This window comes from Sabethes cyaneus, chromosome 3, assembly GCF_943734655.1.
Source record: "Sabethes cyaneus chromosome 3, idSabCyanKW18_F2, whole genome shotgun sequence".
In the NCBI taxonomy this organism is placed as follows: domain Eukaryota; kingdom Metazoa; phylum Arthropoda; class Insecta; order Diptera; family Culicidae; genus Sabethes; species Sabethes cyaneus.
The window spans coordinates 87,983,384-88,271,741 of record NC_071355.1 but is presented as its reverse complement, the minus strand read 5'-3'; the positions used below and the strand labels follow the sequence as shown (position 1 = coordinate 88,271,741).

The following is a 288,358-nucleotide window of genomic DNA, read 5'->3' as shown; positions in this document are numbered from 1 at the left end:
GTCAGCACATATATTGGTAGTAGTGCAAGTTACGCACCATACGCTGGAATTAAAAACAAAATGCTGCCAACGGCTAGTGAATGAAAATTGATTTATATTTACATATCAGAGGGGAATTTTTGTGTTCTTCCGTGATAAAAAGAAGTAGAATTGTTCTGTGATAGCATATTCACAGCTGTTTAGTTTCTAGAATAAGTAAACGTGATCATAATTGTGTGTTTCCCAAACCATCATTAAGAGCGGATACGCGTAAGCGATTGCTGCTAGTTTTTTCAGCCTGGTTACGTGCTAGTGGAAAAACAGTGGTTTTGATGTTTATTGAATAAAATTAAGCAAACTACTTACATTTTTATGAAAATAGTTATAACACATTAAAGCCTATGAGTGCTACATTCGTTGCAGTATTATTATATAGCGGCAAAGTTTTTATTTGGGAAAGTGTCGCCAAAAAAGGTAATGTATGCCGAAATTAGTAGCATGATGGGAATACCCTCCCGTACCCTACATTATTATTTTTGGCTGCGCTTTCCCAAATAAAAACGGTGTCGCTGTACAGGATTCTTGAAAATTATTTCCAGAATCGTGTGCTATGCTACAACACAGAGGAGGGTCAGAAGTGCGTTCCAATCACCGCAGGGGTTCCGCAAGGTTCCACACTGGGCCCGGTATTGTGGAACGTCATGTATGACGAGGTGTTGAAGCTAAAGTTCCCGGGAGGGATGGTGATAGTTGGCTTTGAGGACATCACCTTGGAAGTCTACGGTGAATCTATCAGAGAAGTTGAGTTGACGGCTGCCCACTCTATAAGCATTGTTGATGATTGGATGCAATCCAGGAAACTGTAGCTAGCGCATCATAAAACGGAGGTTATCGTGGTGAACAACCGCTAGTCGGTACAGTAAGCAAATATCAGCGTCGGGGACTGTACTATTTCGTCAACGCGCTCCTTAAAACTTCTGGGAGTCATGGTCGACGACAAGCTCAAGTTCGGGAGCCACGTCGACTATGCCTGCAAGAAGGTTTCCACAGCTATTTCGGCATTGTCTCGTATGATGTCTAATAGCTCTGCGATATATGGCAGCAAGCGAAGGTTATTAGCCAACGTGGTCCAGTCACAGAGAACAGACATCCATTCAGGAACAAATTTTTCACGAATTCATGGATAAAATTTCAAATTAAAATCACCTAATATGCTAGCGTCACCACCACTATAGTTTCCCAACTAAATGATTCTTTTGATTTGCATACTGACAACCTTTGGCTCCTCTGGCGCTAGTATATATGGACTGCAAGCGCCAGAAACTAACTGTTGTGAGTTTAGTGTAGAATTTTATGCGCCTTTAGCGACATTATCACTATAGTTTCCCAACTAATTTGACATAAGTTTTATCCAAGTGGGGACGTTTCGCTTGGATGTCTGTTCTCTGTGGTCCAGTCCATACTTAGGTATGGCGGACCGGTGTGGTCATCGGCGTTAGGTACCAAAAGCTATCTAGCCAAGCTGGAAAGCACCTATCGTCTCATGTGCTTGAGAGTGGCGAGTGCGAATCGCACAGTTTCACATGACGCAATCTGCGTCTTAGCGGGTATGATGCCTATTGGCATCATCATCAGCGAGAACGTAGAGTGCTTCAACCAACGTGGAACTAGAGGCATACATACCACAAGATCGGTCTCAATGACCACATGGCAGCGGGCATGGTCTAATGCCACAAAAGGTCGGTGGACACATCGACTCATCCCGAAACTATCCGGGTGGGTGAACAGGCGCAGTCAACTTCCACCTGACACAGATTCTGACAGGGCATGGTTGTTTCAGACAGTATCTGCACAAATTTTGGCATGCGGAGTCCCCCGCGTGTCCCGAATGCGTGGATGTTGAGGAAACTGCAGAACATGCTTTCTTCATATGCCCTCGTTTCGCGGACGCGAGAAGCAACATGATGGCAGTGAGCGGACAGGACACTACTCCGGATAACTTAGTCCAAAGGATGTGTTCCAGCTCGGACGTCTGGGGAGCGGTCAATGCAGCAGCTACCCATATTGTACTTGAGCTACAAAACCGCTGGAGAGCCGATCAACGGTGAATAAACAGCCTAACTACCATAGTCCAGTAGTTATCTAAGAGGGTGCGTTAAGCACAATAGCCCCTCCCTTAAGTAATACCGATAAGGTGGTGCCAGGTGGGATTGAGGCTGGACACTCGAGTAGGGTTTTAGTGCATCGGGATCCTCACGCCACATTAGGGGGGTCGGAATACCTAAACCTCACTCCCTGAGTTGTCTTCTCAGGTGTCTGATAGTACCGTATCTTCTAAGGTGCTCAGCAGGATTTCCCTACTCGTAAAAAAAAGCAATACCGACACGTTATCCATCGGTCTCTCTTTTGATCTGTTTTTGAAAAGCAGTAATCCCTAAAAAAGCAAAGCCATATGTTTATACCGTCTTTACACATTACCCTTCTTTATCGACAGACTTCGCAGCCGGCTGTTAGAGTACAGGAAAATTACGGGGCCAGTGCAACAATCCTACTGACTCTAACTAGCAAGCACCGCCTAGCCGAGATTCGAACATAAGACGGCTTGTTAGACCAGCGTCGTACCTCGAAGCTAACTGGGCGGCTGCAGTAATCCCTGTGCAGGCTTTTTCGGTTTGCCGGATTTAAACAACACAGACACTACTATAGAAAATGGGCCCAATTTAGCCGCAACGACTGCATCATTTCTCGCGACTATAACTCAAATTTTGTAGCGTTTCATTAAAAGCAAAATATTTAGTAAATATTATTCTATCAACTGGAATAAAAATCTTGTAGACTCAATGATTATTCATAAGTTTGCTGAACTAAGTATTGCTCTATCTTAAGTATTTACGGCGCACTGCCAGAGAAATTCTGGTGAAACTGAAGTGAATTTTGTTGATACTCAATAACTTTTCATGTAAGTAAACTCTACATGACAACCAATCGATTTTTCCAGCTGAACAACATTTGAAACAAATTTCTTGGAGCTGTATCATGGTGAAAAACCTTGCGCCAATATCCAGCTTCCTTGAAACGGCAATTTGAATTTAACTGATTTGACTCGACGGAATTGGTTCTGTTATGCTGTCACTCAAACCGAGAAATGTACTTCGGAAGGTTGTCACGCGATGGTTCGTTCAGGTTTGAGAGGAAGCAACATCGGGCTACATGTGAAAGCATTAATTGCCACATTATTGTTTTCGACGGTTCACCTAGATTCGCACCGCGATGTAATATCGATTGAAATCATTTGAACTGGTCGGTCGGGTGTCAATTGCACAGTTGTTTCAGTTTTCAATGTCAAGGGCTTGTAGCACAAGCCTCAAACTTCATCGTCCATCGCACTGTAATCTTGCACTTTATGATAGCTGAATGACTACTGCAGTGCGACATGAAACTGCAGCAGGGTACTCTAGATTGGAAATCAACTTGCTCCATCAGTCACTAAATTGCTGCGTCGCTATAAACTTTGAAACTTGTGCACTTTAGTTGGCAGAGCAGTTTTAATTTTTTTTAAATGGTGGTTTTCATAGCTTTTTATATCCACATTCAGTCGAAACGGTTTTAGTTCATTAGTATGCATCTTGTTTCTTCTATAACATGGTTAATGAATTTCGCAATCAGACAATAGCATGTTTTATGTGAGCTTGACTGCTGTAGCGGTGCCAATGTGCAACTCTCTAGGTCCTGAGAATCGTATTGTATTGACTTATAAGTTTTGATTTGAACATTTTTAAAATTAAAATTAAAATCAGTACCTTAGGTTGACCGTTGTGGTAACCGATTATTTTTATTTGGCATACATCTCAGCCAGCTATTATAGTACAGAACATTTGCAGGGCTAGTGCTGCGATCTATCGATTCTTACGACCTTTCTCAATCGAGATTCGAAAGGTATGATAGAATGACTCCATTAAAATTAAAACAATGGAGCTGCATGGGTATTTATTAGATGTTAGAAGCTTAGATCTATGCCTTCAAGGAAACATGACAATTTATTCGATAGACTTTACATACAATCGCTAATATAAAATACATTTGAAGAGTAGCTTTATGGTTGACCAAACTCGTGACTTTAGTCATGACCTTGAAATGTGGTCAGGCATATATTAATATATTTTTTTTTTGAAACGATGATTCTACAATTGATGAAGGGACGGTAAGGGAAAATAATGAAGAAGGATATTTTTTTCGGGAATGAAGGGGAAGAGTGGAAAGGAAGGGGGGGATAATAGGTAGCTATGCTTAACAAGTTGTCGTTGTGACTCCTATCTTTTGTCCAATGCTGGAAGGTGCATGGGCCGAACCAAGCTGTAATCAGAGATTATAACCGGATTTGAACCCACAACACCTGCCAGGGCGTGTCGCTCACTGGTACCCGTGTACCTTTGAACCACAGAGGCGCTGGACAAAAGAAGTCTGCACAACCCCCCTTATTAACCATAGCGACATGGGTTGGTCTATTTTTAGACACAAATTGTGCCTCTTCCTCCACCTACTGTAGAAACCACCGACCGAGAAGTTTTAATCTAACGTGTTTTTACTTTCAGGACGACGACACAATGCAGGCCCTTACGACTTGCAAGGTACTGCGTGTGACGCTGTTCGTCTGAAAGCGTGTTAGTCCGCGTTTCTCAGCGCGGTTCTTCGGTGAAAGACTCCGTTCCTATGAAAATTGACCAAACTCGTGACTTTAGTCATGACCTTGAAATGCGGTCAGGCATATATTAATTTTTTTTTTTTTGAAACGATGATTCTACAATTGATGAAGGGACGGTAAGGGAAAGTAATGAAGAAGGATATTTTTTTCGGGAATGAAATCCGGTTATAATCTCTGATTACAGCTTGGTTCGGCCCATGCACCTTCCAGCATTGGACAAAAGATAGGAGTCACAACGACAACTTGTTAAGCATAGCTACCTATTATCCCCCCCTTCCTTTCCACTCTTCCCCTTCATTCCCGAAAAAAATATCCTTCTTCATTACTTTCCCTTACCGTCCCTTCATCAATTGTAGAATCATCGTTTCAAAAAAAAAAAGCTTTATGGTTGTACTGACATTCTAAATGAATATGTTCACTGTAGATAATAATAACTCTTTCATAATCCATCACATTTTTAAACCTTTTGCTTTGACAAATCTTAAACCGTAGCCAAAACGAGGGGCCCGATAAATATTTTCATGGTAATAATCGCCCACATTAAGCAAAGACTCAAACCAATCATACCAGATTGCATTCAAGACGAGCAAAAGCAATGTAGTTGCACCTCATAGAGTTACATAGCGTACCTCCCATTTACTCCCCATTAAACGCGAGGCAACGCGCGTGGGTTACAGCTAGGAGATAATAAAAGGATCCAAAAATAATTCCTGAACATTTTTGTTTATACGAGAAATTTTTGTTTAGGAAACTAATTTTGATTTTCAACATAACCATTAGGCACCTGATCATTTTTATTTCAAATTTTGAATATTGAAGTTCTACAAGGCTTTTCATTGGAACTGTACAACTGCATCGACCGACCGACCGACTGCAATCGACATACTGAATTGAATCATAAAAGCTAATTTTTTTAATTTTCGAAACACCAGAATAATTTTCTATAATCTAAAATCGGCTAACCTTTTTGTAATATTGTCAAAGGTCTAAAGATATACTATACTTTTCCTATTTAAATTTACCTGAGGCTAAAAAATCACTAGAGAGTCTTTCCGTAACCTCACCAAAAGTCATATAAAGGTGTCAAATCACATGATCTAGGCTATCAATTTAATAGTTCTAACCGAGAAATTAACAATTGCTCACCAGGCTCGTCCTTCAGTTGATTCACTGTTCAATGTTTGTGTATGTGTAGCCAAAAGTCGGTAGTTATCGACCGATAGTAAGATCTTTTGACAAAAATGTGTTGACCATCATCATTTTTGAACAATACGGACCAATGGTCCCACCGGCACATAAGCCGCACCAAACAGTGGCTTGTTCTAGATTCATTAGCAATTGTTTGGAACCTGGAAATTAAATAAAAAGAGAACTTATCCAATTTAATTCTACTATGTATCATAGTAGACATAGTACATAGTAGAATTAAATTGGATAAGTTTTCTTTTTATTTAATTTCCAGGTTTCGTATTCTACTAAGACGCTCCAAAAACTTCAGTCAATTGTTTGGAAGGCGCTTCTTTAGATATTACATGCACAACTGAATTTTCTCTTGCAATGCAGTTTTATTGTAAAAAATAGTTCCAAAAAATAATGTGCATCGCTGTAATCTTTTACCATTTTTCTAGCAGATCTCCAATATCCTTATAGTAAAAATCTTTTTCATTTATGACTGTTTATTAGCCATTTTTGATTTCGAATGGAGCATCAAATAAAGTGAGTAATAATCGAAGGGCTCAATATCTGGGAAATTTGGCAGGTGGAATAGATCTTCCCATTTAAATGTTTTCAACTAGCTTCTAACGGGTTTAGGAATGTGATGCCGAGCATTATCATGCTGTAGAATCACTTTTTCGTGCCACTACTTGTATTATTACCATTTTTGCGCAATACTTAGCTCAACTGCATCGATTGACTTTGATACCGTTCCCTAGTGATGATTTCGTTCGGCGCTGAGAGCTCTGGTCCTACCAAATACATAGTTTATCCTTTGACTGAGCTGACAATGCAGGAGCATGACCGTGCAGTCCCGATAGCTTTCTGTTCTTTGGGTTGATGTGATGAATTCCTTTTGCATAACACGTCACGATGCAATAGAGAAAACCTTCCCCTTTTTACCGCAGAAGCAGTTTTTCTCAAACCAAAAAACGACACTCAACAGTCTACCTTCCTTGATTGTTTTGAAGACAAGCGTTGGGGGGGTTCATGTCCTTGGGTACTAAAGTAACCCCGTTGGCTTCGTACTACTCCAGGACATCCTTTGAACAGTAGCACGAAGCTAGATCCGGCCAAAAGATCGTAGGGCCCTCATATTGCTTCAGCAGAGGAAGCAGACGCTTCTGTAGACACTCCTTGAGGTAGATCTGCCCATTTACAGTTCCGGTAGTCACGAACGGCGCACTCCGTTTGCCACGTGAGCTTGCCAAATCATGTATTTTTTGGAAAACTTTGAAAGTTTCTGCTTCCTTCCACAAGATCAAAACTCACTTCCTCAAGATCAAAACATCAAACATCACAATTGTGCTGGGAGGTGTTCTCCGAGTTTCGTAATAACGTTTAATCACACGCCTGACCGTTGACTGCACGAGTCCGAGTGGTTTTCCGATGAGAGATTTGAAGATTTCCAGATGTTTGCGCAAAATCAATTCGCGACGTTGCTTTTCGGGTGACGCCATTTTTTTCAATTTTCGAAAAACAGCGATAAAAATAGCAGTGTAAACAATGCAGTGTAAACAATTTCACTCTGCTACTTCTACCCAAATTTTCAAGAGAAAATACCCAATGGGTAATTTTCTACAACGTTTCTTCAGTGGTGCAATTTGATGTGGGACACCCTTTATTTATCTTTAACCTAATCCTCTTAGATTCTGCTTTCAGTCTGGCGTAGATTGGCTCCGCCGTCGCAGGGCTCCGGGTACAAATATGACGTTCTTTTTTCGAAAATCGTGCCTCTTGTTTTGATGTCCACTCTTTGGATTACTCCCGCACGATCGGTGTTGAATAGCATGCAGAATAAGACGTCATATTGTCACAACTCCTGCCGCATCTAGAAGGGACTCGAGAGTGTCCCGAGATTTGCACGAAACACATCACTCGATCCAATGTAGCTTTGATCGGTCGCATCAGTTCGTTCGAAAAACCGAATTCATGTATGATCTGCTATACCTGGTCTCGGTTGACTGTATCGAATGGTGCTTTGAAATCAATCAAGATGGGCTTATTGTACTCCCGTTGTACTGCCTTGGTGATATTTATAAAATTCTGCTGCTAGGCAGCTCTTACCGGTGGCTTTGTTGGTTTCCTTCAGCAACCCGATTTGTCGATAAACTTCTTGGAGATCATGTGCTAGAACATGCCTATCTACCATGGACGATCCTAGGTTAACTTTCGTTCCGCCTCATGCTGCAACTTCACAATTAAGTTATTCATCGAAGAAATACTTTCACCTGTTGTTCGGATTACAAAACTATTCCTGCATCAACTCCTGGTTGAGTAGATCAGAACTACAAATACTATTTTTATTAAGCGTTCCATTTTATATCATATCACCTACGATTAGTTTCAATACTGTTTTAACTGTTATTTTAACCTGTCCTTAGTAGCTGTCAATTTAAATCTATTGTGTTTGCCATAGTTTAGGTTTTAATTATTTTTCATAGTAATTTTAAGTAGACGTACCTTTCAAATTTTAGTTTTAGATCAACTAGTAAATATAAGATTAATTATATCCTGTATGAACTTTAATTTTAATCAATTTTATTTCACGTGTGGTGAATCAACTATAAACTATCTTTCTTTCTTTTTGACACTTCTTTCCTATCGCTACCACTACTCTCAGCATGTGTTATTACTGTCATGTAACGCTGTCACTGTTACCGTCACTCTTTTCGAAGGGTAGCCAAAGTGCCCAGCGGCGTTGTTCCCAACACCTGTCGACCACCTCGTGCTAGTTTGTGATCAGATTGTTTCAACGGTCCTACAAATACCGGATTTTGGTGCGTAGCCCTTACGGGATAGGTTCACTTTCACGCAAAACTTGCGCGTATCATTAGTTCGAAGTAGTTGTTCTAATTCTTCACGTTCTTTGTCCTCCTTCTTGCACCTTTTACTCCATACTACAAAGAATTGTGATTAACTGGATCCTTACTCGTCAGTATTTCTGCCAAGTTCTCCATGGTGACAATGCTTGGATAATTTTTCCAAGCCATTTTTTCTCGTCACCACTTGTAGGCTTTCCCCATCAAACCAATTATTTTGTATACTCTAGGGCTCTGCGAGTTCTGTTGTAAGTTGCCTTCAGATGTAGCACGTTTCCTTCTCATCGTCGTACGTTAATGATGCTGTAATTAAAGAATAGACACATCCTCTCGTTGATAACCTTTCAATCTATCACACAATCTTGTATGCTGGCCATGCCCAACACTATAACCCGTTCCCAGTTCATTGGTAGCGCCATTGCTCTGGCAAAAGTGGGCCTTTCCGCCGCGGATATTCCAAACCAACTCTCCTTTGCAACTTTGCGACAGATTTCCGCGTTCCAAGCTACGTGTTCAAGCTGCTTGATTTCACCCTATTATCACGTACGAAATTCAGTGATCTCCAGTTCCAACTACCAAGTTTCCATTCGTCGTCCTTGATTCGTCTCTTAGGTGGTTCATAGAAAACATTGTTGCGTTAGAGTGCCTTGGGCGACGCTACCTAGTCTGATTATGGGATTGCCACCTTAGCATTAGTGCCGCGATACCACGTTTCTTGATTCAGCCACCTGCTGCGGATCGGACGCCGTCGTGAGCCGCCCATAACCGAGTACAGGCGTTCACTAGGTTGAGAAATGTAGAGTCGTCAAGAACTGTTCCTGACATAGCGACAGCCACTCATGGTTGGTAAAGCTATTCCTCGTGCTGACACTCATCATTCGCATGAGTTCCTCCTTCCCTGTCCGTATACGACCTTAGTTACTACCTAGGTTGATTATCCGATCTTCATTAAGGTTGCTCGTATTCCAGTTGGTACCACGAGGAGGTAGCGATAAGAGTTGCTGGATAAAAGACTGAGGATCACTGTGGGATCTATTTTACTCCGCAGGTGCGCAAGGCACCGATTATACGCATTATTCAACCGTTCACTAACCAAAACCGATTGTTTTCTATTTAATATTGTGCTTTGCACCTGTACCCGGATTAATCCAGATTATTTTCTCTAATGCTAATGTATATGACAAAACAAAACAGCAATATTGCAATTGTCAGTCTTTCTCTTTCTTACTCACAGCATTCGCATTGTCGCACTTTTTGTGCCAGTCGCACTTTTAGACTGCGGTGTCCAGTAAGGTGCAAAATGCGGGATAAAAGAAATGTGAACAATTTATTTCGAGAGGCAACCAGTTATTTTCTACAGTCTAACGTGTAGAAACTTTTAAACTCACACATATTGCACTGTGAAACAGGACGAAGGTATAACATAAATTCTTTTTACACTTTTTGGGTTTGTAAAGTCTTAAACAACGTTTTTCTGTTTCAAATTTAGACTACCTATCTATAGTTTAAATTCTGAAATAAAGGTCCATCGTACATAGTATTACATAGTTACTGACACTAACTGCACGGCACGCAGTAACCCGCCACCCAACAGCACCATCATTGTCGGAGAGTGCTTCCCATTCGACCGCCGCTCCCATTCGCCTTCGTTTTGTTTTGTTGTTTTCACGTTACTTTCAGATTGATTATATTTACATACTTAAATGTTGTGTGAAATCGTCGCACGAAACATCGTTTATGGCTTTAGGGAATTCTACGGTGTCGTGACTTGGTTCTAACCTGCGAAAACATTCACGGACGTCACGTGAGTGATTATTAAGTGGGGAGAATAGTATCATTTTCAAACAATATATCTATAAAAATCCGCTACGATCGTAATTCGTAGAATTTATATATTTTAATATGCAATCTCAAAAAAATAGAACCAGCAATGATTACCACATGTTCCAATTTTTCAATGTGCAAAACCGAAAATAAAAATTTAACCCCAACAAAATGCTTCCGTTTCTGATCGAAAGTTTGCATAAATTCATTTCCCACATTTGTATTCAAAACGTACATATTTTTCATACTACGTGATAAAAAATATGAGTCTAAAAAATGTCCCCCAGTCATCCCCTGACGACGCCACTGTCCAGAACGGCTTACTGATGTGGCAGGGGTATCACCGATATAAGGTCGATGGAACGAATGATACGGCATCGGTTGTGGGTGGTGCAGGGTAGTTTGGTATCGTGTGGTTCGAGAGCGGAGGATACGCAGAGAGCCGAGAGCACGGCCGGGTGGTGATTTTGTTGTGGTGAGTAAGGTAAGAAGAGCTTCAGCTAGAGCCTTTTCCGAAGCGAGAGAACCAGGCTAATGGAAAAGTTTTCCTTACTATGTGATGCAATGCAGATAATTATTTAAACGCAAGGTTACCCGAGAGTATTTTTCGTTCTTCATCTCTTTTTTACCACTTTGACCTACGGTAGAAAGGTGAAAAGCGGTGCTGGCGGTGTCGCTGGTGACGGCGTACATACGGAATGCTGCGACCGTTTCACGTGGCTGCAGGAAACGGATACACTGCAGAACGTTTAATATAATAAGACTTATCCGATCGACCGCCCTCAGCGCGAACGAATCAATAACAAGAAGAGGAGCTGTTTGCCGTAGGCAGAAGATGAATGGCTGTGTTTAACATGTAAACGAGTTAAACGGCTTGCCCTTAATTTTTAATTCTTTGTATTATTAGAATGTGTCTTATTTTCTTTGCACATTAGAATAAATTATTGTGAATCAATTCGGCTTGCCTCTGCTACTTAATGCTCTCACTGCCAAATAATCTAGCGATTGTAGTAAAAATACAACGCTATGTATACATATAATCAAACATAAAATATATAAATACGGCACCATACCATGCTGTACCTTCCCAGAAAAAGGAGCAAAGAACCATCCTACAAAACAATTCAATTTCCAAAATTCACGTACGTTAGAGTTGAAAACAATCTGAAGCGATTTTCTACACAAAGATTGAATCATATAACATACTCTTGTCTTGGAGTGTATTTTCCGTTTTTTCGACCTTTTTAATTGAATTGACGAGGATTTTTTATAAAGTAAGAATCGATTTTTTTGCAAGCATAACTATTGCATGATTTATTAAACAATGTGAAGCTGCTATGGTAATGGTTTTGAAAAATCACGTATCTATGTATTTAAACCGTCAGTATTTGACTAAAACTGTCCATCCGGGATCTTTCAATTCAAACTTAAAGCATATTGCATAAAGCAATACTGAGATTTTTAGCGTAGATTATGTGAAATCTGTAAAGAGGAAACACGGCCGGAAGAGTTATTAAAGGAAAGCATGCATATCATATTTTCATTGACTTCAAGGCAGTGTTCGATACAATCGACCAGACCATACACGAAAACAAGGATACTTTTCATATAAATTTATGCGACTAGCACGAATCAAGTGATGTGTTATGGTGTTACGAACATGTTTAGCTTCGTACACAAATGTCGTAACGCATAAAGCAGAGGAAGGGTATCCGAGCTTACGTTATATCAAAGAGTACTTTCAAAGAAAGATTTGAATACTTTTAGCAGAGTGGTTACTGGTCATTGTCCAAGCAAATATCATCTGAAGGTAATAAGAAAGCTCAATGATGATAGATGTCGTTTCTGCAATCTAGAGTGTGAAAGTGCTCATCATATTCTGCGCGAATGCACGACTTTATTTAATAAAAGGCGCAAATTTCTTAATAAAGGACTGTTGGAGCCTTCGGCAATATGGGCTAGTTCTCCGCAGACAGTAGTACAATTTATTCTCAACATATTACCATGTTGGGATGATGCCTTCAATTAAAATAACAATTACTAAACGACATAGTAGCTGTTCATAAGTAAAGGCATACAAGAGGACACACCAAAATGGATCAAAGAACTGGTCGCAGTGGTCCAACAACAAGGAAAAAACGTCATTTCATATGACATAAAGGAGAATAGTTACGTAGCAATTTTATCGAATAGATAAAAACAAAAATAATAAAATTATTTATTTGCTAAATAAGTAGGTACTCGTACCCCTTGTAAGAAAGCTTCAATGATGATTTCATCAATATTTATGAATGAACTTTGCAGAAATAAAACGAGCCGTGTGTCTTGACTTAAACCTCATACAGTGTTCAGATTACACAAAATGGTTAAAAACTATTTCTTTCAACTTGTTTTTTTCTGCTGAGAATCTGTGGTTTTGAGGGGAGCCAAATTTGCACCTCCATGCTCCGTTCTTCTGTACGCCGCCATACACTCGTCTTTCGAAAACTTCGAGCACTCGCTGATCTTCCTCGAACATTGTCCACATTTAATGCCCGAACAGAACAACCGGTCCAATGAGCGTCTTGTACAGGATACACTTTGTACAACGAGCACAGCACTGTGAACCATTCATCGTAGATTGAATCAGTTTGATCAGCTTCCTGGGGAAGCCGTTCTCATTCATGATTTTCCATAACTTTTTTCGGTCGATGGTATCATATACAGCTTTGAAGTCAACGAAAAAATGGTGCGTGGGAATTCTTTATTCATGGCCTTTTTGATGGATCTGCCGTAGTGTAAATAGTTGATCCGTTGTTGATCGTCCATTGAGACGAGACGGCTTGATAAATTCTCACATAGCTGTTCGCAGTTATTGAAAATTGGTACAACAGATTTGGGACAGCACTTTGTAGCCGGCATTGGGCAGGCCGATCGAACGATCTTACAGTTTAACTTCCCGTCCTTCTTGAAGATTGCTCAGCTAACGATTTTATATGTATATAAAACTTAAAAATCAGCATTACGTACAGGCTAATAAATCGCGTTTGATGCGCAAAATTGGCTTATCCGTACTATTTTGGCGGCGATATACATGATGAGGAATGAATATACGCGTTTCATCTATATAACTCATTATATACGATAATGTCTGATTATGCCCGACTCACTCCGTACTGCTATACAATTCTGTGCTGAATATCCTATGTATGTCAGCTATTATCATTGTACACGACTGAAAATCAACTTGAGTGCATTTTATTAAGCTATAGTTACGATTCCGAATTTGTTACAAGTTATTTACGATAACTTTCGTACATTGATGTACGATTTGTGCTAGTGCTGTCCCAAGTCCTCTTTCATCGACTATCGCCAATAGCCAATAGATTTGTGGGAAGTTACCGGGCCGGCTTCATGGAGGGTCGGTCTACTACAGACCAAATCTTCACCCTGCTGCAGATCCTCCAGAAGTACCGCGAATTCCGAGTCCCCACGCACCACCTGTTCATCGATTTCAAAGCCACATATGATAGCGTAAACCGACAAGAGCTATGGAAAATTTTGGACGAAAACGGCTTTCCGGGTAAGCTCACTAGACTTGTCATGGCTACGATGGATGGGATCCAGTGCTGTGTAAGAATGTCGGGTGGATTGTCGGACCCATTCGAATCTTGCAGGGGACTTCGACAAGGAGATGGTCTTTCCTGCCTGCTATTCAACATTGCGTGTTATAAGGCGAGCGGCGATCGAAATGCGGGGCACGATTTTCAATAAATCCAGTCAATTTATCTGCTTTGGATTGCTGTCGGCAGAACATTTGAGGCGGTGGAAGACCAGTACACCAGACTGAAACGCGAAGCAGAGAAGATTGGATTGAAGATAAATACGTCTAAAACGAAGTATATGCTGGCGGGCGGGACCGAGCGCGATAGGGCTCGCTTGGGCGGTACCGTGGTAATCGATGGAGATGAGTTCGAGATAGTCGATGAGTTCGTATACCTTGGCTCGCTGGCTACAGAGGACAATAATAGCAGCCGTGAGCTTAAAAGACGTATTATCAGCAGAAGTCGGGCCTACTACGGACTCCACAAACACTTGCGGTCGAACAAACGAGTCCCCGTACAAAGTGCACACTGTACAAAACGCTAATTAGACCGGTTGTCCTTTACGGGCACGAAACGTGGACACTGCTAGAAGAGGACCTACGAGCACTCGGTGTTTTCGAACGGCTGGTGCTAAGAACCATGTTTGGCGGAGTGCAAGAGAACGGTGTATGGAGGCGAAGAATGAACCACGAGCTCGCGCGTCTCTACGGTGAACCAAGTATTCAGAAAATGGTTAAAGCTGGACGGATACGTTGGGCAGGACATGTTGCTAGAATGCCGGACAACTATCCTGCAAAAATGGTTTTCGCATCAAATCCGGTAGGAACAAGATGAAGAGGGGCACAGCGAGCGAGGTGGCAAGACCAGGTGGAGCGAGATCTGGCGAGCACTGGGTGCCCGCGGAACTGGACATCAGTTGCCATGGACCGAAACAGATGGAGAAATTATACTGCACAGGCCTTGTCATAAGACGTTAGGCTAATTAAGTAAGTAAGTAAGTAAGTAAGTTGTGCTAGCTGAGTGGATAGATAGCCCCATCTTTCCACCCCTACGGTAGCTGTTCTGTATCCCAAATTCAAACAATTACCCTATGCAGACAAGTGGCCAGCTTTTCTTCCCATTTTAATAAGATCCACTCCAATGCCATTTTTCCCAGCCGATTTATTGTTCTTTAGCTGCATGATGGTCTCCTTAACTTTGCCTATTGCACCGCTTGTCGCACCATCAAAATTGCTTTATCCAACGCCATGGTTCTCTACCTAAGCACCATTCAAGGGTTCATCGAAGTGCTGCCTCCACCTTCACATCACAGTTGTCCGGACAATAGTGGACGCGTCCGTTAAAATACTGCCATTTTGTATGCCAACACATTTCGACTCGCGGCACAAAAATATTCGTTTAGTTTCTGGTAGAACTTTCGCGATTCCTGAGAACGATGCAGCCGCTACAACTCCGTATACTCGTGCTCTTCCAGGCAATACTCCCGGAGGATTTGGGTTCGCAGTATATACTTCTGTCTATGTCTTTCCAGGTCTGGCACCGCGTTCACCTCATCCATCACCCTCTTACATTCATCGTTAAACCACAGATTCCGCGCCTCATGTCTTATGGAGCTCGCTACTACACTGCTAATAGCTATTTTGATGGTGTTCCGACAGTGCCTCGAGAGGGGTTTTGTCCAGCTCGTCCACTTCCAGCAGCACAGCTTCGAGTGAATGCGCGTAGTTTACTGCGAAGTCTGGCTACTCCAGCCACGTGAGATTATACCGAGGCTGACGTTGGAGGCGCATCTTAACTATCAGGTAGCAATCCGAACCAACGTTAGCGCTTCGATTGAATTTGACCTCAATGATGTATCGAACAGAAGTCAGGAAGTACCGACAGTCGAACAAAACATGCTTGATCTGTAGACCTGTTCGATTTGGTAACCTCCAGGTGTACTTGTGTAGCACTATATGCTGGAAGAAGGTACTACATATAGCGATATTCTCGGAGGTGGCAAAGTCGATAAATCTTGGATCTATTTCGTTAGTTTGCGGGTGTACGCTAAACTGTCCAATCACTGGTTTGTATTCCTCCTCCTAACCGACTTGAGAATTGAGATCCCCGATAACGATCTTGATGTCAGGTTTTGGGCAGCGGTCGTATTAACGCTCAAACTGCGCGTAGACTTCCTCCTTGTCGTCAACGGTACTTCTGAGGTGGGGGTTATGCATTTTGATAACGCTTATATTGAAAATCCGGCCCTTGATTCTCAACCTGCACATTCGAGAATTGATTGACCATCACCTATTTTCGGATCTCGGCCATCACTATGAAAGCTATAGCCAGCTCGTGTGTGTTGCTACAGCTCTTGTATATGATATGTCCATTTCCAAACGTTTGAACCGTTGAACCTTTCCAGCACATCTTCTGCAGGGCGACGATGTCGAGCTTGAGCTCTTCAATACATTGGAGAGCACTCAAGTGTTCCTTTAGAAGTTGAGAGATCGACAGTTCCACGTTCCGGGTTTCCAATCCGTATTCTTTTTTCGTCGGAAGGGGCTATTCCGTTTCTTCGATTATTCATGGTGACAGCTGGCAAGGCCTGCGACACCAACCCCCTGTCTAGCCGGAGGACCAACGACGCTTAAAAGGGCCCTCCTTTACTGTCAGCATAGGACCTAGGCTTCCACCGAGATTGATTACCGGAGCGTAAGGTACCAACGGTACGCTTTATTCGCCCGTTTGTCAGAAACTACATTAAAAGAATGACTGCGTAACTCAATAACTCAGAAGTAACTGCAACCAAATCCTTTATGGAAATAGAGTAAACTATATCACGCACAACACGGTAAATATGACATAGTACTGAAGCCATTTAAAACGCCTGAATCCTCTTTCGCAACGCAAAGTGCTTCAGTCTAGTGATCAGCGTCATCGTGGATTCCTTCATTACGTACCAGAGTCCAAAGGTGGCGCCAGAATGAAGCGATATACCTACACAAGTCGTGTCGCTGCTGCGTGCATCCTGTAGGCATCTCAAATCGCAGAAAATGCATTGTAACTTTGAAAGTACAGGGTGACTGGCACTTAGTGGTAAAAGTTGGAAAATCTTCCTAAAAATTTTCTTAATTTTGTAGCAGATTACACTTATTGCATTTCACAAAAAGTAAAAAAAATATCAGTTTTGTTCTTTTATCTTTAAAATTTTCAATGTATCCATGTCCAACGTACTGTCCTCGGTCAAAGTATAAAACGTACCTTCTCTAATATCCGGTAAATATCGAACGATGATATCTTCTTCTTCTTCAGCAGCATAGAGCCGGGGTGGCTCGTGCTGTTTCAAGCACTCGTCTCCATTCAACTCGGTCTTGGGCCACTCGTCGCCAATTTCCTAGTCGTCTCAGAAGTCGCAAATCGCTTTCGACCTGGTCGAGCCATCGTGCACGTTGGGCCCCCTGTTTCTGGTGCTGGGGTTGTTGAAGAGGACTATTCTCGTCGCACTGTCGTCCGGTATCCTTACGACGTGTCTGGCCCACCGTTGCCTGCTAACTTTCGCTAGGTGTACGATGGGGTCTCCCCAAGCAATGCCTGTAGCTCGTGATTCATACGCCTCCGCTACTCTCCCCTTTCAGTTTGTACTCCGCCAAATATCATCCGCAGCACTTTCCGCTCGAACACGGCAAGGGCGCATATGTCCTCCGTGAGCAGAGTCACGGCTTCAAGTCCATAAAGAACTACCGGTCTAATAATGGTTTTGTACATTGTTAGCTTCGTGCGGCGGCGTATGCTTCCTGATCGTAGCGTTTTACGAAGGGCAAAGTAGGCCCGATTTCCCGCTTGGATGCGCCGCTGGATCTCCTTACTAGTGTTGTTGTCCGCGGTCACCAGCGATCCCAAATACACGAACTCTTCTACCACTTCTAGTTCGTCGCCGTCAACGGTTACCGTCCGTGGGAGGCGCGCATTTGTTTCCTTTGAGCCTCTTCCTTTCATGTATTTGGTCTTCGACGCATTTATTTTTAGCCCAATTCTCCTAGACTCCGCTTTCAGTCTGGCGTAGATTGCCTCCGCTCCGCCGTCGCAAAGTTCCTGGCTATGATATCGAAGTCATCTGCAAAGCCTAGAAGTTGGCTACTCTTGGTAAAAATCGTGCCGTCTCGTTTTCTCGAACGATGATATGTTGGTATCTTTTAGTGCTGACCTTAGTCCTCAAATGGAGTAATCCAGTAGATTCAGATACGGAGATCGGCAATTTATTGTCGCAGGATGATAGAGCATGGAACGTGGTCTATCTCACATTTTGGCTAATATTCGACTTATTTGATAGCATTAAATCCTGCTGGCATGTTGAATATAACATGTTAATGTTATAAGGCGGCATTTAACTGAGTTTCACGGTTAAAAGACGTCTACTAGGTACCTGCTACAACCGCTCGCACCATATCGTCGCAACATTAGCAACAATTCGAATCAGTCACCCTGTACAACAGATACGATATTCGACATCGGACAGAACAAGACGATTTATTATCAGCAGATTCACATTTACTTTGATTGATTGACGATTGTGATTGTGAACTTATTATCGCATTCAAACTTAGTAAGTAACGACGCCCCGGTTGCATCTTTGCTGTAGGTCTCGCTGCTCTCAGTGTCCTTGTGGATATCTGTGTGATTGATGCTAACTGTCCAGACCATTTGTGTCGCCGGTTTCCGAAGGTATAGTGAATGTGTTAACCTGTGTGTTAAAATCCCTCACGTAAACGCTATTAATTGTCTTCGGTTAAGTGAACTATTCATCATAAACATGTAAAATGATAAAAGCGAACATATTTTTTGCAATTTTTTATTCAACATTCTATCCTCACACAAGAAAGGCTGCAAACTATTTAATATGTTTCCATCATTTGGAATCAATTTGTGTCCCTGCACTCAATTTTGCTTTTAAATGTTGTCCCAATTAGGGATTACGGACTAGTCCGTTCAGTGTTGTTAGTGATATGAGTTCAAATTAAAACCTTCGTTTAGCGGATCTAATCCTCACTGCACTGTTTGGATTTTCTCGATACACCATATGCTACGTTCGGGAATGCACACGTACAGTTCTTTGATCATCGCTGGCTTTATTCGATAGAGAATGCTGATACGATGGCACAGCATCGCAAGGCTATTCTTGCAGAACTCCTGTGTGTGGTCACCATTTGCAACAATTTGGCAAACATGTGCATCCAAGCAAACAGACATACAAACTGTACGGCTTCGGGAAGAGCTGAAGCTAAGACCGGGCCCCGGGGCAACCGGCTTAGGTATTGCACATAGATATATACGAGCACCCTGGGAAATGAGATTATGATAAACCGCACTAATGAACTGCCAGTCGCAGGTAAAACCGTGTTTGACTCGTTTTGTTCGGTTAAACCAACGTCATTTTCTGAAAGCGAACCAAAGTACTAAAGAGCTGCGGCTGGTGGGCTGGCAACAATGAATGGCTTTGCCTGGAGGCGATGATCCGCAATTTTCTGCTCATCGGAAAGCAGAAATTTGCATCCTTCATTCATTGTAACACGGTTGTCATCGCAAACATTGAATGCAGCGGTGTAGTTGCTGTCGCGGGATAATTTTCATCAAAGCCAAAACAAGGCAAAATTTGATTGAAAAACGTACTAGTTTGAAGTTTGAAAATGATGTTAGAACGTTAAAATATTCCAAGTAAACACCCAGCATCAATAAATGACTCCTAAACGGCAATATGTGAGCACATATAACAAGTGTATAATGCTGAAGGCTATTTGCGCTATAGCCGTTTGTAGTGCTGTTTAAAAATCAATTTTGGCTAGTCCCTTAGTTGATCCCACTTAGCAAGCATCCCACTTTACCGTCACGGTCAGAGAAAAAAGTAGTGCAAAAAAGTAATTTGTATTTTGTTATATTCGAACTGAATTTGGTCGAATGTTTTTTTTGTTCGATAGACTTCGCAACCAGCAAATCAAACAAATCAGGCTACATCTTTAAGAAATGCGGTCATGTTGTATAGACGCTTCATTAAAAAAAATATTCTCTTCATTGATTTATTCCGCTAAAAACGTCCCAAAAACCAAGCCAATCATCGCTATATTTGGTGCTGTTAGTTATTTTGAACAACATTTGTCCTCATACAATGGTAAAATCTCTTCCAAATAAGTAAAAAAGTAAGCTGTATGTTATCCCAATAAGTTTTTTCTTGCATCTGATTTGGCCACGTGTCACTCTAGTCTATTATTAGTTATTGATTCCAAAAGACCAAGTTGCTATTTGTTTATGTCATGCCATGAAGAATTAGGAGTGAAGTTGTATTACCTTTGTTATAGAAGAATGAAGCACAAAAATTCAGTCGAAAAACAAAACTGAGTCTCATATACCATTCTATCCAGATCATCGAATTGCTAACAACCAATATGAACACCATTAGTCTCGGGTTAATGAAATTGCGCGAAGGATTATTAGTAAACATGAAAACAAATTGTAATTCAATTTTTTTGAGCTTACGCAATTTCAACTATCCTAATACGAGAAGCCATTAGACCGTGAAACTTCATGCAATAATTTATAACAGTTCAGTAAAATTTGCTTTTGACTATGATCGAAACAAAACAAAACTGGAAGTTATATTTTTCTGAAACAGACAGAAGTTTTATAAAATATATAATGTATTAAATACTCATACGCTCCTGCATTATAGCTGAACTGTTATTTTTCGATTTTCTATGAATTTCTATGCATTTCATTTAAAAATACACATTCAAATGCTTTACTGATAAGTTATACGATTTATACATAGCATGCACTAGCAAAAAATCCCATAGCTCTATTCAGAAGATGAAAATATCCATGCTCTTATCAGGATCTCGGTTGAATGATTTGACAGTGCAACAGAGGTCCCCTTTACCATTAGGTGGATAAAATCGAGCTTCATTTTTTGCCTGTAGCATGCCAACATTTGACCAAATACAGAACTAGGTAGATGTTTTCCTCGTTTCACGTATCGTGCAACTATATTAGGCAAAGGGCAGAAAACAGCACAAAAACTCGATGGTTGAAGAACCAGCCACATTTCATTGAACTTCACTCGGTTCGTTCGTTCATACGGTTTGCAGAGGGGCTATCTGCACATTCTGTAATATTTCTTTGAATATTCTCATCTAATTTGTATTTGTATTTGTACGTACTAGCTTCTAACAACTTCAGGTCAACTGAAGTTTGACTTCATAACCGCAGTTTTTTCATTTCATAAAAAGGAATCTAAAACGATTTCCCTTGATATTTGTAACGTAGTATTTGAATGGGCACACGGCAGAGCATTCACGGCTCAAGGTTACCCCCCGGAATTGCGCGGCAGTGAATGCTAAACAGGAAAACTAGACTAACGAACGGAATGCCAGTTTGATTCTATGCTTTTTTCACCTACCAGCCAGTGACGAGAAGTGTTTGCATTTTGAAATAAAACCTTTTGTATGAAGTTTAGAAACTGCTCTCAACGTGTTTGCCGCACCAATGGGATTCACCAAAGTGAATATTTTCATCAATCCGGAATTGAGCGTCAAAATGGTTAGACATACAAATTTATACCTATTTGAAAAGATGCTTCCTTTTTTTCTGTTCTGTCTGTTTTGCTATTTTTAGAATGAGCGATGGAAATTGTATACATTGCAGATAATCATACTGCGGGATAGGCTAGTTGATGAGATGATGGTATCTTTAGAACAAGCGGACGACTACAGGAGTCAGCGTTTAGCTATTTGTAAGGGACGGTGGGTAGTTATCCTACACGGAGGATGTTGTGTGTTGTGTCGTGCGTCAATACGTCCAGGTGTATATGTTTCTTACATCCAACTATAGTTTATTGCAGTCAACCTCAAAAGCTACTATGTGAGAACACCAACTAGCTATATTCAGCAAATTCTAAATTTACTGCACAGAAAAAAATCCGTAATCCACTCTTAGGACAATTTTCATAACAAGTTTTGAACAATAGAAGCGTTACAAGTACATAAAGGCTGTCCCACATCAAATTACATCACGGAAAAACGCTGTATAAAATGGCCCACTGGGTATTTTTTCTTGAAAATTTGGGTAGAAGTAGTTTAGAGTGTATTATTTACACTGTATTTTTATCGGTGTCAGGTCACCCGAACAGCAACGTCGTCAATTGATGTTGCACAAGCACCTGGAAAATCCTTTACTCTCTCATCGGGTCATCGGAAAAACAACACGGAATCGTGCAGTCAACGGTGGGTCGTGTGATAAAACTTTACTACGAAATTCTGAGCATCGAACGGAAGGAGAAATGCGGTCAGCATAAATATTCTATTAGTGATCAGGATCACAAGCGTGTCATGAAAGTGTTTAGTCGGAATCTCAATACTTCGGTCGGGGTTGTGGCCAAAAAGTTGAATCTGTCCAAGTCTCGGGAGGGACTGCATACGTACAAAGTGCAGAAGCATCCAAATCGTGACGAACAGCACGGTGGGAAAGTCATGGGCCCGAAAACTGTACACTCAGATGCTGACGAAGCCTCATAGTCTCATCATGGATGATGAGACTTGAGGACCAAACAGAATGCTGCGTCCAAGGGTTTACTGTCAAATTGACGCTGACGGATGCGTTGACACAGCATTCTGTTTGGCTCTTTTTGTCAAGACGCACTTTCGGCAGCTTCCGAGGCTACTGCTCTTCACCGCCTAGCACAAGGTTGGTGTACCGGAGGAAGTAAGGAAGCAGAAACTTTCAAAGTTTGCCAAGAAATACATGTTTTGGCAAGCGATCTGCTCGAGTGACACACATAGTGCGCCGTTCATGATTATCGGGACTGTAAACTGGAAGATCTACCTCAAGGAGTGTTTTGAGAAACGTCTGCTTCCTCTGTTGAAGCCACACGAGGGTTCTACGATCTTCTGGCCGAATCAAGCTTCGTGCCACTATTCAAAGGACGTTATGAAATGGTACGAAACGAACAGAGTCACTGTCGTGCCCAAGGACATGAACGCCCCTTCCCCCTCCTAGCCCACTGGAACCATCGAAAAATGCTGGGCTATTATAAAGTAGGCATTAAGGAAGCATCCTAAGGAAAACATGAAGAAAAATTGGCTTTCCGTACAGAAGAAGCTGCAGCTAGATGTTGAACAGCACCTTATGAGTGGAGTTGCGAGGGTTGTATAACATTTCGCCGAAGACCATATCGTGGAGTACCATTTCGCGGAATACCATTTCGCGGAAAACATTTTCGCGGAAAGTACTATTCCGCGGAAAGTACCAAAATGCCGAAAACCCTTTCGCGGAAAGTAGGGGAGTGTCGTCGTGGTTGGGCCACGTTTTGGAATTCGCCCATAACTTTCGTTTCAAAAGGAATTTTGGAAATCTAAATACATCGTTGCAAAGGTCTTAGAATAAGGTATATTTCCGGAAAGTTCTGAACTGATTGCTTGATAAATAAAAAAGTTCTAGGAATTTACGTGAAGACAAAAAATGTTGTCATAGTCGGGCCATGTTGTACAGGTTGGGCCACGGCAGAAAACCTAAGACCTATGCATTGAAATTCTATATAGACATGAAAAGAATAAATTCCGTGAACAACGGTTCATATAGGTACAAATACCCTATTTTAAATTGCATTTTTGCGAAATTTTGGCGATCTTGTAAAATCAATATTGCTACAATCGCCTTTGCCGAAGTGTACAACTACAATTAAAAAAAAAACAGCAAAAATCTGGGATTTAATCGTATTAATTTTGCTTTATTTCATCACATTTTACGTGACTGACATTCTCTAGCGATTATTGCGCTTCTGCGCTTAAAATTATGGTGGCCCAACCATGACTACTCAAGAGGCCCGACCTTTACGAATAACGTTTTTTATAGTATTTCACCTTAGCCTTCCGAAACACCTTACTAGAGGGGATTTTTCTATACTCTTAGTGTGCAGCACAACACACTTCATACATTTTCAAAATTTATCTCGTTAATTGCATTTCATGAATCATTTCTTGAAGAAAAGTTCATTGCGCCTGGAAAACTTTTTTTGTAAAATTTAGTCACTAAATTCAGTACGGCTGTTTTGAATACACGATTGAAACTCACAATATTGCGAAAAGTTAGCTATCACAGTAAGAAGTTTTACAATGGTTGTATCATAGATATCATGAGTTGCTAAAACTGTAAAATCGTGATGGCCCGACCATAACAGTGGCCCGACGATAACGACAATACCCTACTATTCCGCGGAAAACCGTTTGGCGGAAAGAACCATTTCGCGGAAAACCATTTATCGGAAAATTTTATTTCGCAAAAAAACATTTGGCGGAGTAAAATGTTCTGCAGAAATCCATATAGAAAAATGTGCATGATGCTGCAAACGTTTAATAGTGTTGTTGTTACACTGTCAGATTTCAGTCTCTTGATTAAAGTTAGCAGATTTCGAGCTCGGCAATTTTCGAATTTTCGATTTTGATTAAATGAGATGTGAGTTATGCTTATTATAAGGTATTAGATCTTTTTATGATGTTAGTAGCGAACGTTTCCTAGATGAATGGTGAGTGTTCGTCGCACAGTGGGACCATTCTGGAAAAAGGCGGTCAAAAGTCTTTTCTCGTTTTTCCTGACGTCCTGAAGTTTTCGAGCTTAGGTGTCTTAGAAGAAGTTTCATAAAAAAGTATTCTGCATCTAATGACATTTTCATATAATTAGATATTAGGCAACAACAAATTTGAAAAAAATAATTTTTTATAGGAACTAGATAGCATAGTCATGTGTTCGGCAAAGTTGTAGAGCTTTGAATTTCATTAAACTTTGCCGATGATACTTAGTATCCGCATCCTATGGATTGCGAGATATAACTGACTTTCTGTCGTGACCCCCTTAAAATCAGTTTTTTAAACTTTTTGTACACAAAACCTCATCTAACAGGTTCGACATGCTCTTCAAACTTTTGCATACTATCAAAATACGTAACTTTCTAGAAGGTGTAAATATCATATGTTTATTATTTATCATTTTATTTATTATTTTGTTATTCGATTATATCTATCCGACCTGTTTTGGTCTTAATGGATTGGATGGGGAAAAGCCAAATAGAGGATATCCTCTTGGAGGCATAAAAACCCCACCATCTTTTATAGTTTATACATTTATACAGCTAATTAGTCAACATTTCATGGTCAGTCACTTAATTCTAATTAAACTAAATACAATAATTACATTACATATTACATATTATACATTACGTATTATATAATACTACAATTTACAATTTTTTGATAAAATTTGTTTGAGGATTCACCAAATTCATATAAATGTTCCACCCAAGAAAACGTACGAATGCAAGCAGTGATATGTTCATTGAATCCAAATGCTGTACGATGCGATTCAGGTTGTAGTAAACCAACGGAACGAAGAGAACGCTGAGGAGCACGAAAACTAAGCAATGAAAGAATATTCGGCGAGTCGATTTCTCCGTTCAACACCTTGGCGACAAGTACAGCTTGCTGAATTTTTCTACGTCTTTCTAAAGTATCTAGACCGATAAGGCGATATCGTTCGGGATACGAAGGAAGATTCATGGGATCACGCCACGGGAGGTCACGTAGTGCTATGCGAATAAATCTCTTCTGAACTCGTTCAATTCTCAATACCCAGTCTACTTGATAAGGAGTCCAGATCAGACACGCGTTTTCCAATATAGGTCTAACCAGGGAACAATACATGACCTTCAAACAGTACGGATCCTTAAAATCCCGTGCAATCTTTGTTATGAAACCGAGCTGCCGGTTTGCTTTTGAAATTACGTTCGAACGATTCTGATTAAAACATAGCTTGGTATCGAGAACAACACCCAGGTCGTTAACTCTCTTAAGTACTTGGCCATCAATGTTATATTCGAACATTATTGGGCTGACAGTTCGATGGAAGGTAATAATCTGACATTTAGCCGTGCTGACGATGAGCCAATTCTTGTGACACCAATTAACGAAAGTGTCAAGTAGCTTTTGCAAATTTCGGCAATCTTCAGTGGATCGAACAGCGAGATATAGTTTTAAATCGTCCGCGTATATCAACTTACATCCATCACCCAAGAGTAAAGCAACGCATTAAAATATAACGAGAAAAGCAATGGGCCCATATTGCTGCCGTGTGGTTCCCCTGATCTATTTGTAAATGGGGAGGAGAGACATGAATTGAGCTGCACGTGTAGCGTTCGATCACTTAAATAAGAATATAACCACTCAACAAAGTGTTGCGATGCGCCAAGTCTGGAAAGTTTACGTAAAAGTATTTGATGCTCTATACGGTCAACCGCGGCCTTCAAATCTGTGTAAATTACAGCAACTTGAGCCTTCTGCTCTAGATGCGTGATGCAAGTCGATGTAAAATCCAGAAGATTCGTACAAACAGAACGACCTGGCAGTAATCCGTGCTGATCGAAGGAAATATAGGTTTTTGTACGAGCAAGTACAGCAGTGCTCACAATTATTTCAAACAGCTTACACGGCGCGGAGAGGCTAGTTATGCCACGGTAATTTCTTATATTTTGCCGGTCACCAGATTTGAAAGCCCAGTTTTCAAATCTGGTGACCAGCAAAATATAAGAAATTACCGTGGCATAAACAAAAATAATTCTGTAACAGATAGCGAAACAGACGTGGACGAGGTCCTGTGAAATTATTATGAACATATACGAATAATAAAATTCTGATAACTTACTAAAACCAGAATATATGTATGTAATTCATAATTGAAATAAACAAAATGCCCGGCCAGACCCGGCCGAGATTTTTGGCACATTTATACTATATTCTATGGCGGTTCAAGCGATGCTAACTTTAGCTGCCAGTAGGTGCCTATTTACGGAAAAAAATACTTGTAAAAACGGTAAAATTTATACTTCAAATCAATTTTTAAAGCAAATAAAACAACATTTGATATTTCACCTTCTAGAAAGTTATGTATTTTGATAGTATCCAAAAGTTTGTAAAACATGTCGAACCTGTTAGATGAGGTTTTGTGTACAAAAAGTTTAAAAAACTGATTTTAAGGGGGTCACGATAGAAAACCAGTTATATCTCGCAATCCATATGATGCAGATACTTAGTATCTTCGGCAAAGTTTAATAAAATTCAAAGCTCTACAACTTTGCCGAACGCATAACCATGCTATCTAGTTCCTATAAAAAATTAATTTTTTCAACTTTGTTATCCCCTTAATCTCTAATTATATGAAAATGTCATTAGATGCAGAATCCTTTTTTCTGAAACTTCTCCTAAAACACCTAAGCTTGAAACCGTCAGGAAAAGCGAGAAAAGACTTTTCACCGCCTTTTTCCAGAATGGTCCCACTGTGCGCCGGTGACCCGTCATCGGATGCGCCGGCCACTCCGGGGGGGCTTCGCAAGTAATCCGAACGTTCAAGAAGCATCGGACTACCAAGGGGGAAGGATGGTAGCGTTAGGAAATGTAGCACTACAAACCTAAAGACTGCCAACACTCGAATACTAGGAATACCGGTGGCCAAAACTCGTGCAAAAAAAATGTACAGGAAGTGACTCACAAAATTGTTCTGCATTGTGATGAATGATGAAACCTACAACAAGATCGACAACAGACAAAAACCGAGCCATGAATACTAAGCTACCACCTAACTTTGCAATTTCCAAGAGTGTACAGAAAAAGAAGTTAAGTAAAGCATTTAGACAAAAACAAATACTTTAATAAGATGTATTCAGATCACTAATGCTTTCACCAATGCTAGATTATTTGTTTGTTTATTTTTATTTACAACCCTTTAACCTTTTGGTCATTCAGGTTTATACCAATGCTAGGAATATTTTTTTTAAATTTCAAGATGGAATATCTCTTAAACGGTAATTATAGTTTTTTAACGGTTTTGAGATTTTTCGCATTTTTGGTTTGGTATTACCAAAAAATATATGACAGTAAAAAATTAAATAAGAATTGATAACGTGATTCGAAGTTTATGAAAAAAGTATATGGGCATAACTCTACATAGGGTACGAGAGGGTATTTTCTGATAATTAAGCGATTGCTTCCATTTCTTCAGTTCTAGTTCTAGTGGAAGGTGGTTTTGATGTCCTTTTAACAAAAAACTCGAGGAAATAGTTATAACATATTAAAGTTGTATTTCGCCAAAATATTTATTTAGTTAAAGAAGTTTTATTTCGTTAAAGTTGATTTTATTTCGAAAGATTAACATTTTGACCATATGTGTTTGAAGTCGTTTGTATGAATTCCAAAAATTGACAAAGTTACAGCTATTTGTATCGCGCATGTCTGGAGCGATTACATGGTGAATAAAAACTTCCACGCCGTTTTTCTCGAAACCAGGTTTTCAAAGTCGGTACCATAAATATCTCAAGAACGGCTCAAGCAATTCTCATGATTCTTTTTTCGTTTGAAAACCAACAAAATTATCTTGTTTTGACCCATCCTGTTTTTGATATTGCAATTTTTGTATTTTTTAGAAATTAAAAGTCAATTCGACTAAAAACCTTACTTTTATGTTTGAATATCCGCCATTTTGTTATGTGTTAGAATTAAAAAAAAGGATGGGTCAAACGCGACATAATTTAATATACTTTCACGTCGTTTTGGAGTTTTTCAATTCGGATAAGCCCCCCAGCGCCAATCCATGGTACCGCAATTCATGTTTTTTTTGAATGACTATCTTCAAGGAGCAGTGGTTGGAGAATTCGCGAAAAAGTGATCATTTGAATCGATGAACATCCCTCATGAACATACACTATTCGCCTGCCTCGCCGATTATGCATGCATCAGCTTTTTTATCACGTACAGAACCTCAATGTGAACATCAGAATTCGTTCAAAAATTGAATATTGAACATTGAGTGTGTTCGATTTTTCGGATAAAGAATGCCCGGGGACGTCGGAAAGTATTCAAAATAATATTACCACGAAAAGAGAATACTTTAAAGTAGTGTTAGTGGCTTTACAAGCAGCAGAAAGTGTCAGTTCGCACTTTTGCGTTGCTCACGATATTCGTATATTCAGCGATGCTACGAAGCGTGAGTGTATGTTGCTCATTGTTATAGACGAATTGAACCACTCGCGTAGCTGTTTTATCGTGATAAAAACCGTTTGCCGATGCTCGGCGTATCTATTCATTTTGCGAGTTTTCCAACCTCTGTCAAGGAGCCATCATTCGGGTCTGGGAAAGGGGAAGAGGTTCTCATATGAAAACAAAATTGTAAATATTAGTATTAAATGTAATGTTTTGAATGCAAAAAACCTGATTCGATTGGCTTTTCGCATTATCGAGAAATGAATTTTTAAAATAAGGCAAAAAATACGGTGTAAAAAGTACTATGCCCCCTTAAAACAACCTCTGGTCAAATTTCATATTATTCATATTTGACTGCTTGTGTATTCTCCAGATACAAAATTAAGTAGTGCGAAACATTTCCTGTCTGCTTCCTCTATTTACCACTACTTCTACCATTTAGGTTTTATTCTGACAGACACGTATTTCGTCATTAATTTGCTGGCTTCATGTTTGTTTCAAAACAGATCCGCCAGAATAATAAATAAAGAGTAAAAATAAATGAAAAAGTTTCTTCCCTCGTAACTCACAGATAAGCACGTACCGAATGGATCATTATTGAAGCAAAATTAGTGAATCATTGCAGTTTCTACTTTTCATCAAAATAATAAAGTAGATAGAGAGAGTCCTTATGGACTAGAATAGAGTTATTAAAAGTGTTAGTTGATTATCTGTCGGTCACATTCTAGAAACAACACACAAAGGTTCTTATTCTGCATCATATCAGCCAAATCAATTGCGCAACGAGCTGCAATAAGTTTATGACAGTCATATTCCCTTGGCTCATCATTTACTGTGCTCCACTCAGCGTGGATTTTCCAGCACAATAGAATGAATTTTGAGCACTCAGATCCTTCGTACGTTGCACATTTATTGAAAGTACTTGATGCTTTGATGCACTGAAAAGCTTAAGAACTTTCGTACATATCATGGCGCTATTTGAATTGCAACGCTATTCATATCGTTTACTGCAAGGTGAGAGTAAATGGAAAGCAGTAATAAAAAACTTTGATCCATATAACTTCATAACTATAACTAGACATCGACTTTTTGATGCCCTGAGCAAAAGACCCGAGAACAAAGACGCAATTCCATTCACCTTAAAATGATCCTCAACGAAATGTCGTGCGTCACAACGTTCGAATTCATCTCGGTTGGCGTCCCATTCCGTAGGCTATCTGTGCGCCTGAACGATGGGATTTGTGACAGGAACGAAAAAGCCGGCCGCACTTGGTTCCGGTCTATTACAGGCTTTAAAGTGGAGAAAATAATCTTTCCGACAGACTCGAATCCGTTTCCTCAGCCGAGCTTGCAACAAGGGTTTTATCCTTATATTCCAAAAGTAGCGACAGGCAAGCGAGCGTTCGGAAAAGTTCAGCCCAGAAAACAAATAAAACCAGTCTGTGTAGAGAAATAAACTTAGCAATAAGGCTACCGAGTCGAGTGAAAAGCAAAATAAAAAGCATCGGTTGAACGTTGGGAAACAGTTTCTCTGCTTTAGTGCGGAAAGTTACGGGGGCAAACAACAGCATCGTAAGGGACATTGGAGGAGGGTGAAATTAATGAGAAAATACAACATCCGTCCACCGGTACGGAGTGCTCTATTTCCGAGGGTGAGTATTGAGCCTTGGGTCTCAACGATATTGTTCAAAGTGAAGTAAAAGATGCACAGCGACGAGCGACGACGGTTTGGGATACGCCGTTTACGATGGGCGGTGCTGTATATATTGACGATGACTTCGCGAAGCGGTGGAGGACAAGGCTCGAGCGATATTGAGCTTTTTGATGCTGCCGGTGAATGCCGCGGAGCTTTGCAATTACAATAAAAAATAATCAATATTGGTTTCGAATTAATTCCCGGTCTTCCGATGATTGAAGATATAATACTATATTCCGAGAAAAAATTTTGTTACGCAGAGCTTCGGCTATTTGTGGTTTTCATTAATATGATTTGAAAGTCAACATAATTGTAGTATATTTCGAAGTGTAAGAAGGTAATTATCAATAAAATTTTACAAAAGATAAGTTATTTAAATTGGTGCTTCAGGATAACCGTAAAACGAAGATGAAGAAAATCGAAGTTTGGTTTAGTTTTTCTTTTGCGTAAAAATACGATTTCAATGTAGAAGATTATATGTGTAGTTCTATAAACTTGGATTCTATTCAAAAAATTCATTGTGTTATAACATTTCGCTGCTTAGTTCAGCACAACTGTAGATTTCTTCATTTTCTGTAAACCTAACGAATAAAATTTCTCAAACTGGCTCCAATTGTGGACTACCATTCTCGAATTCCTGGTCCTTACCATCTTTGTGGGATAATTGTCCGGCATCCTTGCAATATGCCACTCGGCAACTGCGAGTGTTCGCCGGTGACCCGCCGTCGGAAGCGCCGGCCACTGCGGGGGGACAGCCCCCCGGCAGAAATCACTTCTGTCTAGTTCTATTCATTTTCCTAGGTTTACCGTCCTCTAGTTAGTTTTCCCTAGTCCTCGGATCGAGATACCCAAAGCCGCTTTATATAATCTATTTATATAAGAGGCTTATGTCTATACCAAAAACCGGGCTCTGACAGGACGTCATAAGAGGCTTATCGGTAACCAAAAAGAGGTCCCTAACAGACCTCATGCTTTCGTAGCAATGGGTTGTATTCTCAGTCACCACACTGGTCGACTGCTGGACTGCTCGATTGCTCAACTGGTTAACTAGACTGCTCGACTGGACTGTTCGATTAGACTGCTCGATTTGATTGCTGGACTGGACTGCTTAACTGAACTACTCGTATGAACTGTTCGATTGCTCGACTCAACTGCTTGATTGGACAGATCGATTTGACTACTTGACTGAACAGCACGGTTTAACTGCTCGAGTGGACTACTAGACTTAAATACTCGATTCGACTGCTTGACACATTTGCTTGACTTACTACTCGACTCGACTGCTCGACTTTACTGCACGATTAAACTGCTCGACTGGACTGCTCGACCTAACTACTCGACTTAGCCACTCAACCCGACTGCTCGACTCAACTGCTTGACTTAACTGTTTGATTCTACAGCTCTGCTTAACTGCTCGATTCAACTGCTCACCTGGACTACTCGACTGAACTGCTCGACTCAACTGTTCGACTTAACTGCTCGACTGAACCATTTGACCCGCCTGCTCGACTAGACTGCTCAACTCAACTTCTCGACTAGACTACTCGATTCAAATGCGCGACTAAACTACTTGATTCAACTGCTCGACTGGACTACTCGACTTAACTGCTGGATTAAACTGCTCGAGTGGACTGCTCGGTTGAACTGCCCAACTCGACTGCTCGACTCAACAGCTCGGCCGGACTGCTCGACTAGACTGCTCAATTTGACTGCTCGACTTGACTGTTCGACTCGACTGCTCGACCCAACTGTTTGACTCGATTGCTTGATTCGACTGCTCGACTCGCCTGCTCAACTCGATTGCTTGTCGCGATATCATATAGTCGGTGTTAAATCAGACCAGACCAAGTCGCAAAATTTGAAAAAATGAGTTAAGGATAGTAAACGATTTCTAAGCAACTTTTTACTCTAATCAGACTACAACAGCCAGAAGTTTTTATTCAGTTAAATAAAATCCAATTGGCCTTGCCAGCGTTAAAAGAATTTTCGTAGGCTGCTCGCACTTACAGAAAATCTCGTGCCGAACTGTCAACGCGTGAGTGTTGACAAAAGCAAAAATACTTCCCTTTCTTTTTTTCTCACGCAAAACCCTGAACAATATCAGCAACGCTGGCAAGGCCAATACGACCATAAAAACTATTTGCTTCAGTTTCCGGCTATAACTCTTTTATGTACAACATCTTAGAGCTATATTATGCAATATATGAACTCAAAGAACTAATACAAAGATTAAACATCTTCGCAAACACTGGCCAATGGAATGTATCCGCAGTATTCGGAATTCTGAACAGACATTTATATTTTCCGGATAGTAAGATTCGGGCTCAACTAGTGAGTTTATAAGCTTGTTGTTCAATCATGCCTGTATCTTGTTCATTTTGTATTGCTATTCAAATGCTTTAGCAGTATGTATTACCATGTACCATGCGCCTCCTTTGACCGACATTGCTATATAAACTTAAGGAGAAATAAGTCGTCATTGATTCTGTAAATTTCAAAAGCAGTTTTTATGTTTGAAAAAAAATCTGTTCATGAAAATATATTTTCTGTGTTCAGTTTGGCCAGAAGAATGCAGTAAATACATTTCTAAGAAGAGAGCCCTGGTTTTGGGCCCAAAAACTGCTTCCGAAATTGGGCTTTCCGACGAAAACTGAATGACTGCTCATTTCCCCTTAAGTTTTCTCAAAAAAGTTCCTCAAACTGTCCCTAAATGAGTAGTGCAGTAAAGTTATTGATTGAAAGGACTACATTATGGTGTATATTATTTAGTTCAAAGCCTGTGACCGACAGTGATGTTTCCTTGTAAGCTTTATCTCGATCAACATTAGCGCAGTATAGTATATGTGTAGCATGTAATTGTGCTATTATTATGACAGCATTTTCAGCAAAGCTTGGTAGAAGATTGAAGTGATAAAATTACATTTATGTATAGGTTTATGTACTACTATAAATAAAACAACGGCAATGAAACGATACAGGATAACGCTTCAACTGCTGAATCTCGGTAAACAGCAGCAATAATACGTCAATTCAGAACCACTACATTGCCACACAATCGAAAATAAAGCTCTTTTCAAATGCATCTGTAAGGTGTGACAGGTTCGATCAGCGTTAAACTAATCGAATCATAATCGTTTGAATGACAATCACATTATCGAATAATAAGTTACCTGAGGCGTGAAAACTCGATGAAAGTTAATTTGATGAACGCCCACGGTATGTGAATGAGCATGATTGTTGGTCGGGATAATTATATTTAGTCCTGACGCTTCCGATGTACCTAAATCGTCGTCCGTGACTTCCGCCGTTCCAACAATGATCGCTGACTATAAAACACAATTTTAATTGAATAACCGGTTCCTTTACCAGTAATTCATTATATTCCACCAATAATCAATATATCAAAATATTTACGTTTGCAGTATCATAGCACTGTTAAAGCAACATTGAGAATATGAACGACGATATATGAACGATGAACGTATGAAAATGTATATCTCAATAAACAGGTATGATATTTATCCGATATATAGCCCTTAAACTAGAGGACGCCTGGCTGTCTAGCAGCTTCTTTTGTGACGATTAATACTGAGATTGAAAATAATAATACAGCGTTATATGTATTTTCAATACATACATTGTTGTTCGATGTTCAACACTCGTGTCGGATTGGTTAGGATCAGAAATGATTTGTATTGAAAAAAAAACCATGAACAAACATATTTCAACATAAATCCCATCCGGTATTTTCCAACACACATTACATACTGCGTCAGCGCGTTGGCCTGATTCCGAAAATGCTAAAACACCCTCTGCAATGCACAACTGTAACCGATTTTGGGGGAAGCAAACATTCAATAAAATTCGGTCCTGCTCAAAATCATCTCATTCTGTGCATCGCAGCAGCAGCAGCAGCAGAACACGTCAACTGCTTGCTACTAACTTCATTAGTATTCAGCTCACGCCAATCATTTCGGAGGAGGCACACATGATTTTTCGTCTTCCTTCGTGAAAATAAAATCAATATGTAGAGAAGAAAAGCTGCTCAATAATTTATAATACTATACTATGTGACAGTCCTAGACCGAAACGAAGAGCTTATCGAAAAAACCCACAGATATGTACAAGCTGTGCCAGCAGTTTGATAGGTTTGCAGTTTCTTCTGAAAAAGAAAATTAAAATTAACTATTTTAGCTCCTAGAATCGAAAGTTATCCTTTCATTGGAATAAATAAGTATACAGCTTACTTCATCGTTGCATCTGTAGCAAATAGAGTGCCTCTACCGATTCAAAATGAAAGGGAAACATTAATTCTTAACAAAAAGCGGAGGCTCGGTTATTTTTAAATTAAAAAGATTGTATTATTTGGTATTGAAAAAAACAACAATTATTTTCAATACTCAAAATTACGACAAAAGTATATAACGCTTAGGATTACCTACCTAGCAAATTATATTGATGAAATTCATATTTTAAGCACTTGTTTGCAGCCAACGCGAAAGTTTCGCATGCCTGGAAACGGTTGACTTTCAGCCAGATTCAGATACCTACCACCGATTGCATTATACCGCAATGTATTCTGCGTCGGTCGGTCTGGTTTTGCAGCAGCCTACCCGGAGCTGTATCACATACTTGCTCGTAATTGAAAATGTTTGACTGTTTGACATTCAAATCCAACAGCAGTGTTTATCATTTATGCAAATGTATATCGTAATAAATAACATGAATTTGCACAGCCAACATGAATCCTCTACGGTGGAGAGGGGGGCGGGGGTGGTGGCTGGATGTTAGGCGGACTATTTTGGTATGCTTTCAGCTTTCGATGAATAAAGTCTCGACAATGGCAATGTGGTCTGTACCGGGTTCTAAATATTATTCGAAACAGTTCATGGAATTCGTACTTTTTGCAACTAGAATTCACGCGTCAGTTTTGATTTTTTACAGATTCAAGATTCGCTACAAGCAAATCATATCAAGAGGCCCGGGCCCCAAGACGACTAAACTGTTGCCTGTCTGAATTGAGCCATCTGTGCATTAAATTTATTACTTTCTATTAAGTCTGTATACTATACATCGATACTCGAAAGGATTGGCGGTTGAACTTCTTCTGTAATCTCAATGCACAAGATCTGATATTTAGTGAATTGTCCGCTTGTGAATTATTTTGGTGGACAGTCTTTGATTTCCCATTACTTCAATTGAATCCAACTTTGACATTATGCATCGCTGCTCTGTCTACACAACTTCAAAAATCCTACTTGCAATTTAGATGTAACCTTCAAATTAGTAATCGACGAAAGACTTACCGGTGATAAATTCATCCAGCAGTGAGTGAGTGATATAGATTAAGATATTTTTGGATTATGGCCGGTAAATCGCCCAAGTGCTCAAGCTACAAAGATATTTAACAATGAAAATCTGTAAAACAAACATACGCAAAACGGATATTGAAATTCACAATAATTGTAATAAATTATTTATCTCTCTTATGCAAATATAGTTCTGCAAGGCGTTCTGCTGCGATTTCACAAATCGATCCAAATCGACTTTTCGCGATTCGGAAGATAGATCACACGATTATTCTCTATGTGCAAATATACTAGCCACAACCGCGCGTATGATTTATTTGCTAGTTTTGAGTTAAATATCCAGCTTTTAACGAGCCATAACGGCGGACAGAAAAATCCGTGTTCGTAATATTTGAACAGCAGTTTCCACATTTCCACAGCACATTTCCTTTTCCTACGTTCTCATCGTTTCTGTTATTATGGTTTGTAAAAAGCTGAATAAAAAAACATTTGCTTTGTAACTATACTATCGGTTTAAAACATAAAATTTAAATATTAAATTATAGGAACAAAATTTGTTCTAGAATTCTTCTGTACCTATAATTTACTCTGTAATTCTCAGTATTGGTTAAACAATGTCTTTTTCCTTGAGCAATACAACTTATTTTTTGAATAGTCTTTTGTCTAGTGGTCCAAACCGAATTTATCAATATTCGTCAGTGTCAATACTCAGTATTTATACTGAGGAAGATCTCACGTCGAGACCCCTAATAATGAAATGTTTCGATTTACGCCTACGTCCTGCTTTTAAAAGAATGTAGGGTACGGGAGGGTATTCCCAGCACGCTACTAAATTCGGCATACATTACCTTTTTTTGCTGCGTTTTTCCAAATAAAAACTTTGCCGCTGTATAACAATACTGAAACGAATGTAGCACTCATAAGCTTTAATGTGTTATAACTATTTTCATAAAAATGTAAGTAATTTGCTAAATTTTGTTCAATAAACATCAAAACCACTGTTTTTCCACTGGCACGTAATCAGGCTGAAAAAACCAGCAGCAATCGCTTACGCGTATCCGCTCTTGATGATTGTTTGGAAAACACACAATTATGATCACGTTTACTTATTCTAGAAACTAAACAGCTGTGAATATGGTATCACAGAACAATTCAGAAGTAGAATTGTTTTATCACGGAAGAACACAAAAATTCCCTTCTGATATGAAACTATAAATCAAATTTCATTCCCTAGCACTTGCAGCATTTTGTTTTTAATTTCAGCATGGTGCTCTATTTACACTACTACCAATGTGTGAGGCAGTTACTCCTGAAACTATTCTATCGTGTTGACATAGCTAGTATTTGAGTGACAACCACTTGCTTATGGTGCTAATGTATATGTACGATTCAATGATACGCTAGCGCCAGCAGCAAGCTGTTGTCACTGCAACACTAGTTGTCTTCAATGAGCCGGTATATAGGCTATACCGACACGTTATCCGTCGTTCTCTCTTTTGATCTGTTTTTGAAAAGCATTTAATGTAGGGTAGATGCTCCAGTAATGGAGGCATTATGTCGGGGGGTAGTGTGTAAAGACAATTTAAACGCTCAATTTATCAGTTTTCAATTGAACTACATGATAATATGGTGCACCATAGTGTTGGCTTTAAATACATACCAAAATTATACCATTCTGCTGGTTAATACATCTAAAATATTACTTTTCCTGACATTAGTATGTGCTCCTAAAGTAGTGGTAGTGTTCCTATAATAGTGGAAAATTTGCCTATAATAGTGGAATGTTGTTTACCGCCTTAGCAACGCTTGCAATGAACATGGCAGCATGTGGATAACAACGTAGGCTTGTTAAAATGCTATGGATTGTTACGAATTTCTTAAGCAATTGCACTCTATTGGACTGCTGAAAAGAAATTTGTAATTTTTGCACCAGCATCTTGAATTTTAACTGTGTATCTTAGATAAAACTGTTAACAAATAAATATTTAACAATAGAAAACTGAAATTATCTCGAAATCCGCCAAAATTATGATATATTTCGAATTTCCACCACTACTGGTACTACCACAACTACTGGAGCATCTACCCTACTAGCTATTTCGGCCGGTCGGATTTAAAAAACACAGACACCACTATAGAAAATGGGCTCAATTTAGCCGCAGCGACTTCATCATTTCTCGCGACTATAACTCAAATTCAGTAGTGTTTTATTGAGACCAAAATACACGCCGATATTCAGTAAATATTATTCTATAAACTGGTATAAAAATCTTGTCTCGAATAAATATAGGTTGAACGTAATTCCTGAATATTGTTCAGGCTACCGCTTAATGGGCTGGAAATACCCTCCCGTACCCAATGTAAAATTGAATATCAAAAACTAGAATTAGTCCACCTACCGGTGAATGGAATCTTTGGCTTTGGATTACTATCACAAGTGCGCATTTTTCAAACCTATCCTATTATTAAAATTTAGCTATCCATATACAGTGGTATTCCGATTATATCTACACCTGGTTTAATTTACACCCGATTTTAGGTACCCCCGATTTTGTCTACCATTTTGACCCGGTTTTATCTACCTTTTTTTTTTAATTGTCATTTCAACCATGCGGCACGAAAATTTGGAAGATATCATGAATTTATGCATAACAGAGAATATTTCTTTGTATTTTATAGTTTACTATATGGCATCTGTGGTATGTAATACACAGAATGGGTATAATAATGCTGAAGTCAAATACGCAAAGTAACTTGTATTTATTTTGTAACGCATATTTTTAACATTTCATAATGATCCTTTGTGAGATTTTTCTATACCGTAACGCTAAACAAGCACACCCCGCCTCCGCTAGGAACTATGGTTATCACTTGTCTTTCCTTAAAAATTCTCATCTTTTGAATCATTGAACCGATTTTAATGATTTTAATACCAAATAAAAGGTGTTTTAATGAGCTTTTCAGAAAAAAAGACGATAAACTGACGTTCAATGTTTTTTAAGATTACAAAAACATTTTATGTAAGAGCCTCGAAACTCTTGAAATCACTTAAAACATTTAAAATATTTATTTTTTATTTTTTCATTATACTTTCAATGGCAAGCTAGTTTTGTTTACATACAATATCAAAAAAAAACAGATCTCTCGGGTACTTTTTCATTTCTACTTATGTGACAATGGGAGATGTATTTTAATACATCAGCTTTGCATGAATCGGTTGCCGGAGTCACTAGCTAGCTAAATGTTTTGAAAATTTTCTTTTCAATGCATTAGTATCGCCGTAAAACGCGGAAGAGAGAAGACACGAAGAGAGTCTCTCATTGTCACATACGTCGAAATGAAAAATTATCCGAGATATGTGACATTTTTAGTTTTTGAGATGCTCTTTTTTTAAAGAAATAAAGATGCGAAAATGCAATGGACTCGCATGGCGTTTTATTTTAGAGACGGATTTCATTGTCAAAAAACCCCATTTATCACAAGTAAAAAAAAAACCATGCGTCTCCATTGTATTCTCGGCACATTATGAAAACTTAGAGTTTCTTTGGTGTTTTTGCGATAAAAAAAAACTTCAGTCTTAAGGGCTTCAGTCCAATATTTTTTCCTGAAAAGCTCATTGAAATACTTTCCATTTGGTATTAACATAATTTAAATTGGTTAAATGGATCAAAAGTTATGAATTTTTAAAGAGAGAAAGGTGGAAAAAATTGTAACTTTTGGAGCCACATTGACTCAAAAAAGAGAATCCTAAGTACCAAATAAAAATACCGATCTAAAATTGACGACAAAGGAATAAGTACACAAAACTAGAATCAAATCGGAGCAATTTTAAATTTCGATATGTCTTTCTTCATAATATTGCTGAGTTGACATGCATTATGGCTGACGGTTGATATGAATAAAATGAGCCCTATGCGTAAAATTACGCTGAAATAATACATAATTGAAGAAAATTAACAATATTTTTGGTTCATTTAAATTATTTTTGAGCAATTTGTTTTTCCCCAAATTTGTCTTCTTTCCAAATATATCTACCAAAAATTTTCGGATGGGTAGATAAAATCGGTAAACCACTGTACCTATTTCCATGAGGTGGTAACTGAATTTGAACGCCTGTCTCCCATGTTAGGCACAACTCAAAACGGCATCTATACCAATGTGGGAATCTAAAGAGTATTGTGACGATGGCTGTTTCATTAGGTAGGCACTCTATAAAACAAAATGTTGCAAATACTAATTTTACTTTAGTGGCGACGACGGTCCTTTACCGAACTGGCGCCGAACAAATTATGGTCCTCCAGTACTGTCGGTCCTGTAGAGCCATTCTCCAATCTCATCGAACCCCAGCTGAATGTGCAACATCCTCGACAGCGCATATCCATCAGATGCGGAGTCTGTCCCTAAGTTTACGGCCTCTTCCTGGTTCTCTATTGAAAATAGTTTAAGCTACTCTATCATCGGGCATTCTGGCCTTGGGCACAGCCTACTGCAGCCGGCCACATTATACTTACTTATTTGGCCTTAGATCTTATGACAAGACCTGCGTAGCATAATTTCTCCATTTAATTCGGTCCATGGCAATTAGTTTCCCGTTCCGCGGGCACCCAGAGCTCGCCAGATCTTGCTCCACCTCGCTCGCTGTGCCCCTCTTCGTCTTGTTTCTACCGGATTCGATGCGAACCGCATTTTCGCAGGATAGTTGTCAGGCATTCTAGCAATATGTTCTGCCCAACGTATCCGTCCAAATTTAACTTTCTGAATACTGGGTTCGTAGTAAAGACGCGCGAGCTCGTGGTTCAGTTTCCGCCTCCATACACCGTTCTCTTGCACTCCGCCAAAGATGGTTCTTAGCACCCGCCGTTCGAAAACTCCGAGTGCTCCTAGGTCCTCTTCGAGCAATGTCCACGTTTCATGCCCGCAGAGTACAACCGGTCTAATTAGCGTTGTGTACAATGTGCACTTTGTACGGGGGTTCGATTGTTCGACCGCAAGTGTTTGTAGAGTCCGCAACTGGTCCAACTTCCGCTGATAATATGCCTTTTAATCTCACGGCTAATATTGTCGTCTTCTGTTGCCAATCAGCCAAGGTATACGAACTCGTCAACTACCTCAAACTCATCCCAGTCGATTACCATGGTACTGCCTGAGCAGGCCCTGTCGCGCTCGATCCCGTCTACCAGCGTATACTTCGTTATAGACGTATTTATCTTCAACCCAATCTTCTCCGCTTCGCGTTTTAGTCTGGTAGGGTACATGATTTTGAAATGGACCTAGTCGAATTCTGATCTTGAATGGACCTATTTTTAAATAAGAATTTTAGTATATAATTATCAAGTCTTTGTACTGTATTTAGCTTTTATGTTTATCTTTAATCATTTCTGAACGTAAATATACTAAAATTAAATTAAAATTATAGCCAAAACTATTTTATTGCCGCGTATTTAAAAGTAGCTGTTTTTCAGCGTTTTGGCAGTCACCATAGAGTATTTTCAAACTGTTACTACCCGGAACCCTTCTGGTTTGAAATAAAACAATACTCTTAAAATGATGCTAAAATATGTGTAATTTCAATTTAGGTATTTAAAAGTTCAGTAAAACCAGTAAAATCTTCAAATTCCTTAAAAATGTTAACCCCCTTTTTTGATCTTGAATGGACCTAGTATTGATTTTAGAATGGACCTAGTTTTGCGCTCCGAGACATCACTGCCGGTAGCTATTATTGCCTACCACCAACGAACACGCCGTTGTATATTCCATAAAACCGCTTGTTGTCACTATAGTATCTCCGTTTATAATTAATCTATAAGCACGGGATATTGAAAGTAGGCTTGATTTATAGCCTAAATAAAAACTTAATTATATTGATATAACTAACTATCACTCATCCTTTTTCGTAGTTGCTTCATAGTGTTTGTACATTGTAGCCTCTAGTTTTGAAACTAAAAAGTCTTCCTAATTAGTTAGCTAACATATGTCATTTTATGCTTAAAATAATATAAACTTAATTTGTACAAAATCAATATTGTACAAAAATTTTAACCATCATTGATTAAAAGATAAGATGGATCAAAAGATAAGAGGGATACTAACTGCCTTCTGTTAAGGGGGCATAGTACCTTTTCAATTTTTTAAAACCTAATTTTTTTTATTGATTATTTCGAAAGATTAACATTTTGACCATATGTGTTTGAAGTCGTTTGCATGAATTCCAAATATTGACAAAGTTACAGCTATTTGTACCGCGCATGTCTGGAGCGATTAAACAACGAGTAAAAACTTCAACGTCGTTTTTCTCGAAACCAGGTTTTGAAAGTCGGTACCATAAATATCTCAAGAACGGCTCAAGCAATTCTTATGATTCTTTTTTTGTTTGAAAGCCAACAAAATTATCTAGTGTTTGACCCATCCTTTTCTTGATATTGTAATTTTTGTATTTTTTAGAAATGTTTAAAGTCAATTTTTTCGCTTAAAAACCATACTTTTATGTATCAATGTCCGCCATTTTGTTATGTGTTCGGATTCTTAAAAAGGATGGATCAAACACGAGATAATTAAATGTTCTCTCATGTCGTTTTGGAATTTTTCAATTCGGATAAGCCCCCAGCGCCAATCAATGATACCGCAATTCATGGTTTTTTTGAACGACTATCTTCAAGGTGCCGTAGGGGCAAGGGGAAGAGGTTCCCTTATGAAAACAAAATTGCAAATATTAGTATAAAATGCAATGTTTCGAATGCAAAAAACCCGATTCAATTTGCCTTTCGCGTTATCGAGAAAAAATATTTGAAATTAAGCAAAAAATATGGTGTAAAAGGTACTATGTCCCTTAAAAAAGAGCTATTTTTGCGTCATTGGCATTTAGCACAAAACCTGTTACACTTAAATTTTTCAATTGGATTTTACGTATTTGTTTTAGCACGAAGCAAAAGTGTAATCTACAGAATCTATATAAGTAATTTATATAAGTAAAGCAAAATTTTCCCAATTTGTTCGCCCTATGTAAAAAAATTCCCAAATTATGCTAAACGGGACAATTCTTGTATCATTAAAAGTAATACACAGAAGAATGAAACAAGTTATTTGAGAATACAATTCTGAAGATTTATATATACCTTTATTGTATAGGAAACTCTAATATTGGAACTTCGAATTGAGTTACGAAGCTAATATTCCAAACTCTATTTAAAGTAGATATCCCTGCTTCTACGGCCAACATCGTAAAAATGGTTGGAATCAAATTTTTGTTTCCTGGACTAACGTCCTGTATTTTCCATATAAATACAGCAAAAAGTTTTGCTGTAAATTTAAGTTTTGACAAAACTCAGATGAGAAATAGTTTACACACGTTAATCAAGCATATACCAAAGTTTCAAAACACCTTTAGCGCACTGACCGAAAACCCTAAGGCCAATAAAATTCAACCGGATCCTGTAGTCACAAAATCAGACTCGTCTGAGTAAAAAGAAGCAGCCACTTCTGATGGTTAAGAACGTCAACTTCCTCACCCTCGAGAAACTTCGTGATGCCCAACCGTCCTACAAAACTATCCGGTTTAGCAATAAAATCATCTGTGCGTCAATGGAGGATTTAGAAATTAGGTAAAGGCCTGTATAATGATATGGTGCAAAAAATATAAAATTTAGATCAATATCTGGACCATTTTCGAACTGGATATGCCTAAAAAAATAATATCGTATTTGATAATTTTCTAAATAGTTTAGTTAAAATAATCATGAGGCTCAGAATAAAGTAAAATTAGGCCATTACAAATATTTTATAAAGTTTTTGTCCTTCCCGTGTTTGGCCACTGAAGGGGGGGTAACAAAGTAAATTTTTTAATCGAGCAAAAAACATGGGTTTTAAGCATTTTTATTTAAAGTTTAAGTGTGAAAACCAAATCTGTTCTTGCTTTTAATATATACGTTATTATTTTCCATGCAAAAATGTACAAAAAGAAGACAAAAACGAGAGAATTTTTTTGGACGATTTTCGGAAACTCCGAATTCGAATTTCCATTTTTGTTTCGTGCTAGAAGTGTTAAGTACACTCATTTTTCGAGTTTTTCAGGCTGTAGAGCACACGGACAATTGATTTTATACTCATAGTCTACAAATTTTTTTTAGGCCCCCGATTTTTCAAGTCAATTTCCAAAGGCCCCCCCCCCCCTTTGACAAAAACTTAAAAAATATTTTGCAAAGACCTTATATTCCGCCGATAAGTAAGCCGGTTGACTTCACATCACCTTTTGATCGATTGACAGATAGATTAAAAATCAGTTTAGTAAAATATTCAAAATCATGCAACCCGACTAACGTTGTACTACGTCATCCGTGGTCACATCTTATACACAACCCCTCTGATTTTTTTTCTTGGGGGATGTAAAGTTTTCTTTAAGCACCTCTCCCCTCTGACTTGTGACAAAATTAATACCTCCTTGTCCACCGAAATTGAGTGACCCTGAGATCTAAAATGTTCAACTGTACCAAATAGAAAATAGGAAGGTTCACCTATTTTCTATCTGGTACAGTTCTTCATCGACTATCATTTAAAATTAAAACCTAGTATCTAACCTTACCTTTAAACCTAGTAGAATTACCAAGTCTAATTTTTTCAAGCACCATTTACAGTATGCTTTCGAATTTGACAACAAATGCGTGTCGCCTATGTTGCCAAAATCGAAACCGTGGCAAAATCTAGATCATTTTTCAACTGAAAAAATTGCATATAAATGTGTCAAAAATTGAATAATTACCACTAATTAACGAATTTTTCACGATTGCAACGGTTTTATATTCAAAATGTTCGACAGGGGCTGTCGCAAACCTTTAGATACTTTGCAGTAAGACGTAGTCCTACGTCAGTAAAAGTCCGACCTTTCGATATATGTAGTCACTAAATAAAAACTCGAACCCCACTGTACTTGATAAACTACGTTTAATACAAGTTATATTACATATTTTTAATGAATGGTTTAAATTTTTGAAACTAATAGGCGACATAATTTTTTATGACGTAGAAATCGTTTCAACCATATCTGAACAACAGGTAATAATAAATTCCCAATATACAAATGTCACACACAGATACATACATCACGCATATCAAGTCTCTGAAACATTGTTCAATTGTTGGGCTGACATAAAAACAAGACCCTCGGCGATTGTGACTGATTTCAAATTTTTCAACCGACTTTCATACCTTTCTAACAGAGTATAAGAAAGGTAAAAGCTGTTCAACCTTGTGTCCTATTAATAAATAACAGTAGTATAGTTGTACTATTAAAAAAAATTCTTTGTTATTATTTTGTTCATTTACATGGAAGAAACTATAGCAATCCAAATTTAGGTCCATTTCAAAATCAAAAATAGGTCCAATTCAAGATCATGTTGGGTCCATTCAAGATCAAAAAAAGGCTTTGGCAAAAAACGATATATTTAATAAAAGTTTCATCAATTATACATTTTTAAAGTACTGATAATGTAGAAAAAAGGTGGTACTTCCCAACAAATAGTAACATCACCACATATTATTTATAAATGACGAGTAAATTGAGCAGGAGTGCGAGTGGTGGTGTTAAAAAGCGCTAAATAGGTCCATTCAAGATCAATTACCCTATATTGATCTTCCACTGCCTCAAATGTTTTGCCGACAGCATCTATGTCGTCAGTAAAGCAGATAAATTGAATGTATTTATTGAAAATCGTGCTTCGTATTTCGATCGCCGCTCGCCTTATAACACCTTCAAGCGCAATGTTGAATCTCCATCATCTCCTTATCGAAGTTCGCTGTGAGATTAGAATGGGTCCGACAATCCACCCGAGATTCTCACACAGCACTGGATCCCATCCATCGTAGCCATAAGTCTAATAAGCTCACCCGGAAAGCCGTTTTCGTCCAGAATTTTTCATAGCTTTTGCCGGTTCACACTTTCATAAACGGCTTTGAAATCAATGAACAGGTGATGCGTGATGACTCGGAATTCGCGGCGCTTCTGGAAAATCTGCCGCAGGGTGAAGATTTGATCCGTTGTAGACCGACCCAAATGAAGCCGGCTTGATAACTTTCCACGAATCTATTGGATTTTGGCGATAGTCGATAGAAGATGCCTTGGGAAGCACTTTGTATGCGGCAGTTAGCTCGGTAGTTCTCACAATCCAGTTTATCGCCATCTTTATCTCTGCACAAAGCCTTTGCGAGATTCGATGAGTCTGATAGAACTTTCGTCTATCATGAAAGTGGTCAGCTGCTCGAATTCTTCGCACTACTACTCCTCCTGGTTGCGCTTCCTCTCCCGGAAGAGTCAGATTGGCTGTTACCGCTTATGTTTGAATCGCTCCACATCCTGACGAGTGGCTCTACGCAGCATTTGTACCTGCGCTATGTTCTTCTTATCCAATATTTGCTGGCACTCCTCCTCAAGCCATTCGTTACGTCGAATCGGTGCCACACGGCCTAAGACGTTCTCCGCTACGCTGTTAATGAATGTTTCACGGCATTCCAACAGTACTCAAAAAGGGTTTCATCCAGCTCACCCTCTTCCGCAGCGCGGTTTCGAGCTTTCGGCGACATTCGGTTGCTTTAGTCGCGTTAGAATATACCTTGGCGGGCCCCGGTATCGTATGTTGGTCACAACAGATAGTTTTTGATGAATCTTTACCATCACTAGGTAGTAGTCCAACTGAATGTTAGCGCATGATATCGATAATGTGCTAAAAGTGCTGACTATCTATCAGAACGTGGCCGATTTGTGATTCCGTCTGGCTGGGTGATCTCCAGGTGGTTGTCCTATATCAGCATATGTGTACACTTGATACAACTCATGGTACATCCCATTCTCGCTGCTTCCAATTTAAATGTCTATTCCACTGCATAGACATCATCCACCATACCAAGCAGCGTATGAAATCTCATGATGATAGTTCAATTCCTCGTTTGCTCTTCGTATTGCGTCTTCCAAAGTAATATTGAATAGCATATTCGAGAATATTTCCCCTTGCTTCAGTCCATCAAAAGCGACTGAGGTCTCACTTGCTATTCTAGTGTTGTACGAATCAGCTCAGATTCATCGGAAAGCCATGTCGTACCTGTCACAGCTCATTGCGTTTGACTGTATCGTTCGCCGCACACCTTAAAGTCAACAAACAGATGATGAGTCGGCAAATTACACTTCCGAAACTTATCTAGTAACTGACGCAGGGTAACCATCTGATACGTCATGGAGCGACCCTCACGAATATCAATTTGGAAACCAGTTGCAAATAATAAAAATTAAATTACGTATCGGAACAGTCGGATTAAACTGAACCGACGGAATACGAATGCTATTGGAAACTCAGAATATGGAACTGTTAATCACTCTACTATGCAGGGTTGTGATAGATTTACAGGTACATTTATTACGTATTTCAACCTCCCAACTTCGAAGTTGTGGCGCTGCAATAATATTTCGGATAGAACCATTCATTCCGTTTCATCGACGTTTTCTAGAGATACCTATTTTTCGTGAGAAAGATAATTTGTTAGTGCCTAAAATACATATTTAATGCTGAATCAACTTTTAAATTTTCACTAGAATCGCAGAAAGTCGATTCGCCAATTTAATTTTGTCCTTTACTATAAAATATAGCCTCTACAAAATACAAGTACCAACTATACCGCACACTATTCATGTAAAACATAATACTTAGCCTTGCCAATTAACTCGCCCAAGGTGTTGTATAGCGGCAGCGTCGAAGTGTTTGATGACATGTTAAGTGAGGTGGTCATTTATGAGAGTGTTCTATTATTCTAGCTTCAAAGCGAAAAAGCAAAAGCGCCGATGCTTAAAACGATGTTGATGCTTTGGATCTGCATCGTCGTCTGCTGATGTTTATATCGCACATTTTTAGCACACGGATGTCCTGTACCGAGCGCCTATATACAGAAAAAGTTTCGCTAAATAAAAGAACTTTTCAAATGCAGGCCGACGCTGACTATTAACTGTTCTGCCGAAGTAGTATATGAAGTGAAAACTTGTAATAGCGTAAGCGAATTGCAGTAATAATTGCTTTAGTAATATCTCCTGATAAAGCTCCTTGCGCTTTTTTCGCCTTTCGGGGAACGAGCTGGCCTGATTATCTAATTAAGATAACGTACACGCTACTAATTGGGGCTATTCGCAACTTTTCCAATTTTCTTTTACACAGCGTGTGTTCGCAGCATGTTTTGGACGAAAGTCGTCCTGCAAAGATTCTTATATATTTAATATATAAGGTCATTTGTTCTTGGTAGCCTCAAGAAATTGAACTTCTTTTAAAATATGTTCTTCATTAAGATATAATAATTTTTAAGTTACATCAACTAAACTGTTTTTGATAACTCAATCAGCGTAAGAAACATAGAAAAAAACATCTCACTTCGTTAATGGTAAATTAAATATATTCGCGTATGGATCAATGCTATTTATGATGAATTGTTCATTATACAAGTTGTGTGTTTATGGTGAATGACCCTCTGAGTTAAAACCACTCTAATAAAAAGAACTTGGGTTGGTTTACAGCAAATTTTATATATTTAAACAAACTTATTTTCTCTGTTGTTTTGTTCAGAATCACAATATTCATGTTTTTAAATTACTTGCTCCTTCCAGATTTCTCCAAGCCATGGAGATCCGAGGCCTAATCACCCGATTGCTAGGTCCATGCCACTTTCGACATCTAATATTGTGCAGCTTGGGACTCTACTCCATCCTGGTCCATTCAGTATACTGTCGACATCATGACATCGGTAGTTCGGCTGCACACCAGCTAGGATCGAAACACTCGTTACAATCATCATCCTTGTTATCGTCATCCTCGCAATCGTCGTCATCGTTAGCTGAAGAGCCAACGTTGAATAAAGATTCAGGTAATTATGGTTTAAACTTCACTGCACTGTTACTCGTTCTCTTTTTTCTCAATCTACTCCAAATTTATTGGCTCGCTTTTTCAATCTATACGTATGTTTACCCTCTTCAAATCATTTTGTCGTTGAAGTTATCTATTTTTCCAGCTTTTATCGCAACGATCTCTATGTGCCTGTGAATGTTCTGATTTCGAATGTATACTTTACTATCTTGTATCTGCCTTGCCTTCTTCATCTGTACATGCACATTACCTTACCAAATGACATATCCAACGTCTACTGCAGTCTGCAGGTAATATGTACGAATATCGTCCCGTGTAATGTAACATCGTTATCAATCTAATAGTAATAAAATAAGTAGTTAAGTATTTTAAAAATGATATCTATATCTGATTGTCTCAGCGATGTATATTTACGCTACTTACTTAATAAGCATTGTTATACCAATTGCGAATCAACCTTGAACTTTATTTTAAATATTTCTTGATGGACTTTAACATTCTGCCTATCCGCCAAGAAAAGATTATAACTTCTTTCTTTGATAATTACTATCATTTATGAAATAACTAGCTATATCCCGCGTGTGTCACCTCTCATATAATTGAGAGCAAATCAGAGGTACCTAACCTAATTTTCTATTTTTTCAGCAAAAAACACTTTTTTGATGTTACCACATAGCCTTATAATGGCAACGAAGATAACCGGAATATCTGCTCTAACGCTATGAACTCAATAGTCCGTATGAATAAAACAGTTTGCTTTGCTTTGCCCGTGTAAACCTTATGGAAGAATTAAAGCAAACTCTTTTATTCATATGGCTAAATGAGATGCAATAATTGTTTTGAATCTTTGCTTAATGCAATTCTCACCTCGAAAATGTGGCGTCTTGTCAGGGGCTTGGTTTTGATAACAGATTAAATAAGACGCTTATAGCATTAGATTCTGAATCTCAAAGCCGGAAACAATTATCTAAGATGTATCCGAAAATAGTCATAGGTTCTTCTAGAAACCAACTATGGACACTAGCTTCATTGTTGAAGATTGTTGTGATTTGATATGTCACACCATATGTGTTTCTATTTCTATTTTGATCCGAGCCCACAATGCATTTCAAAGGAACTTGTTCGCAACCTACAACAGGCCGTATGACCTCTGAGATACACGAGATAATTTACAGTACTTTTTCTGTCAAATTCTGATGTTTTCTGAAACATCCAATCCAATCCAGTGCTGTACCCAACACGCATCCAGATCACTCGGTCTTGGACTGCTGTTCTCCGGTCACCCCTAACGTAACCTGAACTAAAACCTAGAACTAGCATCTTAAAGACAGTGAATAGTGTAGATTTGCAAATTACGAGGTTTTAGCTAATTGCACAATTCATGTAAGGCCCTGCTCGTGGCCATATCTGCCACTTTATCTGACGGCTCACCCTGATGTCACATATCACTAGTGTTAAGTGTACCCAGTACTAGTACTACGAGCTCTCTATTGACACGATATATTTAATTTTGATAGACCTCTTGATGAACCTAGTTCTCGCAGCTTTTCTCGTGAGAGGTCTAAGCACCTCTTCCACAGTTCTACGGTAATATCATTGAGATCGATTTAAACTGCGAAGCCTAGAAGCATCCGAAACTTCATGATAATTTACGCATCCGCACTTTGCATAGGACGGTTCATAAGGGACCGTGCAATAATTACGTAAGGCCTTTTTCCTCATTTTTGAACCCCCCCTCCCCCCTATATAAGATTTTGTAAGATTTTGGCCAATCCCCCCTCCCCCCCGTACAAATTCTTAGTAAGATTTTTTGAAACATCAAAAATCAAGTTTTATTTAAAAAGATAGACATTGAAAGAATATTGAAACAGTCAACAAAGTTCTAACAAGTTCATAAAAACCAAAGTTCAAACAAATTCATAAAAAAACAAATAATATCAATTATCTATTGTAAATCCCTTAATCCCCTCACGAACAGAACGTATTTCAGCATTGAGGTTGTCAATAAATGTTGGTGTATGCTCAGAAACTCACTAGCGTTCACTTAATTCGCATTGATCCAATCTAAATCGTCTAAAAACGTGTCCTCGTCAAGTAGTATGCAAAGAACTGCTTTGCCTCTTCTAGATGACACACGACATGGTCTTATGTTGGAATTGGCACTACGTTGCGTCTAATGTACAGATCTGTAATGACCGCGGTTTCCTTTGAAGCAAAACACAGACCCCACTCTGGCCACATACGGCAGGCAAGATATTTGGGAACAGAAGAACAATATATCCCAAGAAACACTTTTGTTGTATAGTAGCTTATCAAGCACTTGTTTCATTGGTACAGCTATACATTAATTGTGTAAGCTACTTTTAAACAAAAATATTTCTCGTGATATCATAAGGGATTGCGGCTGCCTTGCGGGATTGAGATAGGAAATTGCAACGAAATATGTTGGAATGATCCCGGGCAATCTGTAGAAACGAATTTGGTGAATTTCACACCGTTCTGCATAAATAGTATGAGCGCCAAAGCGCAAGTAGATACAGTTTAGACTGATTTGAAGGCCGCTTTTGATACCGTTAATCATACTATTCTTTTAAGCAAGTTGGAGAAACTTGGGTGTACCACAAGATTGTGCAGATGGTTGGAAACTTACCTTACGGATAGGCAACTCTTCGTACAACTTGGCAACTGCCGGCCTGCCGCGTTTACAAATGCTTCTGGTGTGCCACAGGGTAGCAATTTGGGACCATTGCTATTCTGTATCTACATAAATGATGCAGCGTTACTACTCAATGAAGATGGAAGGCTTTTCTTCGCTGATGATCTGAAAATCTATCTTGAAGTCAGAAGAATCGAGGACTGCAGAATGTTGCAGAAGCTTCTGGACTTGTTAAGTGACTGGTGCGTAAGGAATCAATTGTTACTGAGTGTGGAGAAATGTTGCGTCATCAGTTTCCATCGCATTAGAAGCGCAATAGAGTTCGATTACGAAATTTCCGGATCAAAATTGAATAGGGTAGAACAGGTGAAGGACCTTGGAGTATTACTTGACGAGAAACTCACCATGAAGTCCCACATTTCTGCCATCGTTGACAAGTCCAATCGTAGTCTTGGGTTCATATTTAAGATTGCTGGTGAATTCAATGACCCGATCTGCTTCAAAGCTCTCTATTGCTCTATTGTACGGTCAACGCTGAAATTTGCGAGCATCGTTTGGAACCCGCACGAGTTTATCTGGTCCGCCAGACTGGAAAACGTACAGTGAAAATTTGTTCGACATGCACTTCGTCACCTTCCGTGGAGGGATCAGCAAAACTTAACACCGTACGAAGGCCGCTGTCGTCTGTTGGGTTTAAGCACGCTAAGTCGACGAAGAGAGGTTTCGCAATCGTTGTTTGGCTGCAAGCTTTTAACTGGCGAATATGATGCACCGGACATCCTATCGCAAATCGGACTCTACGCACCTTCAAGAGTCTTACGACCCAGAATGATTCTACAGGAAGACTCCTATTCAACGCAATATGCTGCCAACTCTCCCATCGCTTCCATGATCAGACAATTCAACTGCTTTGCTGACCTTTTTATTTTTGACGAACCATCACGCATTTACCGCTAACGAATTCGTGCACTTGACAATGTAAATACTAATAATTAAGTAACTTTTAAGTATTCATTTAGACCCAAATTGTCCTATGAATTATACGAATAAATTATAAATTATAAATAATAGCATAAACCGATGACATCAGAGACTCTGGAACAAGTAGGCCAACTGCTGTTTCCTTGAGTGGACAAGGCTAAAATACTCAGCAGGTTGCTATGCATTTCCTTGCAGCATGAAAGATTTCGACACTTCACAACTTACCTCATCAATTTAAAAAATTTTGTAACAAATAACATAAGTTGCTATTAAAAATGTGACTTTTTCATAATTTTTTCGTGTGTGAAAATCTTACGTAAGAAATGATTAAGCCCCCCTCCCCCCCAAATAAGATTTTGTAAGATTTCGCGGAACCCCCCCTCCCCCCATAATGCCTTACGTAATTAGTGCACGGCCCCTAAGAATGCTGCCTATAGCCACTCGTCAAAATGTGGAACAATGCCAAAAGAAAGAGAGGCAGCAAACCAAAGAAGAACTAGACCAAACCCGTGCTTTCAGTCTTTGAATAACAAAAAAAAAAGTTCAGTCAGTCTTTGACCTTGAAATGCGCGGTCAGCCATTAATATTAATATTTTTTGAATTTCTACAATTGAAGGAGGGACGGTTGGGGAAAGTAATGAAAATTTTTTGGAGTGGTGGGGAAAGAGCGGGAAGGTGAGGGGAAGGGGGGTTATTGGTAGCTACGCTTAACAAGTAGTCGTTGTGACTCCTACCTTTTCTGCAATGCTGGAAGGTGCAAGGGTCGAGCTATAATCTATGATTATACCCGGATTTTAACTCACAACACCCGCCAGGGCATATGGCTCGCTGGTACCCGTGTACCTATGAACTGCAGAGGCGCTGGACAAAAAGAGATTGCGCCACTTCCTTGTTAAAGTAGCGACGTAGGGTAATTGATCTTGAATGGACCTATTTAGCGCTTTTTAACACCACCACTCGCACTCCTGCTCAATTTACTCGTCATTTATAAATAATATGTGGTGATGTTACTATTTGTTGGAAAGTACCACCTTTTTTCTACATTATCAGTACTTTAAAAATGTATAATTGATGAAACTTTTATTAAATATATCGTTTTTTGCCAAAGCCTTTTTTTGATCTTGAATGGACCCAACACGATCTTGAATTGGACCTATTTTTGATTTTGAAATGGACCTAAATTTGGATTGTCATAGTTTCTTCCATGTAAATGAACAAAATAATAACAAAGAATTTTTTTTAATAGTACAACTACACTACTGTTAGTTATTAATAGGACACAAGGTTGAACAGCTTTTACCTTTCTTATACTCTGTTAGAAAGGTATGAAAGTCGGTTGAAAAATTTGAAATCAGTCACAGTCGCCGAGGGTCTTGTTTTTATGTCAGCCCAACTATTGAACAATGTGACTGTGACTTGATATGCGTTATGTATGTATCTGTGTGTGAATAGAAAATAGATGAACCTTCCTATTTTCTATCTGGTACAGTTCTTCATCGACTATCATTTAAAATTAAAACCTAGTATCTAACCTTACCTTTAAACCTAGTAGAATTACCAAGTTTAATTTTTTCAAGCACCATTTACAGTATGATTTCGAATTTGACAACAGATGCGTGTCGCCTATGTTGCCAAAATCGAAACCGTGGCAAAATCTAGACCATTTTTTAACTGAAAAAATTGCATATAAATGTGTCAAAAATTGTATAATTACCACTAATTAACGAATTTTTCACGATTGCAACGGTTTTATATTCAAAATGTTCGACAGGGGCTGTCGCAAACCTTTAGATACTTTGCAGTAAGACGTAGTCCTACGTCAGTAAAAGTCTGACCTTTCGAAATATGTAGTCACTAAATAAAAACTCGAACCCCACTGTACTTGATAAACTACGTTTAATACAAGTTATATTACATATTTTTAATGAATGGTTTAAATTTTTGAAACTAATAGGCGACATAATTTTTTTATGACGTAGAAATCGTTTCAACCATATCTGAACAACAGGTAATAATAAATTCCCAATATACAAATGTCACACACAGATACATACATAACGCATATCAAGTCACAGTCACATTGTTCAATAGTTGGGCTGACATAAAAACAAGACCCTCGGCGACTGTGACTGATTTCAAATTTTTCAACCGACTTTCATACCTTTCTAACAGAGTATAAGAAAGGTAAAAGCTGTTCAACCTTGTGTCCTATTAATAACTAACAGTAGTGTAGTTGTACTATTAAAAAAAATTCTTTGTTATTATTTTGTTCATTTACATGGAAGAAACTATGACAATCCAAATTTAGGTCCATTTCAAAATCAAAAATAGGTCCAATTCAAGATCGTGTTGGGTCCATTCAAGATCAAAAAAAGGCTTTGGCAAAAAACGATATATTTAATAAAAGTTTCATCAATTATACATTTTTAAAGTACTGATAATGTAGAAAAAAGGTGGTACTTTCCAACAAATAGTAACATCACCACATATTATTTATAAATGACGAGTAAATTGAGCAGGAGTGCGAGTGGTGGTGTTAAAAAGCGCTAAATAGGTCCATTCAAGATCAATTACCCTACGTCGCTACTTTAACAAGGAAGTGGCGCAATCTCTTTTTGTCCAGCGCCTCTGCAGTTCATAGGTACACGGGTACCAGCGAGCCATATGCCCTGGCGGGTGTTGTGAGTTAAAATCCGGGTATAATCATAGATTATAGCTCGACCCTTGCACCTTCCAGCATTGCAGAAAAGGTAGGAGTCACAACGACTACTTGTTAAGCGTAGCTACCAATAACCCCCCTTCCCCTCACCTTCCCGCTCTTTCCCCACCACTCCAAAAAATTTTCATTACTTTCCCCAACCGTCCCTCCTTCAATTGTAGAAATTCAAAAAATATTAATATTAATGGCTGACCGCGCATTTCAAGGTCAAAGACTGACTGAACTTTTTTTTTGTTATTCAAAGACTGAAAGCACGGGTTTGGTCTAGTTCTTCTTTGGTTTGCTGCCTCTCTTTCTTTTGGCATTGTTCCACATTTTGACGAGTGGCTATAGGCAGCATTCTTAGGGGCCGTGCACTAATTACGTAAGGCATTATGGGGGGAGGGGGGGTTCCGCGAAATCTTACAAAATCTTATTTGGGGGGGAGGGGGGCTTAATCATTTCTTACGTAAGATTTTCACACACGAAAAAATTATGAAAAAGTCACATTTTTAATAGCAACTTATGTTATTTGTTACAAAATTTTTTAAATTGATGAGGTAAGTTGTGAAGTGTCGAAATCTTTCATGCTGCAAGGAAATGCATAGCAACCTGCTGAGTATTTTAGCCTTGTCCACTCAAGGAAACAGCAGTTGGCCTACTTGTTCCAGAGTCTCTGATGTCATCGGTTTATGCTATTATTTATAATTTATAATTTATTCGTATAATTCATAGGACAATTTGGGTCTAAATGAATACTTAAAAGTTACTTAATTATTAGTATTTAAACCGTTGCAATCGTGAAAAATTCGTTAATTAGTGGTAATTATACAATTTTTGACACATTTATATGCAATTTTTTCAGTTAAAAAATGGTCTAGATTTTGCCACGGTTTCGATTTTGGCAACATAGGCGACACGCATCTGTTGTCAAATTCGAAATCATACTGTAAATGGTGCTTGAAAAAATTAAACTTGGTAATTCTACTAGGTTTAAAGGTAAGGTTAGATACTAGGTTTTAATTTTAAATGATAGTCGATGAAGAACTGTACCAGATAGAAAATAGATGAACCTTCCTATTTTCTATCTGGTACAGTCGAATATTTTAGATCTCAGGGTCACTCAATTTCGGTGGACAAGGAGGTATTAATTTTGTCACAAGTCAAAAGGGGAGAGGTGCTTAAAGAAAACTTTACATCCCCCAAGAAAAAAATCAGAGGGGTTGAGTATAAGATACGACCATGGATGACGGACTACAACGTTAGTCCGGTTGCATGATTTTGAATATTTTGCTAAACTGATTTTTAATCTATCTGTCAATCGACCAAAAGACCGATTTTGTTTTCATAAGGGAACCTCTTCCCCTTGCCCCTACGGCTCCTTGAAGATAGTCGTTCAAAAAAAACATGAATTGCGGTACCATGGATTGGCGCTGGGGGCTTATCCGAATTGAAAAATTCCAATACGACATGAAAGAACATTTAATTATCTCGTGTTTGATCCATCCTTTTTTAGAATCCGAACACATAACAAAATGGCGGACATTGATACATAAAAGTATGGTTTTTAAGCGAAAAAATTGACTTTAAACATTTCTAAAAAATACAAAAATTACAATATCAAGAAAAGGATGGGTCAAACACTAGATAATTTTGTTGGCTTTCAAACAAAAAAAGAATCATAAGAATTGCTTGAGCCGTTCTTGAGATATTTATGGTACCGACTTTCAAAACCTGGTTTCGAGAAAAACGACGTTGAAGTTTTTACTCGTTGTTTAAGCGCTCCAGACATGCGCGGTACAAATAGCTGTAACTTTGTCAATATTTGGAATTCATGCAAACGACTTCAAACACATATGGTCAAAATGTTAATCTTTCGAAACAATCAATTAAAAAATTTAGGTTTTAAAAAATTGAAAAGGAGGCATAGTCCCTTAACAGAAGGCAGTTAGTATCCCTCTTATCTTTTGATCCATCTTATCTTTTAATCAATGATGGTTAAAATTTTTGTACAATACTGATTTTGTACAAATTAAGTTTATATTATTTTAAGCATAAAATGACATATGTTAGCTAACTAATTAGGAAGACTTTTTAGTTTCAAAACTAGAGGCTACAATGTACAAACACTACGAAGCAACTACGAAAAAGGATGAGTGATAGTTAGTTTTATCAATATAATTCAGTTTTTATTTAGGCTATAAATCAAGCCAACTTTCAATATCCCGTGCTTATAGATTAATTATAAACGGAGATACTATAGTGACAACAAGCAGTTTTATGGAATATAGAACGGCGTGTTCGTTGGTGGTAGGCAATGATAGCTACCGGCAGTGATGTCTCGGAGCGCAAAACTAGGTCCATTCTAAAATCAATACTAGGTCCATTCAAGATCAAAAAAGGGGGTTAACATTTTTAAGGAATTTGAAGATTTTACTGGTTTTACTGAACTTTTAAATACCTAAATCGAAATTACAAATATTTTAGCATCAATTTAAGAGCATTGTTTTATTTCAAACCAGAAGGGTTCCGGGTAGTAACAGTTTGAAAATACTCTATGGTGACTGCCAAAACGCTGAAAAACAGCAACTTTTAAATACGCGGCAATAAAGTAGTTTTGGCTATAATTTTAATTTAATTTTAGTATATTTACGTTCAGAAATGATTAAAGATAAACATAAAAGCTAAATACAGTACAAAGACTTTATAATTATATCCTATAATTCTTATTTAAAAATAGGTCCATTCAAGATCAGAATTCGACTAGGTCCATTTCAAAATCATTTACCTTATGTAGTTGGGCTATTTTTAGACACAAATTGTGCCTCTTCCTCTGTCAACTGTAGAAACCACCGACCGAGAAGTTTTAATCTAACTTGTTTTTACTGCCAGGACGACGACACTATGCAGGCCCTTACGACTTGCAAGGTACTGCGTGTGACGCTGTTCGTCTGTCAGCAATTCAAAGTCAAATACTAAAAACACGAGTTTGGTCTATTTCATAGGAACGGAGTCTTTCTCTGAAAGCCCGCGCTGAGAATCGCGGCTAACACGCATCGTATTTTCATGGTAATATCCGCCCACATTAAGCAAACACTCCAACCAATCATACCAGATTGCATTCAAGACGAGCAAAAGTAACGTTGTTGCACCTCATAGAGTTACATAGCGTTAGCGTTACATAGCGTACCTCCAATTTGCTCTCAATTAGACGCGAGGCGATGCGCGCTGGTTACAGCTAGTATCCAATAATTTATATCGGATAGAACGGAAATATGTAATTCCGACGAAGCAAGAGCGATAAGGTGCTCTAGCCTTGTTGCAGGTGACATGTAAAGAACGGCACAAACAATCAACAGTTTTGCACCGTCCATACAATATTTTTCCAGATCTAATTTTACAAAGATGTCCAAGAAATTTCGTTAGAGATTTTTGAAAAAATAGAAGACTTCGAATTTTTTATATATTATTTTCGTTCATACATTTGCGAATTTTACCCTTGTACAAAAGGGGTATATATTACATTGCAATGTAATACCAATGCATTGGTATTAGTATTACAGAGAAATGTATTACAGTACACGCTATGTCGGAAAGCACTTATTAGTTAACTTTCGTGCACCTCAGATTTCTCTTCACAAGATATTAGTATTGGTCAAAATAATGAATTTAAACAAGATCTTGAAATATTCTATCTCGGGTTTTTCACAAAATTCAATTTTTAGACTAATCTCAAGTTTTTAGTCTTGACCTTGAAATGCGGTCATACATATATATTAATATTTTTTGAAACGATGGTTCTACAATTGATGAAGGGACGGTAGGGAAAGAAATGAAAATTTTTTTGGTGAAGGTGGGGAAGAGCGGAAAGGAAGGGGGGGGGTATTGGTAGCTATGCTTGACAAGTAGTCATTTTGACTCCTACCTTTTGTCCAATACTGGAAGGTGCATAAGTCGAACCAAGCTGTAATCTGTAAGGTTGTAATCTCAGATTACAGCTTGGTTCGACTCATGCACCTTCCAGTATTGGACAAAAGGTAGGAGTCAAAATGACTACTTGTCAAGCATAGCTACCAATACCCCCCCCCCCTTCCTTTCCGCTCTTCCCCACCTTCACCAAAAAAATTTTCATTTCTTTCCCTACCGTCCCTTCATCAATTGTAGAACCATCGTTTCAAAAAATATTAATTCAATTTTTAAGTTTATATAGGAGTCACTCCTATTGTTTTGACCAATACTAACACCCTATAAAGAGAAATCTGACATGCATGAATGTTAACTCCGATCCCGACCTCCTCGTGGTACCAGCCGGAATACGAGCAACCTTAGCGGAGATCGGGTAACCAACCCCGGTGGAAACTAAGGTCGTATACTAACCGGGAAGGAGGTAGTGAGTCTCGGCACTATAAGATGGCAGCCCCATCGCGAGACTCGGTAGTGTTGCCCCAGTACGGCTACACACCTAAATAAACTTAAACTAACAACATTCAAGCATATTCGGAGCGGAATATTCGGCATCGACCTAGGCGACGGAACAAGGACGACGTATGGAGACTCGGGACTTGGAACTGCAGATCGCTAAATTTCGCAGGTTGCGAGCGGGTGCTGATTGAACAGCTGGAACCCCGCAAACTCGGCATCGTAGCTCTGCAGGAAATCTGTCGCAAAGGAGAGAAGGTATGGAAGATACGTGGCGGAAAGGCCCAGTTTTACCAGAGCGGTGGCGCTACCAACGAACTGGGAACGGGCTTTGTAGTGCTGGGCGGAATGCAGGATCGCGTGATAGATTGGAAGGCGATCAACGAGAGAATGTGTGTATTGAGTATAAAGGGTCGTTTCTTCAATTATAGCATCATTAACGTGCACTGCCCGCACGAAGGTAGACCCGACGATGAGAAAGAAGCGTTCTACGCGAGGCTGGAGGCAACGTACGACAGCTGCTCGTCACGGGACATCAAGATCGTCATCGGGGATATGAACGCCCAGGTCGGTAGGGAAGAAATGTATAGACCGGTGGTAGGACCCCATAGCCTGCACACCGACACAAACGATAACGGCCAACGATGTATAAACTTCGCAGCTTCCCGAGGCCTAGTGATCCGAAGCACCTTTTTCCCGCGCAAGGATATCCACAAAGCCACCTGGAGGTCACCTGACCAATGTACAATGAACCAAATTGACCACGTTCTCATAGAGGGCCGGTTCTTCTCTAACATCACGAACGTACGCTCCCGTCGGGGTGCGGATATCGATTCTGACCATTACCTAGTAGCAGTACATGTGCGCTCAAAGCTGTCCACCGTATACCGGACACGTCAAAGCCGCCCTCCTCGGCTGAACATCAGGCAGCTAGATAACCCACAAGCTGTCGAGAACTACGCGCGAGTACTGAATGAGGCACTGCCTTCTTCCGAGGAGTTAAGTGCTTCAAACCTCGAAGACGGGTGGGGCAGAATACGCTCGGCCATCGGAGAGGCCGCTACCGAGGCACTAGGTATTGAGCCTCGGAGGAGTACACAAAATGATTGGTTTGATGGGGAATGCCAACAAGCGGTGGAGGAGAAAAAAAATGCTTGGAAAAATTATCTAAGTATTGCCACTAGAGAGAACCTGGCCAAGTACCGACGAGCTAGGAACAAGTTGACCACGATCCTGAGGAGAAAAAAGCGCCAAAAGGAGGACAGAGATCGTGAAGAATTGGAGCAACTATTCCGAGCTAATGACACGCGCAAGTTTTATGAGAAGGTGAACCAAACTCGGAAGGGCTACACACCGAAACCTGACATGTGTAGGGACGAGGGAGGGAATCTAATTACAAACGAGCGCGAGGTGGTCGACAGGTGGAAGCAGTTCTTCGATGAACACCTCAATGGCGAAGTCGCAGAAGGAGGCGGAACGGAAATTAACCTAGGAGCGCCCATGGAAGATAGTGATGTCCTAGCACCTGATCTCCAAGAAGTCAAACGAGAAATCAGGTTGCTGAAGACCAATAAAGCCGCTGGGAAGGACCGCCTACCGGCAGAGCTTTATAAACATGGCGGAGAAACGCTAGCAAAGGCTCTACACTGGATTATTTCGAGGATTTGGGAGGAGGAAAAGCTACCGGAGGAATGGATGGAAGGAGTGGTTTGTCCCATCTACAAAAAGGGTGATCGGCTAGACTGCTGCAACTATCGTGGTATTACGCTGGTAAATGCCGCCTACAAGGTACTCTCCCAGATCCTGTTACGCCGGCTGTCACCACAATAGCCCAAGGTTTCGTAGGGAATTATCAGGCGGGTTTCATGGGGGCTCGCGCAACTACGGACCAAATTTTTACTATCCGGCAGATCTTGCAGAAATGTCGGGAGTACAACGTGCCCACGCATCACATCTTTATTGATTTCAAAGCAGCATACGATACAGTCGATCGAGACAAGCTATGGCAGATAATGCACGAATACGGTTTTCCGGACAAACTGACGCGACTGATCAGAGCTACATTGGATCGAGTGACGTGTTTCGTACGCATCTCTGGGACACTCTCGAGTCCCTTCGAGACGCGACGAGGGTTGAGACAAGGTGACGGTCTATCCTGCATGCTGTTCAACATCGCTCTTGAGGGGGTGATCCGACGAGCGGGCATTGAAACGAGAGGCACGATTTTTACCAAGAGTAGCCAACTTCTAGGCTTTGCAGATGACTTCGATATGATTGCCAGGAACTTTGCGATTGCGGAGGCAATCTACGCCAGACTGAAAGCGGAGTCTAGGAGAATTGGGCTAAAAATAAATGCATCGAAGACCAAATACATGAAAGGAAGAGGCTCAAAGGAAACAAATGTGCGCCTCCCACGGACGGTAACCGTTGACGGCGACGAACTAGTGGAACGAAGTGGTAGAAGAGTTCGTGTATTTGGGATCGCTGGTGACCGCGGACAACAACACTAGTAAGAAGACCCAGCGGCGCATCCAAGCGGGAAATCGGGCCTACTTTGCCCTTCGTAAAACGCTACGATCAGGAAGCATACGCCGCCGCACGAAGCTAACAATGTACAAAACCATTATTAGACCGGTAGTTCTTTATGGACTTGAAGCCGTGACGCTGCTTACGGAGGACATACGCGCCCTTGCCGTGTTTGAGCGGAAAGTGCTGCGGACGATATTTGGCGGAGTACAAACTGAAAGCGGAGAGTGGCGGAGGCGTTTGAATCACGAGCTACAGGCACTGCTTGGGGAGACTCCCATCGTACATCTAGCGAAAGTTAGCAGGCTACGGTGGGCCGGACACGTCGTAAGGATGCCGGACGACTGTGCGACGAAAATAGTCCTCTTCAACAACCGGCACCAGGAACAGGGGGGCCCAACGTGCACGATGGCTCGACCAGGTCAAGAGCGATTTGCGACTTCTGAGACGACTAGGAAATTGGCGACGAGTGGCCCAAGACCGAGTTGAATGGAGACGAGTGCTTGAAACAGCACGAGCCACCCCGGCTCTATGCTGCTGAAGAAGAAGAAGATGAATGTTAAATAATAAGTGTCTTCGGATATAGCGTGGGGAATTATCCAATGATGTTACAAACCATTTGTGACAACCGAATTATGACTAATTTTAGTCGTAAATAAGTTTCTGCAGTCATAAGTGCCTAAAATGTGCGGTTTGGGTTACCATGTTTATAGAATTTTGCCGAAAGTCGGTCCTTTCTGGCGGTTCTAATAGTCTGCAGCTGTCCTATTTCTTCGCATCTGCTCGAGAACGTTAGAGCAATTTCAGCTCAAAACGCTGAAAAAACGTCATTTTCGATCCGACTATTTTTGATTGGAATGAAATTTTGCTGATGTGTTGGGTACCACGCAAGAACTCATTTTCCACTAAACTTGATTTTTTTTCGTCAAGAGTAACTTTTCAAAAGGGCGTCTTTAGAAATGAAATTACTTTTTTTCAAAACACCATACATATCTTGAAAACTACTTATTTGATCAAAATGGCGTCAAAGGGGAAAAAATTACACTGAAAAACTTTTCAAAACCATGATAAAAATTATAAAATGTCAATTATCTCAAAACCATCCCCTCCGATCTGCATTTTTTTAATATAGCTTAAATTATGCCCTTAAATCTGGTGATCTGGTGCCCTAAAATCTGGATCGATGGACCAGCTGTTCATTTTAGGGCATAATTTAACATTTAACATTTATTAACATTAACTCATCTGACCACAACGTCTACATGAATAAATCATTACTTTACAACTAACTATAGTACATTTAATCTTCGTCTAAAACTATCACTAGAACAATGAAAATCAAAAAACTGTACACACGATTGAACAAGCAACACATAGCTCTAATTGGTTAAGTTATCTTTAAAAAAAATTAGGGAAATCGGAGGGGGAGGTTTTGCGATAACTAACATTTTATGATTTTTATCATGGGTTTTTCTTTTCAGATGTTAAATTTGCAATAAGGCCATTACAAATATTTAAAAAAGTTTTTGTCCGTCCGGTGTTGGGCCACTGAAGTGGGGGGGGGGGGGCGAAAAAAAACAAAGAATTTTTTAATCGAGCAAAAAAATGGATTTTGGGCATTTTAACTTAAAGTTTAAACGTAAAAACCAAATCTATGCTTGCTGTTGTTATTTTTCATGCAAAAATCTACGAACTAAAAGACAAAAACGAAAGAAATTTTTTTGGGCGAGTTTCGGAAATTCCACTTTTTGAACTTCCATTTCTATTTCGTGCTAGAAGCGTAAACTCAACTCGTACACTCATTTTTCGAGTTTTTCTAGCTGTAGAGCCCACAGACAATTGATTTTATAAAAAAAAACTTAACTCATATCCTACAAATTATGCACCGATTTTTCAAGCCAATTTCCAAGGGGGGGCGGGGTGACAAAAACTTTGAAAATGATTTGCAATGGCTCAACTTGAAAACGGATAGGCATAAGAAAAAAGTTCATATGACATAATTTGTTCAAAATGATGCGGAGAATTTGATTTTGTTTAAGTTTTACCAAATACTGCAGAATTTCGATATTTTTGAAAAATTTGTCAAATTTCAAAATTTGTCAAAATCCGAAATCATGTCCATCGTTAGCTCAGCATCAAATTTTAGGGCATAATTTAAGCTATCTTAAAAAAGATGCAAATCGGAGGGGATGATTTTGAGATAATTGACATTTTATAACACACTTAATTTTTAAATACACAAAAAAACAAGTTAAGTGGAAAATGAGTTCTTGCGTGGTACCCAACACATCAGAAAAATTTCTTTCTAATCAAAAATAGTCGGGTCAAATCGTTTGGCTAGTTGAGCTGGAATTGCTCGTTAGCCGAAACGCCGTTATCGTTGTGGAAACTTTCAGGTTTACATCCGTTCTACCTCCTGTCATATCGCTATTGAGATGCTCATCGAAAAACTGTTTACACTCAAGTACTTTTTTACACGGTTTGGTCTATCGATTCATAAAATGGGGCGACTTAGGGACTATTCTCTTATTACTCTTTTCATCCCTACATATATCAAGCTTCGGAGTTTATCTTTTACGGGATTAGTTTACCTTTTTATAGAACTTGCGCGTCACATTATTCCGGAATAGTTGTTATAATTCATCACTATCACTATCCTCCTTGTGGCGCTTTTTACTCCTCAGTGGACTGTGGTCAACTGGTTTCTTGCTTATCGGTAAGGCTTGTTCGCGATAAAATCTGGACACTTCAATTTTGCAATAAAACAAATTTGCTAGAAGTTTAATCCATGAAACAATTTTATATCATTTATGTGTGTATCGTTAATAATTATCAATCAAATTAACATTACTTATTTGATCTGCATGAAAAATTGGTGAACTTTGGAGTTTACCCTTGCCATGAGGGTCAGTGCAGACTTGTTGGCAACCAATTTAGCTGCGTTTGTCCAAGATTTTCGAAATTTATCTATAGTTGTTGCTTGTTGTTTGTGCTGGGGCAGCTCTCTCTTCACCAAAGCCCAATACCGCACGGTGGGGCGTAACTCTGGACAGTTAGGTGGATTCGCCTCCTTCGGTACAATCATGAATGTGTAGGAACGGTAACAATCGTTTCTGCAGGCATTCTTTACGGTATATTTCCTTGTTAACCGTTCCCGTAGTGATGTAACTTTTGCTTGCTCGACCACAGCTGCATATGGTCTGCCATACTAAATATTTTTTGGGGAACTTGGCTTTCTTCTTTGTCCTAAAATGCTCTGCAACGCCATTCCGTTTCATGGCAGTGTAAAAAGACATACCAGGAAGCTGTTTAAAGTCTTCTAGTACATACGTTTCATCGTTCATTATAACGCATGGAAACTTCGTTAAATATTCACGATAAAGCTTACAAGCGCGTGCTTTGGCCGTCGTATTTTGCTTATCATTACGGTTTGACACAGTCCTCACCTTGAAAGACTTCATGCCTTGTCGTTGCTTAGAAATGTGCACGAATGTTGGCGACATTTTTTATTTTACGAGCAATGGTACGTACAGAAAGATCTGGTCTCCTCGGTAATATTTGTTTTACCTTCGCATCCTTGTGGTGGTTCCTCAGATCCGTTTTTGTTCCACTTCCGTTCTTCCTAGCTGTTTTCAAGCGAGTATCGAACGATTTTAAAACACTGTGAACAGTGCTTGGAGGAAGCTTTTTGGAATGTTTTCTTAACGAGAGATTCGGATTTTCATTGCGACCGCACACAATTGCTTTTCGCACCTGCTCTTCTTTCGACGCCATTTTACGCTGAGCGCTTGTAATATAAACAAGCGTTATATTTTCAGAAAGAACTGATATACGTCTACCACTCTGCAAAATATTTCACTCATTGTTAATGTATTTCCGAAGCTGTGAGTGTTTAGGGGTGTCCAAATTTTGTCGCGAATAAGCCTAATTTGGTCAAATTTTCCCTAGTGGCAACGCTTGGTTAGTTTTTTAAGCCTTCCACTGCTTGTCGGGATTCCCCATCAAACCAATTATCTAGTACTGTGGTAGCAGGCTCTCCGATGATGGCCGATTATATTCTTCTCCAACCGTTAACGAGGGTTGATGCACCTAACTCTTCGGAAGAAGGCAGTGTCTCATCCAGTATTCGCGCGTAGTTCCCTGCGACGAGTAGATTGTTTAGCTGCTTAATATTCAGCCGAGGAGGAAGGCTTTGCCTTGAGTTGTACGTCAGAGTCATTATCCGCACACGGTAGGGAACGTATGTTACTAATGTTAGAGGAGAACCGGCAACCTTGGTTCATTTGGCTCATTTTACGATGGTCACATCTTCAAGTGGCTTTGTGGATCACCAGGCGTCGGTATGCTGCAAAGTGTATACATCATTGACCATTATCGTTCGTATTGGTAGTAAGTGTAGGGTGTGGGACCCTATCACTGGTCTAAACATGGCTTCCCTACCGACCTGGTCATTCAGTTCAGATCCCCATTGACGATCTTCATGTCCTATGACAGCGGTTCCCAACCTTTTTTGGTACGCGAACCCCCTGACGGAATTTCCTGTGCCATTCTACAGCAAACTAAATTATTGGTGCAACCCGGGGGTTTGCGAACGCCCATTTAGGAAACACTGTCCTATAGCGAATAGCTGGCGTTGCCTCCATAACACTTCCTTCTCAGCGTCGGTCACAGTGCACGTTGATGATGTTGTAAATCAGTGCTGTCCACGGTATAGGCATGATGTGGGTCAACTTAAATCTCCTCATTAGATCCGCGGGCCGGAATGACTTCTGACATTAACAAATTTAATTCACCATCCATCAAATCAGTTTGCGGGCCGTAAGGACCATATACAAGAGCCGCATGCGTCCCGTAGGCCGCAGTTTGGCAATCACTGCTGTAAATGAAGAAACGACCATTTATCCTTAATAGAGATATCTACACACTCGCTTACCAATCAATCATGGGAGTTAGCGACGGACTTTGGGCATATGGACTAGGCATAATGGGTGGTAGGCATTATGAACTATAGGCACAATGAACGATCGGTAAAACCTGTAACGCTACAATCAGAATGACAATTTTCAGCTGCGCACATTCCTGGATGAATATGTAAAGAAAACAGTAAGTCTTCCGTACTGTAATGAAATGCGTTTTTCCTTTTTTTTTTTCAAACAATTGTGTGAGTTCAAATAATGCAAATAACTCCGAGTATGCTTTCCAGAACATAAAACATATTCCCTTTGAATGCATTTTTATCGATTCCTTGTTGGTTGTTGTTTTTTATATCCGTGTATTGTAATTCAATTTTCAGATGCATTTTTTACACCATATATAGGTCACGGGGATTCTGTTCGAATTGTAGATGCTGAACTAGGTACGCTAGAGCGCGAACTTGTCCATGGCACTACTACCCGGCGTCGAGGCTTGACGAGGAGAGAATCTAGTGCAGGTAAACGTTTGCCGTTACAATCGACAGTTGAAATGAAAACAAAATATAAATAATCAAATTTCCACAACTTCAGATTCATCCGATAATGATCCGCTGGTTGTAACCACGGATAAAGGAAAAATCCGGGGAGTCACGTTAGAAGCTCCCAGTGGAAAGAAAGTCGACGCCTGGATGGGAATCCCCTACGCACAGCCTCCGCTAGGACCATTGAGGTTCAGACATCCTAGACCGGTCGAAAAGTGGGTGGGGGTTCTTAATGCGACAAAACCACCAAATTCGTGTGTTCAGATTGTGGACACCGTGTTTGGTGACTTTGCCGGTGCCACTATGTGGAACGCAAATACGCCACTATCGGAAGACTGTCTTTATATTAACGTGGTTGTGCCACATCCGCGACCAAAGAATGCCGCTGTCATGCTGTGGATTTTCGGAGGAGGATTCTACTCGGGCACTGCAACTCTTGACGTGTATGACCACCGAACGCTGGCATCGGAAGAGAATGTCGTCGTAGTTTCACTGCAGTATCGCGTTGCTAGTTTGGGATTTTTGTTTCTGGGGACACCCGAAGCTCCTGGAAATGCTGGATTATTCGATCAAAATTTGGCCCTACGGTATGATTTGCCAACGCTTTCCGTTGCGCTATGAAAAGTAATTTCCTTTCGTTTTTCTAGGTGGGTTCGTGATAATATTCATAGATTTGGGGGTGATCCTGGTAGGGTCACACTATTCGGTGAAAGTGCTGGGGCAGTCTCCGTTTCCTTGCATTTGTTGTCAGCACTTTCAAGGGATTTGTTCCAGCGTGCTATTCTACAAAGTGGATCACCTACTGCCCCTTGGGCTTTGGTTTCTCGCGAAGAAGCTACGCTTAGGTATGCTAAGTTCGAACACCTAGCCTAGGATAAAACGAGTTAATCTTTTTTTTTCCTTCAACAGAGCTCTTCGTTTGGCCGAGGCTGTGAAATGTCCACATGATGTAACGAAACTAAGTGAGACTATCGAGTGCCTCCGCGCCAAAGACCCCAACTTACTAGTAGATAACGAGTGGGGCACCTTAGGGATTTGCGAGTTTCCTTTCGTTCCAGTTGTCGACGGTGCATTCCTTGATGAGACGCCACAGCGATCTCTAGCTAGCGGCCGGTTCAAAAAGACAGACATCCTTACTGGAAGTAATACTGAAGAAGGATATTACTTTATTATCTACTACTTAACAGAGCTATTAAGAAACGAAGAAGGAGTTACTGTATCAAGGGAAGAATTTTTACAAGCAGTCAGAGAACTGAACCCATATGTAAACGGGGCAGCCAGACAAGCCATTGTGTTTGAGTACACTGATTGGATCGAACCCGAAAACCCAAACAGCAACAGAGACGCCCTAGACAAAATGGTGGGCGATTATCAGTTCACTTGCAACGTAAATGAATTCGCTCAACGATACGCCGAAGAGGGGAACAATGTGTTCATGTATCTGTATACTCACAGAAGCAAAGGTAATCCTTGGCCTAGATGGACCGGTGTAATGCACGGTGATGAAATTAACTATGTGTTCGGTGAGCCACTGAACCCAGCGCTCGGATATATTGAGGAGGAAAAAGAATTCAGCAGAAAAATCATGCGGTACTGGTCCAATTTTGCTAAAACGGGGTAAGTTTTTACTCTAAGTTGTTAAATTACAGCGATCTGCATTAACATCTGTAATAATTCTAATTTCAGCAATCCAAACTCTAATCCTCCAACCGCAGAGCTTCCAGAATGGCCGAAACACACCGCTCACGGCAGACACTATTTAGAGCTGGGTCTGAACTCAAGCTTTGTGGGTCGAGGACCACGACTGCGGCAGTGCGCATTCTGGAAGAAATATTTACCACAACTAGTAGCAGCTACCTGTGAGTATCGATAATTGTATATACTTACTTTATTAACTACATAAAAGTGAACTCTGAAACCCACGAAAGAACATACTCCCTTTAAATGTCTATGTTCACCTCCGTACTCACTTTTCTCCCTCTAAAACATTGTTAAACTTTTCGTCTGTTCCGTAACACTAGCAGGATGGTTTAAAGCCTATGTGAAGCCTAGGCGTTGACCAACCGTGCCAGCATTTAGCGTCTGCAAGGTAGAATATCATTTCATCAATCTAGCCTGCACTCTATGTTAATAGCGGCTCACAACAATGTCTGACCCGGACCGGGAAGCAGAATTATGAAACATGCTATCTCGTACACTAAACATAACAGAGCAGCCCCAACACGAGACACAGGAATCTGGCCGTTGTAACGCAACCTATCAAAATACAACAACTACGAACAGCCAAAATTCGATATGGAACACTTAGCATGAACGCAGGAAGGACATGGAACTGCATATTACTGGACATCGGAGGTGGCAACAGGATGCTCCTTTCTGGACATTCTAGAGATATGTCGCAAAAGCGTGAAAGTGTAAAAAGTTTGGGAGCGGTTGAACCCAATTTTACCGGAGCGGCGGAGTCTTTAACAAGTGGAGAACCAGCTGTGTGGAGTAGAAATGAGTGACTCAGAAGGAAAGGGGTGTAAGTGACAAAAAGTAAATTTCGAGAAAATCGGATCCAAAGTTAAGCTACAAGTCAGCTAGAAAATTCGTCAGGTTAAAATACAAAAGTAATGACGCACTATGGTTCTGTTAACTTCACTTTACTAATTTCTATTGAAATCTTGGAAAAGCATTTTAATTTTTGGGATTTATAAGACATTTTTGAAAATGTTATTTGCACTTACACACCCCTTTCCTTCCAAGCGAAACCCAACTTTTATTTTGCTCTTTTTTTTCATGTTTCTAAAAAAGTCATTAAACGGTAAAATTTTGACATGAATTTTCTAGCATGCATAAAACCATGCTCAAAGTATCGTTTCCTATCATTATCTCGATTTTTTCAATTTTGTCACTTACACCCCTTTCCTTCTAACCCCCTCAAATACAAGATTTCGTGATAGAGTGGAAGGTGATCAATGAGAGGCTGGGTTTGTTGAGGATTAAGCCTCTTCAGTTATCATCGTCAACGTGCACTGCCTGCACGAAAGTAAATCCGATGACTAGTAGCAAGCATTCCACATGCAGTTCCGTCACAGAACATTGAAATCATCAGGGATATGAACGGTCGATAGGGAAGTGTTTTCTAGACCTGATTGATAGGACTCAATAGCCCGCCCCTCCCCCGCAAAGGTAACTATACAGCCAACTGGTGATCATCTACCCAAAGAAAAATGAACCAAATCGATGACGGTCGCATCTATTCCCAATTTATCGATCCAACATCATGAACATATGCTCCCTACGGAATGCGGTCGGATTGTGTGCTAGAACCTGCGAATGGTACACCATTCGCGGCAGACCTCTCCTCCACGGCCAAATATTCGATAATTAGACAGCCGAAGACTACGCTATCCAACAGAATGACGCACTACCTTCTTCCGTAGAGCAAGGTGCTTCGATCTACGAAGGCGGACGGAGTAAGGTATGGTAGACCGTCAGAAATGCCGTAAGAAACAACGCGTGCATCAAATGATTAGTTTGACGAGAAATACCAGCAAGCGATAAAGAGAAACTTTTCTCAGTATAAACATCATGAGAGAGAGTATTGACGGGCGCAGAACGAGGTGACCACGATCTTGCGAAGCAAATATACCAGAAGAACGACAGAGAATGTGAGGAACTAGAAAAACTGTTCCAAGCTAATGACAAGCACATGTTCTAGGAGGAAGTGAACTAATATCCTAACGTAGCCCTTAGGAGATTAGTTCACTTCCGAAACCTGACATACTTGTAGGGACGAAAAGAGAAACCTGATCACAAACGAGTGGACGGCGGTCTAAAAAATAATGAAAACTAATAGGTATAACCGCCAACAAAACTGTACAATTGAAATAGTAGAATGCTAATAGTTATGACGAATAACGCACGAGCACGAATTTTCGATTCAATTCACGCGGCTAATCAAAGCTACCCTGAAACGCGTGGCTTGCTACGTGCGCCTTTTGGAGACACTCACGAGTCCCTTCGAACGGCACAGAGAATTGCGGCAAGACGTTGATTTTCCTCTTAGTTATTTAGACGTCAGAACCTATCCGGGTGCTAAGATTGATTCGGGACACTACCTAGTGATGGTGAAGATACATCAAAAACTTCTGTTGTGAACAATATACGATACTAGCGCCTGCCACGGTATAATCTAACGCGATTGAAGCAACCGGATGTCGCCGAAAGCTATGCGTTATCTCTCGTCGAAACCGCACTGCCGGAAGAGGGTGAGCTGGATGAAGCCTCTCTTGCGGACTGTTGGAATGCTGTGAAAACAGCCTTTAACAGTATAGCGGAGAACATCTTAGGTCGTGTGGCACCGAATCGACGTAACAAATGGTTTTAAGACGAGTGCCAGCAGATATTGGATGAGAAGAACGCAGTGCGGGTACAAATGTTGCGTAGAGCCACCCGTCAGAATGTGGAGCGATACAAACAGAAGCGGAGGGAGCAAGTCCGGCTCTTCCAGGAGAAGACGCGCCACCAGCAGTAGAAGAAATTCGAAGAATTCGAGCAGCTGTACCGCTTCCATGACACACAAAAGTTCTATCAGAGACTAAACAAATCTCGCAAGGGCTACGAACCGCAGGTCGAAATTAAAGGGGGAAGTTAAAGGAGCCATCCAGCGGGTGAAGAACATCAAAGCAGCGGGAAAGGATGGTATTGGAACGGAATTTAAAAAAATTGGCCCGGACAAGTTGGCCAGCTGTTTGCATCAACTGATTATCGTGGTGCGTCTCAGCGGAGACAACGCAAAAACTGCAGGTATTCATGAACCGGTGCCTGCGATACATCATTCGTGCCTGGTGGCCTGATAATTGGATATCCAATGAGTAACTCCATCGTCGGTATCATCAACAGCCGATAGCCACAGAAATTCGTGAACGTAGGTGGAAGTGGATCGGACACACCTTGATAAAAGGGGGGACGAGGTTTGCAGAGAAGCACTCGACTGGAATCCACAAGGACAGCGTATAAGAGGCAAACCCAGAGGCTCATGGCGACGGAGCTTAGCCAACGACATCCGGGCTGTAGACAAGAATCTGTCCTGGGCTTATTAGACTTATCATGGCTACGATGGTTTGGATCCAGTGCTGTGTGAGAATCTCGGGTGGATTGTCGAATCCATTCGCATCTTGCATGGGACTTTGACAAGGAGATGGTCTTTCCTGCTTGCTATTCAACATTGCGCTTGAAGGTATTATAAGACGAGCGGCAATCGAAATGCGGAGCACGATTTACAATAAATTCCGTCAATTTATCTGCTTTGCTGACGACGTGGATGCTGTCGGCAGAATATTTGAGGCGGTGGAAGATCAGTACACCAGACTAAAACGCGGAGCAGAGAAGATTAGGTTGAAGATAAATACGTCCAAAATGAAGTATACCGAGTGCGACAGGGCCCACTTTGGCAGTTAGTCGACAAGTTTGTATACCTTGCCTCACTGTTAACACTGTCCAGCCGTGAGATTAAAAGGTGTATTATCAGCGGAAATCGAGCCTACGACGGACTCCACAAACACTTGCGGTCGAACAATCTGAGCCCCCGTACAAAGTGCATACTGTACAAAACGCTAATTACACCGGCTGGCCTCTACGGGCACGAAACGTGGAAACTGCCAGAAAAGGACCTACGAGCACTCGGAGTTTTCGAACGGCGGGTGCTAAGAACCATCTTTGGTGGAGTGCAAGAGAAAGGTATATGGAGGCGAAGAATGAACCACGAGTTCACGCGTCTCTACGGCGAACCCAGTAATTAAGAAAAAGGTTAGGGGGCATCCATAAAGTACGTCACGCATATAGGGGGGAGGGTGGGTTGACCTAATCGTGATGATTTGTGACGTAGGGGGGAGGGGGGGTATGAAGTTATGTGACGTCACATGAAAAAAAAATCAATTGGAAAATTTATTCGGGAAATTATAATTTAGCCTTCATTTGAAGATACAACTATTGAAGGCTTCTATAAAATTAACGTACTGATAGATTTTAAAACAAATAGTTAAATTTTTTGAATGAACACTGTTTTGAACATATATGTGTGAACAGGACTCATTTATTCTATGTAGTATGAACTCTCCATTAAGGCTTTACAGAATATGCAGTACACCGCTGAAGAGCTGCTTGAGTACCGTCCTGCCTAAAAGATTTTTGCAACCGCAAATAGCAGTCGCACAAACTCCTGAAGGGTTACGGGATGCTCCCAGAGACCCACGGTAATGTTTTCCCTTGATATTCGTGCTGAACTCAATCGATGAACAAAAACTCATACCGAAGTTCCACGGCTGCTTTTAAGGTTTTTCGGTATAATTTATACTGCCCCTCACTCAAAAGCTCTCTGAAGGATAGGGTTTAAGCCACTTGCGGATTAAATTTCGCATCTAAGGTAGTGTTGAATGATTACACGATTGAAGAAATACACAAAATGACAAAGTCCCTCAGAAAAGTTATACCAAGGCGTGTTGCTGCAAGACGTCAGCTGGAAGTCCTGATTCTTTCAACTAGATCAGACGAATTTGAGTGGATGAATGTAAAGGGCGTAGATATGCGCTAAACATTAATCGACGGCACATCAGCGATTTCTGAAGCATATCCGATTGCAGCAATTGAAGGTCATCTTCAAAATCCGTGAATCGATGACATAAGAAGCTCGAAAATTTTCCTTTTTTTATTTGCTGAAATTCATTTGATAGCTTTAAATAAAAAGGTTGGAATGAATATTTAATTTTGTTGTTGTGAAGCGGGGGGGGGGATTGCCGTGACGTGACATACTTTCTCAGGGGGGGTCACGAATGTGTGACGAAATGTGACAAGGGGGGGAGGGGGGGTTGATTTTGGTCAAAATTTGCGTGACGTACTAAATGGATGTCGCCTTATAGCTGAACGGATGCTAAAGTGTCTGACAACTTTCCGCTCTTTCTCCTTCCCGTCTTGCCTCACCCTGAAGACACTATCAACACTTTTGTATCATTACTTCTCCAATCTCCTTTGTTTCTTCGAAAGACTATCGTAATAAAAAATATTTGAATATCTGACTTCATTAATAAAGTCAACACAAAGACATGAGGTTGATCTATTTTCAAAATGATTGCGCTGCTCGTCCAATTTTCACCGTGCCTGACAATGACAACTACGGACAGCTCCAATCCGATTCACTCACTGTGATTTGTGTGAGTTCAACAATTCAACAACTCCAGTGGATGATCTGGGATTTCAACGAAATTGTTCCGGTGACGCCATGATGTAAACGAATGAACTGATTATGACAATAAATGCCTACTCCTACCTCGATTCTATAGCAATATTTTGTGCGGCCCGGTTTTTTTTGTGCCCAGCCTTTATAGGTCATGATTTGACCTCGATGGCTGATTTTTTCTCGATGTTTTCGTCTAGTTTTAAAAACCGCTTAACCAATTAATAAACAATTCTCATTTGTTATTTTCAGCTAATCTACAAGCAACTCCTGCGATTAGCGTACCCTGTACAAGCAGCGCAGCATCCTATCGACCCCTGTTACTTCTAATAGTGTCCCTAGTCTTAGTAATGCGATTTAAAATATAAAATTTATTTTTTCGTTACGCTTATTAGGCCAGTTCTCGATGACATAAAAATTTATATAAAAAAAGAACATAAATGCAACCACTACTAATAACTACTGAAATGGAACAATAAGATTAAATTCTGCTAAATTTGTCCACATCTAATTGATTATAAGTAAAATCCTGCTCCACAATGAACATTCGTATAATTAAGTTTCATCTGTTTCCTTAAAAATGTTATGTAAACAGTGGTGATATCATTGACACATTACTATTCATACAACAAACAGAATATTTCCTGTTATATATATTGTGATGAAATTTCGTTTTAACTACACCAGTAAAAGTTACTTAAGTTCAAACAAGAATTTTATATAATAAATGATAAATACAACAGCTGCTAGAGACAACTAGACATTAAATCGAATACTGTTATTTTGAGAAAAAGAGCGATTTAACAACTAGCAGAAATGAATCCTTTTATAAACTTTAAAGGGTGTAATGATACAATAATAAAAACAGCATCTAATTCTAACAATCAACAGTTTTCTTTAGCAACAATTGAGCTAACTTTCTATTTAAAAACAAAAACCGACACACTAAAAATTATTACAATATAAAGAAATTCACCACATTAACCAGTCGATCGTCGATGAAATGGAAATGTAGATGACCGTTGCAAGAGTAGGAAACAATAATATGTGTTAGATTGCCCAAAAAAAAAACTCAAGAAATTATTCAATTTCCAAGATGAAACAACACCTTCAAAGTAATCGAAGTGCGGAAAAACTGAAAACATATCATTATATTATGTAAAAGCGTTGTAAGCTATTGACAGAGCAGAAACGAACACAAAAAAATCACCCAAGTGTAGTTAAATATTTCTATACAATTTATGGTGGCCAATTTTAATACGATGAACAAATGCGGTAGACGAGGCAAAACACAAGAAAAAAAGCAGACGAGTTAAATGAAAGTGAGAAATAGGAAAATTGCTGTTTTCCAAATTCCTTTTAAAAAACGGAACAGAAGATCGAACAAGTCTTCTGCTCAACATTAAGACTAAGAGTATTGTAGATACTAAAACATATAGATACAAGAAATCGAGAATTTCCACAAATCTTACTCATACACACAAACACAAATAAAAATGAAAACTAATGCGACTGTGTTTAGGCTGCGACGTTTGGATGTAACATTTCTTTGCTAGTTGCACACATTCTCACGTAACACTTAGAAATTAAATGGTATAGCCAGTGTTCTTAGGTTGTCCAAGTAAAAAAAAACTTTCCCATAAAAGATGAAGAAAACTACCATTGTGATGATTTCTTTCCGAAGAAGAGCCATGAAATAGAGTATATATCAAAATTTAAACACACCGGATGGTTGCTCCTGCTTCGCAAAGTTTCTGTTGTTTTCTAACAATATAAGCTGTAACTGAAAAATTTCCACAGCCACGGTTTCCTAACAGAAATTAATGCTAGAAGCAGCTTACTTAAATTTAGTTCAATTTAAAGTTGTTCTTTATTTTTCTTCGCGTATTACCTTTGTTTCACTTAATTCCACAGAATATAAATGGGAACATAAACCTCAATAAAGGGTAAAAAAAATATTTAATTTCAACCATAAATAATTTTATGACATAAATATTCCTGAGTCATTTTATGTTTTTAATTATTAAATTCAGTTTCTTTTCTAATGAAGCTCAATTTAAACAAATATATGAAACTGATTTGGAGTTCATGTAGAAAAACACGACCCAAGAAAGTAAACCATAATGACAAGCATGAAGATGACTACGGTAGTACCTAAATCATACTCATGTACTGAAACTCAATGCCGGACATAGTACCTATCGTTCTTAAATGAAAGTTTCTTATTTTTACTCATAAAGTAGTTATGATCTACTTCACAACGAGATGAAACTTATTGCTGATGATTTCCCATTTATTTCTCTGTCCTGAACAATTGAGAAAATATTTTCAGTGCCGTTTGTCTTGATGAGTGACTACAGCTGTGTGCCAAAAGCAAAATTCTAAATATATGAAAATAACTGCGAATACATCGGCCAAATTTCAATATCTTTTCCAACAATGTCAAAACAACAATGTTAGTTTCTGTCACGTTTCTATTCTTTACTGCGTTGCAGTGCCGATGTATGTTACAATGTGTTCACTCAATTATAATAACCATAATCGCAATAGCTAAACTTGTACCATTATTTAGAGCAACTTCCGGTGAACATGGACCAATTTTCGAACAATATATGCTGAACATGTAAAAGAACTGTGAGCTGATTGTGTGAAATTAACGTAAACCAATATACAACTAAAAAAACTGCAAGTGCAATGCTGAAATTAGATGTTTGAAAGCAAACTTAAACTGTTCAGTTCATTTTCAACAACAACAAAACAATTACCCATTTCAGTTGGTTTACATTTGCTAGCTTAAAGTCCACTTGATGTAATGCTTCAAAATAAAAAGGCAAAAGTTGGATTCAATATACCATTAACTCATGAATGAACTCTCGCAAGAAAAATATGGTTGAAAGTACAAAACTCAAAACACTTTCGAGATTCAGTCTCAAAGCAAAGTGATTTTGGTATTTGGCCCAAAAACAAAAAAGGGGATTAAAAACAAAGCAAATTCATCACTAAAAAAATATAATGTTCGATGTCTCTAAAAGGTCACCGGCAAAAACAAACCGCTAGTTTCAGGACAGTTCAAGCGCGCAGTGTAGTGCGAAAAATATTGCCGTATGTTTTCTGTAGTAAATAGTAGAAATCGCGAGTAAGATCTTTAGCACCCACAAATCAATTTGTCAAACAAATGAAAAATCACTTAAAGGAGAACGGAATCAACGATCGCTAAAATAATATTAAATAAATAAAATCTATAGTCTATAGGTTGAGCATAAGTCAATAAACACCGTTTAATATAAGTATTGATAAATTATAGAAAACTAGCTTAGCTACTAAGTAACAGATAAGGCAGATGAGGAAGTTGAGAAAAATGTTCATAATACATATCATTTAATCTTAGAATGTATAATCATTTTAGGATATCATATTTTTAATACTGACTACATAACCCACAAATTTCATAGCGAAAATCACCATGCAATGTGTGCCGCATGGCAGATGTACGTCGTCCTAGCAAGAAAAGCATATTTGATCATATTCCACACTAATATAGTTTACTTTTTTTAAACATTTACCCTATATCATTTGTAGATTAATTGGAAGGTGAATTCATCACCAAAGTTATTTTATTCGTTTGGCTTATATTGTTTATTTTATTATTTTTTGTAGCACACTCTATATACTGTGTTCGATGCTAATTCTTTTAAATCATGTATTAAACTGTTCTCACCCCTAATCTTATATTTATACAGCACTTGTGGGATACAACGTTCATGGTGGATAAATTTGAATTATCAGGTATCAACAGTTTCCAGTTTTCAGTAATAATCGAATGAACATTTAAAATAATCTATATTCTAAAATAGATTTCCACCGTTTTGCTGAGTGCAATATCTGACAATTTAGATGCTTACCCTAAATCTATCTAAATGATATTAATTATTAGACTATGCAAATTTTGTTCGAAATTTCCAAACATAATTCTGCAAGCAATCCGCCTTTCAAGCGTTAAAAAATTATCATTAACCTCACTGCCTTTGTTTGATATACTATAATTTATAAAATCCTTTAAAAAATAAATTATCAGTTAAACGTTTCCAAAATATTTATCACCATATATTTTCAACAGATCAATGATTTAGTAGAGTCAATGTTATTGAAGTAATAGTTGGCCATTCACAAAAACGAAAGTTTCCTCCTCGAGGAAATAGGAATAATATTAAATGTCGCCTATTTGCTATCCTAAATGCAACGAGCTGTTCAAAGTTCTGGCTGCGAATTTTAATTCCGTTGCACAAAACTATTTACGTCAGAACTTGTTAATTCTTAACAGTTTTTCGCCAAATACGTTGTTCAAGTTCACAGACCTATAGCTTCGTTCTTCTCTATCAACACAAGCAATTTTGGCCTAATACCAATAAACAAGAAATCTTCAAACACACTTCTCACACTCACACGTATTATCCTATTATCAAGCTTCGATTAAGTAGAAACGGTGAATTTTACGAGAATTTAATATAAATATTATCTAATCTATTCCTTCAACAAATCACAAAACACTCAACTATATAGCAACATTATTCAATTCCATGGTAATGTGCAAGAAACAGACGAACACAAGAAATGTACGGGCTATTAATGAGAGCAAATCGTTGAGCAAACTAAAAATCAATAAAACATGATTAAATTGAAGCAAATAGTTTATTTTTGTTAACAATTTCTTCTTATACAAAATTACAAAAAAAATGTCTCAGCTATATTAATTATTTATTATAATAGATTTATAATGATTATACATATTAGATCCTAAACAAACTAATATAAGTATGGATAAAAGAAGGCAAACTGGCGAATACTAATAGAACTATAATGTATTTGAATTAATGAATAAATAATTGACACTTGAATAACAAACTAAAATGAAAGTATATAAACATATAATGCTTTGTTAAATGTAAATGTTGTGTATAGAAAATAAAAATACACAATTTTAAAAATACATTCAAATGGTTTTACTTCGTATTTCAGCATTTTCCAGCTTACATTATCGCATTATTACGTCGCGTTGCGTTGGTCTTTACCTCTACCCAGTTACCTTCGGGATACGATGCTGGCCTAACAAGCCAGTCGTCCTATTGTTCGAATCTCGGTTGAGAAGTGCTGCTATAGAGTCAATAGGATCGTTGCACTAGCCCCGTAATTGTCATGTACTCTAAAAACCGGCTGCGAAGTATGTCGATAAAAAAGGGTCAAATGCTCAACAGAACGTTTATAACCATGGCTTTGCTTTTTTTTTGGTCTTTGCCTACATTCAATTCGGTTATGAGCGCTCGCCAGCTACCTTCTATCTAGTCGTGTGTTTTCACCGCATCGTTGTCTGACATCTTTGAGTTAAAAGTCCAACCCACTGTAGCCTAGTGACCTTTATCAAACAAACAATGATGTTTTCTCCAAACTTGCTTGCAAGTTCATGATTCATGCGTCTTCGCCATTCTTCGTCTTCCGTGCGAACTTTGAAGATAGTCCGCAACACCTTCCGTTCAAGGGTTTTCGAATCCTCAACGTGGTCGTCTGTAGTCAGTTCCACTTCGTAGACCGCCCTGTTAGCTTCGAGGTACGATGCTCATCTAACAAACCAGTCATCGTATGTTTGAACGCCGGCTTGGTTAGAACTTGTACGCATCGTAGGCACGAGCAAGCTTTTTCACCTTCTTATGATTACGAATTACGAAATACGATTATCACGTGATGTCGTTACGTGTCATTATGCACTAGACCTAGTTATTTCTCGTACTAAAGCTCAGATAATTCAGCTTGGTATGGTTTTCCTCTACGACCTGCGCCGCATTCTACGTTCTCCAGTCGTTTCTCGTTTCGTTTTGTTTCATCGTTAGCTGATTCTTCCCGCAACTGGTTCAATTCATGGGTTGTTCACCTTTTTAACGTTCCGCTATCCATCTGCGCTCCACTTCTCGTTCTGAGACATCAAGCGCATGCTGGTCGCCGTAAACCATGCCTCTAGGCCTTAGAATGATACCGGTCTTATCAATGTTTTGTAATCGTTTTCATGATCAATTTATCACATATTTACTGAAACCGGTCGGCTTAGAAGAAAAATTATCCGTTTTGTAAGAATTATTAGTGTTGTGTTCCGTTCACTAAATGTAGAGGATCAATTCATCAGTTTACCAATTAACTCGGTAGTGTGCAGCCGCTCTCTATTTCCTTCGACACCGTGCACTCTCCGCCAGATCTCATTCCACCTGGTGGCTGCACCTTTGGTTGCTTTGTTTCTATTGGATTGGAAGCATCTATAGATTGTGATTGTCCGGCCTTCTTGCAACATGTTCACATGGTCGCGATTGAGCTTCGCGAGTTCATGTTTGATCCTCCGCCTCCATATTCTGTTTTCTTGTACGCTGCCAAATATCGTTCTTAGCACTCGTCTTTTGAAAACTACGAGCAGTTACAGGTCCTTCTCAAGCATTGTCCACGTTTCATACCCGTAGAGAACAATGAGCATTCTAATGAGCATCCTGTACAGTGTACATTTTTTACGGGGGCTTAGTATGTTCGACCACAGTTGCTTGTGAATCCCATAGGAAGCACGATCTCCACTGATAATACGCCTTCAAATCTCTCGACTGGTGTCATTATACGTCGTTACCAGCGACCCAAGGTAGACCAATTACTAAACTAAATCGAAGTTATCACCGTCAATGGTTATACTACTGTCCAAGCGCCGTCGGTCAATTTTTGATCCGCCGGCCAGCTTGTACTTTGTTTTGAACGCAGTTATCTCTCTCTCTAACTCCATCTTCTCCACTTCGCACTTTAGTCTGATGTACTGTTCAGCCACCACCACAGATGTTCTGCAGACTTCATATTAGGCTATAAAATATCAGACGCCTTTGTGGTGTAATTGGTTAAACTAACACGCGCAACTTAGTCAATATTTTGGTCTAGTGTTGCTTTTCAGTTCATCCAATTTTTCATTTGTTACATGTCACATGAAGTGAAAGCTGGCAATGAGCGAGCGCGAACCAAAGCTGCCCGTCAACGCCAAACTGAATAGGGCTGTTAAACGAGCTTGTATGCGGAACAAGAGAACCTGCTACTGACTGAATGTGCAGAACAGCTTAAGCGATGGACTGAACATTTTGAACAACTCTTTCAAGTGTCAAATGTAAGAGATCAACAAAACCAGTAACGCATGACGCCGATAGTTCGTCGCATCAATCGCGTCAACCGTGAAGCGCCATCACAGGATGAAATTGAAGCGACCATCAAAAGTATGGAATCCAAAAGCGCGCCAGGGATTAACTGCATTTCAGCCGAGATGCTCAAAGCAGACCCATCTTTGTCAGCCCAGATGATGCAGCAGTTATTTAGCAATATATGGGGCACCGCAACTTTTCCAGTGAACTGGATGCAGGAAATATTGGTCAAAGTCCCTAAAAAGGAGACCTGACTGAATGTGGTAATTGGCGTGGCATCACGTTGCTCTGTAAAGTACTCTGTCTGTTAAAGTACTCTGTAAAGTTAGTCTCAACCGGATCCAGCAAATGATCGACGCTACACTTCCGGCGGTAGCAAAGCCGGATTTTCCGTGCTAGCCAATCTTGCGTAGACCATATCATCAGCGCCGTAACGTGCGGTTGGCCAGACTGGCCCCCGCCAAGGGCGCAAGCTCTTAGGGGCGCCGAAAAGAGCCTGCATTTCAGTAAAGCATTAGCAATAACGTATGCATTAAAAACTATATTGATTTTAGCGACTTCTCATGCCACGTTATCAGTTGAATTGCATGCTGCAACCATGGTGAAAGTCGTCAAACAACTACTTTGATGCTTTGTTCGTATTTCCAGCTCCACCCCGTAGCGAAGAAATTGGACATGATTCTTCGTATTCGCCGAATAAAGCAATCTAACATTCGCAACATCTTCTCCCGCGAGAAAAGCGAAAGTGTTGTACGGAAGACTGATTCTGGCCGCCCGACAGTGCTCGCGGCCGTGCAGCAGAAGCTAAAGATGAAACCCGAGTGCAAGGTGACCTCATCGTTCTACGCCTTGGACCGGGAGATCAGAGATACCGGCTAAACGGTAAAGAAATACTTGGTTAAACTGGACATTTTAATGGGGAAGTCGCGGCTGGCCGTGTGTGAGTAGCAAGCGCCCTGAGAACGGCTGAAGGTGCTCGTGAAAAACATCTTTCCAGTGAAGCACGATGTCGTGGTCATAATGGGTGACGAAAATTATTGGACGCTGGACGCAACGACTGGCAAAGCACCAAGTACTTTACGTCCCCACCAAAAAGGTAAGTGATGACGTCGAGTATATTTTCCACCCCAAGTTCCTTCTGTGGCTGACGATCAGAGAGAAGAAAATGTTCAAACCGCTGTTATTTCGTCCAGATAAGATAGTCCATGTCATCGAAACTCAGAATGAGGCGTTCTCGTGCAAGATGTTGCACAATAACGTCTTGTTGTCCGACCCTATAAGAGTTACAGCTGATGTGAGACAGGGCTGCATTTTATCACCGCCGTTGTTTCTCACCGTCGAGGATGTGATTTTAGTTGGAGCGATTGACAGTAGACCAAATCGATGCTTGCCTTGAAACCCTCTAACAATGGAGCAGCTAAATGACCTCGACATTGCCAATGATATGGCGTTCCTCGCACAACGCCGAATCGATATGCAGAACAAGTTAAATGACCAAGAACTCTCAGGTAGCATTTCTCGCAATCAATGTAGCAAAAACTAAATTTATGGTAGTGAACACTAATTATCCTGCCAAAGCCTTTTAATATGTTGGTAGCCAGACAACGACCGATGGTGGTACCAAGACTGATATAGCCACACGGATCAGGAAAGCGAGGGGTGCCTTTGTAGGTCTGCGAAACATTTGACGCCTAAACGAGATCAATTTACATACGAAAACCCGAATTTTCAACTGAAATGTTGAAGCCTTGTTGCTGTACGCCTGCGAAACGTAGTGCATCTCAACGGAGAGAACGCAAAAACTGCAGGTAGGTATTTATAAATTCGGGGCTGGTGGTCTGACAACTGGATATCCAACGAGAAACTCCATCGTCGATGTACCCAAGGAACATTAGGCTTGACGAGTAAAATTCCGCAGTCGACGCGATCAAATGCTGTCTTTAAATCAGTGTAAATTGCGTCAATCAGATGACGCTGGTCCATTACCTACATGGAAGCATACGAAGGTAAACTGCAGTAGATTAGTTGAAACTGATCTTGCAGAAAAAACCATGCTGCAACGCAGTTCGACATTAAGTTTGTCCCCTTTTTGAATACAGAAAGCATAAAGGAGGATTTCTAATTTCAAGAAAATTGATGGCATTGCATGAAGGGACTGAATAATGAAGCGATTGGCGATTTCAAAGTCTCGCAGTATGGTTTCAACAGCACAGCAGGAATGCCATTTGGCCCAGTGCAATAGCACTCTTTCATTCTACCAACGGCTACAGCAACTTCAACTTTAGTAAACGTTTGAAGTGCACTCTCGTAACTCGGAACAAAATTGCTTATGCTGCAATACTTTTCGATGAGACTGGCTCATGACTAAAAACTTCCGAGTGATATAAGAAAGCAATCCAACAAAGCACATTTTCGTTTGACGATAGAGGCTTCGTCATTTTTAAGAAATACGCCAGTAGGTAAAGCATCTTTCACACGTTTTGAGTTCACAAACTTCAAAAACACTTCGGATTGAGCCGAAGGTTACACTCCGTGTTTTGTACAAACCGCTTCTTTAGAATTTTATATCTCTGAGATGTCGTTGAAACGAATACGATCAAAATAAGAATTTTTATTTTTATAATACGTACGGAGAGCAGACTTTTGCATACGATTCAGGCGGGAGAACTCAGTGGTTCTCCAAGCGGGTTTGCGACAAGCGATTACCTGATGAATCGTTACCGTGAATTTATCTACAACTTCATTCAAATCGTTACAACCACAAATCGAAGTCCAATTAATTGTCAGTAGGTCTGCAGTAGGTGCGTTGCGATCACCCCATTGACATCTCTATATCGAGCTGCAGTAAACGTCAGCGACAGCATGTCCGGGGCTCAAAATTTGACAGCGGGCCCAAATCAGACTGCTGGCAGTTGAGTGAAACGCAGTGCTGACATGCTATCTCATTTTCGCACACACGAGATGTTGGCGGCGAAAACATGGTTGCCTGCCAATGGGGTGGTTGCGATAGCATTAAAATCGCCCCGACAAAAAATATAAGCTCTTAAAATGTTTATTGGGATTACAGTCAACCAAAAAAGTATTCGGACAGCAGCGCATAAAATTTTCTTTTAGTAATTTTGCACAGTATTTTTGCAAAGAATGGTAACACATATTTTTTAAAACAATGTTTAACTAAAGCATATTTAGACGCACAACAAAAATTCGGGGAAAAGCTTTTCGTTTTGAAGATTCGGACAGTTAACTATTAGTTGAAACAAATGTCCTTTCTCGCTCAACTACTACCTTGTAGGACTACCGTGGGCCCCCGTTCGTTTGACCGTTTTTAATCTGAACACTTTTTAATTTGAAACCCGCTGGTTTGCACGATGTGCAAATTAAAAATGGTTCAAATGTCATTCTCAATACGGCATCATTTATCTTCGCAGACAATGCACATAAACACGATTTGTTTGTACTGATCTAGCGTGTTTAATCCTAGTTAAATCAGCTTCACATTTCGTTTCCCAACGATTACGATAGAAATCCGATCGGAGAATAACATATTCGCAAGGGGTCGGACACTCAGCACATAGTGCCCCGGCACTGCAGAGATATCAAACGGCACACCTCTAAAGCCTTATAAAAATAACATTTATAGGGCTTTACACACCTCCGGTTCAATTTTACATATGAAATGGGAGCACTGCCAGTTGTCAAAATCATCTCTCACGGTTGCCAGATCTATCAGATTTTATCGAATTTAACAAATCTTGCAGTTCGGCACTTTCGGTACAGCATCGGCACAGTTCGGCTCGTTTCAAGTCGCCTAACATAAAAACGGCTGTGCCGAGTGACCGACCCCTTGCATATTCGCTGTTTGCAATTACCAACTAAACGAGACTAAATCAAAACACCAAAACAATAACAAAGAGCAGGGAGGCCAGTTCAGTCAAGTTTCAGCATATTTAGGGTTGCTAGTTGTTCAAATTAAAAACGAACCCCGTTAGTTTGCATGAGGAATCGTTCAAACGAACGAGGGTCCACTGTATTTACATTCTTGATGGCGTTTTAATCTGTTTGGGATAAAATTAACAATTTTTCGAATATCCCTCTGTGAATTGCTGACCATTTTTTTACAAGAGCTCGGTTTAAGTCATTGTGATAAGAAATCGAATGATTTCTCATTTAGAAATGAAATTATCTAAAAAGATGTTCAAAAGGGTTCAACTCTAGACTGAATGCTGATGTTTCGATAGCGCTAGGACAATTGTATGGTGCCTACCGATCACAATTATCGACAGTATTTTTAGATTCAACATCCCGGTACAATATGTATGTACCACACAATTACAATTTTGCTTCAATTTCACCTAAAATTGTTCAGATAGTTGAGTTTACATTTAGAATACTTTTTTGGCTGCATTTTTGAGCAATTCAAACTATATGTACCCTATCTTCAAAACGGAAAGCTTTTCCCCGAATTTTTGTTGTGCGCCTAATTATGCTTTAGTTAAACATTGTTTTAAAAAATATGTGTTACCATTCTTTGCAAAAATACTGTGCAAAATTACTAAAAGAAAATTTTATGCGCTGCTGTCCGAATACTTTTTTGGTTGACTGTATATGTACTGCGTCGTCGTGTAAAACCACCCCATTGACATCTCTATATCGAGCTGCAGTAAACGTCAGCGACAGCATGTCCGGGGCTCAAAATTTGACAGCGGGCCCAAATCAGACTGCTGGCAGTTGAGTGAAACGCAGTGCTGACATGCTATCTCATTTTCGCACACACGAGATGTTGGCGGCGAAAACATGGTTGCCTGCCAATGGGGTGTGTAAAACCCATATTGCCAAATTATAGCAGGTCGAATCAAGCCAGAGGAAGAAATATCCATTTAGCCCTTCGACTATTATAAACTTTTTTCCCATTGATATGTTAACGTGGTTGATATCTAGATTTCTAGCGAAAATAAAAACCTCTGCGCGAATTTTACTGTTAATTCTACACTCAAAAAAATCGGCACGTCGCATCCACGTGAAAAATCATGTAAAATTCTGTATAGCAACTTACGTGAACTTCATGTACTAGTTAATGGGAAAATTAATAAAATTTACCGGGCTTGCACGTAAACTGGTTAGTATGAGTGCGAGTTACCAACAATTCACGTGAATGTTACATGAAAAGTGTGATGGATGAGAATTACCTATGTTTTCACGTAAACTTGACGTGGCGATTTTTTTGAGTGTAGAGATATGGTGATTTAGCTTAAGGGGAATTGAGCAATGATTAACGCTTCGTCGAAAAACCTATAATTTCGAAAGCAGTTTTTGAACCCAAAACAGAGACTTTGTTTTTAAAAATGTATTCACTGGTATTCGCCTTCCCAATCTAAACAGAAGGAATATATATTCATGAACAGAATTTTTGTTTCAAACAAAAAAACTGCTTGTGAAATTTACAAAATCAATGACGACTCATTTCTTCTTAGCATTTGAACTTCAATCTTATATGTAAGAAATAATACGTTGATGTTGATTGTCGAAAGAACCAAACGAGAGTTGTATGAACAACACCAACACTTTGCATACCTATAAAAATAGGCACATGGGGATTCGGTGTCCAGAAACATGTAAAAAATAACATTACCTACTCCATGGTTTTATTTTATTTAATTCAGAAGCGATCGACCAGTTGAATAATATGCGCTTGCTCTTGTTCTCGCCAATCCGAGTCGCCCGCATCACCCAGATTACCTGCATATTCTCGCATAACATGCCGAATAGTCTTCATTGAGGCATTTCTAAGGTTCAATATCGTTAATATGCGCTGTTTTACTACATCAGTCGAACTAATTTCGAGGATTATATAATCAATCAACTGCAACGTAAAGAGACCACCAGAAAGTCTTTTTATATAAATTGCATCTTCATCCTCCTCAATTTCACCCGAGCTCTGAAAAATAATTTTTTTTACCAACAAATAAACATACTATTTAGAAACTATCTTACAACTAATTGGTCAACATCACGGTCTACTTGTTCCACCTTTTCCAAATATTTAAAATGCAGCTCCATAAGCCTTTCTACTTTTTCAAAATCATTCTCCGTAAATTTCGTGAGCATACGTTGTCGTTGTGCTCCCTTGCAGTTCCTCAGCATACTAGCCACAATGGAAACAACGTGCTCTTCATGTTCGTCTGTGCTTAGCAAACGTTTCTTGTTTCGTTTAGGAGTTTTCATAAACAGTGGGAAAATGGTCCGCAAGCCCAATATGTCAACAAATTTGTTGCAATTATCGCGCCCATCTGGACCGGACATGGCATGATCGAGGACTTTAAGGGAACCGTTTCTGGATAACTTTTTTTCACGCAACATTAAATTCATCAATTGAAGGCCTTCACCTTTCAAGAACTTTTCGCGATTGTCTGCTGACATCAGTGCGGAACACAAACTATTGAACAGGTTTTCCATGAATTCTTGTTCTTCTGTAGTCGATGGATCATGACGCTTATAAGCCTATGTATTAAAAATGAAAATATTAAATTATCTTCTAGCAACGCTCTAATAACAACATATTACCGCTAATTGCTGTAGAAGTACATCAATCCCATCTAGATTTCCCAGAAGTATTCTATTATCGTTAGTATCTTGTAACAAAATAGATAGAATTTCACTGCAGTACAGTTTGTTAGCATCAAATGGCATTTTAACACGTAGTCGTTTTAGGATCCACTGCATAAGACCCTGCTCTGCCACTTCCTTGGCGATTTCTGCCTTTATCTCAATCAAGTTTTCGAATATGGCCATCGTATTGTGAACACCGTCGGCTTCCTCCTTAACACTTTCATCTAATCTCTCAAGGTTTTGAACCAGAAGTCCAGCGGCTTGTTGATTACGAAGAGCTTCAATAAGGGTTTCTGCTCCATCCATGCTTTCGTGCAGAATATCTACGTCGGTCAATTCTTGAATTAAATCCACTACTGCAACACTTATATCGGTATTCTGATGAGATAAGAGCTCCAACAAACTGGATATGCCGTTTAGTTCAACCAGTAAGGGATATAGATCCGGTACAGTAGCTACAGAGCGAAGCTCTTGGATAACGTCGTTTAATTCAATCTCACTTTCCATAAACTTCTCAGGATTTTCTGGAAATTTAATCCTCATTTCTTGATTTTTGAGGACGCGTTTCTCAAACAGCAAAAGAATTTTCTTCAGACCAGCTTCATCTAAAACATCACCTTCCGGTTCCTCTGATTCCACAAACTTTAGTATATCTAACCGTTCCTGTTCGCTAATCTGAGGTTCCCTGTGAGGTACATGTACTTGAGGCTTGGAACGTACATCTACTGCCTGTTCGTCTCGTCGCACTTTCGGAGTAGGAGGAGCTATGGACCGGCGTTCCGGAGAATCTTCCTCATCATCGTCAAATTCGGAAGTACGTTTGGGCGTTTGTTCCGGCTGCAATATAAGAGAGTATTGGCAAAATTTCAATCACGGTAAAATAACCAAATACTTACCTTAAAAGACAAAAGCTCTTCGACATCCATATTGAACAGATTTCAGAATAAATGATAAATTATGGTAAAACGGCAGGTGTTATTTCCAAATAATGCAAATTTAAAAATTATTTCCGTCAGCCGTCACAATAAAGTAAACAGAGCAAACAGAGGTAAACAACCAGAGATGCCAGGTGATTTTTTGAAAAGTCTTCACGAATCAAGGAAAAATGTCTTCATTTGTCTGCTTTCGGCTTTCCGCCCATTTAAATTGCATGGTGAAGACATGTCTTCACATGTCTTCAAGTGAAGACATTTCACTTTTTTGTAACCAAAATGTCTTCAAAATGAAGACATGTCTTCACTTCTGGCATCTCTGTAAACAACGTAAACAAAGACAAAAATGACAGCAACATCTGAAATACACGCTTGTGGAAGATAATGTAAAAATGAGTGAAATTGGTGAAATTAAGATTATTTTTTATCCAGTGCACGCTGATGCGATTTTACATAACAACAACGAAAATTCAAAGATAAATAGGGTACGGGAAGGTATTTTCGGCACACTAAGCGATGACATCTATTTTTTCAGCCTATGGCCTAGTTCTAGTGGAAGAACAGGTGGTTTTGACGTTCCTTGAATAAAAAATAGTAGATCTTACAGTCTTGAGAAAATAGTCATGACATATTAAAATTTTATGTCGGGAAAGTATTTGTATAGTCGAAAGAAGAGGCAAATAGGCTGAAAATACCCTCCTGTACCCTACTGCAAATTGCATCCATAATACTGTAGTGAAACAAGCCACGCAATTCTATGCACTGTGTCAATAGCTATCAGATTCGATGTGAATGAAAATAGTTAAAGAATTAACAGTATCTAGCTGACACGATAAACCAGAATAATTGCCCACCATTGGGGAAAGTCGCTGCGAACATTACGCTAGGCAGCATCTAAGGAACAATGTCTTATGGGCCAAACAGAAAGCTGCGTCAACGCATTCGTCAGTGTCAAGTTAACGATACCCCCATGGGAAAACTGTCAGATTAACGTCGACAGACGCGTTGACGCAGAATTCGATTTGGCCTTTTACACAGTTCACCTCGCTGATCACAATACAGGCACATTCATTGCACAATATGTTGCACATTTTAGCACTCTTTTGATATCCAAACTGTAAAATATTGGATTCTGGCAGCTCTGGCATTGCCTAACTGAACAAATTTGATCACACGGTAAAATTTTAGGTCGTTGGCGTATAATAGTTTCGGAGGTTTTTATTGTCCACAAAGAACATTGATGAAAAGAATGAACGAAAATGGTCCGAATACACTGCCTTCAGTAACATCGGACTGAATCGGGAACGGACTTGGGCACGTTCCGCCAACTCTTACCATTGAGCTACACCCCTTCAGATACGGTAGGATCCATTGTGTCAGTCATACAGGTAGACCCAGTCTTCTAAACTTCTTAACCGCTAGAGTATGCGGAACCTTGTCAAAATCAACATACACAGCATCGATTTGGTGTAGTTTTTCAATTTCATCCAAAACAGTCAATAAGCATAGTTTAGCAAGTTTGTAGTGGTTTTACGTTTTTTTTTTCATGAAGCCGTGTTGATAGGCAGAAAGTATGGATTTGACAGATTGGTAGAGCGAATCATGCACCATATACTTTCGAGGAGTTTTGACAGACAGCTAAGAATAGAGATCCCACGGTAGTTCTCTACTTCGTTGATCGCACCAGATTAGGGCCCGAATCTGTAAGTCCCTTAGCTCGACTAATCGACTTTTAATATTATGTAAGTCAAACGTGACCCGACGAAAAAATTATGAAAAATTTACATTTTTTAACAACAACTCATGTTACTTGGTACAATTTTTTTTAAATTGATGAGTTAAGTTGTGAAATGTCGAATTCCTTCATGCTGCAAGGAAGTGCGTAGCAACATGCTGAGTATTTTAGTCTTGCCCATTCAGAGAAACAGCAATCGACCTACTTGTTCCAGAGCCATCTGATGTCATCGGTTTATGCTATTATTCCAACATATTTCGTTGCAATTGCCTATCCCAATCCCACAAGGCAGCCGCAAAATCCCTTCTGATATCACGAGAAACATTCTTGTGGGAAATTTTCTTGGGATGTATTGTTCTTCTGTTCCCAAAGATCGTGCCTGCCGCGTGTGACCAGAGTGGGCACAGTATTTTGCTTCAAAGGAAGCCGTGGATGGTAATTAAAGATCTGTACATTCGATGCAACGCAGCGCCAATACCAAGATAAGGCCATGTCGCCTGTCATCTAGAAGAGGCAAACAAGTTCTTTGTATGCTACTTGACGAGGACACGTGTTCAGAGGATGTAGAGTGGATCAATCCGAATTATGTGAACTGTTACGATTCGCGTTCGGAGGTGACCGATAAGAATATAAAACACGACCCGTACATTAACAAATTAAAACTTAATTTTATTAGACGTTGACGTGGTACAAATGTGTCTCATTATTCGTGAAACGGAACAGGAATATGAACGTCCTGTTGTCAGCACTGGCGAGCATCAACTGATGACAGCTGTCACTGTGACCAGAGAGCTTGGCCGTAACGATGTTACGAATGTCGACGTCTCCGACAGTAACGATGTAGGGATGTCCACGTCTCCAACATCTCCCCTCTAATTCAGCTGGTAAGGGTTGAACCGTTGCGAAGCCCTTCGTGCACGGGAAGAGCGGCGAGGAACCTGAACAGCTGACTCACTTTCGGTTGCAGACATGAAGTCGGATGACGAACTTGACGATGAAGATCATGTTGATAACTCTGGAACAATCGATGCCTCAGTATGTGTTTTTGATGATTGCAAGCTTACTTGTGTTGACTGTGTTGGCGAATTGACACTAGCGGGAATGCTGGTATTCCAATCATCTAGCAGGATACTGAGCGGTAGCTGCTTACGTTTCTTTGATACTGCCTTACTGTGTGTGTTACAATCTCGAATTTGATTTATGTGAGACCGTACCAGCTTGCGATCGTTTACCAAAACATTATACGTTACATGACCAACACGTTCCAAAATTTTGCCTGATGTCCAGTGCAATTGATTTTTGATAAAAATTTTGGTGTACACATAATCACCTCTGCTGTACTGACGATTTACTGCAGTGTCACTTTTTGATCGATTATTAACGGTGGACGAAGATTTTCCAAACCGGTTCTGCATATGATGTCTGCTGGTGATCTTTTTCCTGGAGTAGAACTGTTGAGTGCGATGTGTTTGACTAACAATGTTGTTGCAATATTCACTGATCGGTTCTGTCCATAAGGAGAACGCATCGAGCAAATCATTGCCAAGAAGATGAACTGGTTTCTTCACAACATAAAACTGTCCTTGCTGATGAATATTATTAATGCAGATATCACACTCAAATTTGAACAGGAACGGCAAGGGATCTCCTGTTGCTGTCGTTACTTTTTTCCTAGCAGGTGATGTTGGTGGTCTGCCTATTCTCTCCCACGTTTGTTTTGAAACAATACTGACGTCGGACCCAGTGTCCAACTGAAGCTGCACTTCCACACCGTTGAGCTGCGACTGTACGTATCGGCGCCTATTGTTTGCTGCATTCAATGATAGATTTACTGCTTTTGTCTCGTACCTCTCTGGCTGCTGGCGTTTACAGTGTGTTGCTTTCCGGTTTTGTTTTACACTAGAACAATAACCTTCACGGTGCCCGATGATACCGCACTCTTTGCATTCGTGACTTTTGTAACTGCAATCTTTGACGAAGTGCATAGCGCCGCAATACCAACAAGGCGTAGCTGGTATGTTTTCGGCACTGCTGCCAGAATATACTGAAGGTTTTGACGGACGATCTGAGAACTGCTGTTTCCGACCGATATACTGAACTGTTGACGTCGGTGTTGATTCTATCATTGCCGTGTCCCGTTTTGAACACATCAACCGTTGGCAGTCTTCCGAAAAATGTTCCAGAGTATTGTTGTTATGCTCTGGACAGTAGTGGAATTCCTTCATGTTATTTGCCAGTGAATTGAGAATTATCTCAGGGTTTAATAGAACTTGGACATGTATGGACGACATAACGTTCCTGAAGAATTTCTGTTGCTGGTGCATTAGCTGCTGCTGTTGCTGTTGCATGAAGATCACCTGCTGCTGCATCAATTGCTGGAAGAACTGGGCGAACGGTGCATCTGGAGATTGCTGTCCGGGTAGAATTGCATCATTCTGCTGCATTGTGGGATGCTTTTGACCTACTGTTGCTTGAAATAGGCCTTGCTGCTGAGTAACTCCCGGTGGTTGCTGCTGCTGTTTGGGGTTATGTCCTGATGAACCCGCTTAATTGTCCACGTGGGTGAGGTAATTTTGACTGATGAGTAAATTCCGCGTTTCACTACTCGTCGCCACTGTTACGATTCGCGTTCGGAGGTGACCGATAAGAATATAAAACACGACCCGTACATTAACAAATTAAAACTTAATTTTATTAGACGTTGACGTGGTACAAATGTGTCTCATTATTCGTGAAACGGAACAGGAATATGAACGTCCTGTTGTCAGCACTGGCGAGCATCAACTGATGACAGCTGTCACTGTGACCAGAGAGCTTGGCCGTAACGATGTTACGAATGTCGACGTCTCCGACAGTAACGATGTAGGGATGTCCACGTCTCCAACATGAACGCTAGTGAGTTTCTGAGCATATACCAACATCTATTGACAACCTCAATGCTAAAATACGTTCTGTTCGTGAGTGGGCTATGAAGAGGCTTACAACAGATAATTGACTTTGTTCGTTTTTATGAATTTGTTTGAACTTTGGTTGTTACGAAATTGTTTGAACTTTGTTGACCGCCAGTGCCTGATAGCGCACAACTTGAGGTATCCCTTACACTGTTTGTCGGTCCTTAACGTAGGTCAAGAATGACTTTGGATCAGGGCTATGAATTTTCAATTTCAATATCAAAATTCCAATGAAAATGAATGCAACTATTAATTAAAATCGACATCATAACAGATAAATCGAAAAAGAAAACAACGCGCTGTACTCGAGTAAAGATTTACCCAACAAACAATTTTTTTGAATAGTAGCTTGTTCAACCATTGTACAGCCAATTACTAAGAAACAAGTGTTTGACAAGCTGTTATTCAACCAAAATGTTTGTTGGGTATATCAATTCAATCCGTCAAAATTATTTTGGTAGGACGAGCTCATTCACTACAGGTTCTATCACGTATTGAATGGGGCTTTCAATAACAATATCACGAAGACGCTGATGATATTGAACGTCTGAAATTAAAAAGTGAAATATTATCATTTTCATTGATATTATCTAACTCAATTATTGAATCATACAATAATTTTTCAGCATTTAATATTAGACATTCATGATATTGACACCTTCTCAATGATATTGATATTTCAATATCAACAGTATCTTAATGATATTGATATTGTTAACCGAAAAAAATATTCCCGGATCTGTTGGATCGAAAAGGCTTGGCCGCTTTTTTATGTCGAAGTATATGAAGTCGCGGGTGGAACTATGCATGTACAAGGTATGCTTAGATGTGATTGGTAAAATATGAAACACGCCTTGTTTCGAAAATCCTTTTATTCTTTTTAAAACAGAGCTGATATCCCAGAATGTTTTCTTCGAATACTGGTCATTCCAAAACCATTCTGAAGGCGTAGTGGATAACTTCCGGCTTGGCTTGGCGACTTTTGCGCGAAACTTTGTAATAAAATTTGAAGAATACTATACTGAAGAATACTATTTTGAGATGCATTGGAAACGAGACTTATTCCATTCTGTCCGTTTAAATTTCATTGCGCCCGTTTAAAAACCTAATATCCAAAAATCAAAGAAGTCGAATTCCTGAAGAGAAATAGACCTTCATTTATTTTGTTTCGATGATACATCAAGTTTTGATTGCAACCACTGCTTGCATAGCATTCTAACGCCCCTATTCTATATTTCTAACGTGTCGGTTTTTCGAACGAAAGTGGGTGATATTCTTCATTCCGCCAGATCCGTTCGAAACACAGAATGAGGGGATTATTTCGGATGAAAATAAGTATTTCAAAAAGTAAATTGTTAAAGAAGTTTTATTTTCAAAAACTTACCACATTTAACATGCCATGTGACACATAACGTACATATTCGACTAGTTGATGGAATGGTAAATTTAAGCATAAATGGGAGGTATATACTTATTGTTTCATTTGTAAGCGATAAGAATTGTCATGCGAACGCAATTAAAAAAAATTGCAAACGAAATGTTATTTGTGAGAGCAAACGATAGTAAAACGACGTACGTGTTCAGAACATTGTAAAAAGTTAAATCTATTTAATGTGTGGGCAATAGTATGTATAGAAGAAAACGGAGTAGAGGTAATTGCGGATATTTGACCGACATAGAAACAGGTGTTCTTCAACATATTACAAAAACGAAAAAGGATCACGCGATAGAAAGCTTTAACTCGCCAAACTCTACAGCCAGTAAAGTTAATCAAGTTAACAGTGATTTTCATTTTCGTTACTACTTCACATGTACCTTGAGCTTTGAAGCACAGATAATAAAATAATAGAGATAATAAAGATTTTCTCGAATATTGAAAATAACAAATACGCTGTCTATAAGGAAAAGGTACAAAAAGCTTATTTTATTACAATAATTATTTATTTTGTATAATTATAATAATAATTGATACTGTTAAAATATAAAAAAATACTTTTTCCACTAGATTACTCTTTGTTATTGTTTGGTTTTATTGGGTTCATTTTAATTCGTACTGATCTGTTGTTATAACATGAAATACTATCATGCATGCGTGTATTTGTTACAATGACTGAACCGAAATTGGCTTGCTCTGAATGGCAGCTGCTTTTATTTGCGAAGGAATATCATATGCGTACAATGATGTTGCGCTTAAGTGCTCGGATGTTATACGAATACAGAATGGAAGAAATAAAATAGTACATAACTTGATTACATTGGTTAGGCAAATCATAATCGAATGGAAACAAGTATCGATATAGTAGTGTAGAGTAGGAAATAGTACAAAGTTCTGAGGTTAATAATTAATGGATTAATTATGTGGCCGCATTCAAAATTGTACAATGTATAAAAAGGCACACCCAAAATAGTCGTTACTTTTGTTTCTTAGTTTTTGCTTGTTATTTGGATCTCTAGATGTTACTTGTTTGTCTAATTATAAAACTTTGTTATTAGTGTCTAAAATGTATTATTGCGTTTACGTTTTTTTAGCTTATATACAATCCGTTGTTTTTATTCGATTCAATTGTATTTCCTACGATTTGCTTAGCTCTGCATTAATCACTTGAATGAATCTTTCATTTAGACTAAAACATTCAGGATTATATGTACAATGACAACAACACTTAAAGTTACTTAAATTTATCGATGGCAAACAGTTATTTGTAGTGATTACAGTAAAACGTGTAATAATAAACAAGGCAAACCAGCTACTCACGGTATTAAAAATAGAATTCACTGCATTTATTGAGTTTTAACAAGCTCTATCTATTGCAAAAGTACAATCTGAGTGATAGGTGATATATGGTATACTACGCTATTTTCTGTTTTTTTTTGGTATCACATTCAGGAGCAAAATGCATTGAAGAATTCAGAAACCATTATAACTATTTCGTTAAAACTTTTACTTTACGATAGGGTATTGAGCTACACAATTAGTTCAAAAGCAATAGTATTAGGCTCCAATTAAGAGTGGAATGTTTGATTAACAGAAACCTGATAGGTATGTATTCATACATGTTTTTTTTGCAACGGTACTGCGTGCAAATTTTATATTGTGCTTGGTACATATAAAAGCGAAGAATTGATTACAGTACCCTTTGCTTCTGACTAATAATTCCTGAACAAATAATAGTAATAAAATGACTAAGAACGTTTTTTACGACGCTAACTTATCTAAGGTGACAAAACAGATCATTTGTAAAAGTTAAAATTTGTTACGCTAATTGTATGGAAGAAGTTTGTGTGTGCGTGTAACAGAACGAGATCAATTATTAGAAACATAAATAAACTTTGAGAGGAAAAGTAAAATTACCTCAAGGTTGTTCAGCACACTTTTTGTTAAACATGAAACATTAAGACACGAAAAATTTTCATTTACTGAGGAATTAAAACAAATTGTAATATTATTGCGGAGCTATCTTTAAAGCAGTATATCAACTAATTCCTAAAACAACCGAAATCACACAAAGAGCTGAACAATTTCAAACTAAATTAATGCATACATCACACAAAGTATTTCAGAAAGTCAAATGTTTTGCGTGATTCACTATGTCAAACTCGTTTAACAAAAAAAAAATAACAACAGTGTATGTTCGATTATTGCAGGTATTTGGAACTTAAAAACAAAACTCGAGAGGAATTCATTACATCGATGTCAGTTAGAATGACTAAAAGGCAGAAAAAATATTTAAAGAGAGCATAAAAGAATAAAAAAAACTAGGTTTCGTTCATTCGGTCTTTGATCAGACGACAAGGTGCTTCTCATAATCGCATGCATGTTACCTATCCAATAATATAGGTACAAATAGGCATTAAAATAAAATTGCAAATTCAAGATGAAATAAAAATTGAAAACATACAAAAAACTAAAGAATTCATATTGAATTTGGAAAATGTGGACATCAACTAATAAAAGAGTAAATTGAAAGTCAATTGACCATATAGAAAATATACAATTACAACCAGTTTTTTCGTTATGGATCGACCTCAACACTCCAATTTCAACCAAGGAACAGTACATCTAAGTTCTTTTACGATAAAGAATATTTTTATTTTAATTCCAAAACCTGCTAATCTTTGCCACTGTCGTTTTCCCATATTTGATACTTATGTAAAACCATAAACCAATAGTCGGTGAAAGGCTAGCAAAAAATATACATGTAGGTATTGTTTGATTTTCTTACAAAACTACTCGACATAACGGTAACTGTCAAAAGTTTAATAAAGCGAATACACAGCGAAATTAAATTAGTTGCATGATTAATGTATTGTACGTTTCTGCATTATTGCTATCACCAAAAAGCATACAGTGTTACCTAGGACCTAAGAATGCATCAAAATAATAGAGTTTACTTACTGATATGTGACACTGCAAATGTATTGCAAGGTAGTAATAAACTAAATTTGAACCAATTCGCAACAAACTCGCCGATAAACGAACTGATCTCAGACGTGTGATAGTAACTGTAATGATACCTGCACTCTTCACTCATGTCTAGTCTGTACTAATAATGAAACCAATCCTTTTCCAGGTAATGCGAATTTTTATTGAATCTGGTATTTCTGCTATTTGATTCTTTTGTTTCCAATTAGTAAATGTTTTTTCGACACTCGAAATCTATGTTCCTGTATTATTTGTGAAAGTTTACCACTTATAAGAAATCTAGACAAATCAACTTCACATTTATAGATATATATTTTTTTGTGAATTAATCATCTGAAGCACTACCATATTCGAAAAATTTTCGCTGTTAAAATATTTTAGTTTTTCTTTTTATTCGGTTTTGATTCGTTCGGTTGTTTGCTTTTTAATGAGAATATTTACTGCAACTATGAAAGTATAAAATGGCACACATTACTTTGTTACATGGTTGTTTGTTTGTTTTGTCTTTGTTAAACCGTTATTTTGCCTGCAATATTTCAACACTCGCGTATTATTTCTTATGCGCAGTGATACGAGCGGGTAAATCAATTATCTTAAATCCCAAGAACCAAAACTAAATGTAAGAGAAAGCTCACTGCAGATACAAATTTGCATACTACACTTGTTGCATTTTCTATAAGCATCTTGAGATACCTAGTATCCGAATTGGACAACGAATTAAAATCTCACTGGCTCGATTGATCGTAGACGGCAAAGAATTGTGTTCAAGATTCTAGTGGAAACATTATTAGAGTTTTTATTTGGACCGATGATAGGCATAGTTCATAACTACGATTATTATTTTCTTTTATCAAACATCACGAAACTTGGTTACATATACAGTACTTGTTTAGCAAATGTATCACAATAGGAAAATAGCACACCTTTATACGTACATCATTTTGGTCGAATATTTCGTTTGAAAGCGCATAATAACAATATATGCGTACGGTTAAAATAAGTTTTTCTTGTTTTAATTGTGCCATAAGCTGTATGAAATGTATTACGTGTTGTAGTAGTAAAAGCAAGTTGTAATTCATAGCACGATCGTGCAACTGAATTTGAATAGATAAAGCGGAAAACGCATCTTAGCTTACGTTATTATTGTTTTATTTTTGCAGTTTCGTAAATATTGCGCTGAACATCATCGAAGAAACGAATTGGATCTGTTTGTTAGTTTCACAACCTTACTTTAATAAAAAAAACTATTGTTGTGTCTACCGAACATTCAGTTTGCATATTATAGGTTGAAAAATCGTACAAATATTGCGGAAAAGTTTCAGGTCAGCTTCAGGTTGGAAAATAAGAATTTGCTGAGAGAGATGCACAGTTTATAAAATCTGCTATTTCAAATCGTTAACTTCCTAAATTCGGCGTATGACTTTGCTCAGTCATTTATTTATTAATTGCACACTGTGCTTAATTATCCAAGCATACAAGAAATTATAAGATTTTGAATTATTATTGTGGCCAACACACAAAAAATAAAGGGTTTAAAGTCAAATAATAAACAAATAATGTCAGTGTCAGTCATGTTTTCTATTCGCACCTCTCTCCCGGAGAAAAATACATTCAGATCATATGCACAACTTCCATGATCTGTAGTACGTAATTCAAGTTACGCGTGCAGCAACGACAAAAAAGTGCGTTAAGTCAATCATCGCCACGGAGTAATAGTTTAGTCGGAGAACACAACGGAAAAGCTATTCGAGATTATGTAGAGCGGTATTGTCTTTATAACTACCATATTAACGATCGAGTGTATCCGAAGAGCTTTAGGACGCTAGATTTGCGCGCTGTTCATTATTTGAAAAGAGCACACTGAATAAATTCAAAAACTGACTACAATAGTAAAGTGTAAGTCACATAAATCCCAAATCTTACCATTCTCAGTTGGTTGGTAGTCTGCCATTTGGTACCAATTGGTAGCAATTCATTCCTTTGCCACAGAGAATCTCGGTGGCTGGTTTCGAGAAAATGTTTAATCTGTCTCACTACTTTGAATAATAACTTCGAAATATCTACTAACGTTTCAATCACACCGATATTTTTGTTTGCTTTCTTGGTTTATACATTGAATGATTACAAATATAAAGCTAACAATATGCGTTGTTGTTCACACCATACGTTGAGTTGTAACACGTTGTCTCTCTGTTATGTTCTAGTATATACCAAAAATAGAAAATTTAGAATTCAATATTATTAGGAAGGAGAAGTGAATAGATGTGTTTTACCTTTATAAGAACCACTTAACACTAGTTTCTCTGTTCTAAAAATATGGTTCACTGGGTATAAAATTGCTTTATTGCTACTTGAGAATGTCTTCGAGGCTGGTGCTTTTGCTAGACAACGTTTTGACGTTAATCCAAAAATTTGAAGTCTATGTATTTGTTTTTAAAAACAGTTCTTATTTATATGAAAATAAACTAACTTGTTAAACTATACCGTACACTCTATTGTAAACCATATAGGTGTGCTAAAACGCTCTTTCTACCACATGTTTAGTCGTTTTCTGTTGGGTGCATTCTCTTATTAAATTTCAAAATGCTTTCGAATCACATATGATAGCCAAACTTTATATAATATACCATGCCGAACGAATAAAACGTATACATAATAATAATATTTTCATTCCATTACAACTCCTACCATTTGCTGTCCCGTATCAATGATAGAACTGTTGCGTTTGTGGTGATATTTTCTCAGATTATGATACTAATTTGTCAGCACATTTACGAATATTAAGCAGTGGCGTCTTTTTAGGCGTACAACGTCAGGATCGCTTTCCAAAGAAATGGAGCTAAAGAGGACAAATGTCTAAAACTACGTCTACCCGAGACCGTCGTTTATTGTTCTTCGCTGCTCTCGAAATATTCGGATGCGTTACCACGGCAGATGGGGCAGGTTCGGTTAGACTGAAAGATAAACCAAAAAAGTTTGGTTACAAAAGTTTTGCAGTAAAATTGGTGCATTGTTTACGCACTCCAAAGTGTTTAGACTATCTTGCCTCCACTATTCCGTGGGTAGGAAGAATGCAAGGAAATCCCTAAGAGTCACCCTTCCACTTTGGAACCATTTAAAATTGACACCAATGATTAATGACGAGGGCCAGTATGAAAATCGAGGTGAAGCTAGATATGCTATCAAAAAATATACTCACAAGAAAAGAAAATAGTCATTTCACTTCACCTTGAATAGCGAAAAGAGATCCGGCGTCCTATTAAACATCAGTGGATCAACCGAGTACCCGAGTATGGAGTATGCCACGGTGACATCCGTAACGAGAATGGCATTAGCTGGGGCCCATTCCCATCCCGAAAAACTCCTCCGCAATAGATCAAAATGCCTATTCTCCGACAAAAAACTCATGGACATGTTCTGGAATCGATCCCGATTTAACTAGAGTGAGAACAGGTCGACCGACATCCCTTGTTACAGAGCCAAGGAGACCTTATACAGTTTGTAGGTACTTAGATATATGTATCATCATACAAGGATTTCCGATTGATTTTTATTACATGCATTTTTCCCACAACTCTCTAAGCTATCAAGCTCTCAAGAAACAATGCTGACTCTCCTGAAAGGTGCATCACATGTGACAGCATATTCATAATTTGTCGCAAATGTCGCCAAGAAACATTTCAACTGCCGCAGCAGTTTCCCGGCGGACCATAAGAAAATTAAGGACAGCTCGAAAACTATTCTTACTGGAAAAAGAAAGAATATGACAAATCCGGTGCATTTCTTGATCTTTTTTGATTCATTTGACATTATCGTCTCAGCCGAGAAAAATTTGATAAAGTTATGTATGAGACATTTGTAGAACTCGTTATTATCTACAATTCAGCTGAATAAAGTGTTGCTGTATCTTTTGTAGTTACGGTGCTACAATGCTAGTACCTTTTTAGTAACTACATGGACGTTCATTTAGTTACTGAAGAGGTACTAGCATTGTAGCACAGATTGAAGGATTACTTTGTTTATTAGCGATGCGGGATCCCCAAAATCGGATTATAAGCACACTTCTTTGTAATAATTGTATCCTGAAACTAGAAGAATGTGCAATACTTACCCTAAGCCATTTGTCGACACATTTTGCGTGAAATTCGTGAGAACAAGGTAAAACTCTCAAGATTTGTCGTGCTTCAAAATCGCACATGCATACCACGCACGACGTTTGATCCCCTGAAAACAATGAAAGATTCGCAGAGGTTAGCCTAATACATTCTCTTCCTCCTCGCCTAACGTCTAGGCAATAGGCACACTAACCTGTATGAGTTTCCGCATTAAATTTGTAGCTTGGCAGCTGATCTATTTCAGGCCGCGCAAGGCCACGTGGTTTTGCTTCTCCTAAACGTTCCGCCAGGCTAAGCAAGGCTTCGTAGTTTTCCGTTTCATTAGAGTCCGGCGAGTTCAAGTCAGGTTGGCCGTACGTAGACAGCGGGAACATGGCTCTACAAAAAATGCAGATTTTGTGTAAGTATCAAAATGCTTTCAAATATTTTAGTAAAGTTCTTACAAAAAGTTTAACAGGATGCCAGAGTAGGCGGACGGTGTGGCGGACAATGAAACCTGTGTGGGCTGTGGGGCCAGCGTTTGATGCGGCAGGCTGGCATGACGATGAGCAGGATGAGCATGGGGATGTGTCGGCGGCGGTGCTGGCCAATGGAACCGAGTGAAATTCCGACGTGGTGCGGTTATTGCGCGTCGAGCCGTTCTGTGGAGCAGCTCGAACTGACTGGTACGACCCTGGAGAATATTTAACACGGTCGATATTTGGAAAATAATATGAAACATCTGAAACGCCCGGTTCTTTACTAACTTGTATACTTACTTCGGTCGATATATAAATAGGTTGCGGTGGTGAAATTTGAGCCATTTGCGGCGAAGAATGAATATGGGCAGCAGCAAGCGGAGATACATGTAGTGGCGAGGCACTAGTATGGTCCAAACCATCCAGTGAAAATCCGTCAGCTCGCTGGAATTCATATTGTATTTAATCTTTATTAACGGTATCTTATGGTTGCCTCATTGCTTACCTGTTGCGCTAAATGTGGATGCTGATAATGTGGCTGATGAGGCTGCGGATGTGGAACAGCTAGTGCAGTCGGAGTGGATGCAAATGGACCAAAGTGTCCACCGATATTACATGCTTGAGCAAATGGTTGCGAGTACACTCCATGAACCTTTTGTGAAATAAAATATACACATATAGTTAGACGGTCTGATTATTCATGTTGGCACGCTTACTTGGCAAGGCGGTATATGTGGTGCCGCTGGATGTCCTGAGCATATTGAAATATGTGGTCCCGTTGAGTATGTCCACACCTGTTCGTGGTGACCCAATGGAAGGCTTACAGGAACTTGATTAATATCGACCATAAGGGAAGGATGCTGGTGTTGTGGTTGAGGTGGCGATGGTTGTTGGAATACCTGCGGCATTGGCTCCCAGGGACGCGGTTGATCACGGAATCTCGGTCTACGCAAAGGTGGACTACCCTGTTGCAGTTGTGCCGGCTGATGTTGCGGCAAATGCAAATGGTTGTGCGAATTCTGGTGATGCTGATTTATATGCATAGACTGCTGTTGTTGTTGTGGTGGATGATTATGATGATTGTTATGATGATTATTATTATTATTTCGAGGAGATCTCCGATGTTCCCATATTGCTGGCGGGGATTGACTAGGCATTCTTTGAACACGGCGTCTTTTTCGGGAAGGACTGTCAGATTTTATACCGTTGTTGCCATCGGAACCGTACGAAGGACTTGGTGTTTGATGGTTGTTCGAGTGCGAACTGCTACCCGGATGGTATGGCGGACTTATACGCTCTCGATTGTTTTCACGTCCATTCCGCATCGAATCCATAGACAGAACAGACCTTGTATCCAAATGCGTATGCAAATCTGACCCCCGAGCAGAATTCGAAGGTCCTTCAAAGTGAATCTGGAACACAACATATTTAATGTTGGACAAACCACCTCTGAATAATTATCTAAAAATACGTACCGAATGTCGATCAACGGTTGAAGCACTCATTGTATGCCGGTTTCTATCCAGCATACTCATGTTATTACGGCGGTCATTATGACTTGGTCCGGCTCTAAGAATTTGTTGAGATCTATTATTAACACTACCATCATCAGTAGCACCGTAAGGCATTAAGATTGGACGATTGGTGATTGGAGTGGAATGTAATTGCATTGGTGAGGATTTTGGTGAATATGTGAAGGATTCTTTAGGACTACTCCCGTTATTATCACTGCACAGTGGTAGTAGTGGTAGTGGTAGTAGCAGTAGAAGAAATAAGTAGTAGTACGTGTGTATTTTGAACATTTTTGCAATTTATTTACCACAAAGGACAAAAAGCATGCGGAAGAAAAATCAAAAAACAATCATATATTAATTAGAAAATAAATTACAGTTACGATAAGCTTATTTATAATATTCACTGCCTACAAAACTGTTATATGAAGAGATTGGAAATGTTTGGTAAACTCAGAAAGCTATTTGTGATATAAAACATAAAGATGAAGGTTTTCGAGCAAACCTGTAGGCTATCATTTGTCTCGCCTCTACGTAACCATTCACCGTAATGCAGGAAGTTTCGTAACAAAGCATGAATGTTAGTTAAACTGTGCAAACATTCCTAGCCCTAAACAAACAATATATAGCGCTACTTCACCTGTAATTAAACAATTTATATCACAAATCGCAATCAACCACGTGACTATAAGTTTACATAAGACTCGATGCAACAGAAACGATTGAAGTCCGGCAAATTAGCTATCTTTAAAAGCTCTGGATATCAAAAGTTTCTGTCGATAGAAATAGGAACTTACATTGTGAGAAAAACATTATTTTCTATTATCACACAGACTGTACTAAGCTTTGACACCACCGCCAAAGAGCATCCTAAAAAAAGTTCTGTAGTGCTGCCAATACCATCAAATATAACCGAAAGCAACTATTACCAAGAAACGATTATGAGCTTGTTGAAGCTTACGCTATCAGACTAAATCGGAAAAAATGAATGAAAGGTTTACAAAACAAAATTGAGTTTTATTTTATTGAACAAAGCTCTTTCCTTGTTTGAAAAAATCCTCCATATTTTCATCAACATAAATAAAACATATATTTCAGAAGTTTTTCACTACTGCTCCCCGATGCATCCTCACAGTATTCGTGTCACTAAACAAACATCCCTCCTGAGGAAGTTTTAAATCCAACTAACACCTGTGTGGTTTTCTGAATAAAATCTTGAACTTTTCTAGGCTTTCGATTGCTATACTATTATTATCAATAATCAAGATCAGGGGTGACATTGCGATTCTCGTTTCGAATGATTTTGGTTCGTTTCGACCACGTTAAACGAATGGGCGAAACAAACCAAAATCACTCAAAACGAGAATCGCAATGTCACCCCAGAATAGTAGCCGCTCTACAAGTACAAAAGTTCTGTTCGCATCTTGAGCTGAGCCCAATATTGCCCAATATTTTAAAAAATTTGGAACCGACTAAAAAATTGCTGTAGGAGGAGCATCACTACCAACATTTAAAAATGGAATAATCTCAATAAAAGATAAATTTGTAAAACTAACTCTCAAAAAATTTCGAAGACAGGTAAGCTAAGGTAGACACTAAGAGCATTTTTGTATAAAACATATTGAAAAATGTTAATATATTGTTTGAACCTATGTGCTAATTTGTACAAATCAACAAATTTGAAAAATGCTCAAATAGTTTTCCTCTAAACGCCTGTGTTGGCTCCATTAAAAAATTTCAGGCTGTTTTTTATAAAATTCTATCGATGGTCTAAAAGTTTTTCTACCAACATTTCACTATAATCAACAGTTTCTGAGCAATGATTTTTTTAAGATGACATGTGTGAAAATACATGTGCTCTTATTTGAATTTATTCTGGAGTTGTATTAGTCAATTGACCGTTGAGCAATTGCTGTGTAAAACACATGGAAGCATCATTCGATTCGGAGAGGGCCAAGTTGAGCCGTTTACTCATTTCACCTGGAATTGTTCTATATATTATACTACAATAGACGGTGTTACATACAGGCGCGCAGGGAGATTAACAGCAAATATGACAATTTTTCCAATTCTAAACAACCCTGGTAGCCAGACAGAATTGACTCAATTTTGTGTGACACTATTAGTACCTATACACTGCATAAGCTAACGTGGTTACACAAGAAAAAATAGGAAAATTGGAAATGTGTGTAGCAGGGAACTACACGAATTGTATAATTATTGGAATGGAACATTATGAACCGGAAATGGTACATACGTATGAAGAAAATGTAATGCAAAAATATTAAAAATTTACAGGACTCACAAAAAATAACTTCGATTAATTTGCTCGATTGTGGTCTAATTTGACGTTTCGATTTGTTTACCACATTGCGCGTCTGTATATGTATATACCTACACGTCCATAAATACTTTTTATCAAACATTATTTCTAATTGCCCTCTCTCGACTTCCGGCAGATTTCCTGATCCTTTTGAAGGAATAGTTTTGCCCTTAGGCAAATGAGAACTGTCGCTTTGTACTAATTTTTGATACTTAATAAAATACTATCACCTTTCTTTACTATCAGTTTGTATACAGAGAACAGAAAGCCCTCAAGTAAGTGCGTTAATATAGAGAGTAGGTAGTCATTATGAAAATCACAAAAAAGTGATTTAAAATTTTGAAAAACCCTGGTTTGACAAAAAGCATAACTGTTGACAATTAGTATTTTTTTGAGTATGATACGACATTTCGTATTTTATAGATTGTGTCCGACAAGGTAGTTGACATAGATTTTATACCAGATGCCAAAATCGAAATCACTCTGATGATCGATATTAAGCCATTGTCCTGTAGTAGTACGTAAGCAAAAACAGAATACAGGCACTATACTGATTATATTATTGTCTATGAGGAAACAGAACAAATATTGCTTTTTTCTAAATGTTAAAATTACATGGAAATGTGACATTGCTATCTTTTTTTTCGAAGGTTGAGGACAAAAGTCAAATATATGCAACATAAACAACGCAACATGTAGGTAGTGAGATTGATGCAGGTGAACGGTAAAGAAAACTGCGACATGAAAATCACCAACAATAGCAGGCGAGTTTTAGCATGTCACCATAATGAGTGAAGCGTAGGTAGGATGCGAAAATAAAGGGGTTACTTATGTAGGTATATAATACAAATTGCAGATGCTTCAGTGATTTTTAGGAAACGAAGCTGGCATCAACTGCCCACTTAGAATGTGAGGTATTAATAAAGATACTGTCTGCTCAGGTGGATTCAAACTACACAAGGAATAGAAAACAGTAACACTGATGTAAGAAAATTTCATATCCATAACAAGTACTAGAATGCATTCATAATTATTTAATGTGTTGCGCTTAGTTGTAGTTTGTTTAATTCCATATTCCAATATATCAACGCATAGCTCAGCAATTAGCAATTACACTAACACAATGTGAACCAAAACCACTGTGTGAACAGAACTGACATTTGGCGTTTGCTGGTTTGAAGGAAGTCTCAGATGGATTATCGTTGCTGGTCAAATGAACCTGTTCAGTATTGGATTAAAGCCTTACGATTGGAATTGAATGCAGGATTATTGCGGCTTACATGTAGCTAAAATAGATACTGGAACATATAGGAAAGAAACCATACTTGATAGCTCGAACATAGCTCACTACGCCCTTTAGAAAAATGGTACGATTAGTCAAACTTATAATAAAACTTATGCTTACTTTTTTACATAAATAGCCAAGTGCATTTTAAACATGAAATATGTATGCTTACGCGATCTAAGAAAACGACAAATACATATAACTCCCGTAGCGTTTATAATGAGACACGTTTGTGGTATTTTGACTCGAAATGTCGCTTTTATTCCGAGGCATCGCATTGTTTTCACATACGTTCAGAAAAATGTACTCGCTAACATGTATGGTTTCTTTCTCGCTTCCGTACGAATCTCTTCATTTCTATTCATTTGACTCTACAGTATGGAAGACTAGTTCTACATAAAGCACCACGGGAGCGTTGGAGTGAGCTCCCGCGTGGCCAGACTTTGGTGCAACACTTACCCATAATTGAAGCCATTTTCCATGTCCTTATTGTACCACGTCTGATTGTGACCACCGTGGTTGCGATTGGAATGATGTGAATGATGGGGTGAGAACGGCATACGGGACCGATTTCTCGGGGCGGCTCCCCGTGAATAGGGCCGCCTTGACGTTCCAGAATGGCCTGGATTCATTGTTTTGTTGGGCTGCTTTATTGTAGCAGTGGCTATGTCTATTTTTCTTATTTGCTTCGCGCTGTACTCTCAAACTAGCCTAATACCTTAGTTTGCGAATAATCCTTTGTCAAACGTCGTCTGGTTTGGTGTGTGATTCTGTTCAAAAGTCTATATAGCGCATATAAGAACACCGGAACGTTCGTTTCTTCGTCTGGTAATGTTTGTTTTCTCAGCACTTTTGATGTTCTGTTTATTTTCACTTGGCATTCATTGACTCATCGTTGTCGTTGATAATATTTCTTTGTCACACCACTGAAGTTAACCAACAGCTAATTTTTTAAATTACGTTCGTTATGGTTAACACGCGATGCTTTATTTTGTTGGGCATAAAAGAAAAAACGAACAGAATCGCGCGCGAGTGAATTGCGTTACAATGTGATTTGAATTTGTCCCGATATTTCCATACGGGTGGTGTCTACTCCATTCATGAGGTAGACTTACAGTTTAATAGGGTTACGCTTATTTTCCATACACATCAACACAGCTGCTACACATATGATGATTACCATTCACACATACACTACTGACTAACCAGCACAACAAAGACGAAATTCGAAGACACGTAATAAACTAGCAGCGAATAGGGGAGCGATAAGCCGCAGTCTGATGTGAACAGCAGAGAGCGAGTGTAAAACTTCGTTTGCTGCTTTATGTTGTGTTATGCTGTGCCTCTAGACCGCCCAGGCTCAGCGACGTGTAATGATGACGTTTTGGAATACTACCAACAGATGACGACGTAATTTAGTGTGTAGAAACTGCGGCAGTTCGGCTGTTCGCTGCTGGCACGTGCTTCCTGTTTCAAACAAAGTGCGCCCCAAAATGGTGCGCTACACCGAACTATGATGTTGAACTGCTTTGCTAGTGTTGTTGCTTGTGTTTCACACTGTCTAGTTCACAAATCGATACGGGTCTGCACCATTGGAAGTGAAGTTAGGGTAACGACGATAGCCAAATGTCTGCAGGAGAGAATCAGGAGAGAAGAAATGAGGAGAAACGATGAAAAATGGTTAATTTCACTAGCCGACTTTCAATTTTGATGTGCGATGTGTCTGTTGTGCCGAGAGCTTCTCTTGTAATTGTTATGCAAGAAGCCGTACTATTATAACTTTGAAAAAAAAAGACGCTCAACACCAGACGTAATTAAATATGTTTTCTCGTGTATGTGCGTTCCCTCGGTTGATCGACAGTAAGCAAACATCGTCGTTACATTGAAGTGTTTATCAACAAAAAAACATATAGATAAATGTTGAAAAATATACAAGCTCCATTTGGCTACAACAGCTGGTTCTCCAATAAACACGAGTGAACGTTCACTACAACTACCTATATCGCAGCAAGAATTGCCATGGTTTTCAGTGGCATAAAACGCAATATTTTATGAGTCAAACCCACAAGGAGCCGCACTCTTGCGCTTTACCACCAGCGTAGTTTATGCACATGCGTCATGCTGTCGACAATCCAGTTAGATATTCTAGAGCACTTTGGAGTGTTGCACAGAATCAAAAAAATGCGTATGCTAGTAGTAGCTTGACAATTGAATTAATTTGAAAGTAATACTGCATCACTTCAAGACTTCATGTTAATACGAGCACTATGAGCCTAAATCGATTGCCAGATCAAAAATTGGGTAGTGCAAACTTTCTATTTTCTGCGGATAGAATTTTGCCACACAAACACTGTGGCATATTTTGTGACAATAAAATGGACTAAAATAAAGCGAATTTAGATCTACCATAGACGATGCTATTGTAGGCCGTTGTTGGAATCATGTATTTTAATTCTTAAAATTAATAAACTTCGAAGGAACACTGAGCTAAGACACGAGGGGGCGCCAAATCGGGTCTTCGCCAAGGCCACCACAATGCAAAATAAGCTCGTAATCCCAATAATTAGAAGCCGCTGATTTGAAATCTTACAAGATATTCCTACGTACCTAAAAAAATGCAAGGAATCGATTGGTGATAGTCTTATCTTGCGCAGATCTTGGGAAGATGTCGATTTTGCCCTATTATCCCCAAAAATCATGACAAAAGTTAATACAGTAACTACTGAAACAGTATAAAAATTTATTTGAAATAAACTCACATAACTTCCAAATGTTGTCAAAACATCCAAAGAATCAAATCCCATCTATTCCATACTGTGCGATATGCAAGAATAGTCCATTTTGCCCAATTCACTCCTATAAAAGCAAAGCCTAGGTGCTACATTCCGTTATCGAAACTTGACCTTCTGTTTTTATTCGCGTTGACGAACGTAAGCTGCTGCCACCTCCAAAAGTTTACTGTAGGGGTGAAGGGGAATAGGAATTTCATAAAGAGCGCAAGAGATCGAAACATGTTGGCAGCTTTTCACCCACACGTACATACGGGCATTTCTATGAGTGTGCAAGAGATCGTTTAGTGCCGTCAACGCGAATACGACAGACTTCGCAGCCAGCTGCTGGAGTGCAGGACAATTGCAGGGCCAGTTGCTACGATCCTATTGACTCTAACAGCCCTTCCCGTTCGGTTTCGAACATACGACGACTGGCTTGTTAGACCAGGATCGTACCCCGAAGCTAACTGGGTGGGCGGGCGCTGGTAGGCGGGTCTAATGGGGTATCAGTAAGGGGGCGGAATTTGGCACGAAGGAAGGCTAAATTAGAAGCCTGAAAATAAACCCATGCTAAAGTCACTGGACATCGAATATCGCCATCGCCTGATTCTACCCGCTTATGGCTGATTTAACTCGCTTGTGGCCTTTAAAAGGGCCATTTGTTACAAGGAACATTCAAGCCAAAGCACGTTCATCGCAAATATGACGTGCCATTCGAATGTCCTTCTCTTTTGACATGAATGACAACAGGCACGTAAGTTAGCGGCGTCGATTCACTGTCTTTTGCTCCAAGAAGGTTTTACTAGTTTACTTTCACAGCTTACCGCTTATTACATCGCAGAAAATATGGCACATACGCAAAAATCTCTTTTTTTTTGTATGAGAGTCCTTATCCTCCTACCACAGGGGTGAGGGACCTCAAACCATCATAAAATAAATTCATGCCTCAAAAAACCCCACATGTCAAATTTGGTTCCATTTGCTTAATTAGTTCTCGAGTTATGAGGAAATTTGTGTTTCATTTGTATAGCAGCCCCCCGGTTAAAAGACGGATGGTTCTCAGTACACCATAGAAAACATTTCTGCCTTCTAAAACCCCTATATGCCAAATTTGGTTCCATTTGCTTTATTAGTTCTAGAGTTATGAGGAAATTTGTATTTCATTTGTAAGGGAGGCCCCCTTTTAAAAGGGGAAGGGCTCTCAGTACACCATAGAAAAAAATCTTACTTTATAAAACCCCCACATGCCAAATTTGGTTCAATTTGCTTGATTAGTTCTCGAGTTTTGAGGAGATTTGTGTTTAATTTGTATGAGAGCCCCGCTCTTACGCCCTCCAAAAAATTGCTCTCTTACCCGCTCCATAAAATTGCTGGTCATTTTATCTATCCAACGACATAAATTGTTTAATTTCGTTCAATAGTTTAGTAGTTATTAGCATTCGAAATCTTCAATTCAAACGTTACACTTCTATTTTCGTTTTCACAAAGTGCTACCCAGTCCCAGTATAGTAAACAAAGACGTAGTCCTACATCAAAAAACAAGGTCTTGGGCTTCAACGTCTTTCTTAATCCTTCTTTATCGACAGACTTCGCAGCCGGCGGTTAGTACAACCCATTTACAGGGTTAGTGCAACCATCTCGCGATCTGTCTGACTCTATCTAGCAGCACCACCCAGCCGAGATTCGAACGTACGGTGACTGGCTTGTTAGGGCAATAGCACCGTACCTCGAAGCTAACTGGGTGGTTAGTTTTCGCTATTTTAGAGTTAAAAGCAATGTTACTTTTTTAGCCAGCTGGTATTCTTACGGACTATCCTCTTCAAGAGGTAAAGTCCAATTTGCAGTTATCAAGAGCGATTTACAACAATCACAAATGTTTTGCCATAAATAACAAACGTTCAGTATGATTTATTACGCTGCTACAGTAACATTAATAATCTTAATCTCCACACTATTGTTACAATCATACTGGGGGCTCCAATTAGACGTACTTCACACGAAACCGAGTTTTTTTACGAGAAAAAATGCTCTGAAAAGAAATAACTTTTTCGCTAAGTTGCTATTGTTGGCCATATAAAAAGGTGCGAGCTATAAAAGGGTTGAGACTGGCATGCGATTATTTAGCTACTAGAGACTAACTAGAGCTCTAAATAATTATCTGGAGACTAAATAGTCGCTATTGCATTCGACGGGAATTTTTTTCTAGTTTTTCATATCCCTGCGAAATTTGGCAATGGCCAGTGGACACTGGCGATATTCCAGGTTATCCAAGGGTATGCCAAAAACCGATTTTTTATCGCTTCATTTTTTCTATCATGGAAATTTATAAACCTTCATATTTTGTTTAAAAAAATTGGCTTCATTTCCAATCGACTGAAAAGAGAATGGAAATTCCTTGAGAAAAAACCAAGCATTGCGCGGATAACACGGAACATACACAGACAAATTTCGAAATATTTCAGAAAAACTTAAAAAAATCCCCGTCTAACACAAATAGTTTTATCTAAAAACGTCTATATTTGTAGTAGTAAGCAAAGCAAAGTCTAGGTGCTACATTCCGTTATCGAAACTTGCCCTTGTGTTTTATACGACAGACTTTGCAGCCAGCTGCTATAGTACAGGACAATTGTAGGGCCAGTTGCTACGACCCTATTGACTATAACAGCCTCTTCCAGACGAGATTCGAATATACGACTACTGGCTTATTAGGCCAGCATCTTTCCTCGAGACCAACTGGGAGGTCATTTGTAGCAGTAATGACCGTTTAAATATTGTCAACATTTTGAGTGTCCGGCTCATTTTGTTTAACCCCTTTGTTAGTTTTAAACCCTAACGACGTTGCCCGTTAGAGGGTTAAAAACGTTTTATTTGATGTATTTCAATTTGATTTGATTTGATCTGTTACTTAACCGTTTTGGATATTCACAATGTACCATGCGCCTCTATTGAGTCTCCTGCTCATACAAATTTCAAGTTAAGTTTTCCCAAAAAAGTTCCATAGGCTACGCCTTTATGAGTAGTGCAGTGAAGTTCTGGATCGACAGGACTACACTATGGTGTATATGGTTAAGCTCTAAGCCTGTGACCGATAGTGATGTTTTCTTGTAAGTTGTTCATCTTGACCCCTTAGAAGATGTCAGAAAGTTTCGTATTAATGCACATTACCTACATGGCTTTATTAATATTTGAACATTAAAATAGGTACACGGGTAACCCGTCGCCCGTATTAGGGTTAAATGTACTCTAATCAATGCAACGATTTTCGCCATAATTTTGTAGTAATTTGGTCAAAAACTCGGAAACATTTGCTGAGAATTGGACAGCCAATCGTTCAGTGAAAATTTCAGTTGCGCATATCGACGCTTACGGATCTTTACTAACGTTTGATATCATGAAAAAATTTACCGAACGCTCATCTGTTCAAATCTGGGCAAAATTTTGCCGATTTTGGTGCTTTTTTTTAAGTGTGTAGTTTTAAGTAATTCAACATCAACAGGGCCTATGGCTCCCAGTTAGTTTCGCGGTGGGATACTGGTCTACCAAGGCAGTAAGAGTGTGTTCGAGGAAGCCGTCTTCCTCGGCTGAACATTCAGCAATCGTACGACCCGCATGATGCCGAGAACTTCGCACGCTTACTGGATGAGGCTAAGGAGCTAGGTAATGGGACTTTCGAAAAAGGATTTGATTGGATACGCTCGGCCGCAGCTGTGGCGTATGTTATGGAAACCCCTAAAGCAATTACTGGTTTGACGGGGAACGCAAGCATAAATGGAGAGAAAAAAATATCCTGGGAAAACTATTTAGACTTTATCCAAGATTGAGGATTTTGGAAGAAAAGAAGAATTTGAGAGTAAAGAATTAACGGATGCGGAACTAGTTGAACACGATCGTGATGAGAAAAAATCCGCCAGAAGAATAGAATCAATCGCGAGATGATCGATAGGTAGAGGTAGTTACCCGATGAGCACCTCAATAGTGAAATAACGGAAGGACACGGAACGATAGTTAACCACAAGAAGTCGAAGAGTTCACCAACGATGATAGCATCCCGCCTTCCGTTCTAGATGAGATCCGGTGAGTTGAATATTTTCCGAAATTTGGTAGAAGGAGAAACTACCGGAAGAATAGATGGGAGGAGTGGTTTGTTCCACGATCTTGCGACTTGAGAGAGCACGCCAATCAGAGTGCCCTCCCTGATTTTGTTACCTAGTCTATCCCCAATAACAAGTGTATGTGTACTATTGTAAACAAAACAGACTTATTTTATGAGAGCCTGCGCCACTACGAATCAGATATTCACACTTTGACAAATTCTTCAGAAATCCCGGAAGGAACTATTATGTGCTCCCATGACCGCCAGATTTTTGCCATACACTTTTATTCGTGTTTGGTAGATTTTCAGAAACACCTATTGGCAACCCTGCAAGGGGGTGAACTGCCATATATCATTATTTGTAATCTATCCATGACGCCAATGGCGACATGAAGTAATTGATGTGTTAGTATATTTGAGTTCGCCGGAAACCGCAAACAAGAGTAAGTAGATCTAGCCGAACATTCAAGTATTAAATTGGTCATGCCGGAAAGGAAATTACTATTTGCTAAACGCTACGATCGAGTAGGTTACGACGGGTCAGTCACGTCACGAAGATGCAGAAAATCTGTTTTCTTTAAAGGTTTCATCGGCACCAGGAATAAAAAACCTAACGTACTAGATGGCTCAGAATTTCAGACAACTAAATGACCAGACCTAGAGTACTAGAGTAAAGTTGAGTACTGGACAATTGCGTAATTAGTGTTACGATCTTCTTGCGATATGGCCTATGAACATGACAACTGTCTTGGTTAGACCAGTGTCGTCTCGAGACCAACTAAATGGATAAGTAAAATGGGTCAAATTAAATCCAAATAAAAAAAACCATTTTCAGCCATTGTTTCTGAAAAAAATCATAAAAAGATCTAAATAACATTTTGATTATACAAGCCATTCCTATGAAACATTTTTTTCTTTAATATTATTCAACTTCATTTTCCAAATCCTAGAATTTTATGTTTTTAATTATTTCGGATTCCGTGACAAACAACTCCAAACAAAGGAAATACGATTCTAAACATACAACCTGTATCCAATCAGGTATCCTGTGAATTCACAAACAAAGAAAATCATCCTACTAGACGAAACTACAGATATTAAACTAATTCCAACGTTAGTTAACGCATGTGCATAAGTTACTAAAGTCCATACTTTCAGATATTGTTAACCTTATCCTAAGATGCATCAGACAACATAGCAATTGAAAATAGTACATTTGTTCATCATAGTATTATAGCATTATAAATAAAAATATTAAAAAAAAGAATGGTATACGAACCTGTCACCACGAGCAATAGAATATGATTCGATGATTGAATTCTAACGTTACACCAAACACCACCAAACAACATTACAAATAAAAATGCAGTTTCCTTTGTTCCAACTACGCAAAGTAACGACGCGTTAACAAACGAATAACTCGGTTTAGTTTTTTATTTCGTGTGGTATCTGGAGAGGGAATGCAGGCAGGATTCGCAGTAGTGTACAGATGATATGTTGCTTCATCTTTGCAATTTTTACAGTGCAAATTGTTAGAGGAGAAAAAGTTAGAGCGTGTTTGATGTGCGAATACGCAAAAGCTCTGCAACAGATCTATTTAGCAAGGCACCTGCAAAAAAAATATGGAAAACAATGGACTCGTGATATTAGAAATTAAAAGCAAGATATTATTAACTAATTTCAACCATTACTTACTGGATGGAAGCAAGCACTTGCATCCGATGTTTTGACCCTTAGTAGGAATTTGTGCAAGTAACACTGGACAGAAGAAAACATTCACGCGAGCAAAACTAAGGTAAAACCACAGAAGCGGAAGTATTTATGTATAAAACTACCAGGAAAGTACGCAAACGTTGCCGAATGGCATCTGGCCATGAGATGATAGGGTCAACCGTGCCACGATGATGGACAGATGTGTCATCTGCTTGTCGCAAGCGATTATGCGAATATGAATTGTGGAGGTAACTCAGCCTTTTGCCGATCAACAAATGTAGCGAAATTGATTAGTGATGCAAACGGAATATATTGAAAACGCCCATATTTAATCAAAATGAAAACAGCTTTATTAAAATCCTTTCGATAAAGTAAAATACATTGCTGGATTAATCAATATAATGGATATGTACAAAGATTATCACATGAACTAAACCTAGGTGTGAAAGCAAGTCATGCAATTCGAGCCCTATATTATGGTTAAACAAGGCTTAAAACTTGGTGTCTTTCGAAATACGATACTAAACATATTTGAAAAATGTAACCAAAATAGAGAATGGAAAATAAATCTAACAAAAATACAAAAAAAAAGTATTAGTAAACTTTAACCCTGCATATAACCAGATGAATTGAGGAACTCGATAATTAACAGCGACTTATATAAATAAAAAAAAATAAGCAGATCAAACACACATTTTAGCAATTACTAAGATGTTACAGATTTTAACCATTGATATTCGGTAATGCGAGGCTCGATTTTCAATTTATAAAATTTGATTTTTTCGAGGAACTTAGAACATTTTCTGAGATTGTCATTAAACTTTCAAACTTGTTCTAAATATGTACATAAAACCAGTGGTACCAAAATACTACCTTGATGCGTCCTATATTCTCACATTAGGGAGTGCTAAAAGTGGTCAAGTGGAAAGGTTAATCGTCGGTGTCTTCCAGTCGTTAACTCTGGAGCTCAATATGTCATTTGAAGCAAAACTTTCAGCGAAAAAATCTAAATTCTGTATCTAAAATGGCAGCGAAAATCGCGAAAATAGGTCTCACGACCCTGGTAAGGTAGATAAGAAAAACGTAAACACAGACGGGCATTTTCGTTACCGCATTTGTACACTTTCGATGTCCGTTCTGTATTATTTGGCCAACTGATGAAGAATGTCAAGATCAAGAATGTCCTTAGATAAGTACAGTACTCTTTAAGTACAGCGTCATCACTGCGTTTGCAGGGATGGCACAATCACGTTCACTCAATTCACATTCGCTTGACAGTACCGTCTCAGTCATGCAGAATTTGAAAAAGTTATATATGGGACGATCGAAGAACTAGTTATTATCTACAACTTTTCTGAATAAAGAATTACTGTATCTTTTGTATTTACGGTGCTACGATGCTGGTACCTCTTTAGTGACTAAGTGAACGTTCATTTAGTCACTAATGAGTTACTAGTATTGTAGTGCTTTAACTACAAGAGATACAGCAAAACTTTATTCAGCAAAATTGTAGATAATAACTAATTCTACAAATGTCCCATATAAAACTTTTCCAAATCTGAATGTGAATTGAAATTGAATTGTGAATTGTGCGTATGTATCGACAAACGATAAATTCGCTGACGTGAATCAAATTTTCTATGAGCTCCTTTAGACGTACACATTACTTCATATCAAGGTCGTCATCGGAAGTACGAATGAATAAGCTTGGCGTGGGATTTTCTTTCGCCTTGTAAATGATAGAGAAAGCTTCCACTCTGTCATAGACAATAATACCTTGAAGATCACAAAGCACGCCCCAACCGGAGGTATGGCTATCGCTTGTCAAAATATTCCTAAGCATATTTGGGGCCACACGAGTGATTAATCGAAGATCGTCTCATTTTAGATGTTACCGACGTATTGTCTTTTTTACTGAATACCTTTCGCACCTGATCTTTTTATAGACTCCAAGAAAGCGTATGATTCAGTCAACCGAAATGAGTTATGGCAGATAGGGATATTTGAATATGTTAATATTTCTTTTATACACGTACCCATACTACAATCGCTTAATGACATGGCCAAGTGTATAGTGTACTTACGGTACACCATCTCAGCCACCCATGGTGTGTACGGTTGTCTATGTTATGCTATTATATGCTATGTTGATATTTCTTTTATTCAAGAATGGCACGATAACTTGAACTCAATTTTGATTCATTTGACTGTAATGCCTCAGCCAAGCAGATTTTGAAAAAGTCAAGTATGGAGCATTTATAGAGTTATCTACAATATTACTAAATAAAGCTTTGCTGTATCTTTTGCATATACGGTGCTATTTAATTGCTACTCTGCTTGTAATCAAATGAACTTGGCTACCAACAGGCTAGCAACATTAAAGTTCCGTAAATCCAAGTGATACAGAAAAACTTTATACAGCAATATTGTAGATAATAACTAACTCTACTTTTGGTATTAAATAAGTCACACGCGACAGGATTTTGTTGAGTAACTCGACTGAATCGAGCGAGGGTATGAAATGGGGAGGGCAAATGAGGAGCGTCCAATATAGCTCTAGCCATCCCAAGCCCCTACCTAGCGCCTCCATGTAGCCATACCTGGTAATGCTCTTTTGAGTAGCCAAGCTAGGAGGTGCGATACTGGGTGGTTCCCGGTTGCCTGATCTTAAAACCGGGATTTTGGGCAGACGGCGGAGCCACACGGCCTTGCTAATAGGTAAGCCTAATTTAGTTATTTTAATTTTTTTTTTCGTTTTAGCTTATGAAGCAACTCTTGCTATATAGTAAAAACCTTGGCCAAAACGAGTTTTAATACTGCACATGGATACCAGAATGAAAAAATCAAATTAAGTATTAGAAGCACTTATGGAACTTCAAAGGACGCTGTTCTATTTCATACGAAGGACTGCTGGTGAGATTGTTCTATTATATACCACACTACATTATATACCCATATATACCACATTTCATCTTAATATCATATTATTAATAGTATTATTATATTGATATCATAAATGTGGAAGGCTGGATGATGGAGTGGATTGCCAACCTGAATCCTTAAGGTCTGAAGCAAATATGGCACTTCTCAACTCAAAACAAACAAATCATCACGTGGGTTAAAGTTGGTACAGCGAAATTGATTATTATATGGAAGGATCCTAATGCTGGAAGGCGACTCTTATAACCCCGGAATGCGCACAAGTGCCTCTGCTTGTGGGTCCGCCCAATCCCTTTTGGCCCTTCTGTAACAGCATTAGTGTGAAATTCATTTAATAATCAAATTTGGATCTACTGTAATTCTACCTACATACATTGGCAAGTCCTTGAAATGATGGTGGCTTTCCCCTACTACTACTACTACTACTAGTAAGTCGACTGAATCGAGCGTTAAAAAGCAAGTGATTCAACTGTTAGCAAGTAACGCCCGAGCTTGCTATGTTTTGGTCGTTTTTTCCGTACTTGACTCTCGACAGTGACTGAGTCGAGTCGAGTTACTCGACGTAAATTACATAATAGGGTCCATAACCTGTTCAGATTTTGTTTTGCTAAGACGGTACAATTAAACGAATCAAAATCGAGTCAAAATGGCACTGCCATGCCTATTCATATTAAGTTCAGTTAGCAATGCCATCGAATCAAATTGAAGCCAGTGAACGGAGGATCAGAGCACCGTTTTGTCAATTCGTCTTAAAGTGCATTCCCTTCTAGACCACAACGAGTAGGAATCCATTGTAGGTTTAGTGAGTCTACTTGGCTTAGCTTCCACAGGATGCCAATGCCGTTCCAAACCATTTTTGAGGAGCACTGAAAAAACAAGGATTATGAGTGCCGCTTAGCTGCCCGAGAAATGCATTTATTGACAGTACAGGACAATTACAGGGCTAATGCAACGATCCTACAGACTCTAGCTGCATCACCCAGCCGGGGTTCAAACGTACGAAGATTGGCTTGTTAGACCAGCATCGTACCTTGAAGTTAACTGGACGGCAGGTTAAGATATTCAGTTTACGTTTATTGTACTTTCGTTTGCCGTTGTCGGTAGCTCAAAATGAATGAATGATTCACATTTGTAGAGAATGTAGAGAACAACACGAACATGAACACAAGTGACTCGCTCGAATCAATGATTTCAGGTTGGCAATGCTGAGTTCATTTCATCTATACTAGAAACAGTAAAGAATGAACAGTATATTGCATCAATTCAGGCATATTGCATAAATTGAATATGAGATCTCTAAGCACTGGTTTCAAAGAGAAAACAGCCATAAGGATCTTCAAGTTAATATGGAGTCCGATGCTTCTACCATGCGAGAACTAGCCAAGCGTCTAATCACATAGCCACGGGACCATATGACCCACATTGCCAACTCAATTCGAAGTATTGACCAAAACATTATCTAGGATATGATTTATTCAAGACACATAAACAACAGTTTTGTCTACGCCATAGCATTTTGCATCAATTGAATTTCGTGTCACTTACCTATCACGAAAAACAATTGATAAACAATATTGAAAGAGCAGAACATACAAAGATAGTATTTTGAAAATCCCTGATTTGCGCAAATTCTATTTCTTTTATTTAAAGTTATTTGAGCAACGAGAACTACTAGCCTAGATATTACTGATTAAGTACTCGTAATTAACAGTCTTGATTGAAAGACACTCATGTAACAGGTAAATAAATAAAAGCTAACGAGAAACGGTACACTGCACAACTCATCATTTTTCAGTACCGTCAATTTGCTAATATAAAATATCAAAATCGAAACTGCTTTATAGTCAGAAGAACGCACACATAATCTCTCACGTCGGATGGACTGAACGTTCTTGCTTACTATTTATACACGAACGCTAAAGTGTACCAGTGTATTACAACGTGATACCTAACAAGTAGATGTAAATTCTTATCAGAGAAAAAACACACCAACTGGGTTGCGACTATTACTTCCAAATAGATGCTAGCCTTCTATACAGCTCTGGAGTTCATTATATATTCTGCATCTCGCCGGCAACGATCACTTGCAACTCTACAAATAAATTACTGCTGTACGTGTTACACAATAACCAGGAAGCAGAGCAGAACGAGAAAGATATACAGAATCAGAGGTGCAAGAATAGTGGTACACAACTTTTAGATAACGCCATCTGGTTAAGTGTTTAGTCTACAAAAAATATAAATTCACAAACAAAGAGAAAGAGAAAAGAGGAATTTGTTATTTGATATAGAAACGATGGGTTTATGTACAAAAATGTGGTGAACAAATAAACAAATAAACAGGCAACTGTTTCAATTAGATGTCGAAATGTAAATCCTTTTACTGCCTCAATTACGGGGACCAAATTAAGTGTCAAGCGTATAGTCATGCTGCTTATCGTTCTTTATAGCATAGCCAAAACCATGTGCAATTTACACTTCGACATATTAATATCATTAGCGAAACATTTCAAGGCTGGTTCGAAAAATGTAGAAAAATGTCTATACTATTGATAACAGTTAGTCATACTGGGCGTAGTGTTTACATTGCGGTTAGCTGCTGCTGCTGCTGCTGCAGATAAGCTGCCATGATGGCCTACCTAGGAACAGAAAAATTCATCCAAAAAAAATCGAATCACACCCAAAACCATAATATTTCTAAACAAAACACTTGCATAAGCCATATTCTAAATATTGGCTCAGCTACTTTATTCAAGTCATAAAAATACTATTAGATACGAACAAAGAATTTTTATTCCGGAGCTATTCAGTGTGGTAATTTTATTTCATGCATGCTGCCTGTCATGTCCGTTAGTTCATTGTTCCTACCTTTAACAGTTCTATTCAGCAATGATCCATCCTGCCATCAATCCGCTTCATTTTTCCGGATACATAATATGCATGCTTTCCTTAAGTTGAGATTGGTTTTTAAATAATATAATTATGCTTTATATTGTATAAAATGTGGGATTTTCTACTTCATGTTTCGCACAAAAAAAAAATCATCTCTGCAAAAATAATAGCGATTGGTAAGAAATCGTTGTTCAACATGTGAAAAACCGAGGGTTGGCATAAATTCATGATAAATCAGCTAATTTTCAAATTAGTTATAGAATATCTACAGTCTATGTCACCATATTTCTCTTCAACCTTTATTTGTTGTAGCAGTGATCGTTTTCTTTACACACGATGATGGAATTAGTTCGGTCCACGCCAAACGTTTTAGAGCAATTTCGCTGTTCAGAAATGTCAAATCTACTAATCGTGTGAGCGTAAATAATACTCAACAGCAACCCACTGGTAAAATTCAAACTTACTTCACCCTGGGACTGGCATCAAATTTATTTACACGACTTTTCCATCCTTGTTTCAATTACAATTTTTTTGGAAATTAGAGATTGTTGATTTTTCCTTTAGTATTTCATTAGTTTTGATATAAAATGGAAAACGTAGTGAAACCCCTTTCTATAAGAAAATTAAATTAGCTTTATATAAAATATATAAATTTCTCCTTGCCTGCCTATTCTGCCTGAAAGCCAATACGATTTGTCGTATTTCAACGCTGGGTGGTATTTGTTTTAGATTACATTATTTAAGTTTGGCAGCAGATAAAGATTCACTGCTAGGGGAACTGTGGGTAAGACGAACAGGGTGGGTAAGACGGACAGGTGGTTGATTCTACCAGTTAAGCATTAAAATTCGTAAATGTTTTGATGGGCATCCAACCATCTTACTATCTCATGATTTCTGAACGTTTCCATCATCATTTAGAACTTTCAACTTTTGATAAAGTACCGAAAAACTGAAAAGTGGAAGTGATTCTGCGTTTGGATGTAACTTTTTTGCCATCGAAATTAAGCTTTTTGAGTGATTTAATTCTAAAATGTTACCCATAACATGAAGTATTTCGATTTAATACCTTTTCAAGTAACGTCTGTATTGAAAAAATACGTAATTTTATTTACATATGAAAAATTGTAAACGTTTTAAAAATATGTATAATGGTGGGGTGAAATGGACAGCTGCCAGTGTGGGTAAGATGGTCAGTGAACATATTATAATAAAATGGTTGATTTTGCTTCTTAGCATTATCTCATGCATAAAAATGAAAATTTAACCGGCAAATGTGGACTTCAAACAAATTAGCAGCAGCCAGGCACGAAATAGACTTTGGAATGCTAGTTCATATTGCCGCTGCCAAACAATTTTCGATTGGCTGCTATTGGTGGGAGGGGGTGGACTGCCCCCTTCACTTTTTGCACGCTACACCACCATATTTTACGTATTCAATTTGTTTGTTGTTTGTTAAAAATAATAATATGCTCACTGTTGGGGCGATTTACAAAACCTGTCCATCTTACCCCCACACATTGTCCGTTTCACCCGCAGCACTAAAAAAGTTCACTTTTTCGGACCATTTTTAAAACTCAAAATACACATTGACAAACATTTTTTGTTAAATATTTCACTAGCTACTTTTGAAAACAATATATTGAACTGAAGTAAACTGTATTTAGGTTTTGTAAATCATAAGTTCTCTGTATTATATTAGATGTTCTTCTTAACCTGTTCGTCTTACCCACAGTTCCCCTACACGAGCGGCGAACAAAGCTCTTTTTTATATGTGGTGCCATGAGCATGACTTTGAACTAACATTTTTACTGCAGTATAATAAAATATCTTGTCAGTAAAGAAAAAAATTATAATTAAGTTTAGTCCAATAAATATTGAAAAGTTGCCAACTGAGAGGCTAATGGTACTATGGGTTTCAAAGTTTTTAATTTCATTAAATTAATTTGATCAAATTAACTAGATTAAATACAAAATTTCAAACGAGCTTCCCTCACCCTACCCGCCATATTTGCGTTCGATTGATAAAGAACAAACTGAGTTCACATTCAAATGTTGATTCTAGTCAACAGTAGATTCAACGCAAGAAGATGGTGGGATGTTTTTTTCATCGTATCGCACGGGAAGCTTTAAGCCTGCCTCTTAAAGTCAACATCACTTCTTATATACGTAACATAACGCTAAGCAAAATGCTGAACAAGCAAAACAAACAGTTGAGCAACGTAAAACTTATGATGAAGCCGACCATATCTGTTAAGACCACAAATAAATGCAACCACCAAACCGCCCTATGAAAGACGGATCCTTTCGGATGAAAGCTGGCGTTCTTTATTAACTATGCAGTAAAGTGCTAACAAAGTTTCCCATTATTATTATGATTCACGACGACGTCTAAGTTGTATTAGTTACCATATTGATATTGAAATATTGAAATATCGATAAGAATATCGCACGGTGATCAAAATAGACCAAAACAAGCTTATCAGAAATCGCGACTAATCAAGCAAGCAAGAGTGGAAAACATTTTGCAGTATTATAACGATTAAAAACTTATAAGGTTACCGTCCATCTACAATTGAAAATCATCTTTGTTTTAAATTTTAATTTAGAATATAATTTAGAATCTTTGTGGAACACACTGACTCACTGCGTCAATGAAATGTAATTTTTTGCGAACCGCTAAAGCCTTCATTGAATTTCCTCTTACCTCTTTGATAACAAAAGATGCATCAACGTTACCTAGGTGCGAAGTCTACAAAATAATGTAAATAGAAATAATCAGCATTAGCAGAAGTTCTCTGACTCATCTCAACTGCAAAAGTTAGTTTCTCAGCGGAAGCACTGTTTCCTAATTGCTTTGTCTTGCTAGCCATAAACCTAGTAATACGGATATTCAGTATTCGGTATTCCGTCTTTATTATAATTATCCAGAGAATTCCTCCATTTTCCAAATTGGGGAAAAATCTTGATTTATCCAAAAACGTCGCGAATCGAGAAGCTTGTCCGTTCCGCCCTCCACGCTCCCTTCTTTTGGCGAACTCAGGATCAGCGAAGAGACTGAAGGTCAATACAGCGAGTCACTGTCGAGGTTGAAATTTTCCTCTATCGTTCGATTTGTTGCGCGCAATTCCGAACCCAAGCAGCACACTCTTCGCACTTATGGTTGCATAAACTTATTTATGACTGGAATTAGTCATAAATCGGTTGCCATAACTGATTTGTAAGTCACGTACAATGGAGTCCTCCATGTCCAAGTTAGTTCCGGCATTGTAAGGCGACCGGAGTCTAAAAATTTTGATTTTTTGTATTGAACTCTATAAAAAGTCCCACAAGTTGAGAGCTGAGACGAGACGTGTCAACTCGTGGCAGATTTTTAAACCATTTCAGACCAGCCGCTGATTGGCCGAATTCTAATGCTTTGCACGCATGAAAAAACACAAAAAGGACACTCAGCAGTGATGTCAAGAACAACATTTTCATAACTTTTGCTAAAACTGCTAGGCAACGTGGGAAAAGTATCGCAAGTGTGCTGAAAAGAAGACAAAGATGCTAGTTGCCACGTCCTACGTTGAGAGGAAAGAAAAGCCCCTCATAATTCGGTAAAAGTAGAGTGGAGGGCCCCCTGGTACTCCACAGGCTCTGTTCGCGGTTGAGTATTTATGGAACCCCTTCTCCACCCATCATCCCTCGGCACGGGTCGCTTGACACCTTGAATTACGGATTTGCCCATTCCGGTTTTCACGTTATAGCCATGGATAACAGCTATTACAAGCATTCTCCTTTTAGGGGTTTTGGACCCTCTGCTCTGGTTCCTAGTAGTTTCAAGTTCATTCGAACATGCTTCTACAGTGATCCGTCATTTTCAGGCGAAGAGTTTATACTCAACATTCGCATGAGTGTCTCCATCCTTGTCCGCACTCGACCTTAGTTTCCACCGGTTATTCGATTTCCACTAGGGAATGTATCTCGGGTGGTACTACGAGAAAGATAGGGATAAGGAGTAAGGGTATAGGAGTTGCTGGATTAGAGGCTAAAGTGCTCCGTGGAGTCTATTGTATTTAGCTGTATATTGCTCTACAAAATCTCTTGCTTTTCGGAGTAGGATTAAATTTAAATCTGGTCCGCACCTTGTCTTTGATTCACTCATAAGGTCTTACGCCGTGGTGGGAGCGATTCACTATTTCTTCATTTCCATTTCCGCTTGGTTTTTCAGCACATTTGGTCTGGCCTCCATGATGGGCCAAAAATTTTCATTCGGGCGAAGTTCCGGCGAGTTCGGTGGGTTGACGCCTTTGATACAAAAATAACATTGTTATATTTCTTATATAGTAGTCTAACACAGGCTGCGCATTGCGTCTGAATGCCAAATTTGTCCAAAACCACACCGCCTCCGTGAGACCACAGGAAGGCAGGCACTTCTGAAAACACTCGTATCGGCAGATTTACCCGTTGACGGAACCCGTCGTGATGTACGGCTAACTCATCTTGCCGCGCCCACAGATGGCCGGCTAAACCAAGAACTTTTTGGCCAGTTGGTCCATAGTCTTCTCACAACATGAAACTCCTTGCCCGCGTACCGCTTTGTAACCGCCTTGATCTAATTCTCTTCAACCATCAGATCGCATCTCAGTTTCTTCAACCACTTTATAAGGTACCCCGGTGCAAGTGGGAATACGGGGTAAGTAGGGACGGAGCTCATAACTCTCTTCAACCTCATTTTCTCTAACCGAACCTTTCTATAAATGAAAGATACAACTCAAACGCATGTATTAAAATTATAGAGTATTTATAAGAGCCATTCCAAACATCAAAATTGGACTTTAAATCTGAGCGTTATTTTCAATTTGCGTTGTAAGTTTGACGCACCTTTCTAGAAATGATATTTTGGCCACAAGCTTTACGTAAAAGTATATGTTTTTCTGGCAGTAGGTAAGCATAACGAGTGTATTAACAAATTACACCCGAAAACTAGTTGTTTAATTTGACAAATGGCATTTAAAAAATGGGTCGAAATAAGGTCGGTACTTCGAAGCACCCGGGGCAAGTGGGACTTATTAAAAATAAAGTGTTTCAGCACAAAACTTCCTGTCTTAATACATTTTTTAGATCAGTTCAATTACATAATATTTGTATCAGTAAAGCTTTAAAATAAAACCGAAAAGGACTAAACCAATTGGCCCCAAAAAAGAAGCCCACATGCACAGCTTATGAGGGAACAAACAGTTTGGTCACATTTTGGATACACCTAAACGATATAAATTGAATTTGGAAAGGCAAATTTGACATAATTAAGCAAATCTGCAACTGAAATTGGCAGTGTTGTGGTTATTATAGCGTAACTATCTCCTATGAGTAGCTCTACCGAATTGGGCATAGTAGAACAAACAGATCATAATCGCATTTTCGAGCTATTAAACAATGGTTAATCCTAAATTACGTCTCACAAGTATTGGATACAACGGCATATTCAACTACATTTCAGTATAATAATGCTTTACAACGCAATTGCTCACGATCTGTGTTTTATATAAATTATAAAGTCGCCCGTTGTGATCTGATTTTGTTACGCTATTTTTGAATGAACCCTTCGTACAAATATTGTGTTTGATTGCTTCTTGCAATGCTTTCACACTTCTGTATATTAACTTACACATTTTACTATTATTTTATGCTTTTTAATCAAATTTGAATATAGGTCCCACTTGCCCCGGTAAATGGGGCGAATAGGACCTATCGCCATAATTTTGAAAATTCTCTTTCAGATTCATTTCATGTAAATTGATAGGCCTTTTTCGTAATAAATCCTTCGAAGTGATACCACTGAAGAGTTTCTGTGCTGAAAGAATTTTGAAATAATCATAGGTATAGAAAACACAGTGGAATAAATCCAAACTATGCATTTTTTAGGTCCCACTTGCCCCGGTGTACCTTATATGTTTTATGCATGAAAACTAAATCTGAAGAAACAATTAAATTAGACTCTCTGTAAAAATCTGTTGATTGGACCATTCTGAAACTGAATTAACAAAAAATACTTTCTTTTTTTAATCTCCAGTTTTTGAGCTGTAAAGCTCTTGCATCCTAACTTTTCTGTTGCTCTCTACTTTACTGTCCTCAAACTTGTTTCGTTGAATTTCCGAAACTGAGCAAAGTGAAACTGGCTGAGCCGGAGTCACTTATTCTATGCACAAAAGCGCAAAAAGCGATCTGCGAAAACATTATGTATAAAGTTACTGCTTTAATAAATAAATTGTTTACTCGTTGTTTTAAAAGAAAAACAATCCTGATTTATCCTGATTTGTGTTTCCTATACATCACGAAAAAACACTTGCTAACGGGGTGTTACCGCACAAAGCTCAAATTATGCCTGCATTATACATCTAAGGTTGATATTTCTGCTCTTCACTTGCAGTAAATTTTCGTAGAATTTATAATTTTAAGGTCAACAATTTTGCATTCCTGCATTTGATGAGACCAGCAGTTGTCGCAAATGCATTATTAAAAAACAATTACTGTTGAATAAACAACATTGGACAACTATGAAGCAGTCATCCGTTACATAATACTTTTCAGGAAATTCATCGTAATGTTTCATGATTACACCAAACAAATTTCAATGGCCTTCGTTTTGTCTCCTTACGGTGACACTCTGTTTGGCCATTCAATGCACTGTTAACTTCGTCCGTCTCACTGCTCTTCGATAGCTTAGTGTGTTGACGAAATAGTATTTACCATTACTTACTGTGCATCTTCACGAACAAAGTTGTCGTGTCGTACGATCGAGTAGATACTGTAATTCCTGACTACGAACTGAGGTGAACGTGTCTAGCTCAACCACTTCATGTTATGCCTGCGATTATATGGGGCCTATATAATACCGGTATTTCAGACGCTAAAATCATACATTTCATCTCTGTGCTTAAATTTATGCTGGCTGTCGAATGTCATTGAAAATGTAGAGTTTTTTTCCTCCTTTGTTTCATTCGCCCATATTATTCGCACTGATGGCTATAGAGCGTTTTTTTCCTCTTCATTCCACGCTTCATAGCATTGAAATGTTGTATAAAGCGGAAAACGTCTGAATGTTTCATTATAATTTAAACTCGTTTGCAGTTCGCTGGTAGACGAGCTGTATGTATGTATTACAACTTTGAGATGAAACCTCTACCAAGGTTATTCATAGAATTATTAAAGCAGACTACAATCACTGATTTTTTTCTCCCAGTGTATTAAGCATTATTCTTAATACTGTTTAGTCGGACAGTCACTACCCTTACTGTGATTAATCGGAATGGTTGTATATTTGTCTGACTGGTCACTGTCACACATATCACGTTTTAATATCGTAGGTATGTTTGCCACCTAAATCACGTCAGACTTTTAAAAGTTGCTAAACCCTAGCACAGCAGTTTAATTTTAACTCAAGCCAATAGTCTAAATGGACCTTCAACCTAAATGAACCTTCAATCATCAATCAGAATATGGCTAGGTCATTGAAAATAACATTAATTTAATTTACCGTAGAATTTTCTAGTAAAACCAAATCATTTTCATATTTTGCCATTTTGTAACTCAACATGCACACCGATTTGTAACATTAGACCAACATCCTCTCTTTTTTATTCAAATATAGCACTGCCGAATAATTCGATCGCAGATCATCGACCAAAGGAATGAAGTCCAATAAATCCACGCAATAACGTTTCGACCCCGCCACCGAATTAAGTACATGTTGTAAGGCAACGGCTGGCAACCACACGCCATGGCTGTACATGACGATGAGCGCAATTGAATCCATGTGAAAATTTCGTGGTGTCAAGTGCAACCGGTCCTTAGGACCGGGCTTGCTGCTGAGCACAGAACGTTAACCGGAATACAAAATTGTTTGCATAACGCTACAACGAAAAAATAAGTCTCGAAATTCGAACCGAAGCATGCCCAGACTGTGACGAATTGTTAAGTACACGAAACTGAGATGGGCCTTGAAGTTTGCTGCTGGTTTAACAAATCAGCCATCGTATGTTCAAAACTTGACTAGCAGAGTCTACATAGTAAATTAAGTAGCATGGTAGCGCTGTCTGATACTTTTAACAGTTGGTTGCGAAGTCTATCGAATTAGCACGTCGCCGTGTCACAGAATTGTACCAAAACGAATTTATCTCTATTTATTATTTCGTCCCCTTGGTGCAACAATACAACTGTGCAGTACCAGATCAAAAGTCGTGCAAATCAGAAAAGCACATTATTAAATTAAAATTTTTATTTCAATAGGTTTAAGTTTTAACTGTATCTTGTAAGATCTAATACTATAAGCGTCTTATTTCGACTGTAAACTGTAAACAAAACAAGGCCCCTGACAGGACGTCATGTTTTAGTAACAAGAATCGCAGCTCGCCCCCTTAATGCTTTACACAAAGCTGAAACTAATACATGTGCATCTAAACTACGGCTGGTGCGAGCACCTCACGAACATTCTCTTATTCACAGTAACGTAGTTGCATCTTTTAGCATTAGAGGTTCATTTAGGGGTTGTATGACATTTGCCCGAAACCCATCCCCCAGAATTTTTTTGCCAGAATGCAATTTGCCCGAAAACCATTCCCCAGAAAGTACCATTTCCCAGAAAAAAATTTCCCTGAATGTACCATTCCCCAGAAATATTTTTCCCAGAATGTACCATTCGCCAGAAAACCATTCCCCAGAATAGATTATTCTCCAAAAAATTTAATAAATGGAACCATTTTTCGCATTTTGGTGAAAACCATCTTGCGGAATATATCAATCTGCAGAAGAGATTTTTCCCCGAAAACGATTTTCCATTTTCCAGAATACACTATTTTCCTAAAAAACCTTTACGCGTAGTACAAAGCAAAGCCTTGGATAAACTTCATAAGACTTGACCGTTCTTTATCGACAGATTCCGCAATCGGTAATTGGGGTACAGGATAATTACGAAGTCAGTGTAAAGATCCTACTGTCTATATAGCAGCGTTACGCGTAGTACAACTCTCCCGAATAGACTCTTTTATCTCTTTGCCACGCTTTCCAAATATTTTCTTTCCCGAAATTATATTTTTCCTATAAACTTTTCTCGAATAATATCATACATTAATAAGAATATATTTTCAAGGTTAACATTGACCGTCATAAAAACAATTAACAGTTAATCTTTTGCGTTTAAGGAGAATATGGGATAACGAAGGAAACAAAAAAGCATTTCTCAAGATCTGCTGCTTTTGGTATATGGTTTATTATGGTATTTATTTGCATTGGTTAGCGGGACATTGGATTTTACGTGGCCATACACAAAAGAAAATATATTACTTGCACTACAAATCCTTTTTTCTTTCCCTTTAATGCAAATAAGTTATCCTGATTACAAGGTGTGACTTATTTACCGTCTTAGTAGCAAGTGTTTCCTAGATGATTCAGGGCGAGACGGCCGTAGGCCGCGAGTGTTCGCCGGCGACCCGCCGTCGGAAGCGTCCTAGGTTTACTGACTAGTAGGGGCTATCCCTTAGTTGAGTCCGAACGAGCGATAGCGAGTAAGGACAGCATATACTCAATAAGTAGGCCGAACATGCTGTCGCAGTTTCCGAACAGTAATAGTTAAACCCAAATTACTACAAGCTGATTTTAGGGAAACTGTTAATATGAAATTATTCGAAAACTAGACAGCAAGAAACATTTTTGTTTCAAGTATTTATCATACACTTGATCCATGACACACATCACACGTCTTGTTTCCGCATGTTCACGGTAAAACTAAAGGAAGTTGCGAAAACAATGTTCTCTTCTTCGGAAGTTTCCTTCTTACTCCAAATCACGTATGGAACCTAAATCACAAAACGGTCATTGGCTTTATAAACCATGTAGTACCAAATTGGGGCACAGGATTACAACTATCCCGCTCAACTCCATCAATGGGTATGAGCGGTACGTAAACTGTGTACAGCAGTCGGGGCCTGCCATAAAAGACGATCATTAAGACTGTCGCAGTGGCCTTTTAACCCAATGCCCTTCTGACATGCAAAAAAAAAAGAGTCAAGAACCAATAAAACGCTTCATTGTTTCAAATTTCTGGTAAGCTCATGCAAATACATGTATTTTGGGGTATGGTCCATTCTGGTGAAGTTTCCTGGGAGACAAAGTATAATTTTCTGGGAAATGGTCCATTCTGGGGAATGGTTTTCTAGGAAATGGTTTATTCTGGAGAATGGTTTTCTGGGAAATGGTTTATTCTGGGGAATGGTTTTCTGGGAACTGGTTCATTCTGGCAAAAAATTTCTGGCAAATAATTTTCTGGCAAGTGGTTTTTGGGCAAATGTCATACAATCCATTTAGGCGCTTTGGTCAAATATTCCGGTTATCTCGGTTATACTGAATCTAGATTATCACAGCAAAAAATTGTGTTTTTCGTCGAAGTTGTAAAAAAATTTGCTTGAGTACCACCGATTCGCTCTCAATTAGACTTTAAGACTTTAGGCTTCAAGAGAAAGATCTGGTTTGACCCGCAGCATATCTGCCCCTGGGTACCATTGGTATAGTAGTTACCTAGGCCTTGTGATAAGTGACGTCGGTCGGCTAGCTCACAAGGTAATGAAATGGTGCGATTCCTGATTAGGTCGAGGAAATTGTCCCTCCCTATCAGTTACCTTGAATAACACTTTCTAATATGTATATTTGTTCGTGACAGATATACATTTTGCCTACGACTTGCAGGCTTCACCAGTATCTGTCTTCGAACTTTCTAATGCTGCTTAGAACAGTAGTTCCGACAGTCTGTCGCTTTGCTTCAATCCATATAATCCAACAAACAAACAGTCAAAAAAATTAATGCTATCCATTAATTCTACACGATACACGATTAAATTTGATCTCCAAAACGAGCAAAATGACTCATGATTCCCAGTTTCTTGCTCATGATTTATGAAAATACACCATGAATAAAAATCATGATATCACGAGCTTCTTGCAGTACAACACAACGCAAAATCATGAACTATTATTCATGATATTGTGCTGTCTGATATGGCAGTTCAGTCATGATTTGACATGAATTCACATTTCATGATTTTATGATTTCATTCATGGCATCGGAATCAAATTTCTTTCCGTGTACTACTATGTTATTGTCTAATGATAATTACACATTTCGATCTCGAGGAGAGATCTTCATCAGTATTAATAACTTAAACTCTTCAGATATCTTTTCAGGTATTTTACTGAGACGCCCAAATAAACAATGGTTAATTTCACAAACGAGTCTGATATCTCAATTGCTAACCTTTAGCACTGAAACCGTCGAGGGTGGCAGGTGTTAGCCTAATCAGTTCGGTTGAAAATTCATGTTCAGCCACAACCCTCCATAACTAATTTTGTTTTGCAGTTTCACATGTTACCTTGAAGAACATAAACGGCTGCAGGACCTGCAAGCTGAATTCTCAAAATTTGTAGAGAATCAATCACAAGATAAATATTTGATCCATTACGGACCGTCCCGCTCAAAGTAATATTTACCAGCAAAGGATTTCTGAAGTGGGCTCAGTCTATGAAACAAGATGCGATAGAGTTTTATATGCCGGGTTGAGGAGAGTTATATGTACCTCGGTAATTGCTGCTTTCGAGTCAATGGTTCTTCTCGTGGATCTTCCAACCTGTCTACCAATATTTCCTCCTCGGACCATAGCTACAGTATGATTCTATGAATTTTACAAGTACACTAGCAGTGCCGATTTTGCTTAATCACCTCGTTTTCTGTCTCTCTGCCACTTGAATAAAATGATGCCATTTTTGCGAGTATTTCGGGGTCAAAATTAGGGTATTTTTATATTAAAAGTTCTACAGTTGATAAAAAGCAAAGTTAGAGGTATACTTTATTCAGCAATGTTGTGTATTTTCACTATTTGTACAACTTTGTAAAACAGGAAAAATTCATACAACAAAAACAGCCTAAATAGAAAAACTGATGTTAACGATTTTTCTTATATGAGAAATAGGATTTTTCTATCTTTGATGAAGATAGAAGATCGCTGTCTTCAGCAAAATTTCTTGAAGTAATATGCTATAAAACTTTGCAGAACACATCAATGCGTTATATTGAAACTGAAGAAAGCTTTCGGTAGATCAATTGAGGGTTGAAATTTAATTTTTAGTAGAAATCTTTGATATTGCAGTCTTAAGTCTTGAATTTTGAAAAATTTTCGACAAAAAATGACCGATTTTGTCAGTTTCCCCATTTTGTCAGCCCAAAATTCAGCATGGGGCTGACAAAAACGGAACATTACTGTATTAGAAAATGCTTGCAATTAGTTTTTTAAATTTTATTCGAATTTGCATCAAGATTTAAATTAAACGAGATGATTTTAATGCATTTGCAATAAATTGCATGACTTTTCAAAAAAGGGTAATTTGATCAACTGTGGTATAAATAGGTATACATGAACTGTTGGTAGGTTTAGTGTTAAGGACAGAACCGGCCAGTTACTGCGTACGTTTGCGGTACGGATCAGCTTAGTCGTTGAACTTTAAACACTTTAAGCAACTTTTCGAGGCTCAAGAGTTACAGGTAGACAAAACCAGCAGCGCTTGATGCTAACAGTAAGCTACCGTTGTTAGCGGGATTTGACGCAGCAAACAAAGGTATGAAATTCAGCAAAGCACTATAAATAGACGGCATTTCAGCAAAGATCTTCGAAGCTGAACCAGCATTGCAAGCGCCAATGTTACATTAACATCTCAAAAATATCTAGGAAATTGCGAAATTTCCAGTGAATTTCCAGGATGTAAACCATCTTGGTAAAAGTCCTCAAAAAACGGAACTTAACGGAACTTTGTGGGACCTGGCGCGACATCATATTGCTTTGTTTCAATCTCAACATACTCGGCAAGATTATCCTTTTTTTTTGTTGGGGGACTTGACTACATTGTCTATTAATTTGAAATATTGTAGTAAAGATTATCCTTAATCAAATCCAGCAGAAAATCTACGGCACTCTCCGACGATAACAAACAAGATTTCGTGCCGGCCGATCATTTGTTTATTAGAAATTCAACTGACTCAAACCCTTAATAAATAAAGAAACTATCTTTTATTGAAACATCAACTAGACATATAAGCGATTTCGCGGTTCTAAGTACAAGAAAGTTCGTTGACGCAACGGTCGGTAGGGGCATATTGGCAGCGATCATCATACTATGGCAGATTCAGCGGGTCTCCAAGGTAGATGACGACGCGCGTAGTAAATAAATTTTTCTGTTCTCTTTCTGTTGGATCAATTACATTGGAAAAATTAAAATCATGAAATTTTAAAAAATATAAATGAAATCAAAAGCTCAAACAGGAGTAATAAATATAAGTATAACAAAAACTCAACAAGCTATATGGTACAACAAAATCGCAGTGTCCACATAACAAGAAAATGATTGGCAAACAAAAAGCGCTGCAAATCCGAAACATTCTGTTATTGAAACTTGACCTTCTATTTGTATACGACAGACTTCACAGCCAGCTGTTAGACTGCAGGGCAATTGCGGGGCTAGTGCTACGATCCTATTGACTCTAACAGCCTCTCCCAGCCGAAATTCGAACATACGACTACTGGCTTATTAGACCAGCATCGTACTTCGAGGCCAACTGGGAGGCTCCCTTCAAACACTTCCCTCTAAAATGGATAGAGTTGGACGATTCATCTGTACGATTCATTCAAACGTATTTCATACTAAAACATAAACAATTTTTCAGATTAACCCATTAAGTTCCACACTTTTTCCAGCAGATATGTATAACAAGCTGAAACTTTCAGGAAAGTTTTGTTTTAGATCAACTAAGAAAAAACCGGAGACATGTACTTTTAACTTTGACCTTATGTCCCGCAACGACACGCTGAAAAATATTCAACGCAACGGCATGCAGTGTGGTTGGAGGGCTTGGGGGGGGGGTGTTATGCATTTTTAAAAACCTTTATTGTTCCGGAAAGATTAGAACATTCGATTCGAATCCATGAATACTACTGGAATTGGCGTTTCCGTCCGGAGCCAAGGTTCTAGTTTGAGCTGGCTGAAAGTTAGCAGGACTGGTTATGCTTACATAGCCGTAATTTTGTTATATGTAACATCTAAGCTAAGCACAAAAACAGGTCGATTAGGTTTTTTCTCAATCTTCGTTTGTTTCTTTGGGTTCAAGTTGATACCTCAAACCTAGCTGTCCCTAGAGTTGATAGAAGATTGCTGGGAGGAAATGGGTTAAGGAACCGGCGAAATAAAACTCATATGTTCGTCCGACATCAATGGAACAATATAAATGTTATTTTATGACAAATGTTACATTACCTATGATAAAAAAAACTTATTGTGGTGAACATGGAACTTTCCGCAAATCTTAATTTGTTCCTTTACATAAGAATTACATAATATTTAGAACAACGATTCATCTGATACATAACAGCAATCTCTGGTTGCCTCCGTGCTGAGTACAACACTCTGAATATACCTTGTTATAACCCTTTTTCATGAAGACTTCAAAAGCATAAAAGGTAAAATTATAGAAAAAAATGCATCACTACAAGGCAACAAACAGAACTGGATATAACAATTAACCCAAACTGCTCACTGGCTTTACTAGGTATTTAAAAATTTTGAAGACTTATTTCAAGTTATTGCTTGTTACGTGAGTAGCTATTTCATAGCGTTCGTTGATGTGTACAAATATGCTGCAGCACCCATGTATCATGCGCTACATACATAAAAACTGAATTATTAACAAATCAATAATCATTTTCTTAAATTATCTGTTATTTTTATATCATACAAAAAACCAATTCTCAACCAAGAAACAGCAAGCCAACATACATTTTAAATCACTTACTTTTATTCTATGGCGGAATGAATCATTGCACGATTATTTCGAGGCCGATTCATTCGGTTAAATTCATTTGCCTTGATTTCAATCTTTCATGGTCTTCTTGCGAAACAAGTTTTCTTCTCTTGAACTGTTTTCCGTAATCCTCACTTTCACACAGGCCTTCGATATGAAGCAGCAAGCAGAATACTTTGCCAGAGAAGCCACAAAAAAAACTAATTATTTACGTGAATGATATTTGGTTTTCATAACAATGTTTCATTTGCGTTGTGTGGTTAGTATTTTTCATACACTCGCAGGCGCATTCTCTTGTCATACAAGTGATTACGCTACATAACCATACAGCAGAACGGCTAAACGCGATATATTGTATATAGGCGTATAAGTGCTCTGCTCACCAGCAGCCTATGTACGTTGAGAAACACAATATATTGATCCACTGACAAAACTTGTAGGTGCGGATAGCTTTTCTGCACTTCCCGTGTGATTCAACCTTTTTTAGATAAACTTTTCCGCCATAGAAAACACTTTTCCACAGCTTATTCCAACACAAAATACCGTATAAACACTTCAACTACACTTTTCGAATACTTTTCAGCAATTTTAAGATCATTTAACAATCGATTTTTAGAAAATAGCTGCCAAACGAAACGACCATTACCTTCCTTTGTGTTTTCTGCGAATTGAATGAACTGACAGATGTACATGTAATTCTCTTCTATACAGCGACCATTGCAAAGCTCTTTTAAAGATGGTGGGGTGCCAGAGCTTTTCGCCGTTTTTATACGCCCATGTTTGATTTGGTGTAACGTTTGTCATGGACGTTAAATATGTTACGATTTTTATTCACCGAACAATGTACACTCCTAAATTTTTTTAACTATAATAAATCAGTTGAGTTAACCTAAAGCTTTCCACACTCTTAAATGATTCTACCTGTAAATTGGTCGGATTTAGTTAAAGCTAGGTTGAAACTACTCAAAATGCCCCTAAAGTGTACAAACTCAAACTTTGGGTAAAAATTTCAACCAATTTTGGCTACTTGCTACCGATAATTGAATTATTCTCTATATGACAAATAACGCAATTTTAAGTTCCTACTACCAATTTTTTGGTTGAAAAACTACTCAAAATCTGAGTTTGTACACTTTAAGGGCATTTTGAGTAGTTTCAACCTAACTTTAACTAAATCCGACCAATTTACAGGTAGAATCATTTAAGAGTGCAGATTTTTTTAGATTATAGTCACTTTAACCAGTTTAGGCAGGGTCATTCGTGACTTCTGCGGGGTTAGGATTTGAACCCGGATCCTCGGCGTGAGAGGCGTGAATGCTAACCACTACGCCGGAACTGCCCCTCCAGAATCTTTAAACTTTACACTTATACACACTTAGAAAAAAGCACCGAATTCGGTAAAATTTTACCGAAATCTAAACAGCTGAACGTTCGGTAAAAATTTTTATGTTACCAAACGTTACTAAAGATCAGTAAACGTCGATAAGGTTTTGCACGGGCGAGCATAACCTCACTTCTTTGACGTCTATCAGTGGTTTGTTTACATGGACTTGAATCATGGGTTAACATGTTGAAACTGAATATTGCCCTTAGCGGCAAGTCAGAAAAGCACAAAAACTGCCATTCCGAATAGTTTGGAGGGCGACACTGCTGGATAATACGCTTTTAAAACATTTAACTTCATTTTATGCATATCGCGTTCGTCTAACAAATGGTAAACAAACCACGAGTGGATGTCAAATGGGTGAATTGCGTTCATTCCGGTTCATTCGTGACGTCACCTTGCAAAACCTTATATGCACGATCGAAATTTTTACCGAACGTTCAGCTGTTTAGATTTCGGTAAAATTTACCGAACTGTTTAAGTGTGTAGCGAATTTGTTTATTCAGTCCGGGTTGGAACTGGCTCTATTTTATCTGTGAGGAGCAAATGTACACAAAAAATTCATCCAGTTCCAATCCGGATTGAATAAGCAAATTCGCTATTACATTGGGCTTTGCAGCAATTTAACGAGAGTTTTACGCAAATGACCCGTTCCAGCGTTACGGGAAACGCAACATTAATACATTATCCCTACTATGCAGATCGGTTCCTGTTTTATCACATCCCTAGCATTCTAGTGGAAAATAAAGTACTCTTTAAACAATTATTTTACAACGTATTTACCAAAAAATAAGTGAAACAGGAGGCGATTCATACGGTAACAATGGGTGCTAATTGTGTCCCGTAACGCTGGAATGTGTCAAATTCGTATTTGCACATTAACTATCCCTTACTCAACAATGTATTGAAGATATGCTTGTCAAACGAAGATGTGTACAGAGGTTGCAAATTGGAAGTAAACAGAGACGTCAAATTGTTAAATTGCTGATGTGCCCTCCCTGAAGTAATACCGATAAGGTGGTGCCAGGAGGGCAGGCTTGTTATTTCCTCACTCATTGTGCAAAAAGTGCAACTTTTTTTGTTCAACAAAATGAGCAGAACTGCTTTCAGAAATGAGAAATAAATCCACACAATGAGAAACAGACTAAACATAATGAGAAAAACTGACGCGCAGAAAAACTTCTTAATGCGCTCTTTAAATGAGCAACTTTCGGTTTTGCTCCCGGTCCTCTCGGTAGCTACAGCAGTAAACCTGGAAACAAAACAACCGGTGCGCGTACAGCAGCTATAGACTCAGAGGCGTCAAGACAATCAAAACACGTTATATTTTGAATCTTAGCGGAGAATTGCCTTTGTTTATAATAGGACTTTCCTGTTGGTACGCGACAAGAAGCATATGTATGGGAATTCAAATGTTGCCATATCTAAATTACATTTTTCGCACTGTTGCCGTTGTGACATGCCTAACCATATGATGCAGTTGCGTTCACGGGCAGCCAAACTCAACTGAATATACTAAATGTAAGAATCATGATTCAACTGCATTAATGGATTAATATTTTTCTGATGGCAATGACCGCTACTGACAATCGTCGTTTTTTCTCAACGCACTACCCATGTTAAAACTACCCGTAGTTGTCATACGTCAGCGCATCGCATCAACGTATTCAAAGTGTATTAACATTCTCCTCAATGAGTAACGCAGTGTGCGGTTGCTCATACAGCTGCGTTCAGCAAGAAAGAGCAAAGTTAAAATGAAACGGAGCAGAATAAATCGCGTTGAAGACTGAGCACAGTTTGAATTTTTCTCTTCTCTTTTTTGACGTAGGACTACGTCTTACGGCAAGTTTTGAGATAGGGTGTCATTTCAAAAAATCGAAAAATGCGAGCGTCACGAAAAATGAAAGGTTTTGAGCGCTAATAGCGCAGCAGTTTTCCGATCGATTTTCAATATTCTTACACCAATCGATCGGAAAATCTTCTAAGAATTGACCCAAATGAAGAAAAGTATGGATTCTTGATGTTGAACTATTGAAAAATTGAAAATAATGAACCTATGTTTTACCAGAATTCTCGCTCCGTGATTGGTTGGAAGATTCTTTACGATGATCTAAACCTATACCAATTTGATATCTGTGCTTGGGAAGTAAGCCAAAACAAGTGACCAAGCTTCTTCATTTCAACAAGATTTCTTAACACCGCGGTTCAACCTAGAGCATTTTGATGTCCTTGTTTGGGAAATACGCCAGAGAGAGTAACAAAGCCCCCTTGTGCCAACAGATTTCTTACGAACGCGATTAAACCTAGTCAAATTTGATGTCTGTGTTAGGGAAGTGCGCCAGAAAAAATAACACAAGTTCGTTGTCCCAAAAGATCGCAAATTCTTTACTGCGAGACGATTAAACCTAGGCGAACTTGATATCTGTGTGGGAAAAATGTGCTACTGCTGTACTGTTCTGTTATAATACGACTCTGTATGAATACGCATGCTTGCCGTTTCATTAGAAGTGTAGTGAAAAGATGTGCTGTTGATAAAATAGGATTGAATTGGTAAAATCCCTTCAACGTGGGGAACCACGAATAAAAACAATCTTTTGAGAATTGAACGTATGCAATGTTACTACTTTGATAAATGTTACATACAACGCATGTAGCATGTATATATGTTGCCTATAGCTTGTATACATGAAGAATCGAATAATTACAAGCATGAATACATGCCACTATCACTACAAAGAGACTTACGTAGTCCTGCGTCACCTATATATGCGGTCGTGTCTTGTACACAACCCCTCTGATTTTTTCTTCTGAGGAGGAACCATCCCTGCAGGAGGGATTGAGGCTGGAGACTCGAGTAGGGTTTTGGTGGATCTGGATCCTCAGGCCCCAGTAGGGGGGTCGGGATACCAAACCCCCACTCCCTGAGATGTCTTCTCATGTGTCTGATAGCAGATTTCCCTACTCGTTAAATTTTTGACGTAGGACTACGTCTTTGTTTACTATCTGGGACTGGGTAGCACTTTGTGAAAACGAAAATACAAGTGTAACGTTGGAATGAAAGATTTCAAATACTAATAACTACTAAACTACTGAATGAAACTGAACAATTTATATGTCATTGGAAAGATAAAATGATCAGCGATTTTATGGAGGGGGCGAGAGAGTAATTTTAGGGATGGCGAAAGGGGGGGGGGCTCCTATACAAATGAAACAGAAATTTCCTCAAAACTCGAGAACTAAGCAAGCAAATGGAACCAAATTCGGCATGTGGGGGTTTTAGAAGGCAGGTTTGTTTTCCCAGAGTGTACTGACACCCTTTCCTCTTCTAAGAGGGGGGCTCCCATACAAATGAAATACAAGTTTCCTCATAACTCTAGAACCAATCAAGCAAATAGAACCAAATTTGGCACGTGAGGGTTTTTGAAGGCAGGAATTTTTTCTATGGTGATTTAGGACCCTTGCTTTCTTTAAGAAGCGGGGATTTCATACAAATGAAATACAAATTTTCTCATAACTCGAGAACTAGTCAAGTAAATGGTACCAAATTTGGCATGTGGGGGTTTTCGGGGGTTTTTGCAATGAACGTGCTTTGGCTTTAATGTTATTTGTAATTGTAACCAATAGCCCTTTTCGTTAAAGTAAGATTAGTGACATATGTCAAGCTCCACATAATCATATTTAATGCAATATTCTGTTGGCTGGTCATTCATTACTATTTTTTCAACTTTTATGATGTACACCAGTGATTTTTAAAAGAAATCTGTATGTTTCAATGGTTGCGGGCATTGTATTTATGAACCCCCGTCCACGTATTTTCAAAGCCACCATTGCGTTCAATGAAGAATTGAATCTGGATATTTCGCAATGGCACTCACAGATTCTTATAATATATACATACGCCAGAAATGCAGTTTACATTAGTCTTTGATGATCTGATATAGTCCTACGTCACCCTTCCGTACAACCCTTAAGGTTGTATACCTTGTAGTTTTTAAAAAAAAATGGCTGATGTGTGTGAGACGCAGAAGAAACCAAGAACCACGCTAATAATTTTCGCCTGGGAGCCGCGCTGCATTTTCTGCAATAGCAAATTCATAAAATGTCGACCAACATTCGAAAAGGGCGGATAAGCCAACTGTCAAACAGAACGAGTGAGAGTTCATTTTCCTATGCTGTTCCAGCAAAAAATAACTCTTGCTCGGTCCGTTTGACGTTTGGCTTATTCACCCTTTTCTAATATTGGTCGACAATGGATCATTGTAGGTAGCTTTTGCTCATGCTTACCGATAGATGGACACTAAAGCCCCACGTGGCATATTTAGAGTAAACTTTAAGGCTGATACAGATTACACGTCATAATTTCTTGCCGTTCCGTTGTTGTAGACGGTTGAGCCGGTGTTTTTAGGTGGACCAATCAGATTGCAAGGCAATCAGTTTGACAGACGTTCGTCGAGTGTGTTTGACAGAACATGTCTATGCTGAAGCCATCTGTGAAATTTTTTAGCTTTTCCAATGATCCATTAATCTGGCTCAGGTCAATTAGCACCTTAATTAGCACTCAGTTTTAATAGACTAATCTCAAGTTTTTAGTCTTGACCTTGTCTGCTTGGTTCGACTCATGCACCTTCCAGCATTGGACAAAAGGTAGGAGTCAAAATGACTACTTGTCAAGCATAGCTACCAATACCCCCCCCCCCTTTCTTTTCCGCTCTTCCCCTCCTTCACCAAAAAATTTTCATTTCTTTCCCCTACCGTCCCATCATCAATAGAGGTTTTCCGTCAAAAATTTTTTTTTCACTAAATGTTCGGTTTTGACTCTTAGAAATGATACCCATATAAAACTTTCTTTATTAAAGCCTCTAACTACTGTAAAAATGAAAAACTAAAATACGTATATTTCAACCGGTCACTTCTCGGATGTCTTACATGCCTTTTTGTACCAGTGTCCTCTATTTTCACCACTTCGAAACCATTTGTGCCACTCTTTACTCCTGTGGCAAGCAACAAACGAAATGAAAAAGAAGGTAATCGTTAGCTTTTCATTCGTTTTATCCTTTTCACTCTACCGCTGATACACATATGTCAAAAACTGTTATGCAATGCTGCCAGAAAATCTGAAAATTTTGATAAACAGTGCAGCCGAAACGAATTTTTTAAAACTCAACATTCGTGATTTGGTGAAAAGAAACTCAACATTCTTGCAATTTGCATTGTTTAAAAAATCGTAGTAAATTCTAGAGTCAACGAAAAACCCGATTTAATCCACCTAGTGGTGAAAGGAACCTTTGTTATACGGTCTTACTTGCTATTTGAGATAGAAATCGACACGTCTTCGGAACATAATTCATCTATTGGTTATCGTTGCGTAGTGCGTTGGTTTACATAAAATTTTTGAAAATTGAAAAAGTTTACAAAATTTGAACAAAATAGGAACACTTTTAAATTTTGATAGATCCTTTTTTCATGAAATTGCTGAGTAAGGATAAGTAAGTTGTTATTAATCTGAGTAAGTGCAAATAAAAGTAAGTTGTAAGAGGAAATCTTATCCTTTAGCATATACATTGTCTAGCAAAGGTCTAGTTTATAGGTTTTTGAACTATGCATAGTTTCCTGTAATGCCATTCTATTTGAATCACATCAATAGAGTTTTCTTGAATAATTTTCATCAATTTTTATTAACTCACGCTGTTGTATTTTATACAACACGTGTAGGTTTTTCAACGCCATATTGTTATAAAGTTACAAATCGTTATTTAACTAACGTATATTCTTCAACAAACTTATTGTGAGCAAAATATCATAATTATTCAATGCATTAATAATTTAAATTGTTGGGAAAATTTATGGAGCAAAACTATCAGCAAATGTAAAATGTTTAAAATGTATCCGTCTGCTGGTAGTCGAGTAATTCGGAGTCAAAATTAGGGTATTCTTTATAATCAAAGTTCTACAGTTCCTAAACAAGCAAACATACAGGTATACTATTTTCAGCAAAGTTGTGTATTTTTACTATTTGTACAATTTTGTAGTACATGAAAAAGTCATACAACAATTACAAAAAGAGCAAAAATAGAAAAACTGATTTTACAAATTCATATACAATAAATAAGATATTTCTATCTTCGCTGCAGAGATAGAAGGTTACTGTCTTCAGCAAAATTTCTTGTAATATTGCGCTCTTCACACTCAATTGGACTGCACAGTTATTAAGTGCAACCTTCAAAACTGTGATGAAAAGTGTGCTACTGATAATATCGCTAGTAATCTTATATCGATAATACCATCAAACTTTATCGTCATGGAAGAATATCGAAAATTGGAGGGTTTAAAGTGAAATCTTCTTCTTGATTTGTTATTATTTTAACATTTTTGTTCTATTTCTTACGTATTGTTGCTTATATTGCCATATTATCGTTATTAATTATTAACGATAATAAAACTTTATCAATAATCGTTATAGATTTTGACCGACATTTCCCATCATTACAACTCTCCCATCTGAGCTGACATTTGATTTAGCAGTGGCGCCAGTACCAGTTGTAGGGAAAGCAAATAGTATTTAATTTTTCATTTATTTCATATATGCTGCATATTTATTCAAGTTATGAATTATGCGTGGAATTATGTATTTAGAAACTATTTTTATATTATTCTTTGCGTCGATAACAACTCTACGTAAGCATTAGAATTTAAATAGAAATCAACCAAGATTCATCGTTTTTTCCCACGAAATTTTGGCAACTTTTCTCACCTACAAAATGTGTGACTGGACAAGTGTGTTCAAAATCCAACTTTCAATGCAAAGAGCAATAATATGCTCTATAACTTTGCAGAACACATCAATGTGTTATATTGACACTGAAAAAAAATACTTTATTTATTTCACTTTTAGGGGGATTAATAAAAATTTAAATTCCACCAGACGATAGAGCTTTCAATTTCAAGAAACTCTTCCAAAAGTTCGATAAACCTAAAACCAAGTTTTCCCAGTCAAAACTCTAGCGCATACGTTTTCTTTGGTTTGGGGCTATTTTGCGCGCGAGTAACTGTGTTACAAAAGTTGGCGCGAGTGTTCGACGGTTAATATATTTTAACCGGTAAAACCAATTCTTATGAAATTTTGCATATATATTCGTAGTGTCAAAACCTCTCGTTTGATATTAAAATAATTGAAATTAGATAAATTATCTTGGTTAAAATCATTATAAATTATTGTTAATTTTGGTGTAGTGTATACGGTTGCTCATAACTTTCAAATTAAACGTCCAATCAAAAAACCATTCAATAGTGATCTATTAGGATATATTATCTTTCGAATGAGACTAATAGCGCATAAATCGGTTTGGCCATCTCTAAGAAACAGGCGATAATTATTACCTTGTCAAAACAGGTTTCTTAAGGCTAACTTTTAAACTACTTATTTGTTTTCAATTAAAAATTCCTGAACAATTTACCTTTAATAAGGGCTTTCATTTGAAACTAAGATCGATGAAATCTGTTATGTAGTTTCGAAGAAACCCGTGTCACGTATTTTTCACATTTTTGCTTATAACTTTTAAACGAAACGTCGTATCACGAAGCAACTCAATAGTGATCTACTAGACAATAACAGCTTTCAAACAAAAGTAATAACGAACCATTCGGTTCAGCCATCTCTGAGAAACAGGCGATAGAAAAAATCATTACATACATACACACACACACACACACACACACAGACATTGCTCAAATCGTCGAACCCTATCGATTGGTATATGTGACTTGGCCCTCCGGGCCTCGGATCAATTTCGTGTTTTTCGACCAATTTTTAAACCTTTGTTATAGTATAACAAAGGTAAAAATATATTTTTGCACCATTGTCACTCGTATTGGGAGTACTTTTGAGAAAAAAATAAGAAAAGGAGGGGTATGATCTGACGGAAAACCTCTATTGTAGAACCATCGTTTCAAAAAATATTAATATACTAGGTGGACCCGTCGTGGCTAACCACGATACCAAAACCTTTGAAAATGTAATATGGTTTACAATTAAAAAGCACGTGTTAAAAATTATTAATGAAACAGCTTTAGAATTGGCAGCCTCCTATTAATTGAGCCGTATCTTTTTGCATAAAGGTACTGCAAACAATAAAAATTACAAAAAATTACGTTTCTAACCTGCTTTTTTCATGCAGCATTTTTGGTTTGGAACAGAATGACCTTTCATCTGATACCCATATTATGAAGATTTTACAATATTTCCAGTCATGTGCGGTCATTTTTAGAAAACCGGTAGTCGCCATCTTTAATTTCAAAATGGCGTCAGAACACGATGGAATATCGTGTCCCAGTCGTCATACTATTTCACCAATACCCATTTTATGGGGGTTTTGATATTTACAAATCGCATGGATAGAGACCACTATGTTGCGAAATGTTTTGGGGATTTCAGCTAAATTATACAGTAAAGATTTATATAACGCGGTGGGTGGGTGCTGTACGCCCATCGCGATATCTCAGGTGTCCATTAACCAATAAAGATGGTTTGTAACTGAGAGAGATTCGCGAAGAGGAAAAATTCTAACGTCAAATGCAGCCAGTACGATCTGTCAAATGCAGCCAGTCGTTATCGTTGTCCCAAAATGGAAAAGTATTGTTAATTCTCATAAGTTTTCTGCCGGTGTTTTTGTGAAAAACACATTCGGAATTGAATTAATCTTGTTTGTCTCAATTGTAAATTAACATTTTTGCAAAAACTGAAATGCCCGTGTGACAATTAACACCAAAATATGTTATTATAAAATGCACACTTCACACGTCCAATGAGATGTTCACGCACAAGTTTCATTTATTTGCCCGAAAATGAAAGCAAACGTAATAGGAAGAAGAAGAACAGCCAAAGCATAAGAAAAAGAAGACCGTCTCCGCGACTCTCTCTCAGGTTTGTAATGGTTTGTTCAGTGATTATTCACAAGCTTTAAATTTTTGTGGACCATTCGCCATCAAGCTTGATATATATCCAAGCCCCTGGCAGACAACGATGTTTTCGCCGCCAACATCTCGTGTGTGCGAAAATAAGATCGCATATCAGCACTGCGTTTCACTCAACTGCCAGCAGTCTGATTTGGGCCCGCTGTCAAATTTTGAGCCCCGGACATGCTGTCGCTGACGTTTACTGCAGTTCGATATAGAGATGTCGATGGGCTGTATACAGTGGACCCCCGCTCGTTTGAACGATTCCTCATGCAAACTAACGGGGTTAGTTTTTAATTTGAACAACTGGCAACTCTAAATATGCTGGAACTTGTGTGAACTGGTCGCCCTACTCTTTGTTATTGTTTTGGTGGTTTGATTCAGTTGGAAGTTGGAAGCAGCGAATATTTCATTCTCCGATCGGATTTCTATCATAATCGTTGGGAAAACGCAATGTGAAACAGATTAAACACGCTAGATCAGTACAAACAAATCGCGTTTATGCGCATTGTCTGCATAAGCAAATGATGTCATGTTAAGCATGACGTTTGAACCATTTTTAATTTGCACGTCGTGCAAACCAACGGGGTGCAAATTAAAAAGTGTTCAGATTAAAAACGGTCAAACGAACGGGGGTCCACGGTATATCGCATCAAGCAGTTACACTCAAAAAAATCGCCACGTCAAGTTTACGTGAAAACATAGGTAATTCTCATCCATCACACTTTTCATGTAACATTCACGTGAATTATTGGTAACTCGCACTCATACTAACCAGTTTACGTGCGATCCCGGTAAATTTTATCAACTTTCCCATTAACTAGTGCATGAAGTTCATGTAAGTTGCTGTACAGAAGTTTACATGATTTTTCACGTGGATGCGACGTGTCGGTTTTTTTGAGGTAGCGAATCAAGTGTCGCGTCAGCAGCTATAAAAGAGAGCGACTGGGCACGTTTGAGTAGAAAGATTTTGACTGCCGATCGAAGAACAGCAAGATAAAAGCCTGCATCCATCGCAGCACCTAGCCGTTTAAAGTGTAATTTCTAATCAGCGATTGTCATCACTTACATCTCGAAGATTAAAAGCCTGCAACCGGCGAGTCGCAGCACAAAGCCTGTAAGTGTAACACCAAATCAGCGATTTTCATTTTCATAAATATTATCACCGTAGTAAAACGGTGTCGTCAAAGTGTCAGAGAAACTTTCGTTAATACGCACGTGCAGGGCAGTAGACCGGTGCGTCCTGTGTGGAATTTGTTAAGATAAGTTTGCGAAATTGTTCCTGAACAAAAGTCTCAAGTACCCGGTCGTTTCGAATCAACGACAGCCGGCGAGCAAGCTGGACATCCTCGTAAGAAAACGAAATTTTGCAATCCGTAAGGATTTGGCGCTTAAGTCAAATTTTTAGTAAAGGGTTTTGTTCGCGATCATTTTCTGCTTTCTTTTCGATTCAATATTGCTACCACCGGGAGATCGGTACAACATGTAAAAAGTTGCATAAATAACAATTCAGTTTCACAATACAATTATTGCGTACTACTGGCACTTGAAATATAACGTTTAAGTACGTCATTGATCACTAAACAAAAGTAATGATATTTTCGATACAAGGGTGATATTTTTCGAAACCTTTCGAACCAACACGACCCGCGAACACAACGCATATTCGCAGTGAGTCAGGTAACACAGTGCCTGACTCACTGCGAATATGCGCTGTGTTCGCGGGATCGTGTTGGTTCGAAAGGTTTCGAAAAATATCGCCCTTGTATCGAAAATATCATTAATTTTGATCACTAAAAATAACGTACTTAAACGTTATATCACAGATCTCTGTGGTTATATTTCAAGTGCCAGTAGTACGCGATAATTGTATTGTGAAACTGAATTGTTATTTATGCAACTTTTTACATGTTAAGGCAATAACAAAAGCACACCTTATATAAAATCGTTCGTTATCGATATTAGCTGCATATGCGTTATAAATGAATGAAACGCAGTTAAGTTTTATTTCAATAACACGTATATTCGCAGTGAGTCAGGTAAAACAGTAGATCAAAAGTAACTTTTTCCAAAGGCGCGTAGTTATCATTGCTGTTGGAAACCCCTTGCTCTATGCTACTGATTCTATCACTCAAAAAAATCGACACGTCGCATCCACGTGAAAAATCATGTAAACTTCTGTACAGCAACTTACATGAACTTCATGCACTACCCAAGTAACCAAGAGTTCGAATAATAGTGTCTAACAAGAGTTAAACAGCTTTATGTATATTAATCTATAACTTGCTAAGCAGCGTCACTTTTAAGTAATTAACCGAACGTTCAAGCTGTCTTGGGTTCACTGCACAGAACGCTAAGCAGCTTCGAAATAAACTGTCAAAAACTAAGAAAAAACAAATTTAGCGGCACTTCTATATGTTCTATTTTTATACTTCTACCTAATTTCTATATTCGTTGCATTTGCCTGCTGTTGGGTTTGAACCCGGGTGTTCCGCGTTGTAAACCTATCCCGATCCACTGCGTCACCTTTGTCGTATACAAGCGATGTGAATTTTGCCAATGAGTTGTTCTTAAGTAAAAGTTCGTTTTAGAACTTGCAGCAGCTTTATGCAGCGCGAGTTAATTATAGAACATAAAGTTTGGAACCAGGCAATCAACTATAGTAGTGAGGTACCGACAACATATGCTACACAACACAACACAATAATGAAGAGCATTGCATTCTAATTTATAGTTGTAATTAGAAATGTGCGAGCATTAAATTTATTCAAGTGAAATAAAAATAATTAATCTCAAATAGTTTTAGGTTCTGCTGGTTTGATCACCAAAAATATAAACAAAAAAGCAGCACGCAGAACTTGTTAGCAACTAAAGTTACTTCAAAACTTCATGTAGTATCCTAATAGCTTTGAAGTATCTATGAAGTACTTACAGCACTTCTTAAAGCATTTAGTTCCACGTATACTTGATATACACTACTAATCAGCAAGAAAGTTCCAGGGACCTTAATCTGAACTAATTATGAACTTTCGAGTTCGCGTGTCAAGTAATATTCGAACTTTTGGTTGCTTGGGTAGTTAATGGGAAAGTTGATAAAATTTACCGGGATCGCACGTAAACTGGTTAGTATGAGTGCGAGTTACCAATAATTCACGTGAATGTTACATGAAAAGTGTGATGGATGAGAATTACCTGTTTTCACGTAAACTTGACGTGGCGATTTTTTTGAGTGTATGTCATCAAATTTACCTAATTATGACTTCAGCGCTGGTACTCAGAAGTAGGTAATTTGCCTTTACCTAAAATCGGGGTCGATTGGTGCAGCGCCACTTTCAACAGTTCAAGCTCATGGAAAGCTCGTACTATATAGTATCGTATACCTACGGAACTAAATATGACTTCTATGGCAACACTGTCAGTCATAATCTACCTAAGGAAGCTTAAATGAGTATAGAGCTTTTGTCCGGGCAACACCATCGTCAGTTGATAGAAGAAAGTCGAATTGAACGGATCGCAGTAGCGAGGAAGTGATTGTGAGGGCTCCCTCGTCCAGTTGAGAAAAGAAAAGATTGGAATAGTCCGTGAGTGTCAAAGTGAAAATTATAGATTTGGGAGTATTTTGGAAAGTTTTGCTCGTTGTTGGTATGGTAATCGGTTTTAATACCTAGAGGAGTCACGTGAAGAGAAAATCTTAATCTTAAGTGTAGTTTTTTATCATCTCAACTAGTGGCGAAAACAGTAAATCTAGAATTTCTGATTGTGTTAATATTGAATGTGATTGCAAGAACAAGAAAAAATATGGTCTACGTAATTTGATGTTCAAATTAAAGAAAAAATATAAAACATCTATGTCGAGTGCGACAGCCTAGTTGAAAAGGCAAACACTCAGTAGTTCGTAAAAGGTCGATCCAAAGTAGATTCCTTTGTTCGCAATAATTCAAAAGGTAACCGCAGATATGCTCGATTGAATTGAACTTTTTTAGATCATTTTTAAAATACAGAAAAAACAAAAGCTACATGTTTCGAGAAAAATTGTAATAATTCCGACGCCATCTTGTTTCATTTACGTCACCACACCGCAGCTAATTTCAAACCCACCAGGGTTCGTAAAACTACACTGTCTGTAGCATTTGTTACCCCCTCTGAGTTCAAAACATGAGAGCTCACGGACACATACACTAGACTTACTTCATTGATGCTTACTTCTACGCTGTTGTACAATGTACCATTTTAATAAAACTGGTTTTTGCGTATTTATTTTTTTCAGAGCGCGACATCGGCCTCACCAACACCTATACACTTGCTACGGGTTTGGAAAGTGTTTCCTACAGATTTTGCATCACGTAAAGTAGTGCTGTGGAAGCAGCGTGCAAACTGACGGAGAAAAAGCCTGGTGTCACCGAGCTGTTAACGCACACAAGCCTCATTCACACATGCAACGTATGTGCGGTTTAGTGTAGTGACTTGAACAAAGAAGCGCACCTTTGCGCTGATAGCGAACAAAGTTTGGTTCTAGTAAATCTGCAGCCTGCAGTGCTCAAGGGAGATATTTCTTCTGATTCCGTACAATTTCTGTGATAGCGTTTCCCTCACTCAATGTGAGAAGCCTCTTGGAAGTATCTACGAAAGGTTGAATATCTCTCCCCTGATGCCAACAGAGAGGAGCAGTTAAGAAAAGCAAAAAAAAAACATTTGGAAAAGTTTCTACTAGTGTTTGCCAAAAAAGAAATAAACAAGTGAAGCACTTATCGGACAAAACGAGTGTTGACGTGCATAGCGTACATCATCAGTGAAGAAAAGTGAAACAAAATTGTGTATCTGCATTCGATTATGTTGTGTACCCTGCATTTTCTTTTGGTACTGAGATATTTTTATAAAAAAACAATATCAAAACGAGAAAAATTACACTAAAAGAAAAATAATCATAAACTGAAGCAGTATAATTGATGATACAAAGTACATATAGTTTATATTTAATGAATAATAATAAAGTGTGATAATAGTTTTAAAAGGTAAATCGTACCCGAAACAATTGACTGAAACAATTACTGTAGTGAGTGGAAACGTGAAAAGCAAAAATAAGTCCAAGATGACGAACTCGCACAACAGAAGTGGTAAGCATGGCAGTCAAGCGGAACGGTATTTCAACAATCACAGTCCCCAGCAATGCGGCGGTAGTAGTGGTAAGCGAAACAACTCCACTAGTAATAATAGTGGTGGTAACGGGGGCCGGGGACAAAAGTCACCGAGCTCAACTTACTTTAGGAGTATCTCAACATCGAACGCAATTCCGATAATAAAATCGTCTTCACCAGTTAGTAGCAAAGGAAGCAATTGCTACGTCTCCAATTCACCTAGTGGACGTCCTCATAGCTTCAATATCAATACCAGCTATCAACGTTCAAGTCCCGGCGGTGGTAACTTTAACAACCATGTTGGATCGTTACCCGGTTCGCCACCCAACTTTTCCCATTTTGCTGGCAGTAAATGCTATGATGCCCCAGCGCCCACCGCTTTGCCGAAACCACCAGTACACTGGACTTCGTCCGTTTCATCAATTACTACGGCAGCTTTAAATACTTCAGCAAGTTCTACTAGCAAGCCTATATCAGTGTCTGGCGTCGCTAAAAATACCAATTGCAAGTCATCAATAGTTCTCTCACCGTCGTCATCGGCATCCAGGGTTAAAGTAAGGTCAGTGAAACCAGCAATGTCATGTGCTGCTGCTGCGGCTAAAGCCAACCGAAACGCCGATTTTTCGAACAACCTCAAAATGATCCTGAACGTCCAAGCATAACCAGGAAGTGCATCCAAAGATGAACCTACTAAGCCTACTGGTTCAGTGCTGCCATGATCGCTCTACCGAAAACCACCATCGCCAAATCATATTGCTTTGAAAATAACACTGGTAATTTCCGCTAAATCAGATACATCATTACGAGATAAAAACAACCAATTGAATCCACCAACTAAGATTATTTGTACCCACTATCAATATAACCATTTTGGAGGCATCATCTGCGAGCTACAACGATCAGAAGCAGCCAATGAGACAAAACGACTAATGTGAGTGATGTATTAAAGTGCTTGTCAATTCTAGTTATGTATCATCGTTTTTTATATTTTTTTTTATTTTAATGTGAGGCACGACAATTCTGGTCAATTAAGTCGGCCATTACGAATGAGTATCCTAAATTTATTGTTTACTTTAGTGTCTCATCTTCTGACATTTTTACAGAAGTTCGCAAACAAATTTGATTTACTACTTGCAATATAAATAGTATTCCTTCGGATGCATCGTACTATACAAAGGTCTATTTGAAAATTCATGTCAGTTTAGAGTATATTGGTCAACTGCTGTGAAAAAGTCACAATATGAGATAGTTCAAATTGTTACATTTGTAGGATACATGCAAGCAAAATATAGTCATATTCATTGTTTTCAATTTTTTATTTGTATGCACACTATTACGTGTGTTGCGAGCGACACCTCACGAAGTATATATATAGAATTGAGGTTCGATCAATGAAGAGGCGATGATTGAAACAATTGCGTATAGGTACGATACAGTAAAGACCAAAACAAGTACGTAGTGACACTTCCAGCTAATGCGCAAATAGACGTCCTTTCCAACAACCCTATTTAGACTAGTCACGACAGATAACCTTTAGACTATTGAATTTCATCTGAGTCTATTTTGGAAAATTTTCATCATTAATCTAATTAGAAGCAAACCCGAACCCCAAAATCCACTCTCTAATTGCGCATCAGCTAAAGAGTTCAACGACAAGTCAATCTAGCGTGCTTTAGAAAAGCTGCGCATGAGACAGTAGTATAAAGATACATGAGAAATAAAACAAATACAGTACAAAATCGAACTATTAAATGTATGTTTTACAATATTAACAAGCAAAGCAAATCAAACACCGACGAATAAACACAAGAAAATGGTGTGTGAAATCAACACACATACAAGACGTTAAGATGGAGGAGTTGTTGCAAATAGCTATTGGCTAGCAAAAAATGTAGGAGCAGAAGCTCGTGTGTGTGTGACAATATTGTAGCAAAAACGAGAATCGAAAGACTTATCACTACTGATAACGAAAAACATTCAAAACAACACATTGGACGCATACGATGAGGGTCATGAAAGTTGTTCAACAAGCATTGCTAATGTGGGCAAGCTTTCACGTTTACTCGGCCGAAGCTGGACTCCGATGTTAGAAGCGAGTTAGTTTACGGATAAACCAATATGGGCCATCTCTCAGGGGGCGGAGTTTAAAAACTTTGCCGACCAACAAAAATGATTTCCCCACTTCAGTTTAAAAAAATCAATTTTTCAATATTTGCATTTAAAGAATTCTGCGCTTGTTTTGGAAAATTAAAAAATTAGGTCTCTTGTAAATAGCAAAGTTTTAAAATTACAACCCGTAAATATTTGTAGGAGAGAGTGTGCCTTCTAGTATTTTTACAAACGGGGAGAGTAGACGATACCCTGCATCATCACAATATTATTTGTAACTCCGCCCTGAAAAAATATTTGCTGTAAGATACAATATGATGTTTGCGAAGCCTTTGAAATATCTACGAAACGTCGCAAACTATCATCTTGCGTCGCATAGCAGAAAGGTAAAGCTTTCGGTATTTTTTTATTTTTCTATTGCAATCGCAAACCCTTTGGTGCACAAATAATATCTAGACCGTCATGTCGAAAGATTGTTAGGAATTGATTCTAAATTGCAGCAAAAAAAAACATTTTAGCCCAGTGCAATAATGCTGATTCGAAATTAAATAAGTAAAATTGGTAGTTTCACTGTTTGCAAAGCACACTAAATTACACAGTCAAATCTATCTTAATCTAAAGTTGCAAAATACAAATAACAATATCAACAGTCAACATTATTTTTGCATCGAAAATTGTACGAAGACATCTTAACATATTTGCAATCTAGGTTTTATGTTTAACTATAAAGTAATATTTTCAAACACAACATTGCTGCAAATACTTATTTGATCTCATTTACCCTATCCTTTTATGCTATAAATCAGTTGGAAAATGCTTTTAACAGGCTCAAGCTAACAGTCGGTTGACAGACATTTTATGCTACGAAAAAAAACTCATGCATAAAAGTGCAATTTGGTACATTTAGAATAGAATGACTGCGTAAAGCTTTGAGAATACTCGAATAAAACGGTATTATGGTTAGATATACTTGCATTGAATGCAGTTTTAATGTTTTGCATCGAAACATCGTTCGTGTCAAGTTTCTAAAGAACCGTATTAGAATTTTACCAGTTCGGATTCATCCATTTTGTTCTCGATATTTTGTATACTCTACAATATAGCTGCGCATATCAGACAAATGTCTCTAAATTGGACTTTGACTGCTCGTTGAAATGTTAGCTTATTGTTGAAAGATTCTAACTGAAATCCTGTAACATTTTTCGATTCTTCTTTGCTATCTTAGTTTCTAATTCTTGAAATAAAAGTTATCTAAATTGGTGAACCATCGTGGAAAGCATACAGCAAATAAAATGAACTACATGCACATTGTATAGAAATTAAGTAACATTGAAAAGCTCCAGCATATTGAAAGATTAATTAACAAGCGTAAACATTACCAAACTTTAAACATGCAAATCAGCAAGATAGTCACTTTTCATGATCCTATAACACTAAATCATTTTCAATTCACATCAAGACAGAACAAACTTAATCAATAATAGAAATGTACACCGAAATTACAGCTAACTCGGAAACGGCTAGAAAAAGTACTATAGTTTTATTCTGAATATGTAATGTTCAATGTTTATTTGTTGACCGAAACAATAATGAATGAAGAAAAAACCATTCGATACGAAGTATCGTTAATTTATAGTTTTATAAAAATTAAAGTGAACAGTGGACTCCATTGTTCAGATAGACCCGGCATAAAAAATAATTATTCTAATGCTTTCGTTTTTACTTTTTCATTTTCTTTTTATCATTTTAAAGAGACAAAAAAGACGAAACTCGTCATGTGCTTCCTTTTTTTAATGTTATTTGCAATAAAAATACATGATTTTTCAAGACTGCTTCTTTGACACAGCTTTTTCATAAAACTATTCAAATGGTTAGCTTCTTCGAGCATGGTTAATTGCCTAAGCATGTTTTGTCTTGAGTAAGTTAGGGAAGAAGTCAAAAAAATTTCGCATTGGTTTTTTAGCAAATCAAACGTATCGTCTACCAGGCTTACTACGGGCCAATAAAATAAATGTATGTAAACTGGGTACGTTTTCATCTGAGCAGCTTGTTCAGAAAAGAATAAGTCGCATTCGGTATGCTTACTTTTAGCTTACTGTCCCTTTTCTCCAATGTTAGATGAGCGTTTTCTTTTCTTTCTTATTTTTTAAAGCGCATTTATTTTTAAACTCTCGTCCTACGATACTTAAAAAAACATAAAAATTAAAAAATAAAACAAAAAACCGTTATCTGACGTCTGAACAATGGAAACCGCGCAACACTTTGTAATAATTATGAGTTATTTCAAAAAATTGGCAGTATAAAGCATTCAATAACGGCAACAAAACATTCAAAAATATAGACACAACTCTTGAACGGATGTCCAATCTCGAACAGATTTGCAAACGAGAGTATCACCGTATCATGCTTTAAACGAAATTTTAAACATTCATCTGCGATATAAATACAACAGCCAATACTGCTAAGATTTATGTTTTCTCATTTTGACACGAAAAATGGCATGCAGGATAAGTCGAACAAATGAAAACAAAAAGCGAGCCAACAGGAAATAAGAAAGCGTCGGTAATAATACCAAGGGAAATATAGAAGCAACAGCATCCAAACGTTTGTATCGATAATTCCATAAACAAAATGGAAGTCTTGTAAACTCACACGCACATACAATGAATTGCATTTTACTTATTCTTCTGTATATTACAGAAAACTGAAATATCCACTTCAAAACAATGAGAAAGTATGTTGCGCGTGAGTGCTGGTTTGCTTTCTAAAGGTGAAGACTAGAACTGGCTTGACAGACACAAGAGTAATGAGATTGTAATGATAAACAATGGGAGACCTTTAGATGTGTAAGTGTAATAAATATTAGAACTTAAACTATTTAGAGATGTAACGGTAGAAAGGTTGGCAATGTTCTGTGATCCCTATTTCATTTGAAGCTGCTGCTTTTTAGGAGAGATAAAAATCGAAATGAATTTTCGTTTGTTGAAATTGTTGGTTGGATTCACACATGTGAGAATCTTGAGTACTTGTAAAAAGCAGTAACTATTAAAGTGTTTGTTTGGTGAATATGCTTATTTACCAGTAACATTAATGATAAATCCACTAGATTTTTGTAACAAACAGAAAAGTAAAATGAACCAATTCCTTATAACACAAAACGCCATGTACTGTATCAACAATCACAAATTACTGTAGTTTCAGGTTACATCAAAACAATTTTTTTTGAATAAGCAAAAGCAAATCAACCCATTTAGTTTAACGTTCAATTTATTCAGTTAAATTTGATTACTTCACTTACATCCAGCTTAACAAGATTGAATGATGATAATCAGGTAGATTCTGTTTTATTTTTAACTGTAACAAAAGGAAAACATTGTGATTTTTAAAATTTATGAAACGTGTCGCAAATGGAAAAAATCCATTAAAAATATGGAACAAATCAACGTAGAAAAAAAAGAGTCTACTGTCCGAAAAAAATAAAAAAAGCTATGTAAAAATAGACAACAACTCACAAAATCCCTTTTCCACAGTGAGTGGTGCATTTGAACCACTTCATCTCCAATAACGCAAGCAATAATCATCCTAACCTTCCTTGGTTCCTTGTCCTTTCCTATGCTGACCTCGCAAATTCCAATCTCCCTTCTTCCTATCATTCCCTCCGTGAGGTCAGCCCCAAATAAGTTACCGAAGAGTTAAAATGAATTTTCTCACTGACTTAACGTCAATTCTCACTCAAAACCAAACACAGGTAAGATGCTTAAGTAAATATGAATACCCATCAAATACTGTTTCATTTCTGGAATTCAAAAAACGATGTTCCAAAAATTCTAGACGCTCTATTTAATTTTTTCTTCTTGTGGTTCATCATCTACCTACTCTACCGATTAGGTAAATGATGTACCGAATAAGAAAAAAAAACTAAAAAGCGCGTATAAAACTTTAATGTAGTGAAGATCATTTTATGAATTTCCAGAATCTGAAAGAAATGTCCGTCTCATTACACAAGCCTGTGCTACAGTAATCGCTTCAACGTCTTCAACAGGGATGCCACATATAATTCTGTGTTTTTTGTTGGGAAAATCTGGCCATCTGTACAGCGAGGAAAAATATCTGTGCAAAAATCTGTATAATGTAAAACAATGAGAGTGAAAGAGACGGAGAGTCATTTTGCTGACTATTTCCGTCTCTTTCACTCTCATGTAAAAGCTCAAAAATCTGTTTAATCTGTGTAATTGGCGAAAATCTGTATTCTGTGCGTACAGATTCTGTACAGGCGATTTCTTTCAAATATCTGTTAAACACAGAATAATCTGTGCATGTGGCAACCCTGGTCTTCAATAACAAGCGATAATACACCTAACCTTCTTTTGATCCATATCCCTTCCTGTGCTAACCTCGCTAATTCCAATTTTATCTCTCCCCATATGCCCCCATATCCCCATCCTGCAGCGAGGTCAGCCCCAAATTAGTTACCGAAGAGTTAAAATGAATTTTCTCACTGACTTAACGTCAATTCTGGGTCAAAACCAGACAGCTGAATCGCTTATGTAAATATGAACACGGATTACATAATTGTTTCATTTGCAAAATTCAAGAAATGACGTTTCAAAAATTTATTCGCGCATAGTTTTTTTCTTATGATTTATCGTCTACTGAAACAGTCCAGATATGTTTGTATACGTCATTTCCTGAATGCGCAGATTCTGAAAGAAATACCCACATTATTCACCCTTACTCTTGTTTACGGCCATATCCTGCATTCGTATACGAATAGTAGTTTTCGAACGAACTAGAAAGCACTATTCTCGTATTCAAATGAACAAACGAAAGGGACGTTGATTCGAACTAAGACGAGAATAAGGGTGGTTACTGTACCCAAGTTTGTGAAAATGTACTTACAAAATTAAAAACAATAACTTCCACAAAAATGAGCCAATAAACAAATGCTAATAGCTCTTCCCATTCAGAATGAATTTCGTGGGTTCGCATACCATTCGGTTTATAAAAGATGTAGTAATTGTGTAATTTTCATAAAAAGATTGTTTTCCAATCGCTAGATAATGAAAATTTACGAAAACTTTCAAGGCCAAATTTTCCCACACAATTTCCATGCCCATGCCTTGCTTCCAAGCACGGACGACCATTACATACACAAGCGTATGGCTGCTGCTGTTGCTTCAAAAAGAAGGAAAAACTTACGGCACTTGGCTAGCCCCGCCTTTTTGACGTATAAAGGTCGCTGACCCAGTCAGCATTTTCATATCTATAATTTTTTTTCGTTTGTGGACTCATCACTGCGACCAGTATAGTTGATCTATTGGGATCAGGGACCGAAACGGTTACATTTTTTCTATACATTTACCAACATGCAATGCCATGTCAGACTCTAACCAATGCCATCGCTCTGTACTGTTTCTGTATCGACAGTGCCTATCTCTTGCACGTGTCGAGACTAGCCCGAATACGTACATACGGATCTCGCTAATCCGGAAAATTCCGAATTAAAAAGTATTGAACTTGACTTCTTTCAATCGAACACTACCTTCGTTTGGCGTCAGAATGGCACTCTATCTAACTAAATGGAAATGGTACATGGTGCTGCTTCTAACTATACGTTTACGTTGGCTATGGCCATAATATTTTCATTGCTATTCTCAATAGACTGATGTGCTTGCACTTATTTCGACACTAACTAAGAATTTCAGAGTATTTTGTTGACGAAATTGAGCATTACTGAGTATAAAACATAGTTATTGCGTACTTACGACAAATATTTTCAAAAATTTCCGGAGTTGTTTACGTATGGATGTAAACAAAACCACATTTCAAACACACGCTGACGTCAGTTTGACTGTCGGATTATCGAGTCAAAATTCGCTAATCCGGCTATAATTTTGTCGGATTAGCGGGGCGGTACTGTACATGATAGTAAGCAAACATTTTCGTATGTCAGCCGACCACTTATACAAAATGTCGTGTAGAAATGACATGCATTTGTCGCTTTTTGCTTGCAGTTGTAGTTGGAATAGTTTGGAGCAGTGATAAAGAATCAGGTGTATTGGGGATCTTCTTATTTAAAACCGGGTTGTTTGGGGGAAAGCTGTATGTTTGGTTTACGTGCGCAACAGCAAAAGAGAATACAAAAACGTGTCTCCAAGACTGGTGACATTTCCTCCCCGATATCGAAGAGTGTGTAACACGTAGATCAAAAGATGTTTTCATTATTCTTGCATTTATTTTCGGTGCTTGTGTACCAGTCTGGTGCTTGTGTACCAGGCGCAAGACTGGTAGCAAAAAAAAGGTAACTGTCTTCAAATTTTTGTCACCAACCAGGGCATTTTACGTCCCTGACTGTGATATCACCCGAGTGTTTGCTGTATGTCCTGCACTGCGCTTCTTTTTACTATAATCGCTATTGAGTGAGCGATATGCTTACTAAATTTTATGCGTGCTTGTGTGTATTGGGGCTTACCCTTCCTTCAAAAGCTTGATCTACTTTACCCACTTATTCCTCTCTGCCAGTACTATCCCACACTATAGCCGTCCCTGACGAGGGCGTATTCGTTCCTCTGACCAGTACACTTAACTATGGGAGGGACTTTTGCGCTGTCAAGGAGCTTCAGTTGGCAAATATAGAATTCAGCGTGAAGGAAGGGTAAACTAGGGACCTGAGACCCATGCCAAAGTCACTTGACATTGAATGGCTTGATTCTACTAAGATTCGAACCCACTACCACTCGCTTGTTAAAGCAGACTCGGTAACCTTGCGACTACGGAGCCCCTCTAATGTATAATTAGTATTATAACTGATACCTTGTAGTTTTTCCTCATCTTAACCATACAAAGACACAGCAAACTGCTTTTCACAACGACACAACGGCTTACTGGTGGGCAGATGAAATTGCGGAACTCTGCGGAGCGTGCTTTCGTGCGAAGAGAATTATGCAAAGAGCTCGTTCGGACGAAGACAGGGCTGAATGTCGAGTAGCACCTGTTGCTGCACGCGCAGCGCTTAAGGGTGTTATAAATACTAGTAAACGAGCCTGCGTTGAAAGGTTATGTGCTAGTGCCAATGCGAACCTGTGGGGGTGGGGTGATGCCTACAGGGTCATAATGGCAAAGACCAAGGGCAAGATGGCGCCCGTAGAGTGATCACCAGAGATGCTGGAGCGGGTTATCGAGGGTCTCTTTCCTTGCCACGAGCCAAAGCCCTCGCCTCAGGCCACTGAGTCGTCCCACGGCGGATCTCCAGTATCTCAGATCATAGCGTAAGATGGTCGGCTTCCATGCCGAACATCCAAAGTAACGTGGGCGAGGGCGGTTTAGAGGTCGGGGAGAAAGCGACGGTTACGAACGAGGAACTCATTGAGATCGCTAAATTCCTAAAGAGCAAGGCACCGGGGCCAGACGGAATCCCGAATATGGCCATTAAAGCGACAATTTTAGAGGCTCCCGAAATATTCAGGGCAGTAATGAGTAGATGGAAAATAGCCACTTCCCGGTAAGATGGAAGCGACGGAACCTGGTCCTATTGCCGAAGCCGAGAAACCCTCCGGGTGTCCCTCGTCATATAGACCGATCTGTCTGCTCGATACTGCCGGCAAGGTGCTGGAGAGGGTTGTCTTTAATAGACTCGTACAGTACACGAAGGGTACAAACGGTCTGTCAAGGAACCAATTCGGCTTCCGAAAAGGCAAATCTACGGTAGATGCCATCTTGTCTGTCACTAAGACAGGCGAGGTGGCAATCCAGCGCAAGAGGACGGGTATCCGCTATTGCGCCGTTGTCACGCTCGACGTGACAAATGCGTTTAATAGCGCTAGTTGGGACTCCATAGCCAACTCACTTCGGAACATCCAAGTGCCGGTGTCGCGAAGGTTATCGTGGAGAACAACCGCAAGTCGGTGCTGCAAGCAAAGATCAGTCCTTAAAACTCCTGGGAGTCATGGTCGACGACAAGCTCAAGTTCGGGAGCCACGTCGACTATGCTTGCAAGAAGGCTTCCACAGCTATTCCGGCATTGTCTCGTATGTCTAATAGCTCTGCGGTATATGGCAACAAACGAAGGCTATTAGCCAATGTGGTCCAGTCCATACCTAGGTATGGCGGGCTGGTATGGTCATCGGCGTTAGGAACCAAAAGCTATCTAGGTAAGCTGGAAAGTAGGGGATTGTCCCCTGTTGTGAAACGGCCCCGGTTGTGAAACACCCGTAATTTTTAACGTTTTTATTATCCTAGTGCAGTCAAGTTACTACTAACGTCTAGTCTCATAGTAATATAACTTTTGAGCAAACAACGGTCAAACTTCAACATTTACAATGCTTTGTAGGAAAAGTGTTTGAAAAAACACCCAAAAATGTTTTTTCGCATGTTTTGCAATTGATTATTTTGGTCACCAAATGGAATGAAAAAGCTCAGGTAAAGGCATATAAGCTAAGTTCTGGCCCTCTATTTCATCACACAGACAAATTTTAGGTGAAATAAATGACTCAAAAATTATAATACCGTGGAAGCACCAAATTTGACGCGGTTAAGAAATTTTCAATTTTAAACATTAATTACAAAATGACGGTTTGGCCAATAAAGTCAAGGTTTTGCACAGTAATAGTTAGACTAGCAAAGAATATGTACAAAATAAACAAACAGTAAATATGCATTGAATTCTTTATATTTTGTCAAGGTTTTGTGAGACGCTCGGGGTTCCTAAATTGACGCATGAATTTTGCAACGTGCCTTATTTGACGCGAAATGTTCCTTATTCGACGCACTTGAAAAATTAGTATAATTTAACAAAAACGACGATGTATTTTGTATTTTAGATAACTGCGCATTATTTTAAATAGTTGCACAAGGTTTTCGTTATTTGTGTGGATATATTTCACCCCAGTTTTTGCGAAAACGTTGGGAGAATTGGGACAGCCCACAGCCGATATGTTTATATTGCAAACACAACCAGGCTATTCAAAAATCTGACATAATTTGTGTTTAACAATGAAAATTCTGGAAATGACTTTCCTAAAACAGTTGTACATTGTTTTGAATGACAGCTGTTTTGAATGACAGATTCAGGGTGTCGCAGGAAAAACTAAATTAGCCACTTACCGGAAACTGCAGTAACTGCGGGATTGGATTGGTCAGACAAACGAAAAAAGTGTCCTAATTTAACCTAAACCAATATTTTTGATTGCCCTACCCGTTTGGGGAACTTGATTTTACTCATAAGCAAAACAAGTCATTTACAGTTTATAGGACCTCCTCTCCAACGCTGTTTGCCCTGGGAAAGTGTTTTCTGCAGCTTTTTCCGACGAACTGTGGCCTCTGTAACACCTAATGAGACGGTAAACTGTTGAACCAATATCTTTCTTGGTGACTTACGAGATATTTAGTGTCGGAAAAGATGACATACTTTTTATATCTTACTCTGTAAATAATAAGGAACACTAAGAGCCTAATTTGACGCAAAACATTTTTGTCCAGAAATAAGCTAAAAAGCTTTTACAGTTCGAATAACGTGTACAATATATTAATAATACTTAAGTTTTAACAGTTTTCGAAGATATTAGAACAAAAAAGCACTTTTACGCGTAAAAAAATATAAAACATAGTTGAGTGTTTCTTTAGCGTTTGTGCTAAGGTAGGAAAAAAATGGCGCATTTGACAAGCACCCTTTCTGTTTATTTTTTATTTACAATTATAAATGACCAATCAAAAGCTTTTTATGGCATGAATGCGTTTCATAAGTGTAAACAAAGTATCAAAGGTACACTTTTGCGAAATATTAATAGTCAAGATAAGTTATTATAGAAAATTTCTGAAAAGTGCGTCAACTTTGGACCCGCGTCAAATATGGTGCATCCACGGTATATTTTTTTTGCAATATGGCCACCGCTCCGGTTATGAAACAGTTGAGTTCCCCGGTTGTGAAACATCTAGAAAATCAATTATTTTATACTTCAATGATCGTACATTACTTCAATTGGGGCATAATTAGTTTTTATGGCACCAGGATTCATTTAGGTTTAGCAAAAACTCAATTCCTTGTAACACATGTAACAGACCAGTACATTTGAAATGTGCCAATATGATTGCCCGCTTTTTTACATGCATTCAGATTTAGATGATTAAACGAAGAAATTGATTAATGATTTTGTATTTTTAGTATTTTACATAAATAAATGATTTTAATTTTTGATTTTTCTTCGATATTTCTATATTTTCCTTTCTTTTCTAAAGATTTCCCGAGGTGTTTCACAACCGGAGATACTTTTCTTTTAGCCACAAAAAACCATGTTTGGAAATTTTGCTATAACTTTTGTGTTTTAAACAAAACCCATATATGTACTTCCTTTGGCAAAAAGATAGGTATACGTTTAAACTTTCCAGTGCTTCAAAAAGATTTAAAATTGGATGATCCGATCAAAAGCTATGTCCAAAAAACAAAACCTGTTTCATAACCGGGGACATTCCCCTACCTATCGTCTCACACCTTTCAGTTTCACATGACTTAGCGGGTATGACACCTATTGGAGACTCGAGTATGGTTTTAGTGGGTCAGCATCTGACCAACCCTACATTACCTGTGTTGTCGTCCCAGGTGTCTGATAGCAGATTTCCCTACTCGTAAAAAAACACTGGAAACAGGAGACTATTTGAATCGTTTGTTTGAGAAATCCCACATGCGCTTTTGACACATTTGTAGGGAAAAAGCAAAAAACTGATTTTCACGAAATATTTTCAACCACAACCAGAATTTGAGACAAGATGTAGGAATCCCCGAGGATTCAAAACTGTGAAAAACTCATTGTCTCATGTCAAATTGTCTCATGTGAAAAACTCATTGTCTCATCTCAAATTGTCTCATGTCAAATGGCGCTTGTAGGGTTTGTCAAACAAACGATGCATTTGCTCCGTATCCCAAAGAGATTATCGGACAGGCATATGGAATAAAACGATTTGCTCCGAGACCTTGAGAGCATGCATTCAGTAGCACACCGGTAGAAAAAGAAAGAAGAATCCAAACTGTAACTTATTCGAGGACAGAGCAAAACACTGCAAAAAAAAAAGTTCTCCGCTTTTCAGAGAAGGAATTGCTTCCTCCAGAGTAGCTTTGATCAGCCGTGTCAGTTTGTCCGGAAACCGTGCTCGCGCATTATCTGCCATAGCTGTTCGCGTTCAACCGTATCGAATGCTGCTCTGAAATCCACGAAAATATGAAGCGTGGGCACATTGTACTCTCGACATTTCTGGAGGATTTGTCGGAGAGTTCTGCCGGGAGTCGGTCCTTTCCGGTGGCTCTATTATTCTTCAGCAGACCGATTTCTCGCCGAATCTCTTCGAGATCGGGAGCCGGAACGCTGTTGTCGTTTGTAGGTACTCCGAGGTTAACTTCTATCGTGTCTCCTGCTGCGACAAAGTGTTAACACTTTGAATACATCAATGAAGTAATTTGCGGTTTCGTCACTAACGAGAATGACATTAGCTGCGGATCGTAGGATGTAGGAGTGAGAGGGGAGCGAAGAGTGGTGGAGAGGATCCGGAAGTTTGATATTTGATGTTTTTGATATTATTCCTACTGCAAAGAGCCTCAGTGAGGGCCTCAGCTGATGTCAAAAAATCTTTATATGTGTGCGTGGTGGAATACTTCATGCATTTTCCACTAGCGAATGATGTATGTGGCAACATGCAACATGCCACTGTTTCTTCACACGACTGTTTTTGTTTCACTCTTATCTCTACTGCAATCTCCAGCAGCTGCCGAGAACAAAGTTGAAAATTTCTCATTTAAAGAGGACACTGAGCAATTCGTGTTGTCATCATCAGAGTATCAGGGAGACCTCAAGCACCAGTTCTGCCTGACGAGACGAACAATGTCGCCCACTAAAACAACAGGTAGAGCCCCAGGCATAGGCGATACGCCCCGCCTAACACCGGTTGTCCTCAACCGCGCATCCGCCATCAATTTTCCAACACAAATAATCACAACTGAACCAACAGGAAGACAAATCTCGGACCATCAGTGGTTATCAACTTATCAAGAACATGAAACAAATTTCATCTTTCATCCTTCTGGCATTTATGCACTGTCCCCAGATAGGTCTACAAAGTAAATTGAGCGCAGAACGACCTGGGCGTTCGCGGTAGGTGACAGAAACTTTAAACCGTAGAGTGGCATCCACATCCCAACTCTCGAATCCAAAGACCTAGTATACAGTATTTATCACGGGAATCCATCGCCAAACCCCAAAAACCGACCGCTAGAAATATTAATATAATTTAAATTTAATGATAATATAGTATTAGAATTGACTTAATTGTCCCATCCACTTAGTACCTCCATCATTGCTCGTAATCATTGTAGAATGCTCTTTCGGCATCCAATCCGGATCTGGTATCTCGGTTACATTCCCTTACTAACCATAAGATCCCGGCTGACCCAATCCTTTCCTCTAAGATTCTTCGCTATTTTCATAATTACTACAGATCGTGGCCATATGTCACATGGTCCCAGAGATGCTATACGCCGTCAATTCCTCAACTCGTCTCGACACTCGCAAATCACTTTTGATCTGGTTAAGCTATCACACACATTGAGCGCTCTTCCCAATATCGATATGGGTAGCGTCCTTGAAGAGAACAGACTGCGCCATACTGTCGCCCGGCACATGCGTCACTCTGTGCTTTCCGTTTGTTCTATGCCAGGAACAGTCCGCAATATTTTTCTTTCGAATACGGTAAACGTGGTTACAGTATCAAGTCGGCGTCAATTTTTCCTTTTTTTCCTTTTTTTCGGGTTATCCAACTGGTCGCTTAATAGCGTATAAAACTCTGCGCTGGGCCCTTTTGTGTTGTCAACAAAGTGTCAGGGAGACCTCAAACATCAATTCTACCTGACGAGACAGGCACTGGCGCCCACTAAAACACAGGTAGAGCCCCAAGCATAGCCGTCACGCCTATACCCGCAGGCGGAGGCGTTTCGGCCCTGCGCGGACTCCACGAACTGACTCTAAGATCTCTCTGCCAAAGGCCGGAATGTCATATTTTAAATATAATGATGATGATGACGATGATGATGATAATGATGATGATGACGATGATGATGATAATGATGATGATGAGAAGAAAAATAATAGATCGAATTTGTAAATGTGCTTTGGACTTTTTGTACCACTCGAGTTGCAATATGTGGTATAGTGAAGAAGTGGAGAATTCGTCAGCCCCGCCTGACACTGGTCTTCAACCGCGCGCCCGCTTTTAGTTTTCCAACACAAACAACCACAAATGAACCAATAGATAAGACAAATTTCGGAGCAACTCGGATCAACTTATCAGGGCAAATTTAATCTTTCATCCCCTTAGCATTCACAATGCATTCCCACGATACAAAGTAAATTGAGCGCAACACAAGCTGGACGTTCGCGGTAGTCGACAGAAGCTTCAAAATATGGAGACTCGCCCGCCGAGACCAAAGTGCTGTAAAGCTCTGGGCTTAAACATCTCTTTAAGACTCGACCCCTTCCCATAGACAGAGCCCGCGGGCAGCCATCAGAGCTCAGGACAGCCACGGGGCCAGTGCAAAAATCCTACTCTATCTAGCAGCACCGCCTAGCCGAAACTTGAACACGCGACACGAATTGACCTAATTTTCCCATCTGCTACCTAAGAAGTGCTATTACCCGTAATCATTACAGAGTGGTCCTTCGGCATCCAATCGGATCTGGTATCCCGCTTACATCCCCTTACTAACCCTAAGCCCCCGACCAACTGAATCAATCCGACATTTTTCGGAGATATTTGTGACAGTTGTTATAAACAGGGATGAATCCCAGAAAACTTCATCTATTGTTAGAGATCCCCATACTGGCCTTATTCTTAAACGGAATAAAAGCACTTTCTGAACAACGCAACAATCACATTTGGTAAATTTTTACCCCGAGTCCCACTTGAAATCACAAAAGTATTTTGATATATACCCACATTCAGAAGTAAACGTGACCGCTGTTCATTTACTGATTAGTTAAAAAGCCCTACACCACGACAAGGTTCAGTTTTATCGTGGGGAGTATCAAGTCGGCGTCAATTTGTTTCAAAATCCATATTCGTCCAATATCGGTTATACACGTTTCCCTCTCGACATTCCTGAAAGATTTGTCGGAGTGTGAAAATTTTATTCGTAGTAGTACGAGTCCCATAAAGCCCGCCCGGCATAGTCTTACAAGTTCCATTGCTACTGGGATAAACGACGTAACAAGCACCCTCATTTTGCATTCCGATGGATCCTAATTTCGTTCGACTTATATCGAAAAGGTGGAATAGAGAATATTACCCACTTTCGTTCGACAAACCGATCCGTCGGAAAGGTTGAAGATCTGGGAGAGCGGCTTGTAGGCGGGGTTAACCAGCGCAATGTCACAGTAAATTAATTAGGTTTCGATATATTTCCCTCAAAAGATTGGTTTATCTTCTCATATAACTTGCGCATGTTATTAGCCTTGACCAATTCTTCGATCTCTTTCCTTCTGGTGCTTTTCTTCATCAGCATAATAGTCACCTAATTCCGCGCTAGTTATTACTTGCCCAAGTTATCCCTCGTATCAAAACTTTGAGAGCTTTCCTAGTTCTTTTTTTCTCTCCCTCACTTGCTGGCATTCTCCGTCAAATTAGTCATTTGAGTCGGAGCTTCTTCATCTAGGCCCGCGACCAATCCATTTTCGAAGATCAAAGCATCCAGCAGGCGCGCGTGGCTTGCAATGTACTCAACTACTGAATGTTTGCCGTCGCTAGTTTCGAGCGAACTTATAATGCTACTTGGTAAAAGTCCGATTCCGAAACACTTGTAACGATACGAGTGCCTATTATCTGCTGAGCTAACTTTTATATAAACCGTGAAAGTTAAAGAAAGTCTGTTTAATAGACATGACAGTAAAATTGTCATTTTATGGTTATCGGATAAAAAAAATCAGTTGTGAAATACTTTGCACATACGAACTTAATTCAATAGTTTAATTTCGTTTGTGGCATTATTTTAAATTATAAGCGGTTTTCATAAGTAACGTAAAGGATGATTATGTCAGTTAGGCGGAGTTAGTATCTTATCGAACGGCAATTCGAAACTTGTGACGCGATGATTAATTTTTAAAATTTTCTTTAGTGATAGATATTAGATTCAAAACGAATGTATATACTTAGAACGGACGGCCCATTCCACGACCCATTGGAGCCTGTGGCATATCTCCTCCAGCGGATTTGGGGCTCTTAATAGTCTCATCCACAGACAGAATCATGCAGGTTGCTTCGCAAGCCGCTGTCAGAGCGTTGATTTTAATCACTGATGGTTCCCAAACAAACGCTTCAAAGTTGTCGGCAATGTGTTCCTTAAGAATATCGACACCGTACCACTGACAGCCTGATTGAAATTGAATAATTGTAACACGATTATTTAGATGAAAAATAAAGAAATATACAAAGCAGCGCTAGAATCTCGTAAAAAGACCGACAGTATTTTACCTTGGGCATGTTTCTGGCGCAGTTTATTGAGAATATTGGTGGCATCGAACCCAGCATTATCGCAAAGCTGACGAGGTATTACTTCTAGAGCTTTTGCAATTGCTCCAATGAGTAGCTGCTCTTTGCCAGCAATGGTACGAGAATAGTCACGCAGCATTTTGGATAGTTCCATCTCGATAGCACCACCACCTTAAAAAACAGACGATAAGACGATGATTAATATATATATATACAATAAAAGTAAACCAAAGTATTAAAATAATTGTAATTTCTTAAACAATTCTTAAACAAAGTACAAATTCAGACACATTTTACTCTCGTGATAAATCTCAGTATGCAAAAATACTCACCAGCAACAACCGAATCGTTTCGTATCGTGCGTCTCACAATCATAATTGCATCATGCAATGAGCGTTCCGTTTCTTCCAAGAACTGCTCAGCACCTCCACGCAAGATCAGCGTGCACGTTTTCGCATTAGGGCAGCCCTGGAAAATGTTAAACCGTTCTCCTCCAACCTGTCGTTCTTCGAAATGAGCACACTTTCCCAGAACGTTATCGCCAATATCCTGTACCGTTGTCATAACAGCGCCTCCGCAAGCCTTGAGAGTACGTTTCAGATCTTCTTCCTGAACACGCCCAGCACAGAACATATCACGATCTGCAAAGTATTGTGTCGCTACATCACCGATCGGAAGTTTAGAGAGGACAACTTGGGCTCCCGATTTATGAATTTTCTCCAGTTTATCATACAGAATCTGCCATTCTGCATCGACAACTTTTTGGTATTCTTTCACATTATCAACGCGAACTTCAGCATTGTCACGTTCGGCTTTCAGTTCCAACTCAATGTTCAAAAGAGCAATCTTTACATTGTCGTAAGATTTAGGTTGCATCTCGAAACCGGCATAAGAAAATGTTTTCTTGAAAGCTACCCCATCAACAAGTAAAGAATCCTCCAAAGCACCACCGTTGACTTTTTTTATACCGATCATATTAAGTGGAAGTAAAGAGTCCAAAGTGGTAACAGCGTCGACAACCATTTTAGAGAAGAAATCTTTTTGCTGGTGAATCAATTTCGAATTCATTGCGGTAGCTGCACATTTTTCTAGCAGAGCGCGATGCTTTTCGTCGTCGCTCTTTTCGATTTTGAATGCCAGTTCGTTAATTCTAGCAACACACAAACTAAGAGCCTTTCGTACAGCTTTGATAACAATTCTAGGATGTACTCCTTCTTCAACGTAGGGTTTCAATTGCTTGAGGAATTCACCAGCCAATAGAACTACGCTGGTAGTTCCATCTCCAACTTCGGCATCCTGCGATTTCGCTATATCTACCAATGTTCTCGCGGCCGGGTGCACAATATCCAATAGTTTCATTATAGTAGCACCATCGTTGGAGATTGTAGCTTTGCCATTGTTATCCACAATCAACTTGTCCATGCCCCTTGGGCCAAGCGTGGTACGCACCTAAGTAAACAAGTAGATTGCGTAAAATTTATAATGGACAACTCTTTACAATTACTTACCGCATCTACAATTGACTGACAAGCGTTAATATTGGAAATAAGTTGAGGTTTTCCTTGAGAAGTATCAGTACCCTCCTTCAATAATACTATTTGCGGTTGCTGTAAAAAACAAAAAATAATATAAAACAAAAATATAGGTATATATGTATATTTTGAAGATAGTATGTAAGCGTATGGGATGATTCATATTGTATTCGAAGCATCCCAGTAGTACGAATGAATAAAATGAAAAACACTTGGTTTTCCAACATGAATTAAAAGCCAAACCCATAAAAACATAAATATTCCATATCTAACATTTTTCTAGAATATACGAAAACCACATCTAACGCATTTCATTTGTCAAGCCCCAACCATTTTTTTTACACAAGCTAGCAAGAACAGCATGTTTTCTCGTCGCAAAAAAGTAGGCCTAATTTTCAGTATATTTTGGAATATAATTATCGCCGCACTACAGTACTTAAAAAACAACGAGTGTATCATACCATTCTTAGTTTTTTTTTACAATAAAGCACTGCTTTTTCACGAAATGATCACGTTTTTACGCAATTTCGAAACGAAAATCAGCAACACATGCGGAGAAAAAAGACCGACTGTGAACGTGAATTTGATGAATGTGGTAAAATGCAGTGAGGCCAGAGTTTTTTTAACAGATTAAGAAACTTAAAACGCTTAAAACCCGATGTAATCTCCAGCATCTCCTGCGAGATAATTATTGTAAAATACGTGTTTTCTTGAAGAGCTTCACTAAAATCTGTCCAAATTTAAAAGAAACTCCGAATCTGAAGAAACTTGAGCAAAATACATCAGAGAAAATTTTCAAAGTTCTGAAATTACCACTCACGTCCATTCTATTAATTTAAAAGTTTGCGGTTAATCTGAAAATCTGGTACCCATGTGAGAAAGTGACAGCATGATGTGACAAACAATTTGAAGCAGGGTTGCTAGAAAGTATTTTTAATGTCACATTCTCGATAAATTCTATAAGGAGCCGTTCAAATATTACGTAACGCCAAAAACGCCATTTTTACGAGCCCCCACCACCTAGTTACAATCCTTCCTTACACCCCCCCCCCACGTTTTCTTTCCGGTCGTTCATGGTAAAACTAAAGGAATGTATACGGAAAGAAACCATGCGATGTATTAGGGAAATGTTAAAAATGCTGTTTAAATATTACGAACACGTCCGCCATTATGGCTCGTAAAAAGCTGGATAGGAGCGGGACCGAAAAATTTAGATCCAGATATATTCATGAAAGTGTTCTACTTAATTGTTTAATGTAATTTTAATGGTTTTAAACAAAATTATAACAATATTTCATCCGATGCATGCTTAATCAATATCCTTATTGTTTAGTATTTATTATGTAATAAAATTTTAATAGTTTTAAATAAAATGCAGGCAAATAAAAATTATAGTAAGTATATATGTTATTTTCTAACCCAACCAAAACATTCGATTGATTCCAAAGCGCGTATTTTTTAAAAAAAATTAAAATTCGCTTCTGATGATTTTAGTTTTCTATGTGTTTTGACAGCTTGAAATAAAAATATCATCATTTTTACCGCGGCGCCAACTACTTGTCGATTGAAGCTTTTATTCATCTAAAGAGGCTAATAAACAAATAAATTCTTTGATTTCTTAAAAAGTCCACTAGAATTGCTATTTCACGTACAGGTGCGCACCACTACTTCTTCACATCGAGTTATACGGTTATACCACAGACTAACAGACGTAACACTTCGAACAAATTTTCTAACAAAACATCGTTTCAATGACACCCCAAGGAACAATTATTGCTTATTAAACGTTTAACCGACAGCTTTTATTCAGCACATGCTGTATAGCTGCTTTTCAAGTATGTCTAAACACCTCTGTTCAATGCTTATACAGTTGGTTTTGGAGAATTTAAACAGCACAGTGCTGAATATGAGCGTGAAAGATGCGTTTATATGACTGTTATGTAACGTATAGTAAAACGTTTATTCAGTACGTGTAGATATGTTTATTAAACTTCTGCTGATGACACTGAAGCTACGTTTATTCCACAGCAGTTCAACATTTAGACAAGCAAAAAGAAAAAAAATATGCAGGAAGTATTTTTATTTTATTTTGTGGGTTTCGTTATTTTCATGGTCATTTTTGTATTCATATATTCTAATTTAATAAGAGACTTTAGTAGGAAATCACTGGTTGACTCAAAATTCATTAGGCCTGCCATATACTTTTTCATTCACCCGGATTCGAACTTACATCCTGTCGGTCGGAAGTCGTCAACGAACACATCTGAGATAATCTGACATATGATAGGCGCCGAGTTTTTAGCCGATGTAGATTTACCAGCTTAAGTTTGTCAAGCGTGGAACAAAAATTGGTTAAAATGCATTTAAGCGCTGAAGAGTAGTTTCTTAAATCATGTTTGGCATCTGCTGTACAAGCTTACTTTAGAAGTATTTATTCCGCACATGTTAAACATTTAATAAACTATTTCTACTAAAATAAAGCGTTTCGCTTGTACCACCAGCATTACCAGCAACATAACACAGTCACAACGCAGAGGACTTTTTTCTCTTGAATATTGACGACGGTGAGAAATCCAGAATGTTCGGCTAGCGATTGTTCATTTAGTGATGTGATTAGTTAGCAGCAGCAGTTATTAGTTAACAGCAGAAGTGATTCGCAGTGGTGGTATCGCCACTATGCCACCCGAGCATAACAATTCTGACGGTTTCAGCCCGATGAAATTCATCTCGCTGAGCAAATCCATTGTGAGTAACTCGCAAAGCGGCAAGCAGAGCTGGTTGTCTTTGGATAAGTTTGTTAAATTTATCGGTACGACGAGGGATAACGACACGCCGAGGGAAAAGATACACACCGTACAGACAACAACAAATAAAAGGATTGCCACGACCAGCAAAGATTTGCGGCGGCTAAAAGTGGTTATGCAAATGTTTTCTATTCTTAATATATCAAAAAAAAAAAAAAAAAATAGAATAAAAATAAAGTGTACCTAATATAAATTTAAAGTATAAATTATAAAGTGTATAAAGTATAAAGTGTCATTCAAGTGTTATTGGCTGCCATCAAGCACCTTTTATTCCACACCTGCTCTTGGTGGTGCTACTGATACGTTTGTACGACGATTATTCGACACATATTCTACAATTCCTCTTAGCAATGCAGCTGATGCGTTTGGGCAACTTTCATTCCACTCTTATTCCACACTCACTCTCAGCAATGCTGCTGATACGTTTGCGCAACACTCTTTCCACACTTATTCCACTTTTATTCCCCACCTTCTCGCAGAAATGCTGCGCAACATTTATTCCACTGTTATTCCACACTTGCTCTCGGCAATGCTGCAAATTCGTTTGTACAACATTTATTCCACTATTATTCCACTTTTATTCTGCACTTGCTCTCAGCAATGCTGCTGATACGTTTGCGCAACGCTCATTCCACGCGTATTCCACTATTATTCCACACTTGATCTCCGTAATGCTGCTGATACGTTTGCGCAATGCTCATTCCACTCTTATTCCACTTTTACTCCACAATTGCTCTTGACTGACACGTTTGCACAACGTCTGTTCGACATGCATTTTCATGGTAGCCTTTAAGCGACCAGTATACCACACCTGCTCTTAGCCGTACTGCTGATACGTTTGCATAACCTTTATTCGACTCTTATTCCGCACTTATGTAACAACGTATAGATGTTGATTAGAAGCTAGAAAAAATTAGGATATGACGTTTAAACAACAGACAATTCAGCATATTCGCTTATTCAGCACCGAATGCTTCCACACAACTCTTATTCCACACCTGCTTGTTTAGGTGCTGCCGTTTTGTTCCTTGGGACGCCTAAAACTTGGAAAAAAACACTAGCATCACCTAGTGCAGTCTTCGCGCTACGCAAAGCATAAATAAATTTAGCAATGCTATAAATTTACTTGTATCCAGCTTTTTACGAGCCATAATGGCGGACGGCGTTCGTCATATTTGAGCAGCATTTTTGACATTTCCCTAGTACATCGCACGTTTTCTTTCCGTACATTCCTTTAGTTTTACCGTGAACGCGCGGAAAGCAAACGTGCGATGTATTAGGGAAATGTCAAAAATGCTGTTCAAATATTACGAACACGTCCGCCATAAGTATGATGGCTTTTAATACGGCTTGCCATAGTCGTAAGAGAAAACAGTATTCAAGCATCGTTCGGAGGGAGAGAAAACGGTTGAACAGAACACAAAAGCAACTTGATCGTTGTGAGAAGCAGATTGCTCTGCCTCTGTATGGCCAAGATGAGCAAAATGAAGCCTGAGGAGGGGGACTCGCATGCAAATGAAATACGAATTTCCTCACAACTCTTCTCGAGTCAAGCAAAAGGAACCAAATTTGGCATGTGGGAGTTTCCGAAGGTAAGAATTTTTTCTATGGGGTACTGAGACCCCTTCTCCTTCTAAGAGGAGGGGGGCTACTATACACATAGAATGCAAATTTCCTCATAACTCGAGAACTAATTAGGCAAATGGAACCAAATTTGGCATGTGGGAGTTTTTTAAGGCAGGAATTTTTTCTATGGTAAATTAGGACCTTTGTCTTCTTTAAGAAGGGGGGACCCAATAGAAATGAAATAAAAATTTCCTCATAACTGGAGAACTAATCAAGCAAGTTTAACAAAATTTGACATGTAGGGGTTTTTGGAGGCAATAATTTATTTTATGATGGTTTGAGACCCCTCACCCCTGTGGTAGGAGGACTCTCATGCAAATAAAACAGAAATTTTTGCGTATGTGCCATATTTCCTGCTATCCCGAGCAGAAGCGAAGAGCAAAATAATATAAAAGCAAAATCAAACTGTGTTATAATGGTATATTTTGTTATTGAATAGATATGGAGATGCCTTGATAACACCTTTTGTTATTGAGCAGATATTTAAAACAGGTGGTTGTAAGATGAGTTTAATAACTGATTTTGTTATCATATCTTGTTTTGGCCTTAAAATGACATTCGATATATTTCATACAATTTTTTTGATTAAAGAGATTTTAGATTATAAAAATTTTATAATGATTTTTTAATATCTCATATACTACTGCATTTGTTATTCAATACCTTAATAATACTAAAATATGTTATTCTAAACTCTGAATAGCTATGTTACTCAAATAACATCAGTAGTTATTCTTTTGGCCTTAAAGAAGTAAAATTTTGATATTGTTTTTTGTTATTTTACCAACCATATCAGCCAAAACAAAACCAAATTTTGATATGAGTTATTCGATTTCCAATAACACATTTTGATATTATTTTGCTTTATTTTGCTCTTCGCTCCTGCTCGGGCAATGTCCCTTTTAAAGGCTACACTTTAAAAGTCCTGAAGTTGGTTGGGTATCACCCCTCAGACTTGCTTGTGTAGCCAATCTTTTTATAGTCCCCCCTCCCATTCTGTCGCTCGGTTCTTTTTCATGCCAACAACTCCTTGCTATATCCTTACTATATATGTCGCAAACGGATGAATCGTAGTGTGACTGTTGGTATAGTGAACTGGTGGAATTTTATTGTGAAAATAGGTTTGACTTTTCGTTCATTCAACTTTCGTATTCTGCTAAGACGCTCAAAAAAACTTTAGCTGTATTAAATTTTATTATATATGTTTATCGGCAAAGATCACCTCGTGGTTATGAGTGATTATGTAAAAAATTCTGAAGAATACGATGGTGTTGAAATTTTTGAGATCAAATTGTACATATTGAGAAAAAAATGCCAATTTAATTTAAAAATCGAAAATAAAAATACTTGGCAACACTACTGGTAAAAACTAATATTTTTTTTCGGATTCCTCAGATAATTTCCCTTGAAAATGTTGAAGAGTTTCTTTCTAAACCGATTATTTTCGGAGATATAAGCCAAAGAAAATAAGCGGATTTGACGAAAATGAGGCTTTTTCTTATAAAAAGGGGGCTCCCATAAATCGAGGGGATGTCCAATCGGCACCAAACTTGGAATTGTTGTTTTTTGGTCCAAAACGAACAATCTGGGAGGATTTGGTACAAATCCGAGGAGGTCGATTACAAGTGACTCGGACACTTGGCGTGGAATGACCCATATAGAGCTTGCTAAGCCCAGTGCAAAAGGCTACAAAAACTTATCGTTTATCACTCAAACGTATTTTTTTTTTGCCGGGGTTTAACTGGGGGAAACAAAAACAAACGTGTAAAATCAATGTAAAATCTAACAACAGCAACAACAAATCGCGCGTCAATGTGTGCGTACGATAAACGTCAGCAAGCTCAATGTAATCATATCGTATAATATATCATACATCTCTTGCAGCTCTTTCAAATTATTAATTAAAAATTCCATAAGTTTTGTGATGGCATCGACATGAGATAATTCCTTCCCTAATTTCTACCTATGTTTACATTATGGATTATTAAAGACTGATGCAAAACTTTTGACATTATTTATGTTACATTTTTTTTATTTAACCAATTTTTATTAAATAGTAGTAAAAAGACATGAAACATGCATTCAGTAAAAAGACATGAAATATGCATTCAATAAAATTACTTTTTCCCTTGCCATAAAAAATGAACTGATAAGGTACTGCACGTCGATACAAACTGACAATGCAAGACTAGAAGTAACATTTATTTAATCTTATACGTATTTTTCGTTACTAATTCATAGACTCAAGGGTCTTGTGGATGCACACGATCGTCGTTGTCGTCGGACCAGTTTTCTCTAGGTCGGATCATCATTGTAGATGATTTGAGAGAATAGTCTCCCAGCCATGTTTCCCACAGTATTCCAGTATACTTGTGGGACTTGGGATTGTCTGTGTAGTATTTACCGTTCAAATTGGACTCTGCACAACTGAAATATATGTAAATATCATGGATTGTGGCGAACAAAACGTTTGATGAGTTCATACTTGTTGAACCACCAGCCACTACCGAAGCTAAATGCACATGAGAACGATCCGTTAGATTTGTCGTTAGCTCGATCAAAGGTACTAAAATCTTGATCATTGTGATATGCCATTGCATTTGATGCATTTCCGTGGAAATCAGAGATCATGAGGTTGTAATTGAACTTCTCGGAATCAATGCGAAACGTTTTATATTCTGCATAAGCGTAATTTTCATCAAAATCTTCCAATTCGATTCTCAATTCTACGTTGTCATCATACGTAAGCCTGTAAATACACAGAAAGATAATAGAAGCATATAATTGGTCCCCATGCGAGCATAAGGTTACATGTGGATGAAATTGTTTCCAAACCAAAATTCCTTATTTAAATCACCAAAACCATTTTTGTAAGCATTCCACGACTGGTTGAAATTTTCTTGTAAATCATTCAACTGTCGACGTTGGATTACTGTCCAAGCTGGCCCGTCCGTAGCAAATTTACAGTAACGCCTGTTGAAATCCCGGTTTGCCTCATTTAACTCAACCTTACCAAAGGTGTAGACGCTATCCATTCTAGTCGTCAGCTGTTCGCAACCTTGCTTGTGCGGCTGATGGTAGTCTATACTCCAAAAGTAAAAGTACGATACGAAAAAAAATCTAGGATAACTATATATTCAATGTTTCATCAAAGCCTACCAAAGACTTCAAAATCAATTTCAGATTTCGAATTTGTTGTAGTAGAAGATAGTTCGAAATTTTCACCACTACCGAGTTCAACCATAGCTGTAACTTCGCTTTCAGTTGTTGTAGGAAGTATGTTTCGTACACATTGTTGATGGTTTCGTTGCTCAATCTTCTGATCGACAGAAATCACCAAATGTTCGATGCGCTTTAACAATATGTCCGCACTGTTGGTAAAAGTAGTTATTTCATGATCAGTACGCTTACAGCAACTTAATATCTGTTCAAATTGGTTAGCTTCCAGATCGTAAATTCTAATGGTACGTTCATCTACCGATCGCAGTACATTTGATAAATTATCGAGTGAACGCCCATGCTTTCGACTTGTCGCAAGATCCTTTAGTTTTTTGGTTGCAAGTTTATCGAGAAAATCGTCTAGCTCATCCTCGAATTCTTGAACATCTTTCTTGGGCTTGTTATTGCAGTTACCATTTTTCTTCTGGCAGTTCGTCGAGCTCGTTTCAAGACGGTTTAATTGCTTCTGCAGGTTGCTTAATTTGGCCAAAATTGCCTCTTGATCAACCGGTTCTCGGTCATTTCGACGTCTGCGATAGTTGCTCGATAAAGCGTAAACGGTTTTTGTAATATCATGAAGTTTTTCATTGATCGTGTTTACTTTATCGAAAACATGTTGTAGTTTAAAATCCTGGTTCGAAAGTTTTGAGTCCAACGAATGTGGAATGCTTTGCTGTGCACTGAAATAAAAATAATAAACACGAATAAATAGTAATACACTAAGTCTTTTTTTACACGGTTTGTTTTTTTCGCTTACTCAAAAACGGTGCAATATACAAACTACATGATAAATGCCGGGCCTCGGCCTAATTTATTAAGTAAGAAATGAATGTTCCCAAATTGCTCAGTTCCTAATAATCGAAATAACAAACCGTGTAAACTTGAGTGTAAATGCAAACTTGAGTGTAAGTGCAAATTCCATTCTAGATCATACTTACTTTATCAGTAAATCTAGTTTATGATCTACGGACTTAATATGATCGCTCCATGCCCCAATGTGATGCTGAAAAACATCCCATATTTGCGATTTTTCCTGTAGTGTCTTCACATTGCTGTCGATACTTGTCATTGTTGTGAGAATATTTAACATTCGTTGTTCAAGGTTAATCAAATAGTGAGAGTTGAACTTCTCCAGCTGTGTTCTAACGTCGAAGAGCTGTTTCTGCACATCGTTCGCTTCTTTCTGAACATGATCGTCTTTTAGGCTGACAGACAATACTCCCCGTGCAAAAATGAGTAGGTACGTCAGAAATATGAAATTGATTGTATTGCGAATTTGCTGTAAAGATAAATTGAATTGTTTAAAACTTTATTAAAGGGCGAACACAAGATTATTGCAACACTTACAACTGCGGTCCTAACTTTTTTCTACTGGGTAGAAATTAAACAAATTTGAAAAAAAATATGCTAACGAAGAGCAAACAATGAGAAAAAGGCACCGGATGCGATGATACAAACTCTATGGACAGTATTGAAAGAATGTGTTATATTTTTCAAACGACCTCTAAGAATTGAATTAACTTACGTTGATTATCTTCTTTAACCCCTACAAATTCGGGTTTTATCCTATACAAGAGATTTGATAGTAAATTTACTGTGGTGTAATAATTTTGCGTTCGCCCTTAAGAAGCTTTCCAGGGTCCATTATTTGCTACAGTTTTTTTTAAGAAAAATCTTTTTATAATAAACATGAACAATAGGTATATCCCAAGGAACAAAACGGCAGCACCTAAACAAGCAGGTGTGGAATAAGAGTTGTGTGGTAGCATTCGGTGCTGAATAAGCGAATTTGCTGAATTGGCTGTTGTTTAAACGTCATATCCTATATTTTTTCTAGCTTTTAATCAACATCTATACGTTGTTATATAAATGCGGAATAAGAGTCGAATAAACGTTATGCAAACATATCGGCAGTACGGCTAAGAACAGGTGTGGAATAATGGTCGCTTAAAAGCTACCATGAAAATGCATGTCGAATAGCCGTTGTGCAAACGTGTCAGTCAAGAGCAATTGTGGAATAAAAGTGGAATAAGAGTGGAATGAGCATTGCACAAACGTATCAGCAGCATTGCTGAGAGCAACTGCAGAATAAAAGTGGAATAACAGCGGAATAAATGTTGTATAAACGAATTTGCAGCATTGCTGAGAGCAAGTGTGGAATAACAGTGGAATAAATGTTGCGCAGCATTACTGCGAGAAGGTGTGGAATTAAAGTGTAATAAGTGTGGAATGAGCGCTGCGCAAACGTATCAGCAGCATTGCTGAGAGCGAGTGTGGAATAAAAGTGGAATGAAAGTTGCCCAAATGCATCAGCTGCTTTGCTAAGAGGAATTGTGGAATATGTGTCGAATAATCGTCGTAAAAACGTATCAGTAGGTCCACCAAGAGCAGGTGTGGAATAAAAGGTGCTTGATGGCAGCCAATAACACCAATAACTTGAATGTCACTTTATACTTTACACTTTATAATTTATGCTTTAAATTTATATTAGGTACACTTTATTTTTTTTTATTTTTTTGAAAACATTTGCATAGAAAACATTTGCATAATCACTTTTAGCCGCCGCAAATCTTTGCTGGTCGTGGAAATCCTTTTATGAGTTGTTGCCTGTACGGTGTGTATCTTTTCCCTCGGCGTGTCGTTATCCCTCATGGTACCGATAAATTTAACAAACTTATACCCAAAGACAGCTGGCTGCTTGACGCTTTGCGAGATACTCACAATGGATTTGCTCAGCGAGATGAATTCCGTCGGACTAAAGCCGCCAGAATTGTTATGATCGGGTGGCATAGTGGCGATACCACCACTGCTGGTAGCGCTGTAATCGTCTGACCAGCTCCCGCTGCCGGTCCGCAAAAACACCACTGCTTCTCGTGCCATCCGTTGCTCTTTTTTGTTTTCTGGAAGCTCAGGACTATCTGCGTAAACTAATGACGTGACAAAACTACTCCTCCTCTGCGGTACTAGCACAAATCATTCCTGCTGTTAACTAATCACTGCTGCTGCTAATCACCACACTGCTAGCTAAATGAAAAATCGCTAGCCGAACATTCTGGATTTCTAGTTTCCAGTGAATTTTATTCAGTACACCGCTCACCGTCGTCAATATTCAAAAGAAAAAAGTCTTCTGCGTTGTGACTGTGTTATTTTGCTGGTGGTACAAGCAAAATGCTTTATTTTAGTAGATACAAATAGTTTATTAAATGTTTAACATGTGCGGAATAAATACTTCTAAAGTAAGATGCCAAACATGATTTAAGAAACTACTCTTCAGCGCTTAAATGTACTTTAGCCCATTTTTGTTCCACGCTTGACAAACTTAAGCTGGTAAATCTACATCGGCTGAAAACTCGGTGCCTGTCATATGTCAGATTATCTCAGATGTGTTCATTGACGGCTTCCGACCGACAGGATGTAAGTTCGAACCCGGGTGAATAAAAAAGTATATGGCAGGCTAGATGAATTTTGAGTCAACCAATGATTTCCTACTAAGTCTCTTATTAAATTATAATTATATGCATACAAAAATGGCTATAATAAAATAAAAATACTTCCTGCATATTTTTTTTTCTTTTTGCTTATCTAAATGTTGAACTGCTGTGGAATAAACGTAGCTTCAGTGTCATCAGCAGAAGTTTAATAAACATATCTATACGTACTGAATAAACATCTTACTATACGTTGCATAACAGTCATACAAACGTATCTTCCACGCCCATATTCAGCACTGTGCTGCTTAAATTCTCCAAAACCAACTGTATAAGCATTGAACAGAGGTGTTTAGACATACTTGAAAAGCAGCTATACAGCATGTGCTGAATAAAAACTGTCGGTTAAACGTTTAATAAGCAAAAATTGTTCCTTGGGATTGTTTAAGGAGCATATAGTTTTCTTCTTTTACACTTGTATATTGATTCTACATAAGCCAAAGTCCTGGAAAAAGTTTTCTTATTCAAAGTTTTATGGCGAAAACCTGCCTAACGTATTCCTTTGTAACCGTATTCATAACACAACTCTTCTAGTTCATTGCCAATTTTTATAACAGTTTTTTTTTTTTAAATTGAAGTAGTTAATGGTATAATTCACCGAACCGGATTTGGGATATTAGTAGACACAACGGATTAAGTTTAGAATTGTAATTAGTTGCGAAAGATTTTCATAAAAACTGAATAGAACTTTTTTACATTATTTACAAGTAGGTACTTTAGTTTATATGGTTACATTTCTTAGAAAATAGCAAATAACAATAACACCAAACATGTTTGGTAAACTCATCTGTATTGTTATCCAAGACGTTAACGTTTCATCGCTATCTAGTTCTCGTTCATTTGCATCTTCCAAGCCAAAATACCCAACATCATTTGCACATAACTCTTCTTGAATAACAAGAATCAGTTCATTACACTTCTCATGAGCTGAAATCTTTTAATCATAATTGAAATACCTATCTCACAAAGTAACAGTAATAGCAAATGCGTTATATTTCGCGAATTCCTGTGTAGTCGTTTGACTGCGTGACACCCTATGCGACCGCGTGGATAAGCCTATATAAACACCGATATCAAACAAAAAATCATTTTAATCGTGAATTTATTACGTACTGACCGATAAAATTCTGTTTAAATTCATTATTCAAATTTAAATATATAATTTCATTTACAAAGGCGTTTGTTACCAGCTCTCCTAACTAAAAAACAAAGTCAAAATAGGAAATCAGCAAAGCGTCCCTAATATAAGACAAGAAAAGAATTCTATAAATAGATTATTTTTGATTCCAGTTTATCCGAAGTCGAATGTCATTGCCACTCTTCAAGTCTATTTATGTTTAGTAGATGCTATTTCATACAATGCTTGGAAATAATGTGCTTAGACCCGTTTTCCACCAAAAACCATTTTGCACACCCCGGTTATAAACAAATACGCAGCAGTACCATTGCCGGTAATAAAATCAGCGCTTTCGATTTGTAAAATGCAAATTTTGAAAAAAAAGTCATTAAATGATTTCCGTAACATCGGCTTGAATATAATCGCAAAGACTTGTACATTATATCCCTAGCTATTGTAAACCATGGGTTTGCTGCTTTATTTGATACTATAACTTACCTCCATTCAAACACTGAAATTATAACAGCTCCAACTACAAAAAATAGTGAAACAATAATCTTATAGCGGCGACTGGAGCTAAACCATTGATGCTGTTATGCGCGAGATGAGTTGTAGACGACTGAAAAGAAAAATCTGAATGAACATGTGCGGCACCAGCAACAATAATTGCGCCGCCGGGATCACTACTCTATGCATTTGTATGAACCAAGAATGAACATCTTGTTTAAAAAGATTTTGCTCTACTGTTACAGATATATTTATTATTTTCTGTGAAGCAAAAAGGTATAGATTAGTGCAAAGTGCGAAATAATTGTTATCTACCTTGAAGAAAGCACTTAATTTAAGATTCTACATCAATTATCTAGCTTATTTGATACATACGCATGGCGATCAACCTATGTGAAAATGTCGACATTAGGTTTGGTAAAAAAGTAAATTTTGTTTATGATGCTTTGTAGACTTAAAAATGCGTGATGGGTATCAGAAAATTGTTTGATGCTGTGTGATACCATTTATACCATTTTAAATAAACTTTTTTTCTTAAATGAATTTCAATCCTCAAGAAGTATTATTCCGATTTTTTTATGTTTAATACATTTTAGATCATTAGCTAAAGTAAACAGTAATTTGTTAAAAAAGAATTTCTTCCTTCCTTAGCAGAAGCCTCCACTTCAATTGGTTCTAGGAAATGAAAAACCGACAGCCTAGCAAGAGAAGGTTCTACATCAAACTTCATTGGTGCGGAACCATTTTGTGGGGTCCCGAAGTGTGCTCTGAGGACCGAAAGAAGAACTAGAGAAATGGATCCAATTGGAACGCCATCCAGATAAGCAAAACGATTTAAAAGACCAAGTGCAACAAAATCCCGTTTCGTATAAAATCTTCAAAACAATTAATGGTCAAAACAATTAATTTAAAGAAGGTCTTAAAATATTATCTTCGGTTTTTTACAAAATTCAATTTTCAACATTATATAGGGGTCATCTGCTCTCAAGTGATCATATCGTTGTAATCAATCACCTCCGATTTCAACCAAATTTGGTTGAACCAGTGACATGCAGTGAAAAATGAGTTTTTACGAAAATCTGAGAAAAATGTAGAAGCGTCACTGCAAGGGGGATTGATCAATCCGTACAAAACTTAGGGGAAATTGGAATGTGGGGTCGGAATGAGTAATTATACCAAATTTTGATGAAATCGGAGGTGATCGATTACAACGGATATGAGTTTTTAAAAAACTCCGTTGCATGGAAATCAACATGCATACCAACACGGTAAATCTACAGAAACCGCATTGCAGCGCGTAGTGAAGATATCAAAAGACGGTATTTTGTGCTTTCCTTGTTATTGAAGGCGCTTTCGATAACACACCCTTCGATTTAATTAGTACGGCTGTAGTGTAATCATGTGTGGCTCTCTTTCAAAATGAATTCGATCACACTATAATGAGCTAGATTCAAGAAATGTTTTCGAGCAGAAAAATCATAGCGTTATTGGGAGAAACGTCGCTCACGATTTTGGCGATGAAAGGAAGTCCTTAAGAAGCTTCTTGCTTTGGTCACTGGTGGGTGGTGGCCGATGCATTCCTTCACAAGCTATCGCAGCTTGGTTATGTAACTATTGCTTATGCCGCCAGAGAAAAGTTTGACGCAGTGCAGCTAGGACTAGGAGCTATAGCACGTATTGATGTTTAGAAGGGTGGCTTAATATATTCTACACAAAAACAGTCGTTATACCATTCACTAGGCGAAAAAAAAAACATATTGTTACTCCTCCTATACTGATGTCTAACTGCCAGGCTGACCCGGTGACCATTGTTACATAACATTACCAGATTGTTACGTAACTGTGTTATGATGTGAGGTTGTAGTTATGTAACCTGAGTAACCATAACATTACCAGATTGTTACGTAACTGTGTTATGATGTGAGGTTGTAGTTATGTAACCTGAGAGTAACAGAATGGTTGAAATTTGCAGCTCATTTGCTTGCAAGCTCATTTGCTAGCAGCAGCATAGTCAACTCGCCTAATATTTTCTAGACTTTACATACATTCAGGCCTCCGTCACCGCCCCCTTCCTTTCCACCTTTTCCCCTCCTTTCCTAAATAATTTGCATTACCTTCCCCTACCGTCCCTCCATCAATTGAAATTGTTAATTTCAATACTGGACAAACTCGGGGACAATTTGGTGCTCTTTTGAGATGAACTCAAGTCCATTGCCCATTGTAGCATGCATGCTGAAACTGCGGCAGGCTTCCTTTCCGTCACAAAACACTGGTTTTCATACGGATGCCAATGAAACAGATCCCTTGCCAAGTCATGACCTTTTATCACAAGGCCATCCCCAAAACCAATCTCGAATCTGCTACAAATCCTACCGCGAGTCAAAGCACCCCTGGATTTGGTTAAAATCGGCCTTCTCTGAAGCTTATTCATCATCGAGTCAGACACATGAATCGCGTTTCTTCACCATCCGGCCGCACAGCCCACGAGACCGCATTATAGCCTTCGTTTATTTTTTGAGGCTTCAGTTGGGCTCCCCATTTGCTCGTTGTTACTCACACCATAGCTCTTTTAGGACAATCCGTCAGTCCCACCAGCTCCAGAGCCGACGCCGACGGATTCTGCTGGTGACCGCACACAATTACTTTCATTTCTCCTCCTGCACGATGGATATCTCCAAACCACGTTATCTTTATACTGCGGAAAAAATATTCCCTGCAGAACCGTTTACAAATAACACAACGCTACCAAAAGCCAGCATCCATGACCGCTGGGAGCGCCGCTAGCGCCAAAATGAAGTGCCCAATTTCTAAATGTATTGTTGTTTACAGTCTTCAGTACAGTACAGACTAGTATTACTCATATAGATCTAATTTTCTGCATTAATTATTGCACTTCTAAACCTACTTTTGCTAATATTAAAGTCAAATAAATGGTTTACTTCATTGAAATGCCTACAACAAACATGAAGCGGGTTATTATGGCCATACGTTATAAATGACCCCATCTTTACTACCGAAACGATTTAGCAAATAAGCTATTCAATATGTCCCGCATTCATCCAAAAAAATCTGGTCACTTTAACTTTACAGCTATTTGCATACTTGAAAGGAATACAATTAACACTATGTAAAGAATTGCTGACAATTAACAGACGCAAAGCGGCAAATGAAACGCTCAAAAACTCTTCTCGGATAAGACAGTAGCTGGTTTTCCTCGCTTTGAGAATTGCTGCATCACGTCACGTGCACAAATCTGGCTTTAGTTTTCAAAAGGTCGCATAATCAACCCTTTTGCATGCATTATGCAACCTTCTAAAAACTAAAGCCAGAAATATCCCTTCAGCCCTGTTTCCGTGCAAGACACCCAGTAAACCATTTGGTTTGTATATCTCGATTGCAACTGAGGTATACGAAATCATATCTGAACGAAAAAGTTATATTTCACGCCATATAAGAGCATATATGTACCAAAGTGGAGGCGGTATACGTGCGAAAATTTTGACAACTATTTGTAATTCTATTTTGCGCAGTTTTTATAACACGCAACTAAATACTACTGAATATATGATAAAGATATAATCAAATATTGCAATTGTCTATCCTGCTTTATAATTCACAGTCATGAATTGTATATGAAGACACGCACGACTGCAAAACAACTTATTGTTCACTTCGATTCGACATACTCTAATCATTATAAAACTCCAATATGAAATTGACATGAAAACGATTTAATGTGAACTTTCTATTACGATTTTGTGTTATCTGGGCAACAGTATCGAACAAATTTTTGCGGTACATGGATGCAATCTGGCAAAAGGCAAGCATGACTGCTCAGTTTTCTATGACGTTCGGCTTTCAGGACGTCAAACTGGACTAGATTCAATGTTTAAAGATAAAATCGGTTGAAGATAAGCGGTGGCCTTACTGTTTAACAAAATTGTTTACTTTCAGGACATCAAACTGGACTAGATTAAATATTCAAAAAATAAAATCGGTTGAAGAAAAGGGATTTGATCTCCTGAAAGTGCACAGTTATACAAAAGTGAGCGACCGACCTATTATCTTTCTGCATATTTAATTTTTTTTACCGAACATTGCATTTTTTTGAGGAAATTAGAACTGTTGAACGTTCGGTAAAAAATTCAGTAATAGATATCAAATGTTTTTGGATCTTTAGTAACGTTTGGCATCGTCCTAATTTTCCCCGAACGTTCAGTAGTTGTAATTTCGTCAAAAAACTGCGGTGTTCGGTAAAAAAAATTTAAGTGTGCCGATTGTATCCACCCACATACTGCAAGCATTTATTCAAAACTGATGTCTTATATGAAAAAGGGGTTGATGGAATATTCATCATGTGACGTGATGCAGTAATTTTCAAAGTGAGGAACAATTTGAATTAGCGACTGTCTGCAAACAGGTTTTGAAATCAGCCGATTATATTTTTAAAGCTAAATATGGATATTTTTATCTTAGAACGTAGTATAAACCATGGTGTGTCTAGATACACCAAGGTATAATCATTGTTGTGTAAGCTGCATAGTTTTGCTTTACGAGTTGTTTATTAATAACTTTATTAAAATGACCGAAAACTGTAAATCTCCCAAATACCCTTGGGACAGAGAGGGTTAATTTGGTGCTTTACAATTTATTGCATGCAATTGTTGACATATATGTGAAATAACTGAAAAAAGCCATACAATAATATTCCTTATCAATGGACGCCATTGTCATTTCAATTCATTTCATAACTCTCCAGGAAAAAGGAAAAAATAGAATCATTCTTGCTTGCGTTCTCGAAATATTTATGATCTCGACTTTAAAACCATAAAAAACGTTTTTCGTAAAAAAAAGTGAAGTGCCATCCGCTCGTGGTATAATGGCTTGCGTCACGGTCGGTACAAAAACTGTAAACTTGTTTGTTTTTCGAATTTATTCTAACGACTGAAGACACATATTCTTAGAATTTTGATCTCTCAAATCGTCTATACCAGACAGAGTTGAACGAAAACAATTTGTAATTGATTCAGAATAAATTAGAATTAATTTAATTTTGGTTCTGTATTTTTTCTGTGTTTTGGTACTAATTTTGCAAAAATTGTTCAAAACACAGATAGAGCGAGGTAACGTGGATTCTTGTTGCTTGATTCTAATTTATTTATTTGCTATAAGTCTTCCGCCAAGGCAGTACAGACACATCTTATCTTAATTTTAAAAGTTCATTCTTAAACCTAGTTTTACAAATGTTAAAATCAAACACGTGGTTTACTTCATTGAACAGCCGACAACACCAATCCAATGGATTATTCTGGCCATACTGACTTCGATGAGCCGGAGTCCAGAGGAGAACTCGATTTCGGAGAATACGACGAGGTACATTAAAGTTGATTTCTTCCAATAGATTGATACAGTCGATTATTCCCATCAACAGGTCAAAGATGATTAGTCTCTGAGAAGTTCGTCTTCTTTCAGCAAGCGTGCTTAGGTTTATCAGTCGACAACGATTTTCGTAGGCAGGAAGACGCAAAGGATCCTGCCATGGTAAATGACGCAAAGCAAATCGAATGAAAGAGCGCTGAATACTTTCAATTTTGTTGATATGTCCTATTTGGTACGGTGCCCACACTGGTGCTGCGTATTCCAATATACTACGAACTAGTGAACAGTATAACGTTTTTAGAGCATAGACGTCTCTGAAATCTGAAGCATTCCGTCGTACGAAGCCAAGTACAGCATAAGCTTTTGATGTCACTATACTGATATGCTCGTCAAATTTCAACTTGATGTCAAGTGTAACACCCAGATCTTTGATAGAACTGCAACGTTTCATTTCAGTTCCGTTCATTTGATATGTGAAAAGTTGAGGGTTACGGAGGCGGGAAAAAGTGATTACGCTGCATTTAGTTATATTTACCTCCATGCCGTTTGTAACACACCAGCGCAGAAGGTTATTCACATCTCGCTGTAGAGCATCGTGATCGAGAGAACTTGTGATGGTACGAAAAATTTTGAGATCGTCGGCGTATAGTAATTTTTCGGAATCAAGGCTATCACAGATATCATTAACGAAAAGTACGAAAATTAATGGCCCTAGAATGCTGCCTTGAGGTACTCCAGAAGGTATATCGAAAGAGTACGATTCAGCTCCATTGAGGTTCACAAAGGCAGTACGACCTGTTAAATACGATAGTAGCCAGTTTGTTATCCATTCAGGTAGGCCAATGCGCTTCATCTTATCGATTGCTAACAGGTGCGGAACCTTGTCAAATGCCTTAGAAAAGTCTATATGGGTCATTCCACGGGAAATTTACAGTCAAAATTTTTTTTCTCTTCGGGACATTTTTTTTACGTTCTTCGTGCAAAAAAAATCGACACGTATTTTTGTATTTCGATGTTACTGTTGGAATTCGCAAGATATGATTTTTTAAAGTATTGTAATCCGAGAAAATCACTATTTTTTAAATACTGATTGTAAACATAGTTTGTAATATCAAAAAATGACTTTCTACCAGATGTGTTCACTATTCCACAAGCTTTCAAAATTGGTATACCATACCTCCTCTCGATTGTTTTTCAATAGTTAAATAGTGCATTTTTATAAACAATTGCAATTTTTTCAAAGTTGGAACTTTTTTTTCTTGATTTTTTTTACTTTAAAATATTTGTTAATCTTTCTCGAAGAAGCATGCAAAATTTGGAAATGGAGAAATGAAAACTCTAGATGCTATGATTTTTTATATCGAAGCGCGCACGTTAATGCAAACGAGTTGACGAACGCGTGTGCTTCAACGACACGTTACACTTAATAGCATCAAAGGCGGCCTCGTTATGAAGCTGCCCGTGGGTTAGAACATCGATTGAGCATCACCGCTCGCTTCACATTAACACACGCGCTGAGACATAAAAACTCATAACTTCCAGAGTTTTCATTTCTCCATTTCCAAATTTTGCATGCTTCTTCGAGAAAATTTCTCGAATATTTTAAAGTAAAAAAAATCGAGAAAAAAAAGTTCCAACTTTGAAAAAATTGCAATTGTTTATAAAAATGCACTATTTAACTATTGAAAAACAATCGAGAGGAGGTATGGTATACCAATTTTGAAAGCTTGTGGAATAGTGAACACATCTGGTAGAAAGTCATTTTTTGATATTACAAACTATGTTTACAATCAGTATTTAAAAAATAGTGATTTTGTCGGATTACAATACTTTAAAAAATCATATCTTGCGAATTCCAACAGTAACATCGAAATACAAAAATATGTGTCGATTTTTTTTGCACAAAGAACGTAAAAAAAATGTCCCGAAGAGAAAAAAAATTTTGACTGTAAATTTCCCGTGGAATGACCCATATATATTGCATCTATTTGTAAGCGTTTCTCTATGCGTTTTGAAATATCCGTTACGAAACTCATCAAGTTTGAGACAGTCGATCGGTTTCTAACAAAACCATGTTGATACTCAGTAATTACATTATGAACAGCTGAGTATAACCAATGGTGCACGATTTTTTCAAAAACTTTTGAAATGCTGTTCAGAATCGAGATTCCCCTGTAGTTTTCAATGTTATTCCTGCTACCAGACTTATGAATTGGTGTAATTGACGCATGCTTCCATATACTAGGGAAAACTCCACTGGTGAGAGAGCTGTTAAAAATCATTGTAAGCGGCTTCGCCAGAGCTGTAGCAGATTGCTTCAGAAATAATGGAGGCAATCCATCGGGACCAGGTCCTTTAGAGGAATCTACCGCGGCAAGAGCACTTGCAACTTCACCGGTCGATAATGTTATAGAAGGTAAAAACAGGTTCAGCATCCTTACGTTGCTGATCGCTTCACGTTGCGTTGTCGGAGGGTCGTTGCAGTACACAGTTTTGAAGAAATCAGCAAATAAGTTCACAGAATCTTCTGCTTTGGATGATTTTCTATCACGATATAAAAGGTTTGATGGAATTCCTTTTAAATGCTTGCGACTTTGGGCGAAATGCCAGAACGAAGAAGGCTCTTGTTTTACTTTTGATTCAATCCTATTTATATACTCCCTGAAACAAGCATTCCGATTTGCCTCATATTGTTGTTCGAGATGATGAAGAGATTGTTTGTTATGGTCTGATCTGTGCTTGAAAAACCGTTTGCGTGCTTTCCTTAGTCGATTGCGAGAATGGTTTAATTCCGGGTTCCACCACGGTTGATGATTGTTGGGCATTTTCCGAAGTTTTTTAACAGGTACGTGCTCGTTGATCAGAAGATTAATTGAATTATAGAAGCGAAGGACTGCTTCGTCAGTAGGGCAATGCTCGAGAAGATTGTGCCAGTTAATATTTGCTATGGCATCATTGATAACATTGTAGTCGCAGCGAGAGAAATCGTATTGCCACACGTCAGGAGACTTTTCACTATCGGTATTCCGAACGTCGAGTATTAAAATAAATGGAACATGGTGTACGTCAATTCTCAGAATAGGTGATGGCGGCTCGAGGATTTCACAGCAATTCACGTTGTTTACAAAAGCTAAGTCAAGCAGTCTGCCATTTTGGTTGGGTAAATTGAAAATCTGCATAAGTCCGTTTTCTAGCAGTGATTCTGTTAGAATAGTTTCCTGTTCTGAAGAATGTAATGTAAATAGAAAATGAAATTTTCCTAATAAAGATGCCATTACTACCACACCTTTACATATACATTAGTCCGGCTCTATTAAACTGAAACATATCGTTCTTTTGGATAAATATTGGCAACTCTGCCTAAACACAACTGACACAACAGAACGACTACAAGCACACGTCAAAGTCGTCGTCGATGAATTAGTGGAATTAGTAGAACACATGAGCGTGTGCGTGAAACGGCATTCACATGTTCAGAGTTAATGGTGTTCGTATATTTTATGTCGTGTGGTGATTCGTCATTCGCTCTAAGCAGGAGCTCTAGTCTGGAATATCTGTATGTTTCCGCAATTATTTTGCTGTTTTTTAGTTCGTCCTTGCATAAATTTAAATTTATTCATAAAAATGTTCAAAATTGGTTCGAGTTGATAACAGTATTGCTATTTGACAATCAAAACAGATAAGTCTAAGTTCAGTATATTCTAGCAGTGGCAAGAGACTGTTGACGTGAAAAATATGGCAAGAAGAAGTGCATGAGGGCCACTCCTGTTTTATTGTGTTGTGAACATTGGAAAAAATAATATATACTTAACGGTTGATCACAAAGTGCATAAAACGAAAAATTTGAAATAAGTGTTTGATATAAAACAGTAAACATGATGAAAAGTTTGTTCGGCAGGAAATCTGCCAAAGAAAATGACCGGAACAAAATATCGGAGATTGGGTTGCCGACAAATGTGGTGCATGGAATTCACGTCAGTAAAAACAAACTTACAGGTGATCTAGAAGGCTTACCTAAGGCATGGATTCGCCTTATGGATGCATCCATCACACACGATGAACAGAGTAAAAATCCAGAAGCCGCTTATCAGGCGGTCAAGTTCTACAATTACTCGATCAAGAAGAAGGAACAGGCGGAACCGTTCAAACCATTCATTACGGAAGATGCTATCAACGAAGAAACAGAATCTATTGACCAGTTTCTTGACATGAAAAATGCTCACAAAAGTGAAGATTCACTCGAAGCCAGCAGTGAGGAAAATTTCGCTGAAGTTTCTCCTCCTCCACCGCCTTTGCCTAAAAAGGCAATGACTCTACCACCAAAGCCACAGATTATGCCAAAACCTAAAAATTATAACAGTAAGATATATAAAGCAATAGACAATCTAACATTAGAGGAAGCAGGCAGCAAAACCACAATGATTATCCACAGTAACAATAAGGTATTAGAAAATCATAAGAGTTCCTATGATTTGATAAACAAAGTTGATTTCGACAATGATAATGAGCTAATATTGAGGCCAAAAGAACAAAATGCTCGAGTACCGAAATCAGATGAGCAAGTATATTATGAGCTAAAACGAATTTGCAACATGTGCGATCCATTGGAGCGTTATGAAAAAACCGTCGAGGTAGGAAAAGGTGCATCTGGTGTGGTATTTATTGCATTGGATCGCCAGACAAGTCAAAAGGTAGCAATCAAGACAATTGATATGAAACATCAGTCGTCCAAAGAATCCATCTTGAATGAAATTAATGTACTCAAAGATTTCAATCATCGAAATTTAGTAAATTTTTTGGAAGCATATTACCTTGAACCTGTAGATCACCTGTGGGTCATTTTGGAATACATGGACGGGGGCCCGCTAACAGACGTTGTCACAGAAACCGTAATGAAGGATCGTCAAATCGCAGCTGTTTGTCGTGAAGTTTTACGTGCAATCAGTTTTCTTCATTCGAAAGGTATTATCCACCGCGATATTAAATCAGATAATGTACTGCTTGGCATGGATGGATCAGTGAAAGTTACCGATTTCGGCTTTTGTGCTAATATTGAAGGAGATGAGAAACGGCAAACGATGGTTGGAACACCATATTGGATGGCTCCTGAGGTAGTGACCCGAAAACAGTATGGAAAAAAGGTTGACATTTGGTCTCTGGGCATTATGGCAATTGAAATGATCGAGGGACAGCCACCATATTTGAACCAAGCTCCGTTGCGAGCATTATATTTGATAGCTGCCAATGGTCGACCAGACATTCGAAGTTGGGACAAACTATCCGACAATCTCAAAGATTTTCTTGACTGCTGTCTGCAAGTGGAGGTAGACCAGCGGGCTTCAGCCGACGAGTTGCTTCAACACCTATTTCTGCAGGATTGTATGGAATTGCGCACATTAACACCACTTATCAAAGCGGCCAGGAGATTGCTGAAAAGGGATAATTAGTGCACCACTCGGAAATAGTGAAAAATGGAGCGCCGGTATGGCTGTGAAACTTAGTGCCTTAGCTACCGATATTTTTTGATTCGGTAAAAAGAGTCATGTGAAGACGGAAAGGAAAATGATAAGGGTTTGACATTTCCCCCTATACACGATAAGACCTCCACAACAAGAAACGACACAAATAAGACTAACACGACGAAGAAATGCGTACTGATTGAAAATGTGCCGTCACATTTCCAGAAAAATTATCAAATATCGTCCATTTTGTACGAATCGAGTGTGCAAACCGAGCACTGCAAAGGTAGGAGTGAAGATATAATTTCAGTAAAATACGTCTCTCTGTATAAAGCTGAACTAAAAGCATAAGATGTAATATACGACAAAACAGTATAGAATTAACCCGGTTTGCTAACAGACATTCCCGCGTTCGGAGGGCATACTTGAGAGCAATTGTCGCTTTTAGAAATCATTTGTTGACTGGCTTGTTAATTAAGTAAATTATGCCACATTATAACTATGATCACGTGGCAAATTTTGGGGTGATTTGGATTTATGAACTAGAATTCATTATTAAATGGGCAAATGAGCATTTAAGCTCGAATTGAATCAACGATAATCTAATAATTAAAAAATCAGGGTATGACACATCACCTTTGTATAAAATAACAGCACCAAAAATGGATGAATCATATTTGTGGTTCCGTTAGATGGTTGATAGCATGCTAAGAACCTGTAAAAAGTGCCATAAAACGCGAAGAAGAACGCTACAACTACTTTCCCTTTCTTCTCAATTAGGCAAATTGTTTTCAGTATATCATCCTCGTTTATTTCTCATTCTCCTACGTTTCGTTCTATGTATTCCGGTTCATGGTTGGTATGCTATAGCAGTGTGTACGAACAACGTGTAGGAAATGCTAATCGAATGCGTTAAGATTTGCGTGCATGTTCACGATTCAAAGTGGTATACTTTCTCTGTATTTGCTACCTTACACTGATACGTCTACATTCAAAGTATGTCGCGGAGAGTTAGTGAATTGTGTATAATAAAAATTTTAGACATGGGAAGCTACAAGTAACAATTGTATTATGATGTAAATACAAACGGAAACTCTGATTGCTGTTAAACAGGTTATAAACTAGCGAATGTTATAAGTGCATTCATCCGACTATATTTTCTTTTACTAATTATACGCAAGCACTTATAGAGAAAAATCTAATCAACGTCTAAAATGTGTAGCTAAATTATAAAGTTTAAATTTATTTACACTACATTTGAACTAATCTTATCTAGGTGTTTTACACGAACACTCTTATGCGTAAGAAAATTACCTGCGCGGATGCGGACCTACCATCATATCGACACCTGAGTGTTGTCACTTAATTGTGGCTTATCTTGGTATTGAATTCAACCATCCACAGCTTTTAGATAACAGTTTAGGCTTATTGATCGCTCAAGCAAAATGCACCATTCAGATAGAAGCTCGACTGTCTCCGCAGATAGAGTTTGTCGCAAATTTCACATACTAATATACCTTCAAATTCTCTGTCTGCCCACAAATCTACCGGCGGGTTATGACTAATGTTAGGTTTATTTATCCACCGATATTACAAATTTTTGGTGCTCCAAACAGTACAGTTCATCTATCAATTTTACATATCGTTCCACATTATTTACTGATAGCAAAAGTAAGCATGATAATAATGGATATACCTAATAAGGGAACTATAACAGGTGCTTAAACAATGTTATTATTGATTCATTCCACGCAACAGCGAATTTTACTAATTACTGTTCTAGGTTTAGACTCCATGATTTATTGATTCTAATTCTGTCTTCTGTGCTGAAATCAATGCCTTTCACTCAAGGTATAGGTTTAGTTCTGCTCTTAATAAAGGGTGCTGCGATCAAAATTTGACCAAACAATAATGCATTTAAATTGATTAAATTTTCAAAAGAATAAAATTACCGGACCTTTTATTCAACTCCTGCCGTTAGGTTCAACCACCTCGTCCATTTTTTCGCCGGAGAGCGTCACTTTGCCTTAAAACACTCTCACTTCCAACAGTTTTTTGGATCTTCTTCGGATTTCGCTTGAAGATGACTTAATATTGTGTATCCAGCACTAAATTGGATTTCCGAGAAAACGGCAAAGGATTTTTCTTCCGTACCGTACATTAAACCTAGTGTCGGAAGTAGTGCGCTGTACAGCTAATGAGACGTACTATACAGCGCTCTACTTCCGACATTAGGTTTAGTGTACGGTACGGAAGAAAAGTCGTTTGCCGTTTTTTGGGAAGTCCAATTTGGTGCTGGTGACTCAATATTTTTTTATTAAACGGAGTTCTGCTGGCATACTGAAAGCGTTCTTGATCGTAAGCACCGCCTGCACTATTTTGGCAGCGTAATCGGACCACAAAAGCACGGAACAATCACGTTACTTCAAGAAAGGCAGCATTCATTTTTCCGAACAATCGTTCTCGTAAACTTTCTGTTTGATGCTCCCAATTACAATGAATATATATGAGCATGTGGATCATATGGATGGTGTTAATGTGAGGAAAATGTGTACGACGATATTTTTTAGTTATGTTTACGGTTTATTGACCCTATTATGCAAGTCATGTCGAGCTACTCGACTCGACACAGTCACAGTCGAGCGTCGAATGCGGGCAGTATGGACAACCTAGCAGCTCAATACACGACTAACACAAAACAAACTCATTCGTAGTTTGCTGACAGTTGAAGTGGCGTTTTAGCGGTCGACTCAGTCGAGTTAGTTGACAAAATTTGATCCTTGACTTATATAATGCCAAAAGTAGACCAGTCGAAAAATCCTCCCAGTTGACCTCGAGGCACGCGCACGACACTCATTGGCGGAACTAGAGGGGGGGGGGGGGGCTAGGGGGGGCTAAGCCCTCCCTAGAAAAGATTTAGCCCCCCCTAGAAAAGTTGACTAAGTTTTTTAATTTTTGAAAAACCAATAGTTAGATAACTAAAGGTACGAAAAACTTCAGAGTAAAGTTTATTTGCATAACCGTTATAAGATTCCAGGCATTAATGTGCATTAAATTTTAATATGCCGACGAAATAAAACGGTTGAAAAAAATTCCGGGGGCTAAAGCCCCCCCTAGAAATGAGCGCTAGTTCCGCCAATGACGACACTGCACACTGATGTACATACAGCTGGCTGTAAAGTCTGTCGTATTTAAAACAGAAGATCAAGTTTCGAAAACGGATTGTAGCTTTTGCTACAATCAGAATCAGAAAAGCCTGACCTGTTTTTTTCCTTGTTGGGGACCTTGGACCACTGCGACCAGTTCTATGATCTATTGTGGTGTAAGCCTGACCTTTGTGAAACATAAAAATAGAACAAAGATTTACACGAGAATAAAAATCATGGCATTTTTTAAATCTGGAAGCACGAGTGTAACCGCTAATTTCTTCTTTATGGAATTGCTCTTTGAGCCGAATTTGAGCTTTGTTTTAGGCTGCTTATAAAAGCCGAGATGAGACTATTCCTACCGGGCTGAAATGCTAAACACTTGCTTGCCACGGTTATTTCTAGATTTACAGTTTTAATGAAGGATTTGTGCAAGTGTAAAGCATTAAGTTACTTCCACCATCTTTATAATAATGGGAGAGTGGCGTATTCGCTTCGCGTGACAATTCAATAAACTTAAATTCCAATGTTTTTTTTTTCTATTCATAAATAATCTGCTTTATTTCTAATATAATATACTGCTAGCAACGTTAATTCAAACATTATTCACTTATACTGCCGAAATATTTTTTTGCTAAATTTTGAGGAGACAAGCTTAAACTGTGTGCTAAATTTTGCTAAGTTATATTTACATAAATAAAAGAGTCACAACCAGTCAAATCAACCGAGATCAACTTCAACTTAATGTACACTCTTAAATGATTCTACCTGTAAATAGGTCGGATTTAGTTAAAGCTAGGTTGAAAGTACTCAAAATGCCCTTAAAGTGTACAAACTCAAACTTTGGGTAAAAATTTCAACCAATTTTGGCTACTTGCTACCGATAATTGAATTATTCTCTATGACAAATAACGCAATTTTAAGTTCCTACTACCAATTTTTTGGTTGAAAAACTACTCAAAATCTGAGTTTGTACACTTTAAGGGCATTTTGAGTAGTTTCAACCTAACTTTAACTAAATCCGACCAATTTACAGGTAGAATCATTTAAGAGTGTATACATATCTTGCTGTTCTATGATTATTTATCTACCGGTTCGACTGGTTCTGAAACAATGACATTCTATGGCACCACAATATATGCGCCATATTGACTTTAAAGTATTTTTCAAAACAAAAGAACAATTTGATGTATTAATTCCTATATTTACTATTCACAATATATTTTTCCTAAAAAGCCACTTCAATGAACTGAATTCTATCTTAGCGACAAAGCTGCGTTTCAAGAAGCCCAATGAATGTGAAAATGTATTTCTACAAACAGTCGTGATATATATTTACCGATCAAAGTTCGTCACAGTGCGTTATCAATAATACAAAACCTTGACTGACATGAAGCAATGTTTGATATAGGAGATTTTTCGAACTTTTTGACATGTTTAAGAGAAAGCTATAAATTTACCACAAAGTTTTTACGCGCTACATGATGTTTGTATTGCTCCAATATTAGACTCTATTACACGACAGCGTAGTACTAAGCTATTAAAAATCATTTATCAAACTAAATATGATAGAATCAATGCACTAAAGCTATTGTAGTGCTGCTACAAAAAAAGCATTTATAACATATTAGGTACTCGGTGGTCCTTAGGTATGGCAATAATCGATTGTTTAAGATAAGGATAGTCAAACAAACAGTGAATCGCATGTCCTGGAATATTTAGTCCAGAAGTTTAATTTTAATATTTCCGCCAAGCGACAGGCATGAAAATCCTTTAGAGTACTAGGTAAATATGAAAAGAAACAAACTTGAGACAAAAAGTAACATTTATGTATTCGTCGGCCGAATCAACGATGTCTATAATTGACGATAAAAACTGCAAGTGCGAAACATCACGCCGAGATACGAAAGTCAAAAAGCTTAGCCACATCTGTCAATATTAGTTACAATTCAGCAGCACAACTACAGTAAACACCTAGTTTGTACTGACTCTATGTATATAAATTTATATATGTAAGCAACATTTATATTGATTACACAAAAATTCAAAAATTAAATTTGACATTAGTCTCAAGTTAGAATTTGTTTTACTTCAATTATAGTTATGTTGAAAACATGTTACAAATAATGTTCAGTTAGTTTTGTTTATTTTTCATATGTATTCTATATAAATCACTGCTTCGCATTTTTTAGACAAACCAACAAATTACTATAACGATTAGCAGTATTTTTGAATGGTGGGCTAAGCTTAACGAAACCTAGAGAGAAAAATCGGAAAATAAAAATATGCGTTCAAAGTTTTTATTCGCCAATGTATATAATATAAACTACACGCAATACAGTTAGGATCATTTATTCCAGGTTCAACTTAAATCTCTCAAACTCCATATCCGAAGGCCATTTTTGCATTTTAACTCAATGTTTTTTAGAAGCGATATCAAAAGTTACTTTAAAATTGTTATTCGACTCGTACTTTGATTGTTAAGCTTTATTTTGTTAAAATTGAAAATTAACATGTGTAACATGTGGGTAGAGCAAACACACAGCAATGTAAAGATTACCCTCTTCACTGTCTCAGAGTCGGTTTCAGAGGTGTGAAATTGTCAAAATTTTGCGGACTTAACATCCATGAATGGCGACAATTTGGAACCAGCCAGCTTACCGAAAATAACAGCTAATATTAGTTAAATTATAGCTAAGAGGCTGTGTTTAACTGCTTTCTAGCTAGTTTCATTTGTTTTAAAATAAATCAACCTTTAAGCAGGCACCAGAACCAAAAGTACCAAAACCAATGAGTGGGACATATACATTGTATGTAGTTTGACAGCCACACCACCCCGCTGGTCGGTTTAAGCTCTTGGCTAGTGGACCTGAAAAAACTTTCTGTCGACGCTTTATTCTTACTACTTTTGTACTGCATATATCCTCTTCGTTAGCTTTTCGTCTTTCACTTCGATGCCCCCTGTCCGCCTACTTCCGCTTAGGACCTTTTGGATGCCAACACCGCTGTCGCTTCTGGATGTTGGGTGGATGCGTTTGAGTGTCGATCGACGTTCTTGATGCTCACACCGACTCACACTGCCGGTATTGTAGCGACCAGGCCACCGGTCCGGGATGATCCTCAATAGCGATTTATCGAGAGGTCCTGAGCACAATGGATGGAATTAGAAAATCGTGGGTGGACATCAGTTGGAGGCTGTTTGCCGCTCAAATCCGGCTTTTAATTTTACTTGAACGTATATGCGACACGATCCTCTTCTCTACTCTTTCAGCTTTGCGGTTTCTTCACTTCAATATTTACTTAGCCAATTTTTGTGGCTATACTGCGTACTTACTGCTATACTTTTATGTTTGTTCGCAGTCATGCATTTTGCAGATAACATTTTGCGCTCCCCAACAGCGCACCCATTAATTTCTCTCCATTTTCCATCTTTGCATCACTTTTCTTCAGTCATGGCGGTAGGTAAATGTGCTGTGGTTGCTTCTCGTCGAGCTCTTTGTGGGATTTGTTAAAGGAGATTCCTTTGACTAATGGCAACAATTTTCTTGCCTTTTCAATAATTAAATACGAGCTATCCGCGATAATCTCGGTATTCTTGGGTTGCCATACGGTCACTTGCTACATACGTTTACCGTACCTTGCGAGTTCTATCATTTTGTACGAGTGCAAACAATATTGCAACGGTAGGTAATACCGCTGAGTTGCGAGTACAAGTCAGGTAATTCTCAAATAGGGAGGGTTAGACAGAAATAGCTGAGTGACACGGTCAAGGTCGTTACTGGTAGTGATATTAAATTGTAAGCAGCATTTAATTAAAATGTTTATTTGAAGTTACAAATAATCATAGCCAAATATCTTCCACATACGCACCATTTTTCTTATTGTCTATTATAAGCCTTGCAGATTCTTCTATACTTATGCCAAGAACTTCACTCATAATTTCCTCAATTTTCTTAGCAACCTGTGGCAGGACTTTTTTTCCATCTCCGCACACGAATAGCTTACCATTTGAACTCGACAGGATCCTAACTAAATCCTCCTTATTAGCTTCCATTTGGTCTTGAACGTAGTGACAGGCGTAATTTTGATCACGGGAAAAAGCAACTGATAAACTAGTTAATGCTGTCTTTTTCAGGTAACGTTCAATTTCTTCACGACATATGTAGTTACGTAGTTCATATCTAAACCCAGCAAAGAGCCATGCTCTTCCCAGTGATTTATCGCCTTGATTGATAATTAGTTCGCGCTGATCTAGAAAGCCCAGGTATGGTGCAATACCGGTTCCTACTCCAATCATTATAACGTCTCGCTGAAGATCATCATAAGCGATTGAAAAGGAGCTCGATTTTCTAAAATAAAGGAAAACTGTTGCATTGTTAATACAACACTCCTCAAGAAAAGATGTTGTTAATCCAGGGTTAGGTTCTCTTAGAGAAAAGATTACTCTAATTTTTGTGCTTTGTTGCGAATTATCATATAAGTTAGCGATCGAGTATGGTCGTGGCATTAACCGAGGTAAGTGTTCGATCAACAACTCAACCGTAGGTTTGCAAGAAGGAATATAGGATAGTAACGAGACAAAGTTTAATCTCGATTTGAGGACTATATCATCAAATGCATTTCCACACTTATTGCCCAGAATGGAAAGAAAACGTTTCTCTGCATCGTCACTTGTGTAATTGATTAGAGCATTAATGAAAAGCTGTAACAAACCATTTATCATTTATATTATAAATCGATTTAGCGGTAATAGTAATGTTAATCTTACCTTTTTGGGTATCGCTCTTAGATCCAAACATTCAGAAAGCAATTTTCTAATCTGTATAAAAGACGGGATGTAAGGTGGAATTGCTGCTTTTTTCTTTTTGGTTGCTGTATCGATCTCCACTTGATAGTATATCCGGTCGTTATCGATCTTTAACTGTGACAATACAGCATCAACATCGTAATCGAAGTTTTTTGTCAGGATTCCTACTGTGTCACCAGGGTTAAATCGATGTGTGACGGCCGATTCTGTTTTAAGCGTAAGATCATAAACTTTTTTGATATCCTCTCCCTCAGCAGCAATTTTATATTCCGCAACAACATACTTGAAAACTCCAGTTGCTTCAAACGGCTGCTTGCAAGTGGACTGTAGGTGGTCATCTACGGTTAACGGAATCTAAAACCACGATTACAAATTGTATAACCTTTAAAAATTTGTACTGTTTAGTTTTAGTACGAAATCGAGCAATTTTGACCGGTTATTATTGTAAGGATAAGAATGATAGAGGAAAACTGTGTGGTGGGCTGTAATGTCCGAAATTTTCGAGTAATCGGCGAGGGTTATCTGCACTAATCTATTGATTGAACTCTTCGTGCTAGTAGTATTTGATTAAAAATATTCGAATATTTCTTTGTCTCGCTTATTCGAACGATTACCGGGCATTATTCATATTCATATTACTCCCTTAGAACTATCCGATTAATTCAACTAGTCGTGCTGGCAGTATTCGACTACATATTCAAATAACTTCATTCGATTCGATTACTTGAATAATTCGAACGATTAATGGACATCTCTAGCGGCGACACGCGAATGAAACATCCCGTCAAAAAATTCAAAACAAAACACATATGAAACAGTATGAAGAAATCCTTGCCTTATCAACACATTCTGTTAGTTTTATATACGACTCAGGTGCCGGCGAAAGACTAACAATAGTTTCCGAATTTTTCTCAATTACTTCTGCTATATTTAACATTACTACTCTGCAGACAAACTAAATCCAATCACTGCTGATAGAAATTTCGCGTTACTTTTACATTCGTTACCTCATGCGATGTTTTTCCATGCGGTTGAAGTTTGTTTTACATTTTGTTTTCGGCAAGTTTTTTTCAATCCCTGGATTGACGTAGAACTACGAATGCATATTGTACAATTAGAAAATGCAGGATTTTTTTCAAATGTTCAACAGTCTGTTACTGTGTTACCTGACTCACTGCGAATATGCGTTGTGTTCGCGGGATCGTATTGATTCGAAAGGTTTCGAAAAATATCGCCCTTGTATCGAAAATATCGTTAATTTTGATCACTAAAAATAACGTACTTAAATGTTACATTCCAAGTGCCAGTAGTACGTAATAATTGTATTGTGAAACTGAATTGTTATTTATGCAACTTTTTACAAGTTAAATGATATAACAAAAGCACAACTTATAAAAAATCGTTTGTTATCGATATTAGCTGCATATGCGTTATAAAAGAATAAAACGTATGGTTACGTTTTATTTCAATAACACGTATATTCGCAGTGGGTCAGGTAAAACAGTAGGAAAATTAATAATTTTTGTTAGATGAGGTCGAGCTCATCCTATGGTGGTTGATGGTGAAAACGCATTCAAGATTTGTACCAGTAACTTTAGATAACGGATTGGAAACTACATATCAGTTGACAAACTATATATGTTCGTTTATTGGCTAGGCTAGAGCATGGATACTTCGATTACTTTTTCATTTGACAGTACCGACCGTTTCAACTTAGCGAAATTTGGAAAAGGTATGTATGGAACAAGTTATTATCTACAAGGTTTGTACCTTTTTGCTAAATAAAGATAAGCCGCATCTTTGGTACTTACAATGCTATACGGCTTCTACCCTGAACGTTCACTTGGCTACTAACGGGGCAGCAACATTGTAGCACTGTAAATACATAAGATACAGGTAAATTTTGTTCAGCAATATTCAAGATAATAACTAATTCTACAAATATCCCATACCTAACTTTTTAAAAATTTTCTATGGATGAGGGCTGAGAGTTGAGGTACGGTACAGTCAATACTAGAATACTAGCTATACTGTGTTATACTAGCCGATTTAAAATTACCATATTTTCTAAAATAAACATTGTCATGTTAACCAAAATGAACTCTGGATTAATTTATGAACAACAGTTGAACAGATGAACTTCATAATTTAACAAATTTTGTTCAATATTGTAATTTTACAAAATATTTGAATTGATTTCGTCTATGTTTAAAATATTAAATGATAAAAATACAAAGTTTATCATTCATTCTTTTATTCTGCAATTAATAGCGTATCATGGAATAGTACATATATTTGCCGGTTTTTTTGTATTCTTTAATGAGGGAATCGGCGTCCACCTTGGATATGCTCTTTATTTTGCTTAAACAGGTGGATATCATATCTTGGATTCGTGGTAACATGCTCCTACCCTCTCCACAGATGTACAACTTTGTATTTTCTTCTAATAATAATTTTATAAACTGCTCTTTCTTATCCTCAATAATATCCTGAATGAACTTATATCGACTGTCAGTGTCTTTAGAATATGCTTCGTGGACATTATCCAGTAGTCCCTGTTGAAGGTACTGTTTTATTTCCTCTTCAAATATATAGTTTCGTTCTCGGTATCTACAGCTTGTAAGTAATAAAGCAGTGCCAAGTTTTGTTTTTTTGTTAAGCTGTTTAGCCCGTTTGCGGTATTCGAGAAAGCCCAAATATGGTGACACTCCAGTGCCTGGCCCAATCATAATGATATTTTTTTCTAAATCTTCCTCTTTATAGTGGAAAACCGGTTTCATCTGTCTAAGATATATATACAGATATTTGTCGTACCGCCCAGCATAAAGTAACTTATTTTCAAGCATCGAGGTTGTAATACCTATCTTACCGTCGTTTAACATAGCAAACGCAATACGTATGTGACCACCTCTATTGTAATTTGCTATTGAGTAAGGTCTGGCCTGTAAACGGGGTAGATGTTCAATCAGTGCTGCGAGTGAGGGCCTGCACGAAGATAGAATTTTCAGCAAATGTACCAAAGTCATTTCGTTTCTTAGTATAAATTCACAGTAGAAATTTGCCCCATCCTTCGACGCTAATATTTCAAGCAACCGTTTTTCACAAGGATCAGATGCGTAAGTAGATAATACTTGTAAGAACAACTAAAAAGTAGTTTTAAAATGAATAGACTGAAATACTGCGTTAAATATCTCAAACAAAAACTAACCTTACGCGGTATAATTCTGAAATCTAAACATTCGCTGAGCAACCGTCTTGGTGTAATGAATTTTGGTATGTAGGCCGGAATTTCAGGGTTCTTCTTTTTGACGGGTTTGGCTAATTTCACTTCGTATACACAGTCCGCAATTTCTGTGAGATGCAGCCGATCCAACATGAACTCCACGTCAGACGCTAAATTCTGCGTGAGAATGCCAATTGTATCACCCGGAAAATATTCTTCCATGTTCTGTAGAAAAAGTATTCGGCTAATAAGATGTTACAACATTGAATAGGTTTTTATTTACCGGAGGCTCCTTAATAGACATTTCGTATACTGTTTTAACTCCATCACCGTCGGCTAACACTTTATAACCAGTAATCGGTGTTTTATAAACTGGACCGGTACCGAAGGGCTGCTTTGCGTTACATTGCATGTGATCCGGAGTCTGTAAAAAACATTATAAGCAATATGAAGAAATTTATCTTGAATTCTGAATTTTATCGATACATTTTTATTTTTACTGAGAACCTACTCTTGTAAACTCACCACTTGTCCGGTCTCTGAACGGATTGTATCAACATAGTGAACCGGAAGCTTGGGTAAGCTGAGTGTGACATCTTTGAATTGCTCAATAAGATTCATGACGAGATAAATCGCTGAATAATGATAGTTAAAATTAAATATTACGCAAAATTTCGTATGATAAAAGAAATATAACTGAATTTGCGTTATTACAAATGTTTACAGATTGATGCGCGTTACTACTGCTTTACATTAATTAATTTAGCGGATTCTGTTGTGTTGGTGAAGCTTCATCAATAAACGTAGCATGACGATATATATAAAGGTAACATGTTTCTAAGATTTCTTTAAATGAATAATTTTTATATGCGATATTGCGATTACCTCCAATGCTATCAAAGCTTTAAAAAATAAAGAACAAAATATTTGAACTTTAATGCCAAGGATTCTGATCTGAAATTAAAATGTTCCTGCAAAAAGTCACGAAGGGACCAAACTTACGCATTGTGTAAGTTTCCACCTTTCAAACATTGAATGAACTGTCATGTGTCATATTCGTCATATTAATTAAAACATCGCATGCGAGAAACAACGTATACAAAGAAAGTGTCGCTCAAGGTATCATATTCCGGTATGTCGACTTGATTTTGACACATTCACAAACTGCTTGAAAAACTTTGGGAAACTTTGGGGAACATCATGTTGATAACTTGATAAACCGGCCGGTAATGTAATTGGAAACGCATTCGACACGAGATTGAGAGTTGTGGGTTCAAGTCCCATCTGGACAGTCAGTTTTTGACGTAGGACTACGTCTCTGTTTACTATACTGGGACTGGGATTTAAAAGACTTCAAATGCTAATAACACGGCTAAATAACTAATAATCTGCTGAACGAAACTGAACCATTTATATGTCGTTGGATAGTTAAAATGATCAGCAATTTTATAAAGGGGATAAGAGAGCAATTTCATGAAGGGTGTAAGAGGAGGGGGAGGGGGGGGCTCCCATACAAATGAAATACAAATTTCTTCATAAGTCGTGAACTAATCAAGCAAATGGAACCAAATTTGGCATGTGGGGGTTTCAGATTTTTTTCAGTGGTGAATTGAGACCCCTCTCCTTTTTAAAAGACTTCCCCATACAAATAATATACAAATTTCCTCATACCTCGAGAATTAATCAAGCAAAAGGAACAAAATTTGACATGTTTGGGTTTTTAGAAGTAATAATTTTTTCTGTGGTATACTGAGACCCACCCGTCTTTTAACAGGGGGCTCCCATACAAATGAAACACAAATTTCCTCATAACTCGAGAACTAATTAAGCAAATGGAACCAAACTTGGCATGTGGGAATTTTCGGAGGCATGCATTTATTTTATGATGGTTTGAGACCTATCACCCCTGTGGTAAGAACATAAGGTCCCGCATACAAATAAAACAGAAATTTTTGCGTATGTGTCATTCATTACTATTTTAACTTTTATGATGCACACAATTGATTTTTAAAAGAAATCTTCTATGTCTCAATGGTTGCAGGCGTTGTACTTGTGAACCCCCGTCCACGTATTTTCATTGAATTGCATTCAATGAAGAATTGAATTGAATTGAATATTTCGCTCTCTTTTAAACATTCACTTAAACAATGGCACTCGCAGATTCTTATAAACATACATGTGCATACATATGCCAGCAATGCAGTTTACATTAGTCTTTGATCTAATAATCTGTCATACGTCACCCATTTGTACAACCCTTAGGGCTGTATACCTTGTAGTTTTTTATTTCAGATTTCGATTTTACAGACTTTTATGCTTACCTTGACTAATTTCGTAATGATCGAACTAGAGATGGTCGGGTATGAAAATTTGAATACCCGTACCCGACCCGTACCCGATTAAGAAAAAAAATAAAAACCCGTGCCCGACCCGAACCCGCAAGCTTATTTTTTTTGATACCCGAACCCGACCGCAACCCGTCGGGTACGGGTACGGGTCCGGATACCCGACAATCATTAGTGTTAAATGAGGTCAATAGAGATACTCGACCCGACCCGTACCCGGTTCCAAAACCAAAAATTAAGAACCCGTACCCAACCCAAGCCCTCAAATTATATTTCTTTAATACCCGAACCCGAAATCCGGGTGCGGGTTTCGGGTAAATTTTCCGCTACCCGACCATCTCTAGATCGAACCACGTGAAGTGAAAGGAAAACAATCATATACAAAAGTATCCCATAGCGGCGCTAATAAAACACTGCTCCTACAAATTCCTTCTTGGAAACTAATCAACGTATTGGAATAAACTGTTTTTCATTTTGTTGGTAGAAGTATGAAAAAGAGTTTTATTTATAACTTTTGAGTTTTTCAAACGATGCACACTTACTTACTTATTGGTCCATATCCACCGGTCCGGTAGAACAAAGGGATGAAATCTGCACTGCCCGGATGACACGGCCCTACTGACCTACTGGCCCAACTCGCTTCGGAACGTGTCGCTGTACAGGATCCTGGAAAATTATTTTCAGAATCGTGTGCTATGCTACAACACGGAGGAGGGTCGGATGTGCGGTCCAATTACCGCAGGCGTTCCACAAGGTGTTGTGGAACGTCATGTATGACGAAGTGTTGAAGCTAAAGTTCCCGGTAGGGGTGGTGATTGTCGGCTTTCCAGTCCAGTTCCAGTTGTCAAGCCAGTAGTCTCATAAATAAACATCTGCAGTTTTCGCATTATTTTCGCTGAGACGCACCACATGTCGAAGGTACACAGCAATACGGATTTATGTTTATAACGTTTGAGTTGAAAGTTCGAGTTTTGGTAAATATGAATTGGTGATCAGACCGAACCAAGTCACAAAATTTGAAAAAATGAGTCAATGACAGCAAACAATAAAGAAATTGCTAAACTATATTTTACTCTAATCAGACTACATAAATGTTGCAAACAACCAGAGATGATTCCGAACGACTGATACCTATAAACCATAAGGAGCAGTAAACTTTGAACGTGTTTTTCTCGAAATCAAAGTTTTGTCACTTGGTTCGGTCTGACTTAACACCGACCATATGTAGAGTGATCTGGTTTGAGCGCCAAGTATTTCAGAGACCTGCAAAGGCACCCTGGCCTTGATACCACCATCGGGTATAGTCTAGCTATCAAGATATTTAAAGGCGTCCACCTACTCAACTTATTGTATTGCTACTATAAAGTTGTTTACTACTGTTATATACTGAAATTTGTGCAATTCTAATTACACGTTCAAAGCTACCTTGTACTAAAAATAAGTACTCTCTGAGTAATGATCAATACCGAATTTTAGATAGTTAGATTCGTATTTGAGCCGTGCTGACGTACGGAGTCGCTAAGTGATTTTATGAGTTTTAATCTTTAATTTAAAGAAAGTTTCCTTGCATGATACATACTAGCTGAATAACTTAATATCTGTTTCTGGTTATTATTCGTGGAGTAAGTTTATAAAGGTTAATACCTTTTAAGTGGCGACGAGAAAAACCAAAGGATTCAGCTCAAACGGAAATTTCGTTTCCAGTGTGAGCAGGTGCAGATTAAGAGTTTCCTTGAGGTTAAATACCAAGGGAAGCTTGAAACAGTAGAAAAACTAATAATTGTGCTTACAGCTCAGTGTTAAAATCGATATTTCGCGAAATTTTATTGTGTAGAAATAACAATAGTGGAAGTGGATTTTAAGTAGTATAAAAGTAGCGTGGATTTGACTCCATTTTTCTTATCCGATATAATCATCCTCATTGTTACCAGATATCTATTATCGACGGAGCTTTTCGATTAGAGAGTGAGTTACCGAAGCAGAGTGCTACATGAAAGTATTTCGTAAACGGGTCATTGCATGAGTTGGTCAACTAGTGAAGCTTAAGCTTTCAGTGTAACTATAGGAGATACTTTACTTTGGAGAGGAGGCTGCGGATACGTTCTCATAAAGCTTTGGAGTTCGATAGGTTGCTGCTGCTGTTGCGGAGTGTCCTACGTGAGCGCTTGGTAGAGTTGAATTCTGGTGAGATAGACTGGATAGACCGTGAGTAACCATTTTTTTTTCTCATTCTCATTGGTATATAGTGAACACAATTATTATACAATGTCTACACCGGGTATGATTGGAACCATAGATCATTTTCACGTAGGAAGATCTTTCACGAATTATATAGAACGCTTTGAAATATTATGTAACTTGAACAATGTAACTCCGGAAACAAAAAAGTCTTGGTTTATATCGCTAAGTGGAGATGAAGTATTTGACGAAATTAAGCTGCTTTTTCCTAATCAAGATGTTAATTCATTAACTTACGATACCATAATAAATAAGCTCAAATTAAGATTTGATAAAACTGAACCTGCCTTAATGCACAGATACAAATTCTATAATCGTTGTCAGGGACAAAACGAAACAGCCGAAAATTTTGTTCTTGCTATAAAGCTTTTAGCGGAAACTTGCAATTTTCGTGAATTTAAAAATGAAGCCATACGAGATAAACTGATAATAGGGCTTAGAGATAAAATTTTACAACATAAATTGTTAATGGAGGACGATATTCAGCTGGATGCAGTGGAAAAAATGATTATCAATGACGAGCTAGCAGGACAACGGGCTCGATTGATTAGCGAGCAAGGCGATAGATCAGCAGTTTTATCTATTAAGAATAGACTGGGTCGAAAAGGTGATTGGTATGACAGAAGAGGAAGTGATTACAACGGCTTTAAAAATGATTATGTTAGGAGAAATAATGACGATCGCAGATATCGATCAAGAAGTAGGAGTTGGGAACGTGGTTTTAATCGGCATAAACGTGATTGGAATGATTATAGTACCGCAATATGCAACTTTTGTAAGCGAAAAGGGCATATTAGGAAAAACTGCCGCCTAATGCATAGAGATAACATTAAATTTGTAGATCAGGATCAGAATAAGGAAACGGCACCAATAGACAAATTCGATCGCATGAAATTACGTGAATCTAGTGTTGAGTCGGACTTAAGCTGCATGAAAATTTCTAGTATAAAAAAAATCAATGAGCCCTGCATGATAAAAGCTATTATTGAAAATCGAAAACTGTTAATGGAAATCGATACTGGGTCTGCAGTTACGGTCATTAGTGAAATCTTGTATCATCGCTTATTCAAATTTCTACCGATTCTCCGTTGCGGAAAAAAATTAGCGGTCGTTGACGGAGCCAAATTATGTACAGTTGGTCAAATGCATGTTAATATTGTTATTAATGAGATTAAAGGTGAAGGTCAGCTTATTATTTTGAAAAGTGAAAAAGATTTTACTCCTTTACTGGGCCGAGATTGGTTGGAAATTTTTTACCCTGCATGGAAGAATCAATTTACTAGCATTAATATGATTAAAAATTGGAATATAGACGATCAACGCAAGGACGCAATGAGTATAATTCAACACAAGTTTTCAAAAATTTTTACTAAAGATTTTTCTGAACCAATTGTAGGCTATGAGGCAGATTTGATTTTCAAACCGGAGCAGCCCATATTTAAACGTGCTTACCAAGTGCCATATAAGGTTAAAGATAAGTTCATGGAACATTTAGATATGCTTGAGAAGCAGGATGTAATTACGCCGGTAAAAGCAAGTGAATGGGCTTCCCCGGTTATCGCGGTTCTAAAAAAAGATGAAGAGATTAGAATGGTAATAGATTGCAAAGTTTCGTTGAATAAAATATTAATACCCAACTCCTACCCTCTTCCACTTGCTCAAGATATTTTTGCTACATTAGCTGATAGCAAAGTTTTTTGCTCGTTGGATCTAGCAGGAGCATATACACAATTAAAACTTTCTACACGTTCAAAAAAATATGTTGTGATTAATACAGTTAAGGGCTTGTATACATATAATCGTTTGCCCCAAGGGGCATCCTCAAGTGCTGCACTCTTCCAGCAGGTCATGGACCAAATTTTAAGGGGACTAGAAGGGGTGTGTAGTTATCTTGATGATGTTCTGGTGGCGGGTAAGACCTTTAAAGATTGTTTCGATAAATTAATGCTTGTGCTAGAAAGACTATCAGATGCAAATATAAGAGTCAATTTCAAAAAATGTAAATTTTTTGTAGAATCATTGCAATATTTAGGGCATCTCGTAACTGGTAACGGGTTATTGCCATCGCCTGAAAAGTTATCAACAATTAAAAATGCCAAAACGCCTGAAAACGTTACGGAGTTAAAAGCTTACCTAGGGCTTATAAATTTTTATAACAAGTTTATACCAAATATGTCTACCAAACTAGGTACTTTATACAATCTTTTAAAGAAAAACGTACGTTTCGTGTGGAGCAAAGAATGCGATGATGTATTTCAAGAAAGCAAAGAGAATCTACTGAATGCAGAATTACTCGAATTTTACGATTCAAATAAGCCTTTGGTGGTTGTAACGGATGCATCTTCATATGGATTGGGTGGAGTTTTGGCTCATAAAATGGGACAGATAGAGAAACCTATTTGTTTTACGTCCTTTTCTTTGAATTGCGCTCAAAAAAAGTATCCAATTTTGCATCTGGAGGCCTTGGCCTTAGTTTGCACTTTGAAGAAATTCCACAAGTTTCTTTTCGGTCAAAAATTCACAGTTTTTACTGATCATAAACCGTTGATCGGTATATTTGGTAAGCATGGTAAGCATTCGGTATATGTCACCAGGTTACAACGGTATGTTATGGAGTTATCAATCTATAATTTTGATATTGAGTATCGTCCAGCGTCTAAAATGGGGAACGCAGATTTTTGCAGTCGTTTCCCTTTAGATCAGAAGGTTCCACGTATGTTAGATGAAGAACAAATAAATAGTCTAAACTTTACAAACGATTTGCCTCTAGATTTCGCGTGCGTTGCTAGAGAGACGCGAAATGATCAATTTTTAAAGGAAATAGCTAAGTTTACAGTCTCTGGGTGGCCAAAAGCAACAAGCAAAGAATTTAGAAACTTTTATGCGCAAAAGGAAAAACTGGAGGTGGTCGACGATGTTATTTTATTTGAAAGTAGAGTGGTTGTTCCAAACAGCTTAAAATCTAACATACTTAGATTAATGCATTCTAATCATGAAGGTATCGTCAAAATGAAAAAAATTGCCAGGCGGGCAGTTTATTGGCAAGGTATGAATGGTGATATCGAGGAGTTTGTTAAAACATGCAATTCATGTGCAAAGATGGGGGTTATCCCTAATCCACATACCGAAGGTTCATGGCTACCGACTACGCGACCTTTTAGCCGTATCCACGCCGATTTTTTTTACTTCAGGGGAAAAACGTTCCTATTGGTGATTGACAGTTACTCTAAATGGTTGGAGGTGGAAATTATGTACCATGGTACAACGGCAAAAATGGTTAATAGAAAGTTTGCCTCCATTTTTGCACGTTTCGGCTTGCCAGATGTGGTGGTCACAGATGGAGGACCACCTTTCAGTTCACGTGAGTTTGTGAATTTCCTCGAACGGCAAGGAATAAAAGTTTTTAAAAGCCCTCCTTATAACCCACAAAGCAACGGGCAAGCGGAGAGGTTGGTACGTGTAGTCAAGGATGTGTTAAAAAAGTTTATTTTAGATACTCAGACGAAATCCTTGGATATAGAGGATCAATTAAATTTATTTTTAATGAACCATAGAAATGGTTCTCTTGGTACTGAAGGAAGGTTTCCTTCGGAGCAAGTTTTTAGCTTCAATCCTAAAACAATATTGGATTTAATTAATCCAATAAATAGTTATAAAAGATATATAGACAAGCCTCCTGAAAATGTTATTAACTGTGACTATGAGGCAGTTACTCCAGTAGATGGTCTTGACAAGTTAGTGGCAGGGGATAGGCTGTATTATAAAAATAATAACAAAGACGTTTTGGATAAATGGTTGGAAGCAAGATTAATAAAAAAAATATCTAAAAATATTTTTCAGGTATCGTTGGGGAGTCATGTGCTGATAGCCCATAGGCACCAACTTAAGATGCTACATGAGCCGAAACGACATTCCGTAGTAGTACTCGCAACGAGTAACGGCAGAGTCGGAGAATACGATGAGAGCAAAGGGTCTCGAGACACTACTAAGGAAATTGATGAACGGAGACAAAAGAGGAAGAGGTGTTACGAGCTGGCGAGGAGCCCAATTCGAACGAGGGCCAAGGATCGTCAAATCATTCGAAGCATTTCACCGAAGAGAGCTAAATTTTCGATAAGTGAAAAAGAAGAAAATTAATTCCACAGCTAGTGGCTTATCCATTTTATCATTATCATCTTATCCATAAAATAATATGGTCTCGAATAACCATAGTCGTTTGAATTCATGTAAGAATTTTCTGAAAATCGGAGAACTGTTATATACTGAAATTTGTGCAATTCTAATTACACGTTCAAAGCTACCTTGTACTAAAAATAAGTACTCTCTGAGTAATGATCAATACCGAATTTTAGATAGTTAGATTCGTATTTGAGCCGTGCTGACGTACGGAGTCGCTAAGTGATTTTATGAGTTTTAATCTTTAATTTAAAGAAAGTTTCCTTGCATGATACATACTAGCTGAATAACTTAATATCTGTTTCTGGTTATTATTCGTGGAGTAAGTTTATAAAGGTTAATACCTTTTAACTACATTAGACAGTTTTTGCTACATTGACTGTGAGACCTCAGACCTACTGCCTATGAACTTTCGGTTGCGGTTGCGGATGTTCACAGCGTTATGCGATAAGACCATGTCGTCAGCTAGGCAATTCTCGATTTGGTTTACTGTCAATAGTCAATAGCATCTCATCCATAATGATGAGAAACAGCAGCGTTGATAATATGCAGCCCTGTCTCACGCCAGCAGTAACCATTATAGGGCTTGAAAAAGAAGAAGCTTTCAAGCTGAAAGTTGAGCTTACTATTCCCTCCGCAAGACGCTTCAATCAAAGAGTATACCCAACTCTTGGACCACGAGTTGCAGGTATTACCAAGTAGAAATGATTCCCATCGTACACTTGGCGAAAGTTGGGAAACTACGGTGGACCGGCCACCTCACAACGATGTCGGACGACTGTGCAGTCCGTTCTCTTCAAAAATTCCACCGAAACTAGAAATAGAGCGGCCAAATGTGCAACGAGCCAGCGATCAGGTTGAAACCAAAGTTCAAACGGACTTAAGAGTTTCGAGACGCTCTACGAATTGGTGATGATTAGCCCAGGACCGAGTTCATACAGAATATCGACACTTATCAGTGATTTTGAAAATAGATCCTAGTTGTGGGTTAGCTCTTGAAATGATACTGTTATAGTGGTTCTTGAATGATAGTTCAACGTCTAGCAGTAGTCCCGGTCCTTACACAGCACATGGAGGAGTCAGTGGCACGAAACAGTGTAGCTATGGGCCCAACTATGTAAGTCACTTCGAGTGCCTCTTTGCAAGACTGTAACACGCGACACGATTTTGTCGACTAACTCGACTGAGTCGACCGCTGAAAAGGCGGTAACTCAATTGTCAACAATTGATGAGTGAGTAGTGAGTTTGTTACGTTTTGGGCATGCAATGAGCCGCCAACCTGTCCGTTCTCCCCGTACTCGACATGACTTACATTATAAGGCCTTTATTGGATTGACGCACACACTTAATTCCAAAATAAAGTCTCGGTAAAGTAAAATACCGAACTACACAAAAATAGGTCTGTTTTTCCGTGATATCGGTAAACATTTCTCGTTTTACCGTAGCTTGGAATATTATTTTACTGAGATATCGGAAATGACGCTTATTTACCGAGATACTGCAATATTATTTGCCGAGAAGATCAGTAAAACAGTAAATCCCCGAGATCAGTAAAATAAAGTGCCGAATCTAGGTACTTCAATATCGTTTTAACGAAATTTCGTTAAATACTACCGAAAAAAGCCCCAAATTGTTTTACCGAGATTTCGGAAAGCAATGTCAAAAATTAACTGTGCTCGATCGACAGCAGTTTCGTTACCGGTGAAGTTAAAATTGTGAAAATGGATGATTTTTTTCATAGATTGACATCGATTTTCGTAAAATACACAAGTGTACGACAGTATTTATAGATCAATGGCGGATCTGGCAGGAGAAAATTCTAACCGCGTATCGGCATCTCTTCAATGAAATTTCGGATGGTAAATGGAATGTTTATGAATGTGTGAATGTTTTAACTTTAATTTTAACGCATAAATTCTTGCAGATTTTTTTCGATCCCTGGCTATCATTCGGTCTAAGAACCCTACCAGAGGCTGCAAGCGCACGCGTGATGCAGCCGCAATACAGGAAAATCCTTTGAACGGGTTGGTGCAATGGATTGGAGTAAGCTTTTTTAATTGCTGTACTGAATTTTGGAAGATAAAATATGAAAAACATTTCTCTAGGTTGACGATTCCCTCCCAACCCATAACGTGAATCCAGTGCTAGTAATTCGTGGTAAGATGTTGCAGTGTGGAGGCCAATGGGTCATCTCATGGAAAGAATACAACATCCCCGTTGGCTGCAATGCAGTAGCAGGCTTTTTTAGACTATGCGAATGCTACGATTAGAATAGTTTTATGGTTTTATTCAAATTTTTATTGATTTTCATAAACTTATTAAAAATACCGAGTTTTCAGCATATTAATACCGTAGTTCGGCATTTTCAGCTAGTGTTTTACAGAAAATCTCGTTAAAATTTGACAGTTTGGGTCGCTTACGCTTTACGAATTTTCGGCAATTTCAACCGAGTTTCAGTATTGATTACCGAATATCTTGGAAAAATAATACCGAGATTGTCGGTAAAGTTTGACAGTTGTTTGATGTTTTGGATTTCCAAGATCTCGGTGTTTCAATGTTTTACAGAGATTTTCAGCGAGATCTCAGCTGTTGGGATCTCGGCAATTTATTTTACCGTGCTCGGTGATAAAATCTAAGTGTGCATGCTTTCGGTGAAACGAAGTTATCTATACTTCACCTTAAGTACATATTCAGAACTGTATTGCTCTTTGTGCTCGATTTTTCTTAATTTACTGTACCGCCTTAGCCATGCAAAATTTGGTAAAAGTTACGTCTGCAGCATTTGTATAAAACTAATTATTATCTATACAATATTGCTGTATTAAGTATTGTTCTATCTTTTTCTACATATATTTTGCTTAGATAGTTGAGTCAGTACAGTCAACTAAGTACAATCGGAGCACGAAATACAGGCGAGCCCTGAACACAATTATTTAGAATGCAAATAGGATGCTGGATTTCAAATTTTACTGCATCCAACATTTTTTCCATCCAATTTATCATATAAATCATGTTGCATTAAGACATACAATCTATCAGCACGCACTATGGGGCAGAACCCGAAAAAGCTCGGACAAAACCTCAAAAATTTTATTTGAGATATTCCGTCAAACCTAATATTCTACGTATAGCAGACATAGAATCTATAAGAAATATGCATAAATTGTTTTAATAAGTGTTTTTTCAATAGGCATTAAAGAAGGTGAAACACAGTGTAAAAAAAATTTGGAAAATGAAAAAATAAATATCGTTTAATCTTTTAGCATCTAGCTACCATGCTGGTTAAAATTCTATACTTTTAAAAGACAATTCACATTAAAGGGATTATAAACTAATAGTTTAGGTGATATTAAGACAGATTTTTTACTAGTAGGTTTTGTTCTGACGAAGTGCTTTAGAACAAAAAAAATTGTTATTTTTGTCAATTTTCAATAGTGTGTAGAAAAGGATTTCCACAGATTTCCGCTCTGACACTACCATCAAATCAACATTCAAGGTGTTAACTAGTAATAAGCAAAAAATTAGCTGCTACTAGTTGCGATGTTCGGAGATATTCAAGTTTTGCGAATGCATGTTTTTCGGTATTTTCGGCTACAAAGTAGTAAATGCGCGCGCCAGTGCGAAGTTCATTCCTGCTGTACGTTGAATAGTCATGCTTGTGTAAATAAGACACAACTTTATTATCGTTATGAGATACATTGGAGTCGATAAGGGGCATTTAGGACATTGGAAAGGCGACCACTTAACAGCTATATCCCAATTAGCTCTCTTTCAAGTCAAATTGGCAGTAGAATATGTTCGGATAGACTTTCAACTCGATTGAACTAGCATCCATTTTGTTTATTTTGAGTCGAATATGTTGATACGTGTTTGCAGGAAGGTTTGAAGGTCCATTATATGGTTCACAATGCCATTAGCGGACCCTCTCCATGCAAAATACACTAGAATTCATTTAATGGACTCGGTCGTTATTCTATTGTAAACTACAAGGGTCCATAAAAGGAAAATGGACATTTCAATCTGTTTTAAAAAATATGTAAAATTTAAAGATTTGCAGTATAAATTGTTATATTTAGGCTTATTCGAAAGTTACTAATATTGTAAGTGCCATCGATTGGGTGCTTAGCGTTACGAGTTCAAAATAATTTATAGAAAGGTCCACAAATGGTTGATATACCCTATACCAGTATAATATTACTAAATTACTCTTGATATACAGATTGTGATAATTTGTATAGGAGGTCGTCTGACTACCAATTTTTACTGCATTCTGAAAAAAAGGTGTTTGGATATTTAAAATATTTATAACTTGATTCCCGTAAGTCCTACAATTTTGGTATGTTCAGTAACTTTACGTAACTTTACAGGACAAACAACTTTTCTGAAGACACGATATTCCTAAAGTCATTATTTAAAAAGTTAGACTTCAACGCCATCTATAGGAATGAAAATAAAACTACTTAAAATTAACAAAAAGATGCGAAATTTTATAACAAACAATGTTGCTGAAGACAATAAAGCTCTACGAAGCATATGAAAGAAGTTATGAGGTTTTGTCCGAGCGCCGGCTCAATCTGCCCCACTGTGGCACGGCAAATAAGTAATAGCTGTATTTGTGAACGATATTGTTTTGCAGTGTAACACTTATCAAAACTAAATTTTTAGATTTCTAGCTGGTCATTAAATAATGCCATTTTGCGTTTTTTTTTTGTATCCACCTTTTCGCGCGCTTAATGGCGTCTAGTGCACTTTTCAAAAACGTTTATCTGCTTTTGGCAACTTCGCTCACGTACGCTTCATAGTTCTAGAACAATAATCAAGGGCGGAAATGTTAACTTGACCTGAAGAAAGTTGCCAAAGGCATGCTAATATTTTTCGAAGGTTTTACCTACAGCGACTGTAGATTACAGATCGGCCATCATAAATAAAGGTAACTCTCCGCTTTCGTTAAAAATTTCCTTAAAACTCAAGAACTAATCTAGCAAATGGAACCAAATTTGGCATGTGGAGGTTTCAGAAGGCAGGATTTTTTTCTATGGTGTACTGAGACCCATTCCCCTTCTAAGAGGAGAGGGGGGCTCCCATACAAATCACAAATCAAATACAAATTTCCTCATAACTTTAGAACTAATCAAGCAAATGAAACCAAATTTAGTATGTGTAGGTTTTTGGAAGCATGAATTTATTTTACGATGGTTTGAGACCCCTCACCCCTCAGGACTCTCATACAAATAAAACAGAAATTTTTGCGTAAGTGGCATATTTTCTGCTATGTAACAAGCGGAAAGGTGTGAAAGTAAACTAGTAAAACCTTCTCGGAGCAAAAGGCAGTGAATCGACGCCGCTAACTTACGTACCTGTTGCCATTCATGTCAAAAGAGAAGGACATTCGAATGGCATATTTGCGATGAACGTGCTTTGGCTTTAATGTTATTTGTAACCAATGGCCCTTTTAAAGGCCACAACAATAAAGTAAGATTATTGAAACATGTCAAGCTACGCATAACCATATTTAATACAATAATCTGTGGGCTGGTCATTCATTACTATTTCAACCTTTATGATGCACACCAGTAATTTTTAGAAGCAATCTCTATATCTCAATGGTTGTAGGCGTTGTACTTATGAACCCCCGTCCACGTATTTTCAAAGCCACCATTGCATTCAATGAAGAATTGAATCTGAATTTTTCACTTTTTCTCTTAATGGCACTTACAGATCCTTATAAAAATACATATGCCAGAAATGCAGTTTACATTAGTCTATGATCTAATGATCTGATATAGTCCTATGTCACTCGTTCGTACGACCCTTAGGGCTGTATACTTTGTAGTTTTTTTTGAACAAAACCATGTTTCGATATAAGACAATTTCGATATAAAACAACTTTTGGAAATTATAAATTGTCTTATATCGAGGTATCCCTGTACAGTCATTTATGGAACAGTTCCCGATTGACTGAAGTTTTTGGAGCGTCTTAATAGAATACGAAACCTGAAATTAAATAAAAAAGAAAACTTTTCCAAATTCAATTCTACTATTTATATTTATTCGCAACATGTCGCAGGACAACCGATATTTACGCAGTTAGCTAGTTGCTACATTCCGCTTTTGGACCTTAATCTTTTGGAGCCTCATTAAACAATCACAGGCCTTGACCCTAATGGGGCGCATTGTGCCCTTACATAAAGTGCAACGAAAATTGTGGAAACGCTGATAAAAGTGTAATTCCACGTTGAGTTATTTGGATGACTTCGGTGCATTTGATGATATATCATAAAATCCCACTTTTATGAAAGGTTTCGTACTTTTGAAGACTCCAGTTTTAAATGTAACTAATAATAATAATAAAACTGTTTCCTTCACTGAAGATGATCTGAGCAAAAAACTTTCAGTATAGAGCAGGTAATAACGCTTAGAATAACATTGTATAATCAAACATTACTATCGTCTGCGCGAAGTATGAGACGATTATGTAAAAGAAACAAATTATTGTTGGTCATTTGCGAAATATTCATGGACTTCCGCTACTTCTTTAAACGCATGTACGTTGATTATGTGTGTTAAACATAAATAATTGCCATCAATATCAGCCGCAGACTTTACGTAGATAAAAATTCACAATCAACCCACTTAATGTTCCTAGAAACACCACGAAAAACCCAGCTGACATCTAATCCTACTACCGTGCATACTGCATAACTCGGATGGTAAACATAGAAAACGAAAGCCGAGAGGTTATCGATCTAATTAGCCGAAACAATCAATATTGTTTCGGCTGCTGCCCGTGATTGCTATTGTAACGGTACGGAAATGAAACATATTAATTATCGAGTTCGCGGCATTCGCGAAACTATATGCTATCCGCACTGCTTTGCGAGGCAGATGAGTAAACTTTTTCATAAATCTCAACTGCGCTGCGGAGTGGATAGGTTAATCAACAAAGAGCTGATGTTTTGTAGCTTTTACTGAACACAACTAATTATGGATAACATCGGCGCTGCTTAGTTACATCAGTATTACGATGTTTTAGCGATTTTTTATGTTTTTGGTGCTGTTGTTTAGACACTCTTTTAAAAATGAATTGTTTTAGTTTTATATTTCCAACAATCTTTTTATCCATATTATCTGAAGAAAATACGGAGTTTAAGATTTTAAAATTTACACAAATCATTTAGGTCTATGGGTGTTGTGATCATTTAGAGCCAGGCTTTCATCTTAAAATGCAACGGACAAGTTTGTGCGCGCTGCTGGGTGCTATTCATTTATGCTACGGTTATTTGAGACGTTGCTGTTGTCGGCGCTAATGGCGTTAGTTGGCGAAAGATGATCAAAGATGCGATAGATTAAGCCAAAATCAATTCAATCCTTATAATTTCCACACACACACTCGGCATGCTGAAACCTGGCAAACTGTGCGAAATGCTTGACGATCATACGAAATTCGCACGTTTTTTGCCAACACAAGGCAGCTACGGATTAAATTGTTACACAAATCTTGCCCGGTAAATATAGAAAATGGAATGGATATAGGAACAAACGCTAGTTTGCGATTACGTTGGAAACTTTAAATTTTTTGTAACACTTTTCAAACAAAGTCAAGCACCTGATCAAAGAAATGTTAAAACACGTAATTAGTTTCTTCCACATCAACGAAAGCAATACATTATCGATAATTTTGTGGAGTGTTACCCCATGGAGTGCGCTCGTCAGACTTTCAGCCGCTTGTCCATCCGAAGTAATCGTCGTCACTATTTATTACAACATAGCTAGGTCTATTTGGTGTAACTCGATGCCAGATATTGAATGCATCTTTCGTAACCTGGGGACAAACTTATAGGTTTCGTGAAAGGCACTTTCCGTCAAGCTGGCAACCGTTCACAGTAGGTGTGATATACTGATATAAGCGATAAGGGTACAACTGTAACTGGTTTTGATTGATTTGGTTTTTAACCAACTGTATAAATTTTATCCGTTTTAATTTGCGGCAGATAAAAGCTGTAAATTTAATCTCACAACTCGCAGGTTGACTTAGTGAAGTTTGGGAAAATCATCTTTTAAGCCATTTTTTATTTATCAATACAATAATAGGTAGGTATGTTCCCCCCAACTCAAAAGCGAAAAATGAAAAGCGACCCGCTAGAGTGTTAAGAACAACAAAATATAATGACTCTGACATAATTTGACCATCATGATAATGATAAGAGAGTTACTAAAATTTAATGAATAAAAATCTGGCTTATACCTATGCGATTATCAGCTATGCATAATGATTGAATTGAATGGAACTCTTTTATATTGTCCCCTTTTAAATTCATCGATATGATGACAATATACATATAACCGAATCATAAAATAGCATTTTTAGCCTTTTGAAAGTGAAAAATTACCAATAATTTCTCTCAATAGTTGTCGGTCATGAATATGAACGACTGCAGCTGTACAGAGCACACGCCTGACCCAATAAAAATTGGAAGTGCTGAAACACCTTTCTATTAGGGTTGGAATAGCACATACGAGAAGCCAGTAAATCACTTTCACAAGTTCAACAATTAAATTTCTCTGCAAGTTCAAGTCTTTCGTTTACTTTTACTGAACCGTGTACACTTCAAATATGATTGACAGGCTCTACTTATGTTTGTATTCATTGGAGGACCATTCGGCTAGTGCGTTTCTGATTTCAATGTCAATGTTAATGTTGATGAAGTTGGAACCAACTGCAGGGTTGATCTGCGTTTGGCGGTAACCATGCTTTTCTAGAATTTCACATAAAAGTGTTATGCAATCGCGTATTTTTGTTATTTTACGTACGTGAAGTTTGTAAGGAACATAGGGGTGCGATAATTGTATAATCCACACTGAATAAATTTAATAGTTAGTCATTAGTTTATTACCTTCTCAATATATAAATTACAGATGTCACTGGTGTACTGATTTCAAAATGAGCGTGTATCGTTACAGGAAATTGTCAGCAAAATTAACCACTGCAAAATTTCTTAAAAACCGGGATTTTTTGGTATATCAGTTTTTATTTATTATTTTAAATAAAGAGGTATATTATAAAGTTGGTGAACGGCTGGATAATGCGTAATACAGACCCCATAGTGGTTCTTAACCTCTTATCAGTAACTCCTATCCCTTCCTCCCCGTGGTACAAGCATCAGAATACGAGCAACCTTAGCGGAGATTAGGTAACCAACCCCGTAGGAAACTAAGCTCGTATACCGACAGGGAAAGAGGCACAGTATTGTCTCGGCACTATAAGATGGCAGCCCCATCTCGAGACTTGGTAGCGTGCACCTAGTGAGGCAACCTACCTAAATCAAACTACTACCAGCATTCAAGCAAATATGGTTCGGAATATTCAGCATCAACCTAGGCGGCGAAACAAAGACGACGAATGAATACTCGGTACCTACTTGGAACTGCAGACCGCTAAGCTTCGGTGGTGGTGAACGGATGCTGCTCGAACAGCATAAACCCGCGTAAACTCGGCATCGTAGCTTTGCAGCAAATCAGTCAGTCAGTCACAAAGCAGAGAAGGCTTGGTAGATCCGCGGCGGAAAGGCCCAGTTTTACCAGAGCGATGGCACTACAAACGAACTGGGAACGGCCTTTGTAGTGTTGAGCAGTATGCAGAACCGCTTAATAGATTGGAAGATTGGATCAACGAGAGAATGAGTCTATCAAGGCAAGGATAAAGGTCCGTTTATTTAATTACAGAATCATTAACGTCCACTGCCCGTATGAGACTAGATCCAACGATGGGAAGGAAGCGTTGTACGCAAGGCTGGAGGCAACGTACGACAGCTGCTCGCCACGGGACATCAAGATCGACATCGGGGATATGAAGGTCGGTAGCGAAGAAATGTAAAGACCGGTGATAGGATCCAATAGTCTGCACACCGAGACGAACGAATAGAAAACTTTTTTTTATAAAGAAAACTTTATTGCACCGCCTTCGATTAACGTCTGTACGATCTGAATATCTTAAATTAAGTTTGATCTTATTCTATTCGAGAAAACCGTTCTCGTCAACTCAAAGTCGAAGTAATGTTTAACTTCGTTGAATACGCGTAGGCACGAATCGAACGGGTTATAGTGACCAAAGCAAGTTCGATGATGAGGAATGACCAGCAATGACATACCCAGGAGACGTCGCTAGGGTGTGTTGAAAAAAATCTGCTCCAGTAATGCAGAATAATCGGTGGTTCCTTTAATTTTGTCAAAAATAAACATTCACTGCAGATAACTACGCCGAACTGACAGAGGCTCCAACTTGATCAACTGGCACCGGTCTAAATAGGGATGATAAAATGGGAAGATTATCTGCATCGTTCCACGGAAGATTGCGCAAATCGAATCGCAAAAACTTTTTCTGCACTCGTTCTATTGAGAGAACATATTTTTTTTAGATTTTAGTCACTTTAACCAGTTTGGGTCATTCGTGACTTCTGTAGGGTTGGAATTTGAACCCGGATCCTCGGCGTGAGAGGCGTGAATGCTAACCACTACGCCGGGACTGACCCCAGAGAGAACCTATGTTAGCTGATACGAGCACCAGATTGGGGAAGCGTACTCAAGAATGCTTCGTACTAACGAGCTATAAAGCTTATACGTCGGTAAAGTTGAAGACGTAACGATGAATGAACCCACGTGCACAAAACTCCTTGTTTCGTACATGTTCACTGAATCGCACTTTAGAGTCGATAGTAACACTTAGATCGCAGATCGACTCCACCCTATCGATTATGTCAAGCTCCAGCGAAACTTCGCAGCTTTCCAAGATCTGGTGTTCAGAAGCATCTTTTTCCCATTTCCACAAAGCCACCTAGAGATCACCTGACCAACGTATAGTGAACCAGATTGACCACGTTCTCATAGATGGCTGGTTCTTTTCTAGCATCACGGACATACGTTTAACACGGGGTGCGGATATTGACTCTGACCACCAACTAGTGGTCAGACACGTCTAAGCCGTCCTCCTCGGTTAACCATCAGGCAGCTAGATAACCTGCAATCTGCCGAGCCCTACACGCGAATACTGGATGAGGCACTGCTTTCTTCCAAGGAGTTAGGTTCTTCAAACTTCGAAGACGGTTCAGGCAGAATACGCTCGGCCATTGAAGACCAAGTTTCACGAGAAGGTGAACCAAATTCGTAAGGGGTACACACCGAAACCTGACTTGTGTAGGGACCAGGGATGGAATCTAATCACAAATGAGCACAAGGTGGTCGACAGGTGGAAGCAGTTGTTCGATGAACTCCTCAATGGCAAAGTTGCAGATGGAGGTAGAACGGATGTTAACCGAGTAGTGCGCATGGAAGATAATAATGTCTCAGCACCTGATCTTCAAGAAGTCAAACTAGAAATCAGGTTGGTCCCCCGACCGCCTACCGACAGAGCTTTATAGACAAGGTTGAGAAACGCTGGCAACGGCTATACACTGTGTTATCTCCAAAGTTTGAGAGGAGGAGAAGCTACCGAAAAAATGGAAGGAAGAAGTAGCTTGTCTCTTGTATAAAAAGGGTGATCGGCTTGATTGCTGCTACTATCGCGGAGTAACGCTCGTAAACGCCGCCTACAAGGCGTCCAGATCCTTTTACGCCGGCTGTTACCGATAGCACAAGGTTTCGTAGAGAACTACCAGGTGGGTTTCATAAGGGCTCGCGCCCTAGGAACCAGTTATTTACCACCCGACAGATCTAGCAGAAATTTCACCGTGCCTACGCATCACGTCTTTATTGATTTCAAAGCAGCATACGATACAGTCGATCGAGAACAGTTTTGGCAGATGATGCACGAACATGGTTTTTCGGATTAACTGACGCGACTGATCACATACATCGGATCGAGTGATGTGCTTCGTGTGCATCTCGAGAACACCCTCGATACTCTTCGAGTCACGGTGAGGGTTGAGACAAAGTGACGGCTTATCCTGTATGCTGTACAACATCGCAGTTGAGGGGGTGATCCGACGAGCGAGCATCAAAACGAGAGGCACGATGCTCACCAAGGCTTCGCAGATGACTTTGATATCATATCCCGAAACTTTACGACGATGAAGGCAATCTACGCCAGACTGAAAACGAAGTCTAGAAGGATTGGGCTGAAAATAAATGCGTTGAAGACCAAATTCATGAAAATAAGAGGCTCAAAGGAAACAAAAGCGTGCCTCCCGGTAACCGTTGACGAACTAGAAGTGGTAGATCGATGAGTTCGTGCATTTGGAATTGCTGGTGACCACGGAGATCCAGCAGCATATTCAAGCGGGAAATCGGACCTACTTTACCTTTCGCAAAAGCATACGCCGCCGCAGGAAGCTGACGATATACAAAACTTTTATTAGACTAGTAGCTCATTAACTACATGAAACCGTGGCTGCTCACGGAATCTGCTTATGAATCACGAGCTTCATGCACTGCTTGTAGAGATTCCCATCGAACTCCTGACGAAAGTCGGTAGCCTACGGTGGGCCGGACATGTCGTAAGGATGCCGGACGACATTGCGACGAAAACAATTCTTTTCAACAACCCTTTTGGCACCAAGAACAGGGAGCTCAACGGGCTCAACCAGATCGAGAGTGATTTGCGACTTCTGAGACGACTGGAAAATTGGCGACGAGCGGCGACAAGATCGAATTCAATGGTGACAACTGCTTGAAGCAGGACGAGCCACCCCGACTCGATGCTGCTGACGACGATGTTCAATACATCTTTGTGCTCCGAGAAATGTAAGATAAAATACCCTCCAAAACTGCTAGAAACAGGCGCCTGCTGTGGGCAAGGACCACGCTATTAAAATCTCTATAAAATATCTTTCTTTTGACTTCAAAAGATTGCATTTAGCTCAGTGGATTTCGAGATATTAGGCCGTATGAATAAAACAGCTTGCTTTGCTTATCCCGTGTAAATCTTATGGGAGCATTTGCTCTAACTCTTTTATTCATACGGCCTATTGTGATAAAGAACCTTTCCAAAATGGGCCATCAATGATTAAACCGTGCAACAGTAGTCCGGGTCCATTTAATTTCAGATGCGAGTCAGGTTCTGTCTAAGGATTAATATACCTACATAAGTGACGTTTGGAATAGGCCTTAGTCTTCAGGATGGGCCACAATGAGTAATCCAGTGGATAATGATCACTGCTGAATGGTGCCTATCTTACTCAACCCTTCTAAACACGCTTCGGCGTGCGGCATGTTGCTCCGTCTTGTTCAAATATCACATTCAATTTTGATCCGTATTATTCTGTAATCCACGGTAGGACATACTTACGCAAAATGCTAATGTACTTCAATTTCTGGTTTTACACCTTCTACAATAAATGTTCCTTTTTACCACCCGAAGTTAATACAACCCGAAGTAAAATTTAATAAATGATCAAGTTTTCGTCGACTTAACCCATTACACGGTGTGACAAAAAAAATTTAATATTAATTTTAAATTTTAATTTTAATTTCAATAAGACTGAGCGGGCGATATTAGAAAGTGTATACAGTATCCTGAAAATCCGCCTAAATTAATACCAACAACACGAACGGCTGCTGGAGGATGACGACGTCGGTCAAGAACGGCGGGAGTTCCTTTGGGGCTCCCAAAAGCATCGACCGACCGCAAAAGGACTTTGAGAGTTCCAGCAGCGCTTCGTAGCATATGAACGACTGCTGGATGGATGACAACAAGAGTCCCAGCGGCTTCCTTACTGAAAACTGGTGGCGCCCCTACTTCGAAGATGACTGCTAGAGAACATTGTGGGTTCCAAAGGCGCCCTCTACTTCACCAGCGATCGCTCGAGGACGTTGAGGATCGCGGCGGCGCTCCAGCTTTGACAAAGATTGCTCAAGAACGACGAGAGTACCGGTGGTGTAATGGCCGGCCGTTAAAGAACTTTGAGAGACCAAGCAGTGCTTCGTAGCAGATAAACGGCTGATGGAGAGGACGTCAAGAATCCCGGTGGCGCTTCAAATAATATGGCAAAAAGAAAATTGTATTGACACATTTTATTCACAAAATTCACAAAAAATACCACACTATAGAACACCGCCTCTAGTTTCTGACAATAAATAACAGAAGTTGGCGCAAGTGTTTCATCATGCGTCATGCATGAGAGTATGCTTGAAACTATCAATGTTTCCCTGTTGAATACAACAGATGTCGTTACTTCGTAACGTATATTGTACATTTCCGTAGGAGCTGAATTTTACGCGACTATAAATTTACTGAACAGAACAACCTTTCTGACCTACTACCTACAACCTACTCATGCATCTTAGTTTCTTTTGTGTTTATCGCTAATCGCAATATGACTTTCACACCTGAACCAACAAATAGTTGGTAAACACTGTTTTTATTTATTGTGTTCATGTTGCGAAATTTAATTTTTTCGAATTGAAATGTCACAAACATATCAGCTCCTCGCTCTCGGCCAGGCTTTTCATAAAGCCCTATCAATGTATCTTTACAGGGCTTTAGCTTTTCAGGGCTCTCGGATGACTGGTAGTAAGATGCTATGGAGAGGTATAGGAAATGTTTGTTTTTTATCAAAATTAGGCAGAAGTCATGAAAATTAAGCATAACAGAGTAACTGTACCACAAATAAGAGATGATTAGTAATTGTTTTTCAGGTAAGTAAACATAGATAAGTGAGAAATTTTGATTTTACTACCACTGGAAAAGTGCCATCTCTTGAAAAGCAACGGTCCGAATGGTGTCCTATTGGAGAATGAAATGAACAAGGTGCCGGAAGAAAATAAAAATAAAACTGTGGATGGCCAATTCAAGCTGAATTCAATGAATTTATGGATTTCGACAAGGTCTCATTTCTTTTTGCTACACCACCGGTTTTCTTGATCTCCTACAGTGGTCTTTGTCGAAGTAGGGGAGCCGCTGGTACTCTCGTTGGCATCCATCCTGCGGTCGTTCATATGCTACGAAACGCTGCCGGGACTCTCAAAGTCCTTTTGCGGTCGGTCGATGCAGTTAAGAGCACCAAAGGAACTCTCACCGTTCTTGACCAGACGTCATTGAAGTAGTGGTCGCCTCTGAGACCCTCGACCTCCTCCAGCGGACGTCATTGAAACAGGTTGTTCCGCCTAGACTCTTAACGTCCTCCAGCAACCGTTGCTACGCTACGAAGCGCAGGCGGGACTCTCAAAGTCTTTTACTGTCGGTCGTTACAGTTGGGATTGGGACCATCACCGGTACTGTCCCGGATAAAGAAGGGAGTACCGCCGGGGCCCTCAGCGTCCTTCAACGGTTGTTTTCGAATCAGCGGGTTCCGTTGGAACTCTCGTTGTCATCCAGCGATAGTTGTCGAAGCAAGGGATGTCGCCGGGACCCTCGACGTCATCCAGCAGCCGTTCGTGTTGCTGGTGTTGATTTGGCCCTAGGACCCTCGGATCAAAAGGCTGATTTTCAGGATACTGTGTATGCTTTCTAATATTGTTCGCTTAATATTACAACTCAGTGCCTAGATAGAAATCGTTTATAAGATGCTCAGTTGTAAGATTATGCGGGTGATATATGTAAAGCAAAAAAAAATCTACAACTCTTAAAAATGGTCTCAAATTTGCAAATGTTGACCGATTTTGCTGAAATTTTGACCCTGAAGCTTTGGATATTACATATAAAGAAATGGTGTTGAGCTGAGGAATGTAGGTCATTTTTAAGGTCACTTTAAAAACCCCTAAACTGAAAAAATCTCATAGTTTTAGTTAAATTTTATATTTAATTGAAAATATCTCGTCTAACTTGTGTAGAATCATCGTAAATGTGTACATATTTATAAAGCTTATCCTTTAAGCTTTCCAAAAATGTATAAAACCTTAAAATAACTAGAAAATTGATTGAGTTATACATGATAGTTTGTGAACACCTAGCCAAAAACGTTTATTTGTAATAACTTGGAATTTTGGAGGAGTTAGAAAGATTTCAAATTATTTTTATTTATTTTTATTATGATGTATTTTTATGATGTACTAGGTGCGACTAACAACGTACAATAGGTCATTTGAGAAGTATTTTTTTCGTGTCACATTGTGTTATGTCCTAACGTATGAAATTAATTCCTCGTTTTCAAAACCTGTATACTGCAGCATTATTAATATATCACTACAAGAGAGATAAGACACCAATCTGATGTGTGGGATAATCTGCCAGTTTTTATCATTTCATCTGTATTTTCAACAATGCAAGGTTGTGCTAAATGGGAGAAAAAGAGTTAAAAAATGGCGAAGAAATATTTATCTCTAAAATGCATGAAAATGTCTGCATTTTGTGACGAAACATTACCCGATGCGTAAAGTAGTATAAATATGTAAAGTCTATCACAAAACCCGATAACAACTTTGTAATTTGTTTGTTTGAATCTGAGCGCATGAAATATCAAACTTAAGATAAGTTGACCTTGAAACCATTCAAAATGGCGATTTTGAGTATCCTGATACATTCGAGCCATAATATGATGGACTACACAGTTCGACTTCATTTGGTCCCAATTTAGGCATACCCGGGTCATAAAGGATTAAGCATGACACATTCCTTTTAATCGGGCGTTCAAAAACCTGGACACACTGATTTTAAGATTTTTGCGTGCAGAATGTTGCCTCTATTTTAATTTAGAAATTTGCTGTTCAATTATCAAAACGGTCCTAACTAAGAAGAGCAATGCATTAAAAATTGGCACGCGCAACGCAAAAATTCGAACTACTCGCACGACGTAAAGTGATCAAATCAACTGTTACCAACAAAACAAGAGTGGCTGGCATTGTTTTTAGATAACCAGGAAGCCTGGATCGGGTGGAAGTCGAAAACTGGAAAAGAATGACCAGCGATTTCAAGTAGAATTTTAACCCCTCCGTCTTGTCAAAAGATCAAAATTTGCTTGTGAAATATCGTTAGATCATAATGGGTACGAAATGAACAGCTATTTATGCCTTCATAGGAAGCAACCAGATACCAGACGGAAATGAATCAATCCTGCCCGCTTGAAACGAGATGGCAATCAGAGCTAAAGAATTCGCTATACTTGACCAGTTTTTGATCGATTTTTTAACAATGTACTATTCTCCAACACCAAACGATGGAGATCACGCATATAACAAGCAAAACAATTATAACTATAGTTACTATTAGAATCCTCGGAATAGAACCAAATGAACCCCGAACTTCTCTATGGTATTTTCGTCTCCAAACACCGAAAGGTATTCATATCTACTGCTTGTCCGTTCCCCGAAAAAAAACCGTCCATTGATAAAACTCTTCACTAAACTTGGAATAATCAGCAGCCACCACGCGAACGGCGGTCAATTTATCCAAACATCTATAAAAGCGATCGCATTGATTAGAGGGGCCATCATTCGTCGCTGTGGAGTCGTCCGATCAGTCTATGCGTTTAAATTTCTCCCGAAAACTATCACGCGCGCGCGAGTAACGAATCGCATTTCCACTCCGGCTCGTGTTGTGTTGACTTGGTGTGCGCACAAGAAGCAAAACATCCAACAGCTACCGAAGAGAGCCCATTTATTCGAAGGAAAAGGCTTTCGTGATTTCCGCGTATCTTTGGTTTGAAAAACCAGCAAAAGAAAATCCAGTTGGCCATAGTCAAACCAGTATATACGACGCTGTCGGCAGTGATTCCCAGTATAATCTTGATCTGGTGATCATTTGAAGCAAAAGTTGCCAGTAGCTGTGTGACAATTACCGGTGCGGTTAAAGGAAATTTGCGGTCTGGTAGGTTTAGCAGGAAATGTCCAGTTGGAACATAAAAAACTTGGTGCCCTATTGAAAAAAAGGAGGAAAGTGAGATCCATCCAACGAACTTCATCATCAGGGAAGAAAACACAATATAACAACATTTCAGCGAAGTGAACTGAGAAAATCAACAGAGTTTGTTTTGTGCAAGGACAATGTTTTGAATATTTTGGGGATTTATTATTTTATTACCAACTTTTGATGTGTCATTGTGTGTTGTTTAGTTTCGTGATAGTGTTTGGCATACCAGCTATAGAGTAAGGAGGGGTAAAAGTGCGATGCGGGTAAAAGTGCGATTTAATGATTTATCAGTGCTGATTCCGAGTAAATTTTCTACATTGGCATGGATGGGTGACTACTTTGACAGCTTGAATCTAACGTAAACTTTGGTTGCTTACGAAGCATAGTTGCTGAGTTATTTGCAAATGTTATTTTAGGGCGGTTTGGATGTAATTTTTCGTTGTACGGCAAATACGATATTAACAGGAGGATATTACTTGTTGAAAATTTGTAGCAGCGTTTTACATCACTCACATATCTGTTTTGAAAATACGATGAAAATAATTTACAAAATATATTTTGCTTTTTCGTAATTTAATCTCACCCCGTCAAGCCCCTAGCGGGGTAAAAATTCGATTCACGGACGGGGCAAAAGTACGATTCATGGACGAGGCAAAAATGTATAGCTAATTATATATAGCTTTAGGCACTATATTACAGATACTAGAAATGAAAGACCTGCAGAAAATTGGGTGCTCTACAGGTGTTGGCCGAAGGAAAACAATATATTTCCGCTGGTGAAACAAAAACCAAACGTTTGGAAAAGTTTCAATCTAACGGAGGCTGCAATACACCAGCGCAAAATAGAAAAGGTGCAAATTGAGAATATACCTTACCGAAACATTACGCAGATTGAAGATAATATGGTTTTGTTAGCTACTGCTGGGCTAATTTCATGGATTCTAGCTTCGAACTTTTGCCCCGCGGTATTCGCACTTGTGCCCCGCTAGTGGGGTAAAAGTTCGAATCTGCACTTGATCAGAAGAAAGAAGAATTTATTTTGCAAAACACTATTATCGCAGATGATTTATAGTTGAATGTGAAGACATTGAGTTACTACATCACTATAAAATATATTATGTTGTTGTCCTTCTTTATATCTCACGAAAATTGATGACAACTTCAAACATCGCACTTATGCCCCGCCCTACTCTATTAGTTTTCGAATTAGGCTGGAGTTGGACAATACTAAGTGAGACGTATATAAAACATGAATGTGATTGGTAAATTGGTATATGTTCTTTATGTTTGATTCTTTCCGGCTTATTAAAGCGTGTTCAGTAACCAAAATATACTTGATACCGTGAACATGTAGACAAACTTATTACTGTGCACCCACTCATCGATCATCCCATTGTAACCAGATTATAAGTTTCAAGAAATCTTTGCAGGCTGTTATTATACAAAATAGGTACAGGGCTAGTATTAAACGCTAGATCAATAATCGTGTATGACCAGCTAAATAACAAAAGAAAATATTAAGGATAAATTTAGCACGCTGGCGTGCCCATGCTGATGCATAATGCTGATGCACGTATCCCATTTTTTCTATGAAGTTAAAAAGATTATAATTACTCAAGTGTTATCCGGAAGCTCGGAGCTTCGCCTGGTATTTTGGCGAAAATTTATTATATGCATCAACGCGTGATTATCTGATTTTTCAAACCACATATGTCTTTGAAAGATCGGTGTAACAACTTTTATTTAGGTTTGAACAATTTCATAACACTGTATACCAATGCACACACTGCTTTTTCTTCAAAAAATGTTACGGACAGAAGTGCAAATGTTCAATGATCTTTTGTAATCTCTACTTTCTGCCCATCAGACGAAGTTGAAAAACCAGGATATCACTCGAATTTGCAAATTAGTCATATAAATCGAATTTATTTTGATTACTTTCAGAAAAATTTGGAAAATGCTTGCCAATCAATAAACCAACATGCACTACATAGATTAGTTACAAGCGGAATTTCTCAAGAAATTTAAATTTTAACGACAAATCTCGTCCTCACGATTTAACTTCCGGGCAAAACCTGATTCTTAACAAAATAAATCCTGATCCAATATTTTTGAAAAATATTTACTTTTAAATATTAAATGAGATATGCATATTACGTAAAAACTGCACCACCAGACTTAGAAATATTATAACCGAAATTTAAGCTGCAAAAAAATGACTCAATCGGTTATGTGAACTACCCCGTTTGGACCAATAGTAAAAATTCAAACAGAAAACAACGGTGACAAATCTTTCCGTGGCATATGTCAAATTTATATGTAGCATGTACCGCTCCATAATGCGAAACGGTTGTTCAACTTTGTAAGTTGTGCAATCGTTCAGCTTTTATTACCGGCCGTAAAATGCAAATAAAAAATTTTGGTCCATCTTTGAAAAGCAAACTAAAGTATATACTCGCTTAATCGGGCTGCGGCCAACATCTCGCTGGACATTTCCAATCGTATGTGTTAAATTATATCATACAGTTTGGGCTCTTTCCAATAGTGAAACATCGTCACGGTCCCACCTGTATTTGAACCCATAATCAATAGCATATCACCGAATCATTATTGTTTGTTTTCAACATAACAAGTTACAAATTTCATAATATATATTGTGTAAATCTCATAATGTCCTTCACTGCAATGGATTTGAAAAATGGTTTCACTTTCCTCAGTTTCACACATGGGTGACATACTGACCAAATGGGCACAGATTGTGATAAATTCAAACCCGTTTAGTACCGCTCACTGCTTAAATTAACTCTGTTTTGTCTCTTCGTTTTTCTTTCACAGAAAGGCAGATTTTCAAGTGTTACCGATAATCTTACGACATTGAGCATCACCTGTTACGAGAAGTACTTGGACGAGTACCGCGAAGTACTAGAAAAATGAAAGTAGTTTTAGCAGCGCTTTTTCTGATTTGCATTAGTAAGTACAACTCGCTTCCTCGTGTTTTCACTTCACGATGCTGTATGATCGTTAGCGGAAAAGACAAAGAGTCGTTGTCTATTATTTCATCAATTTTTTTATACTTGTAACACTCTCACCAACAGGTGCATCAGAAGCACGGACCAAAGCAGAGAAGCGTAAGGATTATGAATTTGACTATGATACTGCACCTGCTGGAGCGCAGTACGGTACTTCATACTCCCCGAAGTCTGGATACAGTGCCGGAAGTGGGCTGCGTTCGATTGCGCAAGGGTCGGCAGACCAAGCTGGTTCTGCGGTAGCGAACCAACATGCAGCCGCTAAACAGGCCGCGTATGTCGCGCAAAACACTCTCGCCCAGGCAGCGGCCCAGGCTGCGGCAACCGCACAGGCTGCTCTTCACGGAAAGCAAGTTTTACTACAAGGTCTGGAGCAGCAAAGCTTGGAAGCGCACCAGGCGCTGGACGCTGAAATACAGCAACTGCAACAGGCCAAACGATCGGCCAAGGCTGCTCAACATGCTGCACAACAAGCGCTAAACCACGTGCAAGTTTTAACCGCCGCTCTGAACAATGCACAGGTAAGTGTAGACAATTTGCAAACTACCCCTTAACACAGAAATGGTTCGCTGCATTCGATTAATATGTGTTATATAACATATCTCTGTCAATCCACCTAACGGTGTATCTTGACTGGTCTTGAATGCATTATTACAGCTCCACTCTAAAATATAATGGTCAGTTTACATAACATCATCCATACAATTATGAATTTTTAATTACATTTTATGATAATAGCCTTGAATCGGTAGCAATTTTATTATTATTGTATCTTAAAACGACGGCTGTGTTTATTCGTGCGCAATTAGTTTTGATGTATAAGCCAATTTCCATGCTTTAATTACGCTTTATTTTGATGGCCTAATTTGAACCTAACCGCAACTTCGTCTCCTACACCATGATTTAGTTTTGACTTCAGCAGTCTTTGTTTTGTTTCATACAGTATTTCTAAGTCTGTTGTTTTGACTTTTCAGTATGGTATTCTTAAAAGGAACTTAAGTAGTTTGAACAATTTATCTTTTGTTTGTTGCTTTCAGAGATTTTTTTACGTATGTAAAATTGCAATGGATTCTTAAATTGCGATGAATGATAAGCAAGTCTAATGATTTTATTGGTTCAAATTTTCTCAAAAATTTCACAAGATGTTACGAGCGCTAATTGGCTCCTTAAATCATCGGTAATGGAATTTTCCTAATTTATAAAACTTTCATTCCTAATTTCATTCTTAATTTACATTCGTTTACAGCTTTCCTGGTCTATGATTATTGAAGCTTTGATATGTTGATTGCATATTTACAACTTAATTATTTTGAATCCTTATAATTATTTATAAACTAGACTCAATCTCATATTTGTTTTCTCGACTAGCGGACTGGTTCTCTATGGTCCAAGGGTTACATAATCCCAATGAAACGTGGGACCTAATGGAAAAGTTGAGATCGAATCTGGTTATAATTGGCTTCCGTTTAAATCCGTTTCAACCCGCGGAAACCTTAGCTTGGTAGAGGGAAAGGACCATGAACCTAGTAAGGGTTACTTACTTTAAGGGGTACTTCAAAGTATCCTAAGTCCTATGTCACATTTATAACCCAGCAAACTTTTCTACTCGACCATCTTCTTCGACAGCACATACTCGACAAGTTTGAGGCCAATTTCAGGTTTCCTGCAGAAAATTTTATTTGCACTTGTCATTCATTCGACATTCTCACTACGCGACCGGCACATTACAAACCGCCGTGTTTTACTTACTTTACTTTACTTTACTTTAGTGGCAACGGTCCTCCATGTACTGTCGGTCCTGGGCTGCGGTTCTCCAATCCCCATGAACACCAGCTGAACGTGCATCGTCTTCGACAGCGCACACCCATTGGGTGCGGGGTCTACCTCGGAGTCTACGGCCTCTTCCTGGTTCTCTGCTGAAAATAGTTTTGGCTACTCTTTCGTCGGGCATTCTGGTCACGTGCCCAGCCCACCGCAGCCTGCCACATTGTACTACCTTCACTATATCAGTATATTTGTATACTTGGTACAGCTCGTAATTCATGCGTCTGTGCCATACTCCATTTTCTATTTTGCCACAAAGTATGGATCGCAGAATTTTACTCTCAAAAACCCCAAGCACTCGTCGATCAGCTTCCTTTAGCGTCTATGATTCATATCCGTAAAGCGACACTGCGAGAATTAGTGTTCTGTAGAGCGCCAGTTTTGTGCGAATTTGCAAACTACGGGACTTCAACTGGCTACGTAATCCGCAGAAAGCTCGATTCGCGGCTGCAATTCATCGTTTCACTCCGCGGCTTCCATTGTTGTCACGTGTCACGAGTGTACCAAGGTATATAAATTCCTCCACTATAGTACTTCATATCGTTCCCCGTCTAACTCCACCTCGGCACCAACACCACTTTCCAAGTAGCACATTTTAGGTCCATCTAGTTGTAGGAACCGGATTACGACTGAAATTAGTCATATTTCGTTTATCACAACAACTTTGTAACAACCGCGCTAGTAGGGTTGGTCTCCCACGTTCCCTGTCAGCAATCATGCATCTATGTACTTCGTTTTGGCGATGTTAATGGATAGCCCCAATCTAGCCACTTCCCTCTTAAAAGACCTGAAGGCCCCTTCCACTGCTCTACGGTTGATTCCGATGATATCGCCGTTATCCGCAAAGTCAAGAAACTTTCAAGATTTCGTGATGATATTTCCGTTCCGTTTCACGTTTGCTCTTCGTATTGCACATTCCAAGGCAATGTTTAATAGCACGTTTGAGAGTGCATCCCCTTGCTTCAGTGCATCCCCTTGCTTCAGTCCATCCAACGTCACGAGAGCGGCGTGTCGTCACGAGTACGACGTCACGAGAGCGGCCATCCAGCGTCATACAAATCAGCGTAACTAGTTTCGTCGAAAAACCATGTTCTAGCATTATCTGCCACAGCTTATTTCGTTTGACAGATCTACGATGCGATCTGATAAAAATCGCGGTTAACGCTCTATTTTTCTATCCCCGCATAGATTTGAACGCAGGATCTTAAAAACACCAAAAACTCATCATCGTCCATCGTGATGTCGATGTCGTCCGCATAATCAAGGAGCATATTAGGCTTCGTAGTGATGGTACTGCTTCTTTGCACGCCTGCCCTTTCGAATAACTGCGGCTTAGGCTAGGCTGAACCGTAGATTCGATAGTCCAGCACCGTACTTTAAACCATGTCACATACGAGTCCCATTTCTCACGGTTAACATGAAACGTCTTTGAAACATCATATTTAATCACGAACCATCCTAACTCATTTCGCTTTATCGAATCGTTAGCTGCCTTTAAAACTATGTTGGTGGGTCTGCCAGTTGAATTCTCGAAATTTGTCGAGGATCTGTCGCAAGATGAACATTTGGTTAATTAACGGATATCTCAATACGGCCGTTCGCTTGCGACTATCAAAAGTTCGGAAAGTATACCGTCCATTCCAGTTACTCTCGTTGCTTTTTTGACTTAATCCAAAATTGATGGAACCACAGTTTGTCTACTACTTTACCAATCGAGTGCCGGGATGGCTCGTGCCGTATCAAGAATTCCTCTCCATTGTACTCGGCCCTGGACTACTAGTTTCGTTGCGCATCTCGACACACGCAAGTCGGCTTCAACCTGGCCGAGCCATCTAGCACGATGGGCCACTCTATTCCTGGTGTCGATGGAACGCTTGATGAAAACGGATTTCACGGCACAGTCGTCCGGCATACCCAGGTGTACGATAGGAATCTCTCCAAGTAGTGTCTGCAACTCATTATTCATACGCCCACGCCACTTTCCACTCGTCGTTAATACTCCGCCAAAAATAGTCCGCAACACTTTTCGTTCAAATAGGGCAAGTGCACGTATGTCTTCTGTATGCAAAGTTACTGTCTCAAGTCCGTAGAGGACTACCGGTCCCTACACATGTCAGGTTTAGGTGTCAAGTCCCTTTTATGAGTTTAGTTCACATTTTCGTAAAACTTGCGCATCTCTTTAACCTGGAATAGTTGTTCCAACTCCTTATGATTTCTATCCTCCTTCTGGCGCTTTTTCCTCCTTAATATCGTGGTCAACACATTCCGCACTCGTCAATACTTGGCCAAATTCTCTCTCTTGAATATGCTTAGATAGTTTTTTCAATTTTTTTCCTTTCCATTACTTGTTGGCATTCCCCGTCAAACCAATCATTTCGTGCGCTCGAGGTTTCCTCACCTAGCACCGCGGTTGCAGGCCAAGTTGACGGCCGAGCGTATCATCCGTTTTTCCTTCCAATGCGTGACCACTTCGGTTTTCTCCGTAATCAGATTCCCCAGCCCCACCCCGTCCTTGCTTATTACAGAAGTTGGCTCGATCGGTCTCCTGATTCAGTTGACCGCTTTATCTTCTCGTATCTTGTTTAGTGGAGCTACCCTTCGCCTCCGCAACAACGCGATTCCAGCGCTGACGTTTCTTACAATAGTGAACCTTCTCTCTGGCAACTCTAGTAGCCTCTTGATTTCGTTCCCTGCTGTAATTCGTCGCACTCACAATAGTAGAACACAAGCGGGCTCTTACTCTATTTTGATGAAACTTACACCAGTTGTTCTTCATAAACATGTAATCAAAGTTATGTCAAATGTTTCCAGTTCCTACTGTAAGGGTGATGCACGAGGGGTGACCAAATTGACTTTTAACCAGGCTTTAATCGATAAGAACTTTTGACAAATCGGTGGCTTCTCAAACACAAAAAAAAAACGCTTTCGGTATAAACTTTGCTTTTAAACTATTCATAAAATTAAGTTTAGAAAGTAGTCTTCGAACGCTTGTGTTAAAATTTGATGCATTCGCTCTTATACGGCGTTACACAAAAGCCAAACTTATTTGAGGGATTGGCATGAAATTTTGGTGTGTATGCTTTAAATTGCAAAAAAATTGTTTAGCGTATTTTGAGTATTTATACTTTTGAAGAAAAAAAAGCTATATTCAAATTTGATTTAAATTGGTTTAATTTCAACAAAAGCTGTGCTAACATAAGCTGTATTCATTTTGCCAAACTGTGTATGTAACCACGAAGAAAAATAGGCCAATTAAAAGTTTAATGTATATCTCAAATGTGATGACCATTTTGTAACAGTGTTTTTGTGCTTCCTCAGCGATATATAGCAGTACTAGTGAATTCGTCATTTGTCATGACGACATTAGATAACATCATCAAATCTCTGCCAGCTATTATAATTTTTAACAACTTTCATTTTTTTGCTTCGCCCAACGTGCGATTAACTTATCGGATTTGTCAATCTGATTTCGTCCGTAACGTAATAAGCCAATCAAGATAAACTGAAATGTTGATGGTTCGTTTATACCATGTAATTTGGTGATTATTTTATTGCTGCTGAACTCAAAATGAGAAATCAGATAAACTAAACGAGCACTTCGGAGCACCCGCGCATGTGGGACCTATTAAAAAAGTGTTTCAGCACAAAACTTCCTATTTTAATACAGTTAATGTACTACCGAACATGTTTAGTTCAATTACATCATATTTATATCGGTATAGCTTTAAAATAAAGCCTAAAAGGACTAAACCAAGAGGACGCAAAAATGTAATCAATTAACAGGACTAAAGAGGGAGCAAATAGTTTGATTACATTCCGGCGACACATAAACGATCTTAATCAAATCTGGGAAGGCAGAGCTGACATAATTAAGCTAATCTACAACTGGAAATAAAACAATAAATCGGTATGGTTATTACGGAGTTACTATTTATGGTATTACTCTGTGATGTTACTGTGTAATAACAAATCGAGTACAATATTGGATTTTGTTGAAAGATTCGAACAGGTACAAGGTACAACCAATATTGTGGTAATATTGGTCCTTGCTTTATCAAATGCAAGAATCATTTTTGCATACATTTTTTATTATAAATTCATCTATTGTTGGTTCCAAATGTTTGTAACGAGCACTCATTTTGCCACAAGAAAAACACGGTTAATTATTACAGAATAAATTATTAATTTCTATTTGGTACAAAATCAAATACACATCCTCCCAAGTAGTGATGTCCGTTAATCGTTCGATTGATTCAACTACTCGAATAACATAAGGAATATTCGAATAATTTTTAATCGAATACTGCCAGCACGAGTAGTTGAATAGTTAAATGAGTACGAATAATCCCCGAATAAAACTCGTTAATCGTTCATAATTATTCGATTAATCGAATTAATCAAAGAAATATTCGAATATTTTTAATCGAACACCACTAGCACGAATTGTTGAATTAATCGATTAGTGCAGACAACGCTCACCGATTAATCGGTAATCGAATAATTGAAAATTTTAAACATCACTACTCCCAGCGTACTATGTAACATGCGCACGATAACAAAGCATATGCTTTTCCTTGAAAAGGAAAGTTAAATTAACGAACACAGATAATTTGGTGCAGTTCAATTTACTCAAAAAGTGATATTAAAAATAATTCAATTATCTACTATGAAATATTATTACCGTAGTATAATTATCCTGTGTATGTACAGATCATTGCAATTGTCAGTCCCAACACGTTTATTTTCAATTTTCAGTTGTCTCTAATCACCGAAACGTTACGAGTTGGGTATTTAGATGGCAATTGGGAAATGGCGATACCGTGCAGCATTTCCACCAGCACCCAAACAACCACTGAAAAGTGCACACCAAAGAAAACAAAAATTTCGAAGTAATACCCGGTCTTTATATTGGATTGGTTATTATGTGCTTATTGCTTCTGGTTGCGCTTATGCTTTATTATTAATATTATGTCAAAGTGAATCTAAAAAACTAATGCTCAACTCATTCCAAACCTTTCCCTCAGGTCGCTTCAGAACACGCCCAGCAGGCCGCTAGTGAAGCCGCGGCAGAACTCGCCTCGCAAACGCAGATGGTCGGTTCAGCCAAGTCACGTGTAGAGGCGATCGAGGAACAATTGAACGCAGCTCGGGTCGACTTTGAGGCCACCCAGGAAGCAGCTCACAAGGCCGCTGCCTCCGCCCAGGAAGCTCAAAATAACGCTGCTGAGGCTGCAGCTCACGCTGCTCTTACACACCGCGTTGGCACTGTGGATCATCAAATCCAAGCGAAATCTTTCAAAACCCAAGGCCCGCACCCATCCGGAGATGAAATCAACAGCACCGAAAATGAGGGACCAGCCAATCACAAATTCAGCGATTTCAAGCCATCACAGCAAGGATACAATTATCCAGGCTACTAACGTACTCCGTCTACCGTTTGACAAGTTCAACGAACTCTCTATGTTTTAATAGAAGCGAAAGCGAACTTATAATGTTACATCCAAAACGGTATGTTTAACTTGGCTGGATTATAGGGTTTTGTCATTTCTTAGGTTCAAAAGTCGTTTTTGTAGGTTTGTTTTGGGCCAAGCGTTTGCAAATTTGACAAGTACTAACTATGACCTATATCCAGTCATGATGTTTAATCTCCATAAATGAGTATTCGAATGCTTTGCAATGATAATGCCGCTCAACTCGATGATGCTGAAAAGAAGTACCTAGATTTTTTTCGTAGTTTAATTCATTATTCTCCCAGAGAATTTATGTTGCCTAGATCAGTAATTCAATGTGGCAGGTAGTCATTTGTTATCGTAGATGTAAGACGTGACTTTGAATATTTATGCTAGGAAGTTTATCAGTCGAATCCATATGCACTTCGGATCTAGTTTAGGTCTGTCTGCGTGACTCGATTAAAATTATTTATTTATTTTGGAGTTGTTATCAGCCAGCATTCTGGCACTAGTTAAAAGAGCTTTTTTAAATACGGAATGCTTTGTGCTTGGAAAATATTTGAATAAAAATGATTCGGAAATAAACATAGACTCTTGTTCTTCTAAATATCACATAATTCACATTAAGGTCGGGTAAGGTATTTTCATCCTACTTTCTTTCTTACTTTCTTACTTACTTACTTACTTACTTACTTACTTACTTACTTGCTTACTTACTTACTTACTTACTTACTTACTTACTTACTTACTTGCTTACTTACTTACTTATTTACTTACTTACTTACTTACTTACTTACTTACTTACTTACTTACTTACTTACTTACTTACTTACTTACTTACTTACTTACTTACATACTTAATTACTTACATACTTAATTACTTACTTACTTACTTACTTACTTACTTACTTACTTACTTACTTACTTACTTACTTACTTACTTACTTACTTACTTACTTACTTACTTACTTACTTACTTACTTACTTACTTACTTACTTACTTACTTACTTACTTACTTACTTACTTACTTACTTACTTACTTACTTACTTACTTACTTACTTACTTACTTACTTACTTACTTACTTACTTACTTACTTACTTACTTACTTACTTACTTACTTACTTACTTACTTACTTACTTACTTACTTACTTACTTACTTACTTACTTACTTACTTACTTACTTACTTACTTACTTACTTACTTACTTACTTACTTACTTACTTACTTACTTACTTACTTACTTACTTACTTACTTACTTACTTACTTACTTACTTACTTACTTACTTACTTACTTACTTACTTACTTACTTACTTACTTACTTACTTACTTACTTACTTACTTACTTACTAACTTACTTACTTACTTACTTACTTACTTACTTACTTACTTACTTACTTACTTACTTTACCAGTCGATAGCCGGGGTGGCTCTTACCGTATAAAGAAATCCTCTCCATCGTCAGCTTTGTGCGGCGGCGTATGCTCCTTGATTGAAGCATCTAACGGATGAAAAAGTAGGCTCGATTTCCAACTTGAATGCATCGTTGAACATCCTTACTCTTATTATTATCGGCGGTGACCAGACATCCCAGATATACGAACTCATCATCCACTTCCAATGCATCGCAGTCTGTCCGTAAGAGACAAACGTTGTTCCCAACCCCAAGTAACCAAAAGTTCCGATGAAAGGGGATTTTTTGGCTTAATCTACCAACGAAATGATCACGAATAGAATTCTATTCAGCTTAATTTTTAAGTAACTAACCGTACTTTCAAGTATGTATTTGATGATTAAAATTCGAAGGGAATGCAAAGCAACATCCAAACAGAACTAGAAAGTTCGCAAAAAGTACACTTGAACCGCTATATAGAACACTATTCAGCTCAAAAACAAACTTCAATAATTAAAAAAAAAACAAAATATAAAAAAAAAAGAGTTCGAAAACAGACACTGAGGAAGCCTGCAAGTCGTAGGCGAAATACGTATCTGTCGTGAATAAAATACACATAGTAGAATTAAATTGGATAAGTTTTCTTATTTTTTATTTTTAGGTTTCGTATTCTACTAAGACGCTCCAAAAACTTCAGTTAAAAAAAAATAAAAAGATTGGGGGGAATTTCCACTTGCCTGTTATGTATTTATTTATAATTTATGATATTACCATAACGAAAAAAGAGCAGTCATTAACTTTTCGCCAAACAGCTCAATTTCGGAAGTAGTTTTTTGGCCCAAAACAGAGACTTTGTTTTGCCTTTCTACTATATAAATACATACCGCTTTTTGTAAATTATTGTAAATTTTAAGTTTGCAATAACTCGAGAACGGGTGAGCTTAAGAAAAAAGTTTGTTCAAAATTATACGTGGAATTTAATTTTGTTTGAGTTTTACAAAAACAGATAAAATTTGGATATTTTTCAAAAATTTGTCTAACTTCAAAATTTAAAAAAATCCGAAAGAGTGTTCATCGATAGCTTTACACCAAATTTTAGGGCATAATTTAAGTAATCGTTAAAAAAATAGGCAAATCGAAGAGGACGTTTTTGAGATAATTGACATTTTATGATTTTTATCATGGTTTTTTCTTTTTAGCCCCATCAAATTGTAAAAAAATAAATTATTTTTGGATTTTAAATTTGCAATAACTTAAGAACGGTTGGTCCTAAGAAAAAAGTTTATTTGATATAATTTGTGCAAAATGATGCGTAAAATTTGATTTTGTTTGAGTTTTACCAAAAACTGCAGAATTTGGATATTTTTGAAATTTCAGATTTAAAAAAAAATTCGAGATCGTGTCCATCGATAGTTCTTCACCAGATTTTAGGGCATAATTTAAGGTATCTTTAAAAAAGTTTTGCAAATCGGAGGGGATGGTTTTGAGATAATTAACATTTTATAATTTTTATCATGGTTTTGACAAGCTTTTTCTTTCAGTGTATTTTGACGTAGGACTACGTCTTACGGCAAGTTTTTTTTCTAAAAGTACACTTAATTTCCTACTTTTCCTTTGACGCCATTATGATCAAATAAGTAGTTTTCAAGATATGATGTTTTGACAAAAAGTAATCTCATTTATAAATACGCCCTTTTGAAAAGTTAGTCTTGACGAAATAAATCAAAATTAGTGGAAAATGAGTTCTTGCGTGGTACCCAACATATCAGGAAAATTTCATTCCAATCAAAAATATTCGAGTCAGCGTTTTGAGCTGAAATTGCTCAACATATAAACATTAATTCAATGAGAATCATCCTACAACTTATTATTATTTGCACAAAACTGGTAAGATCTATCAAACGAAACCGAGTTATTGAAAATCGAACTATTCATTCAAAAGTTATTCAAACTTTAACACTTAAGGACCGTATACTAAACCGTTGAAACGTGCAAAATCAAAATATTCTATCAAATATCGATTGTATTCAATGTATATGTGATGTATGTGTGTATGTATGTTTGTGTATATGTGTGTATATATGCATGTGTGTATGTGTATGTGTTTACTGCTTGCAAGAAAATTGAGAAACATGTCAATTGTCTGAAATTTTTGGAGCGTCTTAGTGGAATATGGTAATGGTGGTCTTGAAATTAAAAATCGCTGGGGAAAATCATGGCGAAAATGGTAATTTTTGATAAGATACAACAGGGTGACCAAAACCAATATGGCCGCCAATTTTTTTTACTTAATTTGAAAGCCTTACCGTTTTTCTTTACAAAATAGTGTCATTTGTAGTTTATTTCACAGCAAATTTAAGCATTATCACAATAACTGTTCGAAAACAGACACTGATGAAGCCTGCAAGTCGTAGACGAAATAAATATCACAATAATTAGAGTAGGGCGAGGCATAAGTGCGATGTTTGAAGTTGTCATCAATTTCAGCAGCAGTTAACAAAACCATATTATCTTCAATCTGCGTTATATTTCGGTAAGGAATGTTCTCAATTTGCACCTTTCCTATTTTGCGTTGGTGTATTGCAGCCTCCGTTAGATCGAAACTTTTCCAAACGTTTGTTTTTTGTTTCATCAGCGGAAACACATTGTTTTTCTTCGGCCAACATCTGTAGAGCACACAGTTTTCTGCAGATCTTTCATTTCTAGTATTTGTAATATAGTGCCTAAAGCTGTATATAATTAGCTATACATTCTTGCCTCATCCATGAAACGCACTTTTGCCCCGTCTGTGAATCGAACTTTTACCCCGCTAGACGCATGACGGGTTTAGATTAAATTACGGAAAAGCGAAATATATTTTGTAAATTATTTTCACCGTATTTTCAAAACAGATATGTGAGTGATGTAAAACGCTGCTACAAATTTTCAACAAGTAATATCTTCCTGTTGATATCGTATTTGCCATATAACAAAAAATTACATCAAAACCGCCCTAAAATAATATTTGCACATAGCTCAGCAACTATGCTTCGTAAGCAACCAAAGTTTACGTTAGATTCAAGCTGTCAAAGTAGTCACCCATCCATGCCAATGTAGAAAATTTATTCGGAATCTGCACCGATAAATCACAGCTCTTCATGCTGTTTATTAACGGTATATCGCTCTTGCTTCCGGATGATATTTGCTATTTGCAGACGATATCAATTCCGCTTACACTTGGGCCACACTACAATGAAATAGTTGCCAAGGCGAATCGGCAACTTGGATTATTGTTTAAACTAAACAAGTTTCAGATCTAAGTTTTCCCTTTTTTCCAACGCCTACTAATTCACAACAAGAAGTCTTACAGCTTACAGGTTAGAGGACATCCTAATGAACAAGATGGTGTATATTAATAAGCACATGAGTTTGTCGTATTAGCAACGTTAAAGCGCATTTCATGCTGAAGTATTCGTAGTTCGAATCAGAACGGTACCGTGGACCCCCGTTCGTTTCACCGTTATTTAACTGAACACTTTTTAATTTAAAACCCGCTGGTTTGCACAACGTGCAAATTAAATATTGTTCAAATGTCATTCTCAACATGACATCATTTGCTTATGCAGATAATTCACATAAACACGATTTGTTTGTGCTGACCTAGCGTGTATAATCTGTTTCACATTCCGTTTTCAGAACGAATATACCTAATACAAATCCGACCGGAGAAAACAAATATTCGCTGCTTGCAACTGCCAACTAAATAACCAAAACAATAACAAAGAGCAAGGCGAGCCATACAAGTTTCAGCATATTTAGGGTTGCCAGTTGTTCAAATTAAAAACTCACCCCGTTAGTTGGCATGAGGAAGCGTTCAAACGAACGGGGGTCCACGGTATTTGTCTGGGTCACTTTATCGTAAACATTACATGACGACTTGTTGTTGCTATAATTGCTAATAAATGTAACTGTTGAATGAAACTGTTACCTCTGATAGTCAAAAGATATTACCACTCTAAGGTACTTTTGTTTATGCAATGTTATTCAGTTTCAACCAGATACGCGAGCGACTGGGTGTAAACTATTTTTGGTATAAATTTTAGAAACTTGATATTATGCGATATTACTACGATATTATGCTCAGCTCTATTAAATTAGTTTTCATTTTGATATGATTCATGTGTTCACGAAAAATCAGTCATACTTGAAAATGGTAGGCCTGTATTCAAATATAGAATCGCCGTTTCTCAATAATAAATTAAAACATTTTCAATCCAAACTTAGACTTAATCATTTAAATTTTTTATTTACAAAAATAAATAATTCACGAACAACATTCTAAGTTACTAAACATCTAGCACTTATTCAGGAACAATTTCTATTCTATATTTACAGAAGGGATTTTAACGAAAACCGCCATACGACACTTATGATGAATTCGATTGCCGGACAGCCTTATTCTAACGCCGGCGGACGAATCCGGCATTTTTGATTATTTTCACGATGTTTTCACGTGGAATTTTATCGGCGGCCCGCTCAAATACAGGCATCTCCTTGTCGCCAAACCATGACTCTTTGGCTAGTGCTGCAGCAATGCGCGGGTTTTTGTAAAAGTTATTCTGCAACTCTGCCGGGTAGCGCGCCTCGTTCAATGCATTTTCCACCACAGCCGGATGTGCTAAGGAAGCGGGCTACAAAAGCAAAGATGAAGATAATTGATTGGAAGTAGCATTCGAACGGTTACCCGTGCGCGCAGGCTGGGTTCACTACGTACCTCGTGCTGAAGTGGCTGATGCTGCAGCGCCAGGGCGATCGGTTGGTTCAGATAGATTTGTGCGGAAGCACCGCGGGTAGCGACGCAAATGACGGCGAAAGTTAAGATGAGTGCATTCATTTTGATCTGCAACAAAGGTATTATTAGATGCGAGGGAGTTTACATATGAAATCGGTTACATAATACGACAGTAGACGCTATGCACGCAACGAATGGTGGCGGTTGGGTGTTAAGTTTGGCGTACCAAATGAAAATGGGCGTTTGCGGTATTTTAGTTTTACCCGCCGCTGACCAGTACCCACGTATCAGTTTCATTACGCTAATCGTGACTACTGGGGAAAGAAGGAGAATAATCGTTGACGTAAGTTAATTTGCTTCGCTGCTTAGTAAAACACCACGCTCAGCTTAGCAGCCATTGTTATTGCATAAATTCCAAGCATGAATCTTATGTTGGATCCAATACTTTTAGTTAAAATACAACAAACATATGATTGTTACTAGAGTTGACAATCAATGCTGTTTTACAAGGGTGAATTCCTTTCGAGTAAACAAGGAAATCTGGTTATGCACTTGTTCTGAACGACATTTTACTCTGTTTTCTTGCTACCTCGTATTGAAATTAGTACCTCACATGCACACTTAATTACTTGCAGCTGATTGACATCACCGGTATGGAACGAAGATTTATTTTATTTTTACTATAAAAATATTTGGTTGAAATAATTAAGTTTTTCTTTTTCAATTTTTCAATAAGTGCACAGATTTCTGACCTATTGCCATCTTCTCCCCGTAATTAATAAGACTTTTCAGCGCTAATTTACAATTTCACACACTTTTCGAAGCATGCGGTTCGTCGCTTCAAAATTGAACTCAATCACAGAACACGCCACCAGGACACTGCACACTTTTTCGGGTTAACAGTCCTATATACTTACTGATAACGGAATCGGAGGATATCCCTTTTGTTAACGGTTCAAAACTAGAAAGTGAACTACGTGCTGACGAAATAAAGTTGCGTTCTTATATATCGTATATGCTCTATTTAGCGAAATCCAGGCTCCGATCCGCAGATCGTTCTCTTAGCACTCATAAACACGCCTCCATTTGAACACCCGCTGAGTAATGGTGATGCTGTGACGCTGGTATCTGTAGTACCGGTACCGTATTAGTGGTAGTATTACTAGTTATAGTTTATTCTACACTATCGTCATGCCGCCATACGAGGTATATCCTTAGCAATACACGATGTTTCCGCTAAGACTTGTTTTACGTTGTGTGACCGAAACTACCGCTAGGAACAATCACGTTTGAGTGGATCACGATGAGAAACGGTAACGTTCAAGTACTGCTTGCTTCCATCCTGGTGAGTGGAGGGCAAAACGGTCGTTTGAAGTTGAAAGTTCAACAAATATCATGTTTTTTTAAGTTTTACTTAATGACGAAAATAATAACGTAATCATGACGAAATTTAATTAATAATTAACTAAACAAAATGATTTGAATGAGGTTAAGATGCATCAATTTCACAAATTCTTTTAAAACAATTTAATCTGTTGTCCCTCGTAAAGATTAAAAAAATCGAGTACTGGGAAAATGATGCCATTCACTGACTTTATAAATTTATATGTTTTTTTTTATTATTTCACTAAATGGCATAAAGAGTGTGTAGAATCACCGAAACAAACGCAGCGGGATCAATCCTGCATACTCGCAATGAAAATTCCGGACTATCCGCTCGTGAGTTGGATGAATTGTTATCACAAATCCACGACGCGTGATGTCCTGAAACTAATTGGACTATCCACAGGATTTATATGCTTCGCGCGATCGCAATGAGGTCAAAATTCTCGAAAAATTTAATCTCAATCTACAATCTGCAGCAATCTGCAGCTGCGAACTAAAAAGTTACGCTTCCGATCAACCCTCTAGCCCGAACTAGTTATAAGAATGGGTACTGCGAACTACGAACTGCTAAAGAAGTGCAGAATACAGAAAAAATAGACTTGGACTGGACTTGGACAACAAAACTGGTTTTTTTGTATGGACACTCTCACTGCGAGCAGTATTTTATTTCATTGTGATATCGTTCAAGTGTTTTATCTGTATTCTGCACTATAGTCTTTTTGCAGCATCGCTATTGAGTAAGCGAACTGCTTATTATCCGTGCTTAAGTGTCGGTGTTTTCATCCTTTTTTCCGTTTTTATGTTATTTACTACTTTTCAACCTATCTCCAATCGTAAGGCCGTCTTCAGACGGTCCTTGCTTTTAAAGCCGAAATTTGTTTTGAATTGACAATATGGTTGTGAACCAGGGTTTGTCTGCTTCTTACTAGTTGTGTTCTGCCAGCAGCAATTAGCAAAGCTTTTTCCTATATTTGTTCTACTCGTCGCCAATTCTTTGAGCGTCTCGACGCAGGCACATCGGCTACAACATGTCAAGTCATCTAATACGATGGACCACTCTATTCCTGGTACCGGTGGTGTTCTTGAACAGAACGGATTTCACTGCACAGTCATTCCGCATCCTTATGGCGTGGCCGATCCACCGTAGTGGATTTCGCCAGGTGTACGTTGGGAATCTCTCCATGCAGTACCTGCAACTCGTGGTTCATAGGCCTACACCACACTCTCTGCTATCCGTTTGTACTCCGCCAAAAATAGTCCGGAACACCTTTCGTTCAAATACAGCAAGTGCATGCATGTCTTCCGTAAGCAAAGTTACTGTCTCAAGTCCGTAGAGGACTACCGATTTGATTAGCGTTTTGTACATCGTCAGCTATGTGCGGGAGGCGTATGCTTCTTAGTCGAAGCGTCATATGGAGGGAAAAGTAGGCTCGACTTTTAGCTTGAATGCGTCATTGAATTTCCTTGCTCGTATTATTGTCGTCGGCGACCAGAGATCCCACATATACTAATTTATCAATCAGTTTATCGCCGTCAATAGCCACTGTCCGTGGGAGGCAAACTTTGTTTGCCCTGGTGGTTTTCGACGCATTGATTTGTAACCCAATCCTTCTAACATCCGTTTTTAGTCTGGTGAGCTTGCCTCCGCCGTCACAAGGTTCTAGTAATGACCTAGTTTGCGAAGGCTAAGAGTAGACTATTCTTACTGAAGATCATTCGTCTCGTTTCGATACCTACTCGCCCGATCACACTTTCATTAGCGAAATTGAATAACATACTGGACAGTGCATCCCCTCACCGTTCCCTCTGCATGATTCGAAAGGACTCGAGAGGGTCCCCGAAATACGCACGTTGCACATCACTCGCTTCAGGGCAGCTTTGATCAACCGCGTCAGTTTATCCGGAAAACCGTTCTCGTGTATTATCTGCCATAGCTGTTCGCGCTCGACTGTATCGTATGCTGCCCCAAAGACCAAGAAAATATGATGCGTGGGCACGCTGAACTCCCGACTTTAACATTTCTGGGGGTTTATCGGAGAGTAAAAATTGGATCCGCAGTAGCACAGGCCTCCATAAAGCCCGCCTGGTACTGCCCTACGACTTCTCTTGCTATTGGGGATAGACGAGATAACAAAATCTGGGAGAGCGCCTGGTAACCGGCGTTGACCAGCGTAATGTCACGGAAATTAAACAAACACGTCTGCAGTAGTTTCTCCTCCTCCCAAATTCTACCAAATCCCAAATTACCCAGTGAAGTTCCGTTGCTAGCGGATCATTTTTGTAGAATTCTTTCGCCTTTCCGGGGGCTCTACTATTTTTCAGCTGCCCGATTTTCGGATCTCTTCGAGATTGGGAGCCAGCACGCTGTTATAAGTTGCAGGCACTCCTAGGTTAACTTCCGTTCCGTCTCCTTCTGTTATATCGCCGTTAAAATGCTCATCGAAGAACTGCTACCACCTGTCAACCACCTCGAGCTTGTTTGTGAGCAAGTTTCCCACCCTTTTACGTACATGTTTTACGTAATCATGATTTTATTAACGTAAAACATATTAGAAATAAAAAATTTTCAGGTTTGCTCTCAAGCGTGGTATAAAGATCATTTAAAATTACACATCATAAATTACAAATCACATTCGAAATTGAATAACAACTGCGAATATATAGACACAAAACGCAGAAAATACCATTGATCGAAATTTATTAAAGTGATAACATTAGTAATTTTGTCGTAGCGATTTGCTTTACCCCACATTGTCACCAGTTTCGCCAATTATTTTCAATCAAGAATGCTGGTAACCCCTTGCACTGCATATGTACATAAATTGATAGTGATCACTGATCACACACATCAAATCAGTCAGGTGTGTTTGCTAGCTGTACCTATTCTACGAAGTCAAATAAAATCGCAGATCCTTCTCCTACCCTCCGGAGTAATGTTATGCTAGGCAAAAAAAAACGTCTACCAGCACACTGGCAAAGTACGTTATTTTTTCTCAGACACGCATGGGCGATACAAAGCGGGAATTACTTCCGCGCGAATTGAAAGTCTATTGTACAGTTTGATGACATCGAACCGGAAGATAGCGCAAACCGGTTACCATACGTACGTATCAAGGTCAATAGTGACGGTGTCAACGTGCACGGCAAAAGGAGCGTCACGAGCGCAGAGAATAGAACTCGAGCTGAGTACAGGCGAAAATTCCTCTCTAGGAGCAGGTTTCCCGTCACGTGACTAGTTGAGTTGAATCATAATCGTTCAAATTTTTTAAATTGAATTTTTTTTCGTATTTTTCTAAATTTTACTTTATTTTAAATATACTTTAAATGTACTTTAATAAGCTATATAATAACTTTTTGCTGCATTTGACCGCAAGATTCATTCTAAACTAAATGAGAGTTCAATGTACTATTTCGACTTCATCCTTTCACCTACCAACAAATCACAATCTTTTAATCTGTGTACACTAAATTTAATGTAAGTCAAAAGGTTTTTCAACTTGCATGTAATTTATGAGATGTTGGCATATCCGAAAAACGTAAAATTTTCAGCTCTTAAACACAAATCATTGCATATCGTGCTACGAAGAGTGCACAAATGTCAGGTTAAAGGAATCGGTTTGCGTGCAATTACTTGACGAACAAAGTGCAATAGCAACAGTACAAAGCGATGAAGTAAGATGTGGTTAAAGGGTGAAACAGACTAAAGATGTTTGCACTTTGCTAAGTAAGCCACACTACGGCCACACTGTTGAATTATAGTTGTACTGAATCAACGTTTAGCGGCTATCACATATGCATGCAATTTGTATAGATTCCCATGAAAAATTTTACTATTTTGTTTCTATAAAAGAACATATCAGTACGTATATGTTGCATTTTATTAAATTCACAGAAATCAATTTGTTAAAAATAATCACAGATTTGCGAGTGTGGCCCATTTTAACCCGTATCTCCTAAGGCAGTTGCCGTCACCAAATCGAGCAACAAAACTGAAAGTAAACCAGTAAAAAAACTAAAACTTGTTGAAAATCATTGCCGAGGTCAGACAACCGGTGACGGAGGTGTGCTACGAGCAAGTCGTCGCGTAGTAAGCAGTACCGTTATGGCTATAGTAAGCATAGTATCACAATAGTATGCTGAGTAAGTCTAGTCATTGGATAACTCGAGTCCACCCGTAGTAGTTGCTAGGATAAAATAAAAAAATTCTTCCTCGTATTTTACGTACAGAGTTCAAAATGCGTTACATTTCTCAACCGACGAGGATATACAGTGCGCTAATAAGCAAGCAGAAGATGGGAAGTATTTATTTCATCTCAATAACTTCAATGAATATTTATACCATATTTATACGATCGATGTTATAATTTATGGGAAAAATTATCTTCCTTCTACTTCACCTAATCAGATAACCGTTGAGGAGGACGTAACAAAATCGGAATTTACTGATTAGAAATTTTATTGATAATGGTTGCTAATGAATTATCCGCAAATATGATTAAAGTAGTAAAAATAAAAATTCAAACAAAATTCCTTCCGTTGTGTTGAGGACTATTTATCAATATTTTTAGATATTAAAAAAAATAATAAAAAAAATATCAGTGACAATGATAACTGTGACGTCATGATAGTCAATCAGTCTTTGTAATTATTATGACTTTAGCTGAACACCTCTGAAATAAAGAATAAAACTAAATTATAACTATACTATTATTATGATTTGTTAGACTATTTCTTCTTTATTTCTTCTTGTCAAGAAGGGAAAAGCCAGCGGAAGTGGAGCACCCGAGCAGGAGCGAAGAGCAAAATAATATCAATACCTATGTGTTATGGAAATCGAATAACTCATATCTAAATTTGGTTTTGTTTTGGCTGGCATAGTTGGTAAAATAACAAAAAATAATATCAAAATTTTGCTCCTTTAAGACCAAAAGCATAACTACTTGTGTTATTTGAATAACAAACCAATAACATGACTATATACTCAGAGTTTGGAATAACATATTTTAGTATTATTAAGATATTGAATAACAAATGCAGTAGCATATGAGATATTAAAAAATCCTTTTATAAAATATTTATAATCTAAAATCTCTTTAATCAATAAAATAAAATTTTAGGAAATACTAGCTGACCCGACAAACTTCGTACTGCCACAAATTAAACTGTGTTGTACATAAATCGTAAATTTCGGATGACCTTTGTCACAATCTCGAGTCTCGCAAGTTTCTGTAGAGTTCATGGGTATTTTAATATACAAATTTTCTTCACAGTAAAGTAGAAAACAACTCCCCCCATTGCTTACCCTGATAAAATAAAGCGGAAAGCATTTAAATATTCACCATCATTACAAACCATTTCGCCGAATATCATTTTGCAGAACACCAATTCTCGGTTGATTATAACGCGGAATATAGAATTTCGCAGAATACTATTTCGCGAAAAACCTTACGCGGATGTACCATTCCACGGAAAATCATTTCGTAGAAAGTACCATTTCGCAGGGGTGACCCAACTGAAGGAAAGTAACTAAGGTCAGTAGATCTAAGAAAATAAATAAACCTAGATAGAGGTGATCTCTACGGGGGGCTGCCCCCCGCAGTGGCTGGTGCTTCCGACGGCAGGTCGCCGGCAACACTCGCGGCCTGTGTCCGTCTCGCCCTAAATCATCTAATGTTACTATTGATAGTTTTTGGTGGTCTTGTTATTGATTAATGTTTTATGAAAGAGTCTAAAATTTCTCGAGTTCGATTAGTTTTTGAGTTACGCAAAAATTTCTGTTCTATTTGTATGAGAGCCCTTAACCTCCTACCACAGGGGTGAGGGGTCTCAAACCATCATAAAAAAACCTGTCTCCAAACCCCCCCCCCCCCATGCCAAATTTAATTCCATTTGCTTGATTAGTTCTCTAGTTATGAGGATATTTGTATTTCATTTGAATAGGAGCCCCCTACTATTGAAGGGGGAGAGGATATAATTCCCCTCCTAAAGATGGGAGGCGTCTAAATTCACCATAGAAAAAAAATTGCCTATAAAAACACTCACATGCTAAATTTGGTTCCATTTGCTTGATTAGTTCTGGAGTTATGAGGAAATTTGTATTTCATTTGTATGGGAGCTCCCTCTCCTAAAAACGTAAGGGGTCCCAATTGATCATAGAAAAAATTCATGCCTCCGAAAAAACCTACTTGTCAAATTTTGTTTCATTTACTTGATTAGTTCTCGAGTTATGAGGAAATTTGTATTTCATTTGTATGGAAGTCCCCCGTCTTAAAGGAGAGAGGGGTCATAATTCCCCTCCTAAAGAGGGAAGGGGTCTCAATTCACCATAGAAAAAATTCTTGTCTCCAAAAACGCTCACATGCCAGATTTTGTTCATTCGCTTGATTAGTTCTCGAGTTATGCAGAAAATTGTGTTTCATTTGTTTGGGAGCCCCCCCCCCCCTCTTAGTGGAGGGAGGGGTCTCTAACCATCATAAGAACCTTCCCTGGCCCAAAAACCTCTGCATGCAAATTTTCACGCCGATTGGTTCAGTAGTTTTCGATTCTATAAGGAACATCCCGACAGACAGACAGAAATCCATTTTTATATATAAGATTTGTTATTTTGAGTTGATTGCGGGGTCGCATTCTGGGGTTTGGTTCAAGTTAGAAACTGGCCGTTTTCCTGGATGTATTCGAAACGTTCCTAGAACGTGTCCGGCAGTGGCCAATGTAATCTTGGACTCTTTATATGACGACAAATGAACTACTTTTTCAATTTTGAGTACTTAAAGATGTCACATGTTGTATTTTAATTCAATTCAGAAACTGATCCCCGATCCGGAACATTCCCGGACGTGTTCAGATGTGGCCGATGATGTCTTAAACATTTTATACGACTACCAATGGTCTAGTTTTGCAATTTAGAGTACTTGGAGGTGTCGCATGACGAGTTTGTTATGATTCAAGGTGCTTCTATGTTCAAGTTTCATATATTCATTATAGATAGATAGTTACTATGTACAGCAAAGTTGCTTATTTTACTGTGTTCTACAACTTTTGTGAATACACTGTACTTTTTAGGACGCATTAAAAAAAACAAAAATTTGTATCACCCTAATAAGTAGATTTACGGTCACCATAATAGTGTAAAAAGTTGCGCCATATTTTTTAAATAAACTTTTCCAAAGACACACCACCATTTTTACGCTAGAGCACATGATCGCGTTTTTTTCTATTTGGTTCATATCAATAAAGTTTGCTTAAATAATTTTATTAATGTTTCATCAAATAACTTTTGACTGGTAAGGCCGATTCTAATAAAATTTAGCAGATATATTCACAGCTCTAAGGTCTCTCGTTTGATACTAAGATAATTGAAATCTGCTTAATTATCTGGTTAAAATCGTTATAAATAATTATAAATTTTATTATGCTGTATACGACTGCTGATAACTTTCAAATTAAACATCCAATCAAAAAACAAATCAATAGTGATCTATGAGGCTATACTACCTACCAAATGAGACTAATAGCGCATAAATCGGTTTGGCCATTTCTGAGAAACGTTCGACTAATTGACACCTTGAAGAAGCACATTTTTAAGCATAACTTTTGAACCGCTTGATTGTTTTTGATAAAATTCTCCCAAAAAATTTGCAGTAGCAAGAGCTTCCATTTGGTACTAAAATTGTTGAAATCGGTTGAGCGATTCCGGAGAAAATCATGTCACATAATTTTTACATTTTTGCTTATAACTTTTAAACAAAATGTCGGACCGCAAAACAATTCAATAGTGATCTACAAGGTGATAACACAGGGCTTCGACCGATCCTTTTTTTCTACCGCAGTCACACCAACGCGCATTCAAGTTCACACCGTCCGTTTAGAGGTGGAATACGAACGCTATGCATAACACAACTGGCAGTTTGCTCAGTCAAACGCCGAATGCACGCAACAGAATGAACGCGTTCTAAAACTTTTAGACATTTTCGTTTCGATCAAGTTGCCTTTACCGTTTGGAGCAGCGAATGACTGCAAAACAGTCAAATGACTGGCAATCACCACGCTAACGAAAAGCGACCGCACAATCGTATGATTCAATACTACAAAAAAACAACCACTACATGTGCATGGAGAAGTCGGTCGGACTCCGTCCAATACAAACGAATATTTCGCTTGCGTCGGACCGACGTCCGGGTGACAAACTATTACTGTGAGCAGCCGATTTGGAGACAAAAAGAGAAACGAAAAAATACGTCACCGTATGCTTCCAGTCAGTTTGCAGTTTATATTCTCAAAGCGCAAAGCAAAACGGGAGATTGACTGTTTGCTTTTGCTGAGATGCCACATGAATTGTAAGACGGCAGCAGCACAAGCGGCAGATTGACTGGATAAGAAAAACAGTCAAATGATCGTTCAAAAAGCGGAGTTTGAATGCGGAAAGTTCGCATTCACGGCAGTCACATTCAACTTGCGATCCCTTTTCAAGCCCTGGATAACACCTTTCAAATAAGCATAATAGCAAACGAGTCGGTTCAGCCATCTTCGAGAAACAGACGACTAAAGTCTAGTGTCACATACATACATACACACACACACACACACACACACACACACACATACACACACACACACACACACACACACACACACACACACACACACACACACACACACACACACACACACACACACACACACACACACACACACACACACACACACACACACACACACACACACACACACACACACACACACACACACACACACACACACACACACACACACACACACACACACACACACACACACACACACACACACACACACACACACACACACACACACACACACACACACACACACACACACACACACACACACACACACACACACACACACACACACACACACACACACACACACACACACACACACACACACACACACACACACACACACACACACACACACACACACACACACACACACACACACACACACACACACACACACACACACACACACACACACACACACACACACACACACACACACACACACTTTGTTATAGTATAACAAAGGTAAACAAATTTTAAAATTTTGCAATAATTTTCGACGATTCTCTCAGTTATTTATTGAAACAACGATGTGTTTCAATGTTATTTCCGTTGACAACACGGTTTTGTGTACACATACGTTGCAGTGCTATGCTTTTCTCTTTTGGGATGCCAAACTCGCTATGTCGCTAATAAACTATGTGGGATGCCAAACTCGCAGTTCTCCGTAAGAACATTAGAGGATAAGAGAATTAGAGACGACGAATTCCGTTTCCCTAACGGTGCGGTAAGTGGCATTCCCGAAAACAATTTAGACAGATGGCGTTTTACGCATCTACCGACCAAAAAGATCAACCTATTAATGAAACTACATCGTCAGATTTCGTAGGTAGGTTAACTCTGCCATCCGATTGTGTTTTATTTGTAATTGGTGACGTGCACGAAGCAACAGTTGGACGGATTTTTTATGGGGTGTTTAAAAATTCAGACTTCAGAACTGCTTAAAAAGCACCTTGGTGATTCAAATTTTTTCGGGCCGATTAAAATTATTTCTATCGCTCAAATTTTTACAGCAAAAATCAAAGGTTTAGCTTAATAATAGTGTCTTCCAGTGGTAACAGCTTAAAGAACTAAAGCATGAAGATTGGTATGCTGATATTCCTCACTTAGTCAACCCATCGCTTGTAATAAGCGTAAGCTTGTAATAATAAGTAACAATCAATGATCCGTTAGACTGCTTGAAACCGGTTCTTTACCCTAGTTGTAATTTTTTTATGTACAGTCAAAAAAATCAGCACGTCAAGTTTACGTGAAAACATACGTAATTCTCATCCATCACAATTTTCATGTAACATTCACGTGAATTATTGGTAACTCGCACTCATACTAACTAGTTAACGTGCGATCCCGGTAAAATTTATCAACTTTCCCATTAACTAGTACATGAAGTTCATGTAAGTTGCTGTACAGAAGTTTACATGATTTTTCACGTGAATGCGACGTGTCGATTTTTTTGAGTGCACTCATACTAACCAGTTTACGTGCGATTCTGATAAATTTTATCAACTTTCTCATTAACTAGTACATGAAGTTCACGTAAGTTGCTGTACAGAAGTTTACATGATTTTTCACGTGGATGCGACGTGTCGATTTTTTTGAGTGTAGGTTATTTTTACGCTTTATATTTATTTATTCAATCATTTGGTTTGTTCTTCGTTATACTATCGCAAGAAATGCAATAGTGCTGTTGTGTTGTTTTAGTTTAAATTTCTAAGTCCACTAAGTTTTTAGGTTTCAAATTTTAACATTTCCAGGTTCAGTTGTTGACTCAGCAATTAGCTTTAGTAACCCACACTCAAAAAAATCGACACGTCGCCTCCACGTGAAAAATCATGTAAACTTCTGTACAGCAACTTACATGAACTTCATGTACTAGTTAATGGGAAAGTTGATAAAATTTACCGGGATCTCACGTAAACTGGTTAGTATGAGTGTGAGTTACCAATAATTCATGTGAATGTTACATGAAAAGTGTGATGGATGAGAATTACCTATATGTTTTCACGTAAACTTGATGTGCCGATTTTTTGAGTTCATGATGTACTTTGAGTGAATAGATCCGATTATTGCATGTGTTCTGAATTCGATTATGTTATCATAGATGGTCTCTGAAGACCTTCACCTTAACGCCATTTTTGGTTTTTCGTTTCGTTATACATATTTACTTTCATAGCATACCCTATCAAAGTATGTAGTCCTACATCAAGAACTAAAACTTAACAGATGAACACAAGTTTATTTTTAAGTATATTGAATTTTGTTCAGATAATGTTTTTTTTTTTTCTACATTTAATTCTACTACCATACTACTGTTCATTTATGTTTTAAGTTTACTGACAAATAAGAAATTGCTATTTAAAAATAGACTTTTTAATCTTCTCCTGCATAATACACTAATTTCTAGACGCTTTTTGTAATTTCTGGCCGGTCCTCTAAGTACAAATGAAACAGCTTTGCCGCAATTGTACCATAAACGTACCATAAAAGTTAACTTCATTTATTTATATCACAAGAGCTTTCCGATAAACTTAAAAGCTCTAAGCTTAGTGCCGTAATCTGATGTAGCGTTCGCTTACCACATGCATAAGCTTTTATGCACTGGGCGTATGAACGATATAAAAAAACAAAAATCTGTTTATTAACCAACAACACAAAAATTAAACGAAGCCGCTGCGTGTAACGTGCACACGATGATGAAAATAATGCTGCTTTATAAACAATCGGTCAAGAAATGTCAATGTCGACGCCGTGTGGGTCGGTTCCCAGGGCAGGACTGAAATTGTATCATATCCAGATGATCATATTATCAAAAGGTCACTTGCTCTGGCTAATTCTGATGATTACCAGATCCAGCCGCAGTTATAAATGTTCGAGCCCTTTTGCTACAAGTTACCGGTGCATCAGTGCCGAGGTGTAGGTAGTGGATCTAAAATAGATCAGAGAAATTGCGGGTTGGTTTTCAAGTAGGGAATTGGATTTCGATTATGCAGCCAATAATGCAACATGAAAAGGAATGCCGCAACAATATTAAGGCGGTTCTTCCGCATATTAGTTACCGCCATGAAAAGGTCTAGGACGCATGTCTATATTTAAGTGTGTGACATTTTGTCAAATTTTAATTTAGTACAAACCTGCTTTCATTGGTTCATGTGCGTGACTTGGTCATTTCGGTACGTTGGAAGCAAACACAGCAAAACAAGGAGGGGTTCAGTACAACGTTCGGTAGGTCATGAGTTCTTGCACATTTGTATGCAAATGAAATTTCTAAATGTGACCAGAGAAAGTCAAGGTACTTTGCTTTTAGTAACAATGATTTGTTTGCTTTTATTTTCGTTTATTAACACTCAACACAACGAATTTATTTAGCTTGATCGTCGGCAAAAGCCGGCGGTTTTATTTTCGTGTACACTGGAACCTGCTCCGAGCTGGACGCAATCTGATGATCGCTGTCATGCGAGTCCAGATCCAAGCCATGCTCCCGTACTTCGATCTCCTGTTCCGTCTCAATCGGGCGAGATACTATAATTCTTCGAATGTTTACAGTTTTGCTACTTCCTCTCGCGTCGTGAGGTGCTGGTGTTGCTGAAAGAACTCGACTTCGCACATAGGTATTTACCAAACTACTTGAGGTATCAGTATGTGGACCGTAAGCGACTTCCGAAATGGAATCTCTTTCGGATAGCAACCGGATGAACTGTTCCTGATTCGATCGTGCTTGATCTGCAGAAAGTTCGCTAGCTATCAGCACCTTTGCAGAAGCAACGGTTGTTTCGCTGAAATGCTCGCTACGAGGTTGAGACTTTTGCTCATTTCGAACTATAATTGATTGCGATTGGTTGTCCCCCTTGGCTGCAAATCGTGCATTGATGTTCACATTTTTAAATGAAGCATTAACCAAAACATTCGAGTTTTCTGTGGTTGTTGGTAAGGTACTGTTCTCGTCTTCTCTAGATAGGCTTTGATGGGTTTCTTCGGTAGCGTATGTGATGGCTATATCACCTCTTTTGGGAGGATCATTTACGTCTTCATAATCATTGCATTGGCGATTGCGATATTTAGCAGGTGTTGTCGAATAATCGTGTGAAGTTTGTGTTGAAGTTGGCTCGTGAAGAGTGCGTACACCGCCACGTGCTTCGACCACTATTGAATCATCATAATCTACTCCGCCATCGCTTGTTGGTGTGGGAATCGTAGTTGACGTTGGAGTGCTAACCGCCGGATACGTTACATGCGAGGGTTTGAATGTCACTAAACTAGGGACGGTAGTTGTTTGGACGTACACGGGTTGAACGTGGTTCACGTAAACTGGAGTTTGTACAGAAGGTAGAGTCACTGGATGGGGAACGTGGCCTGCATTACTGGAATGAATAATCACAGGATGCGGAGAATAAACTGGGACTTGCTGAACTGGCGGTTGATGGTAAACCGTATGAGTTTGGACTATTTGCGGTCTCTGCGTTACCGTTGATTCACTTGAAACCACGTAGCCATCGTCTGCTGCACTGGATTTTGTTTGAACTGCATGGGTTCGGACGCTTGTTTGCGTTTTAGATACAGGATGCTCTAATTCTACTAAAGCGGTACCAACCGGTCGTACAATTACCCTTTCTTCGATATCATAAAATTGGTTTTGAATTGCAGGCCTTCGCACTTTGTATTTGCGAGATTTGATGACATGAATTGGTGATTGTGTGCTTGAAGAAAAGGATTCTTCTTCCCGTGTAATTGTTTTAGTTACAGTTGTAGTTGCTGGAGCGACTGGAGCCACAGGTGTTACTGGAGTCACGGCAACAACTGGAATGTGACCTGGAGCTGCATGTGCGGGCGGAATATGAACCGGATGGACGGCAGGGGTATGATATTGGGTTACAACCGGATGCACAGGTTGCGGCGCTACAGCCACTACAGATGGACGGTGAGCTGCTCCATATACGACAGGTGTTACCGCTGCAGGGTTATAAACGTGAAATGGATACGATGCCGCAGGGACTGGGGCTGGAAGATTGTACGAATAATAGGAGGGAGTACCTATCACCTGAAAGTTTTGAGTATGATGTGCTGGCGAAGCTGCAACCGCTACAGGATATCGTACTGGTCCTGCGAGCAGACCTGCTTGATAATGTGTTTGTCCATTGATGTAGTTTATTCCAGCCGGATTAGCATATGGTAGCTGAACGGCGACATAGCCTGCAGAGCTGGTTCTGTCACAAAAGTAAAGAAGCAGCAACTGAAGCAACATACTGTTTTGGTGCATGGGTTTTGAGAAAAGAAGCAAACGAAAAAACGTTATAAATAATCGTAAAAGTATAACAAAACAAGAAACGGTTATTATAAATTAATAGAAATTAATTACAAATAAAACTTTTTACTAGCACCAATGAAAGTCTAGCTTATTTTTTAGCGGTTTCTACGAAATCTAAACTATTTTGCAACAAATACAAGTTAGCACACAAGTGACGGAATTTTTATGTCCAAAATTCAAATATTAAATACATCAGATGTTAATAATTTTAAGAAAAAATAATAATTTGTAATTCGTCGCAATTATATGTATAAAACCAAATTTATAAAATAATTATTCTGCTTCCTACTTTAAGATAATACCAGCTAAACAAGTTTGTTTGAGTTCAGTCTAAAATTTTGTGATTGTAATTTAATGTAATTTTTATTAAACTTTGACTTAATTTTTATTAAATGATTTTCACGACAAATTGGAAAACGCAAACAGTTCTAAAAAAGTAGAGCGATTCTAGTTTGTGCACAGCCATAATGTTATTTCAGTGGTTCATGAAAATTCAAAACATTAGCAAGAAGAAGCAATTCATAGCAATAAAATATATATTTTACCGATAAATTCAAAATTACAGAATCATGAGATTAGGTTTTGGATGATGCTTCTAAAATTACTTATATTGTCACACTAAAAATTATGTCTAGCAATAGACGTGCTATTTAAAGCACTTTTGGAATTTGACCCATTCATTTTCTAAGATTTTTCAAATCAATTTTAAACTTTATTCCGAACAAGTTTTAATTATTGGCACACAAGAAACACTATCTGCGAGGAAACGCTACTTTATCACAACTTATGATTACACGTTTTAAATGGACTATGTTGATTTTTAAAATTGAAAACTATTTACACTGAACTTGATCTATTTTGCTCTACCAATATATCCTTACACGATTTGGTCCATTAACCAAACTAATGGATAAAATTATGCAAACGATTTCACCGTCACATACCACGGCGCTGCCCTAAACGTCTGTTTTGTACTAACGCACTTACTTGATGCTAGGACGATTCAACACATTGATAATACTAAATCAGAGCGTTTTAAACGCGAGCACTAAATCCGTACTGATTCTCGTCACATAATATACACTGCTTTATATAGATCTACTCCTTTTGTGTGCAGCGCGAGGATTACCCGCCAGCAGTTACAGTGAATGAAATCGGAAGGCAAACCGAAATGCAAAAACGATTGACTAGCAACCTATACGGTGGGAATTTTTTTGCTGAAGGGTTGTATCCACCACCACAGACCGCAGCAATTTTTTTACATCTTGAAACATATAGTGATTAAAGTCGGTAACTTTACGAATCATTTTAACGTTAACGTTTATTCTTTATTCTTTATTCTTTATTCTTTATTCTTTATTCTTTATTCTTTATTCTTTATTCTTTATTCTTTATTCTTTATTCTTTATTCTTTATTCTTTATTCTTTATTCTTTATTCTTTATTCTTTATTCTTTATTCTTTATTCTTTATTCTTTATTCTTTATTCTTTATTCTTTATTCTTTATTCTTTATTCTTTATTCTTTATTCTTTATTCTTTATTCTTTATTCTTTATTCTTTATTCTTTATTCTTTATTCTTTATTCTTTATTCTTTATTCTTTATTCTTTATTCTTTATTCTTTATTCTTTATTCTTTATTCTTTATTCTTTATTCTTTATTCTTTATTCTTTATTCTTTATTCTTTATTCTTTATTCTTTATTCTTTATTCTTTATTCTTTATTCTTTATTCTTTATTCTTTATTCTTTATTCTTTATTCTTTATTCTTTATTCTTTATTCTTTATTCTTTATTCTTTATTCTTTATTCTTTATTCTTTATTCTTTATTCTTTATTCTTTATTCTTTATTCTTTATTCTTTATTCTTTATTCTTTATTCTTTATTCTTTATTCTTTATTCTTTATTCTTTATTCTTTATTCTTTATTCTTTATTCTTTATTCTTTATTCTTTATTCTTTATTCTTTATTCTTTATTCTTTATTCTTTATTCTTTATTCTTTATTCTTTATTCTTTATTCTTTATTCTTTATTCTTTATTCTTTATTCTTTATTCTTTATTCTTTATTCTTTATTCTTTATCCTTTATTCTTTATTCTTTATTCTTTATTCTTTATTCTTTATTCTTTATTCTTTATTCTTTATTCTTTATTCTTTATTCTTTATTCTTTATTCTTTATTCTTTATTCTTTATTCTTTATTCTTTATTCTTTATTCTTTATTCTTTATTCTTTATTCTTTATTCTTTATTCTTTATTCTTTATTCTTTATTCTTTATTCTTTATTCTTTATTCTTTATTCTTTATTCTTTATTCTTTATTTATGGTTTGAGCCGATTTTAATTATTTTTGATATCACATGAAAGGTATTTCAATGTGATTTCGAGGAAGAATATCGAGTTAAACTCTTTTCTGATAACGCATCAAGAAATATTCAATTTATCGTGTTTTCATGGTTTGAGACCGAAAAGATCCCGATTTTTAATACAGCTTATTGCCAAAAATATAAAATTTATTTAGGTATAGATTCAATTTATTGATTAGGTTTCACTTAAAGGATCATTCACAAATAACGTGACGCACGGCACCAGCTTCTCAATAAAACAAATTCCTGCCTCCAAAAACCCCCACATGCCAAATTTTGTTCCATTTGCTTAATTCGCTCACGAGTTATGACGAAATTCGTGTTTCATTTATATAGGATCTCCCCTCCCGTTAAAAGACGGATGGGTCTCTGTACACCATAGGAAAAATCCCTACTTTCTAAAACCCCCACATGCCAAATTTGGTTCCATTTGCTTAATTAGTTCTAGAGTTATGAAGCAATTTGTATTTCATTTGTATGGGAGCCCCCCTCTTAGAAGGAGAAGGGGTCTCGGTACACCATAGAAAAGAGTCCTGCCTTCTAAAACGCCCACATGCCAAATGTGGTTCCATTTGCTTGATTAGTTCTCGAGTTTTGAGGAAATTTGTGTTTCATTTGTATAGGAGACCCCTCCTCTTACGCCTTCCTTGAAATTGCCTGCTTACCCCCTTCATAAAATTTCTGGTCATTTTATCTATCCAACGACATATAAATTGTTCAGTTTCGTTTAGTAGTTTAGTAGTTATTAGCATTTAAAATCTTTCATTCAAACGTTACACTTCTATTTTCGCTTTCACAAAGTGCTACCCAATCCCAATATAGTAAACAAATACGGAGTCCTACGTCAAAAATATGCTCGAAACTGGGTTTTGAACATGCATGCATACGGAATAGCCATAAATGACACTTAAACCTGGTAAGTAAATTTCAGTATGTTATGAAATTGTTCCTTAATTTGCAAATATCTGAAGTTTTCGCTGTATTACTGCACACTGACTATTTCTACGTAATTTTTGAAATTTATACAGAGCGCGTCCTTCGCCATAAAAAACGATTTGAGTGTATCTATAATTTTATTTTCGTTAAATTTTAATATGTCAGTGTACTAAATCATTTTTGCTTTTGAAATACATAGGCGATAATTTTTCCAAAAGTGGGCAAAATTGATAAAAACCAAATTATGAGTAAAAAACCCAATTTAATCCACCTATTGGTGAAAGGAACCTTTGTTATACTATATCATTTGTCATTTGAGATAGAATTCGACACGCCTTCGGAACATAATTAAACTTTTTGATAACACTCACTATGGTAGTTATCATCAATACATATGTATGTGTATGTAATATACTGATAAATTTGCATAATATTTGAAAGCAATCAATGAGATAATAGCGGGGTCGCATTCTGGGGTTTGGTTTAAGTTAGAAACTGACCGTTTTTCTTGCACAATTTATACGACTATCAATGATGTAGTTGTACAATTTCGAGTACTTGAAGGTGTCGCATGACTGATCAATCTGATCAATAGAATTCTTCTAGGCCACAAAACTTTGCGTTTGGTAGTTATTCAGTCAAATCGGTCCAGGCATTTCCTAAAAGCAGCTGTTTATTGTTATATTTTAACTACTGAGACTGTTATGCCGTTTTTTTTGTAACTTGTGACTGACATAGTTTGATATTTTTTTCAAAATTCTGGGAACAAACTTAACATTCCTGTTTGAAATATTGAAAGCATGAACAATTTAAAGATGATTCCTAGGCTCATCTCAGTGATGAAATTCACATGGGACTGTTATGCATTTATGGGCAGTAATGGTAGTTATCATCAACACATATGCATGTGTATGTAATATACTGATAAATTTGTAGAATATTTTTTTCTTGGGCAGGATTGATATTTAAGGGGGAGCCTTTTATCTTCAGAAATGTTGAGCCCAGAGTATTTTTCGGTACGTGGTCTCGTTGAGAATTTACAGTAAAACTGTGGGATCGCTTGAAGGGAAGTGCAATGCTGTACCTACAATAGTTTAAACGCGCTCTCCTCGAAACCATATGTTTTCAGCGACGGTGCGTGTATCTTAGTATCTAGAGGACCGATTTGGCTGATTTTTGTTTTGACGTTTAAAAATAATTATCTAAATTGTGACGTAGCCGCTTTACAATATCACAATTTTTCAATTTTTGCTGCATTTTTAAAAAAATCGTTACTCTTCGCAACCAGTAAGAGGTAGATAGTTACTATGTACAGCAAAGTTGCTTATTTTATTGTGTTCTACAACTTTTGTGGAGACACTGTACTTTTTTGGACGCATTTAAAAAATTTGTAACATCCTAATAGGTAGATTTACGGTCACCCTAATAGTGTAGAAAGTTTCGCAATATTTTTTAAATAAACTCTTTCTAAGACACACTACCTGTAAAATTAAGCATTTTTGCGCTAGAGCACATGATCGCGTGTTTTTCTATTTGGTTCATATGAGTAAAGTTTGCTTGAATAATTTCATCAATGTTTTTCAAATAATTTTGTTATGCGTTCGAATTTTAAAAAAAGAATGGGTCAAACACGAGATAATTTAATATACTTTCATGTCGTTTTGGAATTTTTCAATTCGGATAAGACCCCCAGCGCCAATCCATGGTACCGCAAATCATGTTTTTTTCGAACGATCATGTTCAAGGAGCCGTAGGGGAGAGGGGAATAGGCTCACATATGAAAACAAAATTGTAAATATTAGTATAAAGTGCAATGTTTGGAATGCAAAAAACCCGAATCGATTCGCTTTTCGCGTTATCGAGAATAAAATGTTTGAAATAAGGCAAAAAATATGGTGTAAAAAGTACTATGCCCCCTTAATCAAACTTCTATCGTTTTCAACAAATATCTATTTGTTGGATAAAAAATTGTTTTTTTTTTGTTATAATTGTGCTCTGAGTAATTCTCGTTGAAAAGGGGCCACTACTGACACGAGATTTTCAAATATTAGAACTTTCGTACTTGATTAGTTGAAAATGATTAAAAAATGAGAATTACACTTTTAATACCTCGAAGCAGTGGATTCCTCGTTCGCCAAGGGGCCCGACAGTTTTAAAAAAGTGAGATTTTTAGCAAACCTTGAAATCGACATCATGTATTTCTTTCTAAATTTGCATTGAAATAACAAACAAATGGCACAGTTCTATAGAGAAGAAGATCTGGGCTTTCAAATGCAGTACAAATTACTTGGCGTCCATCTTAGATTTGGTCGCCATATTGGATTTTATCAAAAAATCGCCGTTTTCGCCATGATCCCCCAAACCGATTTTCATTTTAGACCACCATTGCACAAAATACTATAAGCAACATTCATAAAACTAGGTGTGCATTGGAATTAACTAAATGAAATAACCAATTATCTGTAGCAATCAGGAATGGAAAAAATCGCTTCTAGCGATCAGATTCAGATTCATTGACATCACTACTTATAAGCGATAAATACTTTGTCGCAATTTGTACACATTATGACAAACATCATGTCAGATCATTGCTTGATTGCGCTGAGAAATCTAACAAATACAGACGATCGGTTGTGTGCAGTGCGTGAATCTCAATACAAACAACATGAGTAACCCTTTTTCTCTCAGCTAGATGAATTCTAACACTGTTATCGACTGCTGAGAATTAATAAGATCAAAATTTTGTGATTGAAGCGAAAGATTCACCGTTTGTCTTGAATTGTACAGATCATGATCTGTACGTGTGGCGATAACTCGCAGTTTTGATGAAAATCAATGATTTTCCATCCCTGGTAGCAATGTTCACAGTTTTCATATAATTATGGTAATATTTCCAAAATTTACTACAAACAAACGACACGATTTTGTAAAGAGGAAGAATAGGGCTTTCAAATGAAGTGAAAAAAATTGGCGGCCATCTTGGATTTGGCCACCTTGTTCGATTTTATCAAAAATTGCTATTTTTGGTATATGATTCCCTCAACCAATTTAATTTCAGACGACCATTGGAAAGCTGTTTCGAGGTATTAAAAGTGTAAGAATTATTTCATTTTTTAACCATTTTCAACCAATCGTGTACAAACGTTTTAATATTTGAAGACCTCGTGTCAGTAGTGGCCCCGTTTCAACGAGAATTGTTCTCTATTAATGACACCATTTCATTTAGTAAAGCCATTCAAGGTGATTATAGATGAGTTTGGAAAATGATTGCCGAATCAAGGAAGTTCGGTTCGAATCGATCCACGAATTCACAGGTATTGTTTCGGTTTGTTTAGTTAATTGAATCTGCACGCGCGTGCTTAAGGGGGCATAATACCTTTTACACCATATTTTTTGCCTTATTTCAAATATTTTTTTTTCTCGATAACGCGAAAGGCCAATTGAATCGAGTTTTTTGCATTCAAAACATTGCACTTTATACTAATATGTACAATTTTGTTTTCATATGAGAACCTCTTCCTCTTTCCCCTACGGCTCCTTTAAGATAGTCATCAAAAAAACATGAATTGCGGTACCATGGATTGGCGCTGGGGAGCTTATCCGAATTGAAAAATTCGGGTGGGTCAAATGCTAGATAATTTTGTTGGCTTTAAAACAAAAAGGAGTCATGAGAATTGCGTGAAGCGTTCTTGAGATATTTATGGTACCGACTATCAAAATCTGGTTTCGAGAAAAACGGCTTTGAAGTATTTATTCGCTGTGTAATCACTCCAGACATGCGCGGTACAAATAGCTGTAACTTTAACACTTTTTGGAATTCATCCAAATGACTCCAAACACATATAATCAAAATCTTTCGTTAATCTTTCGAAATAATCAATAAAAAAAATCGGTTTTTTTAAATTAAGCTTGCTCAAGTGCCAACCCTGTGTGGCCATTGACAAACGTTAAATCTTTTATTTAAATCTTCTAAATAACCAAACGACTCACTATTGCAATGATATACGCATATTTTGTAAATATTATCGGTAACTTTGCCAAATTTATGAAGTTCATTGGTTAAACTACCATTAGCAATCAAAATCAATAATTGATTTTAGTCGTATCAAGTAAAAGTCCTGTTTTATTGTCATATCTTAGTAAAACGAATCGGAATTCAAAATTTTTAGAATGACTTTTGTAATAATAATTTTAATTCCTTTACATTGTGGACCCTCACTGTTTTAAAATCGCTATTTTAATATTTGTTAACAAAAATTTTCGAATGCTGAGCAATACATCGCTTAAATTTTACTCCGTTTATACGAAAACTACCATGCCGTTTTGAATTTTATTCGTTCTGACTTCTGGATTTTCACTTCTACTATATATTTTCTGGTAAACACTTCTAAGTAATCTTCGATGTAAACTCACAATCCAGTAGCAAAACATCCATTTTAATTGTGTTTTATTCAGTTGAACAACAATTATTACGCGCAATATTGATCCATCAAATCTTCTAGGAGATATGGGTGCACAGTTGCCCCAAACCGCTCAACAGGTACTCCGTTTCGGTCAGTCAAAAACATAGTGAAATTACTGTTGACAAAACCTCCGCAATTTCCTGGCTTTTTCTGCTTGAGAAATTTGTATAATTCAGTACACTTGGAACCATTGACCTGTAACGATATGAGACAAGTGGCGAAGATGTTATTAAAGCCCGAACGCATTGAAGTTACATTTACGGACGAGCTCAGAGAATTCCACCATCTGAGACCATATATTGGAAGCTGTAAAGATAACCCCCATGCATTTCCCGCCTGCCCAATTAGAGCACGACTTCAATGACATAGCTTCCTTTTAGGAACACAGAACACACGCCTCGTAAGACTTGTCGCAACGATAACTTACTTCGATATCGGCAAAAACATCTCCTATTCGGTGTTGATCATTTTTCTCGAAAAAGTCTAGGATTTCGCTTATTGACTCCTTGGCACCGAATTGAAAACATGGGAACAGAAGGATGTTGAGATCTGCAAGAGAAAGAATATCACTCGATCATGGGAATGATAATACGTGTTGTGAATTATTATATGTTGTGAGTGACGTGATGTGAATTATTACTGCGTGGAATATAGCAGAGTGTATATGGCAAACCTTGTTTCGTATCGCTGTGATACTTTTTGTGCAGTGGAGTAAGCATTGAGAACACTTTTTCACACACCGGATCCTTGGTGGAAAAATTCATCACTAAACACACGGTGCCTTTGTATTTGCTGAGATTAATATCGTTCCCGTTGACGTCGGTTGCAGTTAAATCATAAATTGTTTTGGCATTTTTCGCGTCCATGTTGAGCTGAATGAAAATTTTTCAATGTACCGGAGAAGTTCTGTGAAGCATAAGAACTTACTATTATATAATTCCCATATATTCTGAGAAATGTAATAATCTACCACAAGACAACTATCAACTATCTATTCAACGACCACAAAGATATGGTTTAATAGCATTATTTCAAAGGTTTAATTCTAAAATAAATAATAATTTGCATAGAATACATTTCAGAAGTATTTCCAAAATTCTCACTGTGGGCCTGACTTATCATATACACAAAAAACAAAAATAGTAGAAAATAACGCATGTTTCATAAGAAGCGTTCAAGCATTTGAAGAAACAATCAATAGCAACCATAAAACTAGATTAATATCTTTGTGTAACAGGTAACATTGTAGTAGTTACAATGCGTTAGCAAGTGCGTTAGAGCATTCCATTTCAAGTGATCGAGAAAATCTGAAAAATTGCAATCGATCATCTCTAATTTGAACTAAAATTGAGCAGAATTTCTTATTCCACACTTACGGACCAAACAGAATACTGCGTCAACGCATCCGTCAGCGTCAATTAGACCGTAAGAACGTGGGAAAACTGTTAGAATAGCATTCTGTTTGGCTCTTTACATCCAAAATGCCAGCATGTTTTTGAAGAATTTATTGATAACCTTTACATTGATGCTTCTTTTATATAAAGAGTAAAGAAAATTTACAAATTTTCAAATCGACTTGAAAAATAACCATTATTGGGAGGATTCCTGTATTCAATATCATGGAGGATGAGCGATCTACAGAGACTATAGATTACAGAGGCGCCGAGACACTCAAAATCCGCTAAATTTTGAAACAAGCCGGAGAGTACCATCATAAATAAAGGTAAATCTCCGCTTTCGTTCAAAACTTAGCGGTTTTTGAGTGTCTTGGCACCTCTGTAATCTATAGTCTCTGTACGCTGCTCTTTAGCCATGGGAAATCGGATTCCATACCGACCGATCCTGTTCACATCACTTTCACATTGGAGCAGATCTACGAATACCATAACTCTCTTCTGCAGATACTTGTTACTTTGAAAAAGCGTTTGATCGACGCAATCGCCAAGAACATCTAAAACGTACTTGGATTTAGAGAAGTTCCGGTGCTGAGTCAGGACGTTCTCGTGCACAACGTCGCATAATGGCGACGTTTCCAATCCTATAAGGGTTACAGTTGGTTAAAGATGGTCGGGTAGCGGGTATCTCTATTGGTCACATTTAACACTAAAGATGGTCGGGTACCCGGGCCCGTCCCGTACCCGTCGGGTTGCGGTCGGGCTCGGGTATCAAAAATAATAAACTTGCGGGTTCGGGTCGGGTACGGGTTTTCAATTTTTTCCTTGATCGGGTACGGGTCGGGTTCGGGTATTCAAATTTTCATACCCGACCATCTCTACAGTTGGTATGAAACTGGGCTGCATATTATCGCCGTTATTGTTCTCATCGTTACGGATGAGATACCATTTGGAGCCATTGACAGTAGTCCAAACAGCGAATTGTCTTGAAATCTTCTAACGATGGAGCAGTGTCCTGCTAGTCGAACGCCAAATCGATATGCTGAATCAGCTAAATGACCTCTTCGAAAGCTCTGAGTGTCTTTCAGAAATGTGTCAAAAACTATGTGTAAGGTAACGAACAACGGCAATCTTCAACTCCACAATCTTTCTCCGAAGTTGTTAGCTGGGTGACCTTACAACTTGATATCAACCGAGGAACTCCTAGTTCGATTTCATTAGCGAACGATTGTAACAGAAATTTTGGAATGTATATGGAAGGGGATCAAACACACTTTGGGGAGTGGAATTATCAAATACAGAGGGCGACGCAGCTGAGCCAGCGATATCCATGCTGTTGTGGAGAACCTTTCTGGAGGACAGATTGACGCAGTGATACGAGTGGCTTTACACTTTTCCGAAAAAACTATTGATCTATACAATACAACATGATTGATTTGATTTTGCAGTCTGCTGCTCATTACAATTACTTGCAGGCCTCTCAATATTCAACGATTTAGTTCATATTTTCAAAAGAACCCTTTTAGCTAGTGCAAAATTGAAATATTAATTTGCCGCATAGCTTCAGTTACAATAACAGACATGCATCACTGAACACATTTATAACTCGATAACCAAACATATTAAGCTTAAAAACGTACCGGCTTATTCAACTTCTTCTAAAGAACAACAAGTTTAGTACCACACGCGACAGCCTATCCCTAAATACTAATCCAAGCTCACTGCCGAAAAAGAATAAATACACCCGGGGAGTACAACAGAAACTCTTGCTGCATTGCATATTCATAGGACAACCAGTCATACCACGGCGAGCAGAACTCCTCCTGTCTTCTGCGGGTCATTTACGAATTTGCTGCGCTGTGAAATTTGAAAGCATTAATTTGCTTAATTTGTGTGGCATTGCGATGTCCCCACCAAAGAAAAAGGTGAAATATCCATGGCTTTGTACAATAATTATGTATAGCACAACGTTTCTTCTATATAAGCCTTTTTCGATCCATTGATGATTCACATACAAATAATCGGATAAACACATAAATAATAAAGACATAATTTGTTGCAAACTTGAGGCTTTTGAAATTTTAAACTACACCCTACTTAATTGCACAAGCAACGCGAATTGCTGACCTTATAGGTTAATCAGATATCAATGACTGTCCGGAAATCCAGATAACAGTAGAAGAAACAGCTTTTTATTTTCGAATTGGTATTCTGATGTGCAACCGTTTGGTGATGGTTTCCTATAGAAATAACGGTATGAATAAATATGTGTTTTATTAAAGTTTTTGTTCATTTAAATGAATGTTACACATAGTTTTACATTGTGTTATAACATGTTTGTTTATCTCAAATCAAATGCTGTTTAAAGCAGTTTGTCGATATCTTTGACGATATCCAACGGATTAGTGGTAGGTGCGAACCGTGCCACAGGCTGTCCTTCTTTGTTGACAAGAAACTTGGTGAAATTCCACTTGATGAAGCTGCCCAAACTGCCACCTTGCTTATGCTTGAGGTACTTGAATAATGAATCGGCATCGTCACCGTTTACGTTAACCTGCAATGAAGGTAAATATATGGTTAAAAATTATTCCTTTTATAAATAACTGACAAAAGTTTATTTTTAATCCTATCATGACATGCGTCTACTATTCCATATGTAGTCTTATTTGACAGTGATCACGACCTTTCGTGTACTGTTCAATGTTCTTGCCCGCACATAAACGAACAAATGCATGATGTTTGCATTATGAGTTAAAAGCATCATTGCTCATTTTTTAATGAATGAAAATAAAGCCAATAAAATCTTGACAGCTGAATGATCTGGTACCCATATATCTCTTACCCTGGCAAAGACATCTCCTACATCTGCATTTGCGTTCCGCAAATGGCAAACCATTTCTTCTCCATCCTTTTCCGGCATTTGTGATCCAAATTGATTACACGGGAATGAAAGGATTTTGAAATCTACATGTAAAATAGACATAATTAGCATTTTGCACAAGCGTTTTTTTTATCAGTAACTATACCCTGCTCTGCATATTTCTTTGACAACTCGGTCAATTCTTCGTAATTTCCTTTTGTGAGACCACACTTTGAGGCGATGTTAACAACCAATAATACCTTCCCTTGGTATTTTTCCAAGCTAATGTCATTACCTTGACCATCTTTAACGGTGAAATCATACACCGATTTTGCGTTCTTGTAGTCGCTAGTCGATTCAGATGCCATTGTGCTGAAGTCTCCGAGTCTATTGAAACGATATTGATAGCCGCAATACTATAAAAATAAAAGAATTGATCATTTTAAATTTTCATAAATGGGAAACAACAGCTGTTATGTATAGAATACGGTTTAGCTTATTCTCTTATTAGCAATTGTTGAAAACTGGATATGTATAACAAGTTAAAATAATTGCAGTTAATTGCCAGAAAAACGTACTTTTAATTCACAGCATATATCAAAAGTGATGGTAGAATTCGCTGAATAGAAAACAAGGATATTTTATTATTATCATAGCTACTGAGATAAACCTAAGTTGTACCCAACGTCTTCCCTGTTTGCAGCACTTATAAAATTGTAGGTGCTTCGTAAGTTTTCAGTAACAGTGGATACGCATTCTTTCTTATCTCCTAACAAACATTCGACAACCCAAGGAATATTTTTGTTGTTTAGCAGCTTATCAAGCGCTTGTTGCATTGATTTTAGCTATACAATAGTTGAATAAGCTGCTACTAAAATGTTTGTTGGGAAGATCTGCGCTGTCATTGGTTCTAGTAATGTTGGAAACATTGAAGAAACGCCAAAATATGTCCTTATAAAATGCACACTTTACACGTCCAATGAGGAGTTCACGCACAAGTTTGAGTTATTTGCCCGATTCAATGGGAGGATACAGGCATTGGCCAGATTTGCAGTGTAGTGTTCCGGGAATTTCAACCGATTATTTCTCGCACAAAAATCCTGGTTATGTAAGCAAGGCATTCCGTATGAATCTTCTGTAAAATTCCTCCATACGATTCCTATGCGAGAAACCCCAGAGACTCTGTGCGAATCTTTTTTGTTTGTTTTTCTGAGTAAAAACTGTCGATTATATAGAGGTAGGGTATGTTGCTGCTTCGTCGCAATTGCCTATTCCCGTCCTATCCAACACAAATTATTAAAAATATCAGCATTTTTATGACACACAATGCAAAACTAGTTATTCCCTAATATTTTAGTTTGTTGTCTATCATACGCGATCAATCAAAGTGAGCTGAGATCTATGTAAATGCTTTTTACCATTAAAGAAGTCCTACCAGCCAAATTTCCTACGTTTTTTCGTGCGACGAAGAAGACAATGTCGACTAATCGTTTTAATTTCCGTCATTCATAAATGAAAATAACTCACGCAAGGCATTGTCGTTATTCTACAGCTAAGAAAACTTGCCTAACCTACAGAAATTTTGCAGAATAACATTTGTCATGCCGTCCTACACAAATACATGCGCGTTATTAGCTTCGTAAACATTGTTGTGATTTTTAGTTCGGACGATGAAAAATTTTGATGGACGGATTTTAAAACGGTACGACGAATTTAAGAAATAAAGTCAGTTGCGTAATTTCGATAATATGCTTTTCAGTGATTTCAAAGTACACGGATCGGAAGGTAAGTGTGTTTTAGTCAAATCAGCACAAGAACTTTTGGAGTATTCATTAAATCCATTCAACAAATGATGAAAATTAGAATGGCTCGACTTACTACGACGGGAATTAGAAATAAACCCTATATAACCTCAACCTCGTATTTCATAAAAACGACCAGAAAGTCGGTTATTGACCAAAAAAATTTTTTCTTCAAGGTAACACCAGATCTCGACGTTTTATGCATTTTTTAACCTTTTTGACATAAAAAAAACCCGAAAACGCCGATTTAACGTACTCGCCCCTTTTGGTGCTTTTTCAACATGCATACAAATAAAGCTTTAATGCTTTTGCGGCAGCAGTTAATCAAGTCCGATTGAGCTGAAATTTTGCACAGGATGTTATTTCATGGGAATGAACATTTTTCAGGTTGTTCCATTTGAAAATTCGAAGGTCACTTTTTTCTCATACATTTCATTGACGCCCTACTGGAGAACTGTAGAAATAATAAATTCCCTAATTTCAATCTCAAGTTACTCGACTATCGGCTTCATTCAGAGGAGGATACAAGGGAAACCTAGATTTTGTAGTTTTTTTATCTAGTGTCTGATTCGTGTGATTTAATTAGTATCCGTTTCCCCGCAGTCCAGCATTTCGGGGTCGTCATAATTAGGGCGTTTTTTATATTAAACGTTTTGCAGTTTTATACTATTTGCAGCAAAGTTATGTATTTTTACTATTTGTTCAATTTTGTAAAACATGAAAAAGTCGTATAACAACTACAAAAAGAGCTAAAATAACAAAACGTATTTTAATGATTCATATATAAGAAAAAGGATTTTCCTATTTTCTCTGAAGAGATAGAAGCTTACTGTCTTCAGCAAATTTTTTTGTGATATAAATCTAAATATATTAAAGTGAACATGAGTGTGCTTGTTCCGCCATAACTCCGAAACACCTGAACGATTATTCATTAACCTTCTGGTGTCCAAGTTTTTTTTAGTTTTCATGAAATTTTGCATGAAATGAATGTTTCAGATTCGTAATAAATCCAACTATGTATTTAGTTGCATAGATTAGACTATAATAAGAAGGTAAGAGTGTATGTTAACATACTAGGAAGAAGTATCTAGAATTTACAGCAATTTAGAGAGATTTACACCCAGATTAGATTTATAAAACGAAAAGTAAAATGTTTCATTCACTTTTACAACAAATGTTGCATTCGTTTCACGGATTCCGGTATTTCAAATACTATTTATAATCTCATTCATTGCTTAAATGGAGTGTGAAGAATATAGCAATAAACAATTCTACGTCGACATTTTTCGTATGATATTTCCAATCTTTTAGTCTGCGATGTAAGCAGTAGTGCTATGACTTGCATCTTTTGCGTGATTCATTCCGTTGATAGTCGATAGTACAAACATTATAACTACCGTAGATAATGATATGGTTTAACCTTTGACCACAACCCGCGTGATAATATTTATGAAAAAGACTTTCATGCAATTGATTCTGCAGAAGTCAGTTCAATATAAGTTGACTTGTTTTATTCGGCAAAAGCTACACTATAACTATTCATGTACAACCAAACTCACAGCTAGGACTGCCACTGCAATGCCAATCAGCACATTGATTCGGCGAATCATTTAAAGTTGAATTAATAATGTTACTTCTTAGGCGGTACACAAAGTTTAATCACTTCATACTTACACCGAATTTTACAACACTCTGTATTTTTCGTAGGAACACCGGTTTCATTCGATCTTGACGTTAGACTGCACGGGTGTTTGTAAATTTACGTCGTAAATACAACCCACATAACCAGACAGCACTAGACGTTCGATGAGATACCCAAAAACATCGCCTGTACTCACTGCTCATTCATTTGCGAGCACGCATGCGCATGAGCCAACCACGTGATGCAGGAGAATATGTATGCCGAATAGGCATACGCATAAACATATCATCAGAAGGTAGGCTACCCTCTTGATAACCACTAACCGCAACATCATAGGTACGGCAAATATGGAACTGAGAAATGCTGTTGTGAATAAGTTAATACAAACACAATTGTCATTAGAAATTAATCACAAATTGCGCAATTGACATCGGAATGCGTCGGAGAAAAATTGAAAATCTGTAACGATTTTGGTTTGGAAGTCCCCCAATACCGGACAGCTCACAATACCGGACACTTCTGACGTTCATAATTCAACACTAGTCGCCATTATGCACGCGAAAAGGTGGATACCGGACAACAAAATGCTTTACTTGGTTCAATCAATTTTTTGAATGAAATTTTTCATTGTCTTTCATTGACTGATGACCATTGGCTCGTTTAAATCCCAAATCTAAAAATTCTTGATTATGTCATTTTATTTTGTTTACATATTGAGGATCGTTAAATAATTTTCCTCGTATCAAAACTGTTGCCAATATTGTGCATCATTAAACTCACGAATTCGCCAGCGATCTTAGAGTCTGATCTTGGACTAACATGATTTAGTATTTGGAAATAAATTTCCAAAAAACTTAAGCCAATTCCACGTGTTGGGATATCACCGTTGTGGACACGAACGCTAGTGTTACCAAGTAGCCGGCTTTTGGCCGGCCCGACCAGTTGTTCAGTCACAACCATAAGGCCGGTGTCCGATCAATCCGTCAAAGTCGTCGGTTTTACGACACGAGAAACTGAAATTTCACGTATTCTTCTGAATTGTCGATTTGATTTCTACACGCAAAATAATCCACATGTTCTTTCCACGTGAAAAATTACGTAAATTTCTCTACAGGGAGTTACGTGGCTTTCAGTTGAACATTATTGGAAAATAAAATAACATCTATCTGATTTCCACGTAAATGCACGCATACTAATGCAAACTACGTTGAATTCACGTAAATAGAACGGAAAAAGTTGGATGGAAAATATCCCTATTCGTAATTTCGATGTGAAAATTATTTTGAGTGCAGATTTTTCTATTAAATGTACATCTTCTATTGATATTATAGGTTAATGTTAACGAAATTTTCGATAGGTTTAGTTTGACCGTAGTTACATTACCAGCATTGAAAAAGGACAACATTCGATGCTTAAAAAATGGTAAAAATTCTTTCAAATCCATGAAGCACTAAAGTTAAAACATAGTCCTAAGATTTGGCATCGTCGATGGATGTGGACTCATGATTGAAATCGATTAGCAAGTGAAATGAAAAAAATTGACTGCATGTAATTCTCAATTCTTCAATTCAACAAAGAATTAATTAGGTATACCTACAAGAATGTAAAGTTGAAATCAAGTTTTCCCCGGCCTTTGAGGTACCATCATCCGGGGATACTTGCAACACTTTTGAACTTTGACTTAGTATAACTTTCGAAGTATAGCGTTTAGGTCCAAATGTAAGTAGTCAAAACTTGTATAGTGGTGAATACTTATGATTTATGATTATGAGAAAAAATATAAACTAAATGAATCTGCAGAATGAACCGAAAATAGGGGTGTTGCAAGTTACCCAGTAAACGGGGTTACTTGCAACACTTTTCTGATTTTGTATTTCTCATGATTTTATATCTGGTTTCAAACCGCGAATGACTATTTTGAGATATTTTGAATGTATTTGTAGCAAAACAAGAGATACTGGAGGCGTTTTTTGTTTCCCAATTTCATCTAGCGCTTTTTTAAAGATATTCGGTAAAAATGCAGCATGTCGGCGAACTCCAAATTGCCGTTTCAAGGCACGTGGAATTTTTCACAATTTTAATTTTTCTGGAGATGGTGGTAGACAAAATAACATCGTACAGATGCAAAGTTACTTTGTACATACTGTCTATTACGATAATTTTCATTTTTACAAGTGCTGCATACCGCGCTATATTGGAAGTAACAACACGAATTCATCGTTTCTTCTCTAAGTTCAAAATATAAACAAAGCTCAAAATTGCTATTTGTTAGCTTATATGATGCACTTATTGTGTACAGGAACCAAACAATAAAAAATAATTCCATGTCAATGGACTGACGTAACTTGATATATGTCGCTTCTGTGGCATAGAAAAGGAAGACTCGGAACACCTGTTATGCCGATGTCCGGCAATTTTACATAAATGAATAAGGTTCTTCGACAGAGGGCTGTTAGAACCCTTTGATATTTGGAGAACAATTCCCAGTACGGTAGTGCACTTTATCCGAAATGTATCACCGGACTGGACAAATGCTATTAGTCAAACAATGACGGTCGCTTCTAATAGCGGTGCATCATCTTGACAACATAGCTATAGTAAAATGGGGGATAGATCACAATAGATCAAACAAATGGTCGCAGTGATAAAAATACCCAACATGGAAAAAAAAGACGCAACTTTGCATATCCATTTTTCCTACTCTGAAAGTGAAATTACTTTCCAATCGTATAAAAACAAGCAAAATAATGATGTAATGGATAAAACTTAACTAAACAATAGGTAAACATCCCTTCTTTAAAATGACATTGGGTACAAATGGTTATGCTAAAAAACAAATGCGTTAGAGCTGTCAAAAGCGCGATGCGCCAAAGTGTTGCAATTAACTCCGGTGTTGTAAGTATCCCTGGATGACGGTAGTTTTAATCGGTTTCATTAAGCTTTACTATGTATTCAGGGGCAAACTGGCCAAAAGGGACTATGTTTTAACAATATTTAAAAGCAATCTGAGTTCACTGAGGGTGGTAAATAAGTTTCTATACTGTTTAATTAGCTCTTATCATAATTTTGGAGACAATGGAACAAAATGGACCTCCTTCCGAGGTTTGCACAGGATGCAACTATTACCAATTGACCTTGTATTTTTTATATAAGACTACAGTGATACAAATCCGTATTCGTACGCCAACATGCAGATTTCGTTTTTCTACATTTGAAAGTTTAACAAAAAATTTAGGCTGAAGTTTTTGGAGCGTCTTAGTAGAATACGAAACCTGGAAATTAAATAAAAAGAAAACTTATCCAATTTAATTCTACTATGTATATTTTTTCCTGACAGATACGTATTTCACCTACGACTTCTTCCGCAGGCTTCCTCAGTGTCTGTTTTCGAAATTTGAACCCATCTGCAAAGATGGATGATTTGAACTCATCTGGCTCAGATGGTCGTCGTTTTGTATGGGAAAAGCCCAACGATTAAATAAATGTAAAAAAATCTGCGAGCAACGGTTAAACACGGCAGGGGTGGATTATGGCTAAAGGTGTTCATTTTAACCTTCATCAATGGCATAATGGATCAAAATATCTATTTGGACATTTTAAAGCAAAATTTGAAGCCAAGTGCCAACAAAATAGGATTTAGTCAGAGATTCAAGTTTTACCGAGACTTACAACTGCTCAAAACAAACCTAACGAACGCACAATCCGGATTGAAATACATTCCAAACCTACAGCCAACGGTGTCCAAACTTCACTGCTTCCCAAATATTACAAAAAAAAAAATCGTAACCAGCCTACGGCAAACCAAATTAGACATGATCTCATCGACAGACGGTTTTCCGGAGATGGTCTAAATCCGCAATACTTGCAAAGCAGTCTTATTTATATAGGAAACTCCATAGAAAATGGGACTGTTTGTAATTGTTTATTTGGAACTAGCTGAGTGCCCGGTCTTACTCGGGGCGCCTTTTCTCACAGCCACTTGTACATCAGTTATTGTAACCGAAATGCTTATAACGCAAAAATATAACGCTTGTTACTCTTTTGGACGTTCCTCCCCATTTGTCAGCTCCCTCTCTTTTTTTTATTCTATATTAGAGAGGTTTTCAGCCTGCGGCTGTTTCGTCTCTTACCCCCCCCTTTGTCTACCCAGCCGCTTACACATCTGTGTTTCTTCACGGAAATCCCTATAAAACCCTATAAAGAAAGAGAAACGAAGACGATTATCCTATTTGCACCTTCCGCTAACAATGGCCACCCCACCCATAGGTAATGAATAGTTTTGTTATTGTACTTTTCAAGAAAAGTAGAAGGTGCAACAGAGTTTCTTCCATGGATACAAAAAACCTGTCATTCCTTTCATCTCACTTCAAGACAAAACTTGATTGAAAACAATGTTTTTAGTTCCACCACCAGGAGCAAGTATACACAAATTATTGGCCGAGCCCACTGGAACATGCCACATAAAGTTGACCATGGGAAAAACATGGTGTTCTTAGATCAACTCCACACTGTTTGAATGATTGTCCCTGTGACTCAAATAGAGTCGGCCAGCAACACTTAGCACTAATGGTCGAACACTTTTTATACGGGTCACTTTTATTTGGTTCATAATTACAGTTGACAAATCCACAGCTGCGAGCATTGCCGAGTGTTTCGTATTTTGATATTTTTCTGTTGTACGGATAAATTGTTACAGTCATATGGGCGTTACTACCCCCACTTCCTGTCAGCAAACTCTTGTCATCAGCTCCCTCTTTTGTCCCACCTTTTGTCGTCCAAACATTTCGGAGTCTTCCCCCTGTTACTCTCCCCCCTCTTTTGTCAACCCCTTCAGTTCTGATTCCCTTATATTCATTGATATGAATGAATCCCATCCTTGATATGACATGCATGAAAGTTTGATAAAGAACGGTCAAGGCGTTTCGGAGGTATGGCCTCCCCCCTATCAGGGAACCTCCCTCCCTTGTTTTCGTTAACCTCCCAGTGCTGATTCTCTTATGCCAAGGAACAATTGTGCCAAGTTTGATGAATAACCGTCCAGGCATTTCGGAGTTATGGCCTCCCCCTGTTACGAGCCCCCCTGTCAATCCCCCAGTGCTGATTCTCTTATATCAAGGAGCATGTGTGCCAAGTTTGGTGGAGATCGGTCAAGGCGCTCTGGAGTTATGCTGGAACATGCAAACATACAAACATACTCACGCCCACTTTTATATATATAGACAAGCTGAGTGCCCGATCTTAATCGGGGAGCCTTTGTCTCACAGCCACTTGTACATCGGTTATTGTAACCGAAATGCTTATAATGCAAAAATACAACGCTTGCTCCTCTTTCGGACGTTATTCCCCATTTGTCAGCCCCTCCTCTTTTGTCTACCCGGCCACCTGCACACCGGTTTTCTTTTCGCAAATCCCTATATAACCCTATAAAGAAAGAAAACCAAAGCCATTTTTCCTATTTGCACCTTCCACTTTCAACAATAGCTACCCCACCCATAGGAAATGAATAGTTTTGTTATTGTACTTTTTTAAACACAGCTTTTTATTTATTCATTAGTTTAGTATTACATGCTATTTTAATACAAAAAATAGAAGGTGCAACAATGTTTCTTCCTGTCATTCCTTTCACCTCACTTCAAGACAAAACTTGTTTGTAAACAATGTTTTTAGTGTCACCACCAGGAGCAAGTATGCACAAATTATTTGCTGAGCCCACTCTGAAGCATGCCACATAAAGTTTACCATGGGTAAAACATGGTGTTCTCAGATGAACTCCACGCTGGTTAAATGATTGCCCCTGTGACTCAAACAGAGTCACCCAACAACAATTAGCACTAATGCTCGTTCACTTTTTATACAGGTCACTTTGATTCGGTGCAAAATTACACTTGACAAATCTACTGCTGCGAGCATTGCCGAGTGTTTCGTATTTTGATATTTTTCTATTGTACGGATAAATTGTTACAGTCATATGGGCATTACTCCCCCCTTCTCGTAAGCAACCTCCGGTCATCAGCTCCTCCTTTTGTCCTACCGTCACTTATGGGAGAACCGTCTAAACATTTCGGTCCCCCTGTTGCCAATCCCTTTCAGTGCTCATTATCTTATGTCAAGGAACATGTGTGCCAAGTTTGATGAAAAACGATCAAGGCGTTTCGGAGTTATGGCCTCCCCCTATTAGGGACCCTCTTCAACCTATTAGGGAACCTCCCCCCCCCTTTTTGTTGACCCCCCAGTGCTGATTCTCTTATGTCAAGGAACATGTGTGCCAAGTTTGATGAAAAACGGTCAAGGCGTTTCGGAGTTAAGGCCTCCCCCCTATTAGGGACCCTCCCCAACCTATTAGCGAACCTCCCCCTCCTTTTGTTGACCCCCAGTGCTGATTCTCTTATGTCAAGGAACATGTGTGCCAAGTTTGATGAAGAACCGTCAAGCCGTTTCGGAGTTATGGCCTCCCCACTATAATGGACCCTCCCCCACCTACCCCCACCTAGTAGGGAAGCTCCCCCCCTTTTTGGTGACCCCCCAGTGCTGATTCTCTTATGTCAAGGAACATGTGTGCCAAGTTTGATGAAGAACTGTCAAGGCAGTTCGAACTTTAGGGTTCCCCTCTGTTATAAACCCCCCCACTTTTGTAAACCCCCCAGTGCCGATTCTCTTATATCAAGGAACACGTGTGCCAAGTTTGATGGCAATCGGTCAAAGCGTTCTGGAGTTATGGTGGAACATGCAAACATACAAACACACAAACATACAAACATACAAACATACTCACGCTCACTTATATATTTATAGATTAAGCTAAGAGTCTTAAGGCGGCTTTTGGTAAATACGGCGCTGGCGCCGGGCAGCACATAGAGATAACAAAGATAACATCAGTATTACCGGTTCAAAAATATCCATTTAAAGATTGGTAGCAACCTGTCGAAATAATCACGAGTATGCACCTCGGAGTTGAAAAATCGCCAAAGAGTACTACTAGTAACTACAGGAATGTCGTCCATTGCGTACGTAATGCTGACAAAAAATAGACTCCTGTGTGACTTCTCTAACAACCTCATCTATTTTGACTGTCTGTGAATTCTGGTTGTTTCTCAAACTCAAGAGAAACGTTGAAAGGAACGCGATCTCAAACAAGAGAGAAAGCTGTAATACAAGCAGAGCTGAACGACACTCCAAAAAACAGCTTCTCAGGTTGCTTCCAAAGATGGCTGCAACGCTGTTGATAGAGGGTGAAGTTTCAGGGAGAGTAATTTAAGGGTATTTAGGTTCCAACGCTACAAGTGTGCCAGTTTTTTTACCCTCGATCAAAAGTCGGATACTTTTCAGAGAGCCCTCGTATGAAGCAATGTTGA

The 288,358-nt window shown here is 38.1% G+C and overlaps 15 protein-coding genes across 17 annotated transcripts; 5 read left to right on the top strand and 10 right to left on the bottom strand.

Moving 5' to 3' along the window:
- The first annotated feature begins 48,816 nt into the window (after positions 1-48,816).
- Positions 48,817-75,384, top strand: LOC128742694 (acetylcholinesterase). The gene is made up of 7 exons (XM_053839132.1): positions 48,817-49,063; positions 67,660-67,773; positions 67,847-68,384; positions 68,445-68,642; positions 68,707-69,414; positions 69,484-69,656; positions 75,269-75,384. Exons 1-7 carry the CDS (start codon positions 48,820-48,822, stop codon positions 75,382-75,384), a joined length of 2,091 nt encoding a protein of 696 aa, XP_053695107.1. The 5' UTR covers positions 48,817-48,819.
- A 12,473-nt stretch (positions 75,385-87,857) lies between these two features.
- LOC128742750 (beta-catenin-like protein 1) lies at positions 87,858-89,917 on the bottom strand. Its single transcript, XM_053839201.1, has 4 exons — positions 89,724-89,917; positions 88,783-89,664; positions 88,213-88,719; positions 87,858-88,156 (listed from the first exon to the last, which is right to left on the bottom strand). Exons 1-4 carry the CDS (start codon positions 89,751-89,753, stop codon positions 87,878-87,880), a joined length of 1,698 nt encoding a protein of 565 aa, XP_053695176.1. The 5' UTR covers positions 89,754-89,917; the 3' UTR covers positions 87,858-87,877.
- A 6,507-nt stretch (positions 89,918-96,424) lies between these two features.
- On the bottom strand, positions 96,425-138,480 carry LOC128743800 (E3 ubiquitin-protein ligase RNF38-like). The gene is given in 10 exon segments (XM_053840468.1): positions 96,425-101,822; positions 102,980-103,092; positions 103,177-103,361; positions 103,427-103,683; positions 103,685-103,885; positions 103,947-104,093; positions 104,158-104,853; positions 104,917-105,169; positions 109,020-110,190; positions 137,833-138,480. Coding segments are annotated over 9 exon segments (2,094 nt in total). The 5' UTR covers positions 109,193-110,190; positions 137,833-138,480; the 3' UTR covers positions 96,425-101,753.
- Positions 138,481-151,677: 13,197 nt separating this feature from the next.
- LOC128742680 (probable ATP-dependent RNA helicase ddx17) lies at positions 151,678-159,215 on the top strand. Of its 3 annotated transcripts, none has more exons than XM_053839117.1 (2): positions 151,678-151,758; positions 152,445-159,215. In XM_053839117.1, the coding sequence occupies exon 2, from the start codon at positions 153,267-153,269 to the stop codon at positions 153,972-153,974; it is 708 nt and encodes a 235-aa protein (XP_053695092.1). In that variant the 5' UTR covers positions 151,678-151,758; positions 152,445-153,266; the 3' UTR covers positions 153,975-159,215. The 3 variants fall into 3 exon arrangements, with proteins under 3 accessions (XP_053695092.1, XP_053695091.1, XP_053695090.1); XM_053839116.1 differs by having other exon boundaries at positions 151,687-151,819; XM_053839115.1 differs by having other exon boundaries at positions 151,687-152,121.
- Positions 159,216-170,397: 11,182 nt separating this feature from the next.
- LOC128741983 (T-complex protein 1 subunit eta) lies at positions 170,398-173,037 on the bottom strand. The gene is made up of 5 exons (XM_053838137.1): positions 172,937-173,037; positions 172,452-172,550; positions 171,276-172,392; positions 170,926-171,114; positions 170,398-170,824 (listed from the first exon to the last, which is right to left on the bottom strand). The coding sequence occupies exons 1-5, from the start codon at positions 172,937-172,939 to the stop codon at positions 170,604-170,606; spliced, it is 1,629 nt and encodes a 542-aa protein (XP_053694112.1). The 5' UTR covers positions 172,940-173,037; the 3' UTR covers positions 170,398-170,603.
- A 6,111-nt stretch (positions 173,038-179,148) lies between these two features.
- On the bottom strand, positions 179,149-187,885 carry LOC128739849 (angiopoietin-2-like). Its single transcript, XM_053835350.1, has 6 exons — positions 187,796-187,885; positions 181,063-181,403; positions 180,065-180,804; positions 179,717-179,987; positions 179,391-179,654; positions 179,149-179,332 (listed from the first exon to the last, which is right to left on the bottom strand). Exons 1-6 carry the CDS (start codon positions 187,883-187,885, stop codon positions 179,149-179,151), a joined length of 1,890 nt encoding a protein of 629 aa, XP_053691325.1.
- A 4,714-nt stretch (positions 187,886-192,599) lies between these two features.
- On the bottom strand, positions 192,600-193,890 carry LOC128739848 (uncharacterized). The gene is made up of 2 exons (XM_053835348.1): positions 192,709-193,890; positions 192,600-192,617 (listed from the first exon to the last, which is right to left on the bottom strand). Exons 1-2 carry the CDS (start codon positions 193,888-193,890, stop codon positions 192,600-192,602), a joined length of 1,200 nt encoding a protein of 399 aa, XP_053691323.1.
- A 319-nt stretch (positions 193,891-194,209) lies between these two features.
- Positions 194,210-198,948, top strand: LOC128742455 (serine/threonine-protein kinase PAK 1). The gene has a single exon (XM_053838825.1). It carries the CDS (start codon positions 194,491-194,493, stop codon positions 196,060-196,062), a length of 1,572 nt encoding a protein of 523 aa, XP_053694800.1. The 5' UTR covers positions 194,210-194,490; the 3' UTR covers positions 196,063-198,948.
- A 4,097-nt stretch (positions 198,949-203,045) lies between these two features.
- On the bottom strand, positions 203,046-205,020 carry LOC128743234 (methionine synthase reductase-like). The gene is made up of 3 exons (XM_053839776.1): positions 204,863-205,020; positions 203,989-204,381; positions 203,046-203,922 (listed from the first exon to the last, which is right to left on the bottom strand). The coding sequence occupies exons 1-3, from the start codon at positions 204,962-204,964 to the stop codon at positions 203,062-203,064; spliced, it is 1,356 nt and encodes a 451-aa protein (XP_053695751.1). The 5' UTR covers positions 204,965-205,020; the 3' UTR covers positions 203,046-203,061.
- Positions 205,021-206,291: 1,271 nt separating this feature from the next.
- On the bottom strand, positions 206,292-207,937 carry LOC128743302 (methionine synthase reductase-like). Its single transcript, XM_053839856.1, has 4 exons — positions 207,776-207,937; positions 207,534-207,674; positions 207,236-207,475; positions 206,292-207,170 (listed from the first exon to the last, which is right to left on the bottom strand). The coding sequence occupies exons 1-4, from the start codon at positions 207,869-207,871 to the stop codon at positions 206,292-206,294; spliced, it is 1,356 nt and encodes a 451-aa protein (XP_053695831.1). The 5' UTR covers positions 207,872-207,937.
- Positions 207,938-211,860: 3,923 nt separating this feature from the next.
- Positions 211,861-215,970, top strand: LOC128739847 (uncharacterized protein K02A2.6-like). Its single transcript, XM_053835347.1, has one exon. The coding sequence runs from the start codon at positions 211,861-211,863 to the stop codon at positions 215,968-215,970; it is 4,110 nt and encodes a 1,369-aa protein (XP_053691322.1).
- Positions 215,971-236,715: 20,745 nt separating this feature from the next.
- LOC128743305 (uncharacterized) lies at positions 236,716-244,058 on the top strand. The gene is made up of 3 exons (XM_053839858.1): positions 236,716-236,755; positions 236,881-237,335; positions 243,663-244,058. Exons 1-3 carry the CDS (start codon positions 236,716-236,718, stop codon positions 244,056-244,058), a joined length of 891 nt encoding a protein of 296 aa, XP_053695833.1.
- A 5,865-nt stretch (positions 244,059-249,923) lies between these two features.
- Positions 249,924-250,357, bottom strand: LOC128743306 (uncharacterized). Its single transcript, XM_053839859.1, has 2 exons — positions 250,238-250,357; positions 249,924-250,154 (listed from the first exon to the last, which is right to left on the bottom strand). The coding sequence occupies exons 1-2, from the start codon at positions 250,355-250,357 to the stop codon at positions 249,924-249,926; spliced, it is 351 nt and encodes a 116-aa protein (XP_053695834.1).
- A 13,245-nt stretch (positions 250,358-263,602) lies between these two features.
- Positions 263,603-265,483, bottom strand: LOC128744121 (uncharacterized). Its single transcript, XM_053840907.1, has one exon. It carries the CDS (start codon positions 265,481-265,483, stop codon positions 263,603-263,605), a length of 1,881 nt encoding a protein of 626 aa, XP_053696882.1.
- Positions 265,484-273,314: 7,831 nt separating this feature from the next.
- On the bottom strand, positions 273,315-281,039 carry LOC128739844 (uncharacterized). Its single transcript, XM_053835345.1, has 7 exons — positions 280,924-281,039; positions 277,729-277,978; positions 277,545-277,666; positions 277,068-277,256; positions 273,982-274,180; positions 273,736-273,857; positions 273,315-273,503 (listed from the first exon to the last, which is right to left on the bottom strand). The coding sequence occupies exons 1-7, from the start codon at positions 280,972-280,974 to the stop codon at positions 273,315-273,317; spliced, it is 1,122 nt and encodes a 373-aa protein (XP_053691320.1). The 5' UTR covers positions 280,975-281,039.
- Positions 281,040-288,358: the final 7,319 nt, after the last annotated feature.

What these genes read in the sequence shown, in the direction of transcription:
- LOC128742694 (XM_053839132.1), top strand. Translation starts at nt 48,820, where the DNA reads ATGGAGATCCGAGGCCTAATCACCCGATTGCTAGGTCCATGCCACTTT. An exon ending in CGCGAAGAAGCTACGCTTAG is followed by an intron (nt 68,643 to 68,706) that starts GTATGCTAAGTT and finishes TTCCTTCAACAG; the next exon opens with AGCTCTTCGTTTGGCCGAGG. An exon ending in ACAACTAGTAGCAGCTACCT is followed by an intron (nt 69,657 to 75,268) that starts GTGAGTATCGAT and finishes TGTTATTTTCAG; the next exon opens with CTAATCTACAAGCAACTCCT.
- LOC128742750 (XM_053839201.1), bottom strand. Translation starts at nt 89,753, where the DNA reads ATGGATGTCGAAGAGCTTTTGTCTTTTAAG. An exon ending in AAGAGCTTTTGTCTTTTAAG is followed by an intron (nt 89,665 to 89,723) that starts GTAAGTATTTGG and finishes CTTATATTGCAG; the next exon opens with CCGGAACAAACGCCCAAACG. An exon ending in TACTTCTACAGCAATTAGCG is followed by an intron (nt 88,720 to 88,782) that starts GTAATATGTTGT and finishes TTTAATACATAG; the next exon opens with GCTTATAAGCGTCATGATCC.
- LOC128742680 (XM_053839117.1), top strand. Translation starts at nt 153,267, where the DNA reads ATGACGAACTCGCACAACAGAAGTGGTAAGCATGGCAGTCAAGCGGAA.
- LOC128741983 (XM_053838137.1), bottom strand. An exon ending in GTCAGTCAATTGTAGATGCG is followed by an intron (nt 172,393 to 172,451) that starts GTAAGTAATTGT and finishes TTGTTTACTTAG; the next exon opens with GTGCGTACCACGCTTGGCCC. An exon ending in GCGCCAGAAACATGCCCAAG is followed by an intron (nt 170,825 to 170,925) that starts GTAAAATACTGT and finishes AATTTCAATCAG; the next exon opens with GCTGTCAGTGGTACGGTGTC.
- LOC128739849 (XM_053835350.1), bottom strand. Translation starts at nt 187,885, where the DNA reads ATGAAAGTAATTGTGTGCGGTCACCAGCAGAATCCGTCGGCGTCGGCT. An exon ending in ATTGTCCTAAAAGAGCTATG is followed by an intron (nt 181,404 to 187,795) that starts GTGTGAGTAACA and finishes TTATCTTTACAG; the next exon opens with CAAATTCGCAATACAATCAA. An exon ending in AGTGGCTGGTGGTTCAACAA is followed by an intron (nt 179,333 to 179,390) that starts GTATGAACTCAT and finishes CATATATTTCAG; the next exon opens with TTGTGCAGAGTCCAATTTGA.
- LOC128739848 (XM_053835348.1), bottom strand. Translation starts at nt 193,890, where the DNA reads ATGGCATCTTTATTAGGAAAATTTCATTTTCTATTTACATTACATTCT.
- LOC128742455 (XM_053838825.1), top strand. Translation starts at nt 194,491, where the DNA reads ATGATGAAAAGTTTGTTCGGCAGGAAATCTGCCAAAGAAAATGACCGG.
- LOC128743234 (XM_053839776.1), bottom strand. Translation starts at nt 204,964, where the DNA reads ATGTTAAATATAGCAGAAGTAATTGAGAAAAATTCGGAAACTATTGTT. An exon ending in TAACAGAATGTGTTGATAAG is followed by an intron (nt 204,382 to 204,862) that starts GCAAGGATTTCT and finishes TCGTGGTTTTAG; the next exon opens with ATTCCGTTAACCGTAGATGA. An exon ending in TAAGAGCGATACCCAAAAAG is followed by an intron (nt 203,923 to 203,988) that starts GTAAGATTAACA and finishes GGTTTGTTACAG; the next exon opens with CTTTTCATTAATGCTCTAAT.
- LOC128743302 (XM_053839856.1), bottom strand. Translation starts at nt 207,871, where the DNA reads ATGAATCTTATTGAGCAATTCAAAGATGTCACACTCAGCTTACCCAAG. An exon ending in TGTCTATTAAGGAGCCTCCG is followed by an intron (nt 207,476 to 207,533) that starts GTAAATAAAAAC and finishes CTTTTTCTACAG; the next exon opens with AACATGGAAGAATATTTTCC. An exon ending in TCAGAATTATACCGCGTAAG is followed by an intron (nt 207,171 to 207,235) that starts GTTAGTTTTTGT and finishes ACTACTTTTTAG; the next exon opens with TTGTTCTTACAAGTATTATC.
- LOC128739847 (XM_053835347.1), top strand. Translation starts at nt 211,861, where the DNA reads ATGTCTACACCGGGTATGATTGGAACCATAGATCATTTTCACGTAGGA.
- LOC128743305 (XM_053839858.1), top strand. Translation starts at nt 236,716, where the DNA reads ATGAAAGTAGTTTTAGCAGCGCTTTTTCTGATTTGCATTA. An exon ending in GCTTTTTCTGATTTGCATTA is followed by an intron (nt 236,756 to 236,880) that starts GTAAGTACAACT and finishes TCTCACCAACAG; the next exon opens with GTGCATCAGAAGCACGGACC. An exon ending in CCGCTCTGAACAATGCACAG is followed by an intron (nt 237,336 to 243,662) that starts GTAAGTGTAGAC and finishes CCTTTCCCTCAG; the next exon opens with GTCGCTTCAGAACACGCCCA.
- LOC128743306 (XM_053839859.1), bottom strand. Translation starts at nt 250,357, where the DNA reads ATGAATGCACTCATCTTAACTTTCGCCGTCATTTGCGTCGCTACCCGC. An exon ending in ATCAGCCACTTCAGCACGAG is followed by an intron (nt 250,155 to 250,237) that starts GTACGTAGTGAA and finishes TTGCTTTTGTAG; the next exon opens with CCCGCTTCCTTAGCACATCC.
- LOC128744121 (XM_053840907.1), bottom strand. Translation starts at nt 265,483, where the DNA reads ATGTTGCTTCAGTTGCTGCTTCTTTACTTTTGTGACAGAACCAGCTCT.
- LOC128739844 (XM_053835345.1), bottom strand. Translation starts at nt 280,974, where the DNA reads ATGATTCGCCGAATCAATGTGCTGATTGGCATTGCAGTGGCAGTCCTA. An exon ending in TCACAGCGATACGAAACAAG is followed by an intron (nt 273,858 to 273,981) that starts GTTTGCCATATA and finishes TTTCTCTTGCAG; the next exon opens with ATCTCAACATCCTTCTGTTC. An exon ending in ATGTTTTTGCCGATATCGAA is followed by an intron (nt 273,504 to 273,735) that starts GTAAGTTATCGT and finishes ATATCGTTACAG; the next exon opens with GTCAATGGTTCCAAGTGTAC.